This window comes from Pseudoliparis swirei, chromosome 20 (genome assembly GCF_029220125.1).
Source record: "Pseudoliparis swirei isolate HS2019 ecotype Mariana Trench chromosome 20, NWPU_hadal_v1, whole genome shotgun sequence".
Classification (NCBI taxonomy): Eukaryota; Metazoa; Chordata; class Actinopteri; order Perciformes; family Liparidae; genus Pseudoliparis; species Pseudoliparis swirei.
Window position 1 is genome coordinate 18,391,660 of NC_079407.1, and position 203,875 is coordinate 18,595,534.

At 41.0% G+C, this 203,875-nt stretch overlaps 5 protein-coding genes across 8 annotated transcripts; 2 read left to right on the plus strand and 3 right to left on the minus strand.

Moving 5' to 3' along the window:
- The first annotated feature begins 56,902 nt into the window (after positions 1 to 56,902).
- lrfn1 (leucine rich repeat and fibronectin type III domain containing 1) lies at positions 56,903 to 165,309 on the plus strand. 2 transcript variants are annotated; one of them, XM_056440394.1, is made up of 5 exons: positions 56,903 to 56,938; positions 111,778 to 111,829; positions 133,495 to 133,610; positions 156,991 to 158,389; positions 160,324 to 165,309. In XM_056440394.1, the coding sequence occupies exons 4-5, from the start codon at positions 157,011 to 157,013 to the stop codon at positions 161,222 to 161,224; spliced, it is 2,280 nt and encodes a 759-aa protein (XP_056296369.1). In that variant the 5' UTR covers positions 56,903 to 56,938; positions 111,778 to 111,829; positions 133,495 to 133,610; positions 156,991 to 157,010; the 3' UTR covers positions 161,225 to 165,309. The 2 variants fall into 2 exon arrangements, with proteins under 2 accessions (XP_056296369.1, XP_056296367.1); XM_056440392.1 differs by lacking the exons at positions 56,903 to 56,938; positions 111,778 to 111,829 and adding an exon at positions 126,311 to 126,415.
- A 1,761-nt stretch (positions 165,310 to 167,070) lies between these two features.
- On the minus strand, positions 167,071 to 170,482 carry nkapd1 (NKAP domain containing 1). Its single transcript, XM_056440402.1, has 6 exons — positions 170,411 to 170,482; positions 170,022 to 170,098; positions 169,038 to 169,126; positions 168,754 to 168,894; positions 168,493 to 168,546; positions 167,071 to 168,021 (listed from the first exon to the last, which is right to left on the minus strand). The coding sequence occupies exons 2-6, from the start codon at positions 170,091 to 170,093 to the stop codon at positions 167,664 to 167,666; spliced, it is 714 nt and encodes a 237-aa protein (XP_056296377.1). The 5' UTR covers positions 170,094 to 170,098; positions 170,411 to 170,482; the 3' UTR covers positions 167,071 to 167,663.
- Positions 170,483 to 175,352: 4,870 nt separating this feature from the next.
- Positions 175,353 to 183,999, plus strand: dixdc1a (DIX domain containing 1a). Of its 3 annotated transcripts, none has more exons than XM_056440398.1 (16): positions 175,353 to 175,492; positions 175,604 to 175,783; positions 179,366 to 179,514; positions 179,630 to 179,775; positions 180,128 to 180,217; positions 180,482 to 180,535; positions 180,633 to 180,683; positions 180,958 to 181,062; positions 181,168 to 181,221; positions 181,314 to 181,406; positions 181,845 to 181,922; positions 182,358 to 182,519; positions 182,662 to 182,728; positions 182,872 to 182,980; positions 183,224 to 183,332; positions 183,470 to 183,999. In XM_056440398.1, the coding sequence occupies exons 2-16, from the start codon at positions 175,761 to 175,763 to the stop codon at positions 183,551 to 183,553; spliced, it is 1,374 nt and encodes a 457-aa protein (XP_056296373.1). In that variant the 5' UTR covers positions 175,353 to 175,492; positions 175,604 to 175,760; the 3' UTR covers positions 183,554 to 183,999. The 3 variants fall into 3 exon arrangements, with proteins under 3 accessions (XP_056296373.1, XP_056296374.1, XP_056296375.1); XM_056440399.1 differs by having other exon boundaries at positions 181,314 to 181,391; XM_056440400.1 differs by lacking the exon at positions 183,470 to 183,999 and having other exon boundaries at positions 182,843 to 182,980; positions 183,224 to 183,306.
- A 228-nt stretch (positions 184,000 to 184,227) lies between these two features.
- On the minus strand, positions 184,228 to 190,516 carry pih1d2 (PIH1 domain containing 2). Its single transcript, XM_056440404.1, has 5 exons — positions 190,345 to 190,516; positions 189,579 to 189,705; positions 189,269 to 189,496; positions 188,896 to 189,188; positions 184,228 to 184,529 (listed from the first exon to the last, which is right to left on the minus strand). Exons 1-5 carry the CDS (start codon positions 190,507 to 190,509, stop codon positions 184,395 to 184,397), a joined length of 948 nt encoding a protein of 315 aa, XP_056296379.1. The 5' UTR covers positions 190,510 to 190,516; the 3' UTR covers positions 184,228 to 184,394.
- A 298-nt stretch (positions 190,517 to 190,814) lies between these two features.
- On the minus strand, positions 190,815 to 197,333 carry tmprss5 (transmembrane serine protease 5). Its single transcript, XM_056441295.1, has 13 exons — positions 197,322 to 197,333; positions 195,643 to 195,781; positions 195,247 to 195,327; positions 194,164 to 194,277; positions 193,650 to 193,785; positions 193,307 to 193,420; positions 193,173 to 193,216; positions 192,861 to 193,023; positions 192,545 to 192,729; positions 191,803 to 191,901; positions 191,546 to 191,688; positions 191,248 to 191,400; positions 190,815 to 190,877 (listed from the first exon to the last, which is right to left on the minus strand). The coding sequence occupies exons 1-13, from the start codon at positions 197,331 to 197,333 to the stop codon at positions 190,869 to 190,871; spliced, it is 1,392 nt and encodes a 463-aa protein (XP_056297270.1). The 3' UTR covers positions 190,815 to 190,868.
- Positions 197,334 to 203,875: the final 6,542 nt, after the last annotated feature.

Genomic DNA, 203,875 nt, shown 5'->3' on the forward strand with positions numbered 1-203,875 from the left:
GTTGTCTTGCAGGATAACAGGATTAGACTTGTTAGGGTGCATCAAAATCGGTTGCCTAGTAGAGCTAACGGAATAATTCAGCCAACGACCTTCTCTCTTTCTTTCCCTTTCAACAGGAGAATTTATTCACTGATCACTCGGTTTGGCGCTCGTCTGCTCCAATATATATATAATATTTCTTATCAGACACATATTCCATTTGCTATGTGATGTTATTCTAAATTTGCAGGAACTGGAACACAACAGTCCCTTCAATAATTCAGATTTATATTAACAGACTACAGTAGCGCATTACAAATTCACGGTCCGAAATGTGTCTCACCAGCAAGCCATGTTCCGGCATAAATGTTTGTGTTCATATACATGCTCCAATGGGAAGGACACCGTAAATCACGAGCATTGTTCACATGTGGCATGATGCCAAATGGAACTCTCTAGCAAAAAAGAAGAAGTTGAAGCTGGCCATCTTCCAAAACACTTAGTAAATCTTGCTTGTGGCAAATAAAAATGTTATCTAGGCTGGATTCGATATCACTTATGCAGGATAAAGATGACTAATGAAGGCAGTTAGAGACAAATATGAATAGTCTGCATTAGGAGGGTGTTTGTAATGTGCTGTAAAATCTACAATATCACTTGATATGTGCCCCCCATCCACACACACACACACACACCAATACAATGGTTTAGGTTTTAGACTGTTAACAACTGCGACCTTTTCAAATGTCTTTTAAAATAGGGCACATTGCCTGTCTTTGAAAGGGGAGACGGGACACCTGGCGGTCCAGAGCTGTCCGACGGCCCAATAGATGGAGAAAAGGCTAACCTTTTCAAATAAAACTAGAACGGGCACTCGGTAGAGCGCATACCTTCGCAAATCACAAGAGTGGGCATTGAATTATGAACATTTTGGCATTAGTTGCATGCCAATTGGATAAAAATTGACCGTACTATTTTAAAAAGAAGATGTTGACCTTTTCATGACCTTGACCTTTGACCCGATCGATCCCAAAATCTAATCAAATGGTCCCCGGATAATAACCTATCATCCAGCAAATTTCATGCGATTCAAAGAATATGTTGACCTTTTCATGACCTTGACCTTGACCTTTGACCCGATCGATCCCCACATCGAATCAAATGGTCCCCGGATAATAACCAATCATCCCACCAAATTTCATGCGATTCGGTTTAATACTTTTTGACTTATGCGAATAACACGCAAACACACATACAAATAAATAAATACACGGCGATCAAAACATTACCTTCCGCATTTTCAATGCGAAGGTAATTAGATCAGGTCATTCATCCTTGTCTCAGGATTTCCATTGTGCTGTTTGATGCAGAGAAATGATGGAATCACAGCAATCTGAGTGCCTCTCGCACAGAACCTAAACCCTAAAATCATGTTTCGTGCTGCCCATCTACAGTGTAGGCGACATACTGTCAAGTGGAGCACAAGATCGGAAGCACTTGCGTAACAGTTCCCCATGGTGTGGTGCTCTTTCCGTCCAGTCATCTCCAATGGTGCAAGGTCAATCCTTATCTGGGTTAGCATATCGATTCTGTCATTTTGTGGAGGAAATTATCTGGAATGCAGACAGGTCCTGTCAGTATTGGAGTTACATACATTGCATTGCAGTAGTTAACAGTATCTTTATCCTGGGTAGTTGTCATCCAAGAAGTCACTGTGTTAATGAATGTAGTTCATGTGATAATTAATTCCCGGCAAGACTCCATCCCGGTCTTAGTGTAGAACCATTTTTGCTCCGTTTGACTTGACACTCATTTTTTACTTTGATCAGCTGGCTGTCAGTGGGACCTACCTCATGATGGGGCGCTGCTAGTCCCTCGTAATCTGTGTTTGCAGTGATTAGTATTCTCTAGAAGTGAATATTTATATTATTTAAATCCATATGCACCTGACACCAGAACTACAGAACTAATCTACAAATGAATGATATTTAAATGTTTCCATCCTGACTTGAATTTAATTTTTGTATGTGTCACTTAATGACAGCTGGAATAATGTTTTTACGACTAAATTTCCCACAGGCAGTGAAGCCAATGACCGAAAACATCACAGTGTGTTTTTTGGTGGTGATGGTATTCTATCATGTTATTAAAATACAAAAAAGATGAATGAAATTAAATGACATGAAACATGAGCTGAGTAGCCTGCCCCATAATGTAAATGTAATTTGATTATTTCAGAGTTAGTAGCCTAGAAACAGCGGAGAGTGAACTGTATTGATGATCAACCTGGATTTCAGCAACACATACAAAAAACAGATTTATTTTTACATATTTACTGTTGTGTTATAATTATTTAAAAACTCTTTTCACCACAGCCAGTATAGGAATTACATTACACTTAAAATAATTGTAATCTTTATTGAAACCCAAAGCTGACACATGCTTAAGCTTTTCCTTCGTAGCCCGCAAGAAGAAATATCTTAAAATGCGTAAACACTGTTGGACCAGTTCCGTAGAAAAGAAACATGCGCTCATCCAGAGCTCATCCGCAAAAAAAGATCAGAAAAATGATCTGTTGAGAGCTGGCAATATAGCGGTGATGCAGCTCTTTAGTGAAATGTTACAATAATTATCTTCACATCAGGGCACTTGTTGCTCAGCGACACCATGCTGCTCCTCTAGATATCAAGGTTGCAGATTATTGTTGTCCATGAGTTGGTAGACACAATTGCTCTAGCTTTTTACATCATTATTACTTTTTAATAACTTTTCAATTCTGACAATTAATCTGAGAAGTAATTCAGAGTTCAGTTGAATTGTTACATATGAAGGAATCAAATATAGCAAGTCTATTATACATAATTTAAGTGCTAAACTAAAACTTTAAAAAAATGTCAGCCATGCTCCTATTGGTCCCGATAGCGATACCTTGGCATTGAGTACCGATCAATAACCTCGTTATTGATAAGCTGGACGTCTCACTGTGTAGAAGTGACTGATACACACATTCTTTTAAGTAAAAAGCAACATTTTGCTTGACTTAAACATTGCTTTCCTAAGTTTGTAAAATAAAATGTAAAACAATATACATTTATATAAATGTACAGAATTGTAATTTATTAAAATAATAGTATTTATAATCCATTGTCACGATGCTCGCTCTATAGCTATTTTAGTCAGGATCGGACCGATATCCAATAACAGTCTCTTTATCTTTGCATCTCTAAAATCTGTAAACTTGTAATGAAGCCTTTATTTTCTGAAGGGCTATATTTTTTTAAATATGCCAGTGAACTAGTCCAAGCTACCATTTTTATTGTTTTCGTAATTCAAATGAAAACCTAAACAGGAAAACAGTGGTTACTTCCCACAATGTTGTACTTTGAGAGAACCAAAACAGCTGCAGGTGGTCAAAGTCCTGTTCTACATTCGTGAGTCAGACGCATCCGAGCCTCCCGTTTTAGACCTCATGTCATTCCCATTTAATATTTTCATTAAAGTGGTTACAACCAGAACCCATTTATTAAACTTGTGCCATTGTTGAAACACGTTTAACTCTCTGCCTTGAGGAAGTGAACTGTGTGATGTTAACATTTGGTGGGATCAAGATAAATTCCTAACTTATTTCTTTTCATGAGGACATCCTGAAATAGACAGATCAAAATACACTTTAACGTAGATTTTTTTCTGAGATGTTTAAAATAGTGGCAATATGGAAACATTTGTATTTAGAAGAAAATACGTCGGAGGCATCAGTTGAAATTGGAAATCTGCTCCATATTGCAACGGTATCAGCCATAACCACATAGGGAAGGTTATCAGCTAACTGTTCATATTGCTGCTTGGAATTTGGTTTCCTCTTATAGAGGCACGTCTTTTTCTTTTGAAAAATCAAGGATTTCTTTGATGGAGTTGCTCCATTTTGTGTCGGCAAGGAATTGAATTGCAATGCTATTACCTGCCATAAACGAACACATTTACAGGGATGAAAAAGTGCACGCTTTCTACTGTGGGTGCGTGACATCTCTTCAATGCTGAACAATGGCTGTGTGTAGGGGCGTGGGTGTGTCCATGTGTGTGCTAATGGTAAACTAAATCATGGTGCCTTGTCTTCATCACTGCTCTGTGAATTACCTCAGCAGATGGTAGTTTTCGAGCAGCCTTTCTGGTGCAATCTCAGCTGCTTTCGATATGTTCACCTATTAGATATCAGATAAACATTTGGCACATTTGTTTGTTTGTTTTTGTCCCCTTCTTTTTCGGAGGTGTGCTTTGTTGACAAAACAACTGGGCATCTGCTCTCAAGAAGAACTAAGCATGACTGTAAAAGACTTAACAGCTGTTATAAGTATTTCATCACAAAGGCTTTAATGAATATTCATCTGCATATTTTGACAGTCATTAATAATTTACTGAAGCAGTCACAGAAAGCATTACTTTAATTAATTAGTTTAATGTTAAACTTCCTCTTTCTGCATCTTCGGCATTGTAAAGTCGCAACAAAGTTTAATGATATGATTGCAGCGTTTATTAAGGAGACAACGTGGCCAAAAAACAACAAATCGGTCGGACTGGACACATAATGGGCTGAAAGTGAATTAATGGTGAACTATGGTCTTGGATTACCACAGAGGAGGCAAAAAAGCATGTTTATCTTGCACCATAATCACTTACAATGTCTTTTACCTTTGCCCCTAAATGTTTTGCGAAAACAGCTATTATCAATTATCCTGCATAAATGCCGGAGGTTCATTAATGTGGATCACACGGCGGAATCCGTTCTACTGCAGTTGGTTTTGAGTTATTAGCAGTGTAAACTAACAATGAGATATCCGCAATCTAAATCCTATGTGGAAAGCTATTTCACAGGTTGATTTAGATAATTACATGCAATGGAAATGTTGCTTGTTCATTTAAGGATGCATCTGCTTCAGATGCAGTTAATTGAATAATAACCTCTATTATATACAGCATGGACGTTACCGTACATTAAAGTGTGACGTCTTCTATGGCAGGCTACAATTACTATTTTGTGATAATAAAAAAAAATAGTGCAATCTGGACTGTAAAATAAAGCTTTCCTTTCAAGTTTTTCATTACGACATCCCCCTTTAGAATCGGCTAAAGATACAGAACCAGAGGAAGAATGATAGCTTTTAGTAGCAGCATCTGCAGAGCCTGATAAGCTTAGCCTAGGTGGTGTTATTGAATCAAGACCGTTGACTATCTCCATAAGCCCGGTTGCAGTGGTGGGTTCCTAGATGAGGGTCTGGATAAGCTCTGGCCCGCACATCATTTACAGCTTTCAGGAAGGGATAACCAAAAGAATAAATAAATAAATCAGTTATACATGTTCTACAGGTCACCACACCTTGACAGTGAGACCCCCCCGCCACCCTTCATTGAGCTGCTTTGTATCCTGCTTTAAAATGTGGCACACAGTCGGAGTCTCTCGGCTCTGCAGCTGCAACATGCCCTCCAGCAGGTGTGAGATGAGAGGACAGGGTAGAACAGGATTATCACAGACCTCAAATGCTATTTGAACAGACTGAAGTGGAGACGTGACACAAACACGAAGCGGATAGTTACTGGACTAGTTACCGGGTTACATATATTCTCCGGTTTGTCACCAGTGAAGTCTCTGAACGACACTGCAGATTGGATTTGCTGTGATTTATGTGATTCATGGTGAGCCCACCGAGTGGTGACTCAGAGAGAAAAGCGACTGCAACAAAGCCAAAGGAGTATAATTATTTTATGAAAAAAAAACAATGATTACAATGAAGGTAAAAATGCTGAATATCACAGCCATAGATTGTCGACACTTCGTGGCAATACTCGGGAAGCGCCATGTTTTCTACCAAACTGTCATGGTTAGAGGGAACGGACAATTACAAAAAGTAAACGTATCCTGTTCAGTGTTTAAATTCCGCCCATGAAATATGTCCCGATGTTAAATGGCCTCTAAAAATCTAGAATAACATAATTTGAGACAACAAATTAAAACTCTCTTCAGCTCGACTCTTACACGTTTGAACGTGTTGCTGTAACACCCGGTTCTGTTTGTCATGTGTTCCGTGTCTCCTATGTCTCCTCTGTGTCTTCTCTGTCTTAATTGTTTAATTCCCTGCACCTGCCCTCAGCCACTCTTGTCTCGTTACTGTCTGATGTCGTACACCTGTTTACCCCCCTATATATTGTGTCAGTCTTTCCCTTGTCTGCTGTTGGATTGTCGTCTCTAGTTCTGTGTCTTTTTCCCGTCGTCCTGTCTGTCGTATCTGATCCTGCCTGCTTCGACCCTTCCTGCCTGCCCATTTTGGACCTTGTTTTTTGTAAACTTTTTTGCCTCATTAAAGAGTGCTTTTTTTGTTATTTATTGCGTCCAGCCTGTCACTCTGCGCCTGAGCCTCACCCCGTCACAAAGACCTGACAGTTGCCACGTGTTTATGTATGTTTTTACTATTTCTGCAGTTTCTTGCTCAGGGACGACGGGGTGAAATGATCAGGAAGCCGATACTGACAAAGCTTTGATCGGTGTGCATAAAGTATTAACATTAAAAACAAATCCAAAATATTTACATTATGCTACTTCGATCAGAAGAACCCATCCTTTAATCAAGATGAACCAGAGGCAAAAAAAATACGATGCTGCTTTTGAGTATTAATTTGACTGTGGCCAGCAGCAGACACCTGACATTTGAAAAGGCTGAGCTGAATATGAAACCTCGGAACAAGTTAAAAGAAAGACAGGAAAGTCAAATGCAGGCTTTTCTTCACACTTCAAAAAAAATAAACGGAGAAGTCTTTCTTTCGTATTGTTTGTTGTTTCCATCGTGACACACAGATTCAAATACAGTTTAATGTCGATCTTCACTGAGATGTTGTTTGAAGTAGTGGCAAGATGGAAACGTTTGGATCTAGAAGAAAATACGTCTGAGGCATCAGTTGAAATTGGAAATCTGCTCCATATTGCAACGGTATCAGCCATAACCACATAGGGAAGGTTATCAGCTGACTGTTTGTATTGCTGCTTGGAATTTGGTTTCCTCTTATAGAGGCACGTCTTTTTCTTTTGAAAAGTCATCCAAAAAGACTTTCTGGCTGTACGTTGTCTGGTGCAATCTCAGCTGCTTTCTATATGTTCACCTATTAGATATCAGATAAACATTTGGCACATTTGTTTGTTTTTGTCCCCTTCTTTTTTCAGAGGTGTGCTTTCCTGACAAAACTACTGGGCATCTGCTCTAAAGAGGACCTTAGCATGACTGTAAAAGACTTAACAGCTGTTATAAGTGTTTCATCACAAAGGCTTTAATGAATATTCATCTGCATATTTTGACAGTCATTAATCATTTACAGAAGCAGTCTCAGTTAGCATTACTTTCATTAATTAGTTTAATGTTAAACTTCTTCTTTCTGCATTGTTTTGTTTATGATGAATGCTGTTGTAGACCATTTGTTTTATTCCTTTTTTGCATAAAATAATCGTGTTAAAAGCACAAGAACTTCACTGTTCATCTTTCAGTGTTACCGTCATACGAACAAGACTATTTCCTAATTAGTTGCAATGTTTTTTGCACTTTTACTCATTTGGCAACTAATATGTAGATGTGTAATCAGTGGTGATGTTAAAATAGTCAATTGAAGCAATAAATACCTCAGTATATGCTATAATGAAAGAAAGCTAATGCACATGAAGCCAACATTGTTTGCCTACATGAAATTACCTGGATCTTCCACATCCATGCGCCCGTAGTCCAAGCACACTACTGTTTCCTGTAACCCGAGGAAAATAACTCTGGATTTGGCTGTTTTATTTTTATTTTTATTAAGTATTGTTGGGCCCAAATGCATCATGTGATAGACCCGGAAGTTGTAATTCCATCTTTTGCCAAGTATGATAATTGGCCTCAAAGCCCAGCACTCTTGCTGGGGACTTGCCAACAACAACAACCAGTCAGTCAGTATTTGTTCTTGCCTGCTCTGGCTCTGGAAGGTATTTATTTTCTTGAAGGAACCAGGTTTGTCATGGTTATGCTGTAAGAAACTAAACTCAGAGCAGCATTTCATTTCTGTCACTGGAAAAATATAAAAAAACCTTATAAAAACACTGAGTGATCTATAAATCCAACTGACACCACTACAGATATAGATGATATCGAACATATATCCTATGTTTAGTATAGACAGTTATGGCCGGGAACAGCAGGTCACAAAAAAAATGGAGAGTGTCATAAGCTAGGAAAAATGTTTGATAACCTCCGGCCTCAAACAATATTTAACCTTCTTCAAATGCTAAGCTGCTCAAAGCGCATAAACGTGCAACCGTGACTACGAGTGGCCTTCAGTTTAAAGGTTCACAAGCCAAATGTGGTTTCGCTACTGATTTTAAATGTTGGACAGTGTTTGTATGGCCCTGCGACATGCACTTTATCTGACATTGGTTTTTCATTTCAAATATGAACATTACCATATAAACTTGTATTGTGACTGAAGACTTAACAAAAGAAAATGATCACAGTATTGGTAAAAAAAGGAATATTATTTTTGCAGTAAAAGTAAATACAAGTCATACTCTAAACTACTTAGTAAAAACTGTTTGTAGTAATATTCTACTAGTGACTTATTGTGCAGCTGGATAGATAAAACAAAACAACAATTAAAGCTGCGAGCAGCGATGAATGGGTCCTCGTTCATCTGGGCCAGTCGGGGGGGACGGCGGGACACAGGCACGGCGGTCGGACTTTTCGCCGTTTGTCACGTATTGCGGTTTTTCTTTTTCCAGTAGGTGGAGCTTTGTCTACGAGTGAAATTAGGCGTGTCAATATACTCAGGCCATGACTTGTAACAAGCACGACACGTTTGGGGCAAATTCGAGCAAGTCCAGTTGAGCCACTAGGTGGCGCTTTGACTACGAGTGAAACTATGCGTGTCGTTATCCTCAGGCCGTTACATGTAACATCCATAAAAAGTTTGGGGCAGATTCAAGGAAGTCCAGTTGAACCACTAGGTGGTGCTTTGACTGCGAGTGAAAATAAGCTTGTCGATATCCTCAAGCCGTGACTTGTAACATCCATCACAAGTTCGGGGCAGATTTGAGCAAGTCCAGTTGAACCACTAGGTGGTGCTTTGACTACGTGAACATATTCATACATAATGTGTCTCTACGTGAAGTATAGACTGTCATGTAAATTAAATGTAAAAAAAAAAAGCTGCCTTAGCCAGAAATCAAATACAGGTCTCTGGGTCACTAGGCAAGCACCTACTGCTCTGCACCACAGATCAGATGAAATTACATCAGCCGTAGGGAGTAACATTAATGTGAAAGTGAAGACATTATGGCCATAAAAATAAAAAAAAGGTGTTCCTGTGAGAAATGTGTTTACTTCTTCATGTTAATGTGTTCGGGCCTTGACTGGCAGCATGCATGATTATTTTTGAAGGACTGGATCAGTTTAATGAATAGTTTTTAACATAAAGAAATCAAAGAAAATTGCCGTTATTTGGGGTTGACAAAATGTCAAGTTGTAACCGTCCAAAAGTATGTGAAAAGTCATTTTCGGCCAAGTTGTGTGAGAATTCCTTAAATGTATAAAGGCAAAACGCGGCAAATTCACGGCCAACTTTGGCAAATTGTTGTAGCGCCCCCTATAGATCAAATTACAAGAAATTAGCTGTGCCTGTTCCAGGACGCAATCTGCACATATGCTGTAAATTTGGAGTGGTTAATCCCAATAGTGTTGGGGTTATGAGCATTGAAAAACAAGACACGCCCCTAAAATGTTCATTGGGCCATAAATGTTCAACACAATGAGATCCTTAAAAAGAGACACATTGTAGATGATATAACTTCAATCATGATTTGTAAAACCAGTTTGTTATGAATCGGACCCAGCGTGTAGGAGAACTCGCCTATTATGTGTTTTTCACAAAAAGCAGAAAATGGCTGAAAATCTAAGTAGGCGGAGCTTAGGGGTCTGAGAGGCTTTTTTGTAGAACAGGTCCAAGTAGACATGTGTGAACAATTTCAAGTCAATCGGGCATTCTGGGTGAGGGGGGTCACCGGTCAAACTTTAAGGGGGCGATAGAGAGCAATTTTTTAAAGCCGAATTTCAAAGTGTATGTCATCTGTCTATTTTCACCAAGCCTGACAAGCTTGCCAAATTTGGTGACTTTTCGTCGCGAGGAAGTATATGCGCCCAATGTTCAAAAATGAAAAAAGCGGAATAATACTAATTCCCCTTACAATTTCAATAGGGTCCTCACGGACTGACTTCTTCAGTCTCTCAGACCCAAATAATGAATGGTCTGTCAGTGATATCGCAAAACAAATGGGTTGATATTTTATAAGATACACCACAATCCACTAAGAAAAGAGATCACATTACTCCTGTATTAGTTGCTCTGCACTGGCTCCCCGTAAAATCAACAATCACATTAAAAATGTTCTCCTCGCCTACAAAGCCTTGATTGGTGATGCTCCATCATATCTTAAGGAGCTTGTAGTACCATATTGCCCAACTAGAGAGCTGCGCTCACTAAATGTGCGGCTACTTGTGGTTCCTAGAGTCTTAAAAAGTAGGATGGGAGCCAGAGCCTTTAGTTATCAAGCTCCACTTTTATGGGTCCAGCTTCCACCTTTAGTCCGGGAGGCAGACACAGTCACCTCATGTAGAGGAGACTGAAGACTTTCCTCTTCGATAGAGCTTATAGGGCTGAATCAGGTTCACCTGGTCCAGCCCCTAGAGATGCTGCTATAGGCTTATATGCTGCTGGGGGACGTTTTAGGATACACTGAGCACCTCTCTTCTCTTCTCTCTTTACTTATGGATGAATTTTCATCTTTTCATTGCACATTACTAACTCTGCTTCCTCCCCAGAGTCTTTGTGACTTCACGTCTCATAGAGTCCATCGGACCTGGCTGGGTATGATGCCTCCTGTCATGGCCCTGCTGATGCTCCGCCCACCTGATGGATCATGGAGGTCTGGATCGTGGTCTGGATACACTGTCATACTCATTGAATGTGTTGTAACTCTATAATGATTCCTTCTGGTCACATGACATCTATTGCTTCTGTCCATCCTGGAGAGGGATCCTCCCCTGTTGCTCTCCTGAAGGTTTCTTCCCTTTATTTCACTGTGAAAGGGTTTTTTCTATTTCTTTAGAGTTTTTCCTGATCCGATGTGAGGTCCTGGGACTGGGATGTCGTATGTGTCCAGATTGTAAAGCCCTCTGAAGCAAATTTGTATTTTGTTATAATGGGTTTTAGAAAATAAACTGAATTGAATTGAATTATACGTGTGAATCATAAATGAAACGTGAAAACATAAACTAAATAGAAAATGATTTTCCCCCCCCTTAGGACTTGTAATGCATTAGGTGTTGACCTCAATGAATATTGAAGGTGAGATAACCTTTTCACTGTGGATAAATGTTTGTCAGTATAAAGTGATGCAATCATTCATACAGCTCAGCAACGCCTGGAAATGGTGCTCGCGCTGTCTCTTCGCCTTTTCTTGTTTTGGAGGGAAATAACGTGCATTTCTTTTTTCAATCCAATCGGGTCTGATCCAGAAAGATAGGAAAAGCTCATTTTGCCATTCCTGATAAACATGTAAATACATGCAAATTTCTGAAACGCCTCTGTTAATGGTAAGATTATCAGTACCCACAGCAGGAATGAATTTTGACTCTGGAGATTCACTGGGTGAATCCGGAGGCCTTAGCTAAGAGTCCTGTTGTAGATCTGATTGAACCAGAGATGGGAGTGAGGGGGAGGACGAGGCTCTTTGATCTCCATCTACTTGAATGAGCACTGGCATGAATTGCCGCATCCACTATCAGCAGAGATCTACAAAGCATGGGTTAGGGTTAAGGTTCGGATGATGTGCTTTAACTGGCAGAGTCCAGTTAGATATCCTGAACGTTGTTGTAGTGACAGATACGACGTAGAGATAGGCTGCAGAAATTAGATGATGATTGTTAGCTGATTGTTTACATCCATCTGATATTGTGTCCTTTTTGTTTCATTCCCTCACGTTTTTCATGGTGACACTGAGATGTGTGTATGTCTGTGTGTGTGTGTGTGTGTGTGTGTCTTTGTTTGTGTGTGGTTGTGTGTGTGTGTATTTTACATGACAATAATGCCAAATAACATTAACATTCAGTTCGGGCAGGGGTCAGGAACCTTTTTGACGGGAGAGCCATAAAAGCCAAATATTTCTAAATATATTTCATTGAGAGCCATATCGTATTTTTAACGTATAATAAATGAAATATGTCTTGCTTTTAATGCGACTTCTGGTGTTGCGACGGAGAGCCGAGAAGTGTGAACGCGACACGTAGAGACAGAATGACATGCTGTTGTGTAGAGACGATCAATAACACACGTTTAGTTTAATAAAAGAACAAAGACGTCTTTAAGAAAAGGACCTGACATTACTGCTGCTGTAATCTGGCACGATAGAGAAAATTACAGGGTGGCGGGCGGAGTTTAAAAAAAAATTTTTTACTCAAAATTGTCTGGGAGCCATATGCCGTCACCAGAAGAGCCATAGGTTCCCGACCCCTGAGTTAGGGTGCTTTATAGATCAGCAAATTGAACCACAGTTTAATTACATCATTGTTGATAAATCGCCATAAAACAACAACATACGCTTTAAAGATTGTGAGATAACACACTAGCCTGGAGCAAATGTACACAACCACAGATGTATTATTTTCATAGAAAACAAATGAACAACGTCTGTGTTCTTCCGGATGTGGAACAGTTTCACAGTGTTTGGTCCTGCATTGCAATTCCAGTCCTGTAAAAGACAAACGTGGAGTGGAAAGATAACAAGCTGACTCCTAATCTCCGGGAATGTGTTTGAGGTTGGTGTTTCCTGTATAATGAGGACAACGCAACAAGCTCAAAGCACATTGCTTCATACATTCTGGCATTTCATTCTGAATTCAGAGTGAGATTAACTCGAGGCTTATTTGCTGTGCTGAATTGTTAAAAAAAAAAATACAGATGTGTTTGCATTTCAATAATCGAGCAGCATGACAATGAAAAGACCATAGGATTACCTTTAGGTTTGAGGCTGATGGTATGTCTGCACTTAGCATTTACTACTAGAAGCAGTTGATGGATAACACTGTGTTGCACCTAAACACATTTAGAGTTGGGGGAGCAAAAGTTATTCTCAGGAAGTTATCCTTTCTACAAGAAAGGTAGACAGATAAATGAACGTGATGTTAACAGAAGTGGCTCTAAATTGTTTCTATCTGAAGATACAGGGCCTCCATGGAAACAAAATTGAGAGTGTTGTTTTCAGTGGGTGACACCTTAATCTGCAGAGAATAAACATCTTCTATTTTGGGAGGAAAAGAGGGCTCGTTTTCCGCAGGTTTCCTTCCCCCCGATTCAGCATGAAGCATTTGAGAGTGGCTTCTGTCTAGACTGTATAATATAACACCGAGGAAAAAAAAGAAAAAGACACATTTCCAATATTTCTATGACCCATTAAAGTCCTGAACAAATCTCACAAACAATCAAGTCCACTGGGAAGGATTTCGGAGATCTTCATATCTGATCTGATAACACTGAAATTATGATATGATTGTTTTTCTATTTTTGCATTAAATGATTTAACTGCTGTGGAAACCGAATAATCTACAGACATAAACTTGTGGGTTTGGTCACACCATTGAACCCAAGAAAAATATGTTTATTACACAGAGACTGTGCAGCGTGGTATTTAAAAAGTATTTTTTTTTCTTCGGATTATTATCTTGGAAAGCAAAAAGCAGACAATTGCTTTTATTCAAGACAGTCCAATATTATCCGATGGATATGTAACATTGCCTCTGTAATGAGAAATAGATTTGATTTCACTTCACAAATGACTCTGCATGGCGTTGTGAGGAAATGCAAGCACAGCACAAAGGTCCTCTTTGCATTACACGATTGGTCTCCCAAAAGCAAAGTGCATTGATGGTGATGGCATTAGAATTCATGTCATATCCCTGCAGACGACATCTGGAATGGGTGACCATGTGTTCCTGTCTGCACTGATTACCTGCAGCATTGTTAATTGATTACGTTGACTATCTGCAGAGTCATCTGCTGTAGTCACACCTGATGTCAATCAGTCAATCAGTCACATCAATCACATCAGGCTTGACTTAAAGCCGTAGTTCCTTCCCTGCTTTTCCCCCCAGAGTCAGCTATCAGCTCCTTCGTCTTGTTGACGTTCAGGATTAAGCTGTCCTGACACCAGTGCGTACTACCTTCATTTCCCTCCTTTTCTCTGTTATTTGTGTGGCTACACAGTTGTATGTGTGCAGTCCAGCAGGGGAATCGAAACGAAGCCCGAGGGTGCTCTGCCGTTCGGGGTGAAGAGGGAGGAAGTGTGTCCGCCCTCCCTAACCACCTGGGGGTCTGACTGTCAGTAAGTCAAGGATCCACATGCCCAGTGAGGTCTTTTGTCCCTGACCTTTGTGACAAGCCTCGGGGGAACTATGGTGTTTAATGCTGAACTGCATGCGCATCAATCTCACAGCTTCCTTTCTTGTCCAGTGGAGATAGGGTGGTGTGGAAGATGTGTGCTGTGTCGTGTTCCGTGGGTCCAATGTGCCGGGCACTGAGACGAGCAGTGTGCGAAATGATGAATCAGTCCGACAGTGATTAAATAACCATTGTTGATAGCAGATTTCATTACTGTTTTTTGTCCAATTAGGGATTTATTTCATGGAGCGTCTGCAGTATTTGTTGAGTGATTCATTTCAACAACAAGCATGGAGCAAGTGAATAACATATTTGTATTGACAATTATTTCATTGAAAGACAAGTTGACTGTCAAGACATGGTGAGGGGGAAAAAGTCTAAAAATAAGAATACAGTTATGGCCAGGAGATTCTGATTGCTCGCTGTGCTCATGTATTATTTTCCAGTTCTTTTTTTGTAAAATGGTTCATACAATTCTCGAGAGACCAATTGCTGGTTGAAGTTGCATAAATTGTCCGATCCCAGCTGACTCCCATCTCAACTAGAAATCTATTCAGGTGTTTCATTTTATAATCATCTACGAAAAAGGGGACAAAATGCAAGATGATGATGATGATGATGACGGTGTGTGTGTGCATTGTTGGCCGTAATAGTTCATTTTTCGGGCATGAAATCAACCCATTGTGTAAAGTGTTTAAAGAATTGTACAAACTTTAGATGTTAGCAGTTCTCAACTGTAAACCTCACACAAAGTATAATTTAAACATGTTTGAAAGGAAAGACAATCTATTCAAAGCCTTTTATGATGCAGTAAACAAGCAACACATCTGAGTGCTGTTTCATTTCTAGTAAAGATAGAGAAGAAATACCTTTCAATTTCATAATCTATGAAGGGAACAATAGGTACGATGGTGCTGAGACAATGTGGCCATATTAGACTAAATAGTCGTTAAAAAACACCTTTTGTGATTGTGAGCTACTTTGTTGGCATCATATTTTGAACATTATCTAATTAATTAATTTTACAATGTTTTCCTGTATAATGAGATAATGCTATAATATATATTTTTAATTGGACAGTCAAAAAAAGATACCCTAAAACATAATTATATATCTGTGTGTGTGTGTCCCACATTGACTGATCATGTGATCACAGGATTAAATACAGATTGTTTATCACAGATTTCACAACCTTTTTTTTGTCCAATCAAGGATTTAGTTCCAGCATTATCTGTTGAGTGATTTCTATTTGCAAAGCATGCAGGCAATAACAATCATGTAGAATAGAATGAAACGTACAAACATAAGTCATACAATTATAGAGACAAATTGCTTGTGGAAGTTGCACAAATAGTCCGATCCCATCTGATTCCCAGCTGTCTCAACTGTTAATCTATTCAGGTTTTGAATGACTTTCATTTTATAATCCTCCATTAAAAAGGGAACAAAAGGTGCTGAGAAAATGTGGCCACATAAATTAGAATAAAGCTAGTTGTAATAAACTGTCATGATCCGTAGTGTTTGTCTTATTTTGAAGTCCCTGTCTCTCGTGTCATCTGTTTCCCTGCATTTCCTGTCCCTGTGATTGTCTGCCCTGTTCCTGATTGTTTCCTCCTGTGTGATTGCAGACCCCGCCCTCATTGTTTCCACCTGTGCCTCATTGCCCTGTATATTTAGTCTGTGTCAACTTCTCTCAAATCTTTTTCCGAGTAAAGACCTTGTTCTTTTGAATCAGACTACCTTGTCTCGAAGTCTGCTTTTGAGTCCTACTCCCCGTGGCTCCCAGCCATTCCTTAACATAAACCTTTTGACATTTAGTATTTGTGGTTTTGTGTGTGTGTGTGTACTTTTGCTGGCATGTTTTTCATTTTAAATTGTTTTTTGTGTATTCCTTTAGTAGTACATTGTATAATGATAAGATGTTGTTCCATGTTTTAACTGCATCGTGAAATAAATTACTACTAAATATCATATTTCATAGGCAACAACATACAAGGATATGGGGTTATTAAACAGCAAAAGTGTTCATTTTGAGAGTTTAAATGACTTGAGATGCATTTTTGGCCGTGGCCTAGTTTATTTCTTTGGCATGAAATGAACCCATTGTGCTAAACGGAGTTCTTCAATGAGTTTAAACAGCTGTACAAAATGTTGATTTAAGCAGTTCTCAAGAACTGTAAACCTCCCAACGAGTATAATTTATACATGGTTGAAAGGAAAGATAATCTATTCAAAGCCTTTCATGATGCAGTAAACAAGCAACAAATATGAGTGTTGTGTATTGTGTTTGGAATTCCATATCTATTAAAGATGAAAGATTCCTATCTTCCTTCAAGTGAAAGGAATAGTGTCTGCCCCCTCCACTGTGCTCCGTTCAATTATAAGGCACGCCATATATGAACACAGCAGTTGCCTTTCACGCAAACGCTTCGTTTGATGAAGGCTTTTGTGAAGCATAAAGCATCTGAATCTCCTCATCTATTGGACATATTCAAAGTGGGTAAACTGAGGTAAACTGAGTTTAGCCAGCTTGTTTACCAGACAGATGGAAATGCTGTTTTCTATTAATGCTGGGCATGACACACCAACCCCCTGCAGCAACGAAGAGAGCGGGAGGGGGCAGAGGAAATGCAGTTGTTCAAGAGTGATTATTAGTCCTAAGTAGAGGGGTGTTGGCATTAGAACAGTTTCATGCCCCTCTTTTACAACTCGACTGTCCTTAGTTATGAGGGAAAGTCCTGACACAAACAGAATATCTTTTGACAAATTGAGGCCACTGGGAAATAACATCACAGTGGTGGTACAGAGCTATGGCACACTGCAGAAAACCAAGTGCCTGGACTGTTAGCCGTTTTTTGTGACCTCACACTGAAGTCCACTCTAGCACCCATTAAGCGTGTCCCATCACCCCGCTTCATCCCTGACCTGCCTCCCTCCAGGCCCCGGATTATGATCGCTGTGATTCAAGGAGCTCCTCCAGAGCTGCCCGAGTTTTTTTTCTCACAAATTGAAATCAGGATAAATGCAAGGGAGTGTGAGGTCTTGGCGGTGTTCGGCACTGTTGTAATCGGCCCAGTGTCCAGTGATTACAGTCTGTGCAGCCAGTGTGTGACACATGTGCCTCATGAGCAGTGAGGTAATACAGGGAGTAGACTGCTCTGCAATGTGGACAACTTCAGCACTCTGGTGGTGCTGGTGAGCAACCCCCAGAGTGCTGAAGTCTCCTTGAGTAAGACAAATTAAGTTCCAACCCCGCAGCCAGACCTCACTGTGGAACTAAAAGAGAACTTTACAGATAATGTAGCAATGAATAAGTGTTCTTTTGTTGAATATAGCTGTTATGTTACATGAATGTGGCAGCGGGGGGTGTTTAGGCTCGGCTGCAGAGTGGGTGGAGCGGGGGTGTGGTTCAGGGAACGGTGTCTGATTGTCATCAGCTGGACTGATTGGTAATCAGTCCAGCTGATGACAATCTGTGTTTGTGTATCTGAGTCTGTCTCCATAAAGGAGGTGGACAGACAGAAGATCAGGAGCGTGGAGAGCAGAGACACACGGCGTTTCTCAATTCAAAGTACACGAGTACAGACTTGTGTTCTTTTGGAGTCTGGTCTTGGAAGTCCAGACTCCGGAAGACGGTCTTTCTGTGATTGGAACAGCAGCTGACTTGATGACGTCACCACATCAGCTGTTCTTGCTCCTGGGTTTACTCTAATTATTCATTGTAAATTATTTTTTACAGTCAAATAAACAAAACATCCTAAAATTACATTCTGTGACTCAACAACAGTAGTGTTTATAAAAAGTCAACTGTCAGTAATTTATTTTCTCCTCCGCTACTGTTTCCGGTTGCTGGTGAAATGCATTCTGGGATATATGCTGGCCAGAGTACGCACAAGTCTCCTCTGATGCATCCTCCGGAAAGTGGGAGGATCAAGTCACATCCGGGCATTTTGACCGTGCTTTGCGAGAAGCGAACTTTGAATTGGAACATGTACCCGGGCTGAGACTGATGACGTTTCACGAGTCACGAGGACACAAGCAGAGGAAAGTACGCACAAGTACGCTGATTGAGAAACGCCGACAGTCTGCGGTCGGAATAAACTTTATTACCGAATATCCCTCTGGCTGTTCATTCCTTATTGGTGCTTAGGGGGTGGGGAACCTACTGGTGACGGCTACACACTTGTCACAATGAGCAGTTAATCTACAGGCTTATCATGCAAACTCGGCTTCAAATTCACTTTCACGTTGTTTTTTTAGCAACACAAATACACAGCATTAACATTTGACGAGTGCACGGTGTGCGTGGGAGCTGGTTGCATGTCCCGCCTGTGTCAGCTGTCGTGGGAGGGCTGGTCCTTCAGTTTTAAGTGGAGGGCTATAGTGAGGAAACCGGTGTGCAAATGCTGTACAGATTCACAGAGACAGCCTGGGGGGCCTGACAGGCTGGTGTTGCCTCTGCTGGGGTGCGAAATTGTGATGGTTCTGGGGTCCGACAGCTGGGAATAGAAATTCTCAAAAGGAAAAAGGAGAGGGGTGTAGTGGCTGATAAAAAGAGCAGGGTCGGTGGAGCACTTTTGCTGGGGGCAGAACAGCCTTCTTTCAGGGGATTTGACACTGTGCACCCATCTGGCTATAGAAATCCATCCCCATTACTCCTGAGAAAAATATCATCAAACTCAATAACAATCCCTTTATTGTTTCCCCTGACTGACCACGCTATCAACCACCGAAAGAAGAAGACAGACTTATTCATGAAACATGTGGGCTATATTCAATTCAATTCAGTTTATTTGTATAGCCCAATTTCACAAATTACAAATTTGTCTCGGAGTGCTTTACAATCTGTACACATAGACATCCCACATCTGCCTCACAAACCCCAAGAAAAAACTCCCAAAATAACCTTTCAGAAAAAAAAGGGAAAGAAAAGAAAGAGAGAGAGACAGGAGGATCCCTCTCCTAGATGGACAGATGCAAATAGATGTATGTAATGTGTACAGAAGAGTTTAAAATTCAATGAATATGACAGAGTGATGTATGAATTCATCATAGTGTATAGCGGCGATGGAACCTCCCACGATCCATCAGGCAGATGGCGGTGGGGAGAGGAGGAGGAGGGAGTCTCAGCGGAGTGGTGGCGTCGTGAGCAGGATCAGGTCGCACCCAGACGAGTCCATCAGGCAGATCTATCTATACCCGTCTCATAGGGTCGATGACTGAGACGAAAGTCAAAGAGAAAGGAGAAAAGGGAGAAAGCAGAAGTTAGTGATTGAGAGATGAAAATGAATCCTGAAGAAAAAAAAAGAGGAGAAAGGTAAGAGTGCTCCCTAACGCATCCCCCGCTAAATATAAGCAGCAGCATATCAATAAGCAGTATCAAGGGGCTGGACCAGGCAACCTAACTATCTGTCAAGCCTGAGGGGGAAGGTCTTAGAGTCTACTCTTAAGACTGGATCACCTCCCCGGTGACTGGTGGAGGAAGTTGGATAAAAAGAAAGAGTTGACTGAAAAGCTTGGCTCCCCCATTCTACTTTTTAAGACTCTAGGAACACCAAGTAGTCGCATTTTAGTGTAGCGTAGCTCTCTAGGGAGAGCAATATGCGACAAGCTCCCTTAAATATATGATCTCACAATCATCAAGGCCATCGTAAGAGAAAAATTTAAAAAGGATTCTTGATTTTTTGATTGCCAGTGCAGAGCAGCTAGTGCAGGAGTGATGGTGATGTGATCTCTTTTCTTTGTTTGCACTAGCTGCAGCATTCTGGATCAACTGGAGGGACTAAGAGATATTTAGGAGCCTAGAGCTAATTAGTTGCAGTAATAATCCAGTCTCGAAGAGTGAACAAACCAACCAATATTTCTGCATCTTTTTTGAGACAAGATGCCTGATTTTTGAAATATGCGGAAAAAGAGAATGCAGTCCTTTGCTTGAATTAAGTGGGAGTGAGTTAAAGGACAAGTCCCGACCGCAGAGATTCTTTAGCAGTGGATGCTGATGTGCAGGATGCCTGCCGAATCCAGCTCACACAGAGAATTGATCACTCTGGTGCTCAGGGCCGATTAAAATTACTTTTCGGGGTTTGTCTTTTAACATAGTTGCCACATCAGTCATTCATGTCCATGTTTTTTGTTTTAAGACATAATTGAATTTGAATTTTGCTTTTTATCCTCTTTATCGATAAATATAGTTGAGTGTCATCTGGATAACAATGAAAGTTTATGAAATATGCCCAGTTTTCCTGATAATAAGGGAAAATAAGGTAAAGGTAAGCATAAAAAAAATTGACCGGACAGAACATCTTAACTCCGTAACTATAATGGTTCGTTTACAAATATGCGACAAATACAAACATAACTAGGATTATGAATAAATAGGAATTAAATTTGAAATGTGCCTGTGCTGTGTCGACAATGCTGTGCGTCACTCTCAGTCTCTGTGTCATGGTCACAAGGTCTATGTGCAGTCAAACAGAGCACTAACCAGAGGACAGAGGATTCCAGAGATTCCAGGAAGAGAGGTCATGTTTTAGTGCGTCATTGGCTCTTTGGTGTTGTTGAAATTTCTCTGATTGACTTTTAAATCCAACTTATTATGATGTAAGAACTCAACCTGATTGATTGCGACAATGAGAGAATCTGGAGGAAGGGAGGGTCTGAGGTTAGAGATCGGTCTGTTCCTCTGGATACTTCTGGAAGGGTGTCCGCTTCTTCAGAGGGGTGTACACAAGGGCCTGTTAGAGACACATTGTGAATATCAACAATAGAGACACCAAGAATTAAAAAAAAATAGCCCGCAGCAGAAAGCAAAGCGTCTTTAAATGTCTTTCGGGGGCGGGTTAGAGAAAGGACAGAGTGTTCATAATTGGGTTCGGTTTGAAAATGAAAAACCGGTAATATACACAGGGCATACATAATATACACCAGGGCACGTTTTGCATTTTCTCAAGCTTTGGGGCTGGAGAGAACAGATTACACTGTTATAAGCAAGTATTTTTCATTGTCCTAATAGTTAAAATCTTTTCATTAAAGAAGTTTTATAAAAGTCATTACCACAGCAGTTTATAGTCAGCTCTGGCTACAGTGCTGAAGAGACCTGGGTTGTTTTTTATTTTTCTATTATTGATGAGTAATTTTGTTGTATTTATTTTTTTCTATTATTGTTGAGTTAATATCACGCCATCTTAAGCGGGATTCTTATTGATGTGAACTAAGCCACCTCAAGCAAGCTTCGTGAGATCTTCATTTCGCCCAACCATACGCTTTCTTAGCCTCCTTCCTCTTCCTGGTCTGAGGTTCTTTTCGGCTATACCTCCTCTTTTCCCCTGTCTCTCTATCTTCTGGAGGCTATTTGTGATCAGAGTCTCATTCAGAGAGCCACTATGTCACCGTCATTAAGATGATCAATCTGGGACGGACTAAAGTTAGACCAGGAGTCCTCTGTGATTTGTTTACATCACTATCAATCAGACATCTAGAAGACTTTCTGACTAAGTCAGACAGATTAGTTAGACATCTAGTGTAGAAACTTTGGAGTGACACAGGTTTCTCATCTAGTATAGATTCAAAAGTTGTGTTGGTCTGAGAGTAAGCCAGAGACAAGAGAAAAGCAACGCAAATGCTCCATGTCAACGCCATAAGTAAGAACAAGATCAAGCAGTGGGAAGGAGAATGTACAAGCTGCACTCTATCAAAACATTACAAAATTCCAACCTCCAACGCACTAAGGCAATCATTATCAACATAATAATGCTAAGATCAAACAAAATATCTATAACTTTACTAAACCAGAACTCGAATAAACAAAACTGTGAATATATTCAAAAATTCAGTATATTGGTCCATGTTGGAATTCAGAATGTGAAATCGATGGAACTCAATTGGCTGTAGTTGAGGAAAGACTGTGAAGGAACGTGTAATTCAGATGAGTGTAAGTGAATTGTAAGATAGGAGGATTGGAGGAGTTCTAATATGTAAAGATGGCTGCGTTATTCCTGATCACATGACTCGGATGCCTCTGAGGAGTGATGACTTTCTTCGCCAAATTCATGCCAGGGGAGTCGATTCAAACATAAATCATATTCTTTCAGGCATATTAAATCAATCAATGTAAATCATAAATTATGACACAGATATCTGATATGAGAGATAATTTAATAGACACAGAGACTACCACCATTAAAATACCTGTGTTGCTGTGTATATATAATAATTGTTGAATTAACTGTGTCTGCTTGTGTTCTATTTATTTGTATAAGGGCGATAATGTTTTCTGGTCTAGCAGCTAAGAGTCTTGGTTTAATGTCGCTGGTCAGACAGAAGTTACTGGTCGGTCATAAACTCAAGTGCTCGATAATGATCTAACCCTGGTAAGTGACTAGAACTGTGCCGTGATCAATGGATGAAACTAGCAAATGTCAAGATGGCGTCCACCAGAGGATTGGGTGGTCATCTCAGCAGGAAGATCAATCCTTTCTCCTTCAAAGAAACCAGCTGATCTCGTCCTCATCAGTTCGTTCGAGCCCACATTCGACAGCCAATTCTTCAAAGCGCAGCCAAACACCACCGTCGACAGCTGCCAGCCAGCCACATCCGAAAGATTACACCCATGAGAGAAATTTGGCCAGCACACAAAGATTCCACATTAATTTGGCATAAGCACAAACACAACTCACCATTCTGACTCCTAATCCACATCTCTGACTTCCTCTCTTAGTGAGTTCCGATTGGCACCGGGCGCCACCACCATCTCCGTGCCTCGGCTTATCTGAGCCCTCACAAGACTCTTCGCTTCCAAAACAGCCCGCTAGGCCTCTGGAAGCAGGGTGGACCCCTCCATTTGGTGTTCTCGCTATTTCAATGCCCTGACTATAGAGCTTCCTGGACCAGGGTGTGTTCGAGTGTGGGTGTTACGAATCTGAAAAAAGTTTTGTACCAAAGCGGGCAGCAGTTTACCGGGCTTGGCACAGCTAACACGACCCTGTAGCATTTACACTACCATCCGCTGCTGCGGGCTAACTGGCACAGCTGTGCAGCAAAACTGTAGCCCGCCACTGCGTGAGTCTAGGCCATAGCTAAGCTCAAGCTTCAGCCCGTCACTACATGTTGTATCAGCGGCAAACTAACTCATAGACACCACACTAGACCCTATCAAGCGGGAGAGAAGAAAGAAGTCGCGCTGTTGAGCTGGCTGGAGCGGGAGGGAGCTAGGAAGAGTGAGCAAGAGCTGAGAGCATGGTTATCGCTTGTTTAGTAAAAATCCATCCATGGACTGTCAGTTTGAACACTTGACCGACCACTGTGAAATCCTCCTTTTCATAAGTGGACGTCCACATTTTGCCAGTAAATTCTAAAGTGTAACGGTAGACAGCAGTGTTTTGTTTTGTTTCAGTCGTGTTTTACGGTGGTGCTGGTGATTGCACAGATGCTGTTGGCTAAGATTATTTCACGTTGTTATGTTCTTGTGCCAAATTGCCTTTTAGGCCCATAATATTAATGTTGTGTAAAGCTTAAGATCCTTGGCAGATTGCCATGTTCTTGTCATTCAGTCTGATACATAAAAATACACTCTGCAAGTGTCCATTATCTGTAATTGTCGACATGGAGAGAGGTAGTTTAGCATGATCATATCCCAGACAATCAAGGCCAAACTTCTCCCAATAAAAGGAGGTGACATCATCACATAACTTGTGCACAACTATTGAAATCTTCGCTGCCCAAAAGACACATCCATGTTGCAGTGCCAACTCACTTGTAAATCTTCACAATCACACTGTTACGTATGAACGATTCTATAAATAAGTTGTTGTTTTTTACCAGCTTTTGCCAAAAAAATATGTTCAGGAGATCCAGTAGAAGCTGTACATTAAGTTATCAAAATGCAATTGAAATCAAGTTTATAATCTGAAAATCCGTTCACAGAATCTTCATCCATTTTTAACAGACTGCTGTGATGAAGTTCAGATATATTTCTAGCTGGTTGCCCTTTTTGGTTTACTTGCCTAACTTCCCCTTTCATGCCTTTCATATATTTATAAATCACAGTCAAATAAATCAAGTTTATTGAACTGAATCACAGTAATGGCAGCATCTCTACAGAGAAAAGTTCTTGAATGCCTATAATTGAAGTTATAATTTATTTTCCCTTAACAACTCTCTTTGTTCACAACAATGGAAGAAAAGATGACTTCAAATACTCATGAACATAAACACACACCCACACACATGCACGTACACACACGCACACAACAGCGAGCCACATGCTTTGTAAGTTATTTGGTTGTCGAGCCAAAAGAGCAAATCCAAAAGCCAGCATTACAGTATTCAGCATCATGATGGGTATGTACCTCCTCAGCAGCGGAGACGTGACCTTGTTTCTGTAAATTACAGGTCGCTGTGATCGGCATGTCTTTATTCTTTTTGTCATGATCAAAACCATCAGTCCACAGCGAAGCACAAAACTGCCTCTTAAACAACAGAAATATATACTCTCTCCAGAGAGGAAAGAAATATACTTGTCTGTTGAAAAGCTGATTGCCTTTCTTATCCTGGTAAACATGACTATGCTATGGGCAATTTACTGATGTCGCATTACATTGTTTTAGTTTCAGCGCTCTATCCTTTCGGACTGCTCGTGTATGAGTTTGCAGGGAGCATATTTTCTGCAGGAAAACGTAGGGCATCTCTGAGTTTTTTGCTCTGTGTGGCTAGTGACCTGGAGACTCCACTGAGGTACCATTATCAGAAACATCTGGATATGCAGACAGTAATGTGGATTACTTGCAGTAAGATGATGAACGCTGCTGAAATGTATTGAAACACAAGTCAAGATTGAGAGATGATATATATAGGAAGTGGCTTCATCCAAGTCATTTAAAAATAATTGATGACACATTTAGTTCAGTTATTCTCAAGTTTCTCAAAGTAATCTTTTTCTTTATTCTTTTTGTGTTATTATTCTTTCTGTCAGCCTGAAAAGGTCACACTACCCAGAAGCCTGATTCACCATTAAATGGCAATTGTTAGGAGAAAGTCCGTAAAAAAAGAAGAAGACTATATTGGTGTAGCAGGGATGTGTATTTTGTTCTCGTTCTTTTGTTTGTAATATTCTTGCAACCCCTCAGACTTATCCTGTGAACTCTTGTAGGTATCACAACCGCTGGGTTGGAAACTAATGATTTATTAGTCTATATCCAATATTAGAAACTAGTGGAATACGCCCCTAACAATTTGGTAGCGCCTATTGTGACATCTTCAAATTATTTGTTTGTCGATTCAACAGTCCGAACTCCAAACATCTAAAATGACATTGATATAAAACAGAGAAATGCAGTAAATCCTCACTTTTGGCTGTAGGGTTACAGGGGAACTTCAGAGCTAGAAAACAAACACAGACAACCACTTTTTCCCAGTGAATTCTGGCCCACATTTGATTATGTGATCATAAAAAAGGCAGCGAGTGAAGTAGGACTCTGAGCGTGCAGGATTCTCTCAGGACATCCTTATCATCTATTTTTTCATTTGTCCAAGGCAAGGTTGGAGACTCAGGGGATTAATGTCTGCAGTGATAACAGACAGGATGGGCTGTTGGGCTTGAAGCTGCAATCTGCAGGACTGCTGCACCATGACGCCCCTGCCAAGTATTCCATTTAGATTTTAAGGAATAAAGGGAAATAAGTATATTAAACTAGAAAATGCATTTCCTGCTGAAAATGCATTGGAATGCTAACATCTGAAAGCTTGACGCTGAAAAATAAAAACAAAATTGCTGAAAATGTTTGAAAATAGCTGAAATATGAAATGAATAACTGAAAATGTCTGGAAATAGCTGAAAATGTCTGGAAATATATGAATGATATCTACTAATTAAGCTAAACACCAAATGTGACGCTACAGGATCTGGGTGGCTTAACACCTCAGCTAAACAATTTCCTGAGAGAAGCCCTGCATCGTGTAGTGTAGATAGTGTACATATTGGTGTTATTACAACGATTTATTTGTAAATGAAACATATGAAAATTATGTGCAAGTCCATTCTTGTAAATAATATTATATCCTTGCCTGAACAGTCATTCGCTATTTCAGACATTGGAAAAAGCAGGGAAGGTTGCATAAGAAAAGCATACAGTTCGCTTTGAAAATACATATTTCGTGGCTCAGAGACACTGCTAATGGAAATGCTATGCTGCCATTGACATGTAATGTGGGAGAAATGAATGGTTAACTGATGATTGGAGCAGTTGGTGCCATTTCATTTAATTGTACCGCTCATGCATATTAGGTCTGACAAAAGGAATATAAACTGTGAATGTCACTTGAGCCTTGTGTGAATTGATGGTCGTGACATTGCAGTGCTTCTTCCATATTAAATAACTCTCGGACTGAGGATGCCACATTAGGCTGAATATAAAAGAAGGCGTTTGTAATTATAATTTCCTCCAACAAATTGACCATTTGGTGTGTTCACACCAAATGCTTATCGAGCTTTTCGAGCAGCGCAATTGTTTCCAATGTCAACGCAGAGACAGGAATAACCTTGATCCGCCACTAAATCTGTTTATTTTGACCACTGTAAACGGGATCAATCCAGCGGATGTGGGATCTGCGATGAGAGAGTTATGATGTTATGAACCATAAAACTTCCACAATTGCAATCATTTTTATTTTGGCCATCTTTAACATTTTGTTGGTATGGTAGTAAGTACGCGCCTCCTCTCTGCTGCATCCAATCAACAGAAATTATCCCACGGTAAAATTTGTGCAATAAATGTCAGGGAAAAATCACTTTGGTGTGATCACAGTCTTAGACTGTCAAAATCATTTGACTTTTTACACTATGTTCACACAGAAATCTATTATTTTCTATATGTGGCTGTTGTGGAGAAGGACATTGACTCTGTTGATGCAAAACAAGGTCTTCATTTGACTTTCACCATGCCAGGAAAAAACCTTACTCCCCCCTCATATGCATGGTGTAAAGTGCAGTCATTAAAACAAACGTGTTATATGCAGAGTCGTCATACCCAAGTGTGTGTTTGCCTCTCAATGCTCTGAACTATACAGGAAATACAGTGTGGTTCACGAGGAAGCATTTGGCAAGGAGCGCTGGCTCATTTCATAGATCCACTGATACACGTGACATCATTTGATAAACTAAACAGCATCATTATAACAACTCTATGCACGGACTGGTTTTGTTTATGGTGTGTCCTCCATGGTACACTGGAACAATGAAGACAGCATTGCAACAAAGCACTGAGGTTTGTCCGTACTAATTACACTGCCAAGACTGCTGATTACATCCACAATAATCAATGTGACATCCCTAATAGAACAAATACTAATGAAAATGGTCTATGAAGGATTTTAACCCATTACACCCCCCCCCCCCCCCCCCACACACACACACACCAAATGATGATATTAAAGATTTGATTTGTGAAGACCTATAATTACATTTGGAAGCGGCAGTAAATCCGGAGTGTCCATGTTTGTGGTTGCGACTACCTATTGGAAAGAGATCAGGATGATGTATTGCTATTGCTGCTCTGGACTGAGAAGATGCTTGTTTCAGCATGTTGTGCATGTCACCCTTCCCACCACAACCCCAATCAGTGCTGCCTTGACAAATCGCCTCTAGAGTGGGAATCATTTTTTTCAAGCGCTTGAAGGGCATTTGCTCACCATGCGAGTCAGAGTGACCCAACTCTGGCTCACATTTACAACCTTTTCATACTGCATGACAAGCAATCCACTCTGTATTCACAGACCGGCTCGAGGATGTCACACATCCCCACGCTGCATTCTATCTGCTTTTTACAATTCAAAATATATATATGTGTGTATATATATACACACACAGAGTTTTGACATTCAACAATGTATTAATTCTTGAAAAAATAGAGCCATTTACAATGAGTGACTTTCAACAGCTGCAACGTCTGTTTTTTTCTAAGGGAGGTTAAGCTTCCTTTAGAAAATGAGCACAGCACACTTGTCCATTACATGTGCAAATACTTTGCCTGCATCCCATTAAATATGAATTCAGCACATATGCAGCCCACTCGACTGATGTGTAATGTCCTTTTCTGTATATTACTGGAGTGAATAAATTTACATTTTTTTAATAATCTCTGAGTTAAAAAGCAGGTATTGGCCAAAAGCAAAGTACTGTATACCCTCTGGAAGTGTTTGCTAGCTAGCTGTTACTATGTATATTTCACATTGTATGTATTTGCAAATTATTTGACTGATGAATGGATGAATATTCAAATATGTAACATGTGTTGACAGTCAAGGATACAATTCAACACATGAAATATATAAACCCTCCATGAAGTTTACAATTAATTAGGACCACCAGTCAGAAAATCAAAGCAGTACAAATTGGTGGTGTTGTTGTTGTGGAAGAATAAAGGAATAGTATTTCTAAATCATAGGAAAACGACCAAATATTTCCCTTTACCCTCTTGGCTTTGTATTTTCTTACAAACAAAAACACCCACCCTGTTTTAGCCCGAGTCATTTTCAAGTGCCAATAACATGGCGGCATGTCTCCTCGTTTACTATAAGCGACACTTACTGCTCCCTCTGCAAGTATCCAGGTGTATAAGTATATTTCATAAACCCTTTCTTTCACACATGATGATCACCTGCTATGTGAGCCAGTTTGATTTTAAATCGCAAGTTTGACCCCCCGTGGGTTGCCAAGTCAAAAACCACGAGGAGGTTTTACAAATCACTGTTATTCGTGGAACTGGGCTCCGATATTGGCCGAAGGCTGCTCAGCCACCACAATTCACGGGAGCTAGTCATCAATGGGACGTACATCATGGCACCCCCCTAGCGCTCCAGCCAAACAAACGTTAAATGACATTTTAGAGATGTATTATTTGGATGGTTTGAGAAATGCTTTTCAGAAACTAATTATTCCCGCCATGAAAAATCCTTCAACAAATGATGTATGTATCGTTTATATCCCCCCTCAAATATATTACTCAACAGACAGGGTGTAAACGAAATATTACTTTAATTTTCCAATTTGGTGTTCTCCATCCATTCTCATCCGCTTAGCACTCACCCGCAACATTTTCCAGCTTATTCTGGGGGATCCCGAGGTGTTCCCAGGCCAGCCGGGAGATACAATCCCTCTAGCGCAGGGGTCGGGAACCTATGGCTCTTCCGGTGACGGCAAATGGCTCGCAGACAATTTTGAGTTGAAAAAAAAAAAATCTCCGCCCGCCCCCTGTAATGTTCTCTATCGCGCCAGATTAAAGCAGAAGTAATGTCAGGTCCTTTTCTTAAAGACGTCTTTGTTCTTTTATTAAACTAAACGTCTGTTATTGATCGTATCTACACAACAGCATGTCACTCTGTCTCTACGTGTCGCGGTAACACTTCTCGGCGGTGTGCGCGCAGGCTTGGTGTAGCGTGGATCCCATGTCGGCTGAGTAGTGCTACTTGTTCAATTCTGACCTCTATTGCCGCGACCCCTGACGCACTGAGGACCGTCGCCCCACTTTTGTTTGTGTCTAACTGAAGCCCATGTAGAAATTACACATTTTACATCTTCAATTTCCCAATCTGTGGAATGATTGACAGAAATGTTACAATAAAATAAGTCAACATTTTTCACTCCCATTTCATTTTCTTCAACCAACATCCCCGAGCTAGTGCTGGAATAGAGGGCTAGCATCTGACTTACACTCCTGTATGATAAGGACAACAGGGTACAGAGGGAAATGGCTTGCCTCCCATATTTATGAATGAAAGGATAATTTACCACTGATCCAAAGATAGCAAAGAGGATCCATGGTGTTTTAAAAAGGCCTTAGCCATATCGTAAAATATATGGATTTTTATATATAAGGATTTAAAACTTTCGGCAGGACCAGAACTGAAGAGTCGGTGGTCTGGAATGTTGTTTACTCTTACTACATAAAGGAGAAGCATTGGGGTATCTAGCCTGACGCCTGGACTTTGAATAATGTACCGTAAACATCTTTCAATTGTACAGAGTTTTTCATTCGATACCATTAGTGCCAGGTACATGATGAAGAATGCTGTCTGTCATGTTTGGGCTTGTGTTCATCGAGTGGTACATGGGTTTTTATAACATTCCTAATCTGGAGTTACCTGTAAAAATATGTTCATGGTAGACCATGAGGTCTGTTGGAATTGTTGGAATGAGACAGTTTCCTTCTGAATACAAGTTCATTTTTGTCTTCAAGATAGAGAAGACTAAATCCACTAAGGCACGAGGAAAAGCACGGTTGGACTTTATATGTATTCTTTCGGTATATTAAAAAAACATTGAATTTGTTTCTCTATTTTTTAAGGATTGAACAATGATTGGATTTGTTAAATGGGTTGGTATATTTGCTTTAACTTGATTGTTGAGTAATGCAGGGAAAGAAGTGTGGCTGCATGTCAATCTAAAGCCATATGGGCTTATTAGTATGTTCTTGTGAATGTGGTGTCCAAGCCGCCAAACACACTAAGAGATGAAAAGGTTAGAGGACAACCATCTTCATGGCATTACATTAAAATTATAAAAATGGGCAATCTATTAAAAAACGCATCACTTTGTTTTTCATTCAAAGTTACAAAAGTGTTGGTCTTGAGAAAACGTTGGTCCATTTCAGGCATCGGCATGCTCTTCTCCCAATTTATCTTGTAACCTTAAAAACTTCAAAATGATATTTTATGTAGTTATCGGATGAATGTGTCACAATCCGTCTCAGAGGCGCAACATGGATCGAAGACCAGACAGTCTTTATAGCAGACACCTGGCTCAGCTGTGGCTCATCAGTTGATGAACATGAAGGACAAACAGGACCTAGACCCCTAGTGGGAGGAAGGGGTCATCACAGGCGTGACACATATATTGTTCTAGAGCAGGGGTGTCAAACTCATTTCCACCATGAGCCACATCGGCCTCATGGCTGCCTCTTAAAGGGCCGGTAGTAACTGTATAAACTACTCAAATGTATTGTCAAATAACTCTTTGCATTTGATTATTGTTTATTTGAGTGAAGAAATATTGTAACATAAGAAAATGTCTCTAATATTATAACATAAATCCATTTAATTTTAAACCTTCAAAATAAAAGGACAGGATATTTTTCTTCAATTTCTTAAAGAAAAGTTGATCATGTGTCTTTCAAGCCGTCAGGGGCCACTCAAAATGATGTGGCGGGCCAAATTCGGCCCGCGGGCCTTAAGTTTGACGCCTGTGTTCGAGAGAGCGTTGAACTCTATTAACTGTGTTGAACATTAAAATTAATAATCACCTAATTTAACTGCCTCAAAAGTGAAGTGAAGAGATGCACAGGAACAACCCTGGCAAATGCCTCTCAAATACAACAACACTCAGAGATCTCACTGTTGATTCTTAAGGATGTGCATAAAAAACACCAATACAATTAATACACTCTTTACCAAAGCCAAAGTGTTTAAAACACAATCCTCCATTCAATGTAATGCAAGGCAATTACCCCAGACTCTTCTGTATTATAATGCAGAATAATCTGGAAATCGGTGGCCTTACTCTTGGGCAGGAATTGTGCCAAACATTTATTGATATCATAACCGGTATAACAGTTTAGCTCCATGACTTCCTTTTTGTAGTCGTTGTTTTCATCCTGTCACTAACCATCATGTCATTCCAGATCCTGCTTCCCATCTTGTCAATCCAACTCCCCTCACCTGCCTCTGATCACCTCATTAGTCCCTCATTCCCTTCACCTGGTCCTCACACCCTTCTCACCTGCAGCCCATCCCCTCATTAGTCCCTCACTATTTAGCTCCCTCACTTCCACTTGTCCTCTGCCAGATTGTCTTGTGTTTTCGTGCCAAGTTCTCCAGCGTTATTAGAGTATATTCCTGACCTGCCTGTTCTGACCCTGCCTGCCTGCCCTGACCTCTGATTCTCTGCCCTGCCCCTTTTTGGACTTGTTTGCTTCTTCGACTGATCTCCCGGTTTTGACCCAGCCTGTTTTCAACCAAAGATAGTCATCTTGGTTATTCCTGTCTGAGTCGTGCTTTTGGGTCCATGCTAATAGCACCGTGACATTACCATCTGGCACCACCCCACCCAGGGACCGCCTGTATTCCTTATCTGCCCCTGACACTTTTGCACTCGTCACTTTACATACACTGTCACTTTCAGATCACTGCTTGTAATTACACTTTTTATTGCACTACCTGCTACTCCCATTTGTCTGTAGTTTAGTTTATTATATGTTATATGTATATATGTTAGTATTATGTTCAGAGTACTTGTACAGAGTGTATGTCATGTTATGTTATGTTATATTATGTTTGCTATGGTAGTTGTTGTGTGGTGCCTTGTCCTATGAATTTCAGTGCCCAGTCTGACCCTGTGTCATTCTGTGCATCTGACAATAAAAGACTTGTAGACTTGTAGAGAGAGGCCATGGAGGCATACATCAGTTCCTCTCTAGCTGCTGGGCTCATCCGTCCCTCTTCTTCACCTGCAGGGGTGGGGTTCTTCTTCGTAGGGAAGAAAGACAAGTCACTTAGGCCTTGCATTGACTACAGGGGACTCAATAACATTACCATAAAGAACCGCTACCCACTCCCACTCATCTCTTCTGCTTTCGAGTTGCTGCGGGGGCCTACCATCTTCACAAAGCTAGACCTGCGTAACGCCTATCACTTAGTCCGGATCCGAGAGGGGGATGAGTGGAAGACGGCTTTCAACACCCCCACTGGACATTATGAATACCTGGTTATGCCCTTCGGTCTGACTAATGCCCCGGCCGTTTTCCAGGCCCTGGTGAATGATGTGCTCAGAGACATGTTAAACAAGCAGGTGTTCATCTACCGAGACGACATTCTTATTTTCTCGAGGTCCCGAGAGGAGCACATTCACCATGTCCAAGCAGTCCTTCAACGTCCTCCGAGGAATTCTGTTCGTTAAGGCAGAGAAGTGTGAATTCCACGCCTCTTCTGTCTCCTTCCTGGGTTATATCGTGGGACAGGGGATCGTGTAGATCAGGGATTCCCAAAGTGTGGTGCGCGCACCCCCAGGGGTGCGCGAGTGCCTCTAGGGCAGGGGTGCTCAATACGTCGATCGCGATCGACCGGTCGATCGCGGCGACCTGCCAGTCGATCGCGGCGTTGTATGACATAAAAAAAATTGGCCCGCCCCCCTGTCACTTTATCTATAGCGCCACATTACAGCAGCAGCATGTCATTTCTGTCTCTACGTGTCGCGTTAACAGTCCTCTGCCCGCCGTCTCGTGCGCTGCAGAGCTCCGACACCGGTTTGCGCGCATTGGGACGGAGCAAAAAAAAAGTCACTAGCACCCCCCGTCAACAATCCTTCTCGGCTCGCGCGCGATTCTCACTAGCACCCCCCCCCGTCGGTCGATCGCCTTGACTTGGTCACATAATAAGTAGCTCGCATGCTGAAAAAGTGTGAGCACCCCTGCTCTAGGGGGTGCGCGAGAGGAAAAATGTAATGGTGGTCTAATGGTGTAATAATTAATATTAAACATTCTCAGGGCTCTTAAGTGTCATTTCGGTCTTAACTCACGCACTCCCGCCACCCATCGTATTTCTTACGCTGAAAAAAACTCTCGGCTATTTCATGTTTGAATGCAGGGGTGCTCAATACGTCGATCGTGGTCGCCGCAAAGAAAGTCACTCGCACCCCCCCCCCCCCCCCCCCCGTCAACAACTCTTCTCGGCTCGATGCTGCGATGCGCGCACAGGTGAGCACACTCTCACTCTCACTAGCACCCCCCCCCCCCCGTCAACAACTCTTGCATTCTGTTGCGTTTTTTTTTTAAGGTGTGGGGGATTGGGGGTGCGTGAACCCGGTCGGGATGTAGAAGGGGGTGCGTGGTCTAAAAAGTTTGGGAACCCCTGGTGTAGATGGACCCTGCCAAGGTGGCAGCAGTAACGTCCTGGCCCATCCCTGACTCGCGTAAGCAGCTGCAACGATTCCTGGGGTTTGCCAACTTCTATCGGAGGTGTATCCGCGGTTATAGCACCGTAGCTGCCCCACTCACGGCCCTCACCTCATCTAAGGTCCAGTTCCGGTGGTCACCCTCGGCGGAGGGGGCCTTCCAGGGACTTAAGGCCCGGTTTACCTCCGCTCCTATCCAAGTTCCTGACCCCGAGCGACAGTTTGTTGTTGAGGTGGATGCCTCAGATGTGGGAGTGGGGGCCATCCTTTCTCAGCAGGCTGCCAGTGACCAGAAGCTCCACCCATGCACCTTCTTCTCTAGGCGGCTTTCTCCTGCTGAGAGGAACTATGATGTTTGTAACTGAGAGCTGCTTGCCGTTAAGCTGGCCCTTGAAGAGTGGCGCCACTGGCTTGAGGGGACCAGTCTGCCATTTTTGTGTTGGACTGATCACAAGAATCTCGAGTACATTCGGTCCGCCAAGAGGCTCAACTCTCGGCAAGCCAGATGGTCTCTGTTTCTTACCCGGTTTAACTTTTCACTCTGTTACAGGCCTGGTACCCCTTGTGATGACAACATCCTTTCTGCCCCAGTCTTGGTGGCCGCTATCACCTGGGAGGTAGAGAATAGAGTCAAGGCTGCCCTGGAGGTCCGGCCCGAGCTCCGTCTGTTTGTTCCCCAGACCCTGAGATCGGAGGTCCTCCAGTGGGCCCATAGCTCCAAGCTCACTTGCCATCCTGGGAGCCAGTGTACTAGGGATGCCTTGAAGCAGAGGTTCTGCTGGGCTAATCTGGAGAAGGACACCCGGGAATTCGTCAACGCCTGTCCTGTCTGCAACCGGCACAAACCTTCCCACCAGGCTCCCGCTGGTTTCCTGCAACCGCTGTCTGTGCCCCATCGGCCCTGGTCTCACAGCTCTGCTACTGGTATCTCCCCATTTCAGTGTCCCTACGGATTTCAACCTCCATTGTTTTCGGCCCTGGAGAAGAAGGTTTCCTGCCCCTCAGTCCAGGCGTTCGTCCGCCGCTGCCACCGTACCTGGGCCAAGGCCAGACTAGCGCTCCTCAGCTCGGCCGACCGTTACTCCACAGCAGCCAACCGGCGCCGCTCTAAAGCCCCCATCTACCAGGTTGGCCAGAGGGTGTGGCTATCGACCAAAGACTTACCTTTGCGAGTGGAGGCGAAGAAGCTGGCACCCAGGTTCATCGGACCATTCGAGATGCTGAAGGTCATCAGCCCGGCAGTAGTGAGTAGGGATGGGAATCGAGAACCGGTTCTGTTTTAGAACCGGTTCCCAGTGAACCGATTGTTTGGGATCGTTAGCCAAATTCTTTAACGGTTCTGCTAACGGTCCTCTGTGGCGTTGCGCATGCGCAAACTTTTTTAGTTTCTTCTTCAGACTGCAGCAAACATGGCAACTAGGCAGAGGCGTTCTAAAGTTTGGCTCTATTTCACACGACAAAAAGTGCTCGTGTGAGGTGAATGTGCTCACCTGTGTGCGCGCATTACGGCTGAGCGCTGCGCGCGCCACTCGCTGTGAGTGCTGCGTGTGCAGACAGCATTTAACGGAGCGGAGCATTGCGTGCGCTCTGATCGCTCTTTTAATGAAATATCGATACTAAAAATATGCTAAATCACATCGTTTTTAACGTACGGGTACTTTGTTAGTTTCGCTACACCGTGCAGCGTGACAGCAGCAGATGTAGCGGACTAACATTCAAGCTAACCTAACTTCCCAAACGCTGTGGACATCTGAACGCTGATTGGCCGAGACGCGACACGTCCCATCAAAGATGTTTTATTGCGAAGAGCACCACTTCACATTTTCTCCGCGTCTCACTGCAATCTCAACGGCAGCGGGTCAGGTGAAAAAAATAATAAATCGGAACACGTCTCTGGTATTGTTCAGGGGGCCGGTCCAAATGTGGAGGCGGGCCTTAGTTTGGGGACCACTGGTCCAAGGTAAACTCCTCAAAAGTGATCACAACCAATCACGGTGTGAAGCAATTTGCCTTTATTGTGTGTAGTCGATCAAGTTATCTTCTGTCCCTTCGTTTGAAGCATACATTTTAGCTCCGGCATTGGTCTCCCATTATTGATCACTTCACGTTTGGATAGTAATTTCTAGGAACATGTTTAAATTAAACAGAATACATTTTATTTAAGTTATGTAAGTTTTATTTTAAGTTCAAGAGGAATATGTATAAATGTTTTTGGTTATTTAACTTTTTTTAAATGTGTATGTATACATACTGTATATGGTGTGTGCAGCATTATAGAAAAGAAAATTAATGTAAATAAACCAGTTTGTGCTCATTTTTTCACCCCTTGCCCAATAAGAATCGATAAGCAGGAATCGATAAGGCATCGGAATCGTTAAAATCTTATCAATTCTCATCCCTAGTAGTGAGGCTCAAGCTGCCGGCCATGCGGGTCCATCCGTCGTTCCATGTCTCCAGAGTAAAGCCAGTTCAGGAGTGTCCACTGGATCCTGCTGAACAGCCCCCACCGCCACCGCGGTTCATCGAGGGAGGTCTTACCTACGCGGTTCGCCATCTGCTTCGTTCCCGCCGCCGTGGAAGAGGGCTACAGTATTTGGTCGACTGGGAGGGCTACGGAAAGAGGTGAGATGCTGGGTCCCAGCCCGACATATCCTGGATCCACCGCTCATGAGAGAGTTTCACCGCAGCCACCCTGACCAGCCCTCCAAGGGCTCTGTGCCCACAAGGGCTACCAGGCCAGCCCCTGTTCCCTCCCTCCCGTCGGCAGCATCAGACATCGGGGAGGAGTCCGCTTCTGATGAGGACAACTCACCCGCCGATGAGGAGAGGGGGGAGATGTCTGAGGAGTATTAGTCCTCCCCCAGATCCCCTCTGCCCACCCAGCGTGGCGATTTTGTTTTGGGACGTCAGGAGCCGGCCCTTTGAGGAGGGATTCTGTAACAGTTTAGCTCCACACCTTCCTTTTTGTAGTAGTTGTTTTCATCCTGTCACTAACTATCATGTCATTCCAGATCCTGCTTCCCATCTCGTCAATCCAACTCCCCTCACCTGCCTCTGATCACTCCCTCGTTAGTCCCTCATTCCCTTCACCTGGTCCTCACGCCCTTCTCACCTGCAGCCCATCCCCTCATTAGTCCCTCACTATTTAGCTCCCTCACTTCCACTTGGCCTCTGCCAGATTGTCTTGTGTTTTCGTGCCAAGTTCGCCAGCGTTATTAGAGTATATTCCTGACCTCCCTGTTCTGACCCTGCCTGCCTGCCCTGACCTCTGATTCTCTGCCCTGCCCCTTTTTGGACTCGATTGCTTCTTCGACTGATCTCCCGTTTTTGATCCAGCCTGTTTTCAACCAAAGACAGTCATCTTTGTTATTCCTGTCTGAGTCGTGCTTTTGGGTCCACGCTAATAGCGCCGTGACACCGGATCTGTACTCCCACCTCAAGACAATTATTTTATCTTTTAGAAAGCTGTGAGTCAACTCACTGTTAAACACTGATATTCTATTTATATTTTAACTCGAGTAGCATCGTTAGGATTGTTAGTTCTTGAATAAATGTTCTTGATTTGAAAGTGTTTGTCTCTCTTTCAGTCTGCTGTTCTCCCTTTACATTGAAAATTAGAGAGGAAGGCTGTGAAATGTCTTCTGATGAAAGCCTTTGGAGCTACCCCAAAATCTGAAATTGCTGATGTCGCAAGTGTAATTCTCCATGATAAAGTAGGAAATTGGTTCTTGCAAGTTGTTAGTGAACTGCTCATCGGATTAAAAATATGTCGGATCGAAGCGCCCCTGTCGACTCCCGGCTTGAATTATCAGATGGCATGTGGTGTGTTATGTTCCAGTTTGACAGTTGATAATTTAGAATCAAGAAATAGTCACTGTGTGAATAAGACAAACTGATCTCTATCAGTAAGATATCTATGTCTCGACATGTTTCCCAAAATAAATCTGTCTATCAACATGTTCAGATAGGAGTTGGGTTGTTGGAGAGTTTTCGAAGATTATTAATCTAAAAGACGATCAAGTGTGCCCTGAGTAGAACGTATGTATCTCTCCATATCTGAAAGATTTAAAATACCACGAAAGTATTTTTAAAAATAAAATTAAGGGTCATCAAAATTGGAGGTATTTGAGTTTAAAAATATCTTATTGTTAAATTTGTTTTAATTGCCACTGCCTGCTACTATTAGATACATAACATTGTAATTACGAATTCTGGAGGAGTTTATGAAAGGAACATTTTCCTTGATAACATTGCTACCACTGCACACTAAAACATGCTTAACATAATGCTGACCTCAAGTCTCCCTTTGCAATGTGCTTAATGTGCTTGTCTTGTAGGAACATTAAATTGCCAAAAAGATTTGGATGACAGATGCATGTTTTTATATTGATTAAATGTGTGCAACAAGCTGTCTAAAGTGTTTTTGTGTACTATAAAAAGCACGATATAAATAAAATGTATAATTATTATAATAATTAAATGTTTATGTTCAAGAAAAGTCTAATGTAATCTGCATAATTATATTAGTCTATTGAATGCAAAACTTACAAGCAGATGCAAACAAGTATTTATGATGAAATTATATGATTGCAAGGCAATTTATTTTCTAGCTACGAATTAAGAAAAAATAATTATGCTGATAAGGAACCACCAGAGTGAATATAACATTGTTTCATTTAATCCAGGGATGATGCATGTCAGAACCAGTCAAGGAGGTAATCGTATAATTTGAATTACATTGTGTGATCCTATAACAATTCACGAAAGGTAATAAAAAGGAAAAGAATATCACTGACGTTTTACACTCAGGCCACTTGACACCCTAATTTAAAAGTTGCTACAGTTTTATAAATTATAAGATGTGAATTAATTTACAGTTGCACTATAACCCATACCTTTTGAGAGTAATTTTGATTGAGACCTTCCTCTGAAATATAGCAGATATAGCCCAAGAGTGAAACCCTTTGTGCACCTTCTGTATAGCGCTACAGTGACTCATCAGAGGACGTAAATAGGAATCTATAGGCGCTTGTCACGACTTTAATGTTGGGGTGTGCAGGAAGGGGATACAAAATAAATCATTAAATCTGACTATCTTTGTTTCCTTCTGGAAATGGTGGCACAGCTGCACGCAAACCACCGTTTTAAAACTTTCAAGGTGTTAACTGATTCTTTGTACCAGAAGGAAACTGTTACCAATGGAACCAAATTACTTGATAAAGAATGTCAGGCAATCAAGAGGGAGCTGGAGGTGCGCACTCTGATAGGGCAACACTTCTATCTCCTCTCTGAACATGTGGGAAACCTGACTATCCATCAGCTACTCGATGGATACTGGTCAGACTCACTGTGATCACCACAGAATCACTGGTGTGTAAATGTCATTGCTTCTGCAGAAAAGGGAATGCAAAGCAAAACACATTGATAATGACTGCCATTACCTGACATAAATAGATCTTGGAAGGTCATCTGCAAGGCATCAGCTGAATAGCCTCGTTAGAGCCAAAGATATATTACTTGAGTTTTTTTTCCCTTTCAACAGCGTTTTGGGTGCATGGTTTAAGGAGCGGACTTTCACACACACACCCTCTTGTCTTTATATAACATACCTTATTTAAAACTACTCGTTTAAAGTAGGAACTCTCACATTCACTCAGTGTGCAAATCGATGTAATCTGGAAATATTTTGCACGCTCTGTTTAGAGGCTGTTTTTCCTGCTATACTGCACTCAGGGTTGAGATGGACAAATGGATATGCTATTTCCCGGTATAAAGAAATCTTGCTTAGTGAGATGGTGCACACATCCTGCTTACGTACAAACGAAATTAGGCCCAACCCATTTGTCATGTCAGAGCCCTCTAACCCTTCACAGTTTAGTCAGGAGGAACACAGAAAGTCAAGCAGGATTTTTCCTCTCTCTTTTCTCTCTCTCTTGTTTGCGTTCACCTCCGAGCCTCCTGGGGCCTTTTAGATCTTCAGGCTATCGGGCATTTGTCCCGGTGAGCCCGTTTATGTAAACGATGGTCGCAGGTGGAAAGCGATGACAAGTAAAGCTGTGGTGTGAACAAATCTCCTCTGCGGTGATAATGAATGTCTCAACATCTTAATATGTTAATATCTTTTCTCTCGCAAATGACTTAAATCAATCCTTATTTTAGTGCAATATAGATAAGCTTTATTGAAAGATTTAGTAGTTTTTAAACTATCTCAATACTTGAACGTAGAAGGGCCCTGAGACGCATTGGTTTTGTCTGGTTGCTACGATACTGAACATCCACAGAGGTTAAAATGACGGCACAAGGTAGAGTAGCCTACCTGTCGGTCTAGTTCATTCTACTCAATTGTAGTAACTCCAGTGCTGTAGATCACTTGTATCCTTCTTGTGAGATGTGACAGTTGGTCTTTGTGGTATTTGTCCCACGCCTCCTGCATTACGTTTAGATGGCATGGTAAAGAGTTACAGTGGCGAGCACACATTTCTTACTCTCGGTGAACACAAAAAAACACCCAACATGCAGTGCTCGGCGTAGAATATAAGCTCAGGGACTCGTCACTGTGCTGGCGTTTGTAGCATAGTATGTATCATATGTTTTCCCAATGCAAAGAATTTAAAAAAGAAAACCGTGAACATAGTGGTTGTCGTGGTTGCTTGCCATCCCCTGCAGTTGGCTTGTCAACAGTGTGGTATTGCAAGGTATATTTAATGTCAACTTTGACATCTTTAAGTACTTTGAACAAACACAACCCCAGAGTCCTTATTTCCATGATCAATGCTTATACAGTTCAAAGAACCAAGTCTTAGTTCTTACATGTCATGAATTTGCACTAAAGGAAAAATAGTGACACTATTAGATCCAGTTTTAGAAATACAGATTACAAAATGTAATCAAAGTAAATGATGCACGGAGTGACCTGTAAGTCCAGGTAGTTACAGAATGTGGCCATCGGTAGTTGTTAACGACAGTGACCTGATGAAATGTAGGTTAATTTGAGGCAAATTAACAGGAATATTGTTGTGGGCTATATTTACACTAACCAAGCTAGCTATCTAACCCATCATACAATATATATCATTTAATAATTACGATGTCCTTGAATTGTGTTTTTTAATGTTTGTTATTTATGTTAGTTGCCCTCCCGACTCCGGCAAGGGAACAATTCTAGTCTTTGTTTTGTTTTGTTCTTTGTTGTTTTTCCCCCTTGCTAAATCAGGAAAATGAAGTCATTGCTTTATTTTCAAAAACTGCTGCGTGAGCGTGCGTTTGGCTCCTCAACGCCACACCTCTTAACAGAACTAGTTCATGTGATAGTGTCCGAATGATCATACAAACATCACTGGCATGTAAAAACTATACAGACAATAAAATAGATGTAAATGTTGATTTATTACTTATCTCTTTATTTGAGAAAAGTTCGAATTTGTCAAATTTAACAATGACCCTGAAATTCTGTCTCTTGTGTTATATACTGAATGCAAGCAAAACTACAGAGCAAAATCACACTCCACATCACACAACCAATCTATGAGCTCTCTGAAACAATGGATATCTGAGGCCCCAAATGGGCTCCCAAAAAAATAGCTCTGAGCAAACATGGCACTCGTCTTGGTGCTAATCCCCCCTTTCTTTGAATCCTAGAAATGTGTGTGGCATATTGACCACATGTGTCGTCGTCGCTGTTCTCTCTCTCTCTCTCTCTCTCTCTCTCTCTCTCTCTCTCTCTCTCTCTCTCTCTCTCTCTCTCTCTCTCTGGCTCCACCCCCAGGACCATTGCAGGTGACGCTCTTGGCCCTGCCTGCAGATACATACATTGGCTGATTATAGCTGCAGGTTGCTGATGTGTGGAATCATGCTCACTTCATAAAACTGTAAGATACACATTGGAAGTAATTATGCTCGAGCACAGCATCACCTCACTGAAGACTCTTACGAACTAAAGTGTTTGAATAGCATTCAAAGAAAACGTTTTATTTTCACATCTGTTGATATAATTAAAAATAACTAGCTAAAATAATGACACTATAATAAGGGGGTATTTCCCGATAAACACTGGATTACACCCTGCTCTCATTCTGCAGTGTTTGGATGACATGGAAGTCAAGGTAATACTGAGTGAAAAAAGGATTTTGGATTTTTAAGTTTATTAGTAGGGCTGATGCAGAAATATGTGCAACAAAAGACCATGTCAATTTATCACTGAATGAGAATGCTTTTGCAGGAATCTATCCATAAATTACTATTATAAATTCACAAAATCAGACGTGTGTTTAGTTTTTTGGGATATGCTCCAACAATGCGGTGGAGCATTATCGCAGTTGATAATCTAATCATCTCGCCCAATCCTATATTGTATCTTCATCTCAGAACATATTTCCACAGTTAGAAGGTTCCTGTTGTGTTTAATTGGCCGCAATCACTGTCAAACAATTGTTTAGTATAGTTTCTCTTACACATTTCACCAAATGTATCTACTTGGCCTAAGTATAAACCAGTGATCAGTAGTATTTTATGACAATAAATTGTAAATCATTTAGACTACTAGATTATAAAATATAACCCTTTTGGTCAACATGTGTCATCTCATTTTAAAGGCAATATAAGAGATATGAAATCCCACTTTTACATCAATATGTTATGTTAACCATTGCTGATTATTTCCTAAGTTATTCTACTTCTTTTTCGCCTCCCTCCAGTGCCTTCATGTATCATTTTTTTTCTTTGCCTTTCATATCTATTTAGAAGAACAAGCTGTCAAAGCACCTGTCTCTCACTGTAAAATGAAACAGGCTCAGCTGCTCAGCATGGTCTCTCTGATTCGTCATAAGCAAACCTGTTATTATGCTCACCTGGGAATTTAACTGGTAAACAAGAGATATCACAGTGAATGTAGGACATGCAAATGTTGTGGTGAAGGAATTTATTTACACATTTGATCGTTGATTACAACCTTGTCTCCGTCTCTATTATCAGGCTAGGGGGGTGCAGAATAGAGGGCTCTGTTATGCTCTCAACTAAACAACAACAATATCTCATTTGCTGTCTTGAAAAGAGTTTGATGGGATAATCAACACCAATGATGTGTATAAATATAAAACTACATCCACGATATTGTTAGCTTATATCTATTTCATTTTTTTCCATTACATTTATATATTTATTTGTACAGGCACCGTACACATTAATCAACCCAGGGGTAAATGTATCAATGTTAGCGAAGGCTAAATTTAAACTGTGGTCCCTGTGGCCAAATATTACAGCCTTCACTAATGGAGAGAAATGTTATCACATAAACATACAGGTTACGATCAGATACTGGCCTCATTATAAAATCATTTAAAAAAGCATCATACAAAAACAATAAGTATATACACAATCACTTAGGAGGGAGTCACGATTCATGCTCACACGTCTGATTGGTAAAAAGCCAGTTCTTCAGGCTGTGTTTACAAGAGTAATATGTTCTCCTCGTGCGTATATGCAGACGGAGCATTCCAGAGGTGTCCTGCTTTCACTGAGAATGCAGACTGACTAAAATAACTCTTCCTAAATGGGATGATACAGTCACCTCTCTCCACAGTTCTAGTTTGTCTGCTACTCTGTGTGTTTTGTTCAATAAATTCACCAAGTGGGGGAGGAGCCATATCATGAAGAACTTTAAAAACTAGACACATATTGGAAAATTTAGCCTGGCTCTCTAGCCTGGCTCTCTCCAAATAATCTGCTATGGATATATAAAGACCACTGGATACCGCATTGGAGGCGGAGCCCCGTTATGTCCTATATGAAATTTGCTCAGTGGAGCATGAAGTAAAGAAAGTTTAACTTCCGGGTAAGAAAATCAGAAACATTACCGGGATCTTTCTGTGATCTTCTGCATCCATGGGCCCATGCAGAAAGTGCACTATTATTTCCCATAACCACAGCCCAAGGAGAATAACTCTGCATTCAGCCATTGGTGCCTTTTTAAAACATTACGGACCTAATGATTCAAACAAGGCCTTTTCAAGTATTCTTACTGGGAAGTTTACGAACCTATAAAAAAAATCATATAATTGGGTGGAATGGCATGTTTTGGAAGTTTCAATTCCACCGTTTGGCCACTTTGCACAATGTGTTACAAAGCAAACAGAGGGGCTGTGTATCTACAGCTTTGGAAGAGCTAGTCATAGTTTGTTCATATTAAGTCAGAGCCAGGCTAGCTGTTTCCAGTCTTTATGAAAATGTAGGCTGACCTTCTCCTAACAGGAATAACAAATTGCATTGACGGATGTGATCGTGGTATCATTCTTTCCATATTACTCTAACCCTACTCATACTAAATATAGCCAGGACGATTGGCTATCCTATTTCTGGACGTATAATATCTCAGCTTCTCCTGCTGTCAAACATTGTAACATTTTTGCAGAATAACAGACGCTATATGAGTCCAAATTTGTCAGTGACTAAATGAGATATTTAAATCTTGTATTGTATCTGACACTGTTACACTCACACTGCCCATAGCGACTGAATACATTGGAAAATCACTTAACTCGCGGGGTTGAGAATGATGGGTCTGTATCGAACAAAGACAGTTTATACCCCCCCTTCCTTCCCAAAGACTCCAATCCTGGCTGCTGTCCAGCAACTGATCCTAATCACTCACAAACGCAGAAACACTGACTTGTTCAGCGCTGAACGTTTCAAGTTTCTAAGGCTGTCTGGACAAATTGGTGTCAAACGGATAATAAGTTGCTTGACTCAGGAACCTAATATTACTGAAGTCACATTTGGTCATTTGTGGTCATGCATTATTTTTACTAATCCTTATCGAATGGGTTTGTTTTGGGAACAAATATTTACTTGGGCATGAATTAGCGAATGTACATTAGCTTGATTAAATGTTATTAATGATTACACAGTATGTTGGTCCTATAATGAATCAACATCACACAGCATTTGCCAAAATAATCAGATTTAATTTCAACATTTCAAGATGGTGTTGAGTTCTTTCATATCTGAAGTGTATTCAAGGTCGGGCAGAACTGTTAAAATGTCTTCATTCCGCTTTCCCTCTGTCACTCACACACATATCGCCTCCAGACCACAGATGTGCAGGGGAGTAACATCAAAAGGCTCATGGCACAAGAGGAAGTGTGACAGTGTTTAGTTTTACTGAGATGTCTAAACATAATGGCCCTCTGATGATTTTCTCATTAAATAAACCTGCGCTTGATGCTGAGGAAAAATTATGGATGTGTGTTGGGTAAAATCTTTCAAAGCGCGAAAGCAGATACATACTGTGACAAGTGTGAGGCTCTCATTAACAATGGACACAATATCAGGAACTGGACATTGACCCCCAACTATTTTAATGTATTTCTTTTCTTTATTGATTGTTAATTGTTTCATTTATTCACCTGGCATGTGTGTATCTGCAATGGAGGCTTGAATTGTGTGAGAGGTTAATGCTGGTTACAATGAGTAAAGCTCATGCAGGCACTTAGGCCAGCTCAGGGGTCCTTCAGGAAGAAAGCAAGGGAAAACATTACGCTCGTTTTATTTGCTAGTAATAGACTAAAACAGCATACAGCCTGCAGCATACATTTGCGTTACTGATCGTGATGTATTTCTGTGCTTTCAGGTGGGTAAAAGTGATAAAAGTATACTTAAAAGAATAATAATACGAATATGTGAATGTGAATGTATGTCGGAGTTGTGCAAAGGTAATGTTATGATGTGTCGCAGGGGATATAGTGCATCACAGAGCCATGCTAGCGAATGAGAAACAGTGTAGTAACCACCTGGAACCTGTGAGAATGAGAGTTATGTGAATGTGCAGAATGTCGCCCGTGAATGAAGTATTTAGAGTGATAGTGTAAGCAGATATGATCTATCGCTATGTTTTATTCGCAAGTACTGGACTAAAACAGCCTGCAGCCTGCAGTTGCGACACTGATCGTGATGTATTTCTGTGCTTTCAGTTCATAAATGCATGCACCCCTGGATGCCCTGTGTGTCCAAGTGTGCAACATAAGATTACAAATGACTTAATTCAAGTTCAAGGACACTGTTTGTATTATCCTTAAAACAGACTTTTTTATTCAACCCTATGACAATAATTTACAGCAGCATTTGAATAAATACATGTTTCTGTATTTTGGACGATTACATCAAGGTTTTTAAATATACATACCAACAAGTCCTCTAAATAAGATAACAAAATGCAATGTCCATGTCCTCAATGACACATGGAATAGTTGACTGAAATGACGCCCATATTGGCAAAACAACATCATTTGTGCTGCCAAAATAACACTGTTTCAACAATACACTTTCTTATTTGACACAGCTCTGGTTAAGGTTAGGTTAAGTTAAGGCAGACAAACTACTTGGTTATAAGGCTGGTTTAAAGAATGTCGTGCCAAATAGTTTACATAGTTTATAATTAGATTTTAGTTATCTTGGACGTAAAAGCAATTGGGCTTCGTTCATACATCCATCATCACCTACAACCACCCACGACTTCTTTGTAGTACAAAAACCATTTGGTGGTGTATGTGGATGTGATATGTAGGCGGATGGATTGATTGTGATACTTCACCTTTCCTCCCTTCAAGAAGTAATTTTATTGTCTAGACTCTAGAGCTATCAAATCACAAAGAGCTTATTTTTGTTCTAATCGTTGCATCCAGGACATACACCTCGGTTACAACTCTGTCATGGTGTGTGTGATGTCTCAACCATCATTGCCAGAGTCAATTGCTCAAAAGAGTCCCAACATGCAATTGATCTTACCCCTCATGCTTTTCTCTGACCTCCTTTCCCAGTGAATGTATAGACTGTACTGTGAAAGCACTAACAGGCATGAGTCCTGCTGTTCACACCCTCCTTTCCAGAGCTGCAGAATTTGGCGAGTATTCCCTCGGAGCACGGCCCAATATGACATTAATCTTTCAGGAGTAACTGAAAGTCAGCATTTAAAAAAAAGTGGTAACACTAGCAACTGTGCACCGTCTTCCTTGGACTATTTTAATGCCTACTTTTTTTTTTACGACACTTCATAAAAAATATGGGCAAAGTTTAAGAAGTGAAAAACAAATTATGCCTGTTTAGGACCATTCTGAAAGAACATTTAGTTCATCCTTAAGATCACGCCGCTAAACGTATGCAAGCGAGAAACTCAATTAAATGTGTCAGAGCCTGTCTATTTTTAACCCAGTAATGCAGTTACATATTAATGAAAAAAAACATATTTGGTCCATAACACCATGCTGCATCCAAACTGAGAACTGGAAGAGAAACAAGGTTATTTGACCATGTCTCAATCTGATCTTGTGATCCCCTCGCAGAGATTGTTTTGAGCTCTGATATTGGTCAGGAAGTTGGTTTGATCCACAGAAGCATAACAGGAGCTATTGAATATTAAATGATCAGCTCCCAGGGAAATGATTGCAGCAAAACGGCTCTAGCACAAGTCTGGTTAAAATGACAGTGGCAGGAAAGAGAAGAAAAAGAGGGTTTGGACCAAAACACTGAGCATAATTAGTGTTATCTTTAAAGTTGCAGAGCAGGTGCTCAAGGCTTGACTCTCTCTTTCTTTCTCTCTCTCTCTCTCTCTCTCTCTCTACACTTGACTCCTGTGTGAAAAGAGCAACAACAGCTGTTTAACCCGAAGCGCTATTGTCCAACAAAGTGATTTATGCATAAAGGACTGTCAATGTAGAGTAGAGAGAGTTGTCGCAGTCAGCCTCTGAATTCACCACATTCCCTTTTTCCAATATAAAAGGACTAAGATGGAGCCTGAACAGCTGTTCTCAAACTTACATTTTGCATAACTTGCAAGATTCACAACAAAAGCATGCCCCGTGAGAAAGAAGAGTGAAACCAACACAATGAAACAAGGTTTCCTGGGTTGATTCCTTTTTTAATGGTGGATACAGTACACAGAGAAGCCTGAACAGGCTGCCTCCCTCTTGGACAGCTGTACTAATGGCATCCTGCATGGGCTCAATTATAGCCAAGTCCCAGATCTACTCTAAGTGCCAAGTGGAAACTAGACATTGTGTATTTACAATGTATTTCTCTACCGAGACCTGACAAGAAAACATTGGATACATGAGTGTGCATGCAGCCTCAAGGCAAACGCAGTGTGCCAAAGGAGACTATTCCATTTTCATGACTTTATCGAGAACACATTCAGCTCACTAATCTGCATAGCAAAGGAACATTTACAACATGGAATCTCCAGGGTCACACTACCCGTCTCAATGGAACACCCACACCCGTTGTTTTCGACACATGTTTTCTCTAAAAGAAAAGAGCATGGTGCAAAACCAAGTGTCCCTATCATTTTCTATGCTTCTCAAAGCATCATAGGAAAGCATGTGACAGAAGACTGGCAAGCAATTAAAAAAAGGGTGAGACTTGATGTTTATAAAAGATAGGTTTTTGGGTTGTCCATTCGTCTTCAAATTTGGTACAAACGTCCACCTAGAGTTTCGGTAGTCAAAGATCGAAGGTCACCACGCTCTCACATAATACATTTGTGGCCATAACTCAAGAATGTCTAACAGGATTAAATGATGAAACATTGACCTTTTGGACAAACATGGATGTGAACTGAAACTGCAAATTGGGTTTCCTGTTTTTTTTGTTCAGTTTTTAACATTCTGTCAATAGAAGTGAAATGTATCTGAAAGCTCCTGAGGGATTTAATGAAAAACAAAAATGTATGTAATTATGGGCCAAGAAGCTACTTTTACCTATTGTGGATAACTGCGCTAGACAATTATTAAGGAAGCTACTAACTAGCCTGCAAGCGTTGACGGGCCCACAGCAATCACGGAAGGCGGCGACTTGTTTGCCTCTAGTGGCTCTCTGGTTACTTTACGACTCCTCCCTCTTTGGGCTATTCGGCAAGTTCAGGGTGTGTGTCGTCTGGAAGTGATCTGCGATACCCTCAACACGCTAAATGAAACCTCAAGTTTGAAATACTCGGCCTCCGTCAGGACAACTTCAACTCTCCCCACTGTATTTGACGTCAAGGCATGAGGCCACCTGGTGATTTCTGTTGATTATATGTTGCTCATGAGGAAACTGGCTGCCTGACTCACACTACCCCCGGAGTGTTCCCCTGCGATTCAAGCTGCTCTGACATTCACCTGCCTGCCCTCTTGGGCAAAGTACCAGACCAGTAGCTCTAACCTTTACTCAACCAGTGATTGAGTCTGCCTGTCTGCACTGATAACACCCTATATCGGAGTCAGCCTGTGAAGAGGAGAGGGGGCTTGCTCTGTGGTGCTTCTGTGTTTAGGTGGGGCCTTTACTCACTGCCACCCATCTTCTGTGTGTTAGCAGGTATCCTCCTGTTATCTCAGCCTTGGTAGCCTCTATTCCATACACCCACTGAACATTAACACTCATCTATTCTATAGTCCTTCATGAGAAAAACATGTGCTAAGACTTCACTAGACTTTTCATTCACAGCTATAACTTTAGCAAACATGGCACATTGCCAAGCTGCATGACTTTTGTCTTCAAAAATGACTTTCTACAGTTGGGCAAAAGTATAGGGATACAAAGACATGTTTTACAGGCCGTGTTGTATTAAGATGTGATTCATTATTGAAGTTACATATACAGTGAACATACATGTGACGTATACAGGTCTTTCTTTGTCATGTAAGAAATCTGATTCAACCCACATGACATCAGTGATTCTCTTGAGTTTCCTGCTTTGCAACCCAGTGACCACTTAGTGCTCTCAGTTCCAGATCCCGATGGCAAGGATTTTTTACAGAACAATAATCACCTGCTGATGTGCTGCTGAGAGTTTTGTAGCCAGCGCAAAAAGGTGTTTAAATTAGCTGCAGAATTATTTTCAGCTTTTTACCCAACGACAGATGCTCAGTGATTCTGTGCTGTGAGTGGTTATGTGTGTCAGGGCGGTGGTGTGTTTGCTGAGTACTGGAGAGTGAGATTGGGAATTTTGAATAGTCACCCAAGAAAGACAGCTGCAGCGCTGGGTTGATTGACACTTCCTCCTGTGTGATCTGAAATTGAGTTTCTCAGTCGAAAAAAACGGAGTCTCCGCCTATTGCATGTCTGGTGCTCATCCTGGTGTACTGCCAATCAAAGCTGGATCCACTTCACACCAAGATGCCAATGCGTTAGCTGCTCAACTAGCCTTGTTGCAACAGCAACACCTGAGCCCTTCAACTCCACACCAAGAGGCAACAACCGCTCTCATTCATCCACTAACTGAAGGGTCATGGAAAGAACAGTGTTCTTGCACAGTGGTCCAGATACATAGGGTGTGTGTGTGTGTGTGTATGTGTGTGTGATCAGACTCTGTTCAATCAGGAGAAACCTATTCCGAATTCAACAATAATCTTTATTACAACGGTAACAAAATGGAATCGTACACAGTCTTTTTGGCGATCGGACTCTATCTTGAAGCAGGATAAACAAGGGGTGGTGACTGAGTTCTGATCTGACAGAATCCCCCCTGGAGTCCAGACACTGGTGGTGGTGAAAAGAGGAGTTTCTGCCAGGAGATGACTGGGGTGAAGGAGGGTCGCCTTCAGGCTTGAGTTGAAACGACAACGAAGAGGAGAGTAGAACACTCCTTTAAAGTTTGACAGCCATGATTCGATTGGCTTAGAGACATCGTGCCACATCCAAATGGTCGCTTAAAAGTGGACGCCCCCCCCCCCCCAGAGCAGCTGATAGCGTGATCACTGGGAATAGTAGACTGAGACACGATGCATGACCCGCCATGTAAAGAGAGTCTTCCTTCTTGAACTACCGCTGAAGCTCTTGCAATGGGAGCAACACATTGTTTTCCTTGTAATCAGCCTCTCTTTGCCTGCTGTTCTCATCAAAATTATTTTGAATACTCTGTTGCCATGGCACCTTGAAAAATCTGCTGCTGGGACTTTTTTTCTTCTTTTTTTCATGAGATAGGAATTCTCTTTTTTCGACCTGCTTACCTCACGGACTAAAGCACACATCAATTTCAGACAAAATTAGTGCATAATGAAAGAATAGGTTGTTCGGGGAAAAAAAGAAATACATCCACTGAGCGAATAAAAGAAGTAATGTTCTGCCTTTGAATTAAATCAGTTTGAATGGATACAATAAGAAATATGGGGTTTTAAATAGCTCTCGGCATGACGGTAGCGATTCCCATTTAGGGCAGTGGTTACGATCATGGTCAAAACAGCCCCAGCATGCACACACATTGTAGGGGAACATATTTATACATAGAACAGACATTACAGGTTTTAGATACAAATACTCAGCTGCCCTTTCTGAAATACTTTCTGTGGAGCTAGGAGGAGTCGACTGTATAAGCCCGAAAATCTGGATACCTTTCTGATCCATCAAGCCCTCAATTAATTCCAATTCGAGAAATCAATTTGTTCTGACGAAGAATTAGGTTGTTCACAATTAATAATTCAAAATCAAAATAATGTTTGAAGGCATAATACCAATATGCTTGTTGTGACAAACCCACAGGGAATAACCACCCAGCCGTTTCCCTCGGCTCCATGGGCGGTTTAGTTTGCTGTACTGCCTTTACAGACTCGGAGCCACTCAGCAACCCTACAGGCAAACAAACTGAGCAAATAGCCTGAGAGAATATTCATGCATTTATCAGCCAAAAGGTCTGATATTTACCTCGAGTGTTTGTGGAAATAATAGGTTCTTTGACAAATAATCGTATTGCGATGTACAGTATTGTTCTGAGCAAATGGTAAAAACAACATTGTTCACAACCTTGCAGCTCCTCCAAAGTTCAAGATCAGAATCCCAGCTGCTCTTGAACTTCAACAGAAGAAGATGTAATGTAAATAACAGCATCCCTCAGCCTTCATTAGGATTCCATGATCATTTGCAGTCAACAGCAAAGATATTCAACGATATCCAAGATGTCTTTGATTGACCTTTGAGAAATACAGAGCACTCTTTCAAGGCTGAAGGCATGCAGGGATTCATTAACTTTAAAACAATAGATGTGATGAACGCTTTCATAGTTCCACAGAAAATTAAACAGAGAGCTCTTTGAAAAAGTGAATCACTGTGAACCGTATCTCCATTGAGAGTGTTGAAATTGTGTAGAAATTCACTTTAAAGAGGCAAGACATCTCATGTCTGCCTTTTTCTTTTATTGCCATTGAGAAGGTGTATCCCGGTCCAGGAGGTGGTCATTTTAATTTCATTTAAAAATAGAAAGCGAGTGACCTTTTGGATCTTTCCTTTCTAAAAGTCTTAACCCTATAGATGAATTAACGTGGCATTTAATTTTTAAACTTCCTCGAGCTGTAATGTCATATTTAAACTCCACAATATAATTGGCAATGTCTTTAAATCTTGGCATCGAAGTGGCTATTTTAGATGCCCTTGGGAATACATAACACGAATGAAAGCTTTTGCAGCTGTTGGTCAGTCTTTTTCTTTTGATCATAACGAGCAGCGGGATTATTTTTAGAACTGTAGGAATAAAGTCAATTCTGAGCTATACTTCACACTTCCCCAGATTTCCCATGTCTATCTTTAAGATATAGCATAGTGTAAGACAAGATATCATGAAAAAAATAAAGATTTGTTGACCTTATTAATTGCATGTGATCCTATGGAAGTCCGTTTCCTCCACTGTGAGAAAACAAATTAGGATCTGTAAGTCATAATAATGTTTTTCATTCCTTATCATTAAAAATAATGATAATCCCTGAATATAAAAAGCATCTTTAAAAACACAGTTTATAAAGTGCTTGTTCTTCTATGCATAATTTACTTGTGATTTTATCGTTTGCCCACTTTTCTTAGTTTTCTTCTGCATCGTTATCTTTTGATTCTTCAGAGAAAAAAGTCAGAACTACGTCCACATAACATTCCGTTTGAAACCTCACACAGGCAGACCCCTGTGGGCCAGCCTGTGTGAGGTGACGGCTCCCTACACATGCCTGTTATTTCTGCATGGTAAAAAAAACATGCCCACGCAGTGAAGCCAATTCAACCTGAATAGAGTAAATCACATCTATGGTGCCTTCACATTTAATGGTAGGCTGCTTCAGTTCAGAACACATTAGTAGGAACTTTTTCACTGTGTGAGAGGGAGTACTAATGCACAGGGTGATTCAACAGTATACACAAGATGGTTCTAATCCACTATAGCGCATCGTATACACTGTAATGATGTTGCCGTTCCTGACAACATCGTTTTCATTGTCTCCGTCACTGCACTCATTCTACAGTAATCCCAATTCAAAGTACACATAAGCGAGACCATCCACTGACACGTGGAACTGAGCATCACATCATAAGTGTATTAGGCTCAGCCAGGGAGACAAAACTGAGGATTTCACCTCCCTAAATGGAAATTGATCTGAGCAGTTTTTAAAAACTGGGACATGGGCAACTGTGTTGTGTCAAAAATGGCATTTTGAGAAGGACACATACAAAGGCTAAGTACACCTGAACCTAAATATAGCAACCTCAGTATGTAATGTGTTCTAGGTTATTAAGCACTCCCTCTGAGGGTATTAGTGGCCGGGTGTTGTGTACTGGATCTGAGTGCAGACGCGTCTCTTATGTTTTGCACTTTAGCGAATGGCAAGTTTCCTTATGAGAGAGGATGGATCACACTGACCCAATCTGCTATTATGCTTTCAAAGACTAGTGTGCAGTAATTTCATCACTTTAGCGGGTGAAGACGGTTAAGACAGACAATCTCTCAATATCGCATTAATCAATCACTTTTACAGTGCATTACTGGGAGAGCGCGCTTTGCCCTCATAGAGTGCAGCCTGATATAAACAGCAGATTGGCTTCCTTCATGGCTCGTTCTCATTTTCCATCAGTATTCGTTGCGTGCGTCTTATCCGCTCGCCTACCTCATGAACACACATGCTCATTCACATCGAGTTCAGAGCAATGGCGTAATGACACCACAACTCTGCAGCGCGATCTTCGGAGGATCGACGTCTATTCGAAAGGCACCAAATGAGTATGAGGATGCATTCGAAGTTTAATTTGTCTGCTTTCAAAGCTGAATGTTTGAAGACTCACGGTTAAGTTGGTTTGGCCAGGAAAAGGGATTTCTCAAGTCTACCAAAACTGTGTCACTGCTCACCTCCCCATTTGAATCCTTCCCTGTGGGTGCCCCACCCATTATAAACTGACCTTTAATTACAACAGGCTGCTGCCCATATATAGAGATGCACGTCAGGTAATTGTAACACCTGTTGTGCTGTGCCATGGAAATGAAGATTATGCGAAAAGTACAGCTTGAGTAGTAAGAAGATGAATTTATTGTAAAAGAGTACCAAAGAAATAGAAGTATTCCTTTTAAGATTTGCTATTCCTACAATGTTCTTTTGCATGACAAAGTGTGCCAGTGGTACTCTATGATGAGTGATAACCTTGTTATTTGTGGTATCTTTCTGTCCGAACATTCCAACATTATTATAATCTTACATTCGGGACCTGTTACGAGCAATATTTTGTATTGTATCTTACATTTTCTAACATGATCAGGTACATTTTGCAACGAATACATTAATAATAAAGCGGAGATATTAAATCACTTTAATCCCTCTCTTGTCTGACTACAGGCCTCTAATGATGCACACACTTGCGTTATCGTAAATGGTGAATATGTGTGTTGTTCCAAATCCACCACAATTCTTTTTCTCATCGCGTCATGTCATGTGGCCTCCACGCAGGCAGACAATACACTTGGGGATGAATATGCACCAAAACCCACCGACATTATCCTCTTCTAAGAGGCATTTTGCGGATGTGCACATTATAATGAAGGATAGGCTGTCTCATGGCTTTCTCCTGAATCTCTGAGCGGATTACACATAGTCTGTCTTCTTATGATTCAAGGGTATTCATGTTGCTTTTTCTACATGCTGGATACCACATTTCCATTGAGCGGGGCCAAGACGAGTGCTTGTCCCAAAGCAAAGCATGAGGTGCTGTCTGAGACACAAGGGTGATCGGGTTATTTGTGTTCCTGCTTATCATGACGGGCGTTTAAGATTGAGGAGGATAAGCAAATGAAAGCGTATTCATTAAAGCCTGAATACAAAGCGGTAAACTCGCCTACAGGGGGTGAATGGGATCTTTTTTGTGTGCAGCAATGGCCCAACATCCCACCGCCCGCCCTTCCTCCCTCCCTCCCTCCCTCCCTCCTCGCCGTTGCTGCATCTTGTTGTGCTGGACCGCGAGCTCCCAGCCCTTCCCGGATCAGCATCGCAAACATCCCACAGCGCCTCCTTTAGATATGAACCCATTATAACGTGAAAGCATGTTCTTCTAATCTTAACCACAGGAGAAAAAAGAAGAGGGGGAAACAAAATAACCCGTCAGTTGATCGTGTATGCTTAACATGCATCTTAAATGACATAACATTGCTGCAGTGCTGCACTGCCCATGAAAGGTGTCAGTCGTTTCCTCTGATACCAATAGGCTACTGTGTCCACTGACCACTTGGCTCTGCTCAAGACATCATAGCGTGACAACATGTACTCATTTATATTGGGCTCTTATTACGCAGGTGGGCGCATACATGAGGCGCATGTTCAAAGGATGCCTGTTCTCTAGGACAGTAACATCTTCTGCCACATCCTGCCCGGTGAAATCCACCGTATCGCTTTTGTTGAGGGAGCGGGCAGACCAAGCCATGTATGACAACTAACTGCTTGCATGAGTACGCATTGTGTGCCTGCTAGAGGAGAAAGAAGACGAAGGAAAAAAACCCAGTGTATCGGTGGATGGGTGGGATTCCTTCATTGCGCTTCAGACAGGGGGAAGTTATGACAACAAATGGCTACAGTGAGGGCAAACAGCAGCTGGCAGTAACACATGCGCAATAACTGCGTGCTGTAATTACGAGAGTTTTCGACCTTCGCGGTGTTTTGACGGACTTAAAACCTGAATTTGACGCCAACCTTCAACCGCTAGAGGCTCTTTTTTTTTTTACTCCAAGAGCGCAACCCATCGGCTCCAAACCTGCCCCGGACTGCAGTTTTCTGCGCTGACTCCATCTGTGGTGCAATTCACAACACGAGTGTGCTTTATTGCATCCGCCGGATTCCTGCGTTAAACCGGTGCGCAAGGGGACTTGATCGGACCACGTAGTGACGCTCGAATCCCATTTGGTACACCACTCGGACGCAATATCCCTCGTGGACTCTCTTGAGCTTTTGGATTTTTTTTGCTGGGGTTTCGGCTTCGCAGCTTCTGCCATTGCTTCTCAATCGGATCGTACTGGGATTTAAGGTGGGGTTGTATAGCGACTCAGGTAACTGGAAGATACCCCACTGTGCCTGGTTGATGACACTTCAGCTGCACGTTGTCGCTCATCACGTCCGCTGAATTTGTCAGCACCAGCCCTAAAGAGAAGCTCATTTTTTCTTTTTTACGTGTGCATTTGGAATAAATGAACTCCTGTTACCATCTGAGACTGTGTGGACGGCGGGAATCATGTGCCATAGGATCAACCCTTCGGCGTCTGCTTTATTAGTGACACTTTTGGTAAGTCACTTGGTAGACTTGATGAGCAATACGTGATGGACATCGTACTGCTGATGCATGTGAGCCTTTCTGACGAGCTGAACAGTGTCCACATCTGTGGTGTGCCGCATACATTTGACCACCAACTGCAAATACATCTATCTATCTATCTATCTATCTATCTACCTATCTATCTATCTATCTGATTAGCAGCATACATATTTCTCTGTGGCTTGCACAATGTGCACATTCAATGCTCTACTTTAAAGGCAGCCTCATAGTCTCCTGTATAATATGATGTCCATCTCGTGTGTGTTCAGGCTACTTTAAATATTCCGTCCTTCCATGCTGGAGCAGTTACTGATTGAGCAGCAGTTCTCAGTTACAGATGGGCCCAAAACGGCCCTGTCATGCTGGAGCCTTGGCTCCAAACTGTGGGATGAAGACGGTTAAACAGTGACACATGACTTGTATTCCCAGAGACATGGAGTGCGTGTGGAAATGGTCCGGGCGTGTCTGCATCAGCACGACGCAGAGGCAAGACTTTTTTATAAATTATCAGCAGCACTGAAATCTTCCCCATCAGGGCAATATCACTGATTGCTGATAGAGTGGACTGCTTTACTGTGGAGCCACAGAGCTTGAATGATGAGGGGTAACTTGCTAATGTCCCCTTTGAGTTGAATTTAAATATAGAGAGATGATTTCTTTGGGATGATTCTTTTATTTCATGGTGAGTGGAGGCCTCAGCAGGATGGGTGCACTGTTTGTGTGAGTTACAAAGCTGCACAGCGCTTTTTTCATTTGTTTCAGTTTTTGACAAACGGCTAAGCAGGTTTAGAGATGATACACTATTTTTTAAAAGCACTGGCGATGTAGCATGATAATAATCTCACGGGCGCTGTGAGTGAATGCTGGTATTTACGTTTGTACTGTAGGCAATTGTGTTTGTGCATAGTTTTTATCCCGTCTCATCATTTCCCAGTGACTCAATAAGATCATCCTCTTTAGGTCCAACTCAGCATTTGTAGAAAGTTTGTGACACTCTGAATATTCTAGTTTTATCATGCAGGGCTGGAGAGGTTATTGAAATCTGTTTGTCACTCATTGGACACTGGCAACAACAGATGGGATAGAGTGTGTGAGGTTGTAAATCTAAAAGATTGAAGAGGGGTTAGATGTCATATTGCTTTCACTAAAGTCAAGTGAACATCCCTCATATGACTCTATCCGCATATTACCTTCCCAAGATGTCCTCAGGGATAGATGGAGGCATTGGCGGGACGTGTTGCTACATCAGGTGCAGTGAGCGTTACTGCAGCTTGCATTGCGATTGCAGAACAGTGACTACCAGCTGCATCTACTGAGTCCACCCTCCTCTACCCCGAGTGAGCCTTAGAACAGTATGTATGCTTCTACATGTCAGAGTACCACCTCTTCACTGCTGTCAACTGAAATGAAAAAGGAAAGTTGTCATGAGGTCTTGGCGTTGTTCAAGATTCTGACAAATGCTTCTTATGTCCAAGAGGAATTAAAAAAACCAAAAGCACAAACAGCGAGCAGAGGGGCTTGACTGGCTGGTATTGCGAAGTGCTCCAAAGGCTCTCTGTTTTTGACTGGCTGAGTGAATAGAGAACATTTAAATAATGTTTGGTAACATAAGAGACTTAAAGACTCCTAAAACAGAGGTTAATAAGGTTTCTTTCGTAGAAGGGTTTATCCCTTGAGCCTTATTGGATTTGTAATTTGAAATAGTAGTGTGCATGCAGCGGGGCTCCTATATATGTATAGATGTCGTTTCTTTAACTAGCTGTGTGTGTGTGTGTGTTGCAGTGAGTGGTGAGGCTCATGTCTCCGGCTTGTAACTTGTGTTGCGGGATGTTACAGCAGAAGCTCAGAGCACTTGCTGTCATATGTTTGCCTAATGAAATCAGGCAGGATGGTCATTATGATTATCATGCATTATTACCAACACTGCCATGTTTAGCAATGCTATGGCAGGCAGGAAACAACTGCCAAAACAAATTCATATCTCAGCAGGTAACGCATAAAAAGAAAGTGGCAGTGCCATGTGTGCAAGGCTTTCTGCTTTCTATTTTGCTGTGTGCGGACCATGGGGTGAGATTAATGAGGCATCTCTGCCTTGCCATTCTGTTGCATTGTGTTACAGCAGCTGCTCATGGCGCCAGTGTCATGTGTTCGCATTATGAAATCAGGACTAGTGGAGGGTTATCTTCCACTCCAGGAATGGGAGAATAATAGCAAGCACAAGCTATTGACCTGTGTTTGTCAGTATAAAGGACTTGTTAACAGACCACACACCATTTGTACTTTTTTGAACAAGGCATATTCAAATGGCAATTCACAGTGAGTCATTCTTGGAAAGTGTACATATCCGCTCCAGCGATTTTATTTTTTTCCAAGCTGCTCAAAGCTACAATTGTGAGATGTACAGTTTCACAGCATCCCACAGTAATGTGTGCTGGTTTGAATGTGCGGAGAGGAGAATCTCACCCCAACATAAAGGAAAAGTGCTTTGCTGAACCTGAGATGGGTAAATTATCTGGTTTTGTGAAGGAATTTTCCTTACCAGTTTTAATTCTCAGGCTGCTTTTGCATCCATGAATTATTTAGAAATGACAAACGAAGGATCAAGGAGTATCATGATGTTCACAGTGACAGACTTAAAAGAAGGGATGTATTTGAATGAAAAAAAACTCTATCATCTTGTTAATGTTTTAAATCCTGGGAAAAAAAGTAACAATTAACTTGTTATTAATTGACAGAATGAGATAGACGTTTCTCCAAAGGCAACACAAGTTATTTAGTGCAAGAAGCATTACAAGCATGATAATAAATAATAAAAGTGAAATAAATGGTCTAATTACAAGTAGCCAAAAAGATCAAAGGAGTAGTCATCGAAGCACTGAAGCAATTAAACTAGAGCTAGCCTATGGAATTTATTTTTTAGTGTTATTGAGTAACAAAGTGACTGGCAAAAGCAGTGGCGCACACTGAGCATTGAACACTGGAGGAAACGGGTAAATAACATACAGGCCTCGAGAGGCATTTAAACACATACCACTTTTCAACTTTGCTGTCCATCCTGGAGAGGGATCCTCCTCTGTTGCTCTCCTGCAGGTTTCTTCCCTTTTTTTCCCCCTGAAGGGTTATTTGGGAGTTTTTCCTGGTCCGATGTGAGGTTTTGGGGCAGGGATGTCTATGTGTACAGATTGTAAAGCACTCCGAGACAAATTTGTAATTTGTGAAATTGGGCTATACAAATAAACTGAATTGAATTGAATTGAATTGAATTGAATCAGGAATTCAAAGAGAAAACATAAGGAGCACTAAAATATCACTCCAACAGGTCACTGCAGTGATATTTTACAAGTCATAAACACAGCTATTGATCACGTACGTGCTATATTTGATACAGTATGAAAAGGCCACCCCGAATGGAGAGCGTTTCTTCTCAAAAGCAGGATTTTGTTTAGTATATTGGGCAGGATGTCGCCTCACGGCTAGAGTGTCCTGGGTTTGAATGCATCCATTAGTGAGTGAAAAGAGAGTCAAATAAGCCATGCCTCCTGGTAGATTGGAAAGGTTATGTTATTTTGCCCGTTTGAAGGTGGATGTGACTTGACTTGTGACCTGTTCAGATAGTCCCTTTCCTCTCGTCAACTGCATGCTCGGTCAGTCTGCCGTCCCTTGCGACATTCATTTTTTGAAACATGGGACTAGCCGTGTTGAAAATGCAACTATACTCACGATGCCTAAATTCCAGTCATTCAAGCGAACTGGCAAACGCTTTTTGGCAAACCTATTTGCAAATGCAAGTCAATACATTTGGAAAAAAAAGCTGAAAGCAAAGCTACAGACACTTCAAAACCTTCCGGAAATACAATATTAAAGCAGATAAACTGGAGTAGATAGGCATAATAATGTTTGGCACTTGATGATGGTTTTGTATTTCTTGAGAACATTAGTATTCTGACTTGGTAGGCCTTGGAAAAAATGATTGCGGCATGGCGCCTTTTATCTTGAAGGCTGTACGCTTCTCACATCTCAAGATTCAAGATTCAAGATTCAAGATGTTTTATTTGTCACATACACACACAGGGTGTGCAGTGAAATGAAAGTGGCAATGCTCAGCAGGAATGTGCAAGGGCAACAAGTACACACTATTTACAATAAAAACAACACAATATTTACAGTAAGTGTGTGTGTGTGTGTGTGTGTGTGTGTGTGTGTGTGTGCCTAAGAGGGGCAGTTGTGTGGGTCTATGTGGGGGTCCTGGTGAGGTCGGAGTTCACAGTCCTGATGGCCTGAGGAAAGAAACTCCGTCTCAGTCTCTCTGTTCTTGCAGCGTGACTACGGAGGCGCCTGCCTGACCGCAGCAGCTGAAACAGTCTGTTGTTGGGGTGGTGAGGATCCTTCATGATCCTGCCGGCTCTGGTTCTGCACCTCCTGGTGTACAAGTCCTGCAGGGTGGGGAGTGTAGTTCCAATAGTGCGTTCAGCCGAACGCACTACTCTCTGCAGAGCCTTCCTGTCCTGGGCGGAGCAGTTGCCAAACCAGGCTGTGATGCTTCCTGTCAGGACGCTCTCTACAGCTCCAGAGTAGAAGGACTGAAGGATCCTCTGGGAAACTTTAAATTTCCTCAGCTGCCTGAGGTGGTAGAGGCGCTGCCTTGCCTTTCTCACCAGAGTGTCTGTGTTTGTTGACCATGTCAGATCCTCGGTGATGTGGACTCCCAGGTATTTATACCCGCTCACCCTCTCCACAGTAGTCCCGTTAATCCCCAGTGGTGAGTACGTCCTCTGTTGTTGTACCCTCCTAAAGTCCACAATCAGCTCCTTAGTTTTGGTGACATTCATGATGAGGCTGTTGTCCTGGCACCAGAGTGACAGATCAGCAACTTCCTCCAGGTAGGCCTTCTCGTCGTTGTCGGAGATCAGGCCCACCACCACTGTGTCATCCGCAAACTTGATGATGGTGTTGGAGCTGAACCTGGCCACACAGTCATGTGTGTACAGGGAGTACAGTAGGGGACTGAGGACACAACCCTGGGGGGATCCTGTGTTCAGGGTGAGGGATTTGGAGGTGTCTGCCCACCCTGACCACCTGTGGCCTGGCGGTCAGGAAGTCCAGGATCCAAGCACACAGGGGTGTTCAGTCCCAGCTCAATCAGCTTGCCGGCCAGTCTGGAGGGACTATGGTGTTGAAAGCTGAACTATAATCAATGAACAGCAGTCTCACATAGCCCCCTCTGGCTGTCCAGATGAGAGAGTGTGGTGTGCAGTACCTGGGAGACAGCATCATCCGTGGATCTGTTTGGGCGATAAGCAAACTGCAGCGGGTCCATGGAGGAAGGGAGGAAGGCGCAGATGTAGTCCTTTATCAGCCTCTCAAAGCATTTCATGACCACCGAGGTGAGGGCCACCGGTCGGTAGTCATTCATACATGCTGGAGAAGCATTCTTGGGCACAGGGACAATAGTGGATCTCTTGAAGCAGGCGGGGACCACGGACTCAGCCAGGGAGAGGTTGAATATTGTGGTGAACACTGGAGCTAGCTGGTTAGCACAGGTCTTCAGTACTCGCCCAGATATGCCATCTCGACCTGCAGCTTTCCTGGTGTTCACCCTCAACAGAGCCCTCCTCACACTGTGCTCGGTCACAGAGAGTGTGTGTTCATCCCCAGCGGTAGAACTCACCTCGGCTACGCTAACGGTGTTGTTGTTAGCCGGCGAGCTAGCGCTGTTGTTGCTAGCCTCAAACCGTGCATAAAATGAGTTCAGGTCGTCCGCTAGGGATGCGTCGGCACTCACCATAGCGCGGGGTCTGCTCTGGTAGTCTGTGATAGTCCGTAGCCCCTGCCATAGGCGCCTGGTGTCGCGCTGCTCCATCTGTGATTCCACTCTGTCTCGGTACTTCCTCTTGGCTTCCTTCACCGCCCTCCTCAGTCCATAGACCGCTGCCTTGTACTTGTCCATGTTGCGGGATACAAGACCGGAGTTATAGGCAGCAATACGGGCGTTCACAGCTTCACGGATGGATCTATCAACCCACGGCTTTTGGTTAGGAAAGACCCTAACTTTTACCGTGGGGCGATGGTGTCCGTTAAGCGTTGCTATGAGGCTCATTGCTACTTCCAAGAACTCGCTGATGTCACTGGAACTGGATTGGATCATGTCCCAGTCGACGACGCAGAGCGTCCTGTAGCTCAGCCTCTGATTGGTCAGACCACCGCTTCACGTTCCTCGTCACTACCGCTTCCGCGATCTTTTGCGGTATCCGGAAGCAGAAAAATGGCGGCATGGTCTGATTTTCCGAGCGGAGGAGAGAGACAGCCTTGTAGCCTCTCTTGAATGGCGTATAGCAGTGGTCCAACGTTCTTTCCCCTCTGGTAGCACACGTAATGTGCTGGTGAAAGTTCGGCATGACTTTTTTTAGGTTAGCCCTATTAAAGTCCCCAGCCACCACCACAGCCGCGTCGGGATACTTGTTCTGATGCCGACATAACACATCGTGTAGGTCCGATAGTGCTACGTCGGTGTCCGCTTGTGGTGGTATGTAGACGGCTGTGGTGATGACCGAGCTGAACTCCCGGGGAAGGTAGAATGGACGGCATGAGATCGTCAGATGTTCCAGGTTCGGCGAGCAGGAACGAGAAAGAGTCTTAATGCTCTTGGGGTCGCACCACATGTTGTTCGTCATGAAGCAAACCCCTCCACCCTTAGATTTACCAGACTCTTCCGTTCTGTCTGCACGGAAAACAGAGAAGGACTCGGTTGGGCATATGACTCGATCCGGCACCAGCGGGGTCAGCCACGTTTCCGTCAGACAAAAGATATTACAGTCCCTCATGTCCCGTTGGAATCTGAGCGGTACATCTGATTAAAGAAACGTGTCATTTATTGTCACAGAGCATGAACATGTAAATGGAGCATGCCTATTAACCGTGGCTAAGGTGTTTGTCTCTGACACTGACTGATAATACAGGTGCGCACAAAGAGCGCTGGTGCTTAAAGTCTGACCTGCTCTGCACCACAGGATGAGTGTCGCGTGTAAAATGGAGCGATAGGGTGTGACCAGAATGTACAACGGGGGCTTGGTGTAGGGGGCTATTGAATGAAGCAGCGGACAGTCATTGTCAGATACCCGCTGTTTGAATAGAGAGGGATACAGATTCACAGAAAAGACCTAAATAGATATTCTTTCGGAAAATGCTGTGCAGGATGTGGTATGATATTTAACACCCAGCTGAGCCCAGTGGTAAGCAGCCATCATAATCCGAACATATTCAACCTGTCGAGAGCCACTACAGTCCTGAGTCCTGACACAACTATTCAATTGAGAAACACATGTCACCTGCATAGCATATGGCAGTTAGACTGCAGATGAACACATTTTATACCCATGAGATCTGCCGCACGTACCAGCCAGTCACCCCTCGAATTCTTAGTGGCATCTGTCTCCCTCAAGAACCACTGTTGTGCAGTCATCCTGCCACTGAGCGAGCCTTTAACTGATGCTCCTGACTGTCTGTCACTGTCATGATCTGGAGTTTGTGTCTCGTTTTGTGTCTTGTTTTGAAGTCCTTGTGTCGTCTGTCTCCCTGTGATTGTCTGCCCTGGTCCTGATTGTTTCCTTCTGTGTGATTGCTGGTCCCGCCCTCATTGTGTTCACCTGTGTCTCGTTCCCCGTTGTCCAATCCTCTCACCTTGCCTGTGTATGTAAACCCTGTTCGTCTCATTCCCAGGGTGGCTTCGTATTGTTTGGTCCGCGTGATTGTCGTCCTGTTCTGGTTTGTTGGAGTAAAGATTAGTTTGTGCAGTAATGTCGGCGTTTGGGTCCTCTCTTGCTGCGACAACCGTGACCACACATGACAGAACGAAGCCACCTATAATGGACCCAGCCTTCAGTTTCCGCTGCACGGTTCCTGCCTGGCCAGCTAATTCTCAGGTACTTCTTGAGGAGATGTGGGAGTCCCTCCGGGCCCTGCAGTCAATGTTGGCGGTTCAAGTCCCCGGTGTTCCGTCACAGGCTCTAGACCCCGAGGTTCCAGTCCACGATGTTCCAGTCCCCGGTGTTCCGTCGCCGGTTCTGGTCTGGCCAGCCTCTCATGATGTGCAGCTCCACAACATGTGGGAGTCCCTCCGGGCCCTTGGCCCTGTGCCGGCTCCAGTCCACGATGTTCTGGTTCCAGTCCCCGGTGTTCCGTCACCGGCTCCTGTCCCCGGTGTTCCGCCGCCGCCTCCAGCCCCCGATGTCCCTGTCCCCGGTGTTCCACCACCGGTTCCAGTCCACGATGTTCTGGTTCCAGTCCCCGGTGTTCCGTCACCGGCTCCAGTCCACGATGTTCTGGTTCCAGTCCCCGGTGTTCCATCACCGGCTCCTGTCCCCGGTGTTCCGCGCCGCCTCCAGCCCCCGATATTCCAGTCCCCGGTGTTCCATCACCGGTTCCGGTCCCCGATGTTCCGGCTCTAGACCCCGAGGTTCCAGTCCCCGGAGTTCCGTCACAGGCTCCAGACCCCGAGGTTCCAGTCCCCGGAGTTCCATCACCGGTTCCAGTCCACGATATTCCGGTTCCAGTCCCCGGTGTTCCGTCACAGGCTCCAGACCCCGAGGTTCCAGTCCACGATGTTCCGGTTCCAGTCCCCGGTATTGCGCCTCCGTTCCGCCCGGCCCCGGTTCTCCCCATCCCACCTCCGTCCCGGTCAGTCACAGTTCCCCATGTTCCATCCCGTCCATCCCCGGTTCCCCGTGAGCCGTCCCGTCCAGCCCCGGTTCCCCATGTCTCGTCGCCTGGTCCTGGTCCCACAGAGCCCCCATCCCCAGACCCCGGTACCCCTGTGACTTCCTCTCCTGAGCCCGGTCCCCTAGCTCCCCGCCCTTGTCCTCCGGCCCGCCCTTCAGAGCGCGCCCCTTGGCCTGTTTATCGTCCTGCGGCCCGCCCCCCGGACTGCTTCTGCAGCCTTGGACCCTCCTCCGGCTCCCCTCCACCCACCCTTGTGGAACGCTTGGCCGTCTGGAATTCGTCCCTTGAGGGGGGGGGTACTGTCATGATCTGGAGTTTGTGTCTCGTTTTGTGTCTTGTTTTGAAGTCCTTGTGTCGTCTGTCTCCCTGTGATTGTCTGCCCTGGTCCTGATTGTTTCCTTCTGTGTGATTGCTGGCCCCGCCCTCATTGTGTCCACCTGTGTCTCGTTGTCCAATCCTCTCACCTTGCCTGTGTATGTAAACCCTGTTCGTCTCATTCCCAGTGTGGCTTCGTACTGTTTGGTCCGCGTGTTTGTCGTCCTGTTCTGGTCTGGTCTGTGATTGTTGGAAATAAATAATAGTTTGTACAGTACTGTCGGCATTTGGGTCCTCTCTCGCTGCGACAACCCGGACTCCCCGTGACAGTCACATCCTTTGCATGGTCATTTAGTGAAAGGGATATGATGTATTTAAACAAGAAACAATGGCTTTGTGTAGCGCAGTAGTAAACAGCCAGTGACGTCTTCGACTGCAGCTTCTAGTCTTCTACTGTTTATCTGAAGGTGACACTGATTTAAACCATGCTTTCAGTAGCTGCAATCTGGTCATATTGATCAATATCTTCTGCCAGAACAGCATTTCTCTTTGGCTCTCCTGAGGAAGCCAATTAAGCGAGCTACATGCTCTCATAAAGAATGTAAAATGCACACAAACACTATCTTCCCCACAGTGCCATTAAATAATGCATAAGAACAATATATTATTGCGCAGCGCTTATTACCACAGGTCGTACTTGTCCTATTACAACTTTTCTCTCTGAAGTAAGAAGCTTTGGAAAAAATGCAGTGTGTTTAATCCACTATACATTCTTGACTGAGGCATTAGGGAAAAAGATAATGCCTCCATGAATTACTCTGGCGGAATATGCCACTGTGATGAGAGATCATTCTGTCCTGTTACATATTGATTTGTTTGTCAGAAAGTCGTCCGGCGTGCTCTTCATCCGACTGCACCAGCCTCATTTGAGATGTCTAACTGCTGCCTATTAAAAGCTGGGAGACCGCAGAAGCATTAACTATTCCAGTGAAGTGAACGGTTAAGTGCCTCAACCTTCACATTCTGCTTTCTCTGTTTGGTTGAAATGTCTGGTTTTAATAGAGAGACACTTGCATAATCAAGAACCCCGTTGCAAAAACAAAAAGTGTCGGTCATATTGTGTGGCTGACCATATTTTGCATTGAGTTATCTTTTCGAAGTATGCATGTTGTTCAAGGTTGTTTGAGTTTATGCTGGTTGATGTTGTGCCACCACACTAGTATTTGAAATGTTTTCCACAGAAGGGAAGAGGAATCGGAGGATCATTTAAAAGTTTCCTTTTGGTGCCTTAATACTTCCATAAGGTATATAAAGATATTTTACAATCAGGCATTTTGATTTCTTGCTTTTGCAGCTGACAAACTATAGTGGAGCAATTCAGCTTGCCGTGATCCAATCTCTCCCTTTAGTCTGTGAGGAGAATGTGATTTCTGCCTTACAGTGGGCCACTAGTGTCAGAATATCCACATATTTGGCCCGAATCCATGAAATAAGTTCTACTTCAGTGCACTGTTTGGTGCATGTGTAATTTAATATTTATCTTATATACACGATTCACAAACTGATATTTTACTGCTTTTGGCTTATTTTGGGCCAATAATAACAGAGCATGCTCGTCTCAAGGCGCGGCGCACTATATTAGTGTAAAGCTGTAGATTATTGCTGTGTAAATTTTAGACACCTTTGAAAGCTTTATACCTCTGAAATACAGAGCCCATTCTCCTCAGAATAGATTTCAGGCTCAGCTGAGAACAATTTCTGAAGAAATACTGCACAAATAATTATCGATCAATGTTTTCAGAAAGTAATGAACGTAACATATCTTCATCATGGCCATTGCAGAGAAAATGTGTGTTGCTACAATCAGTGTTTGATTTCTGTTTGATTTACTCCCCGAATGTTATTGCGTGATTAAGAAAAACTGCGAAGCGAAAAGACATCCTCCTGAATGAGGAGTCTGTGCAGCGTGGTCTGCGCTTCGCTTCAGTAAGCAGGATCACCCATCGGTCAGCACATTATTACACATACAGGACTGTCTCAGAAAATTAGAATATTGTGATAAAGTTCTTTATTTTCTGTAATGCAATTAAAAAAACAAAAATGTCATGCATTCTGGATTCATTACAAATCAATTGAAATATTGCAAGCCTTTTATTCTTTTAATATTGCTGATTATGGCTTACAGCTTAAGAAAACTCTAAAATCCTATCTCATAAAATTTGAATATTTCCTCAGACCAAGTAAAAAAAAAGATTTATAACAGCAAAACAAAATCAAACATTTGAAAATGTGTTTCCAGGTGTTTCGAGTTAATTAGACAATTCAAGTGATTTGTTTAATACCCTACTAGTATACTTTTTCATGATATTCTAATATTTAGAGATAGGATATTTGAGTTTTCTTAAGCTGTAAGCCATAATCAGCAATATTAAAAGAATAAAAGGCTTGCAATATTTCAGTTGATTTGTAATGAATCCAGAATGCATGACATTTTTGTTTTTTAAATTGCATTACAGAAAATAAAGAACTTTATCACAATATTCTAATTTTCTGAGACAGTCCTGTACATGAGCAGGAGCTCACTTAAGCTGGGCGTATTTCTTGCTGACACCGAGCTTGAAGCCTGGCTCAGAAACATCTATCCCTAAGGTCAACATCTACTGGATGTTTCTCTCCTTGTTTCCAAATAGTTCGCTGAAGTTTAGCTATTCATTACCAGAGCTGTTCTGTTGCTGATGTACCGTTTGCAGCAGTGAGTTAATTTCAGTGATAGTTAATGCTGGTGATATTTATGGGCTTGCAGGAATTGATTTGTGTACCTCTGGAACGTGTCCAGTGACTCCTGTGTGTCCACAGACAGACTTTCTGTTTAGTAGACCATATCAATCCTGCAGAGCATGAACATTGCATGTGTTGCATGCATGCATTCACTGGCTGAATATGCGGCATATTATATTAATTTGCATAATATAATTTAAACATTTTGATTTATTTATCTTTTCAGGCAGAGTCCGCTCTCATTCTCCATCCTTTCTATGAGTGTAAAGTCCATCTATTTAATACACAGTATGTATTCTTCCATCAATCAGAGTCAACCCGGGGCGATTTAAGGTCCCTTTAGCGACCAAAACATATGCTGTGTCCCAGTTCCATACATCATACTAATTATATACAGTATATATGCTATACAGAACATATTTATAGTGAACTGATCTTGCACTTAGTATACAATACACAAACATTACCTTTTTTTCTAACTTGAGCCATTTAACATCAATCAAACAACATTTTAAAATATATTTTATATTTAATCATTAAATACTTATAATACTTTTTTCTTGTTGTTCTTTTTCATTATATTTCTGGAGATGTGTCATCACGATTCACAATTCATCTTAATCGTGTGCAGCTTTGAGCAGCTGCTCCATTTCCTTTGTGCAATGCATTATGGAAGAATAATGTACATCCACAACTCACTCAAAAAATCAAGGGTGTGTTTGTCACTTTTTCGAGTTTGGGTTTTTAAAAATATAATATTCTTAACCTGCTTAGAAATAGTGTGTAGTGTAGTTTTTGTGTCCTTTTTAATTTCAGAAAATTTGTGTTGAAAGTTAATCGTTTTTATTGTGCCTAACTATGCTGTCAAATATGTGCATCTTTCCCTGGTGCCACTGGCTCTGAGACTTACTCTTTGTCTTTCGGCTTAGTTTGTGGACTATTTGGCTAATGTGTACGCAGTAGCCTGCTTTAGTCAGTGAATGGATAAGCCAAAGAGAAACTTGACATAAAAACGTCCATAAAACTGTTAAATGGCAATACATTTGATGCGTAATAGTGTCCGACACGACAATGTGCTATAATTAAAGCTCAGTCATTACACCATTTTCCAGACAGTTAACGGTGACACGTTTGAAAACAGGAGTTCAAGAAAACACTAAACACCCATTGCCTTAAAAAGTGCTTCTATCGAAACCTTTTTGTAACAATGCAGCTTGCCAAATACAGCCGATGATAGATTATAATGATTACATGTCTGTACTTTACCTTCAAGCAAGTGGAATGAATTTTTTCTATAAGAATACAATCCAACAGAAACCATTCAGAATAAAGAAATTGCCATGCTGAGAATGTGGCCACAGGATTCTCGACCATAAAGGCAGTACCCAACCTATATTGCAGTGAGTAAAGTGTGTCTATTGTGTCCTACGCAACAAACAATTCATACCTCCCAATATATTGTTTGTGATTAAAGCAATAAAAACAACATATATAGCAACAATTTACATGATTCAGTGTATTTCTAGCTACTTTAACAAAGTGTTCCGATATGTTCAACCTGCTTCGCCATAAATAAAAAAATTAAAAAAATGGGAACACGCGTCTATTGTGTCCTGGGCATGTTAGTCCAGCACACCAGTTTACTCCGTAGGTCACTGCTGGAATGATCAGGTTGCGGCCAAAAGTCTTCAGTTGATCCGGCTCTTTTGTTTTGATTATGAATATTAAGCAGTGTTGATAAGCCGGTCTGCAAAAACATGTGCAAGCACTGGCCATTGCAAAAGTAACACTGCGCTCAATAAACAGCTATCCTAAATATGTACATCATCATTCTGTAGCCCAATATACCAGCAGCAGTGTTTAATTTTGTATTTTTCTAGATTGACATGCTTATATAAGACACATCGTATGCTGTACCACCAGATGGTTCAGCGTGCCATGTTCTCGATTGAATCTTTTGTGATGTGGGGAATCATCTGTAAGGGCCTGCACTGAGGGGCAGATGGGTGACGTTGTCTTACATGAGATATAAACTGTCAAAATAAAAGGGTTTTCGGGTTAGGGTTAGACTCTACTGTTGAAGGATAAAATAGCTGTGGTATCACAGTGGTAGCCCTCAGCGGACCTGTCAATCAAGGTGAATTGAGAAATGGCAACCAACGTCATGTCAGAGAAAACTGTGCCAAACAGAAGGTTAACTGTGCATTATGCTCACGTGAGCAATGCTGAGACATGAAATAAAATGATAGCTTTTTGGTTTGATTCCAACATGAAAAATATCCGACTGGCAAAAAAGCCACCTGGCAATGTAAAGCAATAATCTTGTTAAACAGTGGTCGTCTTCCAACCGGCTTTTGGCTCTTTGGACTTGGAGCCGTTCATGCTTAAAGTTATTGATGATTTCACTTCACCAAGATCCTTTCATTAGATTTGTCCGACAAATGACTTTCTCTATCGAGACACTTGGTGGATGATGACTGGTTGTCGTCATTGTGGGCTGAGCCTCTATTTACTCAAAGGGCCTCAGAGTCATTTATGGTGCCCAAAATGAGTGATTAAGTGATTTTAGTCGCTACCTGGATGTTTGGTTGGTTGGAGACTTCAGAGCTGTGTCATTTAAGTGAGCAGTTTGGAAAGTGTCACTTCGAATATTTGTAAACTGCCTTAAATTGTTATACCTGTCAGAAAATCTCATTATCGTGCACAAATCTCACCGGATGTGTCAAAGATCTACTACAGAGATGATGTGATGTAAATATAGGCGTCATTTTGCTGTCAGTGCTTCTAATTATTAATCTTCCAAACCAAAGGCAACAAACATAGATTTGCAAGATTTGAAACTTAACAACAACAACAACAACAACAACTACTCACCGTGGCATTTGTCACCTTACTGTTTTCTGAAGAAAGCATCCGTTAAAGACACACATTTGATAAAATGGTGTATGTTATTATGGCAATAAAACTTAAAACTTAAAACATTTGCCCTTTCCTCTTGTCTCATACTTTGTTTGTTTGGGAAGATGACTAGGTGCTGCTTTTTGAGTGCATGACTCAGAGGAAATAAAGCCCCGGCTTAGGAAGAAAAATAAGATAATGTCTGAGAAATCCCCAAACTGATAGACATGGCATTTGCTCAGTAATTGGGGATGGAAACCCCTTTCTATCCATGCTGGGGAGGAGAAGTAGATTGAGTGACTGTGCTAAGACATTCAGCAGTTAAGCACCTGCATCGCATCTTGACTTGACTGTATTTAAACTACCAAGGCAATTTAAGAACACTATGGTTTAAACGGGATGCAATTTAAATTACAACATATTTCAGAACAATCATTGCAACCATCAGGACAGTATTTTAAATTGTGTAAAAGTGCTTTGAAGTCTGAATCAGACGTATTATGAACAAGACGACACTGGAGGAACATGTGTGTGTCAAGAATGTACATTACAGCCATAAATGCTAAGGCTACCCATTGGGTACAGAACATTTGGTTCATATGCGACTTCAGACGAGCGGCCGACAACTGTTTTCCGACTTTGTTTAACTGACTAATTGTGTTGATCAAGCGACACGACAGAAAAAACAGACCAAGCAGCCTCTCACTGCAGATCAGACCGCGACAAAGCAGCGACTAATGCAAATGTTTCCACCCACTGCGACTCCACTGTCCACTCAGCGCTGACAGAAAAGGCCCTCAAGAACAAAGACGTTGTTCTTTTGTCCGACCAGCATGTAAGAGTGGCAAAGGATATGATGGAGGCCCATAAACCCCCGAAAACCCTCTTGTATACTGTCAGAGAGAACCTGCAAAACAGATCCTGTGAACCAGAACTCAAGACTTCAATACGGTGCTCAATCCAAGGTCCAGGACGCTCTCTAACATGGACTCTGTGTGCCGAGAGATAATCTCAGGCGACTCCCCTCAGAGATTGTCTCCAGTGTAGAGAAGGTACCGCATTTATTTTATATCAAAGTTATACTTTCTTAAAACGAGGAAAAGGCTCCGTTAAAATATACATGAAATACACATTTTGCTACAATGGCAACTGCACTTTAAATGTTTCTATTTCTGGCCCCTTCACACTGGAGGATGAAGCCACAACCAGTTCAGCAGCCACCTCCACTGCAGGTGCAGACTCACAGATCTCTTCATCATCTCCTCCTCTAAAAACAGTCGTTTGGCCCAACCTTTAAGTCTGAGAGGACCACGCTACCTCTGTTCCTAGGCAGAGCCAGAGATAAAGTATTTTCAGTTCTGCAGTGAGCGATCAAAAACTTTTCAAGAGCACAAAATACCCTGACCTGATCGAATTTAAGCACATGGTAACACGCCACAGGTGGGTCCAATCAGGAGCAGTGCTGACACTGATGAGCATAGGAGACAGGTGGGATGACAGGTGAAAACAATCAGGAAGCCTGGAATGAGAGAAAGCTAACATAAATGACCTGAACCTCTCTAGCATATCTGTCTAGGGCCAACTCCTGATGGCCCAGGCTGATTGTAAAGTCGTGGATAAGAGTCTTGTCCTTCCAGTCTCCTTCAAAGAACTGTCCTGGGAGTTGCGGTTGATGACTCTGGACACTCCAGTTTCTTTGAGGCGACATGGAGTGGTAAGTCTTGGCCTGGACTGTAGAGACTGGCAAAGTGGAGGCTGGAAACCATTGACACAATGGAATGGAGAGAGACCTGTCAGGTGGTCTGGTTCTCCATTTGACTGAGGGTGATATCCTGATGACAGGCTGACGGTGGCACCAAACTCTTTCCAGAAAGCGGAAATGACAATGTCATTAGGGAATCCATGGATCCGGAATATGTGATTCATCATGACCTCTGCGGTGACTTTGGCAGAGGAAGCTTGGTCAATGGGATGAAGTGAGCCATCTTTGAAAATCGATCAACCACTGTTAGAACCGTAGTCTTGCCTCTGGATGACAAAATCCATCCATCTTAACTTGAGATGAGGTCTTCATGGATGGCCACCAGAAACGTTGTTGAATCCTGAACATTGTTCAGCACAGATGAGTGAGCCCAGTGGATGACCTTGGAGTGAAGAGCCTCAGGAACAAACAGCAGATTGTTGGGACACGTTAAGTGGAAGGATGGTCTTGACAAAGCATCGGGTTTTGATTCTGAGACTAAAGTGTCCACCTGGCCTGACGGGAGTTGAGGCCTTTCTTATATATTCTAGATTCTTGTGATCTGTCCAGACTAAAACCATGGATGCATTTTGTTGTCTTCTGCAGAACGTTGAGACAGTAACCACAACTGGCGCTGGGGATCTAGAAGTCAGAACATGCAGAGGGGCAGCAACAGAACTGAAATTCTAATAAACTTCCTATAGAAGTTAGCAAATCCTAGGAACTGCTGAACCTTTTTCCTGGAGTCGATCCATTTGGATATGATTAGGTGAGACTATGTATCCTAAGAAAGACACCTCTTCTGTGTGGAACTCACTTCTCTGCCTTGACATATAGCTGATTCTAAAATCAGTATGTCATCCAGATACACAAACACTGAAATATTCAAGAATTAAACCTCATTCACCAAAGCTTGTGCATTGCACAGTCCAAAAGGCATTACCAAGTACTCATAGTGACCATTCTGAGTGTTGAATCCAGTCTTCCACTCATCCCTTTTCTTATTCTAACCAAGTGATATGCATTTCTTAAATCCAACTTGGTGAATATCTTAGTTCAAAAGCAGATGACATGAGTGGCAGAGGATAGCGGTTCTTCACCGTAATGTCATTTAGTGGACTGTAGTCGTCTCAGAGACCCGTCTTTCTTTCCCACAAAGAATGATAATCCCTGATTTGAGTGAAGAGGAGATGTATTCATCCATTGCTGTTCTCTCAGGTCTCTTAGACTTGTTAAAACTTCCTTTAAATCATGGTAACAGGAAGGTACCTTCTGTAGATCAGGATAGTCAGGGTGATCTATAATGATCCTACTAGAGTCTGTTGGTGCATTAACAGGTTAAACCCCAAAATAATAAATATGAAATTGCATGCTCTCGGTATGGTCCTTATTTATAGTAATCCGTATGGGCTCAGTGCAATGGGTAAAGGCACTGGCACTAACAGGATGAGATATTTATTTTTAGTTGTTTGACTAGGCCCCAGTCTATAAGGCACACACCCTGGTCAATGGTCTGATTGTTAATACAAATGTCTACCTGAGTAACAGGTCGAAGCCTGGTTCTTCCAAGCTGCATGGGTTCAGTGTAGTCCTCTGATGGTCCGGTAACATGAGCTGGAAATCCTCAGCTGATTCCAGATCCCGGTGTCTCCAATGGAGCCAGCTGGTCAGTCCTGTCATGAAGGCGTCGAACATTCCATCCGCTGTCCGCTGCTGCTGTATGGCATAATCAACCACCTGACGGTTGAGCTTCATAGTCTCTATGAAATCCCATTCTGCAGTAGCCCAGGCTGCAGCTCTTCCACTTTACCATGCTCAGATAAAAAGCTGCTGGGTTGTGTTGGAAATGCAGATCACACTGTACCAGAAAGGCTCTGGTCAGCTGGAGTTTTGACAGGCAAACTCTCAGCTGTGGATGCAGTCTGTTGAGGAATTTAAGCACATGGTAACAAGACACAGGTGGGACCAATCAGGGGCGGGGCTGACACTGATGAGCATAGGAGACAGGTGGGATGACAGGTGAAAACAATCAGGAAGCCTGGAATGAGAGAAAGCTAACATAAATGACTGAACTCTCTATATCTGTCACAGAACGTTGCTGTCTTTACAAAGGTTGGAGACATTGTCAGTGCCGTTAAGTCCTCTCTCCAGGGGACAAACACATTCTTTTGGAAACTAGCCTGAAAATAGAGGAGGACAATTTAAAAATAGAACTTGCACTCAATGTTAAAAAACAAAATTGCACAAGTACTGTAGCTTTATTGGCAAAGTTTATTATAAATATGATACACTCGTCTTAATGGACAATTTTCATTTGATCTGTTTTATATGCAAGAGTATAGATGTCAGAGCCTTACAATGGAACACTCCTGATATCTGTTATTTCTTTTTATTGTATATTTTTTTCTGATTGACAATGGGCCAGCATTTGAGTGGAAAGACATGCAGATGTTTTGCCTCAATTCGTTTCTTTTTAATGTGGAACGAGAGAGCTTTGAGTAGATTTCCTTCCTGAGACAACATTTTGAGTCTATTGAAACCGGACTGAGTTTAATTTCACAGTTTAGTTTTCTTCCCTTTGTGGGCTTGATGTTAAGACACACGAGTGTCATTTACAGCGTTACCATGGCAGAAAAACAATTTCTCAAACCTGTTAGCTGTTCTGGTGGCTGAGCCAGATAACGTGTGTGCCATTTAATGGTGATATGTTGTGTTTGATTCTGGCAGGGGCGCTTTATTACACATCACATCCTTCTCTACTGTATTTTACCGGAAAAATGAAACAAGCTTTAAAGCTGTTAAAAGTGATACTCCTATAGACAACCTCTGCTTTATCTAAACCTATGACAGAAAAAGCATGAAAGTTTGTTCAATAATATGTTGATGGAAGCGGATTTTAAAGGTCACTGTCCTGCTATTCAAAGCAGGGTATGTGCTGGCAAATCAACCCTTTCAGTTATTCTTTAAAGTGACTTAAAGATGCCTTCTCCAAAACAGATGCACCTCCATGTTTGACTTGAGGGCGTGCATTTCTCTCAGCACAGCTCCAGTTTTTATCGGTGGCCTAACATATGATTGATGAGACTACAGCTCTATCATTCTGTCCCAAGCACAATTAATAGACTTCAAATGATTTGGCTTCAGGTAAAATAGGCTACTTTTTGTGTGGCCTATGACCATGTAGTTCGCCTGATACAAACATAAACTGAACTGCACAGCTGCCAAAATCATGTCCTCAGTCTGGTATTGCGAAACCAATTATGTCGCCTGGATACACATACCGTGCATAATTAAAGATGAAATGGCTTACCTAACATCTTTGAGAATAAAAAAAAGAAGACCTTGAATACTCCAGGAGTTAGTTATTATTTAGGTCATGCTGTCCATTGAGGTAATTATTTCTAATACAAATTAAAGGGTTATATCAACCTTGATGTGATCATTTAAAATCTTCTGAGATTAAAATGGAAATTTAAAGGTTGTGAATAGGTAAAAGAGGGCTATATAATACTGAAAACAATACAAATTGTGTCATTTCTTGATAAGTTATATAGTAACATTATGTTGTTAGGGGAAAAGGCTTCACCATATATGTCCTCTTTTTTGTCATTTGTGTCCTCTTGCCTCATTTTAAAGTTGGATTAAAAATATCTACAGTACATGCTTATCAGAGGGCAGGTATATGTGCAAAAATAATAGAACAAAACAAAGAGTGTACCCAGTCATGTCAGCGGTTCTTCGAAGCCACACTTGATCACAGCGGTGCTTTAAAGCTAACTTGACGCTGAAGTAAAAGCAGGTTTAATGTATACCCCTGTCACCAGCCTTATTTAGATTAATCCTCTGTGGACCAAAGTCATTAGGATTTAACATTTGGGAACCATAAATGGATGCACCAAACGTTGTGCCAGTGCATGTAGTAGATGTAGAGCTTTTTCACTGGATAAGACAAAAACGTTGACCTGCTGGTAGTGCTATAGATGAAAAGTATGAGGATGGCCAAAGTCACAAGTGTTCAAAATGTCACGGCAATCCGACAAACTGATAATAACAAAGTGGTGAACCGTCCAACCGGCTGACTGCTGGTGTGGCTAAAAATGAGGAGAAATATATCAGACAGAGTACAGTCTTTTTGAACTCATGAAAAGTAAAGCCTTATTTTCATCTTGTATCGAGCAGTAAAATGGATGCTAAATACACGACAGTGGGCCTGTGCACCCAGATGTTAAAGCGGTAATATATATCACTCGTGAACAATGTTAAAGTTTTAATATTGTGTTTGAAAATATTTGTTTTGTATTTGATTTATTTCCTTCAGTTGCTTTGTTTAGATGACTACTTTTTCACATTATGTGTAAGGCATGCTACATAGCTGATAGCATCATAACTCAGCAGTTAATAATGCTTCCCATACAAAAGCCTGTTCCACTACTTCTATTGTCTATTATCTATTGTTTGACAGTGTGTTTGTCATTTTAAGAAACTGCCTGTTAATCATGTTGGATCAGATTACTGTAGAGTCTTACATAGACAATTATGTTTACTTTGCGCAACACTGATCTTCACAGGTGATCCAATTGTCTGTCATAAATGAGTTTTTAGGTAATATGCTGATAACCAGAATGAAGTTATAAAGTTGTCAGTGCGATGATGAATTGCTTCTGCAAGCAATTTATATACATGAGAAAATCTGTGTAGACGTGTCAAAAAAATAAAATAAGATTAGGCAGAATTTATAATACAAATGTTAGAAATGATCTCTGCTAATTGTATGGAATTAAAATAGGTCTGTTATGTTGGGATCTCAGATGCTGCTTTAAATTGAGCAGATACACACAATTTACATGTATATACATCAGCATGAACATGGAATGATAATAGGAAAATGTGACAGGATAGGAAAGTGATATTATATTTTGCATGAATTGTACTACTAATATACACAAGCAATATTGCATTGGGGACTGCTCATTAGATTGTAGCAATCAGGAAATAGATACTAGTTTTAAACCTGGACAAACTCCATTTGCTTCCTCTAATCTGATGATAAAACATGCTCACATTTCCGATGACAGTGAGCAAGAAAAGCACCGTGAACGATACTTTTGTCTTTAAAGTAGCTTAGCTACTTTAAAATAACAAAGGCAGATGGGAGAGGCATATTACGATGAGTAATACGAGTGAGCTGTTCAATCTTTGGGGACAAAAGCTTGCCTTGAATGAGAAAACCTGAGAAAAAAATGACATCCCTGGCTGACTCACAGTTTTAATTTAAAATATCAAGATATCTTAAGCTGCAAGTCTAAGTTTACCGAGCCAAGCCAAAAGCAAAGGATTGTGGATGACAGAAGCTTGATGTGAAACTACCTAAATAGAATAACGGGCAAAGAAAACAGCAGTGATTCATCCATAATGTAAAAAGCAAGGGTGGATGTCTCTGCATTGTTTTTTAAATAGGTTATTACAGTTTTCATGTTACAAAATTCATGATTTCCGTGTAACTTATTTAAATTAAAATTTTCAGTAAATTAATCGCGACTAGTTAAATTACTGTATCTTTTTGAAAATAAATGACTGGAAAATTAATGTACAGTATACTGTTATCGCACAGTAGTTATGCCAGTATATAATGGGATTTGAGTAAACTGTACTTCACTTTTACAATTAGCAATTTTTAAATTAGTTTAAATCAACACAAAACAAGATACATTATCTGCATTTATTTTGCAGTTTGATGAAAGGTTTTTACAATTCCTGTATTCATGTCATTTCCCGTTTCAAAACATTACCAACACAAAAAGATGAGAACATCTAAAGCCTTTAATGACTTGTAGATTAGCCACTTGGTTGCAAACTACTCAATTCATCCCAACTATTCTAATTTATTCATCACTTTTAGTCATGCTTTCAGAAGAGGAATCTAAATACTCTGGTTCCAGCTCCCTGAATGTGAGAATGTACTGGTTTCTTTAGTCATGTAAACATCTTTGGTTTGTGGACTGTGTGAAGTAACTTAACACAGCTGATACAACTGATCAGGAAACCATTGAACAAGCCAGAGATCTGAAAGCCCAAACAAAGACATATAAACAAAATTTCAAACAACAATAATTCAGTTCGAACCTACAAAAGTTCTGATTGCTGAACATGGAGACTTTCAAAAACCCTGTCTGGTCTCCATCACTTACACTGTTAGAGGGGGAGAAGTCGGGTCGTCACCGGTTGGCTGCTGCGATCTTGCAAGGTGCTCAAACACAAGCCATACAAACATTCCTTGTTCATACCAATAAACAAAAGTCAAGCCCTCAAGTACAATACTAATGTTAACACAACCTTTGGGTAAATCCCAGAGATTATTAAACACGTTGAGCGTAATGTAAATTAAAGTGGTAGTACGTGGCGAAAACAGCAGCCACACCATTGGTGAAGTCACAGTGAGCGGGGTCGCACAACCACTTGACACTCCACGGATCCGTTAAAACCTCCCACGAGTTCCCACCGACGCACCTCTGTCTGCTAACACCTGGAACCGGCTACAATAGCCATGCAAATGACAACAGAAACTACAACTAAAGCTATACGATTAAATAACATTCACTATCATATAAAAAAAACATTAATCGTGTTGTAATTTGTTTGACATTTGGTGAATTTACAATCGTGTGGAGTAATCATGGCTGTATTGCGTTAATTTCACAATTAAACTCTAAATAATCAATTTTCTTGTGAAATATCACTGTTAAAGCCTGTGAAGTTATAATAAAGCAATTTATTGTCAACTATTACAGTTTCATCTGGTGTAATCCTGGAAATAATTTACAGTGTAGGTACTCATCCCTGGCTGTGTTCCCTGAGACGGTGGCTTCCCATGAACAATTAACTCAGTTTGAGCATACTCATTACGAAGCTTAGAAGTGCTATGAGCTAACGTATAAGCCGGTTTGGCGAGGTAAGTCTTGACCACATGTCCTTGCTGTGCATGGATGTATTTTCAGCACAGTTTAATCGGTTGCTTGCTGGAAACGGATCGCTTATCGGATAAACTGGTTTCTTGAACCTGAAATCATGAAGACAAAGAGATACCATTGGAAATGTTCCAGGACATGAAGTGCTGAGCTGTAACCCCCATCTCATGCAATGACTCGCAATTCCACATCCTGGAAGTGCTTGAAATGATTATGATAGGACCAACGGCTGCAATTGATATTGAGTCTGCCATGTGCAGGTTACACACTTAAACCCTCACTCAATGAAGTCTTAATGACAGCAATCCTTTCATTTGGACTGGCCAACTTTTTAGAAAGCAATCTACTTACACTCTATGTCAGCTTGTCGAAGCTGTGATGGTAATGTCAGTGGGATACGAAATGTTAATGGTCTTGCAGTCCCTGTTGCCTTTTAAAGACATTCAGATTTTCCAAACCATTACCTTTGAGAGATAAGCGCTAGTAAAAAGCTAAATGTCCTGTTTGAGCAGTACCAGCATTGACTCACACAAAAGGAACCTTGTTTTTCTCATTAAATCAACATTGCCTGTGATTCTTGCGGATGCACACAAAGGTGAATCATTGCCAGGTCCCATCCTTCAGGTCCTCTTTATAATAGTTTCCCATGGTTACTAGGACTGTCACAGACCTGGAAGGCGCTGCAGTAGAGGCTCAGTCAGTCTATTCAAATCAGCTGCAATATTCACATTTTGAATGTCTAATTGTGACTACACTTTCTGATTAAACAGGACATGAATAGAACATATTTCTATTTCCTGAAGGTAGAGAATTAAGACTTTACAACCATTAGAGCAAATGGTGCATATTACTACAGTGTATTGCATATAGTAACCAGCATTTAAGTGTCAATAAATGTACCCTTTTGTAATTCAGGCAGTGATTTCTTCATCCGACATTTCCCCCTGAGAACTTTTTTTAGAAAATTATGCTCCATCTGTCCATCCACTTTGAGGGTCGTTCAAGCAGCACAGAGAACTCTCAAGCCTACTTTTAATATCAGAATCGAATGAAATTTGAAGAATATATAAAGGGGGATCTTGTGGGCTTCAGATAGCTCACAAAAGCAGACTGTGTAGGAGAGGATATTTTTGTCATTTCAGAAAGGACTGAACTCAAAGAAGGCACTGGACCACTTATATTCATTTAACACACTAAGTTAATTAAGCAACTAACATTTTAATGTGCAGTGCGTCTCCATCAACAGCAAAACGTTGGTTAACAAGAGAACTGTAGAGTTGTCTTTGGCCCAGATACAGTATCTTCTCCACTAGATTTTAGGAAGATGTTTCCATTGTGCTTGATTATGGATGTTTAATTTATTTCCTTTCGGTTTTCTTTCCGGTAAGAGATGTCGAGGTAGCTCCTGGCAATTGACTACAGCTGGCAAATGTAATTGTTCAACATGTGGAGCTCACAGAATACAATGTTGGCATGTTAATTAGCATCGGTCGGCAGGCTCGGCATCTCTCAGATCACACTCAGGCTAAAATAAAATGTCCGTCGACAATGAAGATGCATCTAAAGAAGGATTGATGTAAATGTTGCTGTCTGCAGACTTCTTTCGACATGTATTTAAATTGGGAGCAGGAAATTGTAATGTCAGTTTCGAAACATGCGCTACAGATCGATCCACAGAGAAAACAAGGGTTTTGGACTGAATTTCAAAGTTGGCACCATTTTTTTTTTGAGGAGCTTTATTATAAAAGGATGGCAATGAGAAACAATCCTTTGTGTTGAACTTTTACAATCTCAAAGTCTACGGTGGTGTTAATCTGCTGTGTTTTTGCTCAAAACGTGCCTGTATAAAACTCAAAACAATCAACAGAGTGACACTAATTCAAAGAGGATATTTTTGCCTTCAGAAACATCTTACGTGAATGTCATGTCTATTTTTTTAGGTCAAAGTCAGCTTCAGAAATGTTGCAGGTAGATGTGTAGCTATAGGCCAGGCTGACGACAGGGCCAGATTTCACTGTTTTTGTGGATTCCTGTATAACCACAAAGAATTAAATTCACCCCGCAAAATGTAACTCTTGATTCAACCACAGTTTGAGATGTGGAGATGCAGGGAGGCACATTTTTAAACACAGCGTTGCAGCACAGTGCTCTACAGCCCCAGCTATTGGCATGTAGTCACACTGTATCCATTATTAATCGCACCATCCTCAAGGACGACGTCTGTACAAATTAGTATGCAGAGAGCGTGAAGTTCACTTACCAGCAGTGACTTCCAAATTATGCGTTAGAAAGTGAATTCTGGCCTTTCTATTCGTTTGCCGGGGTCATGTCTTTCTGCTGCACAAAATGGCCATCAGGCCATCAGGCTTTACTCATACTCATAGTGCATGACAGAGAAAGATACTGCCTTCATCTTCTTCTCTTATTTTCTAACTAGGGCTCTGCAGAAAAAGAAAAAGAAAGTAAAGGGAGGTTAATTGAATCCCTCGCTGAACTTTTTCTCTACAATATGTGAGTAGTTGTGTTATAATTCACATTTCAGACTTAAGTAAAGCTTCATCAACATCCATTTTGTATCGGTTCTGGACCTTTCATTGAAATCAAATGATCAGCAGAAAAAGTCCCTTTATTTGTCATGGAATTGTAGAACCTCCTTTCAATTATTAATAAATATTTTTTCCTAACTACGTTTTTACATTTGCTTATCGAGCTAACACAACTAAAGTTAGCTTTTCAAAATGTTTTAGATTTTGAAAAAGACTAAAAGAAGTCCATCACTTAATCACAGTACTGTTAAATATGGAAAACGTTTGGCATTGACAGTTTAGTTTAATATATCTTGTTATTTTTTAAGTTATTGTATGGTTTGCCACTGCTACTTCCTGTTTACACAGTTTATTGCGTTTTATTGGCTAAACAATCGTATTACTCGTGACTGAAGTCTTAACTAACTAGGACTTTAAACGTATAGTTTTATGTTACAAATAACTGGTGGAGCCTGATCCAGGTGATATGAATGGACACTTATTCTAAAACTACTAAATGGATCTTCAGGTGACGCTGTCAAAAGACACATATCATGTTGGTTGTTGCATTGTAGTTTGCCTTGACAACAATTTCGAAGTGGAAACAGAAACCAGTACACCTCACTAGTTTTGACTTTTGTTGGGATGTCTGGCTATTATAAGACGGTGGCTGTTCATAAACCCCTACTCACTCTTAATAAAAGTAGAAAATGAAATCTTCTATCACAGAATAAAACTCTTTATACATAGCAACGGTCTGCATTTAAAGTTTCAGTAAAAACCCGTTGTAAAGTACAAAAAGACATTATGGTAGGTTATTCAATTATTGTGTGGATGACTCAAGGCTAAGTAAAGGTCTTCTTTCACCTAGTGAACTGGTTAAAAGGCAAGGCCTTGTGAGTGCACACTTAGTGGATGACATTCAGCTAATGAATCGGCAGGCTGTAATATATTCTCATCACCATGCTGTTTCTGAGGACAGGTTGGATTTGGATACTGAGGGATTTAGTGAAGTTGTGGGTGAACAGCACTCGCGACAAGGGGCCGATCATGCAACTGCTCAAAGGCACCTGCTTAGAACTGTGCCACTTTTCCATCAACGGCGGCGTGACATGGCCGCCTCTGAGTGAAAACAACGAGTCAATTGACCGTCAGGTTGAAAGGGCTTCGGGGAGTTCAAGGAAGTGAGGAACTTTCAGTAGAAGTTCACCTTTCTCAAAATCAATCGTGTCCCTTAAAGGTAGCAATGGACCCTCGGGGAATTGTACAAGAACAACAGCATCTCTTGGGGAAAGCATCCCTTTCACTGCCTGTAATTACTCTGCCAAACCTTTGCCGTCCCTTCAAAGAATGGAAGGGGACTGTATCGGCACTGTGACCTCTCACCCGTAAATGCAATGCACTCTGCGGCTGACAGACTTTTAGGAACTCACTGTGCAAATAGGAGCTTTTCTTTCTTTTTTAGGCAGTCCTGCAAGTTAGGAAGAGAAAATTCAAAAATAAAGCTCATTATACCTCATTATTCGAAAGAGAATCTAACAAACACTGCGTGGTAGCTTGAGGAAACCAACATATGCCACCTGGTTGTTGGGTGCCTCAAAGACTCATAAAGAAGAGTGTGCAATGAGAAGTGAGAAATCCTCAGTGCCGGCTCACAGTCAACCACTGACATGTCTTTGAACTTGAGATTCAAAATAGATTTCCTTTTAAAATTGCTTTCATGGGTTGAGGCTGCCATCCTATTATCACCACACCAACAGCTCTAGGACTTTCTCAGTAAATCTAAATATGAAATGGCATGTTGCAATCCAGGAGGAATCATTTCAACTTCCCTCAGTCCCTATGTTGTTACACATCCCCCCCCCCCTCGCTGACTCTGGCTCGCGTCCTCATAGTTTCTCACGCTCTATCGTGTAACCACAAACAAAAGCCACCTAATACGTATAATGTGTCACCAACACCAGAGCTGGCACCCCGCTGCTGCTCTGATTTAGAAAATAACACAATTTGCCGTGCAGGCGTCTCGATCCCTCGAGGAGGATAGCCGCTGACCTGGCCGGTTAATCACCCATGCTAATGACGTCTGCTGCGTGCCCATATGCTGTGCATCAGAGGCCAACAATGTACCACTTCCATCTCACTCACAGATTCATGTGTTTTGTGTTTTCATGGTACACGTGCGGTCAGTTCAGGTATTTTACTATTATACGCATGATGACATATCCAGTAACTTATATTATTCTTAAAATACTTGGATATAATAATAATATATTTAGATGTACTGTTTCCGAAGATATTGGATCATACTGCATTTTACAAGAAGAACCACTTTATTATATTCTATATGTAATTTATTTCAGAAAAAGATTAAATGTGAAATGCAACTTTGTATTGCACTTCCACTAAGCTGAGGGGAGAGGAGGAGAAATAAATAAATGGTTAAAATCAATGCAGCAGAGAAGAAGATATAAGTTCTACAACTGATTCTACATTTCCCAGAATGCAACTAATAACATCTTTTCAACGTTTGACTGTAATTGTCCACATTGTTTACTAACCTTTGTTTTTACTTTTTTTTCCCCCAGTGAAAGTTTTCTAATATATAGTCTTATATTTTCAAACCATTGTTGGCTTTAACATAACCCATTTTTTGTTGTTGCTGAATTGGCGATCGTGTTACAGATTGTTATTGATTCTAGATTAGGAAGATTGTCTCTAATGTAAAGCTCCACTCCTTCACTTTATATTGGATTTCTGCAAAGTCATTACAGAGTGACTCAACAGCGTATCTTTATTGAATATAAAAACCCAGCATTGTTCGCCATTGTCCATTTAAGCCTATCCACCAAGTCTCATTAAAAAAAATTTTTTAACTATCTGATCCAGTCATACAATTCCCATTAATCATGTCTCAAGGCCTGCCATTACAGCAGTTATATCTCACCTAATGTAATCTTCTTCTTGTCTGGTCTTATTCTGTGTTATAATTCCACTGAATCAAGACTTGAAATGAGAGGAGACATACGACATTATATTCTACATGTTATCATGTCTAACTTACGACGTTTTTCAATAATGCAAACTTATTTTTTATATGGATAAATATATATATATATACATATTTATTTATATACATATATATGTGTGTGTATATATATATATATATATATACTGTATATATGTGAGAATTCACTCATAGTGTAAATACATTTGTTTCTTTAAGCCCTTTTCATGCTTTGAAACTCCTTTAAGTGGTAACGTCTCTATGACTAGTGTGCTCACATAAACACTTACAAAGACCTCAGTGGTCTCGTGCCATACTACTTACAGTTAATAGAAGATTTCAGCAGTGTAATATGATGCCACTCGGCCCTTACTGCAGCAGACTAGCTCATCCCCATCCAGCAGCCGAGGCTTATATGCCATTCAAATGACCATTAAAGACAAAAGACGGAGTGTGCAACCTTCGCAATAGCAGACAGTCATTATGGAGTTCAACGCAAAGATCAAAATCTGAAAATAAGTCAGATTTGCAATTGTTCAATCAGTAGGTTTTTTGGCCTGCCTGTTAATGCTGCTGAATGCCTGATGGACTGGTACATTAATATAGGAGTGGGCCATTCTGAAAGTTGTATTTGTGGATGCTGCTAGGATAACATACATTTGCCCTTTTTACAGCTGCAGGGTAATACGATGGTGGGAAGCTAAAGGTTTGACCACCAGAGGTTCAAATCCCAGCTGTCTGTCTTTCTCATCGCAGTATTGAATGAAAAAGAATGGTGTCCGGGTGGCACAGTGTAAAGAGAAACCACTGACATTGAATCTGTGTCAGCGAAAAGGGCTCTTTTGTATAGTTGACCTTTGTACTGCTCTTCCATCAGGCATATACTCTCCCAAGTGAGCTGAAGAGATCAAAACATGTAATGATCAACCAATTAGTCAATTAATGTAGACTTCAATATATTCTTTCATCTATTTTGATTATTAAACCTTCATGCCAAACATATAATAGCTTATTCCAGAGATTTTGTTTTTCTTTGTTTAACAGTTTGCGGTACTGGACTGGTCATCTTGACTGAACTACTGAACTTCAGGTTGATGTTCAAAGGAATTTTAAAACCTCACTGTGGCCTTTTATTCAATCTTCATTATTTAAAACCGAATGATTAAATAAGTAATCGATTAATAGATAGTGGAGAACAAATGTTTTGTTGCAACCCTACTCTGTAAAGACAAGGAACGGTGCAACAAGGAACAACACACAAATGTGAAATACTTGACTGCGAATATTCGCTTTTTATTTCATCGGGCTTTTATTGTTAAAAGTAAGTTAGGAAGAAGTGCCGTTTTCAAAGTTGAAAGGAGTAATACAGTTTCTTGTCTCGGTTTAAACTGCGCTGCACCGCTGAAGAGCGGCAGGTTTTGAAACACATTTTACGTGAGTGGCCGAACTGTGCCACGGGGTCCAAAAAGACTTATATACTTACGTCAGAGTAGGAAACATCTATCAACCTTCCTGTACCAATACTTGAATAGTTCTTATTTCAATCAGGACCCAAGACTTGCAAAATGCACCAATAGCCCAAACCGAGGGCTTGGAGGCGGGTTAAAGGAAACACTAGTTTGCTTGTTGTCTAGGCCCATGGATCGGAAGATTGACGAATGATTTTTTCCTCTGAATTCTATATCCTGTAATTGCATATCCATAAATGAAGGCGTAACTAAACCCATTCCGTACAACTTTATTAGTTGATGCTTTTATTCATGCTGTGAAGGTTCAGAAACATGCCACCTTTTGCTGGGTAATACTCGCATTCTGTGAAAGTACTCAGGAGAAAAACAATAGTTCGAAAAAGTATATCGACGTCCGACTTAATTTGTGTAAAAAACACTCGGTATGTAAAGGCTTTAAAACATTATTATTATTATGAGAATTATTATTTGTAGCATTGTTAGTATTGTTATTAAAGTAGTGTAATGCAAGAAGGATTTTTGAGATATGGATTACTGGACTCATTCCTTTTGGATATGCATATTTTCACAAACAATTAATTCACATAGTCTTAGGTGTTTATTGTTTATTATTTATGTATTTAACTTATTTTATCTTGTTTTCTTTTGTGCTGCTGTATGTGTACTCCCTCTCGAATGGTCTCATCTTAATAGAATATTATTAGTAATATAAGTGTAAACAGTTGTGCACTTCGACACTGAACCTCAGTTGGTTGCGTTCAGATTCTGATCTCAGACATCGACGACAAATTACCTCGTGTTGATCTTTTGGGTGAATTTAATTAACATTCGATTCATATTGTGTCCTTGCAACATGACATTGCAGAAATAGACTTCCTCCTGCAAGCAGGAAACATGAGTTTTTTTTTTTTAAAGGCCCTGAAAAGTTTTAATACCACATATTCGTCACAGTATGTATATAAAATGGAGGCCTACTGTCTTACTGTAATATACATTGTAGACTCGGTTCCTTATTTGTCTCCTGTGATAGCCTTATGGAAGTTTTTTAAAATTATATCTGATGATTGCGAAAGGAATTTTTGTATCACCAATGCTGATAGAATTTTCCTGCGAACACAGAGAATACAGTTAATATAAGAGAGAATAGAATACAGCACACCACGAAATTGGAAAGTGTGAAAACGTTAGCGACTAGTTGCGACATGTTTGCTTGATAGGTGTGAGAGCCTGCACAGGGTATAGCTGTAATTTAGTGTATCTCTTTTGCATCATTAATTGCAACCTTTCTGATAAAAACCTCACATTCTCATGCGCGTGTTAAATCGACTCTCTTGGCTATTCACTGCCATCGTTATTCAGTGCAAAAGACTGTGGGAACTCATGTACATTCTGAGTATTGTCACATAATAGACACTTGTGAGAACAACCTAGTTTTGTAAAAAGTCTGGTAATGATATAGAGGTGTTATGATGTTCAGCAGATTAAAGCCTGGCTGCAGTATAATGCTCTGCTCCTGACCCATTTGGACACTATAATGATGTCCCCGTGGAACTGAGAGCGCAGTTTAAAATGAACATGGTGAAATGCCCGGACATCATGGGGGCCAATAGAACAGTATAATGAAAATCTTATAAGTATAAACTGAGCTTTTTTGGAATTTTGTTTGACTGTTGTTCTACCTAAAGATGCCATAATTCAGTAAGCAGTTGAATTGCATTGATTGAAGTGGAATGTATGTCGGAATTTTTAAAGAGGGATGGGCACCGCTGTCTCTGAAACAATGCTTTTTGATGCAGTGCAGCACCGTGCATTATATAACTTTAATAACAGCATTTATACACTACTCCTTAAAGGAATCGTACAAAATCAGTGTTGCATTGTCCTTTATCTTTGAAAACGTGTCGGGACAAGTATGACTTGATATATTTCAAAAGCGATCATGTGATCTCCAGACATGAAGTCTGGTATTCGATTTTGTTGTCACAGTAAATTCACTCTTGAAGTGCCTTTGGCTTCATCACTCTTGTGCACGTTTCTTCCTCATCTTCTTTTTTCCTCTCTATCTTTTCCACCCCTTGGCATTTTCCCCTTTTGTCTCCTTTTGAAAGCGTCAGGTTTTTGCTTATTGCTCATTCACGGGGTGTCTCTTTGTTCCTGCTTGTTATATCACCTCTACTGAAAAGTTTGACTGGGAAGAAACTAAAAATCCACCTCACAGTGTTTTTCTGGGTCAAGTGCAAATTGAAATACAGTAGGACTCGTCAGGGATGCACCAACGCTGGTTTCTATGGTAACTGCAGGGCTGTATTTAGTGCAGTTGTTTCACCGCGGCTGGCTCCCTTTTTCAACCACGTGAGGAGGGATGAGTGAGAACTGTTCCCAATGGGGCAACACAGAAAATGGGGCAACATCTCCCATCATCGTCAAATACAATCTTTCAGCTTGAGAGGGGATCATGTCATAAACGTCTCACCTTGTCTTGTGAAGAGTTGATGCTGATAGAAGGCGCGTGCAATCAAAGGTATAACAGCCAGAGTCAATGACACATCAGACATCAGACATCTGTTGACACAAACTCAAACTTCTGCCCTTTCAAGTTAGTGTCTTTAGTGTGTAATGAACACATGTCTAAAACTTTATTATTGCAGTAAAAAACTAATATGAAACATTTGAATGATAATGAATAAGATATTTTTGACGAGTGGTTGTATACTCCAGTGGAACAATTGTGTGCCATATTGACAGGAACATCTTTTAATAATGAAAAGAGAATGAAATGAAGGTCAAACTTGTTGTACAGTAAGTTCAGACTGTTATTTGAGTCGGTGTTAGTTATTGGTGTGAATCTGCAATTGTGTCCAGACTCTATTAAATAAAGAACAAGGGCCGAAAACCCACTTTGGATGTATTTGAAGTGATTATTACTTTGACATAAGGAGACTCAATCATACACATTTGGATGAGGATCTTGTAGTTCTTAAGTTAAACTCAGATGTATTGTTGAATATAAATTGCATTGGATAGGTTTTACTTGTATCTAATAACTAACTTACTTTTATTTACAATTTGTTGACTCAACGAGGGTTGTTTTTGCATAGCAAGTGAAACAGTGATTCACTATCATTGAACAAAGTCAAAGTCAAACTCAAACTGACTCAAAGTCAGTCTATTGTTAGAACATATGAGTCTTTCCGGATGTGTTGTAGGTTTTGTACAATGAGAGTCGGTTTACAATCAACTATTTCCTTAGAGATACTGTAGATAATTACTTAGTTACAGTACTTATGTATACAGTCCATGTATTCGATAGTTTGTTTTTCTAGAGTTGTCCTCAAGTTACTTACACATAATTATCACAAACCTAACCTGAATCTTGTGTAATTACCTTTTAATTACGCCAGGCTTCGTTTGATTGGTATTTTTAAGGAAATAAATGAAAACATTTACTCTAAATATGTTTATCCAATTGAAGAATTTGGCTCAGTTGTGTATGAAGAACAGGTTATATTTAGTGTAGCATTTGGCATTTAAGAGTTGTCCCTGTTGGGTTTAATCATGCACAGTCGCCTCTGCCTCTGCCACTTTGTGTTGAATGTGATGGACAGCAGCTTGGCAGACTGCCCACTGCGCCAATGGAAGGGAACAATGTACTTTTTTTCACTTCCATTGTGCATTTGAAATGTCACTTATCCAAGACCTCTCATTGCAATAAGTAAGGAAAAAAAAGTTCAGCAATGAAGAGGGCGGCTCCATCTTGAATGCTGATTGGAACATGAGGGTCGGCCGCGGTACACAGCTGCAGTTCCCTTCAGAGATCAATAGTGCTCCAGTTTGCTGCGGCCCATGCCGGTCTTCTCATCAAGCTCACACTTTTTCTTGGAGGAGGGAGTGCAGGCTGCCCACAGGCATAAGATGATGAAATATTCAGTGCTGGCAGCTGAGTGCAGGGAGGGAGTTTTGACCACTGTCTTTTACCTGGTGGAAGTAGGCTTCTACACTGCGGATACTTAAGGACAAACTTTGGTGACTGGGGTGAAGACGAGGAAGAAGAGAACGGAAACAGAACAGGAATCGGAGTCCGCCGGAGTGTTGGTAGGGAGATGTTTTTCCCTTTGCTCTGCCATCAGGAAATACACCACGTTAAAGGAGCAATATATCCATGAAGGGTGGTTCTCGGATTGATGACCTTGCAGCTGAGCACATGGCGTTGGTGGAAGTGCGACAGATGGAAATGTTCAGCGGGTAGCAACACTCAGTCAATAAATTGTGTCACTTTCTTAAAAAATTATGAACTCTTAAATAAATCAATGATGTACAGCACAGCTGGCCAGATGTTTTCTATGCTCAAACCACTTGCATATCACATCATTTCCCATTTAATATTGTATAGACCTGCTGCGCATGAGAAACATGTGACTTGGAACAAAATGCATTCTTACTAAACACAAAGACGCATTTTTGTGCCAGGTGACCGCAAGATAAGAGAAAACAAGTCGAACAAGTTCAAAGCAGGAGCTCTCTTGGCTGCAATATTTAAATGAGGCTGGAGTTGAAGTACGACTGGGGAATGTCTACAGCTGTTTGAAGTGTGCCGACAGTTTGCTTCAAGCAACTCATTTCGGGTCCTAGAGGACCACTGCAGACCTGCAACTGTCGTACACACACAGGGTTTAAGACGGGTTAGCTCTCACGTGTACGTGTGTTCGGTTGTTAACCAGTTTGGTTTTATGATTTTTCCAGGACCTCAGAGCTTTTTTTTTGCACATGTTATTACATAGTAAATACAGCTGCAAAGCACCGCAGTTCTGATACAGGTATTTATTTTGTTCCCTCAATTTGAGCAGTTAATTAATTATGTGAATTAATGGGTGAAACAAGGTTTCTGCCCGATAAATGCAAAAAAACAAACATGATCACAAAATGTGAACTGTTTTTTGTTATGGATAAAATGCAATTGTATGGTAATGGGAAATCAAGGTATGAGAAGGGAAATGAGCCAAGTAAGAACTCATAAAATATCGTGTTATTGGAGAGGAAATGTTACGGAATGTCGTATGCTTCACAATAAACATAAACGGATAGTTGTTGTACTTAAAAGGAGCAAAGAATTGTCAGTGCCTCTGAGAGCTGCGTTAAAGACGGAGTCGTGAGCACAGCATGTGTTCCATATAAAAATGTATTCTACCCCCCTTGACTTTATGTTCTTTATTTTGTGCTTCGTTTGGTATTTTTCAGTAGGCGATAAACATCAAGTTGCATTTTTCTTAAATAAAAAAAGGTAAAATGTTGAATCCGTAAAAACATTACAGACGCTGTACATTGTCACTGGAAGCTGTGTAGAACTATGTTTTCTTATCAAAGTTGTTGTTTCCTGATTTAATGATGTTAATTTAGTTTCTCTTCATGGTGGTGTGCAGGGTTGCCAGGTCTGTGTGACAAAACCAGCCCAATGGCCAATAAAACCAGCCCAATATCAGAACTCAAAATATGCCCGTGCCAAACCATATACACTGCTTTTAAAGTCCAACAGCATTGCTATCATTGCCAAATGTATTGTAATATCTACAAAGTAACACCAAATGTTTAGTATGCCAGCATTAAAAGCAGTTTTCCCAAAACAGTTATTTCACCTAGGTCCTAAAATGGCCTTGTGTAATTAGATACAGTATATTATCATAAATAAAATGTGTGTACGTGCTGATCTGGAGTCAGTTTGATAGGATTTGGGTATAAATAAATTATTTCATTTAAAATATGGATTTTTATTTAAAGATATTCATGTAATTTGCATGCAAAATAGGTCTTCCCGAACCAGCGGACAAAAAATTCAACCCGCGGAAACACTTCAAAAGTAGCCCAATTCCGCGGGAAAACCGCAGACCTGGCAACACTGGTGGTGTGCCATGTCTGAATTGTCAATGATCCACCAGCCTTCTGCGCATAATGCTGCATTTAGTATGATTTGCCAGAAGTCATTCTGTCACACAAATGGCAATGTCAAGGCATCGTTTCCGTTTGTTCCTGCTCTCTTTGTTCGCTGCAGTGAGCTTGTGTTCATTTATCAACCTTCCGTTGATACCAGCCTAACATCTCCTGGATGTGCTTCACAGTAAATGTATTCGAAGATAGTGGGAGGCTTTTATTGTGAAGCCACCTTAGAACAATGCCAGAAAGGTTCCCTGATGTTGAATTCAGACAATTACGTCTCAGGTAAGCAGAGTGGATCAGACAAGGACTGATGTTATTTTAAGAGCAATGATGAGGTTTAAAGGGCGGACAACAGGAGCCAACAACAGGAGTTTGGGTTTGTGAGGAAGGAAGAATAAAACAGAGCTGTGCAAGGTGAAGTGGTGAGATGAAATATTGCAGAAACTTTTTATAAATCTCAAACTAGGGCTAGCTATTGGCAAGAATATGCCAATGCAACACGTACAATTGAACAGGGGTTACGATTCAGTGTATTGTGATATACTGCGATACTGTAAGCAAGATGATGAATGGTTGGAGTATAAAGAACCACTCTAAAATCTTAAAATCAGAACAGGAGGAACAGCATTTGCATCCACTTCTGCATCCACTATTAATACAAAACAGATCCAGTGTTTTTTAGAATCAATACGGTATCATAGAACCTAATCTCACGATCCTGGATATTTTCTTACACCCCTATTTCAAACCCTCAATATGTAATTCACACCTGTCCCGTGTACATCCAGAGTGTAACGTGTGGCCTCTGTTGAACACTGTTTGTAACAGATTTATCTGCTCAAAATACCAATAATCCTACATGGATCGCTGTGCCTGTAAAATGTAAACATTTAACTGGTGTAGAAGTGAGGATCGTCAGCAGGTATTTACAGCGGCTCTGTTTACATGCCACAAATCACTCTGCTTTTTTAATTATCAATCATGCTTCGCAGAGGGGATGTGTGGCTCATAGTAATTGTCAAAAACAAATAAAAACTATATTGTTAAACAAGTAACAATTAAGCCCTTGAGATTTACTTGTAAATGGCCTATGATGACCATAATTGAATTAATTTATTTTCATTCACAGCTCAACAACTAAACTACAGTCTGTATGAGTCCACTATATTCTACCGTGTATTCAGCGAAATGAGAGCCCATTATTCAGTATTAAATACAATAGAGTTGTATAGGAAATATGGTTCTAAGTACAGCCAAAGGACAAAGTGTGAAAAATTCTAACAAATTAAAAATATTTGCCAACAATGGTGTTGTTAGAAGTGAATCAAGGGAACCTTTATATCTCGTCCAATCATTGTATTTTCTTTAACTGCATCACAACCAAATTTCAGCCCGTCCTTATTAAATCTAATCACAAACACCGGCATCAACATAGACAGTGGCCAAACAAATTGTGACACAAATGCCAATGTATAGCTTGGAGAGTGGTCATTTAACAGTCTTCACAATTTCAGCATTCATAAGAGATTAATATTACAGCAATTCCAACTCGATTAAAAATGAACCCGTCATCCAAGACTCTGTCACAGCAGCGTTTCCATCTTGTGCAATTTATTGTCTCTAGACGTGCTTGCCATTCCAGGGTGCATGACAGAGTGCTTTTTCTCATTTTTGGCTTTAAAAAATAAAGGGTTTATGAACGTTCAGTCATATATAATGACATTCTGCTGTCTGTCTTACTATTATTTATGTTTGAAATTCTCTGCCCATCACTTTGAAACTATGTATTTGTTGTTTATGCAATGTACGCAGGAGTGTAATGGTGTGATTTGGATGAATGCACTTGCACTTTATATACGTATTTCTATTACTTCATACTTGTACTCCACTACATTTCATACTTGTACATTGTACTTTAAATTCCACTTCATTAAATTGACAATGTCTACATATCTGAAGGTCAAAACATATCATTCATCGAGAGAATAATGATTTATCATTGTGGAATAGACAACATACAATTTTTACTCCATGAAAAAATATGCTTATCTTTTGATGAAATAATAAACTATTTTGATATAAATAGTTTCAAGATCATTGTAAAAAAATATTCTGGGGCTACTTACCTTCATCTTATTTCAAATACAGGAGAGACCAACAGAGTATTTTTACATTGTGGTATTGCAATGTATATGAGCTGAATGCTTTTTCCACCAATAATATATGCAAAAAGACACAAACTCACCAATCAGGTCTGTCATTCACACAGGTTAACATATTTCTGACTTTTTTTTCTTTGGATTTTTGTTTTAGATTAAGCAAAGATATTCCTGGAGATAATGTCTCCTGTTTGATTTATAATTAGTAAATCTATAGAGGATTAATCTACTTCCAAGGCGCTCTGAGCAGCGACGATAGGCTGCTTGACTGCGAACGAAACCACCTCCAGACTACAGAGCTGTCATCAATCAGACCCTTGGCTGGCAGTCCAATGCCTGCTGCCCCGTTCCCTTCAGAACCCGTAGTATGATATTTATGTTGATTGTGTGTCGTTGCTCTTCCCACGTCTTCTCCAATCCACTTCCTCCCTGTCGATAATTACAAGCATGCCGCGTTTTTTTACTCACAGCTTCCCTTTGGGCTGTTATTCAGTTGGTCTCTTTTTGTTGGGGAAAAACTGTCTTTCGCTGTCAGCGACGAGAGCCAACATGCCACAACATACTCCAGTTCTTTCAGTTTGCTTGTGGACAACATAAACATGTGTCTATTAGTGATGATTAAGGGACTAATCTGATTAAGCTGCATTCAGCACATATAGTCATCGCTGGGGTTGCAGCCCCGGAGCTTCAGGGAAGTGTTACTGAGCAATATTCGACCGTGACAGTGTGTGGCGTTAGACGGGATGGTTAAGTGAAATGTTTCCAAATAAAATTGTCCCAAGACAGCAGTTAAGTCACCTGCTGAAGTATGTAGATAACTCCAACATCTAACGGGTTTGTTACGACATTACATTGAAAAAGGGACTGCAGGAGTTACCAGACATATTGACCGTAAAACAAACTGGAGGGATTCTTGGAGTAAAATGTTTTTAATGTTATAATTCCCCTCTTCCACAGATGCAGGTTGCCTTCATAAGACAACTGAAAGAGCTGCATGTTAGGAGAGCGCTCCATTCATGCTGAACCCACACTGCTTCTTCTCAGACATACAAAGTGTGCCATTTATGGATCCGGCCATTGTTGCATATATGCAGCAGCTCTTCTGGACACTGCTGCAGGAATTGTCAAAGTCAGTGATCGTTTCATTAGTTGTAGTCGTCCCGGGCGTTTTAACACTGCTGTCGGAGCGCAGCAGAGAGTCTTGATTCCATGGCAGATGAATGCCAACTTTCATCCCTTTTTTAGTTTCCTTTAAATAGGCAGTACGTTGGCTCAGAAAAAACATTCAAAATGAGCCTCATAATCAATCTCAAAGGGATTTGAACCAAGCCACAAATGCAGGTTTTCCTGGACTCTATGGGCATTAAATTAGAAATGTACATTTTCTTAAACTTAATTAGGACTCACAATTTATTATTTTCAGCTGTCTAAGCTGTTTTGAAAAACGTAGACATTCCTTCTGATGATGTAGCTGCAGTATTGGTGTGGGTGGTGATGTGTGCCCTCAAGTTGAATATGAAAATCATCAAACAAAACACACAATATACTTATGGTTGGCTATTCTCCAGAAGGTTAGAGGGCATTATGCGAAAAGATGTTCACGGTCTGGTGAAACCAATCCGATTGCAAGGGAATGGTTAAGATTTATTTAGTATTGAGTAAACTACACAGCCATTTATCAGGCATGGGGACTTACTGCAGCAGCAGCAGCAGCTATAAAACAGCACAATCCACTCTGTCTGCTGTTCAGGTCAATTTACGGGCCAGACAAAAGGGTGCTTTTGGAACTTTGCATCGCTTGCATATTTTATTTTATACTTTTCATACTCATCTGACTTTCTCTCCCTCAACACATGTAGTAGCTGAATAGAAAAAGGTGTTCTCATTTCATGGCCAATTGAGATTGAATAAGGCTGCCATCATTATTTATACAATATACTAAGAAAGGCAAGACATTTTTGTTGGCATTAGTCACTCGACATTTATTTATTTCCTAAAAAAAATATCTTCCTCACTTATGTGAAGATATGTTTTAAAATTAAAATATAAAATAAATGATTATTATTTATGATTATATTATTATGTTTTAAAATCAAATGTAGACTTTTTTATGTGAAGAATACAAACTGCTGCATGCCTTAGTTTGAAGATGAAAAGTGTTGCTGTTTTACAGGTGCATTGTTTAAATTAGTTTCAACATCTTCCTTAGCTCGCTTATTTGTGTGCGAGTGACTAAAGGGGTTGGTCTGATATTTTGACTGCTTTTCAGTGACTCAAAATGTAAAAATTGCAAAGAAAGCCTTTGTTGTATTACCAATGTTTTTTTTAAAGGATTCATTTCATCAAGCATTAAATTCCTTCATCCTCACCAAAGATCTTTTATTAGCTGTACAATAGTGGTTTTGGTCTTCACAGAGACCAAAGACTGGTAAACCGAAGGAATTTAAGGACATCGCCCAGACTATTCCTCACTGAGCGAGTCGTATTCCCACCAACATACGGCTAAAAAAAACAGCTTCTGCATTAACTCTCACAAAGGATCATGTTGATAAGAAGGCACATTGAATGGTTTATGCACGTTAAAGTGCTCACCTCCTGCTCTTTAACACTCTTTCATATTCCCCTCTGCGTCCATGAGCTAGGCAAGGTTCACATGATCTATCTTCCATATCCAATGAGAAACCAGCTAAGTGAGGATACACAGTATTTTGAGCTGGTAAACATTACTGATAGAGGGAGCTCTGACCTTTATTTTCTTCCTACATCTAACACATATTCAAATGAGTTACGATATGATTATTTTGAACCTTGAGTCATTGTACTCCTTTTACTGCCGCCTACTATAAGGTTGCTGGTGACCCAATCATAAGATTACCCTTATTGCTGCCATATCTGGTTGTTGGGACACAGTAGTTTTGTGAGTAAACTTCTGAATATATTGCAATTGTATTTCTTCCTATCTTGAGGAGCCCAGCATTCAGCAAGTGCCCACTGTTGCTGTCTTTGAATTTCCCTGAACATTTCTGAAACGTTTCATGCCGTGCTGCCGTGGTAGAGAGCAGCTGTGTTTCTTAGGATATCTAGTAAGTTACTGGAGGATTTTTCGAGCCATTGCATTACTCCACATGTTTATGTTGGCTGTAGATTGTAAGGTCCAGGGCTCAGCTGATGTCTCCTTTAATTACACTCATGCTCAGGTCAGGCAGCCTAAGGCCTGTTCATACGTTTCCGACTGGCCTGCACATGCTGCAGCAGCTATTGACTAATTGAGCATTTAAGGGGCCACATTGTCACTTCTGCGTGTTTTAATCCATTTGCTGTAAATCTTACATATACTGAATCACTGGGAATCATTTGTTTCCCAATCTTTACAATGCCAATCATGTTTTATTTACTTCCAAACCGGAAAAAGAGACAATTCACAGATTATTTTCTTGGTGTTGGGAATCCATCATTTGAAAATCATATTTTTGTAATTTATTTTTTTCAGTCACAGTTTCATTGCATGGTTCATGCAAATAAAATAAAAATGGGTTGATCGTTTTATGCTTTCATTTGCGTGTCGGAAACTGGCAAATGCGAGTTGGCAGCTAAATGTCCTTTACATGTAAATCATTCCGCTTTTCAAAACATTAATTTCTGTGAATCGTATGAAATATATTGTTGTATTTGATTAAGTCTTGCATGTTGTTTCAATGTGTTAAGATCTCCCGGATATTAAGAAATATTTTCCACAGCTCATACAAGTACTTGAAATACTGATGGAATGTTCTGTTCTTATTTACATTATTTACATTACACAATGTTGGGCTATAGAAGATTAAGCTGTCCTTGTTTTTAGGGCTAAGCCTGAGAATAGAGTACTGTTTGAGTCAAACAGAACCATTGGAGCATTATTTAACTTGGCGATAGGTGCACGGTGTCTTTGGCGGAGTAAGTCAACGAAGACAGGAGCCTGCTTCTCCACCTTAATAACACAGTAGTGTGCGTTGTACTGAGCAGTTACAATGCAACGATGAAACTTATACATTTTAATAATGTTTTTCTTGTCTGCTAAAAGTTGCAGGACGCTAAACTGCTAACGTTGTATCCCGTAGCTCACAAACTTGTTACCATCACAAAAGTACTTCACCTTGATGATGTTTTAAATCCGTGCAATGAATTTGGGATATGAGCAAAATGAAGGAATGGACTAAATATATTTTCGAGATCAGATGTCTGTTTGAAAAACCCAATTAGTACAAAACACAGTCCATAGTATGCTTAATGTTTGACATATTTTACCTCACACATGCTAACATTTAAAGTGGGAACAATCTGTGTGCAAGTTGTGCAGCTTCAACTTGATAAAGAGTGCTAGTTGTGACAATAATTTTCTTCTGTGTCTTATTTGTGAATATATTCCAAACTCCATTGGATCTTAAAGCAAGAGAGGCTGTAAACCTGCACAAACAGAATTGATTTAACTTCCGCACTTTACTCCAATCTACAGTTGTTGTTCACTCAAATCCAGTGTTGGGCAAGTTACTGAAAATTAGTAATTAGTTATAGTTACTAGTTACTTCTTTTAAAAGTAATTTAATTACTTTACTAGTTACTGTATATCAAAAGTAATTAGTTACTCGGGAAAGTAACTTTTAAGTTACTTTTATGTCTGCTTTTTTAATGTAATGAACAGTACTGAACAGTCAAACACAATAAACATATGTTGTAGACCTATTTATTGCAATCAACAGGGCAACAGGCCTTCAAATCAAGCAGTAGTACAAAAGTCCCTTTTAATACTTAACTTAATACAAAATAACTGTCTCAGTCATTTAACAGTGGTTTTTTACATTAGGCCCAATGAAATAAAAGTGATTGGCCTACAGTATTAACACTAATTAAAAGAGAAAACAAAGGTGCCTTGAGGTGCTGCATATAATTGAGGGGGGGGGGGGTGCTAGTGAGGCGTGGACGTGCTGATCTGGAGTCAGTTTGGTAGGATTTGGGTATAAATATATTATTTCATTTAAAATATGGATTTTTATTTAAAGATATTCATGTAATTTGCATGCAAAATAGGTCTACCCGAACCAGCGGACAAAAAATTCAACCAGCGGCAAAAACCGCGGACCTGGCAACACTGGAAGTGGCTGTCAATCACAGTGTGGCACCGTGATGCTGGTCGAGGGGGCGTGCCTGTGATTGGCGGAGTAGAGGGGAGGCGGGGTTAACCTGTCGTAAAACGGAAGTTACGGGTGGTTGACGGGTACCGTTGTTGTTGATGTTCGAGCTGCTGAGCTGAGAGGAGCACGCTGTCTGTGTTGGTGAATGCCCAATAAAGGAGGAGTAATAACGTCGTCCCGTCTCCGTGTCATCAGTCCATAACGTCCGAGACGTTACAATATCATTGCGCCACCAAGGTCCTGCGATGTCAGATCAGAAGCAGCTAAAGTAGCCTAGCTTGTCTTCTTGTCTGCAAGTGTTCATTTTTCACAAAAGAGAGTAACGCGAGTAACGAACTCATTTAAATTTCAGTAACTGTAACTGCGTTAGTTGATTTAAAAAAATACTTCGTTACACGCTCGTTACCGCTAAAAGTAGTGGAATTACAGTAACGCGTTACTCCCAACACTGCTCAAATCTACAGTTGAATCTACAGTTGTACAGTTGGGGTGTCTGCTTTATTTTAGCTCGATGGCTTCAATCTGCTTTAAATTTTGTTTAAAATTATTCCTAAATCCATTATGATACTCCAGTGTACATGTAAAGGGACTAAGTATCAAGGGCCTTTCTGACATGTGGATTAGGCCCAGTGACGGGGGTCGTGGCAAGCTCCTCCTGTCTGGGTTATCGGTCTCCGACAGCCCACTGCTCTCTGATGGCTGCTGCCGTCACAGGAGCATGCATCATACGCTTGTTATAGCGCTTCTCCTCCACCCACCCTTTTTCCGCTGAAAGTCAACACCGTCGTCATGGATTAACGCGCTCACAGACACCCGCACCAGACGTGCATACACGCGAGCACGTGCACACGCATGCACGACACGTATACAGACACCGTTCCCATCATGGTTACAAATCCTGCCTGAGCTGGTTCCCATCTGTGAGTTATGTCGTGGTGTGCTGTACCAGTCGAACTCGGCCGTCATCTGCCTCTCACAGATGGATCTCCGGGGTGTGCAAGGGCCTTGTCTGGTGGACACGATTGCATGAATGCAAACCTCGCATGATACGGATTCAGAACAATCACATATTTACCAAGCTTTGAGGTGTAAGAGGGCAACTCTCCAACATGGGGGTCAAGTTAATCATCACGGCTTGACGAGGTTTAATCCATTAAACCATGAGTTCACACCTAAATAGCGTGTATGGCTGAATATCTGCACTGATCCTCTTTTCTCTCTATACATATCCGTTCTTTCACTCTGGCTATTTGCCCTTATAATGGGATTAACTGCAGTGACACATATCTGAAATCTAGCTTTAAACTCTGCGGGGTAAGTATTATTACACTGGTTATTCCCACAAGGGATAAAACATGGCTTGGGTTATACAATTAGAGAGCCCTCCCTAACCTAAATGTAAATGATGACAAATAAATGAAAAATAGCTCCGTGTATGCCTTTATTGTTTTCTGCCGGCCCGGTCAAGATGTCTCCAGTGACATAAAAAAAGACTGACAAATCACGATAATTAATCGGTCTGTTGGAATATGTAGAGGACGCTGTCATAAATAATGAATCCGGTCAAATTCATTGAAATCCAACACTGCCTCAAACAATGCATTGTCTAGCTGTTACTATTTTTTGGCAATGAAGGGGAAATAGCTTTAAAACACAATAAGCTCTCAGTTATTTTTGTTATACCCACTGCTAACTTTTGAAACACAGCCATTAAGAACATTCATCAATCTCTTTTCCACTTCATTATAAAATCAACATCGAACAATTGACCTTAGTGGAACAAAAACCCTTCAACTCAACTCCTTGATTTTCTCCTCATGTTGCAACAAGACATTAGAAGTATGTTTCAGTGCTTCCAGAGACATAACAATCATTCTTTTTCTTTCTTTCTCTTGTTCTCAGTTGGCAAAGGCACCATAAGGTTGTTGGCGATTAATGTGGGGATGCAGTGAACTGTTACTAACCACGTTTGACCTCATTTAGATGAATATGCCAGAAGGATTTATACAAGGCTGATTTGTAATTTTTCTTTTCGTTGTGATTTAAATTGATTCATACCCTACACTCCTTACGCATATGGATTCAAAACTAAATCTGCATCATTGCTTAATAACATAATACAAAATAAATAACTCGGCTTCTATTTTTCTCTATGTAAATTGCAGTAAATGTTTGACTGATTGATACACAAAAATGCATTTGACATTTGATTTTCGTCGCCATTCCCAAATGCTAAAATACATTTGCAAAAATGTAAATGGTGCAGTCAACATCACTATAAAGATGTCAACAGTTTATCTTAATTGAGACACAGTCCACTGCGAGCTTACTTCAGTCTTACTTTATGGTAAAACCAAGGAAATTGCAGAGAGCTTTTCAAAGGGCACACGTACAGTGGATGATAATGCTGCATGCAATTAACATGGAGACACATGCAGCTTCTAAAAGGGTTAAAAGCAGCGTCAGAAATACACAATGGGAAAAGGGCAAAACTGCCCCTCAGAAATATAACTTTTCCCCTGATTTTACGAGAAGGGCAAACATGCCCCCATAACTTCCTCTAATTATTCTGATCATTTAATAACATTTTGTTTTTGTTTTGTGTGTCTTATCTGAACTAGGTAGGTACACAAAAAAACAATCAATAAATATAATTTTTTATTATAAAAAACAAAAATAAGTTAGAATTGTTAATAGTTGTTTAAAAATTTAATTGGATTGTCTGATTTATGTTTTCCGTTTGTTTTTAAAAGAAAATCTCAGAAAACACTTTGAATATGTAGATCACTGTCTTATTATTGCCATGTTTATGACAATTTCTCATAAACTGTAATCCTAAATAAGGATATTTATTATTTGAACAAATGTAAAATGTTATTTCACAAGTTTAAAAAAGTTGCCCCCAATTTATTTTGAATGCCCCTAGATTTCAGTCAGTGGGGGCAAAAATGACCCCCCCCCAAAAAATATATAAATGTCCTACCCTGGTTCAAAGTATAGCATCCTAAAAAAAGGCATTGTTACGATTATTTTAAATGCAGGTAAGTCTTTTGGTTAAGCATAAAGAAAATGCAGACAGTTCTATCATGGGAGAGACTACCTGCACTTGAGGCCATACCATTTTGACATTTCTTTGCAATTTTTTTGCAAATAGTCGGTTGACCACAGTCCCATTTCATCGTGGGCTTTCTGCCTTCCGCGGCCCCTTCTCAAAGTAGGTGGATGGTATAAAGAGCATTTGACCAGTAATGTAATTTGTTCATGCAGACACATACTCATGTTTGATTTCTTCTCCTCCTGCAGCCTTTTTTTTCATCAGGCACAGATGTTCTAGACTCGACATTTATGGACCTAAAATATAAAGCATCAAACTCAACATGTGATTTATGCTTTCCACAAAACTCTAGTGTAACATGGAATAACTTGAATGGATCTTGAAAATGGAATAAACAGAAGGTCTGTTCATACACATACCAAAAACAAATCAGTTATTGTCTTTTCATGAATCCTTGCAGTAAACAGTGAGCTTTCGTTACCTTTCTATCAAAACATATTCCAACGTATCGTAATAGAAATCTGCAGCTTTTTTGTGGTGAAGCACAAGAGAGGCTTTTGCTATATATGCATTAAATAAATAGATGAACAGCAACGCATTGTGATTGTTTAACCCATCCATACAGGAAAGAGGAGACAATTTGAAGATGCTATATACAAGCTTGGTAGCACATTTATTGTCTCTCCATGGCTCTCAACTGGATGATGGCACATTCCTCATCAGTGATGCTTTTTTATCCGAAACACTTTGAACCTGATTCATAGTCATGGGCCATGGCACATCTTCAGTGACATGAGGAAAAGGCACAAATTGGATTGGGCGTCCATAGTGGCTAATTCTGATTCATGTTAGGCGTTTAAGAGTTGTCTTCTTCACGGGATTATCTGCGAAGGAGGAAGTCAGTATTCAGACAGAGCTGACTGGCACGGCAACATCAGCTTCCATCCAAGTAGAACACTTCTTCAGGCATGCAAAACATGCAGATTTAAGTCACATAATCCCTTTCAATATTAACAAGGAAATCAATACGCTGACATAAATGGAAAGGATACAACAGTTTTGCAAGCTTACTGTTGTTGCCGCTCACAGTGTTGCAGCGGTAGCTGGCAGGTTGCTTTTATTAGCCACTGAAGTGATTTAAGTGTTACTGTCGATCCACTGACGCTATGACGACAACACATATTTAAACCGTTGGTGAAATGCTACACTGTCCAACAAAATAACATCCGGAGGATTCCAGGCTGCATTCTATTCCTTGCACCAACGTCGTTGAAGTAAATAATTGGACATACAAAGCTCACTCTCAAGCACAACTTTGGGGCTAAACAAACAATGGAGCTGTGAAAATAGAGAGTTCAATGAGACTGTATCTGAGGATCATAACGGAGCTTTTCTGGTGTTTTGTGGAAACACTGCTTGTCAGTGTGACTAAGCAAGGCGGTCCAAGCCCAGCTAACCGTGACTGTCAGCGATAGCTATATGAAAACAAGAGCGTGTCTCTTTGGGCACACTATTGACGTTTCACATTCAGATGTTGCTAAATGTTGAAAATGGCAGTGTCTTTGCTTCCTTTTAGGACGTCCAAGCATTTGAAATCCCACGCTTGACATATTGAAAATGGCATTCGGTGTTAAACGCAACATATTTCAGGATGTTCTCATTCTAGCCTGTCAATATTTGCTGCTGCAGCAGACTTTCCTGGTCATTAACCCCTCATTGTATATCATCTTACTTTATCACGGACTAGAATCTGGACATAAAGAATTCATTGATCAGTTAAAGGTTCAGAATTTTTGAATGACAAATCTGACAACCTGGAACATTTGAATGTGGACAGCATTTGTGTATCGCGGTCCATTTTTTCTATACTTGCTTATTCCTGTAGTTTATTCCTATATGAGTACATCTGGGCTAAACATTTATCATTGGAGTTGTGTTTAGTTCAAAATTCATTCATTCCAGTTACATTATTGACTTTTCAATGAGTTTAAACTGAAGCAATGAACAGAAAACTAATTACAATTACATATTATGTTTGAATAAAAGGAGCTGCTTTGGATAACAATAAAACATTGTTTAGCTTTAGCTTTTATGATACTGTAATATGCTCCACTAGGATGGTACAAATTAACAATGATAGAAATACATATGATATTAGAGGAAAACTTATAATATAAAAGATGGACCCATTTGATAATAAGTTGCTATTTCGACATGTTTGCTGTGTTTGGGATATTCAGAAAAGTGCACGATGACATATCCTTGTTCACATCATTAGATTGTTGGTAATAAGCTGTGGGATATAAATGACACATTTGGGTTTTAAATGATCCTTAAAATGCCTTTAACTTTGCCTCTACAGAATACTTAAAACACATCACTTTTAACCCTGACAGAGATATAAGATAACTTTAAATATTTTTCTTTCTAATGCAATGAGCAACACATTAAATGATTAGTTTGATCAGTACAGTGACTGCTTTAATGGAGATTTAAATGTGAGTTTAATTTTTTTTATTTTGTCTCCAGACAGCAAAGCAGCTGCTTGAGGAAATCATAGGCTTGGCTTCTTCCTTTGATTCATTATGCATTGAAATATGATGAAAATAACCCCTTTTTAAAAGGTGCTTCATGAAGGCTGAGGTTGTGCCGATCATGGGATGCAGCATTTTGGAACCCATTTTGGCAAGTTGAAGATGCATTTCCTAAGACCACATCTAAATGTAAACGCAAATGCCAGCAGATTTTTGTATAGCTTAAGTTGGTGACACATCACAAAGTCATAAAGAAATGTCATCTAGTACATTACAAATATATAACTCATATAAGATGTAATTATAATTGGTTAAAATGAATGGTTGATCTGTGCCCATAATATCCTCCAAAATGAAATGCAGGATGTGGTTGAAGACTTCGAGCCATCATGAATGATACATGAGTTCCAGCTGGAGTCACATCAAACCTAACTGTTAATCGTTTCATTATTTGCCAAATATCTACATGCACGTATTGACAGAAATAATTACATATTTATCTCACTCCTGATTACAAATAAATTAATAAATTAATTTAAACGAGGACATGATTTACCCTTGGAAGAATATTTACAATGCTGTAAAATCATATTCGGGGTGCTCTTTATGTGTGCGTTTGGCCTTGTAACATCGTCCACTGGACCAGTTTAGCTACTCAAAGGACAAGTCAGATTTATTCTCCTCACAACCATTTAGGAAACTGCTTTTAAAGGGGATGAAAGCAGCTGACATGACCTGCCACTACAGAAGCTTATCTCAACGCTGCCGGCTGATGATTCTCTCGATTTGGAAACACGAGTGCAAACATGAGCAAAAAAAGGTAAACTGGCAGTGGGATTACGCAATGTCGGCACCAGACGCTCAATCTAATCCTGGTGGAAACAATTTGTGAAGAGAGTTTGTTCACTTGCATTTAAGGTTTCTCATGGAAGGCCAAAATTACACTACATCTTATGAACTTTGGTTTGCAATTAATCTCAAATGTGCACCCAGTTTCACAGAAACAAAACCTCATAGGACATCATTTCCAGTGTATTGAGCACGTTTGCAAAGTATCGTTTTAAGTACTAGTCTTGATTGGATCTGCACAAAATAAACAAAAAACACAACGTTCAGGTTCAGATCACGAATGTGCTGTACATTGCTCTGTGAAAGTAGGAAGTCTTAAAGGGTGCTGAGTTACAAGCTGATTATTTATGTGGTACCGGTAAATGTGCTGAGCAGTGGTAAGCGTATAAATAGCACTACGGACATCATTAGAGGCTCCAGCTCACAAGGGGAAAGGGCTTACTACCAGAGCATGATATCATGAGTAACAGAGACGATCCTCCCTGACTCATCGAGAATAGAGGGAAACTCTGATTCCTCGCATGTTCGCATGGTCTGCATGGTGAAGACTCATGTGTAACCCTGCTGACCTCTGGAGCCACTGGTGCAAAAACGCTGTGTTGTGCTTAATTCCCCAATATTCATAGAGAAGTGCATTATTCAACTACCATGTTCGCCTTGGTTCACTGACCTATATATGTGGGACATGGTTTAGGATGAGACAAATTTGCAAGTGAAAGATTGTTAAATAGAAATATAGCTGCATAACCAGAGCAATTATTAGAGCGTGTATTATTAGACATAATTCTCTCAGGCAACTTGTATTATTGCTGGGTGTCTCAACACGACGAGATTTTCTTTCCAAACAAAGGAGTCACGACGCCCTAGTCCTCGTAAATATTAAAGTTAAAGACCTGCGCAATTCTTTCCACGGCGTTTTTCACCTCCTCGCCATCGCCATTATCTCTGTGTTCTCATGTGCTCCAGCTCTCTGCAGCGTGCAGCCCACAGTGCAGGCCTCCACTCTGCCTTGGGTTGTTGCCTTTGTCTGGAGCTCTCTCATCTCTGGAGGTCTCACTGGCTGCCCTGAAGGTACTGGGATTGGTCAGTGTGCCAACTGTGGGGGCATGCTAAGAGAACCATATGCTGTCGATTAAATTACACTCATTAGAGGCTGCAGAGTAACACAGCTACCGGATGAAACAAGCTTAAAAAGCCATCAGTAAGCCACGTATTTGAGCAGGTATTTATAGCCTTCTTTCCTTTCTCAACTTCTCACCTTTAGATTTGTATTCCACACTGATCACTTCAAGAGAGGCGGATTAAAGAAGCAGAATAACCAGGTCTTGCTCACACTGTATATAATATCCTCTCGCCACTCTTCAGCCAATTGGTTAAGTTCACTGTAGCTTGAGTTTAAATATGTGTTTTTATATGTGCTTTTTATTGGAGGTCTTATAATGACAACATGGGTCCTGGTATTAAAACCTTTTATTTTAGCCTTGTGGCAAGTCTAGCTTTATAATGGAGAAGTGGATGTGCTGTTTTCACACTGCAATAGAAAGGCCCGGTTCTTTTTCACTCTTCATTAACAATTCTAGAGGGTGTTTCGACTCAGAGGCGATAATGTTACTTGTCCCACACCAAAGACTAACGGGAACTGCACAAAAAACGGGGAGCAGCATTTTGCAGTTTACAGCATGTAATTGTTTTTGTTTCAGTGTAATGCAAAAGCTGCAAACTACAGTCAGTGGAAATATGTCAAATGAAACATCCATTTTATCCCAATGTGGGGACATAATCAAAGCTTATAGTCATCCAAGCGCCGGCCTCAACCTGTGTGCAGCGGCTTCGTGGTCCTAAAACACTGAACAAATAGCTATTTGTCCTTGAGGATAAAATGAGAAGGCTGGGTTGCTACACTGGGTTTAGAAAAGAGGGCAAAGCAAACCAGCCTGACAGCTGCTGTTTTACTGAATCATCAATCGTGCCTCATCTAATTGCCGTGCATTTATCTAAAGTTGGTTTTACACATTAAACTATTAACTTTTAACTGTTAAGTGATTATTCGTTTGACAGAAAGTTAATGAGTGACTATTTTCATGATCTACATATTGTTTAAGTCGTTTTTTGATGGTAAAGAAGTAAAAGCTCGTAATTTCAACATTTCACCTCTAAAAGATTATATTGGAATCTTGATGGCCACACCAATTCCTTTAATAATCAGATTAACGGTAGATATATTCATAATAAAAATGATGATCAGCCCTATATGGTTTTCATTTGACCAGTTATGCTTTAAAAGCTGCAGGTCCTCTGTAGTAATAATCCTGTTACATTGGTACATAAATGCGATATGGCTGAACATATGAGTATATGAGCCTCATGACATTTGATCATGAAATTATATTTTGGAGCAAAAAATATTTTCTTTTTTAAAGTGCAACCTTTCCCTTGTCCGCTGCAAAATTCACATCAACCAGTGTATTAATTAGCAAACAACAATGAGTAAAATGTAGAGAAGGAAATCCTCTCACAAACCATTAGCATCATCATTGGAGGTCTCTGCGTGCAGCCTGTGTGTTTGATGTGTGTGTGTGGGAGTTTGATGCATAGTGTTCAGATAACATGAACACAAGATGGACGTCTCAGTGAAGTGCGACATGTGTGAAATGGTACTTCTCGCAACACTGTCTTAGGTCACTCAGAAAGCTGGTAGTGGCACGTTATGTAATGGCCTTTTGAAAGTACAGGGTTTAAGTTGCATAAAGCGCTTCACAAAATACCCACACTGAATGATATATCACTGATTCCTTAATATCACATGGCAGGTTTTAGATTAAGATGAAGGGAATATCACCCACATTTGCAAAAATGGCATTGAAGATGAAAAAGAGGGTCTCTCTTTCGACGTTATGGATGACTGAACAGCCTCTGAAGGTTGGTCCCAATGCCATGGTCTTTTGTGGCGTAAGGGTTGGTAAAAATGTCTTGCTTGGACAAACACCCTGTGTTGCTTTGGCTGGTGCTGATAAAAAAAGGACTGAGATCCTAATCAAGATTGTTGCTTCGGCAATTAAATCTGACAGAGGAGAATCGGAGCAATTCCTCCATTGTCCCTTTTTCTTCATTTACAAAGGCTTCAATTAACTTTAATAGCTCCATGTACGCCTTTAGTTGTGCACTTGGGAAATAGATAACAAATTGTGGCTCCCTTGAATAGTTTGAGTCTAGACTATATATACAGTATTGCAGCAGTTTAAATGAGTTCCAAGAAGTTAATTTGTGTACTCTGAGAACTATGTAGTTTGGTAGGTAAATTTCTACACGGGAGAGTTGGTCTTTGTTGCAACTGCTTATATTCATGTCCATTATGTATGTGCTCTCAGCTGGTAAAATGACCGGAAAAGAGAAGTAAAGTTTATCATGGGAGTTAAATGCAGCCTGCTTCTCTGAGGTCAGTGACTGAAAGAACTATGAAGTTTGTTTTTCTTGCAAATCTAAGAGACCATGCTCTAGAGATAGCAGAAAAGCTCCATAAATAACACTAAGTTGAACAAAATATTTGTTGTCATATCGTCATATTTCACATTTAAAGACTTTGGATGAAATTGTTGGTATGCCTTTCCAGAAAGCAATACACAAGAGTACAAGTGGGAGGGATGGAGTGAACTAATGTCCTTCCCTTTATTAGATTTGGAGAACGTTTGAAAAGGCAGTGTTATGTATAGCTTACTCACTTGTTAGCCCTTGTGCTAAAATACAAAATATAATATTGAAAGTGAAACATTTGGAAATATAAACAAGCATCTATAATTTTTTGTCAACTGGGTACGGATATAACAATGTGGTCTTTCTGCCATGATGTGAACCTGTGATGGCGAATAAGGCTCGGTGTCATCCTACTTCAAGGCGTCAACTCGTAAAAGCCTGTTGTACACCAGGCCTTTGAGTTTAAAGGTAGTGAATGTTAAGATTCATCAGCAGTGGTAGAGCCGCAGAATCAATGCAGCTGTCAGGAAGGATCTAACATTTGGCCTTGAATTGAACTCAATGTAATGGCTTGTGCGTGTACCAACCATATACGGTATGCTTCAACTCAATGGTGAGAACTCAATTTTACTCCATTGGCATATTTAAATATACCCTCATTGGCATTTTTTCAGTACAAAAGCTCTCTGTCACTCTTTTACATTTATTGGCTGGCAACTGGTATGGTGAATGCTTAGAGTTTATTAATAGAGACAATGTAATAGTACAACACATGACATTATATTTTGCACCACAAATGAAGAGCACAACCTACAAATGGTACATTTTCTATTCATTTAATCCATACAGTGCATGTAATACTTGTGATGACCAAAGTACACATGTGAAGGGAAAAAGTAAACAAGACGGTGGAAGTACGCCAGTGTCCAATTTAATGTTAGTCATTACACAAGCTAAAGAAACCTATAAGTTGTGTGTATAAAGCAGGCCATCTTTTATAAAGAAGGAGGCACGGACAATTATATTTCTGCTGCAATTTCTCCTCTTTTAAATTCCCTCTTGCAGAAAGGCCTTGAGCTGAAAATATTTGCTCGGCTGCTTCAGAAACATCAAATCCTTTGTATTGAGGATGGAATGAAATAAAACATTGAACCATAAATTGAACCGGTGCCGTATGGCCCCCAATGTTATTTGTACTTGCACATTAAGGTGTGACCGTTTATTTCTCTTTACAGACTGCTTTGAAGTGAACCCTGTGAGGAGCATCCGAAACGACCCAATATTCTGGTGAGTTCTCAAATTGAAATTAAAACCCTCTTCACATTTACATAATATACTACCACACATGATCCAGACTGCGAGCACGAGCAGACACAAAGGGGCTAAAGGGGCCTTTCAGGGCGACTTATTACTCTCTGACGAATTCACATCGAGTGGATAGCGGCGGCTGATTGCACCATGGATAGCATACGGCTTCTTCTCGTATTATTTGTCCAGGTTTAACAGCCGCAAAGTCTGCTCAATCATTTTCGTGAATTCCTCCTGCAGTGTTTATTCCGCAGAGTCAGTGTGTTTGACTCTCCATGCATGCATATTCTGTCTACATCAAACGCAAAGGCACACCCTTCAGTCCCGCTCGTTTTCTCCCCCTTTCCTCCCACTCATCCAGCGTCTCGTTCTTTTCCTCCCCTCTCTGTCACATGCAGATGTAACCACATGTTCCCATGCAGAGAGAGAGCTTCCTCACAGTGACACTTAGCTATCCTCCCACATAGGCAGGGTTGGGCCGGCGCCACGGCTGTTTGCCTCATAGCCTGCGCAATGGGAGTCGGCTCCATTATCAGAGCGACTGCTTCGCCACCCTGCAGCAAACCCAGCATCCTCTGCTCCTGCAGATTTCATTTCTTATCTCACTAGGGAAAACAGCCCCTCTGATGAATGGCAGAAAACGCCCTGGGCTGATGTGAACACAGATTGAGAACATACACAATAGACGGTTTGATGAATTTATGAACGGGCATTGAATTAATATTCCTCACAGGAATCTGTGGCTGGTCATAGGTATTCAAGGGAATTTGCTTTATACTCTAAATAATTAATCAGGGAAGGAAAGCTCTCTGCTCTGTAAATCCGGTGGTGGAGCGATTATTTATGGAGCCGCCATCAAGGACATATCGAGCAATTAATGTCACATAATGTGTGCTTCACATTCCAACGTCTCTATGTGGGCAGACAGACAAAGATAGCTGTTTAACTGCTGTTCTCTCACGTGACATACACTTGGCAAGAAGCAGTGACACATGTGGGCTCCTGCTGGTCTGCACCAGTCAAAGAGCACTGCTTTATATTTATTTAATGACATGTTTTCATATTTTCCTCTTTGCTTTTTCCACATTGTTTACCAACATACACATATTCTTTCTTGCTCTATTCGGTTAGAAAAGCGTGAAGAGTGAAAACAATTTTGCTTTTTGCAGCCCTTTCTAACAGCTTCATCGATGTCACGTGTAGCCAGTGGCCACGACAGTGGTATTTGTTTGTTGAAAAAAAAAGAAGGTTATATGTGAACACAAATATGTCAGTACCTTGATATGCCCTGGCTAAATTAGTTTGCTCATATTTTATAGTAATCACCAGGTAGGGCTGAACTTACTGATAGTAGTACTAATCCTATCTGTAATTTAACAAGTCAAGAGTAATTCATTGGCATCATTAAAGCTCTGAGATCTTCTCTGCTTGACAGTTCATTTAAAAATGATCCTTATATATATTTGTATTATAATGAATGCACATTAGAGTACAAAATGCAACATAACTGTATGTGTGTTTGTGCAGGGGTAGAAGCAAGGAAAATAAAATCACAAGGCTGTACAGACGCCGTATCAAAGCATGTTAGAGAGACGTCACCACACGCCAAGACATGGCTGCTAAACGCTGCAGATATTGGTTCTGATCGTTTTCAGAGGGCTGTGGTTTACATCATGTGGCACCGTATGAGGTAATTGATTTGTTCTTGCTTTGAACTGGCAGTGCTGCAGGATGCTTCTCTGCACAAGGGAGTGTCTGACTTCAGCATTACTCGGGTAAGCCAAGCTCGGCTTTATCAGCCACAGTGATTTGGCAATGAGGTCGACATAACCTTCTGTGGCCCCCAGCCTCCAAAGATGACCCAATTAGTCAAAATGGGGGTTACCAGTTATAACCAATAAAATACTCACAAAATAATATAATGATGTTTCACATCAGATTAATAACCGCAACAAAAACTTCTTTATTTATCTTTTAAGACATGGCCTAAAAATCTTTTTATGTTGTGTGTGGCAAGGTTTGGACAGCAAGCAGAGTTCTCGGAAAACACAGGATTTATTATTAAAGATCTAACAGAAACAGGGACAAGAACCGGACAGGAACAAAAACGAACAGACCCAGAACAAGCAGAAAGACAAAAGCTAAATACACTGGGGAAACGAGACACAGCTGGAGACACAGGTGGAAACAATCAGGGCGTGGCTGGGAACAATCAGGAACGAAACAGACACGCACAGGGAAGGAAGCGCAGGGAAACAGGAAACGAGACAGGGACTTCAAAACAAAACAGGAAACACTCCAAATCATAACATTTTATTCAGGAAACTGCCATTTTCTTTGCTTTTATAGTTTGTTTGTAACTATCTACTGGTTCTGTAGCACTCAGATTACTTTTGAATGAAAAGTGCTTTCCAAATAAAATGCATTATTGTTTTTATAATTAATATTATTATGAAATTAGCAGATTCTTATTAGAGGACGATTTGAAAACAGACTTTGGAAAAGATTATTTTTTGATTAAGCATTACAAATATTAGACACGTAGAAAATTAGAAAACTTAGGTTTTTATGGGTAATTTAACACAAGTTGCTGATTTTGGGTAATAGATTATTCATTATCATCATATTCTTTGATAATGTGAGTGTGGTTACTTTTGGTTGAGAACAGAGTGCAGGAAATGAGTTTGACATCTTAGAGGTCCAGGTGACAATACTTTTATTAGTTTCCTCTCGAACAAAGATTATTTACGTAGAAATACTGCACAGAAAAGAGTGCAACACAGAGCTAATACAGATTCTCAACTCTCTATACTCTGATTTATCCCTTTGTTACAGTCTTCATATTTCCTTGTTAGTGCAAATATGCCTGATTTGTAGAGTCGTTTGTCCAAAATAAAAACATTTGCAGATGTTATTACACTTTGCTACTACACAGACACACCACAGGTCTATATTTAAATGTACCTTAAGCTGCTGTTATCGTGGTGGTTTGTTCATTGTATTTCAAATCTTTGTATATAGTGACAGTGTGTCACAGTTATACAACCTCTAAACGACTGAATGTAAAGTTCTGTACACGCCAACTTCTTGGAGGTGGTGTTATTGTTTACAAAATCAATTAAAACAATTTAAATAAATAATGCAAAGAGACTTATGATGCAAAGTGACAGTGTGAAAGAATGAGGAATTTTAAAGGCTGATTGTAATGTTTCAGCTGTTTCAGCTCCACGGATGCCCAGATAATAATGTTTAAATAATTTTAATTAGATTTCCTTCTGCTCACGTTGTGAAACGAACACATTTCTTATTTCTTTTTTTACAGAGACAAAGTTGTCAGTCTTGAATTCGCTCGTAAAAACTAATTAGGTTGATCAGGCTTAACCTAATTGCAGACAATGTCTCAAACGGCTTGCTGACAACTGCAATATGAACACAGTAAACCAACAAGTTCAAATGCATTTAAAAGTAAAGTGAGAATGCAGCAAAACATTTTCAAAAATAGTAAATAAATAAATATTATGTCATTTAATTAGTGCTGATATTTTGGAAAACTGTTCAAATGCAGATTAAACAGTTTTTCTTCACTTAAATTTGGCAAAGGCTTTACAACGCCTTACCTCAGGTTATTCAAATATTGTTTTCTATATATAATTAAATCAATAGAATATTGTTGAATAATAATGAGCAAGGCATTTGATGAATGATTGATTATAAGCAGCAATGCAGAGAACACAGTTTTGTATTTAAATAGAGAGTATCAATTTATTATTCTTTATTAGTAATCGTTTGTGGAAGATGTCAGTCCCTGCAGTGTTTTGCTTGTTCCAAATTGCGTTTTTCTCATGTTATCAAACGGCAGGACATAGCGAAACAAATTGACATCAGTCTAATCTCTTGTGGAAATTGGATTAACCTTTTTCCTCCATGATCCAGAACACATTCAGCACGCTGAAAATATAATTTTTAAATTATACTCTCTTCATGCAAATCACTGTTTTGATGTCTTTTGTTGGCATCTGCTGCTTTTCTCAGGGTGCTATAATTAAGCAGGAGGAAGCCGCAACCCTTCTTTCTTCAGTGTCAGTTTGAGAATCTGTGTCAAAACAATACAAGTTGAACAACAGCTAGATTCACACTCACTGACATCTATATTTAGATGTGTGTCTATTGGAGCAATTTAATCATTATTCTTTACTATTGCAGTTGCATAGAGGTCTGAAAGTGCACCAAAAAAGAACAAAGCGTGGCCTCGTATTAATCACAGGCAACTATCATCATATTAGTTCTTGATAATGAGGATACATTACTTACTTACATTTCTCTATCGATGGAATACTTGATATACTTTGAGCCCTTCTGCTAGTGATGACTTAAATGTGACAACCTCAATTATAGATTAACGCATCTTAAAATGGGGGTTGATATGATCAATGTTTAGTTCAATTTAAGGCACCGTCGGCTAATTTCTCTTGTTTTTACGACGTGTTGAGAGCAGCGTTCTATCAGAATATAAAAAATCTATTTGAATAAATGAAAAGATATCGGATTTTTTTATTTACTCTCCACATGTCACCACATAGGTTAACACCCACAGCACATCCCCTGATCGGACAACATCCTCAGAATAACTCTCATCTATCATCATTAAAGAGCATGGGCCCAGGCACTTTGTCAGAGTTTGCAGTCCCGTGAAAAGGCACGAGAGGGGCAGAGAATAGATCGCATTGATGAACAACGGATTATGATGGAGGGGTGAGCAAACTTTCCTCTCATTCGCTGCCCACATGTGCAGTGCAGCAACACACAGCAGCTCATTGTTGTCTGATCCCAAAGACAAGGTGCACTGGGATGTAATTCTCTTGGATCTTTGATAAAAGCTGCACAGATGTGCAAATATCTCCTCGCAATTTCAAAGTACCAAAAGAAAGAAAAAACTTTTTTTTTTTATCGAATAATAGATATGCAAATGTCATTATTTTATTTTATTTTTTATACATGTATGTATATTACAGCACTAATGGGGTAAACATTTACATTCCCAAGACACACTTTCTTAGTCTAGTGTGTCTATAATATATCATTATCAGATTGATTAAGTGATTCTCTTTTTTGTACATGTACAACATTTGACATGAAAATTCTCACAGAGTTCTGTGACTCACTCAATTTGAGTTGGCCCACCTCTGACAGTGTTGTCTCCAAAATTAGAAACCTTATTTTGGACATGGTAACTCTCTACTTATAACCCCTCTCCTCTGGTTGTGCCATTGTATGGACATACGTAGAAATATATTCAAATTAAGTAAAAAGGGTGACATTTTCTACATGAATTGTTTAATTTGAAGGATGTTAAGTGCCTAAACGTCTTCATATGGTCACGTTAGACTGGTTCCGAAAGCAAGTCAACACTGTTGTGGATACTTTTCGCATTTGTACATTTGTCACATTGTTTTACATTAAAGTTAGTATGCTGAAATTAAAGCAATATTCAGGTTGTTGTCATGGGGACGTCATGTCATGGGAGATGCCATATGTTGCATTACACATTGGGTCTTGTCGGAGAAAGATGAAGGCATGACAAAGAAAAAGAGGCAACACTCTTTGTTTAACATCAATACAATGTAAATGGGTGAGATTTACATCGGCAGTCCGTGGGCATGTTGATGGTATACATTAAAAGAAAAAGAAATACGTAGAGACACATATAAGAGGATATAGCTAAAAACAGAACAGAAACATCTAAACACATACAGCAGACCGTTACAACAACAAACTAAACCAAACATCCAAAGTATTAAAATACTGTTGTCTTCTCTGACATCACAATAATTAGACCAATAAGAACTTGTTTGTATCCGTGCTGTAAATAGCTATTTGTCTCTGTTTCTTTCAGCCTTTGTCTGTCCAGTAATTTGAGCTCACAGCCAATCACATGTGAAGTTATGATCGGAACCGCAGAGGAATATAATATATAATATAATATGTTGCCAGACAAAGAATTTTAATTTATTTTTTCCTTTACTAATACATTTTAAATTGTATATTTCTTTCTTGGAGCCACTGCAGAAGAAATTAATATTTTGTTTTTGTTATGAAAAAGCAAAAAGCCTCTCGGTATGACATCTCACAGAAGTGCAATGTGTAACAGTTCACGCTGTGAGGAATTGTGGCAGTGAAGCACACTGAGTCTCTGGAGGTAGACGTAGTGGGACGTCCTGCGGTGATGCAGGAAGATGACAGTTGCCTGAATTGCAAAATGTCTGCTCTCTGATCCAACCACAAAAATATGTTTTTTTTCATGTTCTAAACGGCTCATCAATTACAACTGCATGTCAGCGGTTTAATACATAAAATAAAACACATTTTATAACGGATGAAAATGCAGAGTCCAAGCATGACATGGTGAGACAAAGCAGAACAGAAATTCACAACAGATGCCATTGTTCCCTTTGTTTGACATAAACCTCTCCTGATTGTGCAGCACAACAAGAGGCCCATACATTATTCAGGTTCTCCCCAATGACTGCCCATTTACAGACGCTCACTGGACGTATTCTCCTGCTGTATTACTGTGTGATCTGCCTGTTTTAAAATGGCAGTGAAATGCATGTGACCTCAGAGTAGGACTCTGCCTTCACTCTAATGCCTAATTTATTCATTACACTCGGCCTGAATTGCAAAGCCCGTATCCGCAAATATTGTAGAATATCAAAATGAATGTGAAAGGAACGGATCACAGAGGATTATTATAGCTATATGTAAATAACAAGGTGAAATAGGTCTCCTTCCTCATCACAGCGCAAGCACAACTAAGTAAGCGGCGAGAGAGAAATAACAGAACGCAGTGGTAGTAGATAATAACGCCATTTGCTGTATTGTATTCCATGAAGGACATCTCCAGACAGCACGTCATTTTTCAACGTTGCTGTTCCTTCATTCATGCTGATGTGGGTTTTGCTCTCGAGACTGCTGGGAAAAGGGAAGATGGTTGAATGCTATTTTAGGGTTTCAATGCTTACATCTCCACAACTATGTGACTATACTGTTTAAGGGCTGAGTACATTTGCAGATGTATGGTCATAACATTGGAAAACGGCATTTGACAATAAATTCTCACCGCATGTCAGGTTGTCTCCGCAGATTGTGACACTCCCTGCAGATTTTAAGTTGGTACATTTTGGGGTTCCACCCTTGCCAAGGCTGTCTCTCCTATACACGTATGTTACAGACTGTGTTCCTCTAGGCACCCTGGAGAGGCCGGAACACAACGCTATAATCCGAGAGACTTAAACCCCGTTATTGATACAATTTACGGTGGGGATTCTTTTTACAAATAGACATTCGTTTGAATTTAGTAATCACCTCTCTGTGTAGTAGTTTTTAAACATTAGTGGCAGAGTCTGCCTCTTGGGCTGGAAATTGTCTTTACACGCACGAATGATTCACCGGAACAATGCGTGCATGAGAATCAGCCAGGGTGTCCTCCCAGGAAGAACAACAGCAAGTGACCCGAAACGTTCAAGTGACAAAGCCCGCTAGCAGCTGAAGTAATTATGGTAGGGATCAAAAGAGGAAGTACGTGAAGTTGTGACAAAGCAAGAAAAGGTGTAGAAGTTGGGAGTGCGTTCATGGGTCAACAAAACATTAGACTTTAATTCAAGAGACAGCTGTTCATCTCGAGTTTAAAATTCATTAGAACCGTAATCACATAAGTATTGTAACTTGGCGATACAGTACAATAGAGGAAAAATATTTAAAATAAAATGTATATACATAATTTGATGTTCGTGATTTTATTTATTTTTTCTAAGTTATCAGTAGTTCACATTTGTCTTTTATAATTATTTTTACTATGTCTCTTTCTTTTTCTTTTTCTTTTTCCTGTTCTGGTTTTGTTGTTGTTGCTTGTACGACATTTTATGTTTTGATCCATATGTGTGTGTACTGTCTCTGTGCCTGTAGTAGTTGGGAGGGGGGGGGGGGGTTAAAGGGTTAGGGGAGGGGCCGTCCAACTCCTCATCTCAGAGGAGCCTCCAGACCTCGGTCTTTGGACGGTCCTCCATTCGTACATTTTTTCTGTTGTTAATGTCTGTCAGTATGTACACGTTATGTATGTACTTATGGAAAATAAATGACTTACTTACTTACTTACTTACTGGCAAAGTCTTCATTTGAAGCCACACCATGATGTTTCCATAACTTTCACAAAATACTAAAGATAGTAAAAAACCCAGACCTTCACCATAGTGGAGTCTCTTGGGAGCTGAATGGTTACAGCGCTTTATTGTGAAGAAGCCACAGGTCGCGACATATATTTGTCACTGCTGTTAGACAAAACAAGACAACTGTCTTTTCGGTGGATCACTCTTAAACGTTGCAGTCGAGTAATGGAACACGAAGGTCACCAAGCAGTCTGTGATCCGCTGCTGTGTAGAAAACAACTTCCAGCTTATTTGTAGAGCACAATTCAACAACAAGGCAATTCAAAGAGCTTCACATAAAACCACTCAAAACATAATGCAAAAGAAAACAAGATTTAAAAACAATTAAGAATATTCATCAATAATCAAGAAATAGAATAAAAGTGGCATGAAATCAAACTCCAGTTGCATCCGGCATGATGGACTTCTTTATTAAGACAGTGTCAATGTGTTGGGCTGCACTGTACACCAGCCGCTCTTCTATTGCACTTCTGATCAGATCGAGTGTTTGCTGTTGTGTTAAGCAGCACTTGATGTTACCGTGGTAACCATCAGTGTCACATATGAGATGTAATAAATCTCTATTGCCTCGCAAACCTCATTTTAAATACAACATTGTCTTCAGTCATTAAATTTAGTCATTCTTTTAAAATCAGAATTGCATCATTATAGCCTTTAGAGAGAAACAAAAACTAAATCCCCCTCCGACTATAAACTTAATTGTGCTGCAGTATAAGTCATTTAGTTAGTGGCATACTCTGCATTTGACAGTTACTGCCACTTGTGTGTATATCGTTCAAAGGCAGACTGCAAGCTGGAGAACAGTTTTTTAATGTTGGTTGCCGATTTGATAGTTCTCTGAGTGCATGCGGTCATCAGAAGACTTAAATAGAGACAAATTGAGGTCAAGTCCACTCAGTTTTAAGAGAGACGCTGCCCAAATGAATCAATCAATAACTCATCTTATCACTTTCTGACGGTGAAATTCTTTCATCTCTATCTGTGAAGATTTGAGCAGAATAATCAGTAAATATCGTCTCATAGATAACATTGAAACATGTCTGCACTGAAATTGAAATGACCTCAGGAGTATTTATTAATGAGCATTGTCTTTCCTAACAAATTATTTGTCTACAAAACTTGTCGCTGTGTTATGAGTGGAATTTCTTCGCCGGTCATTGATCATTCGTCACACACCGTTGCTCATATTCAGATGTGCATGCCACCGTGAAGCGGGCGGTTTACAGAGCAGACCCAGGTTTTGGTATGAGGGTGGCCCTTTGATGAAGTTCCCAGCCTGCACTTGTTCTCCTGTGTCTTCTCCTTTTGAAAAATAAATTGGGGCACACTGACCTTTTAATCAGATGGATACAGCAAACTTGAGTGTTAAAGCCTCAAGAACCAGTCAAGTTAGCTTTAATTAAACCAGTGACTACCATTACAATAGGTGACATGTACAAGATGGTTCACTGCGCCACATATTTTACTCATCATCACTCCCAGGTGGTACTTTCTGACTTTTTCCCAGCGGACGGTTTGGATCACTGGGCTCCATCTCAGTCACTCCCTGTTTGCTATACTCTGCGTCTACTTCTCTGCTGGCCTGCAAGGTATCGTTGCTTCAAAAGTGGTATGATCTTAAAACTATGCCTTGCCAATATTTACATACAGCACAGAAATGTATATGACCCGGATCCAGAATGATATAATACACTTTTAAACACGACAAAACAACACAAAAAAATAAAGAAGCCAAACTCAAATAGTTTTCGGAATCAGATTTTCATAAATGTCCTGGTCTCCATCACTGACAAGAACGTTTACTAAATAATGCAAGAAGAATTCAACAAAATGCTATATAAATAGTAGTTAGCAAATAACTAATTAAATTGTTGATAATCTTCACACAATAATATCTCATGGTTTGATGGAGTCATATCATGGAAGACAAAGAAAATGGGACTCACTTCACTTCCCTCAAATCACACACCTCACACAGTCTTGTTTCCCCTTACATCCTTTTGAGTCTGCCAGCGTTGACCTCGAGGGAAAACACCAGCTCTTAACTGTGCAACTGAAGATTTGGCTCCTAGATATGAGATTTAATTTATGAGTCAGGTCCAAACTTCTGTTTATTATGCCCAAGTCTCATTACAATTGCTTTTAAAAATGTATTTTTAACTGAAGCTTTATTATTATCCATAATAGGTTATATATAATAAAGAATTGCACGCTGGAACGTGTATTTTTTTTATTGAGTAGTCAACCATAAACAATTTTGATTAAAAAGTTGTTTAAGTAATTTATCAAGAAAAAAAACATCCTATTGTTTTAATTTTCAAATGTGAGGATATATTTCAATACAAATGTGTGGGCTGTTGGACAAAACAGCTTTTAAGACAGCAGCTTTGGCTCTCTGCACCTGTGAAGTATATTTTTTTAATTTCTTGACATTTTGCAGAATCAGTAAATACTCAGTCAGTTGTAGAAATATTGCACAGGTTAAATGATGATGGAAATACCATTATGTGTACAAAAAACTAATAATAATTTAATAATGTAGACACAACTGCTTTACCTGTCACAATGTGCGTTCCAATTTGCCTTTAACTCTCCTTTCAAACACACACACACACACACGCACACACAAACACACACAGACACACACACACACACACACACCGATTGTGGACTAGACTGACCATCAGGAGAAACTTGAGGTTCAGTGTCTTGCCCAAGGATACTTTGACAGCCCTAATACAGCATAAATAATCAAAAAAATCTTGAGGGAAATCAATACAAGCTAAGTAATCAGGAAGGAAGAGTCTATAAATGGCAAACTAAAAGAATTTAACAAGTCACGGTAAAGTAGAAGTTCATTATTACATTATGTCAGGAAATCGTTTTTCTGAGAGGTGTTTAAAAATAAATACACCTAAACTCTTTGCTAAGTTAAAATACTAAAGAACATTGAAGGGAAAAGGGAAACCAACCAAACAAAGGAAGTTATACCACAAAATCACAACAAAAATTGTTAAATAATTCTGGTTGGCCTGACATCAAATACCCAATAGTGTTAAGTTTTGGTGATGAAACTGAAATGCAACAAACTCATGGATAACAGTCTCAAGGTAAGAAGTGAGCATATATTATCAATGTGTTAACTGGAGAAAGACACAACAGTTGTTACATCTTGATAGAAAATAAATATATTTGAGTAAAAGAAGAATCTGATGCATGTTATTAGGGATTTTATGTTATTTGGGATTTTAAAGGCTGGAAGTAGTGAGTGTTCGCTGTGGAAAGAGAGATATCCTATTTGCAAATGCTGTGACTGTCAGATCATCCAAGAATAGTACCATGCAGAGATAAGTGAGCCTGAGAGTGACAATTTAAATACAGTGTAGCGAGTGTGGTCTTAGAAATAGAAGACATAGTGAGGGGTTGTTGTAGTTATACAGATTAGTCATGGTGTTCCAACGGTTATTGAACATTTGATGACATAAAATGTCTTCGAAATAATCAAATCAAAGACAGAAATGTGGTCAATTTGTCTAAATATTAAAACCACATTCAGAACTTTGGTCTGTTTTTTTAATATTCATCAAAAGTACTCGTGCTAATTAAGTGACTTAAATGTGGAGGGAGCTCAGATCAATCCATGGGAAACACCACACATAAAGTACAGTCAAGATGATGCACCACCTCCAGCAGCAGGACAATGATCTATCAGCATGTAATGGTCTGAACCTTAATTTGCGTTGGAAAATCTTCAAACACAATGGAGACTTCTCTGGTCATTATTATTCATGGAGAGTAGCAGTTTCGGGGAACTTCTAAAAACTAGATTTTTCTAAAACCATGTAGGAATATACAGTTAGGATGAAATATACACATTATATATGTTGTATTTTAATCATACTGCAAGTCTTGAGGTTTTGAAGAAGATTTATTCCAGGTTATTAAATACTGGCTTACTGCAGTACACAGATTGAAGAGAACTCCAAAATGACATACATTTAAGACTGACATATTTTCTCATTGCACTCTAACATCTCTGAAGGCCTGACAGAGAGCAATTGACATTTTTAGACTCTAAGCTCTTGATATTTTTCATGGGAATGCTGAGCATATTTAAAGATGTCTTTTTTAACATGTTATAGAGTCCCAGTATCTCACCAGAGGTAACTTGTTCCACCCCTCACAACTATATATCCATTATAGATGGCTGACTCATTCAGGCCAGCAGTATACATATGTTTCCAACTGTCAAATGTCCATCTGAGCTGGATGGATCCTGAAGACCTTGTTGTAACTTTATCTTCCAAGTACATCAATAAAACATAGAGAGATAAATGTGCCTGAGTGAGTACATGGAATTAAAAACATGGTTACATTCTCTCACAATTCAGTAATTTTAAAAAATGTGCACACTTCCTCTCATTAACTTTACATATATTTTAACAAAGTGTCAATTCACACTAATGACTTATTCCAAAAAAACTTGAATTTGTAAATGTTGACATCCTGATTGCAAGGGATTAACAATGGGTTAAAAGTAATATCAGGCCAGAGATGATACATTAGCTTTTATTTGACAGTAAATGGTCAGTTCCTCATCTGCTCACAAGCTTGACTGGAAGATGTTGCAGTCTAAAATTTAACAAAATTCTCAAGAAAAATACAGTTGATGCATGTGGTGAAACAGAATGTTAGAGTACCATGAAGTACATGAAAGCTGCCCCCCGGTAAAACTCTGTTTGAGTGTGAAACCTCCCTTTGATTGTGTAGTCCATGCAAGATCATGCAGCGCAGTGAAGTGTTATGGGCTTTTTCCTTTAAAGTGGATCGCTTCAAATGTGATTAATAGTTGATGTCAAAGGGAGGATTTTTTTCCCACTTCCACATCCAGTGAGACTGTATAAACCCCCCAGAAGTTAGTCATCTTAAGTTCTACGTCCTTTATTGAACAACTAAAAAAAATTTAAAAAACACGAGACCGGGTTTATAAACCTACATTTTAATGTCCATGAGAAATCAAACTATTAGTTTCAGCAAATGTCCAAAAGGAGAAACATGTTATCTGCCCGGCACCAAAATGAGCAACACACATTCAACTAAGGTGAAGAGATAACATGAACATTAGCTATGAATAGTTTCTCATTGTGATCAAGTCTAAACGTCGACAGTCATACAGCTACTCTGTAGGGCAGAGGTGCTCTGAGCTAAATCCTGACAGCCTCACAATCCGAACATACTGACGTGTAATGTGCATCATGTTCACCATCTTAGTTAAGCATTGGGTGAGAGCATGCTAGCTCAATGTGAGGCTGGTATTCAGACAAAAACCTGATGTCGGTACTGGAGGAAAAGTCAGAGGGTCAAATAAATTATCATTTTGTATAAAGATAAGTCGATGCCTGGCTTTTCCTTTTGAAATGAGTGCCAGCGGAGGAAATAAGATAATTCCGTACAACATGTGACATATTGGGAATTATCTCATATGAAACCTCTGCTCTCCTGTAACAGTATTTGTCAAGATGAAGAGACAAAACAGGTGGCAATAAATTCAAGAACGAAACACAAATTACAGAAGCCTGTGTATTTACCAGCCGGGAGAGACTATGTATGTTTTCATTTGGGGAAGGAAAATAAATAGCACTTGTTGTGTAACCTGTTTTGTTGGTGACTGCTGCACCAGCACCTCCACAACCTGTCAAAGTGGCAGCTCTGGCAGCGCTTGGGCACAACTCTGACATTATTTGCAGATTTGTAAATAAAGAATAATGTCTCACTAGCTAGTATGATTCATAGTTAGTCCCAGTACTTGTTTACAGACAAGTTGTCACATTCATTTAGCAAATTAAGCTCGTGCTCGGGGCTCAAAAAAATGGTTTCGCCCTCCCACTTTATTGGAGGAAAAGGGATTGTGAAAAAAACAAAATGTTTTATCTCCTTAGATTTCAGAACCGTTGATACAGATTCCCTCCAAATCATTGATAACTAAAAAGGAATTAAACCATTATGGAGCCAACCTTTTATTTATCAGAATTCAATTTATTGTAAAAGAAATGTCAACTAGCTAAAGGCAGCTCTATTACATTCACATAACCCTGCTTAGAGGCTTTTATGTAACAGGATATGCTAATACTTCTCGTACTAAGCCCTTGTAATCTTCATGCTTGAATTTATCAACAGAGGGCCATGTCTTTCCTACACACTTTAAATACTGATGGATAATATATCCATGTGGAAAAAGTCACTGTGTGTTTCAATGATCCTAAATAGTCAAATCCAGCAAATTGTGATACCGCAGCATCAATCTAAAAGTGAACTTTTACTGAATCAACATCTACGGATTAAGGTAAGATCCATATATATACCTCATTCTCTATAATACATTTTCCTGCAGACTGCAGACCATATGTCTATGTAGCAGTCAGTGAACCATGAAATCACTTGGTTTTCGTGAAGCTGATTTACATTCTCAGGTTAAAGCTCAGCGGGGCAGGAGAGGTACTTGTTAAAACCTTCATTTAGAACATCAGATCTGTCTTTTCTTATTATGACTGCACATCCTGATCAAAGGTTCACGGTTACTGAAATGACGCTGCAAGCTAATGGCATGTGACGAGCAGACAGCAATAACACCTTAAACAATCATTCGGTAGTATGCTGTATCTTTGTAATGTTTCCCATCGTGAGCTGTTTGCAACATTTTGCTGCTGAGCAAAAATAATCTTTAGATTTATTCTTGTTTTAGGCTATAATAAGCGTTGCTTGAACAGTGGGAATCTTTCATACAATAAATATGCATTTGATTCCAGTGTACGTCACTTATAGACCATGTTAATCTGCTTAAGTCCCCTAAATGTGACATGAACATGACACATTCTTGAAAATGTCCACAAGCTGCACCGTGGGGTCTAGGGCTGCTGCTAAAACCTGGACATGGTGAGATTACGTTTCACAGACATGTCTGTTAAAGGATTACGCACATGGAAGCATGTTGCAAGATCATCATTTGGGAATTAAGGACATGTGAGATTTAATTCTAGTGATCAATTTGTTTTATGGAGAAATAGAGGTTGATTATTTAATTAAACCCTTTGAGACAATGATTTATGTTCAACACAGGAACAAGGGGAATGTGAGAGTATCCTCTGGTACAGCATACTGTAAAGTGGAACAAAACAATCCAAACTCAAGTTCCACTTTTTCAGGTTAGTTCAGTTGTCATGGAGACACATCTGTTGGCATGTAAGCTTGTGCTTAAAAAGAGTACGCCACCATTTAGCATTGCGCCACAATAACATTGTCAGACTCATGAGAGTCATTTTATTTCTTTTTTAATCATCACAATTGATCCAGCAGAAACAATTCTCCACATATTGTTCTTCCTTGTCAAAACCTGGGGCCTACATTACCCACGATGCAACTCGACCGCCCACACGTAGGTCAGAGATTCAGTCGTTTTGTTCAAATTCTATTTCATCTATTTTACAATTTATTGGCTGATTGTATTTCTAAAACATGTCCAGTATTTTAGTGTAACTGGAGCCACAAGGATATCAAAGGCATTTCACAGAGCACCATGTAATGACACAATTAAGAGAATACTTCACTGACCTAAATATCCCTATTTTATATTTCATGTGGCTGTCGCTTTCATCTTGCATGGCAAAGCTCTTTCATTAGTTCCCTCTGTTGCAGTCAGAAAAACTCGTCAGAAAATATATCTCCAACTAATTGGATAGTTGATTAATTTCCCAGGGAATTGTATCCATGGCTCTATGAATGGAAATGTTGATCTGTCAATCCAACGCTTTGGTCCAGGCAGAAATATATTGACCCTCAGAGGGTGAAATGACATTTTGTATCAACATTCATGGTGCCCAAAGAAGAACCATGAAGATTGTTGTTGATCGCCTGACTTTTCATTTGACAACACCAACAGGTTGGTTGAAATGCCATGACATTATATCACAATACATACGCATGGTCCCAACAGGATGACGAGTAATAACTTTGATGATTCCCTGACATTAACTTAAGCACCATCCTCAGGTCAAAATAAAAAATGTGTGCAAAACTTCGGTTTATGACTAAATAGCTCTGAAATGTCATACTTATTAGCCTCAGCTGTATTTTGTGTTTAGTGCTAATTAGCTAATGTTAGATTGACAAACACGCAACAACACTAAGCTGCTGAACATGGTGAACACTAAACCTAAATAGCATCTGCATGTTAGCAAGATACATGGTGACATTAGCCTTTTGCTCAAAGCACTAAGTACAACCTCACAGAGCTGCTCGCACGGCTCTTAACACGTGTGCCAAATATTTAAAATAGACAAACAGGTTAAAGTAAAGTATTTTATATTCTTGTACTTTTTAGACATTTGGGTTTTAGAGCATTTCCATTTATTTTTTGAAAGGTATTTTTTTTCATTCATTGTAAAAATAGACAAAAGAGACAACTGATAATGATTCTATTTTCAGAATAATTGTTTGTCATAGTCCTAGTTGCGTTGTTGTTTTGCTGCTGCATTGCAGATTTCCAATCACAAAAGTCTTTTATGTCTTCAACTAAGGCATTACAGAGGACCGTAACATCTGATCCACACGCCTGTCCGATGGAGTGTAACCCGAATACAACAAGCCTAAATTATCACTGAGAGTTGTTTTTGTGTGATCCCAACCAGCTCCTATGGTTCAAGGATTTCTCTTGGTGAACTGTCCCTTTCGCAGCGGCAGATTCATAAGTATTGATTGTCTGGCGATGGGGAGCACACATACACACACACACACATACACACACACACACACATACAAACCATGTTTCTTTGCTTGACCTTTAATGCCAAATGTTTGTAGAGATAATAAAAAGCTAATTATTCAATCAAACTACTTTTACAAGCAATTACATCCTTGAAACAGTTTGAGTCTCATTTCAAGTAAAGAGCTCAGCACTTTTCGAGTAAGGCCAGCACTATCGGAGCGGTCATTATATGCTGAAGAACTTTAGATTAGTGGAAATGGCTCAGACAAAAACAGCTGCTCTTCCCTAATAATCACCTCACTTTTAGGGTTTTGTCCCCAGTTGACTTAGAGAATGTTGGACCCAGTGATTAAACTGGATATATGTGATGTATTTAAACACATTAAGGCTACACTTAGTGACATAATTTCAATATGTTCACAGTTTCGGGGCATTGCTATAGATGTAATTAGGCTTTGACTGTGGTAACACAGCTGCTGAAAATCCATGAAGACGTACAGCACTATGATTGATACCTTGCCATGTGATTTTGTGTGTGAAGCAGGTCATTAATCAAAGTGCTGACATGAAAAGTAAATTACTGTAAAGTCAGGGGAAAAGAGGAATAGTCACATGGCGTTCAGATGAGGATGTCAGCTATCCGGCTACGCCACACCTCCGAACAGCGGCACTGTTTCACCCACAGGACACGTTTTTTCAACAGCTTCTTCCCTGCCACAGTCAGACTGATGGCAAAACTAAACTATTAAAAAAAGGGTAAACAATAATCAAACACTACCTCAGCTCGCTTATCATGTGCAATATGTGACATTTTACTATCTGTGAAAATGTGCAATATTCTAATCTGTGCAATATCTCCACATAACCTTCCTCCACCTCTAAAAATGTGCAATATCCCATATAACTCTCCCCTTTCCCCTCTTTTCTTTTTACAAGCTAAGAACAGCACTCAGGCCTAGCCTATTTATTAACATTTGCCATCTCCTTTTTATGTTGAGAACTTGTTTTTGAAACTGTATTTAATACTGTATATACTGTACTACCACCTTATGTTCAGTGTGTTTTTATATTTTTTCTTATTACCTTCGCATTGAAAATGCCGGAAGGTTATGTTTTGATCGCCGTGTATTTATTTATTTATTTATTTATTTGTATGCGTGTTATTCGCAAATCTCAAAAAGTATTGAACCGAATCGCATGAAATTTGGTGGGATGATTGTTTATTATCCGGGGACCAGTTGATTAGATTTTGGGATCGATCGGGTCAAAGGTCAAGGTCAAAGGTCATGAACAGGTCAAAATGTTCTTGAATCGCATGAAATTTGGTGGGATGATTGGTTATTATCCAGGGACCATTTGATTAGATTTTGGGATCAATCGGGTCAAAGGTCAAGGTCAAGGTCATGGAAAGGTCAAACTCTTTTTTTACCATAGCACGATACATTTTTGTCCAATTGGCATGCAACTAATGCCAAAATGTTCATAATTCAATGCCCAATCTTGTGATATGCGAAGGTATGCGCTCTACCGAGTGCCCATTCTAGTTATACTGTGTCTTTACCTCTGTTGACTCGGAGAGCCCTGCACAATCATTCCAATGTGTCTGGACTATTGGTCTTTGTACAAATGGCAAATAAAAAAACCTTGCACCTTGTTTCCTGAACAAGTGGCTCGGCCAGTCTAGTGCTGAGTCATGATGACATTGAGAATGTTCTTTAATAAGCATGTTACAGCTGTGGCTGTTGTTGCTGTATGTCTTCCTCTCAGGCACTGTGATAGCTGCAAAATGTACACACACATACATACACAAAAACCTCCTCACATGGCTACGAGGGAATTAATTTCCCACATGCTGTGGTCTATTAAAGGATGTGGGCCCTTGCTTTCTTTGCCAGTAAACTCAGGAAATGTCATCACTTCTGTCGATATCTGGGTAATGGAGTACAAAGAAAAGTGACGATCTCCAATATGAACCCGTTCACTTAAATCTAGAATTGATTGAAGCTCCAAGGCTTGTTTTTGTCTCCTTAGATTGTCAGCGGGATCTGGTCTAATGAGAGGCCTCGAGGTTTCTACAGAGCTTTCTTTTGCTGAGCGGATATCTAAGAAGAAAAGAAAAAAACACCCTCTCTTGTTATCCAGTCGAAAGTTTTCACATTGTCTCTTAATTACCTTCACATTGAAAATGCGGAAGGTTATGTTTTGATCGCCGTGTATTTATTTATTTATTTGTATGCGTGTTATTCGCAGAACTCAAAAAGTATTAAACCGAATCGCATGAAATTTGGTGGGATGATTGGATATTATCCGGGGACCATTTGCTTAGATTTTGGGATCGATCGGGTCAAAGGTCAAGGTCAAGGTCATGAAAAGGTCAAAATCTTCTTTTTACCATAGCGCGGTCAATTTGTTATCCAATTGGCATGCAACTAATGCCAAAATGTTCATAATTCAATGCCCAATCGTGTGATATGCGAAGGTTTGCGCTCTACCGAGTGCCCGTTCTAGTTTGTAATGTTTTAACCTTTTGTGCTTCGACAATGGTTATGAAATGGCAATTATATTTTATTCCAATCTTTAAAGAAATCAATGTTGCTCTGATCTGCTTTTCCTGATACTCTCTGTAGGAAGAGCTTTTAAGAACATATCCAAGCAAATCATGATATATAAGAATGATTGCTTCAGATTTCTCACTTGCACATTTTAATATCCCTCTGCCCCTGCTATTCTCTTAACACATGTATTGTTATATACAGACGGATAGTGTTTTACTGCACATCAATGACATGCAAAGTCTAATTTTAACCCTATGAAATACACATTAATGCTAGTGTTGCTCATTTTCAAACCATGTTGATTTCAAAAGGTACATTTCAACGGCTGTTCTCTCTTGAAAGATAATTATTGTTTTTAACCAATCATGTAACCAGACTGGCCCTTTGTTGTTGTTTTGTTAATGCCACACACAAAAAGTTGGCTCTGTGTGGAGCGACAGAGAGAATATAACCACATTGAGATAACAAGGGAAGTCTCAGCAACCCCTGTTGTCATGCCGGAGTATTTTAAGTTACAAAGCTGGCAGCGCAGCAGGATGACTGTCTTTGTCTTACCCAGATAGGAAGGAATCACTGTGATGGATAATGACTTGACGGATAGTGTCCTTTGGCCCAAGTTGCCTTGCACTGAGGAATTTTATTCTGTCTTTTCACTTCATATAAGGGCCTGGAGAGAAATATAAAGATAAATAGAGAGGGAGAAATGGTGTGGCTGCTGGAGGAAAATAGAGCAGGAAAGTGGATTGTTTGATACTGTGAAGGGTAGCCATGTTGGAGATTAAGTGAGACCGACTTGTCCTGAGCTGACACCGGACTTATCACACTGGGCCAGGTGGTGATTTGATGCTTGAAAACGAAGATGGAACCGAACAAAATCAGTTGTTAGACCATTGTGGACAGGTGAGGGGCTTCTTGTTCGATACAAACTATATGCACCTCCCAGTAGTTGCCCAGTCACACCACTCACTGTCACAATGGCTGTCGGAGTGGGCCGCAGCACCGCCATACACACAAGTAGGAGCAGTTAAAATGCGTGGCATGATAGACGGTGGAATGATGGACTGTGGGATGTGTGACATCGACACTCATACTAACTTTTTTTCTCTCCTTCATTTCTTAAACTCTGACATGACGGCACAGCCTGAGAGGAATTAAAAAAGATTGTAGTGACGCATCAAAAAGCAAAAGCTTGCGTCTTAAATACTTAATTGGCTGGATGAATAGCTGAAGGCGACAGGCCTAAAGTACTACCTCTCTGAATACAAACTGATGGACAGTTGTTGGAAGAATAACCAGAGTGGAGAATTCTGTATTTGTAATGCGTGAAGGCTCTCTGCAGACAAACGCAGGCAATATGGTAATCTCTCTCGGGTTGCATGCTGCTATACTGCAGGCAAAGCTGTGACATGTCATGTAGCTTGTTTTTAATTTCAGGGAGAAGTGAGAAACTGAAGGCATGTGACCTTGGTCTCCGTTTTGCAGTAGAAATAGCATCTTAAGTGAGTTACAAAACCCCATTCTCATCCATCTTTAATCAGATATGTGTATGTCATCGACCTTATGTTTAAGCCTGCAGTAATTATTTCGATCCATTAATCACCTTATTTTCCCAGTCACAAAATCTCATTACAAGCTGAAGATTTGCCCGTTCTTTGTTTTGCAGATACATTCCAACGCTGTGTCAAAATATCATGAATTTTTCATTATGCTCTCCTTTACACGTTGTTGTCCTTTATCTACAATGATGCAGTAGAATATTAATGACAGGGTACATATTCATAGCCGTGGTATCTCCAAGTCTGTTTTTCTGATGCCTCTCCTGCTGCTTACGCTTCTTTCCTGTTGTTTCATAATCCGATCAGCGCTCATATCGCACCCAAAGCTGCCAAGTGGAAAAAGGAGCAAGCTCAGTCAATGAGATTATGAATGTATGACTGCCTCTCTTGTGTGCTGAGGAGTGTTGCCTCCTTCACTAGAATACTGACTAGAATTAGATAAAAAAATGTCCCGAAATGTGTTCAAACGTCTGGTGGCATTTTGCAGTGTAGTTCACTGAGCCCCTCAGCTGGTTTAACAAAAAGACTAAACATGTTTCCTGTCCTTTAGGTTGTGTTTTCCCTTGACGCCATTGGGAGCCACCTGCCTCAGCTCTGACTCTCTGACCACCATCTGATCGGGATGCGGATGTGAAACCTGCGATGGAGACCGGGGCTTGATATCTGGTGAGCTTGTCGTGTTTTCCAAGCCGCTGCATATTGAATGCAAACGGCTGCAGCTCCGCCCCTGGCTAGGATAGCTCTAATTATGTAGAAAATGTTGTGTTAGCAGTGGTGCATCAGCAGATTGAAGATGCAGTACGATGTGGATCCCCGTTGGGAATGTGTTACCAAAGAGAATGAAACTTCAGGTGCAGAGCAAATCTGGGTCAAATTTGCAAATGCTTTTTTCCTTTTCTTTTTCTTCTTCTTTGTTTTACATATTTTAAAAAGACATGTGTTGAGTTTGTCAAGTAAAAATCGCCTTTGTTATCTAGATGTGTCAGAAATAGATACATATACTGTCCATAAACAACAAATAGTCTTCAACATACATTGCCTCTATGTCACGTACAGTGTTGTGGGAGTGTGCGGTCGCAGCTCGGTTGGTACCGGGCCGCACAGAAAAAGTGAATGAAAAAAATATTTACCGGTATATATATTTTATTTAAAAAAAGGACCCGATACGCCGTCTGTGTATTCGGATTTATCGGCGAGTCTCACGCGCCGAACCCGCTCTGCTGGCGGCACATTTCAGTGATGAAGAATGGGTCTTAAAACATATTCAACCTGCTCAATGAACTCAATCTGTCACTTCAGGGGGAATGACAACTGTTTTTTCAGATGGCGGATAAAGTCGCTGCAATTGTGGAGACGGCGAGTGAACAGGGGAATATTTGGACTTAAAAGTACATTTCACGCAACAACTCTGCCGGTGTTCAGGACCAGAATCAAGGCCGAAAGTCTCGAGATCACCAACAAAAGCTTTGAAAACCTGCTTCATTTCCAATGTCATATCTTTGTGGTTTCTGCAATGACAGCGACCAAAACTAAGTTAGGGATCAGACCGGACATAACAAACACACGTCGGGTGTCGTTGTCTCCCGGCACTCTGAGATGGGAAATGCTGGTTACAGATAAACAAGCTCAGGGCTCTCACTAATTCGGCGTAATGGTGAGTTGTAATTTTATACACTTTATGCCGGTCGTATAATTGTATTACGTCATATTTACTCGGTCATATTTATTCCGTCATATTTATCGCCGGTCCGTCAAAAATATTGTCTGACACGAAACCGGTCCGTGGCTCTAAAAAGGTTGGGGACAGCTGCTTTAGAGCACACGTCATATTGAACTGTTCACGAGAAGAATGGCGTGTGGAAAGAAACTGTAGTGTTTAGTCTTAAAGTGCGGAAACACTGAATGAACATCTTTGCCTCAGGAATCAATCAGCTGATCCATTTCCTCAACACATACATGGTTGTTGTTGTTGTTGTTTGTAACTCCCATACATATAACTATATATACATATCGGCACTGGTGACTATCACTGTTACAACTAGAATGGGCACTCGGTAGAGCGCATACCTTCGCATATCACAAGATTGGGCATTGAATTATGAACATTTTGGCATTAGTTGCATGCCAATTGGACAAAAATGTATCGTGCTATGGTAAAAAAAGAGTTTGACCTTTCCATGACCTTGACCTTGACCTTTGACCCGATTGATCCCAAAATCTAATCAAATGGTCCCCGGATAATAACCAATCATCCCACCAAATTTCATGCGATTCAAGAACATTTTGACCTGTTCATGACCTTTGACCTTGACCTTTGACCCGATCGATCCCAAAATCTAATCAACTGGTCCCCGGATAATAAACAATCATCCCACTAAATTTCATGCGATTCGGTTCAATACTTTTTGAGTTCTGCGAAAGATTTTGACCTGTTCATGACCTTTGACCTTTGACCCGATCGATCCCAAAATCTAATCAACTGGTCCCCGGATAATAAACAATCATCCCACCAAATTTCATGCGATTCGGTTCAATACTTTCTGAGTTCTGAAAGATTTTGACCTGTTCATGACCTTTGACCTTTGACCCGATCGATCCCAAAATCTAATCAACTGGTCCCCGGATAATAAACAATCATCCCACCAAATTTCATGCGATTCGGTTCAATACTTTTTGAGTTCTGCGAAAGAGTTTGACCTGTTCATGACCTTTGACCTTTGACCTTTGACCCGATCGATCCCAAAATCTAATCAACTGGTCCCCGGATAATAAACAATCATCCCACCAAATTTAATGCGATTCGGTTCAATACTTTTTGAGATTTGCGAATAACACGCATACAAATAAATAAATAAATAAATACACGGCGATCAAAACATAACCTTCCGGCATTTTCAATGCGAAGGTAATTAGGCTACAACCTAATACATTGGCCATACACAGTGCAGTCATATACTAAGTTTCTACCAAGTCTTGTTTCAGACCGAAGTCGTACTTGCAGTCTCCTCTATAACTACAGTTCACCGAGGCTCAATAAAGTAGGGCAACAAATATCTAGCCTGAAAGACAAAACAGAGCAAGTTTCAAGTTTCAAGTTTCAAGTTTCAAGTTTTTATTGTCACATCCCCTTTTATACAAGTATAATCGGTTTGTGAAATTCTTATGTGCAAAACACCCGACAGCAGTAGCAGACTAAAAAAAGAATAAGAATGAGAATAAACTATACAATATCCACACACACAAAAAAAAAAAAAAAGTATTAACAATATATATATAAAACAATGTAATAGAATATACATCATGACAATATATATATATAAAACAATGTAATAAAATATACACTTTTTTGAGACAATATATATATATATATGTATATACATACAATATATATATACAATATATATATATATAAAACAATGTAATAAAATATACACCATGGCCATAGATATTCACAGAATATGTTCTGGTGTATAGTGTTAATGAGGGTCTCAGTCCTTGTTCAGCAGCCTGATGGCCTGACTGAAGAAGCTGTCCTCAGTCTGTTTGTGCGACACTTGATACTGCGGTATCGCCTGCCTGACGGTAGAAGGGTGAACAGTTTGTGGCCGGCGTGGTTATTGTCTTTCATCATCCGTTTGGCCCTGGCCACGCACCGCTTGGTGTATATGTCCAGGATGGAGGAAGCTCACCTCCAACGATGTACTGTGCCGACCGCACCACCCTCTGTAGTGCCCTACGCTCCAGGGCGGTGCAGTTCCCGTACCAGACGGTGATGCAACCTGTCAGAACACTCTCGATGGTACTGGTGTAGAATGATCTGAGGATGCGGGGCCATGTTGAATTTCCTCAGTCGCCTAAGGAAATACAGGCGTTGTTGGGCCCTTTTCACCACGTGAGTGGTGTGCGTGGTCCATGTGAGGTCCTCGGAGATGTGCACGCCGAGGAACTTGAAGCTGCTGACTCTCTACTGCAACTCCGTCTATGGAGATGGGGTGTGCTCTCCTCTCCGCTTCCTGTAGTCCACGATCAGCTCCTTGGTCTTCTTGACGTTGAGGACGAGGCTGTTCTCCTGGCACCACTGTACCAGTGATCCAACCTCCTCCCTGTAGGCTGTCTCGTCGTCGGTGATCAGCCCCAACACTGTTGTGTCGTCAGCAAACTTGATGATGACGTTGGAGCTGTGCATGGCCGTGCAGTCGTGGGTGTACAGGGAGTAGAGGAGAGGGCTCAACACGCATCCCTGAGGGGCTCCCGTGTTGAGGGTCAGCGGCTCTGAGATGGTACTGCCCATCCTCACCACCTGGCGGCGGCCCGACAGGAAGTCCAGTATCCAGCTGCACATGGTAGAGTGCAGGCCTAGACCTCTGAGCTTGGTGTCGAGCTTGGCGGGAACAATAGTGTTGAACGCTGAGCTGTAGTCCACAACCAGCATTCGCACACAACAGTTCCTCCTCCAGGTGGGAAAGGGCGGTGTGAAGTGCCATGGCAATTGCGTCGTCGGTGGATCTGTTTTGACGATATGCAAATTGCCATGGGTCCAGCGTGGCAGGCAACATGGAACAAATGAAGTCCTTGACCAACCTCTCAAGCATTTACTGACAATCGAGGTGAGGGCTACGGGTCTCCAGTCATTCAGGCAGGTTACCTTGGGGTGTTTGGGGACAGGCACAATGGTGGACATCTTGAAGCTCTCAGGAACAACAGCCTGGGACAGGGAGAGGTTGAAGATGTCTGCGAAGACTCCTGCCAACTGGTCTGCACATGCTCTGAGGGCGCGCCCGGGATGTGGTCGGGACCTGCTGCCTTCCGGATGTCCACCCGCTTGAAGGCTCTGCGCACGTCAGCCTCTGAGATGATCAGCAGGCTGGTCTCCTCGGGCGGCGCTGCCTTCGCGGGCTGCCGTTCACGCCGAACCGAGCAAAGAATGTATTTAGCCCGCCTGGGAGGGAGGTAGAGGACTTCTCTTCACCGCTGGTTCTCCCTCTGAAGTCCGTGATTGTCTGTAGCCCCTTCCACACACCTCTCACGTCATGGCTCTTGAGCTTCTCCTCCACCTTGTTCCTGAACTCCCGCTTGGCAGAGCCGATGGTCTTACGGAGGTCGGAGCGGGCTCTTTGTATTCCGCCATATTCCCGGAGTCAAAGGCGGTGTTACGCGTGCGGAGTGCAGCGCGAACATCGCCATTTATCCACGGTTTCTGGTTGGGATAAATCCGAACCGACTTGGTAGGAACAACGTCATCTATGCATTTCTTGATGAACCCGGTGACTGAGGACGCGTACTCACTGACGTTGTTGTCCGACGCGACCCTGAACATATCCCAGTCAGCACGTTCAAAACAGTCCTGTAGCATAGACTCCGATTGGTCCGACCAGCGTTGCACTTCCTTCACAGCGATTGGTTGCTGCTTAAGCCTCTGCCTGTAGGCGGGGAGTAGTTGGATGCAGCGGTGGTCCGATTTGCCGAACGGTGGGCGGAGGAGGGCTTTGTATCCATCCCGGAAGGGAGTGTAGCAGTGGTCGAGAATCCGCTCCCCCCGCGTGTTGCTTTCTATGTGTTGGTAGAACTTCGGGAGAACTTTCTTCAGGTTCGCTTTGTTGAAGTCCCCCGCCACAATGAAAGCAGCCTCGGGGTGTGCCGACTCCTGCTCGCTGATGGCACCGTAGAGTTACTTCAGCGCTATGTCCGTGTTAGCTTGTGGCGGAATGTACACAGCAGTTACGGTGACTGCTGTAAACTCCCTTGGTAGCCAGAATGGTCGACACATGAGCATTAGGTACTCCAGGTCCGGGGAACAGAACGACTTGAGAGTATGTACATGACTTTGGTTGCACCAAGATCTGTTTATCATGAGACATACCCCTCCTCCACGATCTTTACCAGAGAGAGTCTTTGTTCTGTCCGCGGTGGACGGAAAATCCTGCCGCTCGATGGCTGAGTCGGTAACCTCCTCCGACATCCATGTCTCCGTAAGGCAGATGATGCAGTTGTCCTTAGTTTCCGGTGGAATTGAATACGAGCCTGTAGCTCGCATAGCTTATTGTCCAAAGACTGTACATTTGCCAGTAAAATGGTGGGTAGTGGGGTCGATTGGCTCGACGTCTCAGCCTAACCAGCACGCCAGCTCGCTTCCCCCTCCGTCGGCGACGTTTGCGTGAGATCGCGCCTAAAATGGACGGAGATAGTTCCGCTACTGTTCCTGGCGGGACGTCCGAGTAAGAGTTGAAAAACTCTGGTAGGCGGCGAGCAACTGCCGATCCAATCTCCAGAAGTGTGCATCTGTCGTACGTTAACTGGCTGCTAACGTTTTGTGCAAAAATAGTCGCAATAAGAAGAATAAATAACAAAAAACTACTACAAAATCCGGGAGCTCGCAACACAGCAGCCATCACGTACGGCGCCGTATCTTAGGTGCTTGAAGGCTGTGAGTGTTGGATCAGTGAGCGGTTGACCATTGCTTTGTGTCGAACACCATTTCTATCGGCTCTTCCGTTCTTTCATCTCGATTTTGAAAACTAGACAGTCAGAGTATATTATTCAGAGACATTTTAGGAAGAAAATACAAGAAGGGTATAGTAATACTCTTTGACGAATAATCACGTTACTACCTAAACATGGAAAAAAGACAAACCAATCAAGCACGTCGTGACTTAACTAATTTCGCCAAGTATTTTAAATTATTTGACCCAAGTCTGGCACAAAAAGATTCTACCCGGAGTCGTAGTGCAATTGACTGCATCTCTAACCAACCTGAAACGGGCCATAAAACCGCCTTCAGAACGCTGCGGTAGTTCATGAACGCAGTTTCACGTTTCAATCGTACATTATATAGCATTAAACTATTAATTAAAACTTTGTACACGAGAAGATAGAGTTAATGATCTGTGCTGCTCGTCTTCAGAGAGCAGTCGGCCGAGAATAATTGTGTGCATCTGAAGTGCGGTAGGTACCCGTATTCCCTTTAACATCTGTCTGGTGTACTCGGAGTAGGTTTGCATCCTGAATATGTCATCGCACTACATCGAGGCACGCTATCGGATGCAGCGTGAGGGCAGTAGCTGCACTTTGCTGAGGGCATAGGTTTGGGAAAAGGTCTGTGTAATTCCCCTGGGGTAAGGAAGGAGGGTCGGAGTTGACGTTATTTTTGCTACCTCTGACCCACTGTGGTCACAACCCCTGTGGTTTCTGCGGTCAGAGGGGACTCACACAGTGCTGAGAACAAAGAAATATGATGGCTCCCTCTTGTCCTCCTCTGGTTCAAAGGGAATGGCAGGGCAATGCTAATTAGTCAGCTTGTGTTACTGAATTGAACACAACTGCTGTTCCCTTCAGTGTTCCCCCTCCCCCTCATCGTACGCCTAACAAGCAGCGTCTACAACAGTCATGCACCCTGCATAACTCTGCATATTTTGAACACCGAGAGACATCCTGTTATCATGCTGTCCTAAGAAAGATTAGATTAATCCTTTTAAAGAGAATTGAATTCACCCTTTCCTATTATGTCATAGCAATTTGTTTTGGGAACTAGCAGCAGTTCTAGTCCACATGCATTCTTTCGACATCTTATCCAAGCTGTTCTTTGAAGTGTAGTTTAATCCTGACTGTCACGTTTGAGGGTGATAAGAGGCGTAACAACAGGATTCCCCACCAGTTCACCACTGCGCTTTCAAAACGATGGTACTATAACTGAGAAAATGGTGCTCTGTAAGTAGATAATGAATTCATGTTTTTAATCAAGGATCGAAGGGAGAGTGAAGAGGAGGTCAAGTTATTCTCCTCGCATATTAAAAATTCCGATGGCGCATTGTGCATATACACAGGTGGTCTGCGATCTGCTTCTCAAAGTAATTGAGTCTCGCAATCAGTGTTTCCTGGAATACGAAGTGCTGAAGGCAATGACAGGCGGTGTCGAGTAGCAAATCAGAGTGTTCTTGAGGTGTACAGCACATGTTACCATGTTAAGATAACACCTCCGCTCCACAGGAATCTGAATCAGAAACATTTATTATATGTTGGACATACAAGGAATTTGACTAGGCGGGTGGTGCTAAACATTGGAAAGTAAGACAAATGATACAGTGCAGGATGTGTCATCCACATCTCCAAATAACAAGGGCTTAGTGAATTTGAAATGCCGTAGCTGAAGCTGTTTCAAATGATAGTGGGAGAAAATATGGTAAAATCAAACACACCTGCATGCGTGCGAACACAGCTACAATGGATGCGTAGCTCCAGGGGAGTTGTGCTCAGCGTCTGGGTGCTTTCTCTCTCGTAGTCAAATGTCTTTTCGTTGGTGCAGATGCACTCAGGATTGGCAAACACATTGAAGACTGAGTCACTTAAACAGCCTCGTTTTGACACACAGCTGACTCACAGTCTATTGATTCCTTGATACATCATATTCCTTTGTACTGTCTGTTGTTATGTACCTTATGCATTGAAGGAGGGAGAACACACATCTCCTCAGAGGCACACATGATTGTCTCAGAGCTACATCACAGGATACAAAATGTACATTTGTGTTTTATTGGCACATAACCGAATAGCGTAATGCTCATTAGTTATGAGAAGCAGAATTAAGTTAAAGAATTCACTTACATTAATAGCCAAGAATAGCACTATCAGTGTTTGTGAACATTAACAAGCCTCTCTCACTCTCCCAGAGTGGTAAAACAGCGAACCCTTCATCTGTGTTTCCATGCATGTGTAAAGCAAAAGCAAGAGTTCATTCATTCAAAATAAACGATGCATTACATTTTTTATGGAACTTTTACTGCAGTGCTTGAATTCAGAGAGGCCCGCTCTAAAAAAAGATATCCATACTCACTGAAAATGTCTCGACTCATAGTCGTCCTTTCTCAATGTGTCATTTCATTCACGGCTGCAGAAATCAGCAGGTCATCACAAAGTGCAAGACAGACTGAATTTAGTAAACTAAGAGGTAAAAGTTCAGCGACACAGACCGAAACTAAATCAGTTTGAATACATTTTGTCAACCCAGACCTACAACATATCTCAAAAATGTATATTGGATGAATATTGGATGGCTGACACAAATGTACATTTTTGGAAGGTTTGGTGTACCCACTGTAATCCATTTCTATTTATTTATTTAATTAGAGTATAGGCTTTGCTCTTAAGGTGCTAAGATAAACGTCCACTGAATACGACTGCGGTATTTTATGCAAATAGAAAAATATGTTTATTTAAATGGCTATTTTCAGATATCTACATACAAAAATGCTCCTACTGCGCTCCCCTTGCTGCTTTTCATCATGAATGTGAATTTCTAAACATCCTCCGTCAAGTCTCGACCCCATGGCTCATGGTATAAAGTGGCCAGGATTGGAGTGCATCTGTGCATCGCTCGAAACATCGCCATGACACAAGACCCCTTCCTGTCATATGACTTACCAACTGCTGTGGTAAGGAGAAGGCTGCATGATAGTGGCAGACGATTTGCTGGTTATGAGCCACATCTTTTCCATTGTCTAGCATGCTGGAGAAAGAGTGGGATCCCCTAAAGAGGCCTGGCAGAGGGTCTGTTTCCATCTGCCTGCATGCCTCGCCATGGAGCCCAGCTTGCACCACTTGAGATTATACTCACGTCCAAGCTGTTACTGTAATTTGCATTGGCTCATAGGCAGAGGAGAGTGAAGAGGAGGAGGAGGAGCTGCCCATGCGGCAGGGATGGTATAAGTGGTCCTGGCAGCACAATGAGCTTTCCTGGGTGAAGTATTATGTACAAGTGGCATGCGCAGAGCTATATTAAAGTGCAATAATGGTGCAGGTTGCCCTGCTGTCCGAGATCATAGTTTATGTTAGGGCATGAAGTAAATTACAGAAAGGTATTTTTTGGAATGATCCCAGTCACATTCAGTGTTGGTGTTATGTGTGTTTTAGTTGAATTATTTTCAGGTCATTCTCCATGCCTGGCAAAATGATCAGTCAGAATACATCAAACATATTAAACCACTCCGTTCGCTTAGTTATGCATTCTTCTAATTATGTAGTGATATGTTCGTTTGTTGTAATTCATTTAGATGAAAGGTCACGCCACGCAAACACTGAGAAAACAAGCAACATGAGAGAGGGCCATGGCCGAGGATCAAACCAAAAGGGAAAAAAGGGAGAAAAAAATACAAGCTACTGTGCCGCCCTCTCTGTTTGTAGCATGCGTGAAACCTGGGAATTGAACAAAATAATGTCCTTGCAAAAGGACTTTTCTGAACTTAATACGGCAAAAATGTAAGGAGTTCGTATCTGGGAAGAGTTGAATATATTGAAACTGTACAATGTTTTTTTAAATTAAATTCACGTTTTCTCTCAATGAACAAAATCAAAACAGAACTGTCCCGCTCAATTCTACTGAATGTTCTCTGGTGTCCTCAATTTTCAAGCTTAATTGGTTACTAACTTTATATCTTTTGGATGGCAATTTAGTTCAGTGGCTAATTTATCAAATGTACTAATTAGCTAGAGACCATTTCTGATGATACCACCTCCAAAAAATGGGTTGTGAACTAATTATTTATGGCACAGCAACAAGAATAATTACCCATAATGAACTTGGTGGTAAAGCATCTACATGTGCAGCATTTAATGTGTTCTGTCCATTAACATCAGCCATGGTGCACTTATTTCACCGGAGTAAACCCACGCAGGCACGAGGAGAACATGCAAACTCCACACAGAATGGACCTGGAATGACGACCGGGATTCGAAATTAATTAGATAAAAAAATTAATTAGATAAAAAAATGTTATTTAATTTATTTTGTATAACCCATTCTCATAAATTAAAAATGTGCCTCAGAGGGCTTTACAATCTGTACACATAGACATCCCTGTCCCAGGACCTCACATCGGATCAGGAAAAACTCCCAAACAACCCTTTCACAGGGAAAAAAGGGATGAAACCTTTAGGAGAGCAACAGAGGAGGATCCCTCTCCAGGGTGAACAGAAGCAATAGATGTCATGTGTGCAGAAGGAATCATTACAGAGTTACAACACATTCAATGAATTTGACAGAGTGTATGAATAGTTGGTGGTAGGCATGGACCACGATCCAGACCTCCATGATCCATCAGGCAGATGGAGGTAGAGAGGAGGAGTGGGCGGGGCATCAGACCCAGCCAGGTCCAATGGACCCTTGGGGAAAACAGCATTTACAGCTTGAAGTAACCTATCTGAAAGATCATGGTTACATTTTGTTTGTAGATTTGAAAAAAAAAGATTAGAAAAAGAATTGTATGACAGATTAGAGAAAGCTAAATATGCCTTTCAGTCTCAAATAACAGGCCTGTCAGGTTTGTGACGAGAGGCTCACAAAGATGAGCGTGTCTGCAGTCACATAACTACTAATTCAATTTATACGTCATGCATTGAATACATTGACCTGATTTCCCTAAAAAAAAAAAAATGGTTGCATGAATAGCAAATAAAAGGCTAATATACTCAGAATATAATGCATGTCAAACTTTATAAACATGACTTCTGTTTGAACATGGCAGGCAGGGCTTGATGAGGGGGAAAAAAGAAACTGGGTCATCATTATTGTTTTTACACAACAAAAACAATTGATTTGTGATTGATCACAGTATCAGGTTATATGGAGCCATTTGTTCAGTTAAGATCATTGGTGCCATTTGTTAAGGGAACAGAACGAAGTAAACCACTAGTGGCACCAAGAGCAATGATTCTAATAGTGAGTCACCATTGTGTTAGTATCTTATAAACGTGCACAAGGACGCACACAAATTATGTCTGCACATGTTATTTTTGGCAGGAAAATATATTTGACATGTTTATTAGGCTTGAACAGTGGTGGCTGGCCAATAGAGGCCCACAGGTGAAGGCCCCACCCACCTTGAGCCACACAAAATGTAAAACAAATGAAAATTAAAAATGTATATCCAAAAATTATAAAATTAGTGGGTCCAGGTAATTTTTTTGTTTTTTAATTATTCATTAACATCGTTCTGTAGTCCATTTTGTGATGACTTTTCTGTTCCAGTTCACTTTGGGGAGATGTCTCCAGGACAACAATTTTAATTAAAAAAAATTTCAGACATTGTAGTCCCACAGCTGTGATCACTCATCTATTTTACTTGTATCTTTGCAACAGTAAGCATAGAACAGTGACTACAGGAACAACACCAATTTCCCGCAGTTTCAGCCATTGCATTAAGCATCGTGAGTTTCCTTAGAGGACAGTATACCGCAGATAAATTTAGCAGCACACATGCAAACAAACCCACTTGTGCAGATTAATATGCAGGTTTATTGCTGGCCAGCCAGCAACTTGCCCTAGATTTAGATCCCTCTGCAGTTTGCCATAAAAGATGCTCCAGGCACTTTCTGTATTTAATTTCTAGCTTGAAGATGTTTATTTGGAAAGGCTCTTGTAGCTTGTCCTGATATATATCTGAAACCCTGTTTATCTGAATGGTGGTGAGTGCAAAGATAGCACAACCCACAGAGCCTCAACAGCCTCATTTATGGGAAATACACCAATAAACGGGAATCATGCTCTGAGGATTGCGTTTAAAGAATATAAAAAATACCTACATAAATCAAGATTAGGATGATACAAAACATGAAGATAAACAAATGCACATATGCAAATGCTTCTACAAAAGCAACAGTTTTACAAAATAAGCTTGTGCACAGAAGTCGAGTTGAATTTGTCTCTTTCTGAGCAGTCACATTAAACAGTTGCTGGTTCATAATAACAAGTTATCAGTGATACAAATATGTAGTTGCAGCTCCTGTTTGTGTTAATTTACTATATTCTCTTGGTACAAATCCAACTGTATGAATCCACACCGTATGTGTATGCACTGCTACTGCCACTGTGCAAGGTGCTATGTTTGCACAGGAAATGGATTAGTGAAGCTCAAATGCCCTGTAGATTATATATGAATATAAACAAAATCAGGCGTTTGACAAAAGTTCTGCTAAACCTGCTCTGCATTAGCTTTCCTTTGGAGTGTGTCGAATTGAAGCTGTGCAGTCCATTATTTGTCTGCACTTAGTGAATCCGATGTCGTCATAGCTACCTCATTCTGAGGTTGGAGCACACACTTATAAGCATTACAGCCTTGAGTGAATTTGGGCCACTGTCTTCTATATCAATTAGAGCGGTATGAGTTTTTCATTTTTGCGTCCGGCCCTTACTGTAGAGTTATTCATGTGTACCTTGTTGGTAATAAATCTCAATTGTTGTTGTTAATTAAATGACATCATATTCCGAAAGGAGAAGGTTACCAGTTGTTTTTTACATTTTATTTGACTTAAAAAAACAAATGATGAATGGGTTCATGTACATGTAGACGGCTCTGGTTGGAAAGCCACACAATGCACTAGTTTAACCAGATTAGAGTCTCCAGCCAAGCTAGTAGCTTAGAGACAGCGGTGCTAACATCAGCATGTTAATATGCTCACAATGTTAATATGCTCACAGTGTTAACATGCAGTTATGTATCTGGTATAATGTTCCCCATCTTAGTTTAGCCTGTTAGCATGGCACTGAGGTTGTTTTGCTGATGCTTGGCCATAAACCAAACTGAAATTGTGACCTGATAATGGCACAAGATTAAAAGTAGAAGGAACACCACAGTAATTACAGTTCATCCTGATGGGGAAATGTATTTCGCAAGCACATATCATGACAATCTATCTCACTTTTTTTAAAAATTAAAACTACGAATGCCAACCACATGGTGGTATTAGAGGAAAAGGGAGAGGATCACCAAACCCCTTGAAGAAACATTGACGTGAAAACTTTGAGCTTCTGGTGGCACTGAATACAAAATCAGGGGATCACTGGGATGATTAGGATTCACTGGGCTTTATAAATATTTGTTGAGGAAAATATTCAGATATTTTAATCTGAACCAATGTGACAATATCCCTAGAGCCATGCCATTATTTTGACTAAAAACCCAAGGTTTGTAGGTAGAGTGTAAATGTAAGTACCTTTACACCTTAATGACAGAAACCTTAGTGGTGTTTAATACAAGTGTAACATTGGCCTTATCATAACTATTATAGTGGATTTTTAATTCTAATAAAAGGTGTTCATTGTTCGTTTCAGACATGATTCATTTCTTATAAGATGTTACTGCATCAATAAGGATAATCTAATAGGGTGATACTGTATATGATGATAAAACACTCACAGAGTTTAAATAGATTTGTTCCAATAATTCTTGCATACCTCAATCCAAAGTGTGAACTTCAATAAGCTGCTTCCTCTCTGAGTGTGAAGCTCTGCTAAACCTCTCACAGCCAATCTAAAATTGGCAAATGACCACTGTAAACCAGAGGGAAGTGCATTGTCCGATGTATTCTATTATTTGTGACAGATAACAGATGAACTGCAGTCAGAGGTTCAATTTTTTAGGGCTCAGTTGTGGAAGCAATTTGCATAAAGTGGATCGACTGGAACAACACCATATCTAATAAATGTATAATGCATCAGGTGCTTGGGATTAGTTTGATTATACCAGTGAAGAACAGTGTATGCACATAATCAGGGTGCTCTGCAGAAACGTGGTGCGTGAAACCAAAAAAGCATGCACGAAACAACCACCTCACATGGAAAAACACTTAAGTAAGGTCATCAGTGTAAATCAAGATAATGTCCCCCTGTTGATTATTGGAGAGGACTGACATATTGCGCATAGTATGAGTATTTTTGAAGAGTGTCTGATGAATAAATGGCTGTCAATAGTAAGAACACATTTTCAGTGGTTCAGCTTCTCAAATTTGAATAGCTTCTGGTTTTATTCGTCTTCTGCGATCGTAGACTGGATATTTTGCAAGTTTTAAACTGTAATTTAGATTAAAGAAATGTCACACATGTTAATTTAAGGCCCTGATAAATGTTTCACTTTTTTCTGATATTTTACAGACTGAACAATTGATTGATTAGTCAGTGAAGTAATTGGAAGATGAATTTCAGGTTTGAGACATTTTCTACAAGATGTTTCCAGTTGTTAGAATAAATATTAGGTGAAGCTAAACTAAATCATAGACATGTCCTTTAATCCTTCCCATGCTATTTCCTTTTTATATGTGAATACATATTTCTCATCATTTAGCAGGTACTCTTTAAGGGGACATAACAATGAGTTACCAAACCATAAGCTTATTTTTTTATGTTATTTAAACTGTTAAAGTTGTTTACAATATTCCATTCCGTTATCCATACCGCTTATCCTCATTAGGGTTGCGGGGCGCTGGAGCCGATCCCAGCTGAAATAGGGCGAAGACAGGGTACACCCTGGACAGGTCGCCAGTCCATCCAGGGCACATATAGAGACAGACAACCATTCATGCTCACATACACACCTATGGGCAATTTAGAGATCAATTAAGCCGAGCTGCTTGTCCTTGGACTGTGGGAGGTAGCCACAGGGAGAACATGCAAACTCCACACAGAAGGACCAGACCGGGAATTGAATCCAGGCCCCTCTTGCTGTGAGTGCTAACCACTACACCACCGTTACAATATATATTAAGTAATTTGTAACTATAGCAGCATCTATTTAGGGTTAATTAAGTTATTGAGGGGAGGTATTCATATAAAGCAGGTAAAAGTGTAATAATCAATTGGGTTCTCAATCAACAAATGACATATTTTCTCTAGCATGTTTAGGGAAGCACTTACAATTAAAGTTGATGGAGCTGCAATAGTTTGTGATCCTCAGTTCTTCCATCATTGAAAGTTTTAAATGGGATATAATTGAGAAGGCCATCTTTGCATGCATACATAATTATCAAATGTAAATGCTCCTCCTATTTACAATGATATTCCACATCCCATTTGATGAGATAGGACCAGAAATCCCTTGGGCTGTGGAGCCTCGATTTTGGTGTTTACTGGTGGATATGAAGCCGACTCCAGTGAACTCGAGCTGTCAATAATTATGCCTGCATCCTGACAAGAGTCACATAAGGGCAGCTAGGAGTCCACTGCCTGCAATTCCTAATTGGCATTTACAGTTCCTGTCAAAGTCATGTCCAAAATACATCCTTACAATGCATCGGCTCGGGCAGATGTTTTCTTGGGTAAGAGCAAACTCTGGCAATATTTTTCTTCAATCACTGTTTTCAAAGTCACTTTCAGAATATGTTTTAACTAACTTGTTATGCATTGTGTATTTTATTGTGTTATTTATTTCGATGTATTTTTTAATAAAGAATATTTTATTTTCCGTCTTTTTTCCGTTGATCGTGACTCTCGTTTTTTAAAACATGAATCACTTCGAGCTGAATTTCTTGTATGAAAGATAACAATGATAGTGATTAGTCGTAGGAGTAATATAAGTAGTACTACTAGTAATAGTAGTAGTAGCAATAGTGGTTGTAGGAGTGACTGTACACAATGACTGTGACACAATGGCATCTTCAAATTGCTTGTTTTTTCCGATTAACAGTACACAGCCCAAACATATGTCGCTATCACATAAGGCAAGAAAGGCAGCAAGTCCTCACAATTCAATCTATAAATAATACTCTACATATAATCTAAAAAAATGACTCAGATGAACAATCAATTCTCAAAATTGTTCAGCTCAATTGCAATCTCATCTCATATGAATTAAGATTGAATATTTTTACCACGTTATGTATGATGTCAAGATTTCATCAAGTATTGATTCTGAATGAATAAGGATGGTGGCTAATTAATAGCATATTCATGTACAGTTTAATGATGGTAGTTAACACTCATAGATTATTCTCACAGAGGTCAATTATATAAAAGATACAATTTGATTGGTGGATTTAATCTTTTTGAAATACGTGTGTATGTCATGTGACAGTTCTCTGATTTATGAGATATTCTTAGTTGATTTGACTACTTGTTGCCCTTACTTCTTTCTGGTTATTTTATTATGAGAATATCCTGGCGAATTCATGCATGTACTAATTCAAATTCACAACAGTGCCGTTACACTAACTGAGCAAGTGAAGCAGTTTTTTTTAAATGGTTTACAACGAACGGACTGCTGTTTTCATGTATTCCATGACTTTCTCAGATGTTGCAATGATACCTCATTATCCTTGCAGCTGCTTATTCTGTTTAATATGTAATCTGGGTGCTACATTTTAATAATACAGCGTCAGGGAGGTTTCAGTCGGACGAGCTGTTTGAAAAGGCATCTTTCCGCTTTCCTTTCCCCCCTACTGCATCGTTTATAACGCCCTCAATCTTCTTACTTTTAGCCATCTATAATTGAGCAGTTCATTATTTTAGAAATTGCACAATTTCTTCCTATTTTTGGTCTCTATATTTGTTTTTATTCAGCATGTTTGTCTTAATGTGAAGATAGACATGGACAATGTATCTATTGTAGTTATGTGTGCCAGTGTGTGTTGTAATGTGTACAGAATTGTAGAAAATGTTGCTTGCATGTAAATATGATGTGAGAATTGCTAAAATAGCATTCCTGTTTAAGATCGCATGAAGGAAAGTCCAGACAGTTTAATTATCAGTGTGGCTGTCACAGGTAGGTTTCTCTCCCCAAGCATCAACGGATGAGCATACACCAAGGATATTTGGTACTCAATTTTATTGAGACTGCAGACTGTGCCTCTGCTCTCCACTCTCCCACTCCTCAGTCCCTACTGCTCTATTATGGGGACAGACACACACACACACAAATTAGCCCCAGCTGGGCTGATTAACAATCAGCCACCAGCTGAGGCCAATTAGAACTGGTCCCGACACCGTTCCCTGAACCACCCACTCTGCAGCCGAGTCTAAACACCCCCACTGCCACATACCCCCACCGCCTGACTTAGGCCAGGGCAACATCCGGCCTAACCTACTCCCCCACAACCCCCATGAAAGCGGGAGAGGAAGTCAGCCACAACCATCTGCCACTTTCATTTCACTGCACACCCTGTGTGTGTATGTGACAAATAAAATAATCCGGCCTATCACCTTGAAATTAAAAGGCTGTAATGCCAGATACCACCGAGTGATTCATGCGGTGGAGCCACTGGAGCGGGTGTGGTCTGACCAGAGGTAATCGCGTAGGGTGTCGACCGCCCACCGGATGGCCAGGCACTCCTCCACCGTGCTGTACCTGCCCTCCCTCTCTGACAGCTTCCGGCTGATATACAGCACAAGGCGGTCAACCCCCTCTATCTGCTCGGAGAAAACGGCCCCCATCCCTCTGTTCTATGCGTCAGTCTTCAGAGTAAAAAGGAGAGAGAATTTAGGTGTGTGAAGGAGTGGTTCCCAAAAGAGAGCTTGTTTTACCTCCTCAAACACCAACTGGCACTGCTCTGTATACTGGACCAGATATGAGGCACCTTTCCTGGTCAGGTGGTCTGGGGGCTGGTCAGATCTGCAAAGTTTGTGATGAAGCACCTGGAATAACCTGCCAGCCCCAAAAACTGCCTCACCTCTTGTTTTGTCTTGGGCTGTGGGCAGGCTGCAATAGCAGCAGTCTTGTCCACCTGAGGCGAACCTGCCCAGCGCCCAAGTGTTACCCCAGATACCGTACCTCCCTCCGTCCAAATGCACACTTCCCTTGGCTGGCGGTCAGCCCCGCTTGCCTCAGGGACTCCAGCACTGCGCCCACCTGCTGCACATGCTCCGCCCAGGTGGTGCTGTGTATGATCACATCATCCAAGTAGGCGGCAGCATATGCAGCGCGCGGGCGTAGCAACAGGTCCATGAGGCGTTGAAAAGTGTCTGGGGCCTCGAACAAACCAAAGGGAAGCGTGGTGAACTGGTTTAAACCAGACAGCGTGGAGAAGGCCGTTTTTTCCTTGGACTCTGGCGACAGAGGAATCTGCCAGTAGCCCTTGGTTAAATCCAGGGTCGTAAAGAAACGCCCAGTCGGTCCAGGAGTTTGTCGGCCCAGGGCATTGGGTACGCATCGAACCGTGACACATCATTCACCCTGCGATAGTCCACACAGAACCGTCTAGACTAGGAGTGCTCAATACGTCGATCGACTGGCAGGTCGCGGCGTAGTATGGTAGATTGCATGACATTAAAAAAAATTGGCCCGCCCCCCTGTAATTTTCTCTATAGCACGTCTTTGTTCTTTTATTAAACTAAACAGCCGTCTGTTGTTGATCGTATCTACACAACAGCATGTCATTTCTGTCTCTACGTGTCGCGTTAACACTTCTCAGCTGTGTGTGCGCGCATCGGGACAGAGCAAAAAAATAAAGTCACTTGCACCAGTTGAGGTGGTAAATCTGTGTAGCTCTGCCCCTGTCAGAACTCACCACTTAATAGTCGACATCCCCCACTTGCCATGTGACCACAAAGGGCTCTTGCCACTTGACAGGTGTGGGCCGTGCCAGGAGCCTCCTCTGTGTGGGGCTGGTGTTGGTCTGGTCGGAGCCAGCGTGCTGCGGCTGTCCCCCTGACCGCAGAGATAAACTGCCAGGTGGTCCTCTGCCAGCGTGATGGCGGTCTCCAATGACATAGGGTGGTGACAGCAGACCCACGTCGTAGTTCCGGCCGGCAGCCCTCCCACGAACTGCTCCTGGATCACACTCTCTGCCACCGCCTGCAACCCTCCTGTGCTCCCGGGCTGCAGCCACCTCGTTGCGGCGTCCCTCATCCGTGCGCATGTCAGCGTAACTGTGGCGGGCTGCCAGGGGAAGCACCAGTGCCGCAGTCTGCTCTTCCCCAGTGAGCGGTGCAGGAGGCAAACCGCCCACTCCGCCGCTGGCTAGCCGCATGCCTCCGCCACTGTCTCGAATGTCTCTAAAAATGACTGCTTGTCGTCCACCGCCGTCATTTTATTCAGCGCCTCCCCCGCCAAGGGGGAAAGGATCGGTGGAGCCGCAGCTATCCGAGCGGCGAGCTGTTCCAGGGCCAATTTGGTATAATCAGTTACTTGCTTTATCAAACCAAAGATATATATATATATATATATATATATATATATATATATATATATATATATATATATATATATATATTAGGGCTGTGAAACGATTAAAAATTTTAATCAGGTTAATCACAGGTTTCTGTGGATTAATCATGATTAATCACATATTACCGATATTCTCGGTATATTTTTGTGAGAACATAAAGATTTATGACAAAAGACGGATATATACATTTATACACAGGGGTGCACATAACTTGCTCACCAGTGTGCGCGCATCGCTCGCGAGCCGAGAAGAGTTGTTGACAGGGGGGGGGGGGGTGCAAGTGACTTTTTTCCGTCCCGATGTGCGCGCACACGCCGGCATCGGAGCTCTGCGGCGCGCGAGCCGGAGATCGGAGTAGTGTTAACGCGACACGTAGAGACAAAATGACATGCTGCTGGTTAGAGACGACCAACAACAGACGTATTGGAAGCTCATTCTGCGCATGCGTTAAATGCGTTAAAACAAATTAACTAATTAATCCTGTAATTTAATCATAACGCGTTAACGCGTTATTTTTCACAGCACTAATATATATATATATATCTTTGGTCCTAAAGACCTAAAAAAATACACCCAGTATGTCAAACTAGCGATATGATTGGTTGAGGATCATGTCAAACTAGCGATATGATTGGTTGAGGATCATGTTAAACTAACGATATGATTGGTTGAAGATTATGTCAATCAACGATAAGGCCTCCATGTACTTCACCAGGCTGTACTTGGCCTGTGTGAAGTCCTGAGATGAGCTGGTCTTCTTCCATAGAGACTGTGGAGCTGACATCTGATTGGATAAAAGCTCCCGTTAAAATAAATAAGACTGGAAGCAGCGCTGCCCGATGGAAGCACAGCAACAGAGGAAGACAATAAGAAAATAAAAATTAAGAAAATATATACAGGACTGTCTCAGAAAATTAGAATATTGTGATAAAGTTCTTTATTTTCTGTAATGCAATTAAAAAAACAAAAATGTCATGCATTCTGGATTCATTACAAATCAACTGAAATATTGCAAGCCTTTTATTCTTTTAATATTGCTGATTATGGCTTACAGCTTAAGAAAACTCTAAAATCCTATCTCATAAAATTTGAATATTTCCTCAGACCAAGTAAAAAAAGATTTATAACAGCAAAACAAAATCAAACATTTGAAAATGTGTTTCCAGGTGTTTCGAGTTAATTAGACGATTCAAGTGATTTGTTTAATACCCTACTAGTATACTTTTTCATGATATTCTAATATTTAGAGATAGGATATTTGAGTTTTCTTAAGCTGTAAACCATAATCAGCAATATTAAAAGAATAAAAGGCTTGCAATATTTCAGTTGATTTGTAATGAATCCAGAATGCATGACATTTTTGTTTTTTTAATTGCATTACAGAAAATAAAGAACTTTATCACAATATTCTAATTTTCTGAGACAGTCCTGTATATATATATATTTTTTTAATTTTAATTATAATAGCTTTAACTTTGTAATTATGTTTAGGCCTTCAGAGAAGGCTTAGAAGGCCCCGCCGGCCCGCCACTGTCCAGATGTAGAAAAATTCACAACCTTTGTTAAGGATAAACAATTCAAGATCTGAATGGTCTAATGAGATTTATAGACAGACAGACAGAACAGTGTCTAAGCCTGCTTGCTTGCATCGCTTTTCAATAGAACTTCAGCCCTTATTCCAAAAAACACAATAAAATAATATAAACTATCTATAATTTTTTTTAAACGGAAGCATAGCAGGCTAGGCATGAGGCCCTATGCAAGGCTCTGTACGGTCAAACACTACACAACCAAAGCGATGGTTCTGGGTGTATGTGAATGTGTGATGTTGTCCATTTTTAATTCAGTGGATTGAATTTCTGGATATGTACAAATCTAAATAAAAGCTATTCTTAAGATAACAAATCTATAGAGAAATTCCCTGTGAAAGGTTGCACTCTTGCATGATTGGAGACACAAACTAACCTGAACTCCTCCCTGTGTTATCGATTTAATGACTGCCACTGATATTAAGCAATGAAACAGAAATGCGAGGCAGAGCTGCCCTTTTCTTTTAATTCACTCAGCCATTCATACGTCTGTTCACGTCCCTTCTTACCTTCTTAGTACCCATTAAGTTTGAGGCCTTGCATTTCGGGCAGCTCGTCTTAATGCAATTGAAAGACCTACATTCTCGACTACAGTTGCCATAGCAACAAAGCTCCCGACCCCCCACCCTCAGATGCTGAAAGATCGATAGAGTATCCTCGACAGTGTGGCAGGAAATGCTCTGGCACAGATTTTCCTCTGGGAAACCATGAGCTTTGTAGCCTAGTCAGCATCAGAAAACGAACACAATCGAGCAAGGTCAGTATTATATTGTAAATATACAAACTTTGGCAACAATATTAGATTAAATCTGAACTAAAGATCATAACACTGTTGCAATGGTGTCACCCAATTATAGCTTTTAAATAAGAGTCTTTTGAACAGGGAGTATGATCTGCCCTGCTGTAGCCTACTTTATTGTATTAGCTTTCCCAGCACAAAAAAAACAAACACTGTTATGAATTTGCTGTTCTACGTCCCCCAGAAATGGACATGCATACAAACCCATCTTTAATAACAGCTCTGATTGGACGTCCGTCATAGTTAATGAGATGCTGTGTTGTCTGTCAGACATAAGACAGACTGCAGTGTCTGTGCAAGAGAATGAAAAGGAAAATAATTTTGGAATTTTGGCTGGCAAATAATAGGCAGGTTGATGTCAAATGAAATGCATTCGCAATTCTTCACTTATCTTATGCTCTTGGACATGCATAACAACTGTTATCAGACCAAGTTTATTCAGTTTAAGACAAAACTCAAACCAGTCATTATGAGTAGCAGAGTTTGAGAAATGGAAGAAGAGAGCTCGGCTTGTGCTTCATTTCTGCTATGCAATTTTACATTTGCAATTCATAATATTCCATGAATGTCGCCACCAGCATTTTTTAATCAAATTCAATTTAGAGTTATTGGTAATGTAAGCATTAGATGTTTTGGCTTTGAGCACGATGAGACAAAATCAGGAGTGTTAAGGACGTTAGCACGACCCCAAAATGTTAGGATTAAGATAAAGAGTCTCTCAAATGAGTCATTACGAATTGGATGAAGCAAAACCAATGTGAAAAACAAAATGTAAAATCCTCAGAGTGAATTCAAATAATTATGCTGGTCCTCTTCAAAAATGAAGGGGGATCAAAAGTGTCACCCTGTGGGGTTGAGTAGGGTGGTGGGCTGTAGCAAACCAAATCTCTAAACCTAGAAAAAAGTCAGTTGTCATCCTGTTACTTTATCAGCATTAACAGGCTCTCTCATCATCTGTGAAGCATAAAGCGTTCACAATCAAGATAGATGCCAAAGAGGGTAAACCCACTGACAATGTGGCATCAGCACATAACCGTTTTGTGTTCCACTGGAGTCTGTTATTATAGCCAAGGATAATTTTGTCCACCCCCGTCACCACAGGCGTGTTCTCTCCGAGATTGAAATCAATACCTTTAAAAGGGAATCAGAATAATCAAAACATCCTCAATTTCTCAATTGGACCCACTCAAAAACAAGCTGTTTTCCCACCGTTTTCTGTCTAATTTTGTATAACATCTCAGATGCATAAGGGGCGAATAGAGAGCATGAAAAGGTCATGAAAATCCTTGATCGCTGCTGACAAGCGCCCTTTTTCACCCTTAATTCTTCTTCTTGATGTGAAATTCTGAGGAGAAAAAACAAACACACGCCTTGTTGTATGATGCAAATACAAAAAGCATATAATTACCCAATATAGGAAAATTGATGGTTGGTGGTGTTGCAGCCTCGGGATGGTGGCACAAAAAAACATTCTGTTTTTTCCATTAAAATGCTACAGAGACATGTGCTTCCGACAGCATTGGTGCAGCCTTTCGTCATCCAATCCCAGGTGCCATTATTTCAGAACAGCTCCTATTCATTGTGTGATTGATACCTTGCTGGCAGTCTCTGCAATCTTGGTCACACTCTTGATTTTTGCAGTAGGCTCTCATAAAGGCTAAAAGGGTATTCATGAATTCAATGAGCTCTATTTTGTTATTCAATGTCTGTCCTATTTTTGTTCTTCTCTCACACATAGGACCTGGAAACTGATCAAAGATGGACCGCCTGGTCGTTTGCGTTCTGCTGCTGTGTGCAGCTCTGGTGAAGGGATACAGCTGCCCCGGCCGCTGTATCTGTCAGCACCTCTCCCCCACTCTGACTCTGCTGTGTGCTAAGACGGGTCTGCTGTTCGTACCACCCTCCATCGACCGCAGAACCGTAGAGCTGCGACTCACAGACAACTTCATCACCGTCATTCGCAGGAAGGACTTTTTCAACATGACAAGTTTGGTCCACCTCACCTTGTCCCGGAACACCATCAGCCAGATCATCCCCCACTCTTTTGTCGGCCTGCGATCCCTACGGGCGCTCCACATGGATGGAAACCGCCTGAGTGCAATAAAGACTGACCAATTTAAAGGCCTCATCAACCTGCGGCACCTCATCCTTGGAAACAACCAGATCGCCGAGGTGGCCCCTACCTCCTTTGATGAGTTTGTTTCCACCATAGAGGACTTGGATCTTTCCAGTAACAACCTGCGCACCCTTCCCTGGGAAGCCATAGCCAGAATGACCAACATTAACACACTCACACTGGACCACAACCTGATTGACCACATTGGAGCTGGCACTTTCACGTTGCTCACCAAACTGGTTCGCCTGGACATGACCTCCAACAGGCTGCAGAAACTGCCACCAGACAGCTTATTCCAGCAAGCAGAGGTCCTGGCTGACACCAGGGGCTCCGGCTTCTCTTCGCTGGCAGTGAGCTTCGGTGGAAACCCTCTTCACTGTAACTGTGAGCTGCTGTGGCTGCGCAGGCTGACAAGAGAGGATGATCTGGAGACCTGTGCCTCGCCAGACCACCTCATGGACAAGTATTTCTGGTCCATCCAAGAAGAGGAGTTCATCTGCGAGCCTCCGCTGATCACCAAGCATCTTTCCACGAAGCCTTATGTGATGGAAGGGCAGGGTGTGACTCTTAAATGCAAAGCAGTGGGTGACCCAGACCCAGATATTCACTGGCGGTCACCAGATGGCAAGCTGGTGCATAATAACTCCCGCACCATCCTGTACGATAATGGAACCCTTGATATTCTCATCACCACGCTGAAGGACAGCGGCACATTTAATTGCGTGGCGTCCAATGCTGCAGGCATCGCCACAGCTGCTGTTGAGATCAACATGATCCCCTTACCCTTGTTTGTTAACAACACAGGCCACATGCGCGAGGACCCCGGCCTCTCAGACATCACCACCTCCTCTAAATCTGGCAACGACACCAAAGGCTACGACAAGCAGGGCCGGAGGGTGATGGTCTCCGAGCTGACCTCCTCCTCCGCTGTGATCCGTTGGCCTTCTGAGCGCCATATCCCCGGCATTAGGATGTACCAGATTCAGTACAACAGCACGGCAGATGATACTTTGGTGTACAGGTAAGCCATGGTGGAGGGGGTGGCTGGATGGGGAGAGGAGAGGGTGGTAGAGCAGGGACATGAGGAAGGGTGAGACATCTGGCCTTACCATCTGCTAAATGACACAACAGTTCATCATGGCAGATTAACAGATCCCGAAAATGCAAACTGATAAAGTGTGTCAAAAAATCAGTAGAACTGTAGTCTCAGGAGAAACATTTCTCATAAATTAGAATGCATGGCAATGCTTTGAAATAATAATACACACAAAATGTACTGCTAATTAAGATATTTACAGATCCAGTTAGCGATTGTCAGTCTCTGATTTTTTTCGATTGCTGTAATCAGCTGAAGAGATTGTGGAGTCGAGCACTCTCAGGACAAAAGGGCCCTGTCGGCATCATTAAAACATAATGTGACAATAAACAACAACATGATGCCCAACTATTTCACGACATGTAACTGTATCATTAGCAAGCGCATACATTAATTGGTTGAAACACAGAGTGTGATTAGTTGTGGTTGTGTAATGATAGGCTTGACTGCAGCGATAAAAGAAGTATTTAGATAATTTACTTAATGTAGATAAAGCAGCAATACCGCACGAAAAATATTCATCACAATTTAAAGTCCTGCTTTCAAAATTCTAAAATGTATTTCAAGTAGTAAAAGTAAAACATTCCACTGTAAGTGACACATTATTACATATGTCATCATTAGGCTTTAACTGACTAAATAGCATTATTTTAAGCTCATTCATATGTTAATGTCAATTATTTATCTGAACAGTAACTTGTAACCAAAGCTATTTTAAATATTAGATATTTTGCTGTGAATGTCCAAATTGTCCCCAAGTATAGTGTTTGAGTAACGTTACTTTCCACCATAGATTATTAGCAATAAATATACTGAAAGTTAAATTTTATTTTTACTGTAGTTGTGTACAAAGAAAAAATATTCTCTAAAATGTGGTGGAGGAGGAGTGCAAAGTACATAACAATTGTAATAAAGCATAATATTTGAGTTGTCTTTCGACCACTGCAACACATATAGCGAAGTTAAGCTGCAATGTGTAATAATATAAAGAAATGACAAAAACAATAAACTTGAGTTACACTCTTTTTAAAAAGCGAGTATAAACATTTGCAAACCTTCTTAAAATCGTCTTTAATATGAATATAAGTCTGATGTGTATCTTATGCAATATGTAATGTACATTAACTGAATCTGGGATACAGAGAGTACATTAGCATTTATGTATTCATGGAGCAAGTTAATAATAGTCGTCGACTTTGTTTTCTCTTTTTTATAGGTTTTATCAGATATAATGAGTTGCTCTCCTGTGTAATGTTCTCATCCAGTTTAGGCATGGAGCTGAGTGTTGTTTTTGTCTTTAGGAGGTAAATTATTACCTACAAATGACAACCATCAAAGTCCCCCTCTTGGGAAGAGAGACACGCTTCTAATTATATTCACACCAATATTGACCTGAAGGCAACGCTTTTCTCCATCGTATTTAGAGTCGTGTAATCTTACAGTTGCCAACAAAATGTGACCTTAGGTACTGACACATCAAACCTGCCTTCACATCATGTGTCACAGAGCTGTTGTGGGGTCTTTTTTAGGCAGCGAGCCTCCTCTTGTTTATCACCTTGCTGTTTACCCTTGCTGTCATTTTATACACAAACCCAGTACTGCAACTTCTCACTATTTTTAGGATATAACATATTCTCCCATAAGTCAACTATAACAACGTTATTGTACATTGTATGTGTGTCTACCAGAATGAGTGATATTTAATGCTAGAGCTGCATGGCCCTGATGTATTTTTGTTGTGTGCAGCTGACACCTTATGTGTGATTTAACGTTATGCAAATCACTAAGTGTTTGCGTTTTAATTCCGATGATTAATTGTAAACATCTTCACCACCGCACTATATTTCTCTTCTCTACAGAATGATCCCGTCAACCAGCAAGAACTTCTTAATCAATGATCTGGCCGCAGGACGAGAGTATGACCTTTGTGTGCTGGTGGTTTACGACGACGGCATCACATCACTCACGGCCATACGTGTGGTCGGCTGTGTGCAGTTCCATACGGCCAGAGAGGTCAGCCAGTGCCGCTTCATGCACAGCCAGTTTCTGGGAGGCACAATGATCATCATTATTGGTGGTATAATTGTTGCGTCGGTGCTTGTCTTCATTATCATCCTGATGATCCGTTACAAGGCCTACAGCGACCCAGAGGACAGCAAGACCAAGGTCAGTTCCAGCATGCACTCGCAGACCAATGGCAGCCAGCAGCGGCTCCAGCGCTCCGTCTCCAAGCAACCGTCTGACGAGGGCCAGCGTGAAGCTCGCGCGCCCAAAGAGGTCATGGCGCTGGTGCTGAGGGTGGACAATGAGAAGAAAGAGAATCCAGCAGCCACCACTGTCGTCCTGGAGGTGGAGCTGCCGCCCATGGCTGTCGACAAGACGCAGAGAAGAACCAGCCTGGATGCACAGCGCTCTGGCCCCCCATCTGATGACACCCAGACGGACAGTAGCCTGACGGGCTCCACCATGTCCCTGTGTCTCATCGGCCCCAACGCTGGCTCCAAGGAGGCTCCCAGGCTCAAGGACAGGAAAAGTGCTCTGGCAAACATGGGACTGCTTCCAAATGAGCTGGCACGAACTCGGCACAGATTCTCATTTGACGGAGGAGATTACTCCATTTTTCAGAGTCATAGTTACCCACGCAGAGCGAGGACGAGGTGGCACAAGTCCACCAACCAGCTCAACACGGAGTCATCGCCGCTCGCCAACAGGAGAGTTACGTTCAGCAGCACTGAGTGGATGCTTGAGAGCACAGTCTGAGGAAAGCAGCGGAGCGAGGGAAAAACAAAATCACACATGTTAAAACACAAATATCTCTCTCCATGCCATATAGCACACACATTGTTCCTGCACACAGCAAATGACGAACACAAACACATGTACTTACACATGCCAAACTTTTTGTGAGTTGCTGGAGAAGATCACAATCTCCCTGTGTCCTGCCTCCCCATCATACTCCCAGAGAGGTTTGTTGGCCATGTCGTTTCTTCATGCAGCGGTGCCTTACTCTGAAAAATGTACGAATGGAGGATGCTGCTCACTGGAGTCATAAACCGTCCCATTGCCTCCCTCCCTGATGACGGGAGGCGTTTCTTTGGATTTTCATTTTTTCTGTGACATGCCAAGGGGAGTGTGTCGTTTGGATGTGACTGTTTAATTGTTTCACCGACAAAAAAAGAGAAGAAAAAAAACCTCGTTAAAAACTGTAAAGTGAACAGCCAGGTATCCTGTATATGTCAATCATGTTTTGGGTTCTTTCAACAACAAAAAAACTTTTGCACAGAAGACACGAAATACAAAGACAAGTAACACCACCAGTCTATATAATAATGATAATTTAAAAAAGAACAGGTTTTTACAGATGCCGATTTCTAATGTTAGCGAAGAGAGGATGGACCTGGAAACCAACCGTTGATTCCTCTATAACGGTCGGACTGTATGCTGTTAAATAGGTATTGTTCCAGATGTGGCTGTATATTAATCAGTACTGTATCTGGCTGGCCTAGATAAAAATACAACAAACAAAAAAGACGTATATAAATATATTAAAACATTGGTGTATGTGTACTAACTATGTAAGTAAGTAAGTCATATGTCACATGACTTTTTACAAAGCATTTGGGTGTTGGCTGCAAGTTTTTACATTAAAAACCTGTGTCATGACACCGCTCCCTATTTAGTATGTCAAAGTTTGGACCATTTATCCCCTCACGAAGGGTATTAAATTTTTTGTGTGGGTTAATTGTATCAGTTTGTTCTTTTGCTTCAGGAGCAGTAGTGTGTGTCCGCCGCCGGAAGGGACACACACACATTGTGATGATGAATATTTGATTCCTGAGTACTATTTATAAGGCCTCTGTGAAAGCTGCACAACAACCGGGGAAGTGGGGTGTGAAACGACGAGGGACATGGTAACTGAGCATGAAGAAATGCAGCCAGTTGTTCTTCATAAGGGTGGAAGATCAGTTGCATCCCACTAGAGGGAGACGAGGCTCTGTAAAGTTACCAATGACTTGCAGACTGCAGGGAAGACAATATAATAATCGTTATTAGCAGAAAGCCTGAGTAGCATCCTGCTTTGAGATTCAGTTTTCTCTTACTTTGGACAAAGCTTAGATCTTGAAACACGAAAACCTCACCCATTTAGCACATATAAGCAGGACTGGATCCACAGTCATTTCATGGCGCTATTGTGATGATGCAGTTGCAAGCAGAGATAAGGACAACGTTATTAATGTGTTTGTCAATATGTGTAACTCCTTTTGTGAAGCGTCTGTATCTGGTGTATAAACAGATAATGGATGATTAATACCACCAAGCTATAATCACTTTTCATGTTAAGTAATAATAACACACGTGCACAAATACTCAGTGCTTCAGAAAACTACTGATTTATACACATGACAAAGATTTCCTCAACAACAGGATAAAACCAGTTTATGAAGATGTTCGAAGCGCTTTCAACTGCCTCTCATGGAGCGTTTGTCCGGTTGCCATGGAGAGTGAAGAAGACATGAAGAGATAAATACAGCAATGAAAACAAATTGTATATATATATATATATGGACATTTTTGTATTATTAAAACTGTGTTTTATATTAAATCATTCCTTGTTCATAAGCCAGTGACAAATGCATCGTAAAAGGAGTCGTAGTTGACTCAAACAAATTGAAGTGTACTTATATCTGCTTACAACTAAATTATCATGTTATAAACCACTTGATATGTGTTAAACTGCACATAAGGCAGGGGGTGAAATAAGAAGTAACAGTGGTAAAAGATAAGATCACAGTGTGTGAGCGTTATTTGTTTGCTGTCAGCTTCTCCCCCTGATTACAGCTACTTAGCACAGGCTGAGAGGAAACGTAGCTGCGTGGGCCTCAAAGATAAAATATGTAGCAGCGAGATAAGCCACACTGGAGGTTTTCAATCCCCTCGAGTCTCCCATTTGCATCCTCAGTGACGGAGAGGGTTGATTCGAAGAACTTTGTGATCCTTTCCTTTTTCGTCATCGTTCTGAACACATTTTCTGTCAAAAAAAACCGGTGGCCATTTCGAGTCTGACATCTTGTTTCCCAGCTGGAAGACTTAAATGTAGGGTTTCTATTCTCAGCTGTCAATTTGTGGTGGGCACATCGTCCGTCTTCTCATTAACTACTGATGTGAAAGTGTTTATTTCTATTCCTATGTGTAATCATTATTCAACACCAAATCCGCTTATGTGGGAGGAGGCTGAGACTTCACCCAGTCTTTAAAATTGGTCAGGGCAGCCAAGCTAGCAAACACTGGGGGTGTGGCAAAGCGTGTTATGTCTCATCAGCAGTTATGACTTTAAAAGTTACTGCAAAAAAAAGTGCCTCGACTTGGTGAGCGTTGCTTTCACACAAGATCTCATTTGATCTTTAATGCATAGTAGTGCGTGTTTGAAATGTCCAATCTGAACAGGGTTTTGTAGGTGTAACGTTTAAAGTCCTCCGTGCTCACCATGCTCGATAAATTCATGCCATATATCATATTCCAACTGCTCAAATGTTATCCTTGTTTTCTGATGAGCATGTGTGCTTCATCATTGAATCCAAGCTGCAATGTTTCAATTCCAATTGGATCCATTTGATGTTGGTTTCCCAGTAAGTAGCCTTGAACCTTTACATAACTTAAATAAGAAATTTACCATTTCTGGATTAAAAAAACGGAAACACTTTACTCAGAGTTTCTGTGGAGAGAAATGTGTTTCAATTCAAAGATTGATGTTGGCTTTGGTTTATATTCTAACATTGTCCTGCTGCGGTGAAGCCACTAACGACAGTCGGAGCCTGCAGCCCTTCTCCTCCTCCCAATATGTTAAACTGATCTACTGACCAAATAGCACTGCATCCATATAAAAGCATCCCGCGGGTTCACCAGAGGAATGCGTTTAGTGTCAAGCAGCAACAGCAGGAACGATTTCATTTGCATCAGCAGTAACTTAAAAGAGCTCCTATGTATGAAAGTGGTCAGTAAACAGCAGACTAAGGGGGATACGGAAAGTACGGACAGAAGAACTACACTTTAAACCACAAATATTCAGCTATAGAAGCCACAATACTTCTGAGAGCTGAGCTCAGAGCCGTCTCTTGTCTCCAGTGCAGGACACAGTGGAGCTGTTGAGGACACAATGTGTATCATGTTACACATCATAGTTAACATGTTAGCATTCTAACAAGTCAAAGGCTCGACAAAGTCAACACAGTTCATCCCGAGGGCAAAATGAATGTCTGGCCCCTTTTTCATGACTGTCCATTCAATAACCATTGAAACGTTTCAAAACCACACACCGACCTTGTGGTCATTAGGATGCATCCTCTGGGAACCACGAATGTCAGTACACATTGTTATCTACGTTTCCTGGGACCCTCTTGACGCCACGAGGAGAACTTTCAAAGATTGTATCTTTTCCAAAATGTTTTTTTTTTTTGGTTAAATGTTACAATGTATGTTTCCCTGGGTCAATATGTTGGAATCACCCACTTATAACTCGCAGCATTCGGATGTTATTCTCCTTAATATGCCCTCACATTTGTGGTTAAGACGGCCTTCTTGATTTTGGTATCCATATCTCCACAGCGGATGAATTTTCTATTCAAACTGCATTTTAATCGTTTGTTCTTGTGAAATTTGAAAGATAGCCATTAGCAATCTCTTACAAACTGTCACAAATAGTGGAAACGACACCATTACTTTTGCCAAGTACATTAGTTTCAAAGACTTGCAGTAACAGACATTAGAAACTTAAGAATGCACCCTGTATGCATAAATGTTTATCATTATTTGTAATGTAGCAAGAACATAAATGCTTTTTATTGGGAGTTATTTGTAGGTAATTCTTTTATGAATAAGATGCCTTGAGTAAATACATGCAGCCATACAACACATTCAATGTAAGGTGTTGCCCACTTGCCAAATGCTGATGAACCGTATGTGTTTTAAAGCCCTCCGTCAACATTGGATCTGACCAGCTGAATTTAATTTAGCCTTTTTCCATTTCCGAGTTTTGGGCAGTTGCAGCAGGCTAAACAGAGCCCACTCTCTGCTGCTCAGAACAATTAGCCTATTGACAGACTCAGTCAGTGCTTCAGGCTTCTCCAGTTCGCTCACACTTCTGCCGACACTTCCTTCAGCATCACAATGTCTAAAAATACTGACAAGGCAAAGGTCTACTACTTGTTCAGTTTTTTTTATTTTTTAGAACGTTTAATACAGATTTGATCTGCCAGCCGCATAGAACGTTAAATTAATGTTTTTTTGTGTGTCTTTTTTTCCTCGGTTATCAAATGCACCCACAGTACTACCTTACCTAAGCAATAAGGCCTTTCTGCTCTTCAATATTTAGTGAAAATCCTTGAATAAATTGAATTTTGTTTATGAATAGCAGCTGACTGAGGTACATCTCCTGCATAAAAAAAAACTGGCATGCTCAAATTGGAACAGGTCTTTGATCCTCTGGCATTTGTAAATAAATACATCTGTCTTTCTTTAGAAATGGCGTGATGGAAAAAAAGACGCTAACATGTTCCCCTAGGCCAGATGTTATTTCAAAGTGTCTCATGAATTCACTTATCTACAGTTAGACACCTTATTACATTTCTGTATATAATTCCGAACAAATGTTATCTTGACAGATGGGTGGACACTGTTATTACATTTATAATACATTATGTTGAGGGATCTAAATGAAAATGTCAGATCCCTAAAACATACCTAAAACACAATAACTGTGATAATAAAAAGCTGAAAATATTCTGTATTTTACCCTCAACAAAGTGGTCCATTTCATCACTTTTTTAACAGGATTTTAACAAAATTGTTTGAAAAAACTATATGAAAATTAAAATCATGAAATAAAAAAAGGCCCACCCTGGGGTTATTAATGTTTTCTTTGATCATCAGAAAATATGCAACACCCTCCTCACATGTCAACAATAATAAGTGTTAAATATGATCTTAATACCCCAATTTAAACCATGATAACTTAAAGGACTAATAACTTGGCATTAATAAAACCATAATACAGAGGTAGAACTGCTCTCCTCTACATTTGGATTGCATTGTCTTTCTGATGTTTACTACTGTAGCACCCCGTTGCCAGAGACTCGGTTCAAACGCCGTAAAGACAAGTACGCTCAAGAAGCAGCGTTGTTTTGACAATATAAAATGTATTTGGACAGTATAAAGATTTGGTTTAACCCGTGACAGATAGTTAGGCGGGCAGGAGAATAGAACAAACAAAAGACCAAGGCAGCGTCTCACTAGAAAATACATAAAATGTAAACAGAACTGATCACAAATAACTGCCAACAAAGAAAAGACAAACTCCAAAATAAGCTCCTTCAACCCACCAGCAGTCCATTGACCCCACTTGGATTCCAAATATAAGCCCTCTGCTCTTCTAAAAAAAGGTCAAATTAAATTAAACAAAATGTGTTTTACAGTATACCAAAGCAAAAAAAATCATTGGCTACTCACAAAATACTTGTTAGTCAGATGAATGCATTATTGGTTTTGGTCTTTAAGTATAATTTGTTGACAATAAGAAAGTTACAGAAAATCACCACACGCATCGTTTAAAAAAATATTCCAATATTTTATTAAAAACAGCAACAACAACAAAAAATTTACAAAACATGCAACTATTACACTATAAACAAAATGACTAAAAGCAAATTCTTCAAAAATTGGTGAGGAAAGTGTCATAATTTGTCCTGTTTCTTAAATAAAATGTGGAATAAAAAAACAGAGGTCATTTGAGGACACGGTCCACATGAGGCAGACGGTCTGCAGCGTGAATCAATGACCAATCAATGCGGCTGCAGCCGACTGGATTCTTATTGAGGCAGGTGGCGGATACCCCACCTCCCCGCTGTGTGCTGCCGGCGCTGCCGTACAGTGTGCGTCAAGCCACTGCAGAGGTGGCTGAGGTATCACTCCACAGAGAAGGCTGACAGCACTGGGTTATTGATGTGGAACAGAGAACGATAGAACCGCCTGCAGAGAAAAGCCCTCGGAAGTAAAGACGGACAAAGGAATCTGCAGTTGTTTTCCTGATCGTTACCCGGGCTGTGCGTCTATCCATGTCTGAAGTCCTCAGAACTATCAGCCAAGCTCTCTTTACCTGTGGGTTTCCCATTCTTCCCATCCCCCCCCCACCCCCAATTCTGAGTCTTTATAAGGAGTCCTGCTTTCGTTTTTTGTACCTGCGAGTCCTTCTCTCTCTTTCTTCTTCGCTATTACTGCCACTCGAGTTGCCGTCTACGTCTCTCGCTCTGTTTTTTTCAGTTTTCTTGTTTTTGTGTCGACTTTTAGGCTTTTTCCTCTGCTGCTCGTCTTTGGTAGCCCTGCTGTCGTCGCTGCTGCCGTCACTGCTTGAGCACTTACGCCTTTCCGCCTCATCTTTCTTCTTCTTTTTCTTTTTCTTCTTTCGAGAGGATTTTTTTGATCGTTTTGATAAACTTGCTTCCGTCTCAGACTTGGACTTTTTCCTTTTGTGGCACCTCACCTTTCTTGTGGCCCTGCTTTTTTCACTAAAGAAAATAAATTAAACAAAATTAATTGAGGATAGGAATGCCATAATGCTTTATCGGGACAACCCACCAATTTTACACATCAAACTTGTATAATGGCTTCTGGAGGAGCTTTCTCAAGTATGGACAAAGTAAACCTTCATGATGTTATGAGGGTTCTCTCAGCTTTTAGACAGCTTGGTTTTAACAACAACCAAAAACAACAAGGATGATAAAAGGTCCTCAATATGTTCAGGTAAACAACCTGTGCCCAAAGGATTTTGATTACAGAGTTGTTTGTGTGAAGACTAAATCATTGTGAATTGATAAGATTACACTTCATATAAAACATTGGGTTCAATTACATTAGATGGTTATCAGGTGATCTGAGTCAATATGAATTTAAATATTTCTCTCACAGGAGCTCCAACTTTATGGAAGTGCAGTGCTAAATATCCTACTTATTTGATGCAGTGTTGCATTTTTTCTTACCTGTCGCTTTCAAACTCCTCGGGATAAAGCTCCTTGAAGCCACTATGTCCCCACCTGTGACACAAACAAATAACTTGAAGATTCGTCAACCTTGTCCAACTCCTCTATATTTACCCGATTGTGTAAAAAACATCTTGAATTCAAATAAGGAAACCAATTAAGATTCTTCCTTTTCTACGTTTTACCTTAGAAAAATAAGCCGTTCCGAGATATTTGCCGAACTAAAAAATACTGAGATGAAGGCTTCTTCGTATGCTGTACCTGTCGGGATCACTGGCCTTAAATTCATACAATTGGCGACTCCAGTACCGCGCCTCTCTGTCATCATGTTCTGAGAGGCGCTCTCTGCTTCGACTCAGGTCTGTCGGCTGATCTGACACTCGATCGCAGTGCATTTGCCCCCTGAAAAACAACCACAATCAATAAATCAAATGGCAACACACAGTAACAGCTCTCTAAACTTGAGCTACATTTTTAAAGCTTGAGCTTTGGTGTCACTGAGGTTGAGGTGGCTCAAATGAAATAAGGACAATTACTGTTCTTACCTCACACTCTTTGTATCTGGAAAATGTTTGTCGTGGGATGTGTGGACCTCCCAGTTTCGCGTTTTCCACATTTCCATCTCCTCCTGGATCTGCAGTGGGTCAACAAAAGTAAGTTGATTACAGACTGTCCAGACACACAAACATACCTTCTCACACTCACATAGCGAATGCCGTTTTAGATCCCCAAACAGGCATTCCGGTACCGTATTACAATACTTAGAGAGGTTATAGATGCCTCAAACAAACCTGCAACATTCAGTTAGTGAACCTGCAAAGGCTGCCAATATCAGTAGCCGACATTAGCTCAATATTTGTGAGCAGGACCAGCAACTGGATCAGTGTCTAAGAAAAAGCTTTCGGTCAAAAACACAACATAACACTAGGTAAGGATCCCACTTCTGGACAGAAAATCTAAAAAATACCAGAATTAAATTAGTTGATAATGTATGGTTTTTTTTCCATCTTAACATTAATACTAAAATGTAAACCAATGTACACTCTTAAATGTGACTTTTTGTCTCTGCATGTAACATAAGGGAAGAGACCAATGTTGTGGCATTTTTTTAATTCAGCCCATTTTAAAAAATAATTATACTCATGAATGAAAATAATAGTTTCAGCTCTAAAACTAGTTTCTGTTCTTGATCAGACATAAATGGCTCTACACTTTGTGAACTGTTGTTTATGGGGAGGTGAGTAACTCCCACATTCTCAGTCCAGTCCTTAAACTGAGTATAATAAGTACAGCTACACTTATTGTCTACACTTGGTTGCCAATTAATTTAGATACTTGTAAATGAATGACTTAGATATGTATATGAATGCAGGTATAACTAAATACAATAAGCATCAGTATAACTCACCTCATTAACGACAATAAAGATTCCAGGTTGTCGTATTACGCTACATTAGGTTTAGCTGGCTGTACCTAATAAACCAGTTATGTTTCCAACTCGTCGTACAAACGCATGACCTCAAACGCACCTTATTGTGAGCACCTGTGTGGCGGATGACGTTCCTCAACAACGTCTTCCCCAGCGGCTGCTTCGCCATCATCCCACCTGACACATGACACACGTAAGTCAACAGGCTGAGGCTGATCTTTGGTTGAATAACCTAAACATACGAGCGATTAGTGTAAACAGATCTTAATATATGACATCTGTAAACAAAAAAGAAGAAAAAAAAGGATTCTTTCAGTTGCATGAAAATCACCCGTTAGCCTAGCTCGCTAAATTATCTAACACGGCTGGTTATTCAGATGCAATAATGTCATTCGGCAATAATTGACCTGTTCAAAATCTGCGTAAACTACTAACGCTAGCTACTATCACACTTTCGCCGTCATTTCGCAAAAAATGTACAAATTGTACCTTTCCAAAAGGAGTAGCATTCAGGAAGAACTAACCCCTCTTGTTTAGCTACAGCAAAGATTTACACAGAAGTCCCGGTACTTCCGCTTTACTGGCGCACGTAACGTTGTCGCACACTCTACGTCACTGATCGTTGGAAATACTGAAGTGTGATTGGTCCAATGGTCCGTCAATCATCGAGGGGCGAGCTGTGAGCCGATCCAGCTTGTAGACATTGAACACAGTGCAAATTTAGCAGTACAGGGATATTTGTTTGATTCTTTTATATGAATATTTAAAACGATACACAACTCTTGATAACACGTTTTTTGCACCATTGGATTTAAGAACAACCTACGTTTTGAATATTGAATAGGCTACCAAATGGCTCAAAGCATTATGAAAGATGATGGATGATGGTCCCACTGAGAGTCAACACTATATGCAGTGTGCAGCTGCACAGCTACAGAGGTTAATGTGTTAACTTGCCCAAACAAACCAAAACAATGAAGCAGTGACTGAGAAAGAAAGTAAAACATCATGCCAGCAAAAATAATAGACATATTTTATTTTTCCTTCTGTTGCCAAGGAAGAACAAGAGATGAAAGACCAAGCGCATACCTGCTAGATGTGTAAGTATACGCACCTGTTTGTTTTTTAATGATACACTCATGGAGGGAGAGATAACATAAATCGATTTTGGATGAAAATCAATTCACAATAAATGTCAACGCTGTCACGCAATTTTAAATGACAAATCGTTGAATTTAGGACTGTCGGTCAGATAAAATCATTAATTTACATGAAGGGTGTCACCTTGAGCTATGGGCACGTTCTCATTAGTTTCTGAAATTTCTTGTGTCAATCTATAAATTTAATAACTGATGGATTTGCCAATATTGAAAGTGATTATCAGCTGAAGTCCTATAATTTAAATTCAATTCAAACCTCTTTTTACAATTTATAATCTCGTTTAAAGTTTGATCACTTCTTTGGGATAAATTCTACTTTATTCTCTTTTTAAATTTGTATTCTAATTCAATTCAGTGTTTTTGTACAGCCCAATATCACAAATTACAAATTTGCCTCAGAGGGCTTTACAATCTGTACACATATGACATCCCTGTCCCAGGACCTCACATCGGATCAGGAAAAACTCCCAAAATGCAGTTTTCTTGACTCATCAGATAACGCTCCCCAACTTTCTCCAGAATATAATAGTCAGTGATGGAAGAGGCTCTCAGGACATCGTGCGGAAATATTAACATAAAATTATATTTACAAGTACTCATTTTGCAGAATGACTCATTTTGTATTTTCCCTTTGGGGACCAGGATAATCGTATTGACTTCACAATATCATAATGTATTTCATGATTATATTTTTGTTTTATTAATCTGAACTTGGAAGGTAACTAGTAAATTAAGTTTAATAAAGAAATGTTGTAATATATATGTATATAACATTTGCCTATTTAATGTAGTGGAGTATAAGTTCCCCCTTTCTTGTGCCTTGTGCTAAGAGACCTGGCTTGACTTGTATATTACCCAAATAAAAACAAGCTACATCTAAAAGTAGCCCCACCCCATGTAACCAAGCTTCACTAACTTCCTCAGAGGTGCACACAGGAGGCTACATAGTAGTATAGGCCCTATCAGCAAGACCAGCCATCCACATGGTGATCAACAGTCCTGGTAAAACATGCACATACAGGAGATGAATAACTTTGTAACGACTAATTACAAACCAAGGCAGTCATGCAGGCCAATGTGTAAAGTGTATGGTGCTCAATTAATTGCTAGCCTAATCAGAGGTAATAAGTAATCTACTACTGTGTATATAGCTACTGTTCATGAATGGAAAAGCTAGAACCTTGTTGAATTTAGTTTGTTTCTTCCCAGTTGTGTTTCATTTTTCCCCCCAAGAAATTGGATGCTTACTTTAAATGTATCAAATTCTGACACCAGTCACTGTGGACTTGAAAACGTTCCCTTTTTGAGGATAGAGGTATATATTTTGAATGTATTTTCTCTAGATAATTGGTTGAAACTTAAACAGATCTTTTAGTCTTTGTTGATTCACACATGTCAAACCAGATTTCAAGCAGAAAACCATGGTCAACATTTATTGTAACAAAAACTGTGACAATTCTTGTATTTTAAAGCTGCAGAATAATCCATTTATCAGTGATTTTAAGTAATCCACTTCAGGCCAAGTACTGTACGTAAGTGTAGTTTTGAGGTACTTTGATGTTCATTAGATTTCCAATTTTTGTGACTTGAAATTTCTCCACCACTGCATTTCAAATGCAATGATGTACTTCTTGCACCACTGCCATTTAATAACTCTTATATACTACTATTATCAATGTGTTTGTTGTTGTTGGTGAGCAATTAAAAAGCAAGCTGTATTAAATATTATTTGGAATTTGGCATTTATAATTGGACCTGAATCCAAGTGGATACCGGATTTCTTAAGATAAAGTATTCTTTTTTACACTTAATTAACTGAAACAAAATGTCTTGTTCACATGTCAGTGCAACTTTTCCAAAAAAATTCTGTTGTTAAGATAACACATCAGAGCTTGTGCTACCATGTCAGAAGTCTGACCTATGAGTAGTTGATCAGATCATTTTAGACTCAGCATTAGTTACTCTGACAACTATTTAATGCACAAATATGTTTGGATAAAGGCTGATTTATAATGACAGCGACTATATTCCAATCATCTTCCACTCTCCCAGTGTTACCTCCCAACACTAAACCTAAGCAGCCACATATTTCTTTTCTAAATTGTATTTGACATCAAGAATGGATAGGATTTTCGGGGACACAATCGTATCAGTCTGTGGTGCTTCATGCACATCAGTTTGAAGGTCATTGGAATATAAAGGTGGGTAATTCTTGTTTCATGGATGGCATCATTTCCAATCAGAATCCATGGTGGGCATTTTAGCAACACATTTACAAAGCGGCCGATTGCATGTTGTCCCTTTTCTATAAAGCGCCTTTCATTGCACCTCCTCCATCCCCAGTTGTAGAATGATTTTCCCGCCACACTTTGAACGGCAAAGTCAATCCTCGTATATCATCCACGCATGACTTGAATAGTGTCTCTTCAAGCTACACTGTTTCCCTCAATTCCCTTCCCTCAAGTCACATCTTGGTCTGCCAAATATTCTTCAGATGCCTGAGTTTGTTCTTGCTTTTTTTTTTTTTTTGAGCAAAAACATTTAATGAATAGAAATAGGTGCATAAAGAGCACGTTAAAATGTAAAGGCTTCTTCGGGAAAGGTTTTTCAAGTATGATTTTGCCAAACTGATATTACAGTAACACATTACTGGCAGCTCCATCGGCCCAATATTCCTCATTTGATTCACATGCCTTGTGGGACATTTAGTTTTTTTCACAGGAAAAAAAGCATGGCATAAACATCTGAGAATCACAAGAGGCAGTATATACAATTACAGTGATCCTGATGTGAAGAGTATTGTTAATATGCAGTAAGTTACATTTGTATACCCTATAAGCACTGATTATTGTTGCATTATCATAATAAACAAAAGCCTGATATTCAAAAATGTAAACAAATGTAGATTTTCAAGTTTCTCTGTCGATCTACATGATGGTTCTGATTTTAGCTGCAGTGAAATACAGTTCACTAAAAGCAAAGGGCGATGACGATTATTGTTGATTATTGTTGTCTTATAAAAAAAAATTGACACAATCACGAAACAAATTCCTTCAATAGTTTAGGTTAATAATAATGTATAATCATTTCAATTGTATTATAGATATTAAATACTGGATTTAGATGTTATATCTGAGCCACTAAAACACCAACATAGTTTTTTATTTTTAAAAGTGTTTGTATTTACATTATTTTGTGTGCACTGAAAAAATAGTGTAAAGACTTCATTATTCTTCGTAGCCTTTAAACTATGTGTGTCTTTTCAAACTAGTGAGTAACACTAATGTGAGGAGTAATATGAATTCATCAAACCATTCTTGCTTCTGATTTAAAAAAAAAATCTTCATACAGTTTTAATCTAATGCGACATAAACTTAAATGTACATTTCCATGGCTCTGTAATATCGCTCCACAATAAAGTATAGCTCTTTAAAACATATGTTGATGGTGCTTAAACATAATTTAAGACGGTGCCATTGTCTTCTGAGCAGAACTGCAAGCTGCTACTTGGAGACCTGTTTCACATCCTACAACATTTCTAACGGCTTAATGGCAGCGTGCTCAGCCAAATGTTTTTCAAACGAGTCCTGACACGAGCGGCGCATGTCATAGAAAATCTGCATTTTACATTTTCGTTTAATCTGATGGCTCTAATGTTGTTCTCTGTGTGTTTTTCAGGCTTTCTGTCACAAATGGAGTAAAAATGCCGTTCACTACACACAATACACAATAGTGTCTTCAATAGAAAGAGCTGTAATTGTAGGCTCATGTGTGCATTCTATAAATAGCATTTATGTTTGGTTATTTCCAAGTAACTTATACAATTTCTGTGTCAGTATATCATTACCTTTTCACATGTTTTGGCTTGTAAGGTATGTTGTTGTTATGCAAGCTTGACATGTTTGTGAAAAAGAAAACCAACAGCTTTGTAACTTTCTCTGTCAATCCACATGTTGGTTCTGATTTGAGCTGCAGTGACAAAAAGCAAAGGAAAGGAAGGGGAGACAAGGAGAAAATGTCCCTCCCCCTCCTCCCTGTGAAAGGAGAGAGCATTGAGGAAAGAAGGGAGGAGGAATGAGGAAGAGGGGGAGGGTAAACACACCCAGACACAGCCATGTCTGACAACCACGCTCACAAAAAAAAAAAGGAAGGACTGCTACAACAGAAGAGAGAACGGGGGGGAAGGAGGGAGGGCAGAGGGAATGAATGCAAAAAGACCGGCACAGAAAAAAGGGTGAAAAAGATGCACAAGAGCTGCATCAGTTCTCGTCTGCAGGGAACAAAAAACATTGTGTTCGTGAATGGGTGATGGTGAGATCAAGCACAGGGCGAGTGCAATGAGAAACCAGGCAGACGTTGGTTGCTGGTGTTGCTGAGCACCAATCCTCTCTGCCAGCTAGGATGAGCCTTGGTATGATTTAGGACCGGTTGAAGGCTTTTGATTAGGATTTTGAGCTTTAATGTTTTAGGAATATGCTGCTGGAGGGGATTTGAACGTGCTGTTATTTCTGATTGAACACAGTGTGCGACGTGGAGACGCCTTCGGTTGCTGCATGACGGGCTGCTCCCCTCTCTGCTCTCTCTGGCATTGTTTGGGCTATGGTCCTGGCTGAGCAGCAGAGCATCACCCAGATGCTGGGCTACGGCTGTCTGGGGGGGCTGAGCTTGTAAACGGCAGCATGGGAGCCAAACAGATGAAATGGTGAGTTTTTTTTGTGTGGCTGTTTAAAAAAAATAAAAGTATTATAATAACATTATGTCAATCCAGGCTGCCATTTGTATCTACTGATTGCATCACTAGCATATATATATAATTTCTTAATCATCTAGATCGGCATGTTGGTCTACCTTTAGTGTAATTAATGCATTTCACTGTCAGATCATGCCTTTGCTAACCTAACTGTGTCGGTTATTGTTCAGTGTGTGTATAGTGCAGTAGGTGTGGGTGTGTCCCTGTCTGTGAGAGCTGAGCTGCTATTGCCTAGCAACCAATGTCTAACTTCCATAACCGGCTCTTCTATTCCATTTGGATGACGATCAAACATTTCAAATTCCAATCTAACAAATACAATCCATTTTTTTTTGGAAAACTTAAATAAGGCTTGCTTTTAGACTGTGGGCCTATTTTTAAAAGCCACCATCTTTGTCTCGATTTGGTAGCATTTATGTCAGTTATCAGCTGCTATAACAAACGTATCCTTTAAATTAACCTCAAACTAGTTAATGTGTAGAATGTTCATGCTGCAGAAGTTCACAAAGACACAAGTAAAAGTACTTAACCAAGTTAAAGTCCTGCATTTAAAATCCTACCTAAACAAAAGTACAGAAGTATTATCAGCAAAATGTACTTTATATATCACACGTATTTGTCCCCTGTCAATGATATACATGTCAAGGTTATTGATACTGATGCCTCAATGTATAACCAATATTTTACACTTCACACTTTAAAAGCAGTTTAGTGCTTTAGCGAGTGCTTCCCAGACAACATGGAGGTTCTGCCCCCTGGTTTTGACATACATCTGAGGGCCTGTGAAATGATTGAGCGCAAAAAGAGTGTATTCAGTTGTATGGCGACTCTTCTCTAAAAGAAATGTGTTTATATATATATATATAAATTACATTTTATTATTATTATTTTTAGTGTGTGTGTGTGTATATATATATATATATATATTAATTATTTATTTTAAATATAAGAAGTGCCATTATATGAACCGGGATTAAAAAAAGTCAAGATAACAATAACAATATTATGCAAATAGTGTGCAATCCAAAACATATGAGAATCAGAAACATGTATTAGCTACGTGTGTTAGACACAAGAAGAATTTGACTTGGCGGCTGGTGTGTACACATTAGACAGACAAACAGAACAACAACAATCAAAAACAATCAACAGTCAACATATAAGATAAAATAGATCGAATAAATCTGATCATGAGGGTCAGTGGGGGACCTGGGCTCTGTTCATGTGGGTCATATATACAATAAATATGCTAACATTTTAATTAGGTTTACAGTGTGGCTCATAAACAGAGAAATAGTAGGGACCAGTCTTGGTGGGGTTGCATTTATATACAGTATATACTGTACATTTGCATGTACAATATCAGAAGTCTAAGTTATTCATGATATTGTACTAACGGTCTTATTATGTCCCTCTGAGTCCATTATTTACAGCAAAAAAAACTCACGGAAATTTTACCTGGTAAAGGAGGGACAGTAATCCAGAGAGATAAGAGGATACTACCTCCAATTAATTGGTACTTTTTGATACTCAGAAATGTTTTGAAATTAAACCATCTGAGGAGTTTATATGGTAAATGTCTCTTTGACAGAACCGCTAACCATTTAAGAGGGCCCGAGTAGACACTGCTTTTTACAATTAAGGAGTCACCGTATGGCACTAGTTTCATCTTTAACAATTAATCGATTTTATAAATGATCATGTTTTCTTTTTGTAAAATCTTAATCTGGGAAGTAACCAGTAACTGCAGCGGTTAGATACATGTACTGGAGTAAAAACTACAATATTTCCCTTTTTGAAAGTAGAGAAGCAGAAGTGTAATGCAGCATGAAATGGAAATAGAAACCAATAAATTGCCTCTAAGCTGCAATTGAATACGCTACTATAGTAAATATACTTCAAATTTTCCACCATTACTGATCATATGCTGTTAATCTTTTGCACTGAAGCTCATCTCTTGCAAATCCCAGTGTCTAATCTTTGGTTTAACCCATATGTTCCTCATCTGTATGTTCTTCTGCTGCAACACACAGCAGGGAGCATCTTAAATGAAGTTGTTGGTTTATTGAACTGCTGCACGCTGAGACAATGATGGAGGGTATCTTGATAAAGTCTTTGTCTGCAATGACAAGATTAGTTGAAAGCAGCTGCTTCGATCCTCTTTCCTCAAACACTTGGAGATAATCACAGCAGCATCCGATAAGACACTCGGTTAATGTTTCTATGTGACCTAGTGCAATTGCTCTTTCTGAAGAAGAAGCTGCGGAAGAAGCAAACTATCAGACGTTTCTCAGTGTTGTGTTTAAACTGACAAGCAAAGTCAGTCTGTCAGTTGGATCACCATATGATGGAGGTTCAGTCTAAAATAGCTCAATAACTAATGGATAAATAGCTATTGAATGCCGTATAGCCATGGTTCCCAAATGATGAATCATAATAACTTTGTAGTTCCACCACAAGGTTGACATTTGTGTTTTTTCGTGAAATGTCAAAAACTTTTGGTTGAATTGTCATCAAATTTAGTTGAGATATTAATTTCCCAAAAAATATCTTTTGGTGTTCCCTTAACTTTCCATCTAGTTTTTTACTGGTCAATACTTTCGCTGACTTTTATTATTTATGACCAAGTACCTGCAAAAAACGTTGTGCCAAAGGCAACGCTAACTCTAAAGATTAAGGGAAAATAGAGATGTTAGGGTTTACTGTCTGTTGTGATACTTACTCATGCTTATGATATTAGATAAGCTGAAAATCTCGTTCGCGACAATCTCCCTGCAAATGTATGGCAAGAACATGTCTAGCTGAGCAAATGTGATCCCTCAGGACATTCTTTGGTTTCTAAACACAGTTGTATCCCACAGTTAAGTCCATAGTTATATTTTACTCCTAGTTGTTTGGGCCTCAGGAGCCGGGTGGTGAATGGTGATGCTTCTCTAATCCTTCTCTGGCAAGGAGTTTAGATCCGTTTCCGCAGAGGCAGGCTTGTTGTTGTTTTCCCATGCAGACACAGAGGGGGGGAAATAAGGAATCCCATTTTAAAGGACCATGCGTAATGCCATAGGTCACAGGTCAAAGCAGCAGATTCTAATTTCCACAAACGCCGCGGAGTGAAGATGACAGCCCGCCTCGCCCTCAGGCGGCGGGGGATGCTCTCAAGAAAACACAAGAAACCCAGCCACTCAGAAGTCAGACGAGCATTATGTTTTGAAATTATTGCCAAAGGGAAGCAAACTGTGTGAAGACTTTGCTGTGTGAGAAATGCATCTCCTCAGTATCTTCTGAACATGTCTCTATCCAGTTCGGTCGACTTGTCTGTGATACACTGTTTAGTATCAGCATTGCGTGTTTAAAAACAGATATTTAAAACCCTTTTTCGAAATGTGCTAAATTAAGATTTGGTATGCTCTTTGGGAGTTATTTAATCTAATATCTCAATTTTATTTGACTAGGTTTATTTATTGACATTTGGCAAGGATGCAAGCACACACACACACACACACACTCATTCCTGCCTGTGCCCACCATCTGTTTCAGCCTCAGCTCAGCCAGCCCTGCTCACTCCCCCAAAGAGGAGTATGTTATCACCAAGTGTGCTGACACCCTTAAAGAAGAAACATTCCACGATCAGTCTGAGGACCAGGGGGATGACAAATCTGAGCTGACAGAGAAGAAATCTGTCACAGGTCGGTTGGCTGCGCATCAAATAGAGCAAGATGCAAAGCAATGAATCCACATAGGAAAGAAAAGAGAGAAAAAAGCCCCCTTGCTTCATCCCATCTGTACCTCCCTTCCTTTCAGAGGATGTGTCTCTGTGTGGATTGTGTCCCTCCCTCGGGCACAATGTGCAGGAGGAAGAGAAGTCCTGGGAGGAGCAGCTGGATGCCCACCAGGAGCAGCTGGAGAAGGAGATGCAAGAGGCCAGGAGGATGGTGTTCCGCCTTCAGGTGAGTCCTCGTGATGACACACTTGACCAATACACCACTGCATCTTCAATGGGAGCCCATTGACAGAAGGCACGGCGACAGCAGATGCACCAGAGGACGGTAACAGCTCAAATGTAGAACACAGTGTTTTAGAGGTTTAAATGGATTCAATAAAGTTGATGAAATATAAATAAAATACTAAAAATGCATTAAAATAACAGAGTTATAAATCGACTTGGCAGGAAAAAGACATGTTACATCCCGGTTGAGGGTTCTATTTGTTAACCGTGTTATGGTCAGACGGACAATCTAATCTCTTGGATTCCACTGTTAAATCAATATCTATATATGTGTGTGTGTGTGTGTTCCTCAGTCGCTGCTACTCCATGGCTCCCTCCCTGAAGAGGACCAGGATGGCTCTGTGAGCTTCGGAGATAACCGGGCTAACGCTGAACAGCAGCTGGTACGGGGCCCTCGCTCTCGCTGCTAACTCGTGAAGCCAGTACTTGCTCGTTACTCTGTGTGAAGTGTCAGCGTGTCAGCCCTTCTGTTGGGACGATGTTTGCAGCCATCGCTCTCCTCCCTCTGAGAGAGAGTGGCTCCTGTAGAGCACACCTGAATCTCTCTGATCTTCTGGCCCGCTGTCGTGCAGGCCCACGGCCTCCTCGTGCGCTCTGACAGTTTTATATTCAATTATCACGCTGCTTATCCCCTCTCCCTTTTGAAGGTTCTATTCCGCGGTCGTCTGGACCAAAGCATGGAGGAAGCCCTTGATCTCAAGGTACAGTTTGTAAATGTAATTGGGTTTACGATAGACGAGTTGTTAAAAGTAAATATCCCCCTCCTCTAATGCCTCTGCTCATTTATGTGGGTCTTAGAGGGAACTCCTGAGAAACAAACAGGAGGCACGCCACCTTCAGGCCATCAAGGTAAGCCTCTTACTCTAATGGTGTCCTTTGTGTGTGGCTTGTAAGAAGGATCAACTCTATTCCACTCTTGAACTGTCCAAAAACGATGATACTATCGCACACTGTGTATTTTTATATTTACATATATATTTATAGATTTCTTTCCTCTTTTTTTCATAAATATAATACAGTTTAGAGGAGGGTAAATGCTGCCAATGAGATACAGGTGGATGTAGTGTATCTGTATGCAGGTCTTCTCTGGACCTGTCTTTGATCGCCCCCTTTTTCTCATTAGGATGCTTTACAGCAGCGCCTGGCAGTGCAGGAGGATGCTGTGCTGCAGCTAAAGCAGGAACTACTGAGGTGCAACATGGCCAAAGATCAGCTGGAAGGGGAAAATGTCAGACAAGTGATGATTTCCATTTGACACAATAAAGTGTTTGACCTGTGAATGCAGAGAGCAATATAACATTCATATATAATAAGCCGATATGCCTGTTTGCAGGGAGAGCTCAAACACCGGTTGAGTGAACGGAACAAATTACTTAATGAATATGAGGTATCGTCTTTTATTTGTGTCTCCATCAGTTATTCTTTGGATACATACATGCATATGTAGACTTAATTCATCCATCTTTCTTGTGACAATAGCGGCAGCTCGGGAGGAAGGACAGAATGCTGCAGCAACAGCAGCAAAAGCTTGATGATGCTCAACATAAAGCACATGAGGTCAGCCTTGGACGGGTAGGGTTCATGATACGTTTCCAGTGCTTCAACAACGGATGTTTGGATGAAAATGTTATTTTTATTTATTTATAGAACATTTTCAAAACCAAGGCAACAAGGTTCTCCACACAAAGAAAAAAAAAAAAAAAAAAAATTACAATTCAAGAATGAAGTTGAATCGGATAACAAAATGCATTCATAAAACGGGTCAACACAATTCCAGGAATATAAAATAATAGGGTGTTTTATTAAATCAAGTAAAAACTCTTCAATAAAAGTACATTTTAAGAAAATATTTAATGGATTATGTAGATTTGTTATTTTCTCAGCAATTTCCCAAAACAGCGAGGCACTGTCGTTTATTCAGCAAACTTTGCTCAAGCACATAATGACATGATAACACCAGCTTCTTCTGCATGATTTACATATTGAAATATCTTGTGATCCATTTTGCAGTCATTCAGGAGTGAAAGCGGTGGTTACGGTAACCCAGTGACTTCAACATCTCCTGCAGTATTCCAACACACTGCCCCAGTACGTACGCTTTTTTCATTCACGTTTTTAATCAATACTATTAGTTTCTGTTTATTGTTTATCTTTTAACGGATTATTCTATGGAAATTAATTTCTGGTCAGAAGTCGGAATTTTTTTTTTATAGTTGTGCATTTCAAAAATAAAAATACTCATGGTAAGTCAAATTATAGAAACAAATAAGTCAAAATGTCAGAAACTATATTAGAACGATGATCTACTGATGTTTAGGAGACACCAAGTTAAAATAACTCATACATTTAGTCTTACACTTAGTATTATAACTTTGAACTACTCCATCATTTTGACCCTCCTTAAGAACTTTTATTTTTATTAAACCTTTATTTGTGTATGTAAAAAAAAAAATCTTGGGGGAATTAGGCTTCTAGTTCTTTTTTTTTAAAAAGAAGTATATTTATAGAAGCTGTTTGTCACAGGGCGAAGAGCTGCAGCTGGTCAGGGAGGCACTGCGCAGTTTGAGGGATGGCTTTTCTGGTCATGACCCCCAACATCACACCCTCGACACCTTGGAGCAGGGCGTGGCCAGTCTCATGGACCGATTACTTACTGTGGACAGCCAGCGCAGACAGGACAGAGGGGTACGCACACCTTTTAAGATGTATTCACACCATATCGTGTGAATACATCTTAAAAGGTAGCAACACATCTGTGGCCTGGCGAGTGAGTCAACAACCAATGCACATGCAACTGTTTACCATGACTAATTGTTTCTTCCTCTAGGAGGAATTTAAATCACCGGGACGCAGAGCCAACTCGACAGACCGTGACTCCTGGCCGCAGAGCTCAAGTGAGACGAACATAATCCTTGTTGTTTGTTTCGGGTTTGTCGTCCTCTGCAACATCTCAACGCTGGCTGTTAACTTGTGCGAGAGCCAGTTTACACTCTGGTTGTAAATAACAGTATTTGTTGTTTTCTCTGATTATACCCAGAAATGGCGCACTCGCTCAGCAGCCCGGGCCTGGACACCGCCATCTCCACTAAAGTGCTCTACTTCACTGATCGCTCGCTCACTCCGTTTCTGATTAACATCCCAAAAAGGTGAAAATAAAGACAGTTGTTGTTTGTTTCCTCACTTGTAGCTTTCATTCATTTGAAGCAAATTGCTGTCGTGGTTCGATCTGCATTCAGACCACACATGGCTTGCTTCTGGCATGAAGTGAGCTTCTTGTAGATTCAGCGTCTGTGCTGGTTCAATGTTTATTCTAGAAACGCTTAATGTCTCCTTGTGTGCATGTACAATGACTGATTGTGTGCTCAGCTAAATGTAATATAATCTTACAGGCTGGGCGAGGTGACACTGCGAGACTTCAAGGCCGCTGTGGACAGACAGGGCAGTTTCAGATACCACTTCAAGGCCCTCGACCCGGAGTTTGGTACAGTGAAAGAGGAGGTAGGCGTGGCAGTACAATCATATTCAACTTCAGCAGGCCAATGTAAAATGGCAGTTCTGGGGTATAAAATATGCTAATAATAGTCGTCCGTGGCTGTGCTATACTTCAAAACTGAGTAGTCATTTTGGCTGTTCAGGTATTCCAGGACGGAGCAGTCGTGCCTGGCTGGGAAGGGAAGATTGTAGCGTGGGTGGAGGAGGACCACGGAGAGAGAAGGTAGAACCCAAATACCACAGATCACCACTACAAACCTCAGTTGTTCACACTGGACCAGGATTTCACCGAAGATACTTTTGATGCCATGAATGAGAAAAGTGTAATGCCACGAAACGGGACCAATGGATACACACACTTTGTTACAAAACAATGTTTTACAAGTTTCATATGAAGAATTTGACTTGACATTGGGATAGCACTTTATTTTCAGGAAATTGTTTTCAGCTCTTAACAAATGAGTCGAACTACCAATTAATGGTCAGAAACGTGGTACTGGAAACTGATTTACAAAAGTTGACATGTTTTAAGTGTTCTAAAAGGCTGTCACCATGGTATGCTAGCCTTGAAATTAAAGTGTTCAGTGACATTTTTCACATGTTCCAGATTGCCAAATAATTGTTGTTCTGCATCAATTTTGATGTTTTTATAAACAGGAATTATCGCATGGATCATGGGCCTCATTTATTCCCTGGGCGTACGGTAAATGACACTGTAAACTAGCTCCTAGCCATCATATGCCTCCGCTCATACACCAACACATGTATAAACAAAACCCACGGATTGTTATTCAAGTCAATCCTTTTTGGGGGTTAATAATTACGGCACAAAGGGACACACTTGTTTCAGTAAAAACATCATTTTTTATTTGAGAGCAGATCAATTTAATGTTTGCTGAGGTTTCGAGGCAGATCACACGTCGCTGCGTAGTATATGTTCACAAGTCTTTTCACATTGCATAGCAGTAATTTTGTTTGTTTATGCCAGAATTTAAGCCTTACAACTTCAGCCCATTCCTCACACAACGGAAAAATTATGTGGAGTTGTTTCTCCATTTAGGCAAATAACTAGAAAATATCCACTCTCAAAATCAACCTGTGTGTTTTCTTGTTAAAAATGGCGCACGCAGAGTCTTCAATCACAGTTTTGGGGAATTCCAAAAACAAATAGTAGACATCTTCGACTTCCAGTAAGACGTCGTCCTGTAGAGAAAAATACATTCAGCACACTGTTTGACTCCTAAATGTAGAAAGAGGCTTATTATGTATTTTTTTTATGAAATCCAACTTTGCAAAGACACACATTGGATTCTAAAGTGATTTCACTAAGGAAAACCACGCCAGCAGTGATATATGTTTACAGTTAGTTTATTGTGAAATAAATGAATGAAGGGTTGATTATGTCTGGAAGAAGAAGAAGGGTGAAGAGCGGGTTGGGAGGGTGAGGTGGAGACTGCTGACTGCTGTCTGGTAGAGGAGGGATGAGGGAGACTGAGGGGGGGGGTTGGGGTTGTCTTCTCTGGAAGCTCAGGTGCAGAGTCCCCAAAAAAGATGGAAAGCTGGAATGCATGCCCATGCCCGTTACGAGTGTTAGAGTATCGAGGAGGGAGTGGAGGACATCAGAGTCTCAAGCAGAGCAGACTGAGTTGAGGCAGACACAGTTGTTGCTCTTGCAGGATGTCGTCGGATGATGATGCGGCGTGGGTCGGCGGGTAAACTGAGATGGAGGAGAACTGGAGGAGGGGAGACGATCGAAATACGGGAGGGCATCGAATCTAATGCAGCCTGTGAGCGTGGCTGTGTGCTGCTGTTGGTGTGGGTGTGTGGCAGTGTGTGGTGGCAGTGTTGTTGTTTCGTTTTTATGAGCGTGGCTATGTGTGTGTGGTGCTGAGTGGCGGCAGGTTTGTGGAGCCCCAAAGTGCAGAGCCCCAAACCGAGAGCGATTTGACGAGAGATGGATGCATTATGATGAAATGAAGATTACTGGACATTCCTGGACTGAGGACGATCTGATGACGATAATACTACTGATAGCGATGGTCGGGGATAAAGGGGGGTGGTGGGGTGGTGAGGGGGTGTAGAGGTAGGTGTAGGTAGGATTCGACGGCTTGTATTGTGAGGGTAGTGGTGGATGTGAGAGTGGTCCAGTGCAGAGGCAGTGGTGTGAAGAGACGGTGGTGAACAGGCGAGGGTTGTGTTCAGGCAAGGCGGGTGGGGTTGGGTGTAGGATGCGGGTGAAGTGCGTGTAGGTGTATTAGCGTATTCAGAATCATGAAACCTGTGGGAAAGAAACAGAGGAGAAGTTGCGTTAGTGTTTGTAAGGTGCGGGTTAGAGGTTGGGATGCGGGAGGAGGAAGAGGGGGAAGGGGTGGGAGGAGAAGGGAAGAGAGGGAAGGAGGAAGGCGAGGAAGAGAGATGACCGGAAAGAAGTGGGGTAACGACTGAGGCAAGGAGGACCGCGAGAGGAGAGGTGACGAGGGAGGACAGGATCAGGAGAGGTTAACGGTGTAAGGTGAAGGTTGCAGGTGGGATGTGGGTGGTGGGTGGTGGAGGATAAGGTGGGGTGGTGTGGGTGAAGGTAGAGGGGTGGGGGGGGAGGGGTGTATTAGGGATAGGGATTAGGGATTAGGTGTAGGGGGGTAGGGGATGGGGGGATTAGGATTAGGGATGGGGGAGGGATTGGAGGGGATGTAGGGATTAGGATGTGAGGATGTGTGAGAGGGAGGGGGGAAAGGATGGGATGGGGTGGGGGTCATGATGGGAGTGGTGGTCGAGGGTTGAGGGGGCTGCTGGGTCGGAGTGGTGTTCTGAGTGCGGAGACGGCTGGTGCGTAGTAGGTTTCTTCAAGCGAGAGGAAGTCAGTGGACGTTTGTGGGACGGTTATGTCCCGTCTACGTCGCTCGGATTTTATTTCGGCTCGGTGCATGAATGCCGGGCGGGGCTGCCTGAGACTGGGGGCTGCAGCGAGCGAGCTCGCCGGAGGCGCAGGTTGAGGAGAGAGGGGAGCGGAGCAGGGCGGAGGCCAACCGCCTCCGGCTGCCTGACGGTCGGCGGCGCCTTTCGCCTTGCTTGGCATCCTGCAACTCTATCTGGGGGCCTCTGCTCGGCCTCCGGTTGTGAGCTGATCCGCATTCCGGAGAGAGAGGAGAGAGGGGGGAGCGAGGAGAGGGAGAGGAGGCGATTTTGGGATCACCGCGGTACAAGAAAAACGAGGAAGCAACGAGGACAGAAAGAGGGGGGGGGGGGGGAAGGATGTAGGGATTAGGTCAGGGATGAAGAAGAAGGGCAGGGGGGACAGAGAAGAGACGGGGGGAAGGAGAGAGGAGATGTAGGGGGGGCGGTGGTGGTCGAGGCATGAGGGTAAGGAGGGCTGGGCTGGCTGGGCTGGGAGTCGGAGGCTGGTGCGTGCGCGGTGAGTGGGTTCCCTCTGAAGAGTGAACCGAGTGTGAGAGTTTTGTTTGAAGCTGTGTCTGAATCGAAGGTGCTGGACGGGTGTGTGCTGGACCGTGGCTCCGGTCGGAATGGAATGGCTCCATTTGGAGAAGGGCAGCGGCAGGGGGCTCCGAGCAGTGGGCGGTCATGTCTGACCGGCTGCAGCAGCGCAGCAAACACGGCAGGCTGCGACTCCCGCGACACGACCTCTACCAGGGAGCTCCTCTGGTGTCTCCACCGATGCCCGTGTTGACCCCCCCCCTCCAGCAGAGAGAGGGGGGGGGGGGGGGGGGGAGGGGAGGTGGCCGGCCCTATCCCCCCCCCCGATCCCCCCCGGTCCTCTCGCGATCATCTCTTGGCTCGTGCGCTCTGGTCAGCGCTCGCGCGGCGCGCCGCGGCGAGCAGCGGCGAGGCAGCGGGGGAGCAGCGGCGTTCAGGGGCGTTTCAGGCCTTCGAGGGGGAGGAGACGGAGAAGAGTCCAGTCTCAGAAGTCTCCGTCATTCGTGAACGAAACGCCGAAAGACATGGCTAAGTAAGATATACTTTTTTCTGAGGAGGAAGGTCCTGGGAAGTTTGCTGCGCGCCCGCTGCTGGTTGTTTTTTTTGTTTTTTTTTTTTTTTTTTTTTTTTTGCTTTTTTTGTTTTATTCTATTTATTTATTGTAGTGGACCTTGTATAGTGAAATGTAAAAAAATGATTATTGATATTATTATTTATATTGGTTAATTGGTAAGCATTGGTGATTGTGGCTTTGGGAGTGTGACTGTTGGCGTAGTTTGGCCGAAAAATTGAGGTGGTGAAGTTCGCGAGAAATACAGGGAAATGGGGCAGCTTGAAATGGGTGAAAGATGGCTGGGTTTGCCTGCCTGGACGTCATCTGAGCGCCGTGACTGGTGACGCGGGCGGAGAGCCGGAAGGAGGCCGGAGGCGCTGAGGAGAGTTGGCTGAGGATGCGGCCTGCTCCGGTAAAAATTTGTTTTTTTTTTTTTTTTTGATTTTGACTTTTTTTGTTGATTCTTCGGTCTTTGTTTGGGGGTTGCGCGCAGATGGTGGGGACGAGATGAGGTGGTGGGGCGGTGGCGGGCGCGGTCGGGAGCCCGTCGAGCTCCGGGGCGGGAATTGTGGTGGCGGGATGGATGGCGGGGCCGGCGCAGCCGATGATGCTGCGACGAAGCGTGGGAAGTGAGGAGGAGGAGGAGAAGCGCTGCAACGCTGCTCAGCTGTCCGTGGAGGGTTTAGGATTGTGCTAGTCCGATGCGGACGTGTCTACCCTGTGTGGAAGGAAGTTGCGCATGGGTATTTATATGGTTACGTACGTTGTGGATGAGGAGGGAGGGAGGGGAGGGAAGGAAGAAGGAAGGGGGGTTAATAGTGAGTGTGTGACGTCCTTGGCGTTGCGACGCCGCGGAAGCGGAAGTGCCGTGTCCGTCCGTCCGGTCGGTCCTTCGTTGATTTAGTCTTTTCTTTCCTGTTTGTTTGTTTACATGGAATGCTGCGCGGGGCGAGCTTGCGTCTTTTCGTTTACTGCTCACCCACCCGGGGTGGGTGGAGCGGCGGGCAGGAGGAGTGGAGGCGTTCGGCGGCTGGATCGCCGCGTTCGAGCGGCGACCGGTTGGGGAAGCAAACGCCCTGGCGCGAGCGCGAGCGCTTCAGCGAAGAAAGGAAGGGAGGGGAAGGGGGGGGGATGGGATGGGGATGATGGGGTGGGGGGGGGGGGGATGGCGGGTAAGGTAGGGGGTGAGGAGGTTAGACGGTGAAGGTCGAAGGGCGCAGAGGCGGGTTGCCGGTCGCCGGCGTGTGTCCCAGTCGCTGGTGGTAGAGGTCGCTGGTGGGAAGGTTCTTCTAAACGTAAGGAAAAAAAGGAAGGAAAAGGGAAAAGGGATGGGGGGGGGGAGGGGGGGAGGGGGGGGGGGAGAGGGGGGAGATGGAGAGGGGAGAGGGAGAGGGAGAGAGGGGTTCGGAAGGTCGGTAGCTGGGTGGCTGGTGGCTGAGAGAGGGAAGGAGACGAAGAAAATGGTGGCGTGTTTAGGTGACGTGTCGGCTGAAGTCGGCTGAATGATTGGCTGAATGGAATGCCCGAAGTCTCCTCTGTAACTATTCCTTCATTTGAACCGTTCAAGGGAGTGTAACTGCTCACCTCTGAGATCGTCAGCTGGCACTCTGACATGGAGCTAACCTTTGGCAGATCCACTGTCAGCTCCATGCTGCGAGCGACTCCTGTGGTATCAGTCTTCATCTCAAGTTGGTACTCTGGCTTCTGAGGCTGCACAAATGTAGTCGAGATGACCTGGATCAAACCTTTATTTTTTTGTTCTGCCGGTCTGGAGATGATTTGAGCTGCCGGATCCTCGTATTGTTTCTCAGACCGCAGAGAGGAGATTTGCTGAAGAAGGGCAGCAGGGTTCTGACTCGCTATGAAAGATGATGCACCTACAGCAGCAAGGTGAAATAGTTCCATCATAAAGGGCTTGCAGCGGCTTATTGAGGTGTCAGACGTATTATTGCTCTACCTGTGTCTGGTTGTCTGGAGGTGTCGAGCCACTGCCGGAATCCGAGCCGACGGTGCACGTCATCCAGGCTGCTTTTTGGGCAACCGCTGACGACGGTGTACTGCTGAGATAAACGCATCCCATTCTGCTGCTGGGCAAAGCTCAGGGCCAGCAGATAAATCTCTGTTTTGTCTTTCTTACTGCCCTGTAGCACTGCAGGGTTTACTGCCACATCCAACACAGAGTATCCTGTGGAGGAAAAACAACCATGTGTTCTTCTGATTTCACAGATGTCTGCAGTGCACTGATGCAGCACAGATTTGTTATTTACCTTGACCTTCATTTGAGTCTGTTTCCAGTTTTCCTGCACACATTGGTACAGGCATGCTGGGATCTTGAGGTGCAGGCATACGTTTCCAGCTGCATATGTTGATGTACAGTGGCCCTTTCTTGGGCTCCTGTTGAGGCGACAGATGTGCCGTCTGTCAAAACACACCCAATCTCTGAACTATTAACGCATACAGGTGTGACAGCTTTCCTATTAAGGGCTAGATTCTGCTGTTTATTTGATACTAATGTTTTCCTCGCGGGTTTTTTTACAACTGGTTTTGGTTTATAATTCGTGGATATTGTTTTTGTTTTGTGTGTGACACTTAACTGATTATGTTTGGGTGTTATACTGTTGGTTGGAAAAAATAAGACATCTTAAAATGTTTTAGAAACTTGTGATTTTCTCAATTTGCTCGAGAAAATAATCTAGATATTCTAGATATCTACCATATTGCCTAAGAAAAATCTAAGATTAACTGTTTGTCTGTTAGACCAAGCAGATATACATGTTGGTAATAGTTGTATACATATGGCACCAAATCATAACATAAGTCATCTTTTCATAAAGAGCAGGTCTAGACTACTCTCTATAATATCATTTACAAAGACTTTCTTCAAACAGGCCGGAACCTCCAGCACAGCCGGTGCATAACGATGGAGAAAATGTGATTTTAAGTCAAATGTTTGTGTCGTGAGAAGTCATTTGTTCAGGCTTTTATAGCCACAGTAAAGTTAAATACTTTTTTTTAACGCTATTTATAATTTACCAGTATCTCAGTGCACAGGCAGGAGTCGAGCTCAGGCGGTGCTCGGAATTCAGCTCCTTCCTTCATCTGCTTGTCGATGAACTGGCGGTAGGCTGCGGGCTCATTTTGAGAAAGATCGTCCAGGATGGACCACAAGTGGCTCGCTTCCTGAAGAGCGGAGGACATCTCGCAGGGACGCCTTCGTTGGAGCTAGAAAGCTGCTGCTCACAGTGCTTCAAATGGTTTTGCGACGAGCTAACTAGCGAGGAGCTTAGCTAGCTTGGCTAATGTGTGTCAGTTGCTATGGAAACGTTCCACCTGGCAGAACTGCCGCTCAAGAATCACACGGGACACCGTTTTATGAGAGCGATCATTTATATTAAATACATGAAAAATATAACGTAAAAATGCATGTTGATGTCTTCAGCCGGTCTTTGTGTGTACATTATTTCACTCACATGTACAAATAAAACATATCATCTATGATTCAAATATGTCAGTAAACAGTAATAGCAGGAGCGCCCCGCTGTGCTTCATGGGCCTCCTCAGTAATTCTGCAAAGACAAACATATTATTACTATTAGCAAGCAGTGTAACATATATTTTCAACCTATTATCTGCTACAGTTTCCAAATCCTTCCAGTCATCGTAATGGCTGTGTATGAAATGTATTAAGTTCGGATATTTCAACAGTGAAGTCAAGTGGGAAATGTCATCTTTTACTTATACAATAGAAATATAAAAACACTGCATTATTTGTTTAAAAAACACACATCCTGCATTCAAATGGTTACTTCATCAGAGGAACAGAAGCATTATCTGTAAAATATCAAAACTAAAAGTATATGAGGCAGCGGAATTACTTGGACTGTTTTTATTTGTTATGCATTCCAGCTCAACTGCAATGTAAAAAGTCCTGTTTACCTCAATCATGTCATAGATCCAGCCCAAGAATTCGGCCACCTTAGTGTAAACTCCTGGATGGTTGGGCTCAGCACAGCCTGTTCCCCAGCTGACGACCCCTACCAGCCTCCACACGTTTTCATCCTGGCAAACCAGAGGACCCCCACTGTCCCCCTGCAGAGAATAGGCACAAACACTGTTCACTGTTCAGACTCACCCGGGCTTCATTAGGCCAGTGTTTCACCGTAAACAAACCACATCAGAGAGAATCTTTTTTTTTAACGCCCTGCAGGGGAGTTTTTCAAAAGGTATATCTGACCTGGCATGCATCCACTTCCCCTTCTGTGTATCCTGCACAAAGCATCCGTGGCGTGATCTCCCCGTTGTACATGCAGGAGCTGTTGCACTTCATGGTGCTCATTATGGGAACTGGCGCTTCTTTTAGAGTGTCAGGTGAATGAACTGAGCGAGAAGACATGCAATTAATGCTGCTCTGTCAATACACGCTGTCATTATGTGTGAATTAGACTTGCAGTGGATATCAATTTGCTTAAGAGCGGTGCAGTAGCATCTTACCACCATCAGGCTGTGTGTACCCCCATCCAGAGATCCAGCACTGGGTACCTCCTGGAAGATCATAGTCGTACTGAGGCAAGCAGATGGGCCTAATTGTGTCTAGTTAAAGGGAACATTTACATAATAGTTCTAACAAGTTGGATACACGATTGTATAACTGGATTTTTCCTAGAGTTAATATGACTTGTATACATACAACATATTTCCTTCTGTTAAGGTTTTGTCTGTAATGTGCTCCCTCAAGATGACCTCATGCTTTAAATATGTTTGTGTTCCCCGGTCATTATTTTATGATATGTAAGTTTATTGTGGTCCAATATGCAATTTACAATAATGCATGCGATGTGAAACCTCTTTAGCAAAGTAGGAGATATCTGGTGTGCATTAGTTAAGTGTTTTAATGAAAGATATTTGCAATGATTGCTTTTTATTTATGAAAGGAACAGGATACCGCTTCTGTGGTTGTCTGATGGAGGTTTGTTTGCTAAAAAATGTGTCAGCATAATGAAATGAAATGTTAAATTGAGGCAACAGTGTTGTCATTTTGTTGTGTTTTTAGGGAGCCGCTCTCTCTCTTTTGTGTGCAAAGCTTGTAATGATAGATAGATAGATACTTTATTAATCCCCAAGGGGAAATTTGTCGTAGCAGTAGCAGCACCAATAAACCAAACACACAAGAATAAAAAAATAAAAAATAAAAAATAAAAATAAAATATAAAATATAAATGAGCCACATACTGACCTGAAAAATTCAGCGGGGTCCGCAGTTTCAACAGAGCTATATCACTGTCGTGGCTTCGGTGGTTATAGTTCTTATTGTAAATGATCTTCTCCACAGGGTATCCTATGTGCTGAGCCATTTTAGCCGAGTTGCGGGTGACAATACCAGCGTAGACCACCCAGCTGGATACCTGTGGTAGCCTGTAGCTGGCATTTGAGAAAAGATAAGAAGAGACAGATACTGATTAGGGAATGGTTCTGCGTCCAATTTGGTGCATCTATTAATGACTGATTATTCTCCTTTGACCTTTTCGTGCTGGTAAGGTCAGCTGTCTTACTTGTGCACACAATGGGCAGCTGTGACTACCCATTGACTGGTGATGAGAGAGCCTCCGCAGGTGTGACGGTTGCTGTTGTAGAGGCTGACCTGCCAGGGCCACCTGCCCAGCGTGGCTTCTACTCCCCCGATTATCCTGGGCAGCTTTGCTCGCGTCCCACAGGCTACACAGAGATCCATTCATTAAAAAGGAATTGGATGGGTCAGAAAGTGCTTTTACGTGTGACATCATTCTCTCTGTCTGAGGTATTGTTAAGGAGCTACAGGGTTTGGGGTTAGATGCAAAGTCCCCAAAAAAGTTACATTTGCTCACCAAAACATTGCAAAGCGATAACCTTCCCTGTGATACAGTTCCCCCTAAATGGAAATAGATGTTGTAACTAATGATGCAAAACAAATAGTTTTCTTTGCATCATTAAGAGTATGACGTCAGACAAAGTGCCTTACCTGACTTGCCACATATTTTCCAGATTGCTCCTGTGTTCTGAGGTAATTTGTATGAAGCCATCAGTATAGTTTGGCCCGATATCAGTTAGATTCACTCCTTTATGCTTGGTCAGTCTGGTCAGAGAAAATATGCAAAATAGGCGAGAGTGAGTGTTAAAGATAATTCAGACTCATAACGTGTGGAGCAAGACTGCAAATAAGGTATTAGCAAATCATAAATAAGATGAGCCTTCAGCCTTGGTAGAGCAGGCTCAGATTAAACTGAAAGTTAGTGAGTGGCTTCTCCAGTCTCAATCAGCGTTAAGGAGCTGAGATAGTGTGTGATCCGGTCAGGAATGCAAACCTCAGAGAACCAAGCTGTCTGCAAACCAGCGTTCCCAGTGAAGAGTTCCACCTCTCGTAGCACACTGGCAGCCAGGTGGGCAGCTTCCCCAGCTGAATCTCCAGTAGGGAGTTCTCTGGGCTGATTCTGTAAAACACTGAACCCTATTGATTGAAAATCCCTCCAGAGATAAATTCTTAGTGCACAGTAATGAACGAGCCTCTTCTATGAGTGGTACATGATTAGGAAAAACCACAATCTATGCTAATGTCGTCAATAGAAACAGATCATTATGTGGGGTGTTTTCATGTCAGTCAATGGGCATCTCTCAAGAGTGAACAAAAGGCAACAAGAAGCTGCTGTTGAATGCTAATTGTGCCACTGTTCAACAACAAATCCCTTCAAAGGTTAACCATGACCCAGTATGATGAATCGGCTAATAATGTGCAACCACACACACATGCACTGTTAATTCATAAATCAGTGAAGCGAATGCCTGCATCCTGAGCAAACAAAGAGATGACGAATCACAGACCTTTCCTGGGGTCAGAGATGGAGATATCTTCTGTCACATTGCAGAACGGCGTCTCCTTAGTGTCCCCAAGTCCCACTGGGCTTTGGGAGAAGGAAGGCCCCAGCAGAAGTTTCACTATACGTAAATAAAGATGTGATTAATCCGTCTTTTAATTAGCAAGGTAGATGAGCAGCAAAAATGTGTTTATTTTTCTTGAATGTTACCAGATTATCTGAATTGATATCCTAAACAGATAATCGCTGTTTGGCAGAGCAATACAATTGCATTCTGCATAAAGGATGCATGGAATATTTTCATATATCGGAGTTCTGGTGATTAGAGAAAAAGCTCACTAAAACAAGACGTCATAATCTTGTTGTATTTTTGTCTATTGCAAAAGCTTCTCAAATAGGATATATAAAATGTGTATTTTGTATGATGTATATTTATTTTCAGTTAAAGTCCAATACAATTGTTTTAAGCCCTACAAAAACTGATAGTTTATTGCCCTCAAGAATTCCAGTATCTGTCGGGCTGTGCCGTCTCCTGAGAAAGTATAGAAGCCTGAGTAGCTGTAACTGTAAGGTTCTGTTCTGTGTGTACTCTGTGTCTTCTCTGTGTCTCCTCTGGCTCCTTGATTGTGTCATTCCCTGCACCTGCCCTCAGCCACTCTCGTCTCGATAGTGTCTCATGTCATACACCTGTTTCCATGTCGTACACCTGTTTTCCCCCCTATATATTGTGCCACTCTTTCCCTTGTCTGTTGCTGGATTGTTGTCTTTTTTCCCGTCGTCCTGTGTATATGTTCCCATCGTGGATCCTGCCTGTTTTCGACCCTGCCTGCCTGCCTGCCCTGAATGATGATCCTCTGCCTGCCCCTTTTGGACCTTGTTGTTTTTTTGTTGTAACCTGTTTTTGCCTCATTAAAGAGCGCCTTTTTGTGATTGAAGTTTCGATCCGGCTTGTTTCTCTGCGCATGAGCTCCTGCACCTCGCTACCTGTGACGTAGCCCTGACAGTAACAAGACATATTGCACATTCATCTCAACTATTTCTGGTTGCAGTTAAAGTTATTCACTGATTCTGTCTCAACACAATGACTCACCTAAAAACCAGACACCTGCAGCTAAGCCTCCCAGGAGTCCAACTGCACACACTGCTGCCAGCAGCCTCACCAGCCTGTGAGCTAAAGTAAAATTAAGAATGGAGTCAATGCCTCCGGATCCCAGATGTGAGTTGAGAAAATGAAATGTCAACCGTTACATTGACACGCAGCACCGGGACACGGGTAGCTTTTCAATATGTGCACAACTAAAGAGTTGAAAAGCAAATCTACACAATGACATTTAAAAAAATAAACTGGAGAAGGTTTGATATTAATCAAACATGACCTTTATATTTAGGGCAGCATAACAGCTTTCGTTATGTTTTTCAATGGTGACGCAAGATAGATTGCTGTTGTACTTTTATGCCCATCGGGTGGTGCGCCACAGAAGCTTACCGTGACTTGTAGAGTGAATCCCTTTTAACCATCCCCTTACTCCCCGGGTCCCTGCAACTCCTGCTGTTTTCTCTGAAGGAAAAGGAAGGCTGACAGCCGCCGGGTTCTCAATCACTGACAATGTGTCTTCGCCAAGACTCTATAAGAAGTACATTGAGCACGTCAGATCTCATTTTCAGCGTGTTCCTATTTGTTAGAATCTTTTCTAAGTTTGCTACTTGTGACAAAAACTACCTGCTGACCATCTGCTCCCAAACAGCAGTGCACCTGTCAGGTTTAATTAGTAACGGAGTCACACACAGGTGTGTGTGTGTTGACCATCTCTTCAGTGAGAAAGGCGTATGTGTGTGTTTCTATTGGGCTTGCTCTGAAAGAAGCTGTTTCTTTCAGGAACATATTGAAAGTATTACAGTCATTATATAAAGCTCTTCATAGATGTGAGATGTATGTCATGTAAATGTAATTATTCATACACTGTCATACTCATTGAATGTGTTGTAACTCTGTAATGATTCCTTCTGTACACATGACATCTATTGCTTCTGTCCATCCTGGAGAGGAATCCTCCTCTGTTGCTTTCCTGAAGGTTTCTTCCCTTTTATCCCCTGTGGGAGTTTTTCCTGATCCGATGTGAGATCCTGAGACAGGGATGTCGTATGTCTACAGATTGTAAAGCCCTCTGAGGCACATTTGTAATTTGTCATATTGGGCTATATACAATTAACTGAATTGAATTGAATAGATGCAAACTTGGTGTTATACAAATACAGTAGAAAATCCCTCAAAATAAATTGCAAAAAATCTATTCTCTTGTATTACTCTGAAAATTGAAGGGAGCTTAACGTGTAATTCTGGTTACATTATTATTATTAGTTGCATTGACTGCAAGAGCACTTAAGAAATGCACACCACATCTGTGCAGCATAGGTCCTTTGATGCACATGAATTGTATAAAGAACAAAAGTAAATGTGACAGAAACTGGGTGATACAGTTTCTGAAGTGAAAGCTACATGTGTAAAGCAGCCGTTCCTCTATTTGTGACGGTGCAGGTGACAATGTGAGAGATGTGTTGTTGTCTGGATTGCATACATTAAACAGATGGAACAAGGTGTAGTGAATAATTGGTCTATCTTACCATGTTTTCCTTGGGTACAGTCCGGAGGAAAAAGCAGCGGTGTCCGTGCTCATCTGTAGGCCTGTGCTGGAGGCAGAGAGGTCCGTCCTGCTTGCAGTTGATGCACCATTTGCCATTTAACAGAATGCAACTCTGGATTTTCCCTTCACAAAGAGACAATGAGGTCAGCAGCAGTGCAGAGAATGAGGCTGTTGTTTGTCCAGTGGGGTCATGGGGCCTGTTGAAGCAAGCTGAACCAGGTCTTTGTAAGGGGGAGCATCTCCAGAGATACCTCCAAGCCCACTATTGATAGGACACCGGGTGTTGCTAGGTAACACTTTTTACCTGTGCCAGAAGATTGCCCGTTTACATCTGAGCCATGTTATTATTACCTGACAGTTTGTAGATATTGAGAAAAGGTCGTTATTGGAGATTGTTGAAAAGCCTCATCATGTCAATCCCCGTCATTTGGAATCCAAAGCGATCGTCTCTCAACGCTCAAGAACAAAATGAAGTCTGTTCTGTCTGCCTGATGACAGATGAGGCTTCCCCCACTCTGCTCACCCTTCTCGCCATCTCATTGTCAGACTGTGTCGATATTCTTTTTCTCTGTTAGGAATATCATATCATCAGAAAAGTTGCCTGGAGTGGCTCTAATATTGAATCATTAACTCTAAGAATATTCAGAATAATCGATAACTGAGATGTGCTGTTTGAAAATGGTGAGGAAATTGTTGGAGAGAGATCAAAGCCTGTCTTCACATCACCTCTCAGACAAAACAGACAAAAAACTTTTTTTAAATTGAAAATAGATACATAAATTGATCCCTGGAAGTCAGTTAATATATGATACAAAGGTTGTATTTGTGTCTCCCATATATGTGGCGTGGGATTAGTCAGAGTCCAGGTGAAGGGAACATCTGCCAGGTAGAAAATTCCTCCGTGTCTGACTGTCGAGGCAGAATCCAAGAAATGGCTCAGATCTATTTGTCTCATCTAACAAGAGCCAGACAGGATCATTTGGAAATCAAACACAAAGTAATGAGCCCTGTGAACTGCATGTGCTGAAGCAACAGCAGAAATGCATATCACGAGGGTTGTGGGGTTAATAATATTTGATAATATTAGCATTGTGCCTAATTGTGCTTTTTAGTAGGTGAAGCATAACATAGCAGCTGTTTGGTCATTTTCAGAGAGATTTGATGTCTCCCTCTTCTGGTGGAACTTGTTTTCTCAGACAGCCAAGTCAACAGTGATTTAGATTTGTTTGTTAGAAAACATTTTACTGGGAATAAATCCATTTCAATTTGGGGATAAGCATGCATCTGATCAGTTCTTCCATTATTGGCATGTATCCCTCATGCATCCTTATTTGGTCGTGTAATATTTTGACGTCAAACTCCTGTTTGGTGAATAGTACTTGAAAGGTGGTGCTTATCATACACAGTAGGTATTTTATAATCATGTGTTAGTTTAATACACTGAGCTAAAACTGTCTCATGCAACAGTCCTGTAATAAGGTTATAATGAGTGATAATTGAGTGTTGCTGTTGAATTGTTTGGATTATCGAGCCAGAACGATGAGTTGATTCATCAAACGTCAAACAGAAAAAAAACTGTCAACAATGTTGATAACAGAGTTGTCATTTTAATGCATTTAAAACTCCACAACATTATTATGAAGGTGCATCGACACTTCTTTGAAAACCCGACTATTGAAAGGAGTGTATCAAACATACTGCACGTGATGTAATAAGAAACAACCTCAACTATCACGGCAAAGAAACTATTACTTTACTATCTTGAGTATTTGTCGCGACACAAAATGAGACACTGACACAAGAGATACAACACAAGCCATTATTTTAACGTTCACATTTTCTATACGACATGTACAATAGCACCGTGGTGTTAAAGAGTGACCGAGGCCCAGTGTGGATGTCATACGTTCATGTATTCACAGTCCACCGTGGAGGGGCTGGCCGCACTTTGGAGTTGGATATCTCTCTGCTGAGAGGGTGAATCCCTCTCTCTGTTTCGTGGAGTGAGATTTGATCATCTTCACTCTTCTCTCAGCCATTAGTATATTTGTCTCTTAATGGCCGAACTTTGAACATCAGATCTCTCTGTACCTGCTTGGAAATCCCACAGTAGGCTCTAACTGTGCAGAAAGAAGGGAGTTTTCTTTTTTAAGTTCTCTCCTTTTTGCCAAAGTCCAGCCCAGAAGGCTTTTATTTATAAGTGACTCATTGATGTGTGGGCTATCAAGAGAGCCGTTAAAGCTGTTTGGCTGTGACCTCTCAGCCGAGGCAACCATTAAGGGTTGCACTGCACACAGTCGCAGAAGCTTGAGTAACCTTGACACTAGCTCTCATGTTCCAAATGTCTACATCCAAATGTATTCCACTCAATAAGGAACTGGTTTCAAGGAATCGTTTAGCATCTTGGGGAATACATTTCACTTTCTTGCAGAGGGAGTGAAAGATGAAGCTACAGACAGCTGGCTGTTTGGCTAAGCTTATTAGCTAAGCTGCCTATACCGAACCAAATCGACTTACCAGTACCGCCAAAGCTTACTAATCAACATGATACATCACATCTGGTTTGTAAATAAAGAACAAATAAGTGGCCTAACGGTGATTTAGGTATGTTGTCAAGAGCCAGGGTAGCTTTCCTCCTTGTTTCTAATCTAAACTGATTCATGGCTCCAGCTTCATATTTAATGCACAGATTATCTGAAAGAAAGTACATTGCTTCAACACTGTTTAATATATAAAAGGGAATTCTTTTAATAATGTTCACAAAAGGTTCGCCCAACATAAAAATTGACAGAAAAATGCTGCAAACTTAACATTACACAATTGCTTGTCTGGTCTTTTAGTATAATTTGTAATTGACATGAGGAATTTAAATTAATCTTATATGATGCTGTTAAAGGTTTGGTTAAAATAGTTACAACGAAGCAATAAATAGATCTTTAATTTCACTAAAAAAAAGCACACAGTGCTTTTACTCAAAGATTTTCATTAAAATGGCAGAATATGATTTGGCAAACAAGCAGCCAGATTGTATAACACTTTTTCGTTGAACTTAAAATGTGATGCTTTAGTTCCGGGATGTGCTCCACATGATGCTTTGGGGGATATAAAGTATTATTGTTTTTTATTTTGATACACTTGGCACATTTAAATGTATGCACAATTACCTCGCTGTTGCTCCGGTTTGTTGATTACTAAATTTGATACTGAAAAAAACTTTTAAAAGTGATAATTCTCAAGCAAATGGAATTATATGGAACATCTTTTTTTCTGAGGTCTCTGAGTGGATTTATGGACCTTTTTTTAACATGAACATTGTTATGATGATAATGTTATCCTCGGAGGGTGTCAATTGCACTGGAAATATAAAATATTTGTAACATGTTCAGATCATGGATGTATATAAATCTGGGAGTGGCCCCTCCTTCATTACCAAGTTCCACATACAGCAACACAAGTTTGACTACCAAGTATAGAATTCAGTTGACATTATCTGCTGATCTTTGGGATTATTAGGCATATAAAAGCATCAGAAGCATTTTTTTTTTAGAGACCTTTTTGGTCCAGCCTGTTCTCGTCTTGTTAAGTAGACATTAAAGAGATATATTATAAAGCATTTTTAAACCTTTTTCTTTTACCACCTGAATCAACCACCACAAATCAAGAAGCTTATTAAAAAAAAAAAATGTCCCTGAGTTTTACACATCTCTTTTTCCCATGTAGTTTATGGAAACTTTTTTTTATTTTGGGGCATCACAGAAATCACAATTCCACCATTTGGCCAATATGTAAAATTACCTTCAAAGCTCACCTCTCCAATCCTGGGGGCTTGGGTCAAATGCAACCCTCCATCCTTGGACAGGTCCAAACCATACAGCCCTGGGTGGAATTCTTATTTTGAGGTCAGAGTTCAATTCTTGCATCATGTGAATATACCTTATCTCAAATGTGTACGGTCATAAACTACTTAACAGACATTTAACTTTGCCAAAGCATAGATGAGGTTGTTGCCTCAGTGTCATGACACAATCATTTGTTCAAGAAATGAGGCCAACTCTAAGCTGCCCAGGTCATGATGCAGCAGAGAGTGAGTGAAAAGACCTCTAATATATGCCCCCCCCCCATTTAGTAACACACACACACACACACACGCACACACGCACACACACGCATACAAACGCACCCACGCACACACGCACACACGCACACACAGACTCTTCTCTGTGCTTCAATAACGCTTGAGTGTTTGTGCCCTGCTGAATGTTCGCGGTGGGAGCACACTGCCCTCTTGTGGTGGACGAAGGACTTGTTGTGCTGAGAGGAAACATGAAGTACAAAAAAATACAAAATAAAAGCTTGATTTACTTTTGTGTAAATATTCAGCAAATCCATGTCCATGGCAACTTATTGTATGATGCTTAGTTGTTCACATAGATTTGTTTCCGGCTTATATGTTGAAGGTCACTGTTGGAGGTCACAGCTAATGCGTGAAATGTCTGAGAAAATAGCTATTGATAGAGAACCTGTGGATTGATTTGCAGCTTTTATAATCTTTAATCACTATTTATAGTGTGCAGCATATTGTAATTACACACACACACACACACACACATACATGTATGACAGGTCTAAACATGACAGAGTCTGGCCTCATCATAGCAGCTAATTGGTATGCAGTTGTGTCTGTATTGAAAGTGGCAGGATGAATAAATAGCTGTCATGTATATGTTTGTGTCTTGTCTTAGAGAGGCTAATGATGGTGAGGGTTGGTATGAGCAGAGCTGCTCGCCACCAGATGGTGGGTAATGTGGTTTGGTTTAGCTGCCCACCACGCTCACTCTAATTAAACAAAGGAGATGACATTAGCATTGGCTCTTACTCAATCTGCTCCTCCGCCGAGTGTGGCCTTGTCCTGAAGGCGGGTGAACATTGAAGGTCGAGGGGTTACAGATTCAAAATGACATATTTACTGCAAGGGCTAAATTGATTTCTTCGTAAGGTAAGGTTACAAAGAATATTTCAGTCCAGACGGTTGGATCAACTAGAAATATCTGAGGGCTTTTCCAACCCTTTTTCAACTGCTGTTGACTCTTGAAATACCATTGAGCAAGGCACATATTCCACACTGCTCCTACTACTAATAAACTACTACTAATACATCTGTCATATAATATTTAAAAAAGAAAATAGATTTAAATAGGTCACCAGTTACGCCTAATAGATAATAAATGGTGAGATTTTATTTCGTATTTACTTTTTCCGAAAAGCAACAGGATGACTGTTTGTATTAAAGGACAAACAGTTTCTTCTGAGATTGTAGCCTGAATGAATATGTTTGTTACATTTTCCATGTCATTGTCGTTGTGTTGTCAAACATTTGCTCATATGCTGCCAGATCTAAGAAGCTCTGTACGCACAGAGTGATTGTTTTCACTGCCATGTAGTATAAGTCGATGAAGTCTTATACTGTCGTTGAAAAGAAGCTGACATTATTCCTGTGGGTCGCAAAATGTAGTGAGTTGGAAAAAACACTAAAGAGCACAAGAAAACAAGAGTGGGATTTTTTAGAGAGAAATTGTAAACACTGCAGCCAGGAATTTGTCTGACTGGTTTGAAGTTATATCTAGAATAGAGATTACACAATAAAACATTCACAGGGTACTCGGAGGATACTTTATGATAAGATGTGGACAATAGAACAGGAAACCAAAGGAACCCATTACATTAGCATAAGCACAATATAAAAACACAACATTAAAAAGTACAGTAAATATCAGTACTTGTATAAGAGGTCTCGCTTTTGTTGTGCAGGAAGCAGTGGCAGACCTGATGTACTGATTCTTACCACCTTTAACATCTGGGATCAAACACAGGGCCCGGAGTGACTCCAGCTGTTGCCCAGCTGACACATAAACCTTCACAGTCTCAAGCTGTTTCGAGAGTGTATGTCAAATAAACCGTCAAGAGGGATCAGCAACATTATCTTCATCCGCGCTGTAAAGGTGAAATGTTCATGAATTAGGACGACCGAGACAGTGGAGAGAGAGTCAGACCAGTGATTACTCAAGGGTGTACCTTAGGGGCACTTGGGTTATTGTCACTGTATATGTGGAAAGACTGAACGTCAATTGATTTAAAAAAAATAGAAAATAAATAAATATATATATATATATACATATATATACCAACATGTAAAATCAACTGTCACAACAGAAAACCACATGTTGCAATTGGATATTGCATGAATCATACTCATAAACAGAAAAGCCGGTTTGTTAAAAGTAATGGAAAAATAGTTGCTAAAAATTATGCAAAGTTAAATAATAATAATAATAATGCATTTCATTTTTATCGCACTCTTCCTTCAAAGAATCTCAGAGTGCCACACATATAGTAAAATCAAATAAAACCGATTAAAACATAGTTAAAGTAACCCATAAAAATAAAAATAAATAAGAATGTAATAGCTGACAATAAATTAACTCAAGGTAAAAAATACCTTCCTGAATAAAAAGGTTTTTAGGCCAGTCTTAAACGAGTTCAGTGTCTGAGTTGCCCTCAGGTGGTCAGGGAGACCGTTCCACAAGCGTGGCGCTGCCGAGGAAAAGGCCCGGTCGCCCATGGTGCGGAGCTTGGTGTTGGGGACCCGAAGGAGCGAGCGGCCTGTGGATCTGAGGGTGCGGGTGGAGGTTAGGGGAGTGATAAGTTATTGTAAAACTAATAATAATAATGCGTGAACAACTGACATAGTGAGCCTGAAGTAATGAAAAAATAGCAAAATTGGAGGCTAAAACTAATGGCAAAATCAGGGTTTCTGCAGCAATGAAGGCCCTTTTAATTAAAGCCTTAAACAAAGAGGCAACCTCCAGGGCTGAGAATTGAAGCCAAAGTGGAAGTGTTTCAGTTCTTTGAATGACCACTTGAGGCTGTCTCCAAAAGCGAGTCAATAGACACCCATGTTTTTTCTTTCTTTCGATAACTCCCCCATTTTAATTATATTTAATACCAGGTAAATAGCTGCTATATCTTTCTCCTCTGTCCACATCAGAGCCACTGACATCCACCACGTGGCCCATTGAT

Bases quoted from the DNA above. Each gene is read 5' to 3' on its own strand.
- lrfn1 (XM_056440394.1), top strand. From the start codon at position 157,011: ATGGACCGCCTGGTCGTTTGCGTTCTGCTGCTGTGTGCAGCTCTGGTG. The intron at 158,390-160,323 runs GTAAGCCATGGT...TCTTCTCTACAG, and splicing joins GATGATACTTTGGTGTACAG to AATGATCCCGTCAACCAGCA.
- nkapd1 (XM_056440402.1), bottom strand. From the start codon at position 170,093: ATGATGGCGAAGCAGCCGCTGGGGAAGACGTTGTTGAGGAACGTCATC. The intron at 168,895-169,037 runs GTAAGAACAGTA...GTTGTTTTTCAG, and splicing joins CCAGATACAAAGAGTGTGAG to GGGGCAAATGCACTGCGATC. The intron at 168,022-168,492 runs GTAAGAAAAAAT...TATTTTCTTTAG, and splicing joins GAGGAGTTTGAAAGCGACAG to TGAAAAAAGCAGGGCCACAA.
- dixdc1a (XM_056440398.1), top strand. From the start codon at position 175,761: ATGGGAGCCAAACAGATGAAATG. The intron at 180,218-180,481 runs GTACGGGGCCCT...TCCCTTTTGAAG, and splicing joins CTAACGCTGAACAGCAGCTG to GTTCTATTCCGCGGTCGTCT. The intron at 181,923-182,357 runs GTACGTACGCTT...TGTTTGTCACAG, and splicing joins TATTCCAACACACTGCCCCA to GGCGAAGAGCTGCAGCTGGT.
- pih1d2 (XM_056440404.1), bottom strand. From the start codon at position 190,509: ATGTCCTCCGCTCTTCAGGAAGCGAGCCACTTGTGGTCCATCCTGGAC. The intron at 189,189-189,268 runs GTAGAGCAATAA...TTGCTGCTGTAG, and splicing joins CTCCAGACAACCAGACACAG to GTGCATCATCTTTCATAGCG. The intron at 184,530-188,895 runs GTGAGCAGTTAC...TTTTCTCTACAG, and splicing joins GCCAGCTGACGATCTCAGAG to GACGACGTCTTACTGGAAGT.
- tmprss5 (XM_056441295.1), bottom strand. The intron at 193,421-193,649 runs GTTTGCATTCCT...TTCTCTGACCAG, and splicing joins AGACAGCTTGGTTCTCTGAG to ACTGACCAAGCATAAAGGAG. The intron at 191,902-192,544 runs GTCAGTATGTGG...CCCTTTAACTAG, and splicing joins GACCCCGCTGAATTTTTCAG to ACACAATTAGGCCCATCTGC.